Source organism: Pelodiscus sinensis, chromosome 22 (assembly GCF_052426305.1).
Source record: "Pelodiscus sinensis isolate ZL-2025 chromosome 22, ASM5242630v1, whole genome shotgun sequence".
Classification (NCBI taxonomy): domain Eukaryota; kingdom Metazoa; phylum Chordata; order Testudines; family Trionychidae; genus Pelodiscus; species Pelodiscus sinensis.
In genome coordinates this window covers 24015196-24299323 of record NC_143073.1, presented here as the reverse complement: position 1 = coordinate 24299323, position 284128 = coordinate 24015196, and the positions used below count along the sequence as shown (strand labels likewise).

Sequence of the window (284128 nt, the reverse complement as noted above, 5' to 3'; positions counted from 1 at the left end):
TGGTGTTAACCCCTTCCAGTCCAGTGTGGGGCCTGGGTCACAGTCCCCCAGTGTGAATATTCGCGACCTAGGCAGAATGTGACTCAGCGCTCCCAGGCTGGCTTGCAGGGCTACTGCATGTATCACGCCGACCAGTAAAAGTGGTTCAAAGGGGACACTGTGTACAGGGCTGGCCTGAGGCTCTCTGGGGCCCTACACAGCACTACTGAGCTGGTGCCTGTGCCCATTGGCAGCTGGCGAGATGGGATTTTATAACCTGCAGCATCACACCAATGAAATAGTTTTTAAAAGAAATGTAAACTTCAGTCCTGTCGACTGACACAGCAAATCCAGAAAGTGACAGGGACTGGCAGACGCCTCTTGAATGGCCCCGTATCCCAGGAATGGCTCTTTCACAGGAGCTGCTAACTGGTACGTTAACTAGATGCTCTCCGGAGGAAGCAGAGTCACAGAACTGGGATGGGAAGAGGCCAGTGGGTGGACAGTAAGACACAGCGATGCCCCAAATTTAGAATAATAGAATCCCAGGGCTGGAAGACCCCTCAGGAGACATCGAGACCAACCCCCTGCCCAAAGCAGGATCAACCCCAACTCAATCATCCCCATCATTGCTTGGTCAATTCGAGACCTAAAAACCTCTAGGGATGGAGATTCCACCCCCTCCCTAGGGAACCCATCGCAGTGCTCCCTCACATGCCTAGGGAAATAGTTTTTTCTTATATCCAACCTAGACCTCCCCCACTATAACTTGAGCCCATTGCTTCTTGTTCTGTTATCTGTCACTACTGAGAATGGCCTCTCTCCAGCCTCTTTGGAACCTGCCCTGCAGGGAGTTGCAGGCTGCTCTCAAATCCCCCCTCACTCTTCTCTTCTATAGACTAAACAAGCCCAAATCCCTCAGCCCCTCCTCATAGGTCATGTGCTCCAGCCCCCTCATCATTTTGGTCGCCCTCCACTGGACCCTTTGCAATGCATCCACATTCTTTCCTTGTTGAACCTCATCAGATTTCTTTTGGTCCAATCCTCCAATCTGTCCAGGTCACTCTGGACCCTATTCCTGCCCTCCAGCGTATCTACCTCTCCCCCTGGATTAGTGTCATCCGCAAACTTGCTGAGGGTGCAATGCATCCCCGCATACAAATCATTAATAAAGATGTTGAACAAAACTGGACCTAGAAGTGATATGTTGGGCATTCCACTTGAAACCAACCGCAAATGAGACATCTAGCCGTTGATCACTACCCACTGAATCCAACAATCTAGTCAGTTTTCTATCCACCTTCTAGTCCATGTATCCAATCCAGACTTCCTTCACTTGCTGGCAAGAATATTGCGGGAGCCCATATCAAAAGCTTTGCTAAAGTCAAGTTATATCACATCCACCATCTTCCCAATATCCACAAATCCATTTACCCCATCATAGAAGGCAACCAGATTGGTCAGGCATGACTTGCCCTTGGTGAATCTATGTTGACTGTTCCTGATCACTTTATGATGTTCCAAATGCTTGAAAATGGATCCCTTGAGGATTCCCTTCATGATTTTTATGGGGACTGAGGTAAGGCTGACTGGTCTGTAGTTCCCTGGATCATCTTTCTTCCCTTCTTTAAAGATGGGCATGGCAATATATTAATAGTCCTCCCTGGTCATCTGTCCAAGGTTCTGCTTCTTGTCAGCTTCCTTTTTGTGTTCACCAAGGATTTCCCTGTAAACCAAACTGGTTGATTGCCATATTTGCTTTTTTTACTGCACAATTTCCAGGTGCCCTGCCCAACAGAGTATTCTGCATATAGGATGGCTCAGTTTGTGTAGCTGGAACAGGAACCCAGGAACCTCCTTTCCATGGTTATGAATGTACATATCTATTCATTTAGGAGACATTCCAGCGCCACCCGGCTGATGAGCAGAGTGCCCAGAGCTAAGTGTTTATACCGGTGGTGCATATTTGCACGTCTTGGTGCACATAAAAATTTCTTCCATACACGGATAGAAAAAATTCACATCTGGGTGGAAAAGCTTAGAGGGAACCTTGACTGTGACGCTCTTCCCCAGTTAACCCGCCTCCCACGACCTGCCCACAGGATTCGCCATCTTTCCTTGCATTACAATGGGTGGCTGCCTCCTGAGGTGCATGCAAGAAGAAAACATTGGGGGTGAAATAAGCCCTGGATACTGTGCTGCTCTCTCCAAAACCCACTGGCTTTAGCAAAATTTTTAATTCCCCTCCATAAGAACATAAGAACATAAGAACGGCCGTACTGGGTCAGACCAAAGGTCCATCTAGCCCAGTAGCCTGTCTGCTGACAGTGGCCAGCACCAGGTGCCCCAGAGAGGGTGGACCGAAGACAATGATTAAGCGATTTGTCTCCTGCCATCCCTCTCCAGCCTCTGACAAACAGAGGCCAGGGACACCATTTTATCCCCTGGCTAATATCCTTTTATAGACCTAACCTCCATGAAATTATCTAGCTTCTCTTTAAACTCTATTACAGTCCCAGCCTTCACAGCCTCCTGTGGCAAGGAGTTCCACAGGTTGACTACACGCTGTGTGAAGAAGAACTTTCTTTTGTTAGTTTTAAACCTGCTACCCATTAATTTCATTTGGTGTCCTCTAGTTCTTCTATTATGGGAACTAACAAATAACTTTTCTGTATGCACCCTCTCCACACCACTCATGATTTTATAGACCTCTATCATATCCCCCCTCAGTCTCCTCTTTTCTAAACTGAAAAGTCCCAGTCGCTTTAACCTCTCCTCATATGGGACCCGTTCCAAACCCCTAATCATTTTAGTTGCCCTTTTCTGAACCCTTTCCAAGGCCAAAATATCTTTTTTGAGGTGAGGAGACCACATCTGTACATAGTATTCAAGATGTGGGCGTACCATAGTTTTATACAGGGGCAGTAAGATATTCTGGGTCTTATTTTCTATGTCTTTCTTAATAATTCCTAGCATCCTATTTGCCTTTTTGACCGCCGCTGCACTCTGTGTGGAAGTTTTCAGAGAACTATCCACAATAACTTCAAGATTTCTTTTCTGATTTGTCATAGACCCCATCATACTGTACGTATAGTTGGGGTTATTTTTCCCGATGTGCATTACTTTACACTTATCCACATTACATTTCATTTGCCATTTTGTTGCAAAATGCTTCTCCTCCTGCCCTGCAAATTGTAGTGAGGGGAACGGTGGGAACTATTTTACCTCTTGTCATTCAAACGTTCATTAATCTCTGGGGCTATGTCTAGGCTTGGGGGGCGGGGCGAGGTTTGGGATACTGGAGTTATCCTGGAAAAACTCGCCATGTCCAGGCAATGGGTTTGCTCTTCCACTTTTTTGGATGAAAGAGCAGATGCACTCTTTTGGGGAGCCCTGTCAACCTCCTTGTATGAGGAATAAGGGATCCTCCAAAAGGGGAGGCTTTTCTACCAATTTGCGTAGCTTTTTCTGAGAAAAGGCTATAGTGTAGACCAAGCCTAGCTCAGCCTAGTTGCAGTTTGTCCCAGCCCTGCCCAGGAGCTCAACCCACACTGACCACTGGGCCTGCCTTAGTCTGTAACACTGCCTGCTAGGCACTGAGTTACCTCCAGCCCCACAGCAGAGCATCATTTCTCCCCCTGGGCAGTTGTATCCTCCCCTCTTCCAGCCTCCTGTCCCCATAAGTCCTGGCTTTTCACTCACTCCCCTCCACCCCCAAGGAATCCATGATGGGCCCCAGTTATTTGCTAATCATTTATTCCATCACCAAGAATCTAAGTCAAACCCTTTCTGTTATTCACAGCCTCTCCGGCCAAGCCCCTGTGCTCACTCCCTTGCCAGGACATGCTCCAATAGGCCCTGAAACCCTCTACAACAAATACTAGTTGGACAACAACTTCCAATTGAAAGCATTTTCAGTTATTAGCATCCTGAAAGACCCAGGGCAACCAACTACAATAGTGTGGTGGAGCGCAGACAGACCAGCAGCTGGGGGAATGCTTGTCTGTTTCCTGAATAAACTGCCAGAGAATCCTGCCATGTAATCAAGGCAGGCAGCTGAGGCCAATTAAGAGCTTTCCTGGAGCAGCAGGCTAACCAGGCACCTGCAATCATTTAAGGCCTGCTGGGCTACTTTAAAAGGTTTCCCTTCTGGTGAGGGAGAGAGAAGGAGAAGAGCGAAGGACTGAGAGGAGGAAGTGTGTTGCCAGAGCACTGAGAAAGGGAAGAGTGTCTCGGCGGAAGCAGGCATGAGTCACCCAAGAACCCGGGGGAAGGTACTAGGGGAGCATTTGGGGAAGTAACCCAGAGAAAAGGCTGCTAGACTGGGGCTAGAGGAAAAACCCCATCTAGGCCAGTGGTCTCCAGTCTTTGAAAGCACAAGATCACTCTGTGAATGTAAGTGCAATCCAGGATCTTGCTGGGTTTGCCGTAGATCCTGGATTGCACTTACATTCACAGAGTGATCGTGTGCTTTCAAAGACTGGAGACCACTGGCCTAGAAGCATGGGACCCGCAGGGCACGGCCAGAGCTCGGCCACAGTAACTGGAGGAATCCCATCACATACTAGTTCAGTCTCATGTTCATAATGAAAACTTACGGGGTGTGTTACACACAATTCTCAGTTGAAATCTGTGGGAATTGTGTGTGGTAACACTTTTGATACACATTGGTGGCCCAACTAGTGATACCTGGTGATTTCCTCCTCTGTGGAGCTGGCAACAGCCCGGTATCTCAGATGCTGGGAGTGTTCACAGCCAGGCCTGATGGTCTCTCACAGGCCACAGTGTGTGGGCAGATAATGATGCCACAGAGCCCAGCTGTGCCCCGACTAACTCCGCAGCCCCACCCAGCACTCACCATGACTCCTTTGTTGGGTGCCCTCTGGAAACTCTCCAGCACTTGTCTCTGGTCAGTCATATACACCTGGTACCCGCCGGGCTGCATGTAAACCCCCTCGCTGAGCTTCCTCTCCACGTCGGCTGAGAGCTGGGAGAGCAGGGCCCAGCAGGTCTCCTGGGACGCGGTTTGGTTCCTGCCCAGCACAGCGCGGTAATGTTCATTTATCGCCGTCTGGGGAGTGACAGGAAGAGAGCGGTGAGTGTGGGGAGGGGGGCTGCATTTTTGCCCTGCCCAGCGTGCTAGTGCCCGTGTGCTCAGGAGACGTCCCCCCCTCGGCAGTGGAAGCCCAGGGCCCAGCGTCTGACCCGGGGCCGGGCAGTGTGTGGGTGGAGCTGGCCTGGGTGATTTACTGATGTCAGTGGCTTTTAGAAACAGAACGTCCCCGGGGACCTGTCCCTCCCGCCCAACCCTCGCTGGGACTGTCCGTGGGAATTCGGTGCCAACCCGCTGAAACGTTTGAAAATCCCACTGAGCCCTGAGCTGCCGCCGGGCCCCCGACCCTGTGAGCTCTCAGGCCCTTTGGCGCTTGGTGCGACTCAGGCAGAGTTCCAAGAGGGGACGTGTCCCGACCAGCTGGGAGATTCGCTGCTCCGGGCTCAGCAGGGAGCTGCTGCTGTCGCTGAGGGAGACGTGCCCCCCCCCCCCCCCCGCCAGTCAGCTCCGTGTGCAGAGCCCTGAGCCCTCGGCTGGGCGTATTAGGCAGCTGCGGGGCCGCGCTACCGCACAGCTTAGAGGGGACTTGGCTCCTAGGCACAGGGGCTGCCCCGTGGTTCTGTGCAGACACAGCGATGGGCCAAGCAGGCTGCTGGTCCAGGAGGGGGCTACCCAGGTGCCACTGTGACATCCCCAGGAAAGGAGCCCAGGTATGTATAGCAGGGAGACTCCACCTTTTCCTTTCTGAGTCCCCCTCCCCCAGCATGCCCAGCCTGCCTGTGACACCACAACTGGGCCTCGCCGAGGGGTGAAAGGCCAGAGCCTGCGATGGGGTAGCAAGCAGGGCACCTCGCTGGGGCTCCACGCCATGGGGGAGGGGCACAAAGTAAGTTACTTGGGATTCAGCTTCAGCCCCAGGCCCTGTGAGTCTAACACCAGCCTGGCTCTCGGGTCTATTGGGCCACCCCCTGAAACCTGCTTATGGCCCCACAGTGGGCCCCAGCCCCTGGCTGAGAAGCAGCGATGTACAGCACCTGGCACAGGGGGCCCTGGTCTGTGACGGGAACAGCAAAGCAAGAACACAAATACATAACGCAGAACAATTAATAGAACATTGCGGCTAATGAAATACATTGAAAAACAGCAGCCATCTTGGCTAACTTGCAGAGTAACAAAGGTAGCTAGAGGCAAGAGGCAAGAAGGCATCCTGTGAAAAGTGGAAGCCAAATTCTAGTGACAGAAAATCAAAAGGAGCAGAAACTCTGGCAAGTGAAGTAGGAGAAGATAATTGATGATGATGACGGACGATCACGCATTGCCGAGTATGATCACCTTCCATGGGAGTTGTTCACCCTCAGGTGGCTGCTAAGGCTGATCCTGGAACCACAAGTTCTGTTACAGTGAGGACAGATGTTTTCAGGGACAGCAGGAGGCTGCGGGACCAGGACTAAGAAGACCAGCTCCTCTTCCTCCTGAGCCTCTTCTCCTCCTCAGCTTGTCAGAGGGAAAATTCAAAATGCAGGAAATTGCCGCGTAGGACTTGTCTCCATTTTGAGCGATCCTGGGTGAGTGTTTCCCGAGTGCCAGTATCCATGTTGCACTTCTTTAAGTTCTCCTTTTGCAAGTCCTTATAGCGCTTCCGTTGTCCTCCCATGTTGCGGTGTCCTTCTTTCAGCTGAGAAAACATGTCTCGTATTTGGCATGAAAGACAACTTTCCAAGAAGAGAAAATGGCCGACATTCTCCAAGGCCTCTCCATTGATTTTAAAAGATGGGGTGCAAAGTACCTGCTGGGATATTTTAGAGTTAACGGGGTCTTGGGAAGGCTTGCAGAGTTGGCAGGGTTTGGTCTGGCCAGGCCTGTAAAACTTTCCTCGCTAGATAATAAGCCGGTTTTTCACTTTGTGTGTGGCCTGTTTTTTCCCTCCTTGCTGCTTGTAGGAAAGATCAATAAGGCCTGCGTTTCCCTCCTGCCGCACATAGGAAAACAGAGAAGGCCATTTTCTCTCTCCTTGCTGCTGAGGAGATAAAGAGGGGAATTGTTACAGTGAGCTGCTGCTCGGTGAACATTGTTAACAGGGCCTCACTGTATCCCTGGCCTGTTCTCACTTGCGGTGAGAGTCTTATCTTACCTTATTATCAGGGTAGTAGCTTCTTCCTCCTCCCGGTAAGCTGCTGGTTCAGACAGCAGGCTATGCTGATTCAGCTAAAAACCAGTAAATAACAAACAGGGGCAGGTAGAGTTGTATTCATCGCCTGCTTATTAATGTTCATTGCATGGGAGTTCCCCTCACTACATAAGGGTTTAGCAGAAGTAGTGATCGGACGTGTGAATTTACACACTAAAGTGGATATAGGAGTGTAACTGCTGCCAGATCTTGGCCACTCAGAACATGTGTTGGGGGTCCGAAGTAAATGTGCATGGGCAATAAAGCGAACTGCTTAGTCCTTCCTCTCTTGAGTCTCCTGTGCCGCTGCCTCCTTCTTCATCTTCCAACAGTAGCTCTCTTGCAGGGGGTGATGGAGCACTTTGGTTCTCTTGATGTTGAGGGTGAGACAAGACATGCATAAGCACCAGCAAACACAGTCAAGATGCCTGAAGATCTCTCTCAGAGTGGGCAAAAACTGCATTGCCAGCACCATATTGAAGTTCCACAAAAGATGTGGTGGAAATCTTCCTCTTAGCTTTCAGCCTGCTCAGCCTAAACCGCTTCTCATCCATCCTGTAGATGATTCCAATGCCAGCTGGGAGATTCCCAGCACTTAGGTTGAAAATGACGGCAATAAAGATCGTGAACATGGTTGTGGCAATAATAGAGCCCTGTCTGACTCCCATGTGTACTTTAGAAGGGTCACTCTGGGAGCCAGTGCTGCTCAGAACAGTCACTTTCATGTTGCCATGAAGCAACTTTAGGACACTGAGGTATTTATCAGGACATCCAGCCTTCGAAAGTACCGTCCAAAGGGCCCAGCGATTCACTGAGTCAAAGGCTTTAGTTAGATCGCTAAAAGCCATGTACAATGGTCGGATTTGCTCCTGACACTTTTCTAGCAGCTGCCGTGCAATGAAGACCATGTCTGCAGTTCTGATGCTGTCTGGTATGGCAGTCAGTGGTTTCCTCACAGGCATTGATAATGGCTGATTCCAGCTGGCTCCAATGTTCTTCACTTTCTTCTGGAAACTCTGATGGAAACTTTTCTTCTAAGACAGCCTGGAAGTGGTCACGCTCAATGGGTCCTTCAGATCTTGAACCTTCAGCTTGTGGCTGACCTGCTTCTTTTGCAGTCTCCATTCAAGAGGCAAGCTAACATTTTTGATCGCTGGGTGGTCAGGAGGAAAAGAGGCAAGACTATTTTTAGGGCACTTTTTCTAGCCCCCTTCTAATTGGGTGAGCAGAGTGGGTCCTACAGAGGACTTCTCAGTTATGGGTGCAGCAGCTGAGATACTCGACCTACTTCAGTCCTTGAGCAGGATGATTGAACCACCTCCACTGCCTATGTGTCGTTCTGTGACTTGGAATTTCTGGATCTGATTGTCTTGTTCCTGTCACCACTCACCGATTGACATCTGACTGTTGACTTGTGCCGGTGTTGTTTGCCCAAAAAACAGAAGGTGCCTGTGTGGGACTCCTTTTAAAATGGGGACACTGGTGCACAACAGTCACCACAGTGTGCTTGACAGAGAGAGGGCTTGAAACCAATGGCCTGGACACCACGACAATTGGTGATCCTCTGCCTGCTGCAGCCTTCATCCGTCTTCACACCTGCTGTCACATTGTACAACAGTTACCCTCCATCTGCTCTGCCACTGAGAATGGCTTGGACCACACTTTTCCTGGACCCTCACCTCTGACCATTCTGCCAAGGGTGACCCTAAGGCAGTGCACGACTCCAGGCAGTGTTGCTCTCGGGGTCACTGGAACACACAAGCCTCTCCTCTCCACCCCTGCAAGGTGTGATCCATGGCAAGGAGGAAGCTAATTGGAGAAGCAAGGAAAGAACCTGACGAACAAGTAGCTAAGGACAGAAACTAGCAGATTGTTTTGCACACACAGAGGCAGGAGCTGGGCCAAACCACCGCTGGGGCCACTGGACAATCCAGGTGCTAAAGGTGCATTGATGGTGATAAGCCACCGTGGAACCGCTAAGTGAACTATTTGCATCCGTTGTCACTGCCGAGAGCGCGGGGGAGAATCCCGTCCCAGAGCCACTCGTTGTAGGTGACAAATGGGAGGAATTGCCCCAGATTTAGGAGTCAATAAAGGAGGTTTGGGAATATCTGCAGGAGCTGGGATCACACCCCTCACTCCCAGTGCAGAGACGTGAGCCGCTTCACACTTACTTCTCTGAGCCACCTAAGCTGCACATGGCTCTGGGGAGCCCATTAGCCGCTCATTAGGCCCTACCCATGGAGGGGTCTCTGAGAAGCGGGGGCCAAGGAGCAGCACGGGGAAGGGTCGGGTGCGAAGGAGACACGAAGCTCTTTGCACAGAATGTGGCACCAGGTCCTGGAAAGCCAGGACTCTGGCCATGGGCTGCCCTGGCGATTCTGGGGCCAAAGGGCTACATCCCAGCAGTGGTGACTGGGAGCGGGCGGGTGACTTTACCTCAGCACCCGCCATTGGTGAGACAGACACCGTAACACTGTGTGCAGGGGAGGGTTAAACTGGGGAAGTATAAACACGAGTCACACAACGCCTGGGAAGCCGGGAAAGGCCTTGCTCTGACAGACTGCAGGGCGTTGGCTGGTTCAGCCTATCTGAAGAACCAGACTGAAGGGGACTTCGGAGACATCTCCACAGGAACACCACAGGGCTCTGCAGCCCAGACAGGCAGAACAGGAATCAGAGGCTGGGACTGAAACCAAACTGATTCCAGCCGCACCCCAGGCTCTGTCTGTGCTGAGAACGAACCAGGCCCCACACGACAGACGTCTCCCTGAGCTTAGCGCCAGGACGGAGTGTGGTGTCGGGGGGAAGTTCCCACCTCTGCTCCCCCATCGCTGGCACTGCTCACGGAGGTGGCTTTATTATGTTGGTGGGGGAGCAGAGGTGTGGCTGGCCTGCTGCAGCTCTCTGTGTGTATGGCTTGAGGCGCTCCAGATGGATTCTCTCTCAAATCGAGCCGGGTCCTTGTCTGGAGGCTGCTCTGTTGACACAAGCACCCGGGCTCCGGGAAGGGGGAGCCTGGAACTCGCTGGCCTGGCCTAGGCAGAAGAGATGCTCCAAGGGCCCTTTCTGACCTGGGACTCTGACTGACGGGCTGTGGGGTGGGGAAGGCTGGGGCATGTCACCTCTGTCCCCCAACCTCCCCCTCCATAACACTTGTGTCTGTCCTCTGCCATGGGGCCTGTCTCTGCTAACCCTTTCATGCCCTGCCCTGCTGGAGCTTTCTCTCCCCACCTCTGTCTCCAGCTCCCAGCTCTCTATGGGGAGGGTGCTGGGTGGGAGCTCCAGGCTGGCCTGGATGGGCAGGGACCGGAAGCGATGGAGGGGCAGGGAAGAAACTAACGTTAATTCACACAAGTCACGGAATGGGGAGAAATGGTGGGCAAAGGGGGGACTCCATCATACATGGTGGGCATGGCCAGAGAGGGGTGCAACGTGATTTGTAACCAGATATTTCAAATATTATACATTGTCCCAGCGGAGCTTCCCTGTGCAGCTTCCCCACCGTTGTGGCAGCGCTCGGAGTAATGATGCATCAGCCTCTTGTCTGACAGCCGCTGCTGAGCGGGCTCCTGGGACCCTCCCGCCGGAGACAGACAGACAGTCGGACATGGGGACAATTGCTCCAAACCCAGGGGAGTTGTTGTGGGAACACGAACGTGCAGATTTCTCGCCCACCTACCCAGAAAGCGCACAGGGGCTCTCAAGGGGCAGTCACCTGCTGAGAGTCTCCCATCGGCCCATGTGTCGGAACAGGGACACACTGGACAGCGCCCGGGTGACAGACGCCTGGTGTCAGCATTCTCGCTCTGAGAAAACCCGCAGGGGCACCCCATCCTGGGGGCTTTAAGTAGGCTCCATCGGTACATGGCAGCGTCTCACTGCCCTTTATCCCCAGTTTCACTGATAAGGTTGCCAGATAGTTTAACCAAAAATACCGACTTCCCCCCCCAAAAAAAAACACTGGGGAAAAAATTCTGTTGAGGGGAAAAAAAAGGGGGGAGACCAAAGTTGCTGAGCAAAAAACAAACAAACAAAAAAAAGGATCCCAAGAGTTATTAAGCAAATAATAATAATAATTAATAATTAATTAAAAAAGCATTAAAACAGCATGGCCCCTTTAAGTGCATGCAGAGTCAGACTAGGGATAGGAAGAGGAGAGGTTGAGCACTAAGACCCAGGGAAGACATTGCTTCCCCTTGCTCAGGTCTTTAAGCGTTTTGCGGGAAGCCATCCTGTTTCCTTGGTCGAGCGAGAAAGGAGCTTCCCTGCGGAACCAGATAAGCAGGGAGTCCGGGGAATTGCTGAGTGAGCCGTAGCGTTGCCAGGTGTCTGATATTTTCACCTCCTGGCAGAGAAAAAAACCCAAAATACCGGACATTTGAGGTGTCCGGTATTGTCTGAATTTTTTTACTGGGCAGTGGGTGAAAATACCAGATGGTCTGGGTCAATACCGGACACCTGGCAATCCTATTCACTGACCCCACAGTGACTTTAGAGCCATGTTTGTTGCTTTCCCAGTCAGGGGCAAACGCAGCCGGATCAGCAGGAGCAAGGCTGGGCTGAACATCAGCCCCAGGGCGTGGGCTGATGGCTTTAGTATCAGTCAGTTCAAGTGCCACCCAAATACCTGCTCTCAGAGCGGAGTGCCTGTGTCTCCGGCTTGCTCCCAGAGCTGGCATCCAAATCACTGGGGTTTTGCCTGGGGCCAGGGCTGGGCCAACCCCCATGTCAAGCCAGGGGCAGGTCCAAGGCAGGGGGACGTGCAGGGCGCAGACACTTACCGCCAGCTGCTCCTGGTACTTCTGACCCTCATCCTTGAAGGACTGCTGCATGAACAGCTGCAGGGCTGCCCTCTCGCACGCCCCATGTGCCTCAGACAGCGCGGCCACCTCCGCCGGGAACGTGACCTGTTCCTCCATCTGGGCATCATAAAGAGCCAGCCCCTCCCTGACTGCAGCCTCGTTCTGCTTGGCGGCAATGCTGGTCACTGCATCCTCCAGGCAGGGCACCTTCCCGCTCACGATGGTCTCCACGTAGCTCTGGGCTAAGAGGCCCAACACTGGGGGAGAGCAGGGGAGGGGCGTTAGGAGAATTTCTAGAGACTCCCATGAGGGACTGACCCCAGCTCTGCACTGGCCCTGGGGCCTTCCCTGCCTGGCTGAGTAGCTCCCACAGACACTGGGGGGGCCGATTGTTGTATCATGCAAGCAAGGTACTAACAAACTTCATCAGGACTTTATTTACCAAAAGTGAAGCCTCTTTACAAAGCTGCTGCTGCTCCCCTCTGTAGCTCTCACTCAGCCTTGGCTAACCTCCTCCCCCCTTCTTCCTGTTTCCTGGGCTTCCAGACTCCCAACAGCCAGTGCTCCCAGTTCTAATCATTACAGGCAACATCTAAAACATCACATTCCCTCCTCTCTTAAGAAGCTCTCTCAAGTATAAAATAAACATTGTTCTAACCACAGCAACAAATATGGAACAAGACACTATACTGTTAGCAGAAATATTATGCTAAAAACACTGTCCATACTACAGAACATAGTCTCTAGTCCAGACAGGTGGTCGTGTGGGTCTGACAGACCATCTCACAAACCCCATTTCTAGTGCAATGTCTTGTGTTGGTACTGTGGTGAAGTCATCCAACACGGACTTGGCATCATCTCCTCTTGGCAGATAGGCATGTGCTAGATAAGAAGCATTCCATACACGCCCCTCAGAAAGTCGATAGGTGCAAGGTCCCCTCTTCTCAATGATTTTAAGAGGAGATAAGAATTTACGGTCCCCTTTGCATAAAATTCCAGGTTTTCTTACTCTAACTAAGGAACCACACTCAAATTTTGGTTCTTTACCACCCCCGCCGTTTGTTTGGGAAAGCCTTATACTTTTCTTGGTTCTGTTCAACTGTTTTTCTCACATCACCCTCTTTTGGTGTATCAAGTCCTGACTTTAACAATCCAGCAATGTTCAGTTTAGTATTCATCTTTTTTCCATGCAGTAACTCTGCAGGTAATCTTTCCATTGTGGCATGTCGTGTAGTCCTGTATGTTTGCAAGAAATCAGTAGTGAATGTTATCCACAATTGCCCTTCTAGTTCAGCTGTTTGAAAATTCTCTTTCAAGTTTCTGTTAAACCTTTTGATTTCCCCATTGCCTTGAGGGTAATACAGAGATGATCTTCTATGTAAAATGTTTCTCTCTGCTAGAAAAGTTTCAAATTTCAGGGAAGTAAATTGACTACCATTATCTGAAACCAGTTCTTTGGAGTTATCTTTCCTGCTAAAAACTATACAGAGGAACTTAACTACTGAAGCAGAAGAGATTTGCGATGTAAACGCTACTTCAGGCCATTTACTGAACTAGTCTATTAAAGTGATGGCATAACGACAGTCAATTGGAGCAGTATCAAAGGGTCCTACTATGTCAAATGCAACTTTTTCCCATGAAGAACTGATTTTAAGAGGAATAAGGGACCTTTCAGAAAAGGCTTTATTTTCCGAAAGATCCCCATCTAGACTGGCGCTTTTTTCCGGCAAAGCCCCGAGCCGGAAAAAAGAGGCAGCCATGTTCATGAAAATGGAGCGGGGAAAATTTAAATCCCCGCTGCATTTGCAATTCCGACTTGTCTCATCTGCATCCCTTTTCCGGAAAAGGGGTCCAGTGTAGACACAGCCTATGAGTCTATGAGTCTTCTGGAACAAGTAGTCAATGTGTGCCTTGTAGCACACAGCCATCAAGCAAAGAAAGTTCATCCCAAATTCTAAAATAAAGCAGCAAAACTGAGTCAAGGTTTTTAGGGTCACTGGGCCATCTCTTTGTCAGAAATTCCGGTAGCTTTTGTTGAACTGGACATGCTGAACAAGCAGATTGGAATTGCTCTCTTGTAACTGCAGTGAGAGTGCTTGTAATAACCACAACTACTTCATCTTCATCCTCCAGTGGATCATCTGGTGAAGACAAAGGCAGGTGAGAAAGGCAATCAGCTGTCACATTTTGGTTTCCAGGCTTATATTCCAGTTCATAATTGAAAGAGAGTAGTCTTGCAGACCATTTAACAGTATGATTTCCTGCTCTTCCCAGTCCTTTTGTGGTTAGCAATGTTGTCAAAGGGCTGTGGTCTGTGAACAACTTGAACGTGCGGCCCCACAGGTAAGTTCTCCATTTTTCAGTAGCTCAGACACAAGCTAGTGCTTCTTTTTCAACTCTAGAATATTTTCTTTCAGCATCACTAAGTGTCCTTGAAGCAAATGCAACAATCCTCTCTGTATCAGAGGGGTAGCCGTGTTAGTCTGAATCTGCAAAAGCGACGAGGAGTCCTGTGGCACCTTATAGACTAACTGAAGTGTAGGAGCATAAGCTTTCGTGGGCAAAGACCCACTTCGTCAGATGCATGTAGTGGAAATTTCCAGAGGCAGGAATAAATATGCAGGCCAGGATCAGGCTGGAGATGACGAGGTGGATCCAATCAAGGAGGGTGAGGCCCACTTCTAGCAGCTGATCTGGAGGTGTGAATACCAAGAGAGCAGAAGCTGCTTTTTTAGTTAGCAAGCCATTCACAGTCTGTGTTTAATCCAGAGTTGATCGTGTCAAACTTGAAGATGAACTGTAGCTCAGCAGTTTCTCTTTGTAGTCTGGTCCTGAAGTTTTTTTGCTGCAGGATGGCTACTTTTAGATCTGCAATTGTGTGTCCAGGGAGATTGAAGCTTTCCCCTACAGGTTTTTGTATGTTGCCATTCCTGATATCAGATTTGTGTCCATTGATTCTTTTACGTAGGGACTGTCCAAACCGGGGGGGGGGGGAAGTCACATGGGGAGGGCAGTCTCCAGATTGGTGCCCCCCTTGTCCCTCCCCAGCAGTCACCCCTGTGCTGAGGGATCCTCCCCAAACTAATTTCTTCCAAGTCACAGTCTGGGCCCCAATCTGGGCCAAAAGACGCTCTGATTTTGCCAAATGCTGTTTTGGGGAAGAGCTGCATCGTGGGAAACCCTTCTCAGATGACCTGAGATCTGAGCCACGGGCTGTTCTCCCCGCTCCCACAAAGCAGAGAGAATTCCACCCAAGCCAGCGGGTGATTTTAACGCACGTAGACGACTCTGTTTTCAACAGGAAGCCCCTGACCCCTCAGTGCTGTGACACAGGTGCTCTGCGATAACTCAGCTGTGCTGTTACTGGTGGGGGATCTGGCCTTCTGAATCCCATGGAGCCATGTCAATTTACCTCCGGGATGCATCGCCAGGAAATTGGACTCACTGACTCCAGCAGAGCTACACTGAGGTACCAGCTGCAGACCCGGCCCATGGCCAGACCTCCATACCCCAGTCTACATGGCAAGCCCTACAGTGGTACACCAAGCTACTGGATCTGGCCCACGGGCTGCCCAATTCAGCCTGTGAGCCACCCTGCTTGGACCCCCAGGCACATGGCAGCCACTGGATTCAGAGTAGCCCCGTGCTGTTCAAAGCAGCTGGCTGCTCTCTGTGCCCCTCTGCTCCAGGTGCTGGGGGGAGGGGCAGGATTGGAGGGCTGCTCCCCCCTTCAAATCCGGCCAATGGAGCTGAGAGGTGACATTGGGACTGGAAGGATCATTCTACCCTTGCGTCAGTCCCTGGAGCCTGAGGACCTGCTCTCCCGGCCTTATCCTGGGGAGGGGGCAGTCCGGCTGCACAGACATTCCCCTGGTTTGCTAGTTCCCGCTCATGACTCACTTTGCCCGGTGACGGGGTGGCCTCCTTTCAGCATCTTCACCCTCGACTCCTGGAGAACGTACTGGCAGAATCTGCGGCTCTGCTCCAGGAACTCAGGCTGCAAGGCGCTGTCAGGGAGCGATTCCAGCTGCTTCAAATTTCTGTCGCTAGCTGGCTGGAGAAACACAAAGCACTTGCGCGTGGGGAAGTATTCGCGGATGCACTGGCGTGGGAGGTTGTAACTCAACACGTCCATGCTCTGGCCTGCACAGAGAGGGAAAGGGAGCAGCCAGCAATACAGGTGGAGGGGGAGAGAGAGAGAGAGAGAGAGAGAGAGAGAGAGAGAAGTGAATTCAAACAGTCTAGAACAGGATTGGTCCTGCCTTGGGCAGGGAGCTGGACTTGATGACCTCCTGAGGTCTCTTCCAGGTCTATGATTCTAAGTTGGTTTTATCTCCCAGCAGAGCATCCATCCACCCATCCTGGCTGCTGGCTTGTTGCCACTCAAAGGCAGATCCCTGCCGATTCTGGCTTTACCCCAAACTCAGCCCCTTCAGTTCTCGTCTTCCCAACTAAACACTTGGGGTATGTCTACACTACCCTCCTAGTTCGAACTAGGAGGGTAATGTATGCATACCGCACTTGCTAATGAAGCCCGGGATTTGAATTTCCCGGGCTTCATTAGCATAAGCGGGGAGCCGCCATTTTTAAATCCCCGCTGCTTCGAACCCCGTGCAGCGGGCTACACGGGGCTCGAACTAGGTAGTTCGGACTAGGGTGCCTATTCCGAACTACCGGTACACCTCGTTTCACGAGGAGTAACGGTAGTTCGGAATAGGAACCTAGTCCGAACTACCTAGTTCGAGCCCCGTGTAGCCACGCTGCACGGGGTTCGAAGCAGCGGGGATTTAAAAATGGTGGCTCCCTGCTTATGCTAATGAAGCCCGGGAAATTCAAATCCCGGGCTTCATTAGCAAGTGCGGTATGCATACATTACCTCGCTAGTTCGAACTAGGAGGGTAGTGTAGACATACCCATGGAGAGCAGGAATGAGATTGACAAACCAGGATCAGATAATGTGGCAGGTGACATGCCCAGAAAGGCAGAGTGCCTAATGGTCAGCCCACCCCACCAGCCGAAGAGTCCCCATAAGGATTTTGAAATGTAAGAACGGCCATACAGGGTCAGACCAAAGGTCCATCCAGCCCAGTGTCTTGTCTGCTGACAATGGACAATGCCAAGTGTCCCAGAGTAAGTGAACCGAACAGGTAATGCTCGAGCGATCTCTCTCCTGCCATCCATCTCCACCCTCTGACAAACAGAGGCTAGGGACACCATTCCTACCCATCCTGGCTAATAGCCATTAATGGACTTCACCTCCATGAATTTATCTAGCTCTCTTTTAAACCCTGTTATAGTCGTAGCCTGCACAACCTCCTCAGGCAAGGAGTTCCACAGGTTGCTTATGCACTGTGTGAAGAACTTCCTTTTATTTGTTTTAAACCTGCTGCCCAGTAAAGACACACAGGGATGTAAGGAGGAAGAGGGCTAGCAAGGAATTGTCTCACGACTGAGGAGTGGGGAGGAGAAAGACAGGACCAGAAGCCAGGTGGTCTCCCTTCCCTCCAACCAATCGGGGATGAGCTGGAAGAAAGGGGCCTGGGTAAAATCTGTCTCCTTCCCCTCCCAGGCTCAGGTGGCCAGAACGGTGGCAAACATGCATTTTAGGGTCACAGTTATTATAGTTGGTGGGTTTTTAACCCATTTGTGGCCTGAATGTTTTTCTCCTGAACTCCATGAGCTGCTGGTGCTTTTTCTCTGGGTTGGTTACGTTGTTTTTTTTAGCACCCTCCCACGCTCTGGGCAGTGAGATTGTGCTGAACTAGCCCCACTGATGCTCTATAACCCGGCCCAGGCTGCCCTAACGCCGTACCCTCCCCGCACATGACTCACGCTGCTGGCTTGTACCCTCAGTCCCTCTCATCTGCCTCCCCAGTTAGCCCACCTGCCGCATTTGTGCCTGAGATTTTGCAGAACATCACTCTTGTCTTCCCTGGATTTCATCTTATTCTACAGACCAATTCTCGGGTGTAGGGCCAGCCCCATGGGGGAGTGGGGCCAGGGGGAACTGCCCTGCCACAGACTCCATCCCGCCCATCCCTGACCCACTCCCACCCCTCCCTCAGTGCATCATTTTCGCTCCCTTCTACCCCTTCTTGTACCTGCTGCCCCCTGCCCCCTATTGCAACCCCTGCCCAGAGCCACTTCCCCCGACTGACGTGAGCCATGGGATTGCCGTGAGCCTAGCATGGGGTGGCAACAGGTGGGGGCCCCCCCACACTCCCCATGCAGCCTGTTGAGCTCTGCCCCACTGACATCTCCCAGCCCATTGACTCTGCATCACTGGGGCTGGGGCTCCGCTTCCCACCACTGCAGTGATGCAGAGCGCGCTGGGCTGGAAGCTGGGCAGCAGAGGGTGGCAGCCTGCCAGGTCGCTCTGCCTCCTGCTGCTGCTGCGGTGAGGGGGGGCCCATCCCCAGCTGCTGCCCTGTGCCAGGCCCCCGGTAACCCCCAGGCACGTGTCCCACCCATGGGCCAGCTGAGATGGCTGAAAGCCGGGGGCTGGAGCGGCTGCCCGGAGCCAGCCAGTGGATGGGCCCATTAGGCAGGAGGCCAGGCCACAGTGGCACTAAGTGGCCTTGGCACCTCTGACCCTCTGGTACAAGGAGCAGAGCCCCCCCAGCCCACGGTGGCCCCCACTACTGCCCGAGGGACACACTCCAAGGCAGCAAGGCCCAGTGACCTGCTGCCCCTGATAGCCCCTGGGCAGAGCTGTTGGGCAGACACGCCGCCCTGACTGGGAAAGTGTCCGTCACGGAGAATCCACCGACCCTGGGGAACCTGCCCAGCGATTCGTTACCTCTGTGAACACTGACCCCTTTCCTGCCAGGCTGCAATGGTCTCGTCCCCCTTCCAGCCTTTGGGTTGGGTCAGACATTTCTCTGGGGGCGGGAAAGCTCATTCTGAAATAGACGGTCCCCGACTCACCCCGGAGCCTCTCTGGCAAGGGAGTTCCACGGTGCCTGGACTCTGCCACTGCACGGCAGGTTTTCTAGCCTTTCGTGACCCTCGTGTCTCTTTGCTGAGGCCTGCCTCATTTATGCACATCCTTCGTGAGCTGGGGCACCAGACGCAGTCTCCCCGGGTATGTCTACACTACAGAGTTAGTTCGAACTAAGTTAGTTCGAATTAGTTAATTCGAACTAAGCTAATTCGAACTAACGCGTCTAGAACTAAAAACTAGTTCGAATTAGCATTTTGCTAATTCGAACTAGCATGTCCACATTAAGTGGACCCTGAACAGGGCTTAAGGATGGCCGGAAGCAGTGCCGGCAGGGCATCAGAGGAGGACTTAGAGCGTGGAGATGCTGTCTCAGGCTAGCCGAGAGCTGCGCTTAAAGGGACCTGACCCCCACCCCGGAAAGACAGTTCTCAGGGATTCCTCGCTTGAAAACCAGTCCTGGCTTGGAATGCCCGGAGTGCCTACACTGGGCACATCACAGCACTCGGAAATCAGCCCGGCTACACTTGCCGCAGGCTGCCATCTGGGGAGAGGGGGCAATTGGGGGGCTGCAGGAGAGCTTCCACCCCCAGAAGCCCGCAGAGCCAGCCCAGTCCTCCCCATCGGGGGCTCGTACCCCATTCCTCCCTCACCTCCTTCCACTTACCCTTCCCTAGCCCCTTTTCTTGATGTACAAAATAAAGGACAATTGTGGTCAAAAATGGAATCTGTCTTTATTGAACAAAACTGGGGGAGACTGGGAAAAGGAGGTGGGAGAGGGGAAGAGAGAGGCTGGGAGAGGGGAGGGCAACTACAATGATGAGGGGTTGGGAACAGGTCCCATATGAAGAGAGGCTAAAGAGACTGGGACTTCTCAGCTTAGAAAAGAGGAGATGGAGGGGGGACGGGATAGAGATATCTAAAAGCAGGAGTTGGGTGGAGACGGTGCATACAGAAAAGTTCTTCATTAGTTCCCATAAAGAAGGACTAGAGGACACCAAAGGAAAGGAATGGGTAGCAGGTTTCAAACTAGTAACAGAAAGTTGTTCTTCACAAAGCAAAGAGTCAACCTGTGGAACTCCTTGCTGCAGGAGGCTGTGAAGGCTACAACTAGAACAGAGTTTAAAGGGAAGTGAGATCAAGTCATGGAGGCTGGGTCCATGGAGTGGTATTAGCCAGGGGGGTAGGAGTGGTGTCCCTGCCCAAGGTTTGTGGAAGGCTGGAGAGGGATGGCACGAGACAAATGGCTTGGTCACTGTCTTCGGTCCATCCCCTCCAGGGTCCCTAGGGTTGGCCGCTGTCGGCAGACAGGCTACTGGGCTAGATGGACCTTTGGTCTGACCCAGTACGGCCATTGTAAGCTCAGGGCTCAGGGTCGGGGGTCTCAGTGGACCCCCTTGATTTTCATGTACACCTGCTCCTGGGTGGCCAGGCTGGCAGCTCTCCTGCCCTAGTTGGCCACTTTCCTGTGCCTAGTGTGGAGATCGTGGACGAAGTCCACGATGTCTGCACTAGCCCAGGAATGTGCCCGCCTCTTGCGGTCCAGGGCAAGCTCCCGGGAGCCGCCAGCCTGGTCCCGGGAAGAGGGGGAGGGCTGGGGGGCATCGGGTGGGTGGCTCTGTGCCGTGCCAGGTGCAGGGTCTGCTGGCTGGGTGCTGGCAGGCTTGCACCTGGCACGGGCACCGTAGCCAGCCCGTGGCCCTTTAAGGGCTCCGGGGCCGGGAGGGGGGCAATAGAGTTTCCCTGGTGTTGGCCAGAGTGGCCACCAGGGAAAGCTGGGGAGGGCTAGCCTCCCACTAGTTCGAATTAAGGGGCTACACACCCCTTAATTCGAACTAGTAAGTTCGAACTAGGCTTAATCCTCATAAAATGAGGTTTTCCTAGTTCGAACTAAGCGCTCCGCTAGTTCGATTTAAATTCGAACTAACGGAGCGCTAGTGTAGCGCCTATGAATGTTAGTTCGAACTAACGTCCGTTAGTTCGAACTAACATTGTAGTGTAGACATACCCCCCGGGGGGACAGTGACAAAAACCCTGAGGGGAGTGGGAAAGTCAGATACTGGGAAGAAATGCAAAGAGGAACAAGCAACAAAGGGGGACCCCTGATTCGAATGGAGAGGATAGGGTGATCAACTGGTTATCTGAGGTGTTTGTACACCAATGTGAGAAGCCTGGGCAACAAACAGGAAGAACTGGAGGCCCTGGCCCAGTCCAAGAAATATGATTTAATTGGGATAACAGAGACTTGGTGGGATGACTCGCATGACTGGAGCGCTGTCATGGAAGGGTATAAACTGTTTAGGAAGAAAAGGCAGGGGAGAAAAGGAGGAGGAGTTGCACTATATGTAAGAAAGCACTATGATTGCTCAGAACTCCAGTATATAGAGGGAGAAAAGCCTGTTGAGAGTCTATGGGTTAAATTTAGAGGTGCAAACAACAGCAGTGATGTTGTGGTTGGTGTCTGCTACAGGTCGCCGAATCAGGTGGATGAGGTAGATGAGGCTTTCTTCGGACAATTTCGGACCAGTGCTGAGGGATCTGACCAGGGGCCGTACGCAGCTTGACCTTCTTCTCACAAACAGAGAAGAACTATAATAGGGGAAGCAGAGGTTGGTGACAACCTCGAAAGCAATGATCATGAGATAGTCGATTTCAGGATACTGACCAAAGGAAGAAAGGAGAGTAGTAAAATACACACCCTGGACTTCAGAAAAGCAGACTTTCACTCCCTAAAGTGGTCAGGAATAGTCAGCATGGATTCACGAAGGGCAATTCGTGCCTGACCAGTCTGATTAGCTTCTATGATGAGGTAACTGGCTCTGTGGACATAGGGAAGTCAGCGAATGTGATGTACCTTGACTTTAGCAAAGCTTTTGATATTGTCTCCCACAATATTCTTGCCAGCAAGTTAAGGGAATGTGGATTGGATAAATGGACGGTAAGATGGATAGAAAGCTGGTTAGAAGATCGGGCCCAGCAGGTAGTGATCAATGGCTCGATGTCAGGATGGTGGTCAGCTTCTAGTGGAGTGCCCCAAAGTTCGGTTCTAGGACTGGTGTTGTTCAATATCTTTATTAATGATCTGGATGAGGGGAGGGATTGCACCCTCAGCAAGTTTGCGGATGACACTAAGCTAGGTGGAGAGGTAGATATGCTCAAGTGCAGGGATAGGGTCCAGAGTGACTTAGACAAATTGGAGGATTGGGCCACAAGAAATCTGATGAGGTTCAAGAAGGACAAGTGTAGAGACCTGCACTTGGCACGGAAGAAACTCAAGCATAGTTACAAGCTGGGGACCAATTAGCTAAGTAGCAGTTCTGTAGAAAAGGACCTGGGGGTTACAGTGGATGAGAAGCTGGATATGAGTCAACAGTGTGCCCTTCTAGCCAAGAAGGCTAATAGCATATTAGGTTGCATTAAGAGGAGCATTGCCAGCAGTTCCAGAGATGTCATTATTCCCCTTTATTCGGCTCTGGTGAGGCCACATCTGGAGTACTGTGTCCAGTTCTGGGCCCTCCACTACAAAAAGGATGTGGAAGCATTGGAGAGGGTTCCAATGATTAGGATGCTGAAGCATATGACCTACGAGGGGAGGCTGAGGGATTTGGGTCTATTTAGTTTTCAGAAGAGCAGAGTGAGGGGGGATTTGAGAGCAGCCTTCAACTTCCTGAAGGGGGGTTCCAAAGAGACTGGAGAAAGACTGTTCTCAGTAGTGACAGATGGCAGAACAAGGAGCAATGGTCTCAAGTTGCGGTGGGAGAGGTCCAGGTTCGATATTAGGAAAAAATATTTTACTAGGAAGGTGGTGAAGCACTGGAATGGGTTACCTAGGGAAGTAGTGGAGTTTCCATCCCTGGAGGTTTTTAAATCTTGGCTTGACAAAGACCTGGCTGGGTTGATTTAGTTGGGATTGGTCTTGCCGTAGGGCAGGGCGCTGGACTTTTAAGGTCTCTTCCAGTTCTATGGGTACGTCTGCACTAGTTCGTTAGTTCGAGCTAGGTAGGATAACAAGGACAAGCGGAGTTGCAAATGAAGCCTGGGATTTAAATATCCCGGGCTTCATTTGCAACTCCGCTTGCCCTCTTTACCCTACCTAGCTCGAACTAACTAACTAGTGTAGACGTACCCTATGATTCTATAGAGGAGAGGAAGGGAGGGTAGTGGAGCACCCCCAGGGATGCTCATCTTGAAGAACGTCAGTTACAGGAAGTGAGTAACTTCCTCTTTTTCGTCTTCGAGAGTTATCCCTGGGAGTGCTCCACATCAGGTGACTACAAGCTGTCTATCTTATGGAGGTAGGAACTTCGGATTGGGTAAGTATGCTGTTTGGAGGACAGCTTGAGCTACTTTAGTGTGTCGTAAAGGACCCAAAGCAAGCGAGTAATGTTTTGCAAAAGTGTGATCTGAGAACCATATTGCTGCTGTGCAAATGTCTTGTAGTGGAACTTTCCTGAGGTATACGACCGAGGTTGCCACTGCTCTTGTAGAGGTGCTTGGATTGGAGTAGGTGGAGGTAAGTCATTAAGGCTGTGTCTAGACTACATGCCTCTGTCGGCAGAGGCATGTAGATTAGACAGATCAGCAAAGGTAAATGAAGCCGCGATTTAAATGATCGCGGCTTCATTTACATTTACATGGCTGCCGCACTGAGCCGACAAACAGCTGATCAGCTGTTTGTCGGCTCATCGCTAGTCTGGACGTTCCCCCTGTCGACATCAAAGCCCTTTGTCAGCAGCCCCGTTATTCCTCGTGGAATGAGGTTTACCGGGGCTGCCCACAAAGGGCTTTGATGTCGACAGGGGGAGCGTCCAGACTAGCGCGCGAGCCGACAAATAGCTAATCAGCTGTTTGTCGGCTCAGCGCGGCAGCCATGTAAATGTAAATGAAGCCGCGATCATTTAAATCGCAGCTTCATTTGACTTTGCTGAACAAACAAATCTATATGCCTCTGCCAAGAGAGGCATGTAGTTTAGACATACCCTAATTGTATAGCATATATTCATGTATTCCAAGATCCAATGGGATAGTCTTTGTAATGATATTTTCTTATGGTTTGCGATGGAAAGAAACAGGTGTGGGGAAACTCTGAATGACTTTGTTCTGTCAATATAGAAGGAGAGAGCTCTTTTGACATCAAGAGTGTGCATCTGTGTTTCAAAGGCGTTGGCATGAGGCTTTGCGAAAAACACAGGTAGATGTACTGGCTGGTTCATGTGAAAGGCCATGCAGAACTTAGTCAAAAATTTGGGGTGTGGTCACATAGACACTCTGTCTTTAAGAAAAATGGTAAAGGGTGGACCGGACATGAGCGCGGCCAGTTCACTTACTCTGCGCGCTGGTAATAGCCACTAAGAATGTGGTTTTGAACGTTAAGTGGAGCAAGGATCATGTGGCCATAGGTTCAAAGGGTAGTTTTGTTAATATTGTCAATACTTGATTGAGGTCCCATGGTTCTTGTGGAGGGTGACAACTCAGGCTATAGAGCTTGCAGACCCTTCAGAAAGTGTCTAGTTATGGGGTGTGCAAATAAAGTGGTGTCATCCAGTGGTGCATGGAATGATGTTATAGCTGCTAGGTACACTCTAAGGCTACTTTGAAGTAAGAATAAGAGATCCTCCGGAAAAGGGCTTTTTTCCGGAGGATCGGGGCCAGTGTAGACGCTCTTTTCCGGCTTTTCTAAAAGCCGGAAAAAAGCGGCGGACATTTTTATTTAAATGCCGTGGGGGATATTTAAATCCCCCACGGATTTCCCTATTACGACCTAGAAAATTAGCATGCCCCTTTCGGAAAAGGGGCCAGTGTAGACGTAGCCTAAGGGTATATCTACACTAGCCCCTTAGTTAGAACTAGGGTGGCTAATGTGAGCATTCAAACTTGCAAATGAAGCCCAGGATTTAAATATTCTGGGCTTCATTTGCATGTTCTCGGGCAGGCGCCATTTTAAAATCCCCTTAGTTCGAACTGACTGCCCGTGGCTACATGCGGCATAGAGAAGTTCATCCGAACTAAGTCCTTAGTTCGGATTAACTCTTACACCTCATTGCAGGAGGAAATGGGGGGAATGCGTAGAGCAGAGGTGTGTTCCATGTTAGCATCAAAGCATCTCCTAAGGATTGTTTGCCCATGCCCGCTCTGCAGCAATACATGGTGCATTTTCTGTTGGATCTGGTGGCAAACAGATCTATGCAGGGGTGGCCCGATTGCTCGAATATGCCCTTAGGGGTTGTGTGATCCATCTCCCATTCGTATCCCCTGGGAAGGGCTCTGCTTAGGGCATCTGTTGTCGTATTGAGAGCTCCGGGTAGATGGCCTGCAGATAAGCGGATATCCCATGATATGGCCCAGTTCCAAAGGGCTATGGCTTCTCTGCACAGGGGCTGTGATCTGTTAGAAAAGAAACTGCCCCCCCCCCTCCCCAGTAAAAAAGTTTGGCCAGGCTGCTCTTGCTATAGTGAGCTGCAGTACTCCTTGGGAGAAACCGGCCGCACCCTTCCTGCATACCATTGCCTTGAGAAAAAGGGAAGGTGTGAAAAGGGGAAAGTAGCCTCAGACTCTCCCACCCGTCACCTTGGCATGAGAACTGCGGGGCTTACCTGATCGCATGAAACCTGCTCAGTTTTTTGGCCCAACCCCTGGGACACAGACCCCTCACTTGGTGACCATTGGGCCATATATGGTAATATGCAAGCGCGGGAAAGCGATGCGCAGATTTGGGGATAAATACCCATCGCACAGTTCGCTCTAGGACCGTGGTCCCCAACACGGTGCCCGCGGGCGCCATGGTGCCCGCGGGGGCATTTCTCTGCGCCCGCCAAGTGCTCAGGGCTGGCCTGGCCCCGGGCACGTGGCGCATGTGCGGTGCCGGAGCCGGCCCCGGGCGCGTGGCGCACGGAGATCGCCGGCCCCGGGAGCGCCACGGATTCACGCCCCGCGGCGCATGGGGGGGGGGAGAAAGCGCTAGTGCCGGCCCCGGGTGCACGGCGCTTGGGGGAGGAGGGTGAGGGGAGAGAGCGCCGGCCCCGGGCGCGTGGTGCTTGGGGAAGGGGGGGGGGAGAGAGCGCTGGCCCCGGGCGCGCGGCGCTTGAGGGGAGAGCGCCGGCCCTGGAATGCGGCTATGGGGGGGGCGCCCTCCTCCCTCCGGGCGCCCGGCGGGCGAACGGCCACGCCCCCTGGTGCCCGGCAACCCCAAATAGTTGGGGACCACTGCTCTAGGAGGTCTTCGCAACACACGTACCACCGTGCATGTGCCTTCCCGTATACTTCAAAGCGCTGCCGGCCTGATCAACCGACCAGCCACCTCCCCCGACTCTCGGGCGTAACCAAGGCCTTCGCAACCGAACCGATATCTGTGAAATGTTCCGTGTGCTGTGTAAGTTGGTATGTAGGATTTGATTTTTTCTTGTTGTATAACCTTAGTGTTTTCTTGTTGTATAAGCTTAGTGTTTTGGGTAGTACATAGAGTTTGTAGTTATCACTGTTATTTAATCAGTGTAGCTGGATATTTTTAGACTAGAGACTATTCCCCTTGCTATTCCCATCCTTATATCTCTGACACGTTTAACTAGAAATCGTAGAATAAATATAATAAATACTGTAAATTCATTATTAACACGGTCTATTAAAAATCTTAGAATAATACTATACATTCATCACTGTCATAAATAAATATTTTTTATTTGATAAAATGGTTCACCTGGTTCTGTCCTTCCCCCCTTGGGTATGCAACATCGGACCTGTGATTCTCGCGACATGATCGTGCTCCGCCTTGTCAATTTACATAGAATATGGATGCTGTGTTGTCCGTGTAGACACAGATGTGTATCCCTTTTACTTCAGAGAGCAGTTTTTTACATGCTAGGCAGACAGCTCTGTGTTCTATAATATTTATATGTAGAGCACGCTCCGCAGAAGACCATAGGCCTTGAGCTGTTCTTCCTTCCATGTGAGTGCTCCAGCCTATAGTAAGACATCCGTGGTGATGACCGCTGTGGGCTCTATGGATTGGAAGGGTGTGCCTATAGTTAGATTGGACACCTCTATCCACCATTTTAATGATGCCTTGACTGATGGAGGCATTGTTAGTCTTTTTGTCAATAAATGGATGATTGGCTTGTACTGAGTTAGGAGCCAGCCTTGAAGACACCTCATAAATAATTTCGTGTTGGGCACCACCGGGTTGCAGGAAGCCATATAGCCCAGAAGTCAGAGGCAGTAGAGTGCGGTGACTGTAGGCATGTCCTGGAGAGATAGTGCCTGGTGCCTGACGTGAGTGGATCTGTCGGGTGGGAGGGAGGCTCTGGCTGTGACAGAGTTGAGGTGTGCCCCAATAAATGGGATGGACTGCGAGGGTGAAAGCATTGGCTTGGGGTGGCTCACTAGGAGTCCTAGAGAGTGAAAGCAGTCTAGCACCATGTAAGTGTGTTGGTAGCACTCGTGTCTGGACCTTGCTTTGACTAGGCAGTCGTCGAGGTAGGGATATACAGTAACTCCTTGTCTCCTGAGGTAGACAGTGACTGCCGCTAGGATCTTGGAAAATACTTTCGGAGCTGTAGAGAGTCCGGAGGATAGGACCGTGTACTGAAAATGGTTTAGACCTAAAGTAAAATGAAGAAAATGTCTATGAGAGGGTCTGAGAGAAATATGAAATATGCATCTTGTAAGTCGAGAGAGGAAAACCAGTCGCCCATCTCCAGAGCTGGAATAGTTGTGTTTTGGGTAACCATTTAAAACCTCTGTTTCTTTATGTATCTGTTTAGGGATCTGAGGTCTAGGATGGGTCTCCACCCGCCAGTCCTCTTTTTTAGGAGAAAATAATGGGAATAAAAACCTGTTCTGTGGAACTGTGGTGGAACTGGTTCTATGGCTCCTATCTGTAACAGGTGATCTATCTCTTGTTATGAAAAGATCTTGTGAGATGGGTCCCTAAAGAGGGACAGGATAGGAAGTTGGGAGGGGGGAAGGGAGAGAAAGGGGATGGTATACCCTACTGAGATAGTTTGTAGTATGCATTTGTTTAAGGTAATTAATTCCCATTGATGAAGGAAAGGGCATAAATGAAAATGAAAAAGTTTGCAGCGATTCTCAAGTTCTGGAGATGGTGTTTTGGTTTTCGGTCTCTCGACTGTATTTTCAAATTTGCTTATTGGATTGTCCAGGACAGTTGCGGGTATTAGTGTGGGACTGTCACCTCTGCTGCCTATTTTGATCCCGCTGTTGGTAATGGGGTTGTTCTTGTCTGTGGTACTGGAAAGGGAGCTGCTGGTACTTTGGTCTGTGATACGGGTTGGTACCTATATTGTCTCGTTCTTGTTGCAGGAGTCTGGATTCCCAAGGATCGGCGAATGGCTCTGGAGTCCTTCATGGATTGAAGAACTTCATTAGTCTTTGCGGAGAAGAGGTTTTCCCCTTCAAATGGCAAGTCTTCCACTGCTGTCGAGGAAAGTCCGAGGAGTTATACCAGGAGGCTTGCCACATAGTGACAGCTGTAGCCATTGATCTTGTGGCTGTGTCTGGTGCATAGAGCACCGCTTGCAATGCTATGCACGAAATTGTTTGCCCCTCAGAAACAATGTCTTTGAAATGTGCTTTTTTGTTTTTGGGGCAGATCATCAATAAACGTGTTCATTTTCATGTAATTGTTGTAATCGTATTTACTAAGCAGGGCTGAATAATTTGCTACCCTCAGCTGTAGTGTGGCTGAATCATACACTCTTTTACCAAACAAGTCTAATCTTTCATTGTTTTTGTTAGATGGGGTTGAGCAATTTTGCTGCTTATTTCTTTGCTGTGCAGCATCCACCACAAAGGAATGGGGGGAGAGGGGCAGGGCGCGAATGTTTGAAGAGAAATTCAGATCCCTTGGGTGGCACATAATACTTTCGGTCCACCTTTCTGCTCATATGGGGAATTGAGGCAGGTGTCTGCCATAGAGTTTTTGCAGGTTGAAGAATGGCTGGAGTTGAGAGGCTGAGGTGCCTGTGGAGCTGCCATAACCGTCAGCGTTACCGGGGTTTCTGAGGCTGGCACGGAATGGCCTGTTGCCTCTGTAAGTGCAGCGTTTGAAGCACTTTCTGCCTTATTATGCTGTTCAACCGAAGTACCTGGGCGGTCAAATGTGCTTAGATGGTTCTTATCTGAGTGGTCTGACTTTTTTACCTCAGAATGCCTCTTGGTGGGTTGCTGAGGTAACAAGCTTGCCCTTCTCTTAGAGGGCTTCTGCTTATCCTTGTTGGATTTAGCAGTTTGCCCAGAGCCTCGGTCAGAGGCATGTCGCTTGCTGTTGTTGTTGAGGAGCATTTTCAGTTTAAGCTCCTTGTCTTTGTGAGACCTCGCTTTCATTTTAGTACAATGGGGACAAGCTCTCTGAGCATGAGAGGTCCCCAAGCATTTGAGACAGGCGTCATGCCCGCCAGAGGCAGACATCACGTCTTTGCAGAGCGTGCAACATTTGAAGCCGGGAGAACTCATACCAGCTTGTAGATGTGGCGGCGGATCAAGACTCGTGCCACTTTTTTTTTTTTAAACTACTACTAATCTAAGTAAATAACAGAAACAGTAAGAACACTAACAACTAACTATTTTAACAATTGGTTTGTGAGGAGAGGAGAGCACTGCCGAGTTCCGTCTGCAGCTGGGGATGGTAGAAAGGAACTGAAGGGAAGGGGGCCACGCGTGAACTAGATATACCAGTACACAATCACAAATATGGGAAAGGACAAATATGGCGCCATCTACAAAAAGAGAATAAGGAAAATCCAGGAATATATAGACCAGTCATCTTAAATTTGGTACCTGGAAACACAGTGCAACAAATAATCAATCAGTTCGCGAGCAGCTAGAAGATAACAAGGCAATAAGTCACATCAACATGGATTTCTTCAGAACAAATCCAGTCAAAGCAATCTAGTCGCGTTCTTCAACAGGGTAACAACCTGGACAGATAGGAAGCAGGAGCTGTCATCTATCCTACCTTTAGTGACCCTTTGACAGGGCCTCACATGATCCCATAAACAAACTAGAGACACAGAGCTTAGAGGAACCTACTCTCTGATGGATGCTCCTCGGTGTGAAGTGAGTCCCCAGAGCATGTTTGTGCAGCGCCTGCAGACAGCCGCTCGGACACACAGACCCATGTCACTGCACAGGCCAGACGTGGGTCAGCACAGAGCTCAGCCTGGCTCCGTGTGAGCGTCAAACACTCACGACATCACCACGTGGAACCTTCCCTGAGCAGTTCCATCCCCTCTGCCCCTCCGCACTGGGACCTGATTCACTTCCCAGCAATTCTGTCCTGACCCTCGGCCGAGCACTTACCCTTCTTCAGTATCAGGGTGCTCTCCAAATACTCGTCCTCCGTCACCTGCTTCCCCCCCAGCTCCAGCTCCAGCGAGAAGTCCCGCAGGGTCCAGATGAAGCTCGGGAAGAAGCTGACGTACGTGGTATCAGCTGCAATCTCCTCCTCTTCCTCCTCTGCCTCATCAGCCTTCACCTTGATGTACTTAGAAAGCTCAGACACGTAGCTGGCCAGGCAGCTAAGGAATCCAGACAGGTGCCCTGGGATGCTGGTGACAGGGGCTGGGAGTAAAGCAGCCAGACCAGCCCCAGCCAGGCACTGAGTGTCGGCTGCACCCGTGTGCTTGTGCGGCCACTCAGGAGACATTCAAGAGCTGCCCAGCTGATTAGCAAAGCGCCCACTGTTAGGTTCTACTGGTGGTGCACATCTGCACATGCTTCGGTGCGCATAAAAACTTATTCAACACATGGATGGAAAAGATGAGGGAACATTGGACCCCACCCCCACAAAACCAGGGCACACCTGTCATTCCCTGCGCACCGATGACCAACCCTTCCCATGGCAGCCTATGCACTAGAGGCAGCTGCAGCGCACGCACACACACACACACACACACACACACACACACACACACACACACACGTCTCTTCCCCCTCCTAGCTGGGCCTGTGCCTGGGTGTGCAAACCCCACACTGCTCGTAGGCCAGGCTGGGAAGGCAGGACATGACCCAGCCCTAGAAGGCCGAGGGATCTGGGGGGGTCTCACAGGCAGCTGGAGTGCCAGGGGTCTCCCTGGGGAAGGCAAAGCCCCCTCACAGATGGTCTGACCGGTCCATGGGTGGGGAGACACGTTTGGCCCCGAGGGAAGGTTCAGACCAGCCATGGCCCAGGGCTGAGATCCTGCCCCACGGACACTGATGGGATTTTTGTCATTGGCCTCACGTGGGTCTGGGTTTTCCCTGGATGTTTCCTCCGGGTATGTCTACACTACCCCGCTAGTTCGAACTAGGGGGGTAATGTATGCATACCGAACTTGCTAATGAAGCCTGGGATTTGAATTTCCCGGGCTTCATTAGCATAAAGCCGGCTCCGCCATTTTTAAAAGCCGGCTAGTGCGAACCCCGTGCCGCGCGGCTACACGCGGCACGGACTAGATAGTTCGAACTACGTAGCCATTCCGATCTATCTGTACACCTCGTTCTATCTGTACACCTCCGATCTATCGACATACCCTCCCTTCTGGAGCTGAGCCCGGCCCCTCCCCAGCTCAGACACGGACTCTTGGCTCATCGCCTGGTCTGCTGGGTCAGGCCATGATCAAACCCTGCAGCTACGTCCCACGTAACATTCCCAGCCAGCCCTGAGGTACAGCGCCGGCCCCTGCAGGACAACGCTCTCCAGCCAGGCCACAGTAAAGTTCCCCCTTCTGGGGTGTTGTCCTGACTCTGGCAGCTTCCAAATGGGCACTTCCCTCCGGCAGCGGCTTGCTGGGTCCCTGGCCTGGCCTCTGCACCAGGTGCCAACCCAGCGCCCCTCCACTCAGCAGCTCGGAGCTTTGCTCTCCCAGCTCCCCTGCTTCTTCCCGCACAGCTCCCTGCCCCTCCTGCAGGCTGCTCCTGGCTCCTTGTGGCAGGGAGCCGGCTGTCGCTTCCTCAGTGCAGCCGCCTCTGGGCTGCCAGCTCCTGGGGTGACAGAAGCCCTGCGGTGCCCGCCCAGTTGAGCTCCCCCCAGCTACGCTTCACCTCATCCTGGCCCCTCTCCAGTGGCAGCCTCTGGCCGCACGGCCCCTCTTGCTTCCACCAGCCATTCCTGAGTGCCCCAAGGCAGGCTCAAAGTTCCAGGGGCCGGTGCCTCCTGAGACTGGGGACACAATGTAACGGAAGGGGCATGGGAACCCCCAGGCATCACCCCACTTCCAGCCCCCATCCTTGGGTCAGGGCAGCCAATCCCTCTGGCTCCTGGGAGCTACGGTTGCCAGATGGTTTACCCCAAAATACCAAATTATGCCCCCACCCTGCTCCCGAAAAAAGAACCACCAGGAAAAAAATTCTGTTGAGGGGGAAAAAAAGCAGGGGAGACCAAAGTTGTTGAGCAAAACAAAAAGGACCCCCTTTAAGTGTGTGCTGAATCAGACTAGGGATAGGAAGAGGGCAGGATGAGCTCTAAGATCCAGGGAAGGCACTGCTGCCCCTTGCTCAGGTCTTTAGGCCAGCGTTTATCCAACTGTGGGTCCCGACCTCCCAGGGGGTCATGAGCAACTTAGAGCAGGGTCGTGATATCACAAAATGTGAGCACCCCTGCTTTAGGCTCTTTGCCGGCAGCCATCTTGTTTTCTTGATCAAGCCAGAAGGGAGCTTCCCTGCTGAACCAAGTAAGCAGAGGGTCCGGGGGCGGGAATCCGGGGGGCGGGGGCTGGGCCCAGTTGCTGAGTGTGTCGTAAGGTTGCCAGGTGTCTTGTATTTTCCCCTCCTGGCAGGGAAAAAAACCCCACAAAATACTGGACATTTTAGGTGTTTGGTATTCTCTGAATTTTTTTACCGGAGCGGAGGTGAAAATACTGACACCTGGCAACGTACAGGGAGCGCAGGCCTCTGTTCCCAGCCGGGGTCAGCACCAGCCCAGGGAGACTCACTGCACCGGTGTCTCTCCACAGCTCCAGGGCCCTGAGTGAGGGAGGGAGCAATGTTCCTGCCAGAGACCCTGCCCCCGGGGCCTTGCCCAGCCAGGGCCACTGCGACCTCCCCGCCCCAGCAGAGCGACTGCACCGGGCACTGTCCTTCTCCGGCTGTGTGGGCAGAAATCAGAACCTTTCTCTTGCATCCCCGTGGACTGATCTTAGCCTGGAGGGGGCCAAGCTGCCCCCCCCAACCCTCTCCAGGTTGCACCGTGTGGGAAGGTGCAGTGGACCAGACCCCAGAGGGCAGGCCCAGAACCGATGCAGATGCTCCTTCCACTCAGGGCCGTGCTCCGTGCAGGGTGTCTGTGGGGCACCCAGAGGGAGGCACCATGAAACAGCCTCCGTCAGCCTCCTGCCCCTCCCGGTGCCCAGCCCAGGCTGGGTCTCTGCCCCAACCGTCCCTGGACGAGCTCAGGGCTTGTCATGGCAGCGGCAGGGCTGGCCCGGGCTCTGCTGTCACTGGAACGGCTCCACACGGCTCCTCCCAGCAGGGCCCTGGGGGCTCTGTGCACCAGGCGCTGCCCCTCTCCCTGCCTAGCACCCTCTGCAGCTCTCCTGCTGCTCCCCGGCTTGTCCTCATGGTCCCCCCGCAACGCCCCCTGCTGGGCTGTGAGCAGAGGCCCTCCCTGCAGGCCCTGCAGCATCCGGGGGGAGCAGCGGAGAGGGAGGGAGGGGCAGAGGGTGCATTGCCTGGGGCTGCTGTTGGGAACAGGAGACACTTTTCCTTTGAATCCCCCTCCCCCTTTCTCCTGTGCTCCTGTCATGATCATGGGGGTTAGCGAGCAGCCTGGGGACTAAGGGGTTAACTATGTCCCTTACCTAGCCAGGTGGAGTGGCCAAAAGGAATGTAGGTAGGAATTTCAAACTGGGACAAAGGAATTTTTGGTTTTTCCCTCCTTTGTTCTGGGCAGTTTTCTTCAGCTATTGAGAGGGACAGACACTATGGCCGTGTCCAGACTCAGGGGTTTTTTCGGGAAAAGTAGCCTTTTCCCGAAAAAACTTCCCCTGCGTCCAGACTCAAGCCGCGTTCTTTCGAAATTATTTAGAAAGAACGCAGCTTTTCTTTCGATGGCGGTAAACCTCATTTCACGAGGAAGAACGCCTTCTTTCAAAAGTTCCTCTTTCGAAAGAAGGCATTCTTCAATGTAAAGAGGCCGTCTTCGAAAGAGAGCATCCAGACTCGCTGGGTGCTCTCTTTCGAAAAAGCGGATTTCTCTTTCGAAAGATCTGCCTGCAGTCTAGACGCGATCTTTTGAAAGAGGCTCTTTCGAAAGCATCTTTCGAAAGCGCCTCTTTCGAAAGAAGCCTGCAGTCTAGACATAGCCTATGTCTCCCTCCAAGAAAAGACTCTTTCTTCACTTTCTGTAAATAGGGTAAAGTTTAGATAAATCCGTTAGGTTTTATTGTTTTATAGGTCGAGTATGAGATCTGCTACCTGTGCAGTTTTTAATAAATGTTTTGGCTTTTCTTTGTAATTAAGTTCTAGGCCCATGGAGTTTCTCCATGGCTGTGTCTAGACTGGCCAGTTTTTCTGGAAAATCAGCATCTTTTCCGGAAAAACTTGCCAGCTGTCTACACTGACTGCTTGAATTTCCGCAAAAGCACTGACTTCCTACTGTAAGAAATCAGTGCTTTTTGTGGAAATACTATGCTGCTCCTGTTCGGGCAAAAGTTCCTTTTGCGCAAAACTTTTGTGAAAAACTTTTGCACAAAAGGGCCAGTGTAGACAGCTGAGATTTGTTTTGCTCAAAAAGCCCCGATTGCGAAAATGGTGATTGGGGCTTTTGTGTGCAAAGGCGCGTCTAGATTGGCCATGCACACTTTACTGCAAAAAGTGCTTTTGCGGAAAAGCGTCTGAGCCAATCTAGACGCTCTTTTCCGCAAATGCTTTTAACGGAAAACTTTTCCGTTAAAAGCATTTCCGGAAAATCCTGCCAGTCTAGACGTAGCCCATGAGTATATTATTGGTGACTTTTCCATTTAGCCATTATGCTTGCAACAGGAAGATTGAGGTGATAATAAAAATTTGATCTTTTCTTTTTATTAACCTGGTACTGGTTACTTGTGTCCTGGGGTTTTTACTTTATGGGTGAGATTTCCCCAAATGGTCTCTCCCCTGGTTTCTTTATTAATTAATTGGCAGCGGAAGTTTTATTCCCAAAATCTAAATTTTTAAGATTTTGGGGGGAAGTTTTATACCAAAGATGGGCAGATAAGATTTTGGGGTAGTTGCTAGCCCCCACTTCTGCATTTATCGTGCCGGAGTGGAGAAGGAGCCATGACAGCTCCTGTGTCAGTCTGTCCTGTGGCCAGGACCCAGCTGCCTCTACCCCAGTTACTCAGGGTGAGAACCTGCCCACACAGCCCCTCAGGTGCCTGGGTGGGGGATCACTCGGTGACTCCCCACCCCGCTCTGACATCAGTCACTTCTCTCCAGAGCAGGGAGGTGGGGGGACCAAGGGGAAGGCTGAGCAGAGGCCGGGTGGGCATTAGAGGGAAGCCCAAACATCCGCTTTTGGGGGGGTGCTCTAGGCCTGCCTAGACCCATGGACTCCATCCACCAGCCTTGCACACCCTGGACCAGGGCCCTGCCCGGCAGCAGCAGCTGCAGCCTCCCCCCACCCGAGACAGCCCCTCCCCCCCGCCGGGAAGGATACTGCAGCTTGCTCATGGCATCCTGGTCGATGGTGCCCTTGCTGTTGTACACCAGGGTGCTGCTCAGCAGGACGGCCAGCGTGAAGATCCAGTTGTCATGCTTCGGGTCGCCCTGGGGAAATGGGCACAGGGGGAGCAGGGGCTGGGTGAGAGCGGCTCCTCGTGTGTGTCCTGCCAGTGGGACACAGCGGTTCCTGCCAGCCAGCCGCGCAGCAGGAGGGGATGGGGAGCCCTGCAGTGGGCTGGGCAGCAGGGCCCAAGGGGAGCAGGCTGTTTGCTACCTTGCCACCCTCGGGTGGGTGCCATGTCCCCAGGTCTGTGGCTCTCAGCCCTGCCAGTGGCATTGCCCTGAGTAACGTGGGGGCTGCTCTCCTCTCACTCCCCGTTTGTTCCTGCACCCAACCATGGTGCCTGTGAGGGGGGGGCTGCCTCTCTGGGGCGGCAGGAGGGGTGTGTCATTAGCCTGGGTTACGGGCTGGGGGCTCCTGCTGGTCTGTGTTTTACAGCTGCCAGGGGCATCGGGATGGATGAGGGGATGGATTGCACCCTCAGCAAGTTTGCGGATGACACTAAGCTAGAGGGAGAGGGAGATACACTGGAGGGCAGAGATAGGGTCCAGAGTGACTCAGAAAAATTGGAGGATTGGGCCACAAGAAATCTAATGAGGTTCAACAAAGACAAGCGCAGAGTCCTGCCCTGGGGACGGAAGAATCCCAAGCATTGTTACTGGCTGGGGATTGACTGGCTAAGTAGCAGTTCTGCAGAAAAGGACCTGGGGGTTACAGTGGATGAGAAGCTGGATATGAGTCAACAGGGCGCCCTTGTAGCCAAGAAGGCTAATGGCATATTAGGTTGCATTAAGAGGAGCATTGCCAGCAGATCCAGAGATGTGATTATTCCCCTTTATTCAGCTTTGGTGAGGCCACATCTGGAGTATTGTGTCCAGTTCTGGGCCCTCCACTACAAAAAGGATGTGGATGCATTGGAGAGGGTCCAGTGGAGGGTAACCAAAATGATTAGGGGGCTGGAACACATGGTCTATGAGGAGAGCCTGAGGGACTTGTGTCTGTTCAGTCTGCAGAAGTGAAGAGGGAGGGGGGATTTGATAGCAGCCTTCAACTCCCTGAAGGGAGGTTCCAAAGAGGATGGAGAGAGGCTGTTCTCAGTAGTGACAGATGGCAGAACAAGGATTAATGGGCTCAAGTTGTGGTGGGAGAGGTCCAGGTTAGATAATAGGAAAAACTATTTCCCTAGGAGGGTGGTGAAGCACTGGAATGGGTTCCCTAGGGAAGTAGTGGAGTCTCCATCCCTAGAGGTGTTTAAGTCTCGGCTTGACAAAGCCCTGGCCGGGTTGATTTAGTTGGGATTGGTCCTGCCTAGAGCAGGGGGCAGGACAGGATGACCTTCTGAGGTCTCTTCCAGTTCTCTGATTCTATGATGCCCAGCCTGGCCCTGGGTGCTGCTGGCACCACTTGGCAGGAGGGTCCCAGAGAGAAGCTGCTTTTTCGACTTTGGCCGTTCTCATCCCTCCCTTTCAGCAAGCGCTGGGCTGGGTCTGTCTGCAGGAGCCAGGGTTGGGCTTTGCCTGCAGTGACAGCAGCACCAGCCCGTCCCATTAACCGATCCCCAGGGCAGAACCCGGACTGTCCCGAGAGCCACCTGAGGCGGGTCTGCCCCAGCAAGCCAGGCCAGCTCCATACCCAGATGACTTGCTGAGCCACCCAAGGAGCCTCCCTTTAGCCACGGGGCCAGCTGGACATACTGGCAGGGACCCACCCGCTGGCACCGCAGGGTCTGCACAAAGCACCCGGCCCGCAGCGCTGCCCAGCCCCACGGTCAGTGCAGACGCACCAGGGACACGAGCAACCGGGGGCTGCTCAGCGCTCGGCCCTGCTCCAGGGAGGGGAGCAGACTGCGGAGAAAAGCCTCCCTCAGACACGGCCCCGCAAAGGCTTCAGCTGCTTGTCCCGCATCTCCTCAGCCTCCCCTGCGAGTGCCGGATCGGAGCGGTGTGTTCACCCTGCGCCGCGCAGCCCAACGTCTGCGGGTTCCAAACCCCGGACCCTGTGTCACGGCCTCTGCGAACCAGCCAGAATCATTCAGCTCCTTTGGCTGAGCCCCAGGACCCACCCAAAGGTCCACAGCACCCGAACGCTGCCCCCCTCCACAGACACAGGACTTCTGACCGGGGAGGGGAAGTTGAAGTAACGGCTCAGAAACCGCTCGCTTTGGTCTCAGGTCCAGCTTTCCAGGGCAGGACCCAACCAGAGAGCTGTGACCTGGGCGCCTCGCACCGTGGCAGATGCCGCTGAGGGCAGGAGTCGCAGCCACCGCTCGTGGGGCAGCTCTGGATCCATCACCTGCAGCCACACGGTCACTGTGAGGCAGGCTGGCTGGGACCCTGCCTGCGGAACATGCACAGACACCTGGCTCTAGTGCATCAGCTCCTCTAGAGCCGGGTTGTACGTCTGACTAGTGCCCCTCCCCCGGCTTTCCAGCCATCCTGTTCCACAGAGGCAGGGGGGCCGGGCACGAGCTGAGCTCAGTCTCATGCAGATCACGTCAGTGTGTGAGACTCCAGCCATTGCGCACGGGAGTGCAAAGCCCCCAGCACTGTCAGAGCCACCGAACTGGCCTCTCATCGTACATGAGAGACCCAGAGCTCGGCCCCCTGGGCCAAATCCACCATGTCTGGATCATCCCCCAGACCCTGCTCCCCAGGCAGGGCTGCCCCTCCCAAGGCCGCCCATCCCCTCAGGAGGATTTCAGGGCACTTGGAAGAGCCGCTGCAGAACAGGGAGCACGTTTCCATCTCGGCTGTAGGACAGGATCCTGCCCTGGTGCCCTGGGGCAACTGCACCATGGGGAGTCTGGTTTAGTGCGTGGATACACGGGTATTACCCGCACCAGTGAATTGTGCATGTTCCTGAGATCCCTGAGGGCCCTGATTCCTGCCAGCAGAGCAAACACCAGGTGCCCCTGGGACTCGAGGGAAAATGTAACTGCCACAGGCAGGTGAAGTCTGAGTTTATCTAGGAACTCACATGTCCCCTCACTTTACGGTACCACCTGTTCCCTCCACACCGGCAGAGCCAGCTCACCTTATGTGCATCTCCCAGCCCCTCGGTGTCCAGCAGCACCAGGGCATGGCCAGCCCAGCAAGGGTGGGGCAGGCACCACATCCAGATGCCCTTGGTGTGCGACTGGACAGTGGAGCCCAGCGAGAACCCTGGGGAGAGAGGACAGGTTCCATGTAGACACAGACACACAGGACGGCTGCCTGAAGGAGAGAGGTCTCTGCGAGTCCCAGACAGCAGCAGGAAATAATGCCGGGGGGGCGGGCAGCCCAAACCTCTCACCTTTTCTCTGTCCAGCCAAAGCGTTCAGGAGGTAGGACTTGCCCGTGCGGTACAGACCCACAACGGCCACCACCACCACTGGCTGGGCGATGGCCTCCAGGATCTTCACAGCCTTGGGGTTCACCTGCAGGGACCCCTTGTTGTCGCTCTCAATGAGGCACACGGGCTGCTCCATGCGCCACTCTGGGGCCATCGTTTGTGGGCGGGATCGACCTGCAACCCAGAAAACAGACTGAGCCAGCCAGGCAGACCTGCTGCAGGGATCCCCGGGGAGAGGGCAGAAGGGGGCAGGTTTGAGGGGACCCCAGCTCCCCAGGGAAGCAGCTCCCTTTCTGAGTGTAAGACCAGGCAGGAGAAGCCCCTTGGAGCAGAGAGTGTTTCCCAGACATAGGGTATGTCTATATTGCCACCCTAGTTCGAACTAGGGTGGCTAATGTAGGCATTCGAACTTGCAAATGAAGCCCGGGATTTAAATATCCTGGGCTTTATTTGCATGTTTCCGGGTGCTGCCATTTTAAATGCCCTGTAGTTCGAACTCCCTGCCCGCAGCTACACGCGGCATGGACTAGGCAGTTCAAATTAAAGCTCCTAAATCAAACTACCGTTAAACCTCCTTGCAGGAAGAATAACGGTAGTTCGAATTAGGAGCTTTAATTTGAACTACCTACTCCGTGCCGCATGTAGCTGCGGGCAGGGAGTTCGAACTACGGGGCATTTAAAAATGGTGGCACCCGGGAACATGCAAATAAAGCCCGGGATATTTAAATCCCGGGCTTCATTTGCAAGTTCGAATGCCTACATTAGCCACCCTAGTTCGAACTAGGATGGCAGTGTAGACATACCCATACAGTGGTTCAATGCAGAAAGAGGGCAGAACTTTAACATCAATCAGACACACACTGGGAAATGCAAAACATTCCCCTCCCCTCCTTGTCCCCATCTCCAAAGGAATGATTTGACTTCAGGTGGGGAGGGGTTTTGGAATACCGGAGGTATCCCAAAAAACTCTGCCATGTCTAGGGAATGTGTTTGCTCTTCTGCTTTTTTTTGCAGATGAGCAAATGCGCTCTTTTGGAAGCCCCTGTATTCTTCATTCCATGAGGAAGAAGAGGGTTTTTGAAAGAAGTTTTTTCCCAAAATTTTGCCCAGTCTAGATGGGCCAAATTTCAGAAAAGCCTCTTCCAACAAAAGCGGAGTGCATTTTGCGTATCTTTTTCCGATATATCCTCGCAGTGCAGCCATACTCCAAGTGTCAGTAGCAGGTGCAGGCTCGCAAGTCCAGGGCTGCCAGGGCCACTAGACATACACAGGGTGAGTCCAGGTCCCTGCCCGGGCTGGGAGCACCCCTGCAGGTAACAAGTCAGCTCAGGCTGGGGACTGACAACAGGCCCAGCACTTGGGCTGTGACTCCAGCCAGACTCACACATGGCAGAGCTTTGCCACTGGGCACAGGAAGTGCATGGACAGTCTCTGTCCTTTGTTACCTCTTAGCCCTACTCCCCTCTAGGACCAGGCTGGGTCCTGGCTTGTGCAACGGGCAGCCCAGCAGGCTGGAGCTTTGGTCATTGTGTGGAGCCCTGCAGCTCCAGGGTACCCGCTGTACAGCCTTGGCCAGCCACATGCACAGACACAAACTGTGTATCCATGCAGGCTCTAGCTACAGGAAGATTTACTGGGCAGGGTGAGTTTCTCTATGGTCCATTGGCTGAGTTAAGCATCTGTCATAAATAGGAGCTGCTAAGGAGAGTCTGACTCACCTGAAGAGTGAGGAAAGGGTTAAGCAATTGGAGATGTACCTAAGGAGGGGGGTGGGGCAGTCAGGGGATAAAAATGCAGATAGGAATTTCAAACTGGGAAAGAGAAGTTTCTCTCTCTCCTTTGTTTGAGATCAGAGCAGTTTCTCTCAGGTACTGAAGAATCTGGGAGATGCTTTCTTTCTCCATGAATGGACTTCCTGAAATGTGAGTATAGAAAAGTTTAGATAGTCCATCAGGGTTTATTGTTTTCCTTATTTGGGGGTTTGGAAATTATGTCTGAGCCGGCTAAATTGTTTTTCTCTTTTGTAACTAAGAATTACAGCCCAGGGATTTTCCCTGAGTCTATGTCACTTCATGGCTATTTAACACGTAGTCAATTCACTATGTTTGCAACAGTAGTTTTGTTTTGATAATAAAAAAGTTTTTCTTTTGTTTTGATTAACTAATATTGGTTGATGTGTCCTTAGGTTTATGTGCCAAATTCCCCGGAGCAGAGTCCATTGTTCTCTTTTGTTTTCTCAACTCCAAGCAAAATAGAGTTTGGTGCAGGCAGAGGGGAGAGCTTGTCCTTAGGGAAGAGATTCCCAAGTGATCTCTTCTCTGGAAAAGGGTTTATTTTATATCTTTTTAAGTATACTTGGGTGGTGGCAGTGAATTTTTATTTATCTTTTTTCTTGAATCTTAGGGAGATTGAGACCAGACAAGCTTGTTTCTGGCAATCACAGAGACAGGTTTTATTGAATTTATTCTGCTAGCTGGCCCCCCATCTCTGCACTCAGAGGGTATGTCTACACTAGCTCATTAGTTCGAGCTAGGTAGGCAAATGAAGGCAACTGGAGTTGCAAATGAAGCCCGGGATTTAAATATCCCAGGCTTCATTTGCATGTTCCCGGGTGCCGCCATTTTAAAATCCCCCTTCATCCAAACTCCGTGCCCGCAGCTACACGTGGCACGGAGTAGGTAGTTTGAATTAGAGATCCTAATTCGAACTACCGTTACTCTTCGTGGATGTAAACACTGAATTGTAAGCCATATGCCAAGTAACATTGCAAAATAGAATGGCATTAGATTATGTGCTGGACAGCAATGGGAGGGGAGGGGGTATGTGCCTTGAGAAGGAAAGAATGTTGTGTTTATATTCCTGATAATTAGCAAGATATCCTCAACCAAGTTGACCACATACATAAAACTGTGGCTAGACTCCATGAAGAAGAAAATTGGTTACTATGGTCTTGGGCTGGTAATCTTTTTGAATCAGTAGGATCCACAATAATCCACGGGTTACTTATAGTATTCTGTGCTTTGCTTATGCTATATATTCTTTTCTTATTAATCAAATGCTGCTTGCAATGTTTTGTTAAAGAAATGTGAACTGTGAAGTTAAGCCCAGAACAGAGATAAGAAGTTCAGGTCATGTATCTGAGTATGGACGAGTGTAAGAAGGAAAGAGAAAAAGAGATACAGAAGTTAATGATGATGGAAGGACAGCCCTAGAGGCAAGAGCAGACGACAAGACAGCACAGTCCATTCAGTGACTGATCTTTGGATGAAGAGTCAGGAGAAAGACAAGTCAGCAGCTTGTCTATTGCACTCTAGGACTGCATGGTATAGTGAGACCAAAGGTCTCAAAGGGGGGAATGTGGACGTAAACCATATAAAGCTTGAAAGTTTGGTCAAAGGGACTGGGGCCTATACGTGGTGCATGCTGCATCAGAAGCGAGCATTCCTGAAGACAAAGAAATTGCAAGGCTTGCAAAAAGAGAAAGTATATTAACAGATGTAACCACTTAAGTACATATGGTCCTGGTTTTCTGCTCAATTCCATTATGTGCTCACAGGAATTACAAAGGTATATATATTCTGAGATTTCTTTGTTAAGGCAGAGTATGTCTTTTGTGTCCTCTCCTGTGATCACAGTAAATAAACATTTCTGGCTGACTTGAACTTATAAATCAGACTGCGTGTTTATTCCGTGACAGTCCTCAGTAGCATAGGTTTAAGATATTGCAGAAAAAAATGATAGAATAAGGGAATGTTGTTCATCATGTATTGTGGTTTGTACCTGTTACGATTACTGGTACTTTCTTGTTAGGGTCCTTTTCAGTCTTCATGTCCATTTTCGCTTTCTTACCACCAAGTTTCCTCTCATCTTCACCCTCTACAAATAAAAGAGACTGTATGTTCTTCTGAGCTGTGGACATTCTCACAAACACTATTGATGCCTGTTGCCTCAACAAAATATTTTGGTTCATGAGAGACACGCTGTCATATTCTCTGGAGGCAGAGTAATGCTTCTGGGCTCTAATTTTCTCCTCATTTCAGGAATTGTGGCAAGAATACCGGGCCCAAAGGAACAGTGGGGAGGCGACATCTGGAAAGGGTGGGGCCTCCAGCAGACACACGCTTTGGGATCTAGCATCCATGCCCTGCACTTCAGCAGTGCAAGGAGCATGCACCCAGCACAGTTGCCACAGAGAATATAATGCTCATGCTTCTCTTATTCCTCTCACTGCTGTAATTCTCCTCCCTTAACACAGGCTCCTTCTCACCGCCAGTCTTTGTGCCGCTCAGATACCAGCTTCTGCAGCACTGTCATGGACCAGAAGATTTACCGGCCATTGCTCAGCTACTTCCCTCCATTCATTTTTCTTTATTGGAAAACAATAGGAAATGTGCCTGTTTCATTCAAATCATGGCTCTGAGGCGGGGCTAGGGTTGAGGGGTGCAGTGTGCAGGCTGCCCAGGGAGAGAGGAGCACGCCAGCTGTTTCTCACTGCAGCCCCTTGTGGAAGGTGAGAAGCGCCTCTCTGTTGCAACTGCAGCTTCTTACATTACAGACAGGGGAACGTGCACGTCCTCGACTGAGGCAATTCTGGGTTCCCTGCCCCATGCTCTCCGGCTGATAGAGGAATGCAGCAAACTGTACCATTTCCCCCATTAACTACTGAAGGAGAATGCTCAGCCATGTTCCTATATGAAAGGAGTGGGTGGGAGCCTCTCCCGCCCCACCAAAACCCTTTACAAGAGTATTTAATGGGTGGGATGCTTGGGGATCAGGCAGTCCTGGACTGGAGGGAGGAGCACACCCAGAGAGCCGCTTACACGTGTCTGGTGCTTCTGTCTCTTTGTGGCTGCTTTTGCGAGATGCAGTCCCATTCCAGGCACATCCCTTTTTCCTGGCACAAGCTAACATTTCCTGATAGTAAGTTATCATACGAGGAAGCCACATGCTGAATACGGTGTTCCTAGTACTTATCATTGAGGAGGAGACAGAGTATTATGTCTAATATATTGCAAACTATTATTTATCACCATCTGTATTACATCAGAATACCCCCCTTTTCAGATCACTCCTCAATGGCATGTATAGGATATTGCAGAAAAAGTTGATAGAATGAGGGAATGTTGTTCATAGTGTATTTTGGCCTGTACCTGTTATGATTGCTGGTACTTTCTTCTTGGGGTCCTTTTCAGGCTTTGTGTCCGTTTCACCTTTCATAACACCCAGTTTCCTCTCACCTTCACCTGCTACAAATAAAAGAGACTGTATTTTCCTCTGAACTGTTGACATTCTCAAAAATACTAAAGATGACTATTGCCTCAGCAAAACGTCTTGGTTCAGGAGAGACATGCTGTCATATTCTCTGGAGGCAGAGCAATGCTTCTGGGCTCTAATTTACTCCTGGTTTCAGGAAATGCGGCAGGAGTACAAGGCCCTAAGGAACGGTGGGAAGGTGATGCCTGGAAAGACTCATAGACTCATAGACTTTAAGGTCAGAAGGGACCATTATGATCATCTAGTCTGACCCCTGCACAGTGCAGGCCACAGAATCTCACCCACCCCTCCTAGAATAATCCTCTCACCTATATCTCAGATATTGAAGCCTTCAAATACTTCGAAGGCCCCAAGATGCAGAGAATCCTCCAGCTGTGATCTGTACCCCATGCTACAGAGGAAGGCGAAAAACCTCCAGGGCCTCTGCCAATCTACCCTGGAGGAAAATTCCTTCCTGACCCCAAATATGGCGATCAGCTAAACCCTGAGCATGTGGGCAAGACTCACCAGCCAGACACCCAGGGCAGGTCCTGCAGCAGAAGGGAGCTTTGGGGTCTACCTTCCACTCCCCACACTTTAGCACTGCAAGGAGTGTGTGCCGAAAGCCATCTCTTTGATCCATGTCTGCCTCCCTCCAAGCTAGGGCCTGGCCAATGCTGTTTCTCTGGGGGCATCCATATGGGGTAAGGAGGCAGAGGCAGGAACCACAGCTTGGCTTGGGCCCAGGACAGTAGTAATGAGTGGGGGAGGGGGTGGCAGGCAGAACCCCGAGCTCGGGGCCAACAGCGAAGCCCTGAGCATGGGTCTGGCAGTGGAGCCCTGGTCAGAGGTCCAAAAACCAGGACCCTGCATCACGTCTGGGAACAGAGCCTGTGGGCGAGGCCAGCAGGCAGGACTCTGTGAGCACGGCTGGGAGGAGATACCTGGGTAAAACCAGAGATGCAGCAGCCAGAATTTCCATGCCTAGGGAGGGCCCCAACTTCTTCTGACCTTGTGACTCTGTGGCACACACAATTACAGATGACGTGGCAGTGGCAGTGGAATGGTGAACGCTGCTGCTTGAGTCTCTCCTGTGCACGAAGCAACTCGCCCTCTGCTGCCAGCGCCATCCCGAGGCATTTTACCCCCCGGGGTGAGTGATTAGATCGTGGGCCCTGCTGGCGCCTGCACAGAACAGTTTGGATTCCTGCTCCCCTCCCCATGCCTATCCACCTGCCCCCAAGTTTCTAGCTGCTCCTGCTATTGTGGCTGTGGGACTGGGATCCCTCGGGTCCTACAACCCTACGGCCGGAGCAGTGGGCCCAAGGTGCAGGTGGCAGCGGGGATTGCAGAGGTGGTGCACGGGTGGGATTGAAGCAACCGTCCTGCATGCTGCGGGCAACATGAATCCCCAGCTTTGAAGGCAGCAGCACAGGAGCGAGGGTGGCTGGGTACGTGGTTTCCCACCGTTACCTCTATGCTGCTGGCAGCTGCCCTGCCTTCAGCGCTGCGTGGCCAGAGAAAAGCAGCTGCTGGCTGGGTGCTCTGCTCTGAAGGCAGCGCCACGACCAGCAGCACAGAGCTACGGGTGTCACAGAGCTACGGGTGTCACAGAGCTACGGGTGTCACAGAGCTACGGGTGTCATGGGGACGGTTTGGTGACAGGACTCCCAGGATCCCAATTCCACTACAGGCCTCTACCCCAAACATTGTGTTTGTCTGCCCCACTTTCCCACCACCTGCTGGTTTGCACCCTGGGCAGCTGCCCCTCCCCCTGCCCTGGCTACAGCCTGATGGACGCAGCTGTGTTTAGAACGGCAGGGAGAGCTCACGTCCCAGCACAGCAAACAGGCTTTTTAAACTTACATCACTGGCACGGTAAGTGCAGAGTTTGGGGCCAGGAATGGCCGAGCCTGGAGTTTCTGGAGCTCAGTCCCAGCCAGCTCTGGCTCACACGGCTCTTTGCAGACCTACCACTAGTCGGTTATTTTCCCCTTTCAGAGCATGCCCGTTCCTGTTCCTGTTCCACTTGACCGATGTGTCCCAAGCAGGCCAGACATTCTTCCTGCCAGGGGCAGTTATCCCTTGTGCCAGGGTCGGGCGAGATGGCTGGAGGAGAAGGGTCTTATTGGATTGCAAGGAAGTGTTACAAGGACTCCCCTCCCTTCCCCCCGACATTTGGGGAGGATCCACTTAGCCCAGGAACTCAATTGATAATGGGGGACAACCAAAATGGTCCAAACAAGGGAACGGAAGGGAACACTGAGCAGAGAACCCTGCTGGCACCCACTGCTCCTCAGAGGTGTCAAGCAGATGCCACCAAGAGCACCTGCATGAGAAGTTGGAGATGAGTCAACAGGGCGCCCTTGTATCCAAGAAGGCTAATGGCATATTAGGGTGCATTAGGAGGAGCATTGCCAGCAGATCTAGAGAAGGGTATGTCTACACTACAACGTTTTTTCAGAAAAATGGCCGTTTTTCTGAAAAAACTTCAATTACGTCCACACTGCAGTCCCGTTCTTTTGAAAAAAAATCAAGAGAACAGAGGGCTTTTCCTGACATTGGTAAACTTCTTTCTATGAGGATCGCTTTTTGGATGCACTTTTGCTGTGTAGATGTGATCTTTTGGAAGAAGTTTTTTCAGAAGATCTCTTCCAGAAAAGCTTCTTCTGAAAGAAGCCTGCAGTCTAGACATAGCCAAAGGGACATTAGTCCCATTTATCTGACACTGGTGAGGCCACGTCTGGAGTACTGCATCCAGGTCTGGGCCCCCCACTATAGAAAGGATGGGGATTCATTGCAGACAGTCCTGTGGAGGGCAACCAGAATGCTGAGGGGGCTGGAGCACATGACCTGCGAGGAGAGGCTGAGGGATTTGGGCTTGTTTAGTCTGTAGAAGAGAAGAGTGAGGGGGGATTTGAGCAGCCTGTAACTCCCTGCAGTGGATTAGCATATTGCTGTGCTTCATTTGCATAATTAATTATGGGACACACACCTAAATAAGATAAACAGATCCAGCCGATTATGACAGTAAGATCAGCAGGTTACATGAGGCAATTTGTCCCAAGAATGTTTGAGTTATGCATAGTTGTGTCCATAAGTTCATCACATAAAGCATGGGGTGGGGTGGGGGGGGGGTCCGTCACACATCCATGGTGCATAAAGGAGAAGATGGGAGAGAAGTGCAGCCAAAGATGCAATACAAGACCCAGGAGCAGCCAGAGGAAGGGCTGCAGCCTGGTACATGCTGGGTAAACGAGTGCTGCTAGAGGGACAGGGGTTGGGAACAAGTGTGTGGGGGGGGAGTTAGGGTTGTACATGCTCAGGGCTCTGTGAGGAGCTGCCAGTGAGATCCTTAGCAGGCCTAGGAACTCAGGTGGCACTGGAACTTGTGCAGCACCAGTCCCACAAGGAGGCCTGCCTCTTTGGTGGCTGCCAAGGACCAGGGTGGCCAGAAGCAGCTGGCAGGCCCATGGAGGCCCTGGTGAAAGACCAGCAGCCAGAGAGGTCTGTCGGAGGATCTCTCAAGTGCAGACAAAGGAGCTGCTGGTTGCATCTGCATGGTGCAGGAAAGCCTGCCCCAACCTGCTCCAGGCCGGAGTGCCTGCATCATATAGGAGCCTGTGTAGGGCCTGGAGGTGGGAGACAAGGACCTGGGTGCACAAGCCCAACAGGTCCTGCCCTTCCTCCTCCAGGAGAGGATAGAGAACGCTGCAGGGAGGGACCCAGTGCAGCGCCAGCTGATGGAGCTCAAGAACCAGCTTCTGGTGGTTGGCCAGGAAAAGGGGCTGGAACCAGGGCGTTGAGCTGGTCCTAAGTCACCCTGTCCACCTCCACAAGCTTGTAGACCACATGGCCTCTGAACCGGAGTGCCTGTGAGAATGGGAAACACCAAGACAAGGGCCGGTGCTTCACTAGGTGGCCTGAGGCACAGGTGGGAGAGAGCTCCCCTGCCCCCCACCCTGTCCACCAGGCCAGAGCTCTTGCCCCAGTTCCCCTGGGTGGAAGAAGCTGCAAGTAGATGGCCTCTCCTACACTAGGTCTCCCAGGTCCTGGACCACAAGGGGCATGTTGCCTGTATACAGCCAACAAACCCAGCCTCAGCTTCGGCTCTCAGCACCTGCCCTTTCAACCACAGATGGAGGAGACAAAGGAAGGTCTCGGTCGCCAGGATGCAAAGCTGCCTGACAGCGCTCACCCCTGGCATTTAATGGGTGGGATGCTTGGGGTTCAGGCAGTCGCGACTGGGGGCTGCAGCTTACACGTGTCTGGTGCTTCTGTCTCTTTTCGGCTGCTTTTCTGACATGCAATCCCATTCCAGGCACGTCCCATTGTCCTGGCCCAAACTAACATTTCCTGATTGTAAGTTATCATACGAGGAAGCCGCATGCTGAATACGGTGTTCCTAGTACTTACCATTGAGGAGGAGACAGAGTCAATGTCTTCACTATATTGTAAAATATGACTTTCCCACCTTCTCTGTTACATCAAAATACCACCCTTTTAAGATCAGTCCTCAATGGCATGTGTTAAGATATTGCAGAAAAAAATGAGAGAATAAGAATAGTGTATTTTAGCTAGTACCTGTTACGATTGGTGGTACTTGCTTGTTGGGGTCATTTTTAGTCTTTGTCTCCATATCTGCTTTCTTACCACTCAGTTTCCTCTCACCTTCACCTGGTAGAAATAACAGAGACTGTATCTGTATTTAGCTCTCAGCTTTTGACATTCTCACAAATATTAAAGTTGCCCATTGCCTCAACAATACATTTTGGATCAGGAGAGATACGCTGTCATATTCTCTGGAGGCAAAGCAATGCTTCTGGGCTTTAATTTCCTCGTGGTTTGAGGACATGTGGAAGGAGTACCGGGCCCAAAGGAACAGTGAGGAAGTGACTCCTGGAAAGGGCGGGACCTCCAGCAGAAGGACGATTTAGAATCCAGCTTTCACTCCCCACACTTCCGCACTACAAGGAGTGTGTCCCAAAAGCCATTCCTTTGACCCGTGTCTGCCTCCCTCCCAGCTAGGGCCTGGTTAGTGCTGTTTCTCTGGGGGGTTGCCCATATGGAGTAAGGAGGCTGAGGCAGGAACTATTTCCCTAGGGCTGTCTACACCACAGTTCTTGCACAAAAGCTGATGGAAATGGAGTTTGCTTTAGCTGTGTAGACGGCTCCTTTTTGCACAAAACCCCCTTTTGCACAAGAGCCGTTCTTCATCATTGTGAGGGGCCTGGAGGTGGGGGACAAGGACCTGGGTGCACAAGCCCATCAGGCCCTGCCCTTCCTCCTCCAGGGGAGGATGGAGAAATCCGCAGGGAGGGACCAGTGCAGTGCCGGCTGACAAAACTCAAGAACCAGCTTCTGGTGGTTGGCCAGGACTAGGGACTGGAACCAGGGCGCTGAGCCAGTGCTGGAGCATGGACAGGACCAGCTGATTGAGCCCCAGAGCCCTCCCTCAGGGAGAGGCACCAGAGTCACCCTGTCCACCTCCACAAGCCTCAAGACCCCATGGCCTCTGAACCAGGTGGCCTGAGGCACAGGTGGAAGGGAGACACAGGTGGAAGGGAGCTCCCCTGCCACCCACCCCTGCCCACCAAGCAGAGCTCTTGCCCCAGGTCCCCTGGGTGGGGGAAGCTGCGAGTAGATGGCCTGGCCAGCATCTCCTGCACTATGTCTCCCAAGTCCAGGACCACAAGGGGCATGTTGCCTGCAAAGGGCTGAGACACCCAGCTGCAGCTCCGGCTCTCGGCACCAGCCCCTTCAATCTCAGATGGAGGAGACAGAGGAAGGGCTCGGTTGCCATGGTGCAAAGCTGCCTGGCAGAGCTCACCCCTGGCATTTGCCTCGCCCAAAGCTGAGCACTGCACTCAGTGTCCAGGTGAGTCTCACTGGACACTCCATGGACAAGCACAGCCCCAGGAACTGGAACCCCAAAACAAAATGCTCAGTGTCCCACAGACTACAGCAAGAGATTATGCCACACACTCTCTCAAAGAAACATGGGAATCACCTAATCAGCATCCTATACAACACAGAGAAGGAAATCAAGGAGGAGCTGTCAACATTAGAGACTCTCATAAAAAAACAAACTTCCACACACACTTCCTCTTGGCTGGACTTTACTAAACCCAGCAAGCCACCTACAATGCTCACGGCACCTCCCTTCACAAGAAAAAGCACAAGAAACTATCCAAACTCCTACATGCCTCAGGATAGTTCAATCCCGGCACCTTCAACTCACCTAGCAACATTGTCAGCCCTCTCCAACCACACGCTTAGCCCGGTGGAGGAATCTGTCCTATCTCAAGGACTCTCCTTCTGCCCCACATCCCCACAAATATGATTCAGTTCTGTGGAAATCTGGAAGCCTGTTTTCACCACCTCCATATAAAGGAAAATTTTCTACACACCAATGAAGACATTGACCCTCCAGCTCTGCTCCACCCCCGCCAATCCTGCAGGAGGAAGGCATCTATGTGGACCACTCCTGACAGTTGTAACAGGAGTCTTGACTTCTACATCGATTGCTTCAGCAAACGTACTCAGGCTGACATTTTCAACACACCAATAAAGAACACACTCACCCTCCAGCTCCGCCCCACTCCTGCCAACCCCACAAGAGGAAGGTCTTTATGTGGACCACTCCTGACAATCATAACAAGAGTTTTGACTTCTACATCGATTGGTTCAGCAAACGTACTCAGGCTGACATTTTCAGCAAACAACAACGTGAAACATCTAACCTCAGCCATGCAGAATGCAATGCCATACAAAGCCTCAAAACAATCCTCACATCATAATCAAAGAGGCTGACAGATGGGGTGCTGTGGTCATTAGGAGCAGAACGGATTACGAACAGGAGGCTGCCGGTCAACTCACCAACACCAGATTCTACAGGCTTCTCTCCTCTGATCCTACCAATGAATACCAAAAAAACTAAACCACCTGCTCATGAAACTTCCTGCTACAACTCAAGAGTAAAGCTACAGAAACTCATCCTCAAATCCCTGATCAGGAGTTTTCTATCTACTGCCCAAGATACACAAACCTGGAAATCCCGGATGACCCATCATCTCAAGCATTGGCACACTTACAGCAGGATTATCTGGTTATACTGACTCTCTCCTCAGACCCTAGGCTACCAGCTCTCCTAGCTATCTTCGAGACACCACTGACTTCCTGAGGAAACTACAGAAAAGCAACAAGCGTCCTGAAAACACCATCCAGGCCACCATGGACATAGAACCTCTTTACAACAACATTCTACATGATGATGGATTACTGGCTGTCAGGAACACCGTCCCCAATGACGCCCCGGCACACCTGGTTACAGAGCTCTGTCACTTTGTTCTCCACTCACAACTATTTCCATTCTGGGGACAACTTATATCTTCACGTGTCACATTATTGGATTTTAAGGGGAGCAGCCAGATCACTACTACAGCCACGGTGGGTGTTTGCCCCAAAATCTATACAAAAGGGGCCATGTGAGGTGTCAAACAAAAGCTTATATTTTACTGATTCTATATATGCGACTCATGTACTTAAATGATGTTCGTATGCGGAGTTATGACTATGGAGTCTGTGCTGGAATTGTGAATGTTCTCTGCCTGACACAGAGCAGTGGGCCTAGATTGTCTGTCATAAGGAAGGAATGGCTGATGAATGACTATGCTAATTAGCACAGTTCCAGGGACAATGGCTCTCAGGGTAGCCAATAAACACACCTGAGGAATGCGTCTGGAAACCTGCAGACCAATCAGTACCTCTTGGCTGCTGGCATGTGAAACATGCAATCATGTGACCAGCTCCAGCTTGGGAGACACCAGATTTATATAAGTGCCATGAGGCAGACTCTATCTTATCTTCAGTTCAGCTACTGATCCTACATGCAGCCTTGGAAAGAACAGAGAGCTGGGATGAATTGCTGACCCATCCTGACATAGGATGTACACCAGAGACTTTTAAGATAGCAGTTTATAACATCTCTGCTGAGAGCCTGTATCGAGAACGTGCTGATTGATGTATGTCAAGTATTCTCCTTAATAACCTTACTCTCAATCTTTTCTTTCTTTTATTAATAAACCTTTAGATTTTAGACTCTAAAATATTGGCCCAGCGTGCTCTTATGAGTAAGATCCAAACTGTAAACTGACCAGGGATTTGTGGCTGGTTCTTTGGAAGAACTTGTTTGGGGTAGGTGGGATTGTGTTCTATAACCCCTCATCTGTGTGTAGGCCTGGGGCTCACTGTGGCACGGGGAGAGCTAGAGTGTCTGAGGGGTTTTGCCCATGAGGCTTCCTGCTGGCGTGACTGGTTTGTGGCCTATTTGGGAAAGGTCTGCAGTCGAGGGCTGTAAGTAGCCTTGATTTTGAGCAATTCACTCTGAGCAGATACCCTCAGTGGTACCCAGACCCGGCCAGGTCCGTCACAAGGGGTCATAGTGGACCACAAGCGAAATATGAGTCAATAGTGAGACATTGCTGCAAAAAAGTCAAACGTGATTCTGGGCTGCATGAACAGGAGTGTTGTGAGCAAGATACGAGAAGTCATTCTTCCGCTCTGTTCTGTGCTGATTAGGCCTCAATTGGAGTCTGGGTACTGCATTTCAAGAAAGATGTGGAGAGACTGGACAAGATCCAGAGAAGAGCAACAAAAAAAATGAAAGGCCTAGAAAACATGAGCTAGGAAGGAAGACGGAAAGAACTGGGCTTGTTTAGTTTGGAAAAGAGAAGACCGAGAGGGGACATGTGTGAGGAAGTGGGGAGTGTGGGGTGAATTAAAGGGGGGCCGCATGCAGAGGGGGGCACTGAGTGCCCTAGGATGGTCCTGTTTAAATGTGACAAGTTGGGAGGGAGGTTTGTTGTTTCAGAGAACAGCCCAGAGCTGGAGCCCCAGTGACTGGTGTCCTGGTGACCTCAGCCCTGCTCAGAGGACACAACCGGTTCTGGCCAGATGATAGAAAAGGGGTTGCAGAGGGATTCCCTGGTGACTGGCCCAGCTTGTTTCAGCCAGTGGAGAACACTGGACGGGGGGAGGGGAGCAGGCAGAGAAGAGAGGAGCCCAGGCTACCCTGTTACCTGGAGAGACAACGGCCGGGGAGGGGCTATTGCTGGGAATATTGGGGGCTCTGCTGCAAGACGGGGAGGCTTCTGACTGGGGCAGAGCAGGCAGACCCCACGTGGCTGCAGGGAGAGTCAGATGTGCTGCACTGGGGGGGAGCTACAGGCCTGAGGGATCCTTTGCTGCGTTCAAAGCTCCATAAACCTCCTGTTGGGTGCTGGCTGGGAGTCGCTCTGGGCTGAGGAACAGGGCTGGGCTAGTTTCTCTGGGAGGGGAGGCTCCAGGAGTCCAGAGAGATGGGACCCCTGAGGGGGCTCATGGCGGAGGCAGGCGGCTGAAGTCCCTGAGAGGTGTCGTCCCGGAGGCAGGGGGATGGACCCCCCAGGTAAGAGTGAGCCCCCCAAGAGAGGGTTGCCTCACTGGAGAGGACTCCCTGAGAACAGGCTGACACACTGACGAGGGGGGTCCCACCCAGGGTCATGTGGGCACAACCTGTGAGCTGTGACAACATGAGAGTGGTTTTCAGGTATCTAAAAGGGAGTCACAAGGAGGAGGGAGAAACATTGTTCCCCTGGGCCTCTGAGGACCGGACAGGAAGCAAGGGGCTTAAACTGCAGCAAGGGAGGTTTAGGCTGGACATTAGGAAAAAGTTCCTACCTGTCAGGGTGGTCAAACACTGGGATGAATTGTCTAGGGGGGTTGTGGAGTCTCTATCCGTGGAGATATTTAAGAGCAGGTTGGACACACACCTGCCAGGGATGATCTAGATGGCGCTGGGTCCTGCCATGAGGGCAGGGGACTGGACTTGAGGGCCTCTCAAGGTCCCTTCCAGTTCTAGGGTTCTAGGATTCTGTGATAAGCCAAGTGCCTGCAGCTTGTAGAGTCATTGCATCCTCTGCCCACAGCTGTGTCTCTGGGTCCCACCTGCACATCACACCGCACTGGCCCAAAACAAAAGCCGAACCTTCCCTGTTCTCTCTCTTCCAGGAAAGGTCGCCGGCCCGAAGGCCTTTGTTACTGCCACAGCCTGAACAGCCTGTGCCCTGGGGTGCCCTTGCTAAAGTCTCTCTCTACCCCAGCCCGCGGTGGGTTCACTTCATCCCCTTCACACAGCTCTAGGGCCCGTCCTCTGTCCCACACACAACCTGCCCTCACACAGCCCTCGGCAGGATTTCCCAGGAGTCACAAACCCAGTTTTTCCCACACTAGTGACTCCACAGTGTGGGGGACCCGTGTCCCTCGCCCAGGCCTGGCAGGCATGAAGGTTCTCGAGCGCTGAGGGATGAGGGGGCGGCAATTCCCCCGGGAGGCCGGGCTCCCTGTGCAGCAACGGGCGTTCCTCACCAGTCACCGTGACACAGGGGGCCTCCCACGTGTCCTACAGACCCAGTTGCCACCCCCCAGAGTCGTCCAGCAGCCCCCGGCAGGGCACAAGGGGCCGTACCTCAGGGGGGGAGAGACGGGGCTTGTCCACTCGCACCCCTACAGCAACTCACCTGTCCAGCGCTCAGCTTCCCCCGTCAGGCTGCAGGCAGCAGTGAGGTTGGTGGCAGCTTCTTCCGTCTTGTTCTCCATGAACTGCTCCGGCACCGGCTCTGCCTGGGAAGAGGAGACCACACAAGTGCTTAGCAGTGGGCACTGAGCCACTCCTGATGGGCCCAGCCTGCCAGTCTCCAGGGCAGCCGGCCGGGGGACTCCAGACACCGACTCCACCGACGCAAATCGCCCCCAGGCTGTGTCTGAAGGGGGTGATTGGCAGGGGGTGGGGCACAACTGCCCAGAAAGCCACGGCCCTGCCACTGCTCTGGTCACCTGGTGGCTCTGATCCCGGCTCTCACAGCAGGAAAATGCCAGTTACCCTGGTGCCCAAACTCCACCCCCGCCCTCAGTCCGTGCCCCTGACAGCTCAGCTCTGTGCTCTCTCCTGGGCAGCGGGGGCAGAGTTAGCTCTGGACAGTCGGTCCCCCCAGGTACCATCACAGCGAGGGACCTGGGTGACTCACAGCCGAGGGCAGAGACTCTCTGGGACAGTTGGTCCCCCCAGGGTAATATCACCGCGAGGGGACCTGGGTGACTCACAGCCTCGGGCAGAGACTCTCTGGGACGCCGCCCTGCAAACAGCTTCAGAGAGTCCGAGATCCCCAGGCTTGAAGGCACCACAGTGACCATCTGGTCTGATTTCCTGTGGGGCAAAGGCCCCAGAACTGCCCTGAGGTAATTCCCATTTGTACCCGAGCGTATTCGTTAGAGAAACATCCCATCTTGGTTTAAACATCTCCAGCAACGGAGAATCCACAACAGTCTGTGGCAAGAGGTTCTATCGATCAGTTCCCCTCACTGCGAATCCATTGTGCTTTATTTCCAGTCTGAATTGTCTCACTTTGGACAAATGTCAGGTAATTACCTTGAAATCCCACCCAACAGGGGACATTAATCTCCCCCTTTATCTGTGACTGTGGCTTTTCTGACTCCCCAAAGTTTCTCCTGATTAAAAATATAATGTCCCGTTAATGCATTTTCCTTTTGGCCATTAAGCAGGTGTTGGCTGGGAGCCCATTGGTAAGGGATTCACAGGGGTGTTTTCAGAAATCCCAGCATGCCTCAGAGCACACTGCCCAGGGACTAACTCACAAAGGTATTTTTGAGAATCCAACACTCCCCGCTCTGTTATATCTGGGGAATGCAGCATATCCCTCCAGCTCATATTCTATGAACACACCATGAACTGTTTGAGAATTTTCAAGTAAACCTGGGAGTTAGTTTATCAATTAAAACAAATGTGTAATTTTTTATACAGAAATTTAACACATGGTTTCAGACTGTTTTGTTCATTTTGAATGATCGCAGCAACACGATGCAGACTCATAAAACCGCAGACTCATTGCAGGAGGAGTAATGGTAGTTCGAATTAGGAGCTTTAATTCAAACTACCTAGTCTGTGCCGCGTGTAGCCGCGGGCAGGGAGTTTGAAGTACGGGGCATTTCAAAATGGCTGAGCCCGGGAACATGCAAATAAAGCCCAGGATATTTAAATCCCGGGCTTCATTTGCAAGTTCGAATGCCTACATTAGCCATCCTAGTTCGAACTAGGGCGGCAGTGTAGATATACCCTGAGATCTTGTGCATTGGCTACGCTCAGACATTTTTTGTAGATATTCTTCATATCCCAAAGTTTCTGCATCACCAAGAACTGAAGAAAAATGTTCTACATCAGAGAGTTGCAGGTAGAATCTTTCAAAATGGCTGCCATCTCCGGTTCTAACCATGATGGATGTTAGAGTGCCCTCTCTCAAAATGGCCACTTGCTTTCACTGAGCATTTCCATATTTTAACATATATGCATTTCTGCAAAGTTAACTTACAATGAATTTCCTGGAGTACAATGCTTCTTTGGGGGATACTTATGTCAACCCCAGTGGTTCTATATATTTATTTATTTAACTTATGTTTACTTTCAATCTTAACTACCTCTTAATATTGATTTTTAAAAATAATTGTATAAAGCCATTAGGAACACAGAAAACACAAAGTTAAGGCTGTATTTCTAAACACTGGGCCAAGCTCCACAATTACAACTCATTTGATTTGCAAAGATATGGGATTTTCAGAACAGAACACACACACACACACACACACACACACACACACACACACAGAGCTCAGGGTTGGAAAATTAAATGTAAATCTTTTCCATTTGGGAACAGACCCCTGCTCTCTGGTAACACTTGCTCTTTGTGCTGTGACAGGGTCAGGCCAGAGGTGTAAGAGGGCAGAGTGGTGGATGAGAAACGTATTGGCCCTAGATTAAGTAAATCTCCATTCCCAGGGTAAACTAATAAAGACTAGTTTAGGGCAGCAGGATCAAACTTACCAGAATCAATCCGGGCAAGTAAGCACCTGGAGCCAATTAGGAGGTTTCCCAGGTCAGGGGAGCCAGACTATTCAGAATGCCTGGGGCAATTGAGAACCAGCTGAGACTGGGTAACTGGAGCTCCCCTTGAGTGAGTTCAGTGTGTGGGGAAGGAGCTGAGAGTGAGCGTGGTGGAGAGTCTGGGAGAAGAAAGTGCCAGCAGAGACCAGGAGGAAGAACCTGCGTTAACGAAGGTGCTGGGGTTGGTTTGGGGAAGGGGCCCAGGTGTTCGTAGAAACATTTTTCCCCCCTTTGTCTTCACAGACCAGGTCAGCACCCAGGCTGCTGCACTGGGCAGCGTGGTACAGGGAGAGATGTGCAACGCTCTGTAGCAGTGGAGAGAGCAGGTTGGGAGTATTAAGAAAAGCTGGACAGGCGCAAGTCCATGGGGCTGGATCTGTTGCACCCTAGATTGCTCAGAAAGTCGGATGTGATTCCAGAGCCACTGTCCATTCTCTTCCAATGCATCTTGTATTATCAAGAGCTTGATGTCTAGTTGGCAGCCGGTACCAGCGGATGCCTCAGCAGTTGGTCCTGGGGCCAGGATTGTTTTCTTATTAACGAGCTGAGTGATGGGATTGCACCCTCAGCAAGTTTGCAGATGACACTAAGCCAGGGGGAGAGGTAGATACACTGGAGGGTCCAGAGTGACCGAGACAATTTGGAGGACTGGGCCAGAAGAAATCTGATGAGGTTCAACAAGGACAAGTTCAGAGTCCTGCACTGAGGATGGAAGAATTCCAGGCACTGTTACAAGCTGGGGACCGACTGGCTAAGTAGCAGTTTGGCAGAAAAGGACCTGGGGATTCTAGTGGATGAGAAGCTGGAGATGAGTCAACATCCTGCCCTTGTAGCCAAGGAGCCTAACAGCATATTGGGATGCAGTAGGAGGAGCGTTGCCAGCAGATCTAGAGAAGTGATTATTCCCCTTTATTCGGCTCTGGTGAGACCACATCTGGAGTATTGTGTCTAATATTGAGGCCCTGAATACAGAAAGGACCTGAACAAATTGGAGAGATTCCAGTGAAGGAAAATGAAAATGTTGAGGGGGCTGGAGCACATGACATATGAGGAAGAGCTGAGCAAACTGGCTTTTAGTCTTCGGAAGAGAAGGGGGGATTTGGTAGCAGCCTTCAAGTATCGGGGTGGTGGGGTCGAAAGAGAATGCAGAGAGGCTGTTCTCAGGAGTGACAGATGACAGAACAAGGAGCAATGGTTTCAAGTTGCAGTGGGGGAGATCTAGGTTTGATATTACTGTGATGGCCCTCCCCCACCCCCCCATTCTTTACTAAATGGACTTATGGAAACAAATATGCACAACTCACAGATGCTTTGGACAAAATATCCCATGTAACCTACCAATCTTAATGTCACAATCTGCTGGATCTGTGTCTCTTCTTTCGGTGTACATATCATTATTGTGTGTAAAGTACTGTATATGGAATATGGTTTATGGTTCCTTCAGCACTTGTACAGGGATGTTATCCCCAACATTCTCCAAACACTTCCTGGGTTGTCTGTGTCCTGCTGTATTGGTCTCTCAGCAGGTATCGGGGTGATTGAAGTCCCACATGAGAATTGGGGCCTGTGATCAGGAAGCTTCTCTCAGTTGTCTGAGGAAACCCTCATCTGCCTCATCCATCTGATCTGCTCTATAGCAGACACCAATCACAACATCACCTCTGTTGTTTCCACCTCTAAACTTAACACAAAGATTCTCAAAAGGCTTTTCTCCCTCTATATACTGGAGCTCTGAGCCATCCTAGTGCAACTGCTCCTCCTTTTCTCCCCCACCTATCCTTCCTGAACAGTTTACCCTTCCAGGACAGTGCTCCAGTCATATGAGTCGTCCCACCAAGTCTCCGTTATTCCAATCAAATAATAGTTCTTTGTGCCTGGGCTTCTAATTCTTCCAGTTTGTTTCCCAGGCTTCTTGCATTCATGTACAGACATCTTAGATAATCCTCCTTTGTTGCTCCTTCCTCCTTTTGTTTCTTCCTGGTATCCCACTTCCCCACTTACCTCAGGACTTTGGTCACCATCTCCCAACAAACCTAGTTTAAAGCCTTCTCACTAGGTTTGCAAGCCTGCACATGAAGATGCTCTTTCCTCTCTTGGTTAGGTGGATCCCATCTCTTCCTAGCAATCCTTGTGCCTGGAACAGAGTCCCATGATTGAAGAAACCAAAGCCCTCTCTCCAACACCACCTGTGCAACCACGCATTTACTTCCACGATTTGACAGTCCCTACCTGGACCTTTTTCTTCACCAGGGAGGATGGACAAGAACACCATTAGTGCTTCAGATTCCTTGATCCTTCTTCCCAGTGCTATATAATCTTCAGTGACCTGCTCAAGGTCATTCCTGGCCATATTGTTAGTTCCTACATGGAGAAGTAGGAAGGGATAGCAATCCAAAGGTTTGATCAGTTTTGGAAGACTCTCGGTCACATCCCGAATTCTAGCTCCTGGTAGGAAGCACATTTCTCAAGATTCCCAGTCTGGACAGCAAATGCATGACTCTGTCCCTCTTAGGAGGGAGTCCCTGACCACTACCACCCATCTTCTTTTGGTGGTGGTGGTCATGAAACCACCATCCCTAGGACTAGGCACCCCATACCTTCCGGTAGATGGTGTCGCCTTCTGATTTCTTCCCTCAGAGGTCCCTGCCAAAGCATTCATCACTGTAGTGCCTGTGCAGAGATCCTGAAACCAGTTATTTACCTCTATAGGAATGGGGGATACCTGAGTTGGCTTCCTTCTCCAGGAGGATACATGCTGCCAGTTTTTTCCTTGTCCTGTACTGCCCTCACTGGCTCTTCAGCCTGCTGTGCTTGTAGGAGTGAATGCTGCCTTCTAGCCAGGAAGTCTTCATCTTCTCTGATGGAACACAGGGATGGTATTTATGCCTCTAGTCCTTTAATCTTCTCTTCCAATATGATGACCAACTTGTACAGATGAAATCCCTTCTGTCTTCAGGGAGGAAGAGAAACATGGCCCACGCTGTGCAGGGTGCAACAGCTGACTTTTCACTTGCCATTCTGCCTTCTGACTGACAGAGTCCTCAGATGGTGTTTTCATTGCCCCCTGAAGCTTGAAGGGGAGGAGAGAGCAAGAAAAAAGAAGAGAACAAAAAGCAAGACAAACCACCAAACACTGTGGGGCTCCCTCCAGGAGAACTCCCAGACAAACTCCCCTCCATTCACTCTGGCTACCCTTTCTATAAGACTGCTGTCTCAAAGCCTTGCCTCCAATCCAATCAGCCCCTGAAGGCCCACCTGGAACAAAAGACTCCCAATTTCACACCTTTCAAACTGCCACACAAATGCTCAGACAGACAGACAGACACTTGGATATTCACACCATCGGCTCATAACACAGCCCCCCCAAAGCTACACTTACCTTATCTTCAACTATAAGAACTCAATAAATGAGCTTCTCAATACAGTAGGCTCCCCTCCCTCTTTGCCCCTCCCACTGCCACAAGCCCACTCCAACCAAACTCTGCCTGTTGGTAACCTTTTGTTCTTATATTATGGGTACAAGTAAATAACTTTTCCTTATTCACTTTCTTCACGTGACTCACGATTTTATGAACCTCTAACATATCCCCCCTTAGGGTACGTCTACACTTGCCCCTACTTCAAAGTAGGGAGGGAAATGAAGCATACCAAAGTTGCAAATCAAGTGTGGGATTTAAATATCCCACGCTTGATTAGCATATTTGCAGCCGGTCGCCTTTTTAAAATGCCGGTTGCCTAATGTAACTTGCCACACGTAGACGCGATAGTCTGATTTAAATCCCTTCTCTCGAATTAACTGGTACTCCTCATGCTCCTTTTTAGTTCTTTTACTGTATTTTTAATTTGGGGTATACATTTAATTGGGCCTCTATACCGGTGCCTTTGAAAAGTTTGCAGGAATTTTCCTTTAGTCACTGTACCTTTTAATTTCTGTTTAACTAACCTCCTCATTTTTGTATAGTTCCCCTTTCTGAAATTAAATGCCAGTGTTGGGCTGCTGAGGTGTTCTTCCAACCACAGGAATGTTAAATGTTATTATATTATGGTCACTATTTCCCAGCAGTCCTGTTGGACCAGATCCTGCGCTCCACTCAGGACTAAATCTAGAATTGCCTTGATTGCCTCAGGACAAGAATTGCCACGCATAGAGACTCTGAACCTCTGTCTGCCTACCTGGCCCGTGAGTGGAACTTGAAGCATTAATGAAAATGCCGCCATAGAGGTCCTGGATTTCAGTCTCTTTCCTACAAGCCTAAATTTGGCCTCCAGGACATCTCTCCTACCCTTCCCTATGTCACTGGTACCTACATTTACCACGACCACCGGCTCCTCCCAGCACTACACATAAGTCTGTCTAGATGTCTTGAGAGATCCACAACCTTCACACCAGGCAGGCAAATAACCATACGGTGCTCCCAGTCATCACAAACCCAGCTATCTACATTTCTAATGATCAAATCTCCCATTACTAACACTTGCCTTTACCTAACGACTGGAATTCCCTCCCCTGGAGAGGTAAACTTAATGCAAGAGGAGACCACAACATCCTTTGGAAGGCGAGTCCCAACAATGGGATCATTTCCTCTGTTCCAGTTGAATGTTCTCCTTCCCTGAGCCTTTCATTCTCCTTACCAGCACAGGGGATGTTTGACCGTACAGTGTCCCAGAAAGCCTCTGCTATGCACCTCTGCCTCCCTCAGCTCCTTCAGTTCAGCCACTCTGGCCTCCAAAGCCCATACGTGGTCTCTGAGGGCCAGGAGCTCCTTGCACTGAACACACACATATGCCACCTGCCCACTGGGCAGGTAATCATACATGCTACACTGAGCGCAATAAACAGGACAGCCCCCACACTGCTCCTGGGCTTCTGCCTGCATTCTCCCCTACAGCTACCTAGGTTATTGATATTTTTTTTATTTAAATGAGGAAGTTTTGATTATAGTTTAATTTAAATGTTTTAAAGAATGGTGAGTCTACCTCTCGCCCTTCCCAACTCCCTCTTGAAACTCCCTTTTTAGCTGTCCCTGTCCCCAAAACTCCCTGGTCACTGATTCATTGCTTTATAAAACCCTGGCCTTCCTGATAGCTCCACCACCTGATTAAGGCTCAATCAATGAACAAAGACTTCAAGATTTCAAACCTTGTTTAGAAGCTCACAGCTCCCAACCATCATGTGATCCTGTCTCCCCCCTGCCCAGCCCCTGAGGTACGTACAGTGGGGATGGGGGGGACTTGTGCTGTCTTGCTGAGGTGGCCTCTGAGGGGTGGCTGCTTGAGCCCCTCATCCTGGCTCACTAGAGCCTCTCTGCAAGTTTCCCCCCTGAGCCCTTTCCAGTGGCCCCTCCTGGAAATGATGTTTGGGTGCCCCCACCCAGGCCCTGTCCCCTGGGGTGCTCAGCTGTAGAGGTCACCCCACTCATGAAACCCCCCTGGGTGCCCAGCTCTCGTGGGGCCTTGCACCCCCCTGGCAGCACTTGGTGGGAATGGCCCTGGGGACGTCCCCCCGGTGCCCGGCAGCCCGTGGGGCACAGACCCCAATCCAGGGGATCGCGTGTGTCCCGAGGGCTGAGGAAGGGGCCTGTGCTGGGTGTGGATGGAAAAGCCCCTCAGCAAGGGGCCGGGCGCAGGCCGGAGAGTGAGGAGACTCCCCCAGTCCCAGAGTCAGGAGCCGGCCCGGGGCCCCACCCGCCTTGGAGCTGGGCACAGAGCAGGCCAGACGCCGGCGCGGGACCCAGCTGCTCAGAGCCGCAGGCGGGGTCGGCGCGAGGGGCAGCAGGGAACAAACTGCAGAGGCAACGGCTCAGTGCTCAGGAAGCTTTAATCTCCCCGGCAACCCCCCCCCCAGCAGGGAAAGCCCCCACCCCAGGGCCTCTGTGGGGTGGGGTGAGGCAGGTGGCACCCGGGGAGGGATAGCTCAGTGGTTTGAGCACTGGCCTGCTAAACCCAGGGTTGTGAGTTCAATCCTTGTGGAGGCCATTTAGGGATTTGGGGCAAAAATTTGTCAGGGATGGTACTTGGTCCTGCTGTGAAGGCAGGGGACTGGACTTGATGACCTTTCAAGGTCCCTTCCAGTTCTAGGAAATAGGCAATCTCCATTAATTAATTTTTTAATTTATTTATAGCAACACCCAGAGCCGGGCAGCGGGTTGTGGCACTTGGGTGAGCGTCATTCCCAGGCTCCCAGGACTGGTCGGAATGTTTCCTCAGTCTCCTCCCACACAGATCCGGCCCGGCTCAGGACAGGATGCAATTCTGCTTCTTGTTTGAAGAAGAAAGCAGATGCTGTCAGTCCCCTCGGTTCCCTCAACACAGCCGGCATGATCAGACCTGGCAGCGGGAGCCCAGCCAGGCACAGTTCAGGAGAGGGTTGGTCTCCCAGAGGGGCTGACTGAGGCGCTGTGGGGCCGGTGGTGCTGACAGACCTTTCCGTGGGCACCCCTGGCAAGGCCCCGCGGAGGCTCCGCTCAGACCCGCCCGCTGCGTCTCTCTGGCGAGGGGAGGGACTCTCTTGGGTACCTGGGTGTGGCAGGAGCCCAGCATGAAGGCTGCATTGCAGGGTGGGCTCAGGTCAGACACCCACAGACCCCTCCCTTGGCCTCCCCCAGAGAAATGCCGGCCCCGTCACACAAGCCGCCCTCGTGGGGACGTCTCAGCCCATCTCGGCCAGGAGAAGCCTCGTGTCCCATCTCCCAGCAGCCACGAGTCCCCCTGCGGTGAAGGGGGGAGGGATGCTCAGCACGTCAGACCCGGGCCACGCTACACAGCCAAGGGTAGGACACAGCCCGGAGGCCATGTCACCCCATGTGGCCACAGGAAAGCCCCCGGCCTGCCCCTCGCATTGAGCTGGGCTTGAAGCAACCACGACTCCTGAGCTGGCTAGTGACACACCCAGCCTGTGCCCACATCACTGTGCACAGCTCTGCCCCAGGGCTCAGGGCGCCCGCGCTGTGTCTGGATCTCCAGCCCGCTGGGGCCTCTCACGGTCTGAGACACTGAGGGTCTCAGATTTCATCTGACAGACCCACTGAGAACCATGAGCCTGGGCCCTGCTTATCGGGTTGGGAGGGTCGGTGCCTCAGGCTGGGAGCCAGGGCTCAGCGCCTCCGGGTTCTCCTGCGAGGTCATAGAAATGGCCAGGCTGGGTCAGACACACGGCCCATCCGCCCAGGGTCCTGTCTGCCCACAGTGGCCAAGGCCAGGTGCCCCATGGGAAGGGAACAGAACAGGGAACCATCAGGTGACTCCTTCCCTGTCGCCCATCCCCAGCCCCTGACAGACGGTAGTTGGGGGCACCATCCTGCCCACCCTGGCCAATCGCCATCCATGGGCCTGTTCTCTGTGAACTCACCGAATTCTTTTTTTCAATCTCTGTATCAATTTGGCCTCACACCATCCCCTGGTGCGGGATCCCAGACTGACTGCGGGTCCCTTTGGCTTGTTCTAAACTTACGGCCCATTCGTTCCATTTGGTGGCTCCTAGTTCTTATTTTAATGGGAAGGAGCAAACGACTCGTCCTCAGTCACTTTCCCCTCCCCCGCCAGGATTTTACAGCCCCCGCTCACACCCCCCTGCAGCGCCTCGTTAGGAACCCAAACACCCCAGTCGGATTAATCCTTCCCCCACGAAAGCTGTTCCCTCCCCCAGTCATCTGGGTCCTTTTCTGAGTCGTTCCCAAGCCCAGGACAGGCTGGACCCCTCAGCTCTGGCACCCGCAGGGTTCCAAACAAGGGCATTTGACAGACCAGGGGGTCTCTTTCCACCTGGCCCATGCTAAACTGCTCCCCCGCCGCCCCCTCGCTAGGGCTCCAACCCACCCCTCTGATGCCTGGATTCTGGTGCTGCCTGGGCTTGAGCTCTCCAGCTTACACTATCCCCACTACTGACGGACTGGAGCTGCGCGGCCACTATCGGATCCCTGCTACTGCCCAGCTTCTTGGGCCAGATCTCCCTGCTGTGCCGCCTGCCCGCCCAAGCCCCCTGGCTCCTGATGGCGTCACCAGCCCCCTGCCGTGGTCCTGCCCCATGGCCAGACCTCCCTATGCTGGGCTCTGTGGTCCTCCTGAAGCATGGATGTTGCTGAACCAGAGACTGGTTGCCTTTTTTCATTCTGAAAACTGACCACTGACTCCTCCCCTTTGTTCCCTGTCTTTTAACCAGGTACCAGTCCATGAGCGGAGCTTCCCTCTTACCCCACGGCTGGTTTCTTTGCTTAAGAGCTTTTGGTGAGGGACCTTGGCGTTGGTTTTTGGAAAATCTAAGTACACGTCATGCACTGGAACCTGCTTTGCAATGTGCACCCTGACCCCCTGAGAGAACTCTAGGAGACTGGGGAGGCAGGTTTCCCAGGGGTGTTTAGAAATTTGGCTCTAGGTTGTGTGAAAGCTTTTGCCCCGCAAATATTAACCCACGTTTTCATGACGGGGTTTCATGCTTTGGGGCTTCACTGTCAGCTCAGCCATCCCAGAATCCCTCCCTGCAGCGACTGTCTCCCGTATCGCCCCTCCCGCTGCCCACTGGGGACGGTGGCTCTCCCGGTGCCTGTGCTCTGGGCAGCTCCGTGCGTGTTGGTCGGAGCAGGGGACGACTCGGCATGAACATTAGATGCTCTCGTGGGACTGACCGTGGGACTCTCCCCCGGAGATTCGGTCACATGGCAACTCTGGGGGCTGGGTGGCAGGTGGCGTTACCAGCCCTGCGCTGGGCCAGCGGGTGGAGAGGGCAATCCTGGGCAAAGTCACCCTGCAGGTCACATACGGCAGAGCCCTTCTCCCCACCTGTCCCAGGGCTGCTAGGAGGTTGTTCCCTCCCCAGGGTGGGGCTTGTAGGTGGGCTGGTCCACCTGTTCCCATCGTGGGCCCTATGCTCCCATCCCATCTCTGTCAGGACTCCGGTCCATCCCGGGCTGGCTGTGCATACGGGTATCCCCCGCCCCCGCCCTGGCTGTCTCTCTGGGCCGTTTGTCTCTCAGCCAGGATTTCCGGTCAGGCCGGTGGGGTTGGGGCAGAAGCAGCCTTTGGAGAATTGTTCTAAGCCCATTAATGCAGGGCCCAGGACAGCTCCCCAGATCTGTGAACAACCCCAATTTGGGTGACAGCCTCCGCACAGGCCATGCCCCTGTTTTTCTGAACTCCCCCTCCCCCCAAGACCTTCTGCTAGAGACTCCAGAGCTCAGTGTAACTTTAGCAACCAACTTGTTCCCCTCACTCGTACTCCCCAGAACTCTCTTCCCACGAGGCTCAGAACCCCCCAGGTCTTTGTCGCAGACAGTAGTGGAGCCTCGCACCAGGTCCCAGGCCCTGTCCCACCCCCATTCAACCAACTCCCCATAGCAACAGCATGTAGGCCCGTAGCTGTGTGATCCCCCTCCCTCAAGTGAGCCAGTGGTTTGATACTGATGCCACCCCCAGGACAGATACCCGGGGAAGGCTTCTCCTACCTTCCGCCTCCACATCTTGAGCTCATGCTGATATCGCCTTTCCCTCTCCTTTGCCTCACGCTCCTTTTCTTCTCGCTCCCACTTGCGTTCCTCATGCTGGCGCTGCCTCTCCTTTTCTTCTCTCTCCCACTGGCGCTGCCTCTCCTTTTCTTCTCGCTCCCACTGGCGCTGCCTCTCCTTCTCTTCTCTCTCCCACTGGCGCTCCTCACACTTGCGCTGCCACTCCTTTTCTTCTCTGTCCCACTGGCGCTCCTTGTGCTCCTCTTCTGCGCTCTTTTGGCTCTGGAATTATGCAAAGAAAGGCAACTGAGCACTTCTGAGCAACGATCCAGCACCTGGCACTGCACACAGCTCAGCCCCCAAAGTAACACCACCCGGGTAACCCTGGCAAGTGACTCACCCCCTAACCGGCACAGGAAAGTGATTCTCTCCCAAGGTCGTTGCAAATACATGCAGTGGGAAACTTCCAGTCTGGCCCACTTAAAGGAACCCTGAGCAAGTGGCAAGACCCAGGTGGCCAAGACTTTGACAGAAGGCTGCTCAGTGCCCCTAAGGTCTGTCCAGTGCTCCCTGTGTAGCTGCACCCACCCTGCTACACCAAGGGAAGGGGATTTATAGAAGTGCCTGGGCGCAGGAGAGTTAATTCCTTCCTGGCCCCTGCTGTTGGCTCCATGAAGTCTTGAAGCACGAGCCTTGGGAGCACAAGGCCATTGCCAGCTGCTGAGCCCTGCCCCTGCCCTCACAAGGAAACCTGTCAGCCCCACATTCAGGCATTTGTCCAGCTCTCTGCTGGAATGAGTCAAGTCCTGTGTCCCCAGCTCCTCTCCAGACCCTCCGAGAGACAAGAAACTTCCTCTCTGCCCCAGCCTGAATGGGTCCCTGGCTCCTGGCAGGGGAGGGAGAGGGACTGACAGAGGCAGCAGCCACATCCCCCGGCCAAACGCACTGTGGCAGCAGGTGCTGAGGGCAAAGGGGGCTGCAGCTGGAGCAGGGCTGGGTGCATCTGGACACCCGGAAGCTTGGAGGGACACCCACAAAGGGGCATCGTCACTCACTGAGCCTCTGCTCACACTGAGGGAAAGGGCTGGGACACACAGGAGTAGGCATCGCCACTGTAGTCGGGGGATACGAGTAAGGAAAGGGGGAGTGTTGCATTTGTGGGTCGCACATATTGCCACTGGAATGTGGGGGTGAGTCAGTCTGGCAGGGGAGGGGAGCAATAGGCACATGGTGCAAGGGAGGCAGGTGCACCCTGCGTCAGGCTCAGTGCAATTTCTGGACATCTGTGAGAAGTGGTAGTGTGTGGGGGTGGGAGACAGTGAGTACCATGGTCTTTGGATTCATTAAACAACCAGCCAGTGAGCGGGAGACTCGTGGGCTCAGGAGAACTGCCATGAAGAGGGGACGTAACTGCCCAACCAGTCACAGCCACGGAGGGACTCCGCATGGAAACGGCCAGCGTGGAAGGGGAGCTCCGGAGGGATCCACGGGGACCTGGTCTGGGCCCAGGGCTGTTCACATCCCTGTGAATGCCGGAGGGGGGTGCAGAGAGGTCACTGATCAAACCGCAGAGCACACCAAGGGGGGGGGGGGGGCTGCAAACGCTTTGCGGGATGTAACCGGCTGTCTCCAGTCCCCTTCTCCAGCTCGTCCAGACCCGTCTGTGCTGGCGCTCTGCCCGCCAAAGGCCAAGGGGAGTCGCTGTGCATAGGGCGGGTGTAGCAAGCGCCCCCCACAGAACGGGGGTGAGTGGCTTGGCAGCGGCACTGCTGGGAAGGGCCAGGCAGCTGTGCAGGAGCAGAACCCCCATGAGGGAGTGACGAGAGGCCATTGCAAACAAAGGAAACAGCGTCCGGTTGCCTCGCGGTGGCGCAGCATGGAGGCTACAGGAGCTGGTGGCGCCCTGCGGCCCAGTGCTGGCCAGGCTCAGCCGGAACGGTCTGTCCAGTTTGGGTCACTAACACGCATAGCGGCTGGAGAGAGCCTGGTGTGTCTCTCCCAATGTGCCAAGACAGAGACCTTTGCCAAGATCCCCACTGGACCATGCACATGGTCCATCTCTCCCCCACCCCTCTGGGAAATGAGAGGGGGCGTGTCCACAGCCTCCCTCTTCTGCCCATCCGCGGCACTGCTGCAGGTCATGCCCACAGTGGAGGAGGAGGGTCATGTGACATGTCCGAGCACAAGGCATTTTAAAGAACAAGGCCACTGCCCAGCCCAGCAGCGTGTCTGTCTCCTTGCAGGGCTAGGAGCATGGGCCATCTCCTGCAGGTGGCTCAGCACACATCCGTCATTGGGTTAGCTGGGGGTCACAGTGTGTTGAGCATAAACCGAGGCCATGTCCTAAGGGAAACAGTTTCCTTATGGAAACTGGGAAAGGAGGCTCAGCCGAGAGAGCCCAGAAAGCCGAACCCTTCCTCGCAGAGTGATCGCCACCACAAGGCCATGTTCTTAGGCAATACAAGCAATGAAGGTGCAGCCACAGGGTGTGGGGTGGGGGCTGTGAATTTGGAGAGGACTAGATTTGAATCCCACACAAGTAGAGGAGCAGACACACATCAGTATATGGTTAATCAGGCCTTTCAGAAACTGAGGCCTGAGGCAGGGAACAGATAGAAAGTCCATCCACGGGGGGATGCGGGACAGACATAGAAGCCATGGGCACTCAATCAGACTAACAGCAGTCCTGGTGATTTCAGGTGCACACAATAATCTGGCACCAGTGTGATCTCCATGTGACGGGACAATAGACATGGAGGTTGTGTCCAAACTGGAAATGTCTCCCACTTTGCGGTGTATGTGGCTCTAGTGGATTCATTGCGGATGCTCACCAACATGATCTCAGTGTCTCATCATCTTCAACACAACACTAGGAGATTTAAGGTCAGGCTGCAGAGACTCGCCCTGGTTCTGGTACAGGAATTCTCTGACGATCAGGAAAGTTACATGCATCTGATGAAGTGAAGTGGGTCTTTGCCCACAAAAGTTTATGCTACAATAAATCTGTTCGTTTATAAGGTGCCACATTTGTTTTTGGAGATGCAGACTAACACGGTAGTCTGATACTTAGCAAAGTCACTGTAACTTGATGGGATGCCGATGCACATTGGTGAACCAATGTGTTGTACCATGGTGGTGCAATGAGAGTTAACGATGCGCCTCCTGAGTACTCTGGGAATGAGAGGAGCTGGAGGCAATGCACATAGCAGGTGACTGGGCCGTGGAAGAAGAAAGGCTTCTGCAGTGCACTTGGGAGGGAGGGCTGCTCGAGAGAAAAGTGTCTTGCCCTGGTGTGACGGCCCATCAGGGACCCCTCGAGCCTGCACCCTGTCTGTAACACTATGGCTGTGTCTACACTGGCAGGTTCTTGTGCAAGAATGGCTGTTCTTCTGCAGAGCATCCACACTGCCCACCCACTCTTGCACAAGATTTACAGGAAAGCGTGGGGTTTCTTGCGCAAGAGCTACACTCTTTTCTAACAAGTGTAAGCCCTCTTGCGTATGAGCTCAGTGGACGTGCAAGCAGGGGTTTCTTGTGCAAGAAAACCTTATGGCTAAAATGGCCTTCAGAGCTTTCTTATGCAAGAGAGCGTCCACACTGCCAGGGATGCTATTGAGCAAAAGCACATGGCAGTGTGGATGTGTTCTTGCACAAGAGTTATTGCACAAGAACCCTTGCACAAGATGTTCTTGCGCAAAACCCCACAAGAACCCACCAGTGTAGACATAGCTTAAGAGTCTCTGCCAGCCAGTAGAATAGAGAGGGTTTATTGATTCTCCAGGATTCAGTACAGAGTAGGCATGATGTGGAGATAAAGAGTGAGGGCCAGGCAACTGTAGACCCCCCATAGGGTGGGGTGCCAAGGCCCCTAAACTCCCAGCCCTCCGCTTAGTCCGTTCCCATCATGGTTCCCAGCTCCTTCCCCCGAACACTCACTTCCTTTGTTCAGTCCCTGCCCTCAACAAGTAGGCCCAGCTGGGTCTTTGTCTACGTGATCTCAGGTGGCCTTCCCTCGCTGGGCAGTCTTGCAGTCATAGTCCAGTAGGGGTCTCCCCCAGCCCAAACGCAGCAACCAGTGAATGCCTGGCCTGCCCAAAAAGGGTACGTCTAGACTACATGGCTCCATTGACGGAGCCATGTAAAATATTTTATTCGGCATAGTCAAAGAAGCGAGGATTTAAATAATCCCCGCTTCATTAAAATAAAAATGGCCATCGTGCTGTGCCGACGATCAGCTGATCCGGCACAGTGCAGCAGTCTAGACGTGGCGCGGTCGACAAGGGAAGCCTTTGTCGACCACTCCAGTAAACCTTGTTTCACGAGGCATATCAGAGCACTCGACAAAGGCTTCCCCTGTCGACCGCGCCACGTCTAGACTGCCGTGCTATGCCGGATCAGCTGATTGTCGGCACAGCGTAGCGGCCATTTTTATTTTAATGAAGCGGGGATTATTTAAATCCCCGCTTCTTTCACTATGCTGAATAAAATAGTTTACATGGCTCCGTCGACGGAGCCATGTAGTCTAGACGTACCCCCAGAGTGCACTGCATGCCCACTACGTCACACCTGGATGTCCAGGTGGGGAATCTGGAGGGAAATGTCCTTCCTTGTTGACCACTTGCATTGGTCTAAGAAAACTCTTGCTCCTGGGAGGAGAAAGGCCTTCGAGGGAACGTTGCCATGGCTACATGGTGCCAGAGGAGCACAGACTTAAGGCCTGGGTTAGGCCGTCTTGTACCCACCTGTTTTTCCATGGCCGTGACGGCTCTAAGAGCTGAGCCAAGAGTCTTGAGCTCAAACAGGGGGTGCGGGCGGCAGGGAGGGGCACTGCAGAGGGGGGGCATCGGATCAGTGAGCCGGGAGGGGAAGTGTTTCCATTTCTCCCTGGGGCAGGCTCCCTGCGTGGGGTAAGGATGCATCACACAGAGGTGCAGGCAGCCCAGCCTCTCTGCCAGTTCCAGCCACAAGCCAAGCTGTGAAGTGAACAGGGCCAGGGCAGGGCTGGCAGAGGTGGCCTGGTGCTGTGTGAGGAGACCTGCAGCACGGAGAGGCAGGGCGAGGTCTGGGAACAGAGGATGAGGAGGTCCCTGAACAACACTGGCCAGGCCCAAGTGGGGCCCTGAGGGCTACCACTGCTCGGTCGTGGCCCCTCCAATCAGGACAGAACCCCCCGCTGGGAATCCCATTCAGAGCTCTGGTCCCTGTGGTGCCGTGGATGCTCCTGCAGGGGTAACAGGCTCACGGGGCTGGCGAGAGTCTCAGCCGGCCGGGGGTTTGTTTGTGCAGGGTTAGTTTGGCTCCAAGTGCCACCAGGCGCTGCAGACGCTGGGCGCGCTCTGGGCCCTGTGCTCCGGGGAGCAGGCAGAGCAGAGCTTCGCACCCCTGGCCTCTGCTGCGGACAGCCCAAGGGGGCCCCTGGCGGAGCTGGCTGGGCCTGAGCCAGGCCTCACCCGGTCTCAGCCTGTCACAGGTCAGCCCCCCTGGCCTGTCACATACGGACCCACCTGAGCAGCCCGGCTGTCAGGAGAGCCACGGGGCTGCAGCCCCAGGTTGGGCTCCCCTCTGAGAGGGCAGGGTGTGGGTGTGAAGAAACCCGACCTTCCCCGCCAGTCCAGGCTCGCTGCTGTTCCCCCGGTGGAGTGGGGAGGGGCACGGGAAGATGGAGTGACGGCACCCGGGGGGCACAGAGCTGGAGCGTGACCTGAGGGGTTGGAAACACCCCATCTGGGTTCCACACGGCTGAGGTCCAGGAGCAGCGACTTGGCGCCTTTCCCCTCAAACCCGGCCACCGCTCCCCCTCCCCCTCCCAGCAGCAGCCTGCACACATGGAGGCGGTGGCTGCATGGCCAGACTGGGACCCCAAGTGACGGGGGGTCATGAAGGGGCCACACGGTGAGTGGGGGGGCAGTGGGAGGTGGAGCGGCCAGAGCCACGTGCCACCAGAAGCCTGCCCCAGCCAGCAAAACTCCAATGGGAGTTGCCTACATGCTCTGGGCGGGGCGGGGGAGAGGAGAGAGGACACTGTCGCTGTTGCGCTGAGCTGTGCCAGGAGCAATGGACTCAGTCACCGCAAGTCCGAGTTCCCATCAATAGTGGTATGTCCAGCAGGGCTTTCCCAGACATTTTACTGCTTGATGGGGCACTGGGAGAGAGTCCTTAAATTCGGGATAGTCCAGAAAAATCAGGATGTGTGGTCAGTGTACTCCAGCCCCACAGGAACTTACCAATTCTTGCAGCAGCTTCTCCTCCCGTTCCTTTGCCTCCTTCTTCAGCTGTTCCATCTCCTCTTTCAGCAGCTTGGCTTTCTCTTTGAATCCCTGTTCCAGCAGCTTCTCCTGCTCCCTCAGCTTGCTCTGCAGAGCTCTCTCCGACTCCTGCTTCAGATTTTCAGCCTCCTCCTTCATCTTGGCTTCCATCTGGCGAATGTTCTCCTGGTGGCTGCGTTTTAGGTCTCTCATCTGCAGCTCCAGCTGCTTCCTCCTCTCCTCCTCTGCCTTGTGCTGCTGTTCCAGCTGCTTCAACCTCACCTGGGCAGCTGTGGAAATGGGAAATGCAAAGAACGTGGCATCAGCCCCCTGCTGTGCAGTCTGCATGGGGCAGAGAGCGCCCAGCCTGGCAGACAGGGGCTGGGGCTGATTCTAACCTGGCAGCTACCTCTCCACAGGAGGGGCCGGTCAGTTTCCATGGCGATACAATGGCCACCCCTGCTCCACAGGTCGGGCTGCAGGTGGGTTCCCACAGACCGGACTGGGCCCCACTTTGGGCCCCAGAGAACGCCGGGTCAGGCTGAGGGGTCACGTTACACTTGGCCAAGGACTGACTTGTCCTGCAAGCGGGAAGTGACCCGGCCAGGGCAGGAGAGCTGGGACCTTCCTGCCAGTCACGCCCCCAGCCCAGACACCCCACGTGTCCCCGCAGGGAGAGAGATGGGCGGGAAGTTCCCGTCTGTCTCCCACCTGCAGCAGCGGGTCACTGCGGGAGGGTCACAGGCCCTCTGCTGGGGGTGGCGGCAAACCAAACCCACCTTCCACACTGACTGGGGCAGCCCCAGCCAGACCCCACCCCTGCTGGACAGACGGGCAGAGCCCAGAGGGGGTGACACGGGCCGGAAAGCGTTAAGCACCTGACAGTTACATGGCCCCAATTCAGCCTGTAAAGGCAAACGAGAGCCGTGTGTGAATGGGAGTTAGGGCACTTCCCTGCTGTGACGAGGTGTGCCAACCCTGCACTGATCTGGGGGGATAGAACGGGTCTATTGGGTGGAATACGCCTCTCCCCCATGACCCTGCTGGGCATGCTCCCAGTACAGCCCGGGTATAAAGGCCCACAGAACAGATCAGTTGGGGCTGCCCACCGGACGAGGAAAGGAGCTCCTGCCCTGACCCAGGAGCAGCAGCCAGCCAAGTGGCCAGCACAGAACCTGACCAAGGGAAGCAACAACCCATCCAACATGGGGGAACTTGGTGAGAGCACCACCCAGAGGGAGCGCAGCCTGGAGGAGACAGTCAACGGAGCAGGAACGGTACAAGGGTAGGAAGCAGCCCAGGGCAGGGGCCAAGGAGGACCCCGGTGAGCTTAGAGCGTTATTGAGTAATTCCCCACTGAGTTGGTGGTAGGAGTCATCCTCACACCACCAAACTGGGCCAGGTGGAGAGGGAGGGCCTGGGCCCCCCTAGTCCCACACCCTGGTAACCCCACACTAGGGGGAACACGGGATTATACTGCTGAACTGTGAGTAGGCCTGGGGGGGAGAAGATCCCCGGTTTGAACAAGACACAGAGTAGGACTCCCTGTGACACCTACAAACAGCCAACACAGGCCTGGCCAGTGGACGAGAGCTCTGACAGGCGACCTGCAGCCTGAGAGACCTGGGGCAGCACCAATCGGACGTGCTCACGTCTCTCTGGCCAGGAGAGTTTGGTTACACGGTTCTCCCTGCATCTAAAGCTCCTGCCAACATCTCAGTGACCTGGGAATTCCCTCTGAAGTCTGCAGCTACTTCCTGGAAATGGTGGGAGATGGGCAATTGCTTTATAGGTCTCACAGGGGTAGCTGGGTTAGTCTGTTATAACAAAAAATCGTAAATCACAAGGAATGGTCCTGAAGCACATCAGAGACCAACCAACAATAGACAGGTGGTGTCATGAACTTTTGTGGGCACAACCCACTTCCTCCGCTGAGCTTGTTTTATGTTAAACCAAGGAGCCAGGTACCCCTGCTGCTTAGGGAACAGGAGGCCAACTTCCAGGCTAGGGTTGTTCACCCCAGGACGGCCTGCTGCCACGAGGCTGCCCAGGAACTGTGTAAAGGGCTCCTGGGGCCTGATCTTTTAAATTGAGACCTTAAACTTTATTGGGGTCTTTTGAGATGAAAGGCTGCATCCCGGCTGCATTTCCCTTGTAGGGTAAACTGAGGCAGCCCTAAATGTGCTAGTAGGCCTCTAAGCATGATTCCATCCTGGGATTAGGCCTGGGAACACCGAAGCCAGGATAAGAGCTGCAGGCAGTAAGATGACCCTGGGCACCATAGCAACCACATTCTAAGACAGTCGGACAGAACCTCAGTTGGTAACGTAACACACTTTGCTCAAGATAACATTCATAAAATGTGCTTAACTGTCTTGCTTCATTCCTAGATAATGAGCCTGGGAATCAAGCGCTGCACCAACTCAAGGCCATACCTGCCTGCTATGGAAACATCATCATCTATGCAGACTAAATGTTATTACTGTTTGCTGACATGTTTTGGCATTTGAACAATAACCACCTGTATATTACTTAATGAGTTGTTACTTTGCAATGGGCGGAGATATTATGTAATCTTTAGTAGTTCTATTGGCTTATGTGCTCATTTCGTCTTGCTGCTAGACCTATCAAATCATTTTTCCTCCGTCTACCTGCTGACTATATAACCTATTGTATAGTGTTAATTAACCAGTGTTCACCAGGGTAACTCCTGCGTGTCACTCCATCAGCTGGTGTAATAAATCCTCCACTTGTTTTCACCTGCATCCAGAGTGTCCTGGATTATTCCCAACATCCCTGATGTTGGTCATTGGACTGAGCCTACAAGCGAATTCTGACAGAATCATTGGTGCCTCCAACCTCCCCATCGCCGCTGTGTATCCGACCTACGAGTTCAGTCACGTCTGGATGGTCAATGAGCTTTGAACCAAGAGTCTCTCTCTCCTTTCTCAGTAGATGTTGGGTTACTGGGTAAAATCTGAATGAGTCTGTCTCTGGTGGGAAGTGCCTGATGCTTTGGCCATGGTGGAGATGTTTATAGGATGAGCCAGGTTTTCACTCACCCTCATCGTAGGTGTAAGCTCAGCGCTGGGCTGCTGCAGGGGACGGCCCTTTCGCTCCTAGTTCATCGGGAAGGAATTGCAGATGCTGTTTTGTGGCTTGTTTCACACAGAGAAATGTCAGAACAACCCCCATTTGGGGGACTGTGCTTTGTGGTTCGCCCTGACTGAGCAATCCCTGCCTGTGCCCCGTGGGTCTTGGCCACAAAGGGGAATGAAGTGTTCGGGTTAATAACTGACACAGGACGGCAGCAGGGCGGGTGGGGGATGGGAGGAGAGGAGACTGCAGTGAACAAAGTGACCAGTCTCCAGTGTTGGGCCCAGGATACCGGCCATGAAAAGCAGGGGAGGTGACACCTTGTACTGGGACAAGCTTGCAAGCAACACGGAGCTCTTCATGCCCAAGCCCATCCTGCCAGCCTGGGGCACCAAGTTCCCCCCAGAGCCAGTCAGAGCTCCCAGCCACAGAGCCAGAGACTGGAAGCCAAAGTGCCCTGGCTCCTGCCTGGCCAGGGCTGCTCCCTCAGCGCTTTGCAGGAGGCCTGGGAGGCGCCTGGCAGGGTCATGCACAGGCAGCTGCTGGGCACTAAGGGCTCATCTGCACTGTGGAGAAGATCAACCCTCTGAAGTCAGGTGCAGACCCTCCATGGAATACTGAGGGCAGCCCCCGCCAGCGCCCAACACGCCGCAGGACACACCTGCCCCCATCAGCCTCCAGCAGTGTCGACGCTGCAGGGGTTCAGCTTAAGGCAGCCGACTCCAGCTTCACATTTTGTGCAGCTGGATGGTGGAACTGAGGCTGACCTCCCTGGTCTAGTGTGGACCAGGCCTCAGTTTAGCCCCTTGAGGCCTGGGCAAGGGTCTGACCCTCTGCATCGCATGAGGGAACGATTTCCTGGCTCAGGGGAATTTTGGGGGCCTCCTTCTCAACCGCCAGCTCCCCCTCACCTCCACCTGGTACAAGTGAAAGGGACTGTGTCTTCTTCTGACCTCATGACATTCTCACACGCACCAGTTAAAGCTCTAAAGAGTTGTACAAGGGTGTTTGGTGTTTAAAGTTCATGCTTGGGGTGGTTCCTCCCACCCGTCTCACTTGTCTGTTTCCTGGGGTGTGTCTAGACTACATGGCTCCATCGAGGGAGCCATGTAGATTAGGGCTGTAGGCAAAGGGAAATGAAACGGCAATTTAAATAATCGCCACTTCATTTAAATTAAAATGGCTGCCGTGCTGTACCAATCAGCTCTTTGGTGGCACAGTGCTGTAGTCTGGACGCTCTGCGGTCGACATCAAAGGCATTTGTCGACCTCCCCGTTATGCCTCGTGGGATGAGGTTTACCGGGTAGGTTGACAAATGCCTTTGATGTCGACAGTGGAGTGTCCAAACTACAGCACTGAGCCGCCAAACAGCTGATCGTCACAGTGCGGCAGCCATTTTAATTTAAATTAAGCAGCGATTATTTAAATCGCCGCTTCATTTCCCTTTGCCCAGTGAACAAATCTACATGGCTCCGTCGATGGAGCCATGTAGTCTAGACGTACCCTTGGTGTCAAGACAGGGTGAACATCGACATGTATGTAGCCTGGAACTGAACTCCCATAGCTGGTGACAGAGCGTAACAGAACCGCGCTGACTTCCAAGCAAGTGGCCAGTCTGGCGCTGACCGGCGGTCTCAGACACACACTGCTGGCCTCACTCCCAGCCAAGAATGGCAGTCGCAGGCGGGAAGGGCAGCTGTCGGCGAGCTTTCTGCGAAGAGGCTACCAGCAGGGTTTAAAGAAAGGACCTTCAGCTCTGGACTGTTTGTAAAGACTCTTGGCAAACTGGCCGTTCATTACATCACTGTTACTGCTGGGATTCCCAACTGCGACTCCCCTGGGAATACGTTTTCCCTGCATTAAACCTTCCACATCGTCCCTCCTTCCCACTGAGCTCATCACCCTTCACTCCATTCACTGCCCAACTCACTGCCAGGCCTGCCTGTGCTGCAGGCTCTGGGGAACCAACTGCTCTGGGCCGGGGGCGGGACGCTGGGACGGGGAGAACTGATGTGCTGGGAGTTTTGGCTGATGGGGCCGTTCTCACTAAGTTCCGTCAGTTGGGGGTGGTGGAGACAGACGGGGGGCTCGGGGCGGCCTGTGACTCTGTGGTGAGACTGGGGGAGGGACCCAGGGTGCACTGTTGTTACTGACATGGGGAAGTTGAACTCTAGGACCCCCCTGTCATGATTATGAGGGTTAGCCAGCAGCCTGGGGATTAAGGGGTTAACTACACCTAGCCAGGTGGAGTGACCAATAGGAAAGTAGGTGGGACTTTTCAAACTGGGACAAAGGAATTTGGGTTTTTTTTCTTTGTCCTTTTGTCTCTCTGGGAGAGAGTTCTCTGCAGCTACAGAGAGGGACAAGCATGTCTCTCTCTCTCTCTCTCTCCAAGGCACCATTCTTCATTTTCTGTAAGTAGGGTAAAGTTTAGGTAGTTTCGTTAGGTTTTATTGTTTTAAGGGTTGGGTATGGGATCTGAGATCTGGCACTGCTTAAAAGATGTTTTGGCTTTTCTTTGTAACTAAGTTCTAGGCCCATGGAGTTTCTCCATGAGTATATTTTGTTACCTCCCTATCTAGTCATTATGTTTGCAACAGGAATATTGTTGTAATAATAAAAGTTCTTTCTTTTCTTTTTATTAACCTGGCAGTGGTTAATTGTGTGCCTTGATTTTTATTTTAGGGGTAAGATTTCCCAAATGATCTTTCCCCTGATTTCTTTATCAACATTTGGGTGGTGGCAGCGGAAGTTCTATTCCCAAGATCTAGGTTTTTAAGATCTTGGGGGAAGTTTTATACCAAAGCCTGGTAGATAAGGCTTTGGGGTACACTTGCTGGCCCCCACTTCTGCATTTATCATGCCAGAGTGGGGAAGGAGCCATGACACCCCCACCTGCGTGTGTCTGACAGTCTCCCTGAGACCGGCATTCACAGCTGTGAGACCCCCAGACAGCCTGACAGGTGACACAACGTGGAACAGCTTCAGCAGAGCAACCGAGCAGCCCCTGTAGCTCTCAAAGCACAACCTGGAAATGGGAGACTGCCAATGGCCGTGGTGTTCGCTGTAGGGACACCCTGAGCCCAGGGTGACCATGGATTCCCAGCCATAGCTCTGCCATATGGAGGGTTGGGGTGGGTGGTTGTTGTTATTGAAATGATTGAAAAACTGAAATAAACCTGCTTAAAATCCTTCCCCAGAGACTTACCTGCCCGCTGCTTTTCTGCCTCTGACAGCTTTTTGTCAGCCTGGAGAATGGAGGATACTTCTGCCTTCTTGCTGCCCATGAATTCCTGCAGCACCTGCTCCACCTGGGGACGAGGGGGCAGGTCAGTCCCTGCACTCAAGGCTGCGCTGGGCGTGAGGGGCACAAGGTGCTGATCTCTGGGCGGGGGCACCAGCAGGGGGAGAATTGCCCGACAAGAACTCAGCCACTCGGCAGAGCAAATCGCCCCGAGACGCGGCCGGGAGCTGGAAATCCGTGAAGGGAGGCTGATGAGTGACCCACAGAAAACCTCCCAGAGCCTGCCAATGCTTCAGCTGCAGCTCCCACTGTGTGTGAACGTGTCATTTACTCTGCCACCCCAAAGCCACCCTGAGTGGAGCTGTCACCTCTCGTGTCCTGGCTCCTGGTGGCTTCCAGGGCCCCCCCCGCTGATGCTGGAGGTGCCATTTCACACCCAGGCACATGCTGTCTCGGACTGAGTTGGCATGTGCAGGTCACCCCAAACCTGACTTCCCAGCACCAGCTCCAGGCAGAAATGCCCCCGGCTGGACTCTGCAGTGCGCACGTCCGAGCCAGGCGTTCAGTGGGCACTGAACATCGGGGAGCAATAGTCAGTCAGTGTCCTTGCAAGAGCGGCCAGGCCGGCTCAGACCAATGGCCCATCTAGCCCAGGGTCCTAGGTCCCAACGCCGGGTGTGTCAGAGAAAATTAACAAGTGGCAAATCTCACTCGATCCATCTCAGCATCTGGCAGTCGGATGCTTAGGGACACTGAGAGAAAAGGGGGGATCCCTGAGGACTATGTCTGACAGCCACGGATGGACCCATCACCCAGGCTGGGTCCTGCCATGGGAGTAGGGGACTGGACTCGATGTCTCTCGAGGTCCCTGCCACTTCTAGGATTCTATGAACTTCCCAAAATCTTCTTTGAACCCAGTTATACCAGTCCTGTATGCTGGGACGGGGGGGAGGCAGTGAGAAGGGTGCAAACGAACCCCCCATGGTTCTCCATGGGGCCAATTCCACCTGAGATGGGGAAGGCTGGAAGGTGCATTGTCCCATCCTCCCTCCCCCATGTTCTGCAGGGATGACTGACCAACTCTCCCTCTTTATTGTCCACAGCCGGACCAGCCATCACTGAGGGGGGCTCATCATCAGACGAGCCAGCTGCCTGACCCTGGGGAGCCACAGGCACCAAAGGGTCCAGGAGGACCTTATGAGGGAGCACATGGCCATCCTCCAGGATATGCAGCAGACCCTGGCCCAGAAGGTCCGGGGTGACGCCCAATGGCAGAATAAATGTGGACAGAACTGGTGCAGCAGGGACGCAACATGTGTGCTACCATCCGGGAAATGATGGTACACCCAGCTCCTGTCCCTGCTCCTGTCCTTGTCCCCCCTCCTGCCTGCCCCCACTGTAGCCCTCTCATCTGCCTATTCCGCTGTGGTTCCTGGTCCCCACCCCATCCCCGAGGTCGCTGAGGTCCCTGGACCCAAGATGTAAGTTCCAGATGCACCATGCGCCACTCCCAGCCCCAGCTCTGAGCCCCCCTCATCTCTCCGCTTATCCAGGTTCTCAGCCTCCGTCCTCCCCAGTTACTTTTATTATTAAAAAAGAATGCAAAGTTATTTTTTTTAACACAAGACTGTTGCTTTTATTGAGTGTACAGGGAAGGGAGGGGTTGTTGTGGGAAAGGCAGAGGGGCAAGGCACAGGCCCCTAGTGGAGAGGCCTTGAGGAGAGTTACCAGGGTCCTTCATATAAACTCTCTCTGGGGTCCTCTCGGATGCGCACCCCCACTTGATGGGCCTGGCAGACGGCAGCTGTGCAAGGCTGCTTGAAGGCCCTTCCCTCCCAGCCGGCCTCTGCCACCCACCCTGGAACGAAGGTCTCCTCCTGCTCTCCACGATGTTGTGCAGAACACAACAGGCCAAAATCACCTGGGTGATGTGCTCCCACACAACCAGGCGGATCAGGACCTCGCCTTCAAGCAGCCGAAGCTGCATTTGGCCTGGATGCAGGCCATGGGCATTGAAATGGTCCCTGTTCAAGTCCAGGTGGCTGGTATAGGGCTTCATAAGCCACATCATGAGGGGGTAGGTTGTTTATTGTTTAATGAAGACAAATGCAAAGTGCTTCACTTAGGAAGGAACAATCAGTTTCACACATACAGAATGGGAAGCGACTGTCTGGGAAGGAGTAGGGCGGAAAGGGATCTAGGGGTTAGAGTGGACCACAAGCTGAATATGAGTCAGCAGTGTGATGCTGTTGCAAAAAATGAAAACATGATTCTGGGCTGCATTAACAGGTGTGTTGTGAGCAAGACATGAGGAGTCATTCTTCCATGCTACTCTGCGCTGGTTAGGCCTCAGTTGAGGTATTGTGATCAGTTTTGGGCACCTCATTTCAAGAAAGATGTGGAGAAATTGGAGAGGGTCCAGAGAAGAGCGACAAGAATGATTAAAGGTCTAGAGAACATGACCTATGAGGGAAGGCTGAAAGAACTGGGTTTGTTTAGTTTAGAAAAGAGAAGATTGAAGGGGGACATGGTAGCCGTTTTCAGATATCTAAAAGGGTGCCATGAGGAGGAGGGAGAAAACTTGTTCATCTTGGTCTCTGGGGATAGAACAAGAAGCAATGGGCTTAAACTGCAGCAAGGGAGGTTTAGGCTGGACATTAGGAAAAAGTTCCTAACTATCAAGGTGGTCAAACACTGGAATAAATTGCCCAGGGAGGTTGTGGAATCCCCATCACTGGAGATATTTAAGAGTAGGTTAGATCAATGTCTATCAGGGATGGTCTAGACAGTATTTGGTCCTGCCATGAGGGCAGGGGACTGGACTCGATGACCTCTCGAGGCCCCTTCCAGTCCTAGTATTCTATGATTCTATGATCCCCCCACGATGCACCATGGCATCTGCATGTCCCTGACCCTGAAGTTATGCTGGAGGAAGAATGTGTCAGCCTCCAGCTTCTGGTACAGGCTGGAGTTTCTGAAAATGAGGGCATCAAGTGCCCTCCCCAACCACCCAACAAAAATGCCTATAAACTCTCTGCGGTGGTCAACCAGGGCTTGCAGGACCATCAAGAAGTATCCCTTCCTGTTGATGTACTGGGCGGCTCAATGTTCTGGGGCCTGGATGGGGATGTGGGTTCCATCTATGGCTCCCCCGCAGTTGGGGAAGTCCAGGGTGGCAAAACCAGCCACAACAGAGTCCAGGTCTCCTAGGCAGATGATCCTGCACAGCAGGGTGGAGTTGATGTCCCTCACCACTTGCAGAAGGAGACAAAGAAACACACAAAACAGAGAATCAAAGGGGGGGTGTCTGAGCCCTTGCCATCCCCCTCCCCCACAAACATCCCAGGAGCCACAGCCTATGAGGGCTGCCCCTCCCTTGCAGAGCTGTGTGAGGGTGGGACTGAAGAACTCACAGAGCTGGGGCTTCCCCCACTCCACCCCACCCCACTCTCCAAACCCCCAAACCTCCCTATCCCCAGGGTCCCCTTTCCAGTATTCCCTCCCCCCCGGCAGGGACTGCTGCCCAAGAGTGTCTCACCTCCAGGAGGAGGGGTCTGATGTGGACTTTCCCATGCTGAACTAGTTGCCCACCAACTGGTAACTGTCAGGGGTGGTGAGTTTTCAGACGGCGATGGCGACCCACTTCTCCAGGGGGATGATGGGTCACATCTGGGTGTCCCATTGTCAGAGGGCCAGGGTGAGCCAGGCACACAGCTCCATGAAGGTGGCCTTCCTCATCCTGAAGTTTTGGACCAACTGCTGGTCGTTCCACCGCTCCATGACCAGCCAGTCCCACCAGTCAGAACTGGTGTCCAGCCTCCAGAACCGTCTCTCTGCTGTGGGGTGCACTTGCAAGGCCCTTGCTCCTGCTCACAGGCAGAGGGTCTCAATGATGAGCTCGGTGTCGAACTCCTGCAGGACCATGAAGGAAGCCTGCACAAAGTGCTGCAAAAACTGCAGCATGGCCGGGTAGGGCCATCACATGCCCAGAGGCAGCTCCGGCTCCATGGCAGGGTGTGCTGTGGTGTCCTGAGGCAGGGCAACCGGAGCAGACACTGCAAATGCTTTGCTGTCCCTCAAACGTAGGCAAGCATGCAGCAGAACCTGAGAAACAGCTGTCCAGGTCGTCCCTTTAACCTCACGTCTCAGCTAGCCTTAGGCAGCAGCACCAGGAACCAACTGCTGACCTAATGCCCTGCCTGAATTGGTTCTGGGTGGCCATAAATGCGAGACAGCGTTCAATCAGTGTGGACGTTCTCTTTCAAAATAGCACATCGCTTGGTCATGTGCCTTGTGTTTTGAGGTAACTGCTGAGCCCCAGGGCTGGCAGGGGACAGGCAGGGCTGTGCTGTGTGTGTAGCGCACCCCCTTGTCTGTGAGGGGTGAGCTTCTGGACAAGTGGGAAGGGGATTTTAGGTGGATCAACACGATGCGAGTTGGTTAATTGGGTGGCTGGCCGGTACATCGCTGAGATGGCAAACCCCATCGCTCTGGCATGGCCGCAGACACAGCTGGAACCTGTTCAATGCACTGGATCCCGCATGGCCCAGCTGTTGGCATTACCCACCCCCCATGGATATGGCGCCAGAGCTGCAGCCTGGCAGTTGTGGCCACTAGGGGGTGCTGTAGCCTGGCCCTTTCCCGGGCTTCTCGGAGGGTTGGATGAGCAGATCCGCCCTGTCCAAGTGGGCTGCTGACGAGGATTCTGCTGCTCTGGCGAAGGGCACTGAGTGGGTTTGGCTGTGCTATCTCACCGCCCCCTGCAGTCATGGCCTGCCCCCCTTCTGCTGAGCTGCGCCACAGAGGAGCAGCCTGGTGCTATGACCGTGGGCAGGCAGTGTGCTGAGACAGTGAATGGGGCCAGGCACTGGGAAGAGTGGGCCATGGGGGGGCATATCGGGCAGCAGGGCACGTGCTGAGGGGCAGATCTCTGGAGAGCTGTCATGGTGTGAGATGTGGGCAGGGATGCAGCCCTGCTCCCTCCCCTTGCATTTCCCAGACCACACTGCTCGGTCAGTTCCAAAGTCTGTAGAAATTCACGGGATCCTTAGAGTCCTTGTAAGTTTGGCAGACGAGTTTCCTAGCACTTGTTTGTGCCAGGACAATGGGATGTGCCGGAATTTGATTGTTTTTCACAGGGGTCTGCTAGCAGGGACAGTTATACTGCAGAATGGCCACAGGGGGCAGCAAGGGGCTAGAGATGGGGATAGGAACAGCTACAACCCCATTGGGGCAGCAGGAGACAGCTCTCTGCTGTATATTTCAGGGTATGTCTACACTACCCTCCTAGTTCGAACTAGGAGGGTAATGTAGGCTTACCGCACTTGCAAATGAAGCACGGGATTTGAATTTCCCGGGCTTCATTTGCATAAGCGGGGAGCCGCCATTTTTAAAACCCCGCTGGTTCGAACCCCGTGCCGCGCGGCTACACGGGGCACGAACTAGGTAGTTCGAACTAGGCTTCCTAGTTCGAACTACCGTTATTCCTCATTTCACGAGGAGTTCGAACCAGCGGGGTTTTAAAAATGCATGGGGTTCGAACCAGCGGGGTTTTAAAAATGGCGGCTCCCCGCTTATGCAAATGAAGCCCGGGAAATTCAAATCCCGGGCTTCATTTGCAAGTGCGGTATGCCTACATTACCCTGCTAGTTCGAACTAGCCGGGTAGTGTAGACATACCCTCAGAAAGTTTGTTCTTGTGTCTGAGTGTCTGTCTGCACCCCCCCCCTCCAAGCTGCACCCACTGTAGCTGCAGCAGCCATGGACAGATGCTTCTCATCTGGCCCCAAGCTACTGTAGTGAGAGAGGGTGGGGTAACCCCTCTCCCCAGGGCAGCCTGCACCCTGAGCCTCTTCTCCCCATCCCCACCCCAGAGCAGTGATTTAAAAGAAAAATCAGCTCATGTGGCTGATGGACCTGAGCAAGGCCAGGTAAACCTTCTAGAGTTTTATACATCCTGATTCTACAATGGAGCGTATACTAGAGTCACCTACAGAGACTTAAAAAGGGGCAGCTTATTCCCTTGCTCAGGAAGCATCGATTCCATCTGAAAGGCACCTGGAGAATCCCAATCACCCATTCCTGTCTGGGGCTGTTTGCCCTTGGGATGGATCAGACAGTGAGTGTGGTGTTGCTCTCCCAGCTGGTGGCACAGGAACAGCTGGGGAGTTCTTTTGTCTCCAGGAATCCATGCTGGGAGCCCCATTCTCTCTGCCCCAGAAAGCAAAGCCCTGTCTGTGCAGCATCAGTTAAGGTGCTGCGTGGGTACCACCTTCCCCTCTTGCTGGGGGGGTGGGGATGCTTGACCGGAGGGGGAAGAATTGGTCAGTGGGGCCACCTGTGGGCAAGAGGGAGGCCAAGGCAGAGTCTGGCGGCTGAGGGGGCTCAGAACCCAGCAGCCTTCCAGAGAAAGGAGTCACTAGTGGAGGGCAGGAGACAGGAATTCAGCCACACACTCTCTGGGGGGTTATTTGGCTTTTGTCCGGCTGTGACTGTGGCAATAGCTCAGGGTAGAAGGTAAAGGACTGGGAACTGCCTGTCCCTCTGCAATGCCTGCTAGCTCTGAACAAACCCATCTGCGTGATCTTCCAAGTGGTTACCCTGCCTGGCGAGTCAACGCAGCATTGAGGCTTCACTGCACAGAAGAAAAATGCAGCTTCTAACCATCTCGATGGGAATGAAACAGGCACAGGAACCGTCTCCGGAGGTTCCCAAATCTTTCCAAGCCCTTTATGTTTAGTAATTCACATCCTCCCCCTCCCCCTGTCTCCGCTGCTGCCTGATTCTCTGCTTCCCGTTCCAGCTGCGCTGTGTGGGGAGCAGGCAGCTTGTAATGCTGGAGGCCTAACGCTGCGGCTCCGCTGCCTGTGCAAGTCTGAAACAGGCCAGAAGAGCATCTCTTACCTCGCCTGGGAAATGCGGCAGGTGCTGTGTTCTGCCAGAGTCTGAAGTACTGCAGCAGCCTGGCTGTTTGCCTGGATCCTCTCTGCTCCTCTCCCTGGCTCTGACTGGCTGCTTTTCAAGCCCCTTTCTTTTATAGAGACAAGACTAGAAAGTGAAAGTAGCAGCAGGAATATTCTGTCCCATAAATAGCCCGTTAGATCATGAATAAGAGAACAATGCTTAGGGAGGGGGAAGAGGCGGCAGGGAAGCTGAACTGGATGCTAGAGAAGGGGGCTGAGAGAGGGAAGCTGGGGCCCTCAGGCACTGCATGTGGGGCGGGGAGTGGATGGCAGTTTTGTTCCTTCTCCCTGTTCCCATTCCCCATCCTCTCCTCCATTCCCAACCCAACTGCTGCAGAGCAGATCAGCCACGGACCCTGCCCTGCCCCCATCTCCCTGACAGGCCCCTGTCCACTCTGGCACAGAGCAGCCCCCCTGACAGCTGCACCCTCAGCCCGGCCTCCCCGGCAGGCCCCAGTGTTCCCACATCCCTGCCCTGACAGGCTCTATTTCACAAGGCTTGTGGGTTAGGGATGAGTCATGGGCCTTCTCTGGGCTGTGACACCCCACGCCCACTCACGGAGCCCCCCACTTCCACTGTCACACTCCCACACACACAGCGGTGGGGCCTGAGCAGCCATCTTGTGCATCCCACAAGGAGGGGAGCCCCCCTGTGGGAAGGGGGCACACACGTTACAACGGGTCCTGTGCTGCTGAGGGAGGGATGCTGAGAGCTGAGGCTCCAAAGGAGCAGAAACAGGAAGAACAAGCTGCCTGCGTAAGAGCTGGCTGAGGAGACCGATCGCCGTGTGAGGGACAACACCGATACTGAATGTACGTGTGGGGGGGTCGGTGTGTGTCGAGAGATCCCATCGTTCCTTGAGACCGTGGCCCATGGCAGAGGCCAGGCGCGCCCATGCGGACATGGCCTGGCCCTACTGCCGCCTAATACTAAGCCGGGGGTTATGGCAATGAAAGAGGGAATTACCCCAACACCCTCATCACGTTCCGGGACCGTCAGAGAGGGGAAGAGAATTTGCACAGATGGGTCGGGGGAGGGGAAAGCGAGGGGTGCCTCTGCCACAGCCGGGTAAGTCTTAGGGTGTCAATATTACGCACTGAACAAGGCCAGGTACCACGATTCGCCTTTGTCTTGTTTAGGGGCAGGGCCTATCCCTCCTTCCCTGTCCAGAGTGGAACTCCAGTAAATATTTTCAAATCTGTGGGGCAGAAGCTCGGAGCCCCGAGACATCCCACAGGGGCCAGATTTGCCATCTACTAATGTAGTGAGTTAAACATTTCAGCTGTTAATGAACATCCTTTACTTTACTAATTGACTGTGGTAGGCTATTGCCCCAGACATGGTATGGAAGGAGTGGAGCTTTTAGACACACCCAGCCTGGCTGATTCACTGAGTCAGACATTGTTAAACTTCATCCAATGAAGAGCAATAGAAACAATCAAGTTTTATAAAAACGTCTTGTTCTTGGGGTGATCATCAAGGTTATTACCCCGCCGGGTTCGAGGCAGGACGAGATTCCCACCCTAGGCCTGATGCGTGAAATTCCCTCTGTCTGCACCTGGGCTTGCTGCCTGAAGGTTTGTTCATCTGATGGCATCGAGTGTTGCTGTGTGAAGCCCACGCTGGGCACAGTGCATTTGTACAATCCACTCGAGTGGGATTCCTGGGGCATTCTCAGTGCAGCTGGCAGCTCTGTTCTTTGGCGAAGGTGTGTCCAGGGACGTAAAGCCCTCACAAAGGTGGGTTATTGTGGGATTTGTGGAGCTCACATGCACACACAGCTTGCCCTGCAGAATGAAAACATTTAGGCTACGTCTAGACTGGCATTATTTTCCGCAAATGCTTTTAACGGAAAAGTTTTTCTGTTAAAAGCATTTTCGGAAAAGAGCATCTAGTTTGGCACGGACGATTTTCTGCAAAAGCACTTTTTGCAGAAAAGCGTCCGTGCCAATCTAAACGCGGTTTTGTGCAAGAGAGCCCTGATCGCCATTTTCGCAATTGGGGCTTTTTTGCGCAAAACAATACCGCGTTGTCTACACTGGCCCTCTTGCTCAAAAGCATTTGCGCAAGAGGGCTTTTGCCAGAATGGGAGCAGCATAGTATTTCCGCAAGAACACTGACAATCTTACAGGAGATCATCAGTGTTCTTGCGGAAATTCAAGCGGCCAGTGTAGACAGCTTGCCAGTCTAGATGCAGCCTTGTTGTTTCATGTTAGTGCATTAGCCTCTCTCCCTTTGTGTGCTCCAGGTGAACATTCAGGGTGTGTCTAGACTGGCAAGATTTTGCGCAAAAGCAGCTGCTTTTGTGCAAAAACTTGCCGCCTGTCTACACTGGCCGCTTGAATTTGCACAAGAACACTGATGTTCTACTGTAAGAAATCAGTGCTTCTGCGCAAATACTTTGACGCTCCCACTCAGGGATAAGCTCTCTTGAGCAAGAATACTTGCACAAGAGGGCCAGTGTAGACAGGCATCTTAATTTCTTGCGCAAGAAAGCCCAATGGCTAAAATGGCCATCGGAGCTCTCTGGCACAAAAGCGTGTCTATACCGGGCATGGATGCTTTTGCGCAAAAGATGTCTTTTGCACAAATGCATCCATGCCAGTCTAGACACTCTTTTGCACAAATACTTTTAATGGAAAAACTTTTCCATTAAAAGTATTTCCACAAAATCATGCCAGTCTAGACACAGCCCCTCAGTAAATGCAAACTGGATTCTTTACGTTCATTTCTTTGTCAACCTGAAATCTTGCTGCATGATGTAAATGGACTCTCCCACAGTCGCAAGCCAGCCTGGCCCTGTCATTTAATGAAGAGAAACTCAGGGATTCAATCCCTTGCTTCCTAAATTAAAGTCCTGTATAAGGAAAGGAAGTATTGAAACCAGCTTTGCAATTACAATTGTCAGGGTTTTTTAAATAACAGGTACCCCAGTTAAATGCTCCAAACTGATTTTGCAGAACCACCATCTCTTACACAGTGTTTCAATTGCTCCCTCCCAGACAGCGAACACTTACAATACAAGCCTGCTGGCTCCCATTAAAACCCAACAACAGGACACTAGGTTGCTGCATGGCAACAGGGATGTGTGAAGGGATGATCCTGTGGGGGGAAGAGGGCAGGGTCCAGTCAAGTCAGCCAGGCAGGGTGGTGGCTCATGCAGAGCCCTGTGTGCCCGGCACAGCCTGCTTGCAGCAGAGTGCTACTTTCCCATCCCGCAGGAGCCTGCAGGTGGGCAGAACTGGTGGGGGGCTGATGCCAGGCTGCACTGGGGATGGGCACATGGAGGGCAGCAGCTAACAGCTTCCCCAGCTTCATCCAGGCTGCCCTGTGAGACTCAGTCGTCTCCAAGTCAGGGACAGGGACAAGAGCTGCCGGTCTGTGGCCAGAACCTGGGCGTAGGCTTCAGGGTTTTGGGCTTTAGCATCCAGCTGGGAACACAAATTTCTATCTAAGGGTAGGAACCAAAAGCAAAAGCAAAAGCAACAGGCAGAGCCGCCCCTTTCCCAGAAATGAGAGAAAGGCAGGAAGTGGGGCTGCCTGGAAGCCAGCAGCACAAAGCTTCAGCAGCCCTGAGCTCCTGCCAGGGAAATCCTGTGGGAACGTGTCTCGTGGAGCCGTAGAGCCTGGCGTCTGCCCAGCAGCCACTCAAAAGGCAAAGGGTTGGGGGTGGGGGAGAGGAGCTGCCTTCCTCACACTGGGAAAGGGAACGAGGGAGCCAGAGGAGGCCAATATTACAAAACCCCCACGACTCCGGATGGGCCCTGGGAAGTGGCTATGGGGAAGTCCCGACTGTGCAGGGGAAACGCTTATCCGTCCTTTACAAACTCAGCTGTGTCAACAACTGGTAATAAACCCGTCAGTGCTGAGTACGAGAGGGCTGCCCGGCTGTAACCCCAAGCTGGATTGGTAAAGCAGTCAGGTACCTAGATCCAGGGCCGGTTCTAGGTTTTTTCTGCCCCAAGCAAACAATTCCCCCCCACACTTTTTGTTGGCTTTTACACATTTGCACTTTGCAATGTTTTTGTTTTGTTTTGTTGATTGTTTTATTTCACTAACTATAAATTTTGTTTTGATTTTTTTTAAATTTTAAACAATTTCCTGCTAGTGTACTCACTTAATTTTAACAAAATCACAATTACAAACAATTTGGGTTCAACTATACACTGTCATGAAAAACGTTAGTGTCTTCCGGTGCGCCCAGTTTCTCATACATTGAAAGCATTTATATGAACTGAATTGTTCTGGTTTTTAGACTTGCCTTAGCAGCTGGTTTTCTACCACTCTGACCTGTGCCCCTGGAGACGTCCAGGGCTCAGTGGACACAGCAAGAAGGTGCCCTGCAATTTTTGCTTCCCGAGTTAAAAGGCCCCCTCCCCCCGCGCACTCTGCTCGGCCAGGCTACTGCCCCTTAACCTCCCCCATCTCCGAGCCTCTGATGGAGGGGTCCCTCCTGGGGCCCCTGGGCTGAGAGACTGGTAGCCAGGCCAGCAGGGGACAGCTCGGGATGAGCATCTACCTCCTCCATTAGGGTGGAGAAGTGCTCCAGTGTGCCAGCGGGCAGTCCCCCGTACAGCAGTACCCCGGAGGAAGAAGAGCTGAATATACCTAAAGGAAAAATAGGGCAATATGAAGGGGGACCAGTACAATAACAAGTTTTAAAGCCTGTCTAGTGGGGAGATATACACACGAGGAGGCGACCTCTGCATGAAAGGTATTAACTATGTACGCAGAACAGTAACTGTAAAGTTTGATCACTATCGGAGTTAGATTTTGGACCTCCCTCTCCCGTCTATCAATTTGGTTTTGGTCGATGCTCAGGATGCATTTAGTGGTTACAAAACCACTAGCCGGTTTATCTTCTTGTTTAAAAGTATATTGGTTGTCTTGTTTCCCTGTAAGAGAAGTGGTGTGTATGGGTTTTAGCTGGAAGGTTCAATAGGCTGCATAGGCGTGTTTCCTTCTAACCAGCTCTTAATCATTCACAGGAGGAGTGATTTTTTTTTAATGGAGGGAATCGGCTTGCCTAGCAACCTTTTCCAGGTTGTGTAAATCTGGAGAATATTTGGGCTTTTACTTCCAAACTCCAAGTAGTGAGAGAAAAAGGAACTCAGGGGTCCTTTGACCCGGGTGCACCCTGGGAGCCATAAATCAGTGTGCACCCAAACAGAAAGTTCCCCTCTCTCTCCTTCCCTCCTTACGAGGCTGGGGATTCACTTTCACCCAAAGCAGCTGTGTCCAATACAGAAGGAAAGGTTGGGAGGAAGGTGATGTTACTGCTAAGGCCTGGAAATGGGGGGTTGTTATTGCCATCGGTGTTGGGGCCAACCAACTGGGGCTTGACCCCTTGTAACAACTTAATTTTCATGCCAGGGATGTATTGAAAACCCCAAGAATGTGGTTTTGTTTCCTCTGCAGAGGCTGTTAGTCCCGTGCCTAGACATGGCGGGAGCGGGGGGTGACCTGTGTATTCACGTATGGCCAAGAATGATTGGAAAGACTTTCCTGCTCCTCCCCTGATACTGGTTACAGAGACCTCTCCTCCCACCCCTCAAAGACTGTGGGGCAAGGGCCTGGGTCCACTATCAGCGGTTGACTGATCGAGTAAGCTGGGTCACCGGCCTCACCTCTAATTTTATTTTTGGAGTCACAGGACATATTTGGTCCCCCCAGGCCAAAGATCTGCAGCATCGATTTGGGAACGCAACACCAGGGCATCCGCGTTCTCAGTGGAACCGGGAACCTGCCCTTGGAATGTAACGTCTCAGTCCCAAAAAATGTGACTGGGACACAAGTACCAAAAAGAACAGTGATGCCACTGAAGTGGTACACAATAGAACTGTATGTGGGACTTAGTCATTCCACAACACATGGACTACAGCTTGCATTCGGGTTAGAACTGCAGGTTCCTCTTGAAATGAATGGAGATTGTCTATCTCTCAGAACTGGAATGGACCCAGCAGGTCATTGAATCCAGCCCCCTGTCTTCACAGCAGGACCAAGGACCATCCCTGACAGATTTTTGCCCCAGATCCCTAAATGGCCTTCTCAAGGATTGGGCTCACAGCCCTGGGATTAGCAGATCAATGCTCAACCACTGAGCTATCCCTGCCCACCCCAACCACTAGTGAGTGCAGAGCATAAATCTTTGAGAGCATGCGTGCAGGGAATTTGTAAACACTGACTGGGCAAAGCTGCTCAGGTGGATGGATGAGGGGGCACAAATGGGGTTTGACATTGGGGGGCAGCACAGCACGATTTCATCTTTCCACTGAGCCCACCAGCCCAGTTGAGGTGCCTGCACTCCAGGGCCATGTGATGCCTGGCTTGTGGACGTGGTACTGGCTGCAAGATTTACAGAATTTGCTTGATTGCTGGAACTGCTGGAGCTGCACAATAAATAAGGAAATGGTCGAGTTTCTCTCTCTCTGGTGTGTTCTGATTTCCCTCGGATCTAAACATGCACTGAGTCTCACAAAATGCAGGCTGAGAGCAGGCTGGCCACAAGGGCGCAGGCCAGACCCCACGCCATCTGAGGAGAGCTGCACACACTATGCAGCCATGCTTGCCCTTGTGAGACAGCAGCCATGCTTGTAGACAAAACTGTGAGCCGCCCCTGTGTGTGTGGCCCCCGGGGGATCCCCAGGCTGCTTCTGGCTCCTCTTCTACCCCATAGGGAATCCCCCAGAGGCCACACTTCCCTGGGCTGCTTGTCCATGGGCGGGGAGGGGAGGGAGGAAGCAGACAGCCCGTTCATCTGAGCCGCAACCTATTGTCCCATGTCGAGGTGGGTCAGGAGGCAACGGAACCTCGCCTTCAGACAGCCGTGCATCTAGTTCCTGTCCTGGTTCAGGTGGGCATTAAATTGTTCCCTGCTGGTGTCCGGTTTCATAAGCCAGGGCATGAGAGGGTAGGACACATCTCCCACGATGCACAGTGGCATCTGCACATCCCCAATGGCGAATGCCTGGCAGGGGAAGAATATGCCCACCTCCAGCCTGTACCACAGGCTGGAGTTTCTTAAGATGTGGGCATCGTGTGTCCTGCCTAACCACCCCACAAAAACGTCTGTGAAGTGTCCCCGGTGGTCGACCAGGGCCTGCAGCACCATGGAAAAGTAGCCCCTTTCTATTGATGAAGCGGGCCGCTTGATGGTCCAATGCTCGAATGGGGATGTGTGTCCCATTGATGGCGCCTCCACAATTGGGGAACCCCAGGGCAGTGAATCCGGCCATGGTATCATCTAGGTCTCCCATCCAGATGACCCTCTTCAGCAGGAGGGAGTTTATGGCCCTCACCACCTGCAGAAGGACACAGAGAAAGACAGAAAACAGAGATTGAGAAGGAGGGGGACAGTGAGCCCTTGTGAGGTACCCACCTCCTGCTGTACCCTCTCCCCCAAAACCCCCCAGGAGTCCCCCACAAAGTCTGACCTCCTCCCTGCAGCAGGGCTGTGTGGGTACATCTAAATTACAGGCTTTTGTTGACAGAAGTTTTGTTGACAGATACTGTCGACAAAGCTTCTGTCGACAAAGAGCGTCTAGACTACATCCAGTTCTGTCGACAAAGCAAGCCGCTTTGTTGACATGAGCATGTAGACGCAAAGGACAGTGTAGATGCAATAACGCCTTCAGTCGACAGAACACTGTCCACAAAAGTTATTATTCCTTGTAGAATGAGGTTTACCACTGTCGACAAAACTACTGAGTTCTGTTGACATTATGTCGACAGAACTCAGTGGCAGTGTAGGTCCTCAAGGAAGGGGTGGGATCTTGGGGAAGAGATAGGGTAGATCTTGGCTTGCCCTGATATTAAAAAAGTAATCTTGAGTGTAAAAAGGCTGGAGACCACTGATCTAGCTCTTTTCTGAACCCTTTTCAAGTCCTAGTTTTCACAACATCCTCTGTCAAGGAGTTCCACAGGTTGGCTGTGTGCTGAGTGAAGAAAAACTTCCTTTGGTTTGTTTGAAACCTGCTGCCTCTTCATTTCATTTGGTGACTCCCAGTTTTTATATTGTGGGAACAAATAAATAACTTTTGCTTATTCACATTTCTACACCTGTCATGATTTTATTATTTTATGGACCTCTATCATATCCCCCCTTAGCTTTCTCTTTTCCAAGCTGAAAAGTCTGAGTCTTTTTAATCTCTCTTCATGTGGGACCCATTCCATACCCCTCATCATTCTAGTTGCCCTTTTCTGAAGGGGAGAGCAGTCCTGGGTGTGGTTATGCTCATTCAGTTGTTTAGCCCTGCTAGATAATCAACTGTTGATATGTAAATACAGTTCATGCTGGGATGGGAGAGGAATCTGGGGTGTGGTTGTATAAATCCAGTTCAGTCAATGCTATAGGCCTGATGGATGGTCAATTGTTAGACTGGAATGTGGTGTATTGTAACTAATTTGGCTGTTGAGGGGTCACAAACCGTGTTAACCCTTAATGTCGGAATTGTAGCATATGACCCCAGTGCTTGCAAGAAAGACGCTCATTGTAAAGAGTCTCGATGGACAAGCCTCCCCTTCCAGATTCAAGTGGACTGAGATGAGGGAGGGGGAAAGGGCTTGAATCAGCCAGCTACATGCCCTCCAGGTGTGAGCTGTAAGACTGGTTCAACCGGTCTCTCTTCCCCCCTGTTCTAAGGATAGACCTAAAATAGACTCTATAAGGAGTTTCTTTATCATTTTGCAATATTATTCCAGTGGAGGCTGGAATCTTTTGGCCAGCATAGATGATGGACCAAGAGCTGACATCACAGAGAAACTGATGAAGAGCTGAAATCACTAGGCTTGGCCCAGAGCCAGACCCATCATGGAAGCAGGAGTAAGTGGCCAGCAGGGCAGCTAGTAGGAACTGTGGCAGGTGGTCACCAGGGCGGTTGGAAGGAGTAAGTAGGCAGCAAGGCAGCTGGCAGGAGCAGACGGCCAGCAGCCAGTGGGGAGGCTGGCAGGAGCAATAGCAAGAGGCCAATGAAGTGGGCGAGATGCCTCCTATCTCTTCCCCTCCCCCAGGGTGGGAGGTGAGCTCTAAAAAATCATCTCTGAGCTCCGAACTGTTAGGGTGTGTGAATGGGACACTTGCATTGCTGGACTAGTGAGCCTGAGAGGCAAAGAACATTGCTCAACCCACTTGAGCTGAGATGGTTACTCGTGGGGGGTATGAACTCTGGTTGTGGTGTTTTCCCAAGCTAATGCCATGTGACTTCTCTCTCTCTCTTTCCTTCAAAGTTTCTTTTCTATGCTCAGACTCTGTGCGTGTGAGTGGGGAAGCATTGCCTCTCGGAGGCGCCCAGGGGTGTGTGCATTTCCCAGGGTACTGGCTGGGGGTTGGAGCCGGTTCTGTGGAACCCATAGGTATCGAACCCAGCCCTGACTGCTGCTGGCACTACCTGGCAGTAGGGTTACTTCAGCACCACTCACCAACCAAACTGGGCTCCATCCCTGCCTCAGCACCCCCCTGGCTTCAGTCACTGCGGGTACTGCTCCTTGGGGACAAACACCCACGGTTGGCCTGGGCCAGCTGACTCGGGCTCGTGGGACCCAAATGTGGAGGGTCCCAGACCTTGCAGTCTAGGCCAAGCCTTAACATCTGCAAAGCAACCTCTAGCCCTGTGGCCTGAGCCCTGGGAACCCGAGTCAGGGAATCTAGGCGTAAGAACGTAAGAGCGGCCACACTGGGTCAGACCAAAGGTCCATCCAGCCCAGGGTCCTGTCTGACGACAGTGGCCAATGCCAGGTGCCCCAGAGGGAGGGAACAGAACAGGTAATGATCAAGCGATCTCTCTCCTGCCATCCATCTCCAGCCTCTGACAAACAGAGGCTGGGGACACCACTGCTTACCCAGCCTTGCTAATAGCCATGAATGGACTTAACCTCCATGAATTTAAACCCTGTTATAGTCCTAGCCTTCACAACCTCCTCAGGCAGGGAGTTCCACACGTTGACTATGCGCTGTGTGAAGAAGAACTTCCTTTTCTTTGTTTTAAACCTGCTGCCCATTAATTTCATTTGGTGACCCTGTCACGAATCATGGGTAGTGTGAATGGTTAGCATGAGTGCATAAGTGAATCGACCGAAGAGAGGTCACGCTGAGTTGCAGGCAAGAGCTCTGGAGGATTATGGACTTGTTTGCAACTTTAAGAAAGAGGACTGTGAAATAAAAGAACTGTGTATGTAGCTGAGACAGCGTTCCCAGCATTGCCAGATAAGAAAAAGTAACAAGGGAAGAATCTAACGAAGGACAGACCATTGTTTCTCACTTGTGGTGAGGCAAGTGGTGCAAAAACCAGATAATTCTGGATCAGTCATGGACACACCAGAAAGAGGAAGGGGGTGTCACTAATGGACTGTATTCAATCAGTAGATGGCATCCCACCGGACTGGCCCCTACCAAGGGGATCTATCCCACACCATTTTCCCCCACAAGTTGAAGTCCATCGATTCGGCATATCAGGGTGGCGTGCATGTCGGACTTCCGCCTCAACCAAATTAACTGTCATTACCTGGGGTCTGGCCAACCCCAGAGGGTGAGTGTGTTAATTTTAATTAAGAATTAGGCTGCTAAATTGGGTTAAGGATTAGATGTAGATTGTTAATTATTCTATTTAAATATTGCTTTTAATGCCTTTTAATGCTTGTGATGCCTTTTAATGTCTTTTAATGCAGTTTTAATTGCTTAGTACTAAATATACATATACATATAGGCTACGTCTACTCTGGCATGATTTTCCGGAAATGCTTATAATGGAAAATTTTTCCATTATAAGCATTTTCGGAAAAAGCACGTCTACATTGGCAGAATGCTTTTCCGGAAAAGCACTTTTTGCGGAACAGCGTCCGTGCCAATCTAGACGCGCTTTTCCGCAAAAAAGCCCCGATCGTCATTTTCACGATCGGGGCTTTTTTGAGGAAAAGAAATCTCTACTGTCTACACTGGCCCTTTTCCGGAACAGTTTTCCAGAAAAGGACTTTTGCCCGAATGGGAGCAGCATAGTATTTCCGGAAAAGCACTGATGATTTTACATGAGATCATCAGTGCTTTTCCGGAAATTCAAGCGGCCAGTGTAGACAGCTGGCAAGTTATTCCGGAAAAGTGGCTGATTTTCTGGAATAAGTGGCCAGTGTAGACACAGCCATACTGCTTTTAAAATTTCCTCCTGAATTGCATGCCATAAACTTGTCAAGGGTACAATCTGTCTACTGTGGAGCTCTTCTTCTGTGGGCCGGCTATAAGACAGGGTCAGGAGCTCTGTTTGCTTGGCTTGATCACCGGAGCAGCAGCAGCGCCCCCTTGTGGCAACCCCTAGTTCTTATATTATTGGAACAAGTAAATAACTTGTCCTTCTTCATTTTCTTCACACCACTCATGTTTTTATAGATCTCTCTCCTATCCCCCCTACACTGGGGTCATTTGTCCCTGTGCGGACATGCGCTTGTTACTATGGGAGAGAGGAATTTGTCCTCAGACCCTGGCTCTTAGAGTGGGTCTCGGTCTGTCCCCATCTGTCCTGTCCTGGAAATCTACTGCAGTGTGAGTCTGGCAATAGGCTTCTGCCCTGGGCACTAGAGTTTGCTCACTGCAAACCAATTGTCTGCCACCGTTTGCTCCACCTCAGGCCTGCCTTGACAGGGGCTTGCTACAGGCTGAGTCTGTGACAGTTTTCTTGCCATCTATTGCACATTGCTTAGTAATCCAGACTAGGGGGTAGCTCAGCCCCTAGCTCAGCCAGCCAGAAGGCTTCCCATGCCACCAACCTCCCCAGGCCAGTGTCATGGCACTGAGCTAGCACCGCAGTGTGAAGCAGAGCCGGCCAGGGGGTCCCAGCAAAAGGCAAGGGGGAGCTCACCGTGTAGTGTAAGTTCTTAGCACATCTTCTAAGAGCTTGTCTACACCGGTACATTTGGTTGCTGGAATTCCCTTTGGGGAGCGTCCAAACCCCGGGGCACATTCACACTGTGACGTGACAAAAGTCACAAGAAACCCCCCTGTTTTGGAGACAAAACACTCTCCCGCCCCCCATGAGGGACTTTTGCCCCTTCCCCTCCCTTACAGTGTGTACCGCAGGAGGCTGTTTTTCTAGTTTATTGCACTCTGGGTGTTTCCCACAATGCCCAGAATTAGGCAACCTGGCTGGGGCTTTGAACTCTGCCGCTCTGCAGGCAGGTAAACAGTAAAACAAACATGCCCCTCCCCCTGGCAGGCCCCGGGAGCTTGCAAATCCATTGCCTGTTGGCTGGCCGAGCATGCAGCGCTCCTCAGAGTGGCTCCTCGGGAAGCAGGGGTGGTTGTCGCTCAAGACGCTCTCCTGCTTGGAGCCTCCGGAGCATTTGGATCTTATCAGCACGAGGGGTGAAGAATGGGGCAATCGTCTCTGCGAGTGACCCACCCGAGCCGGGACGGGAACAGCCACATTTCTTGAGCCCCGTGCGGTAAGGGGTATGAGCGGGCTGCCCTGCGGTGCAGAGCCAAGAGAAAGGGATGCCAGCAGGGGCGGCTCGTGAGCCTGGGCAGACTAGGCAGCCGCCTAGGGCGCCGCTGGCCCGGGCGCCCGATGATGACGTCACGGCCATTGATGGCCATGCAGGTGGGGACGCCGATTGCGCCTTCCGCCTGGGGCTCCAGCTGCCGCAGCCGGCCTCGGGCCACTCCTGGATGCCAGCAGGGCTACCTGATGGCGAATGAGGCAAAGCTGGTGCTGCACCCAAGACCTGCCACTTTTATAGAGAACTGGGCACAGTCCTGGGTGGAGACCCCCAGCCAAGACCCTGTGGGTCTTTCCCATGGCACAGAGCCGGCAGAAGCAGGACTCACCCAGCAGCAGAAGATGAAGCGTCAGAGGCAGACGAGGGGATGGGGACATGGAGCATGAAGCAAGGCAAGAGACACAGGGGAAGTTGCTCTGTTGCAGCCAGGGCAGAGGAGAGGCAGTGAGGGACGGGAAGTTGCTCTGTTGCAGCGGGAGGAGGGTGCAGGGAGACCGGAGGCTGTATGTCCGTGAGCTGGCTAAGCCCTGCCCGGTCTGCCTTGTGGCCAACAGGCTGTTGACACACCCAGAGATCTCAAGAAAGCCTTGCTGGGAGATGGTGTCAAACCTTTTCCAGAGGGGCTTATTCTCCGCAAGGAGATCCCTTGGCAGGGCTGGCATGTCCCCACCTCCGTGACACGACTCCCCCCCCCCAAACCCGTTCTCGTGCTCTGCTACCAGTTCCAAGGCGGCACAGAGTCGGGCTTCCCCCTCTCTCTCCACCTTTCACACTCAGCGTGATCGGACTGCCTGGAGAGATCGGGGGTTGCCTCTTGGGGAAAAGGAAAAGTGGCCGGTTCTGTTCAGAGACGTGCGTGTTAGTGAAACGTGTCTGTCTTGAGCAGGAACAGGACCACGGTGAGCAGACAGGCATGGGAACACAGGGCACCTTTGGTCTGACCCAGTCTGGCCGTTGGCATGGTCTTAGGACTTCCATTGTTATTAGTTACTTTCCCAGAGCAGCCCTGGGGAGGGCAGGCATGCTCCCCCGATGCCTGGCTCTGTCAACTCAGGGAAAGGCCACGGAGGGCCAGAAAGGAGCTGGTGAAGGATATTTTGCTGCATTTGATGCTTCAAATCAAGGAAAGGGAGGGAAGAGGGCAGGGAGGTAAAAGCTGGTGTAGACATAGCCCCGGTGCAGCACTTGGCATTTGTCTATTAAATGATGCCTGGGCCTTGTCTCCTCTCCTCTCCTCTCTCCTCTTCCTTGGCACCTACACTGGCAGGAACCAGCTGGTCAGGCCACGGGGTCCTCTTTTCTCAGCCCGCAGTCTTCTCATTGGCCAGAACGGGCTTGCTCTCAAGCTGGGCAGGGCCTCCCAGTCTGCAGGTCACCAGTTGCTGGGATCCCCCATCTCCAGGCCTCCATCCAGGGTGCCAGGTGCTAGGCGAGGTGTCACCTGGCCCTCTGCCACAGCCCCCTCCCCAGTGCCTCATTAAACACACTGGCTACGTCTAGACTGGCAGGATTTTCCGGAAATGCTTTCAATGGAAAAATTTTCCGTTAAAAGCATTTTCTGAACAGAGCGTCTAGATTGGCACAGACGCTTTTCCGCAAAAGCACTTTTTGCAGAAAAGCATCCCTGGCCAATCTAGACGCGCTTTTGTGCAAAAAAGCCCCGATCGCCATTTTCGCAATCAGGGCTTTTTTGTGGAAAACAAATCTCAGCTGTCTACACTGGCCCTTTTGCGCAAAACTTTTGCACAAAAGGGACTTTTGCCCGAACAGGAGCAGCATAGTATTTCCGCAAAAACCACTGATTTCTTACAGTAGGAAGTCAGTGCTTTTGTGGAAATTCAAGCGGCCAGTGTAGACAGCTGGCAAGTTTTTCCGGAAAAGCGGCTGATTTTCCAGAAAAACTGGCCAGTCTAGACACAGCCACTGTGCACTGGGGAAACTGAGCCTCTCCTAGCGTTCAGGAAGGACACTATGAAAGATCCCCACTTCGCCGCATCTTGGGACCTCCCCTGCCCGGGCTCCCTGCTCCTGTGTCACTTGGCGAGGGGGTCAGCAGAGTTCAGGTCCAGTGTTCACTTCTGGAAGCTGCGGTTGAAGCACCCAGCGCTGGTCTTGCCTGTTGTACAGAACAGGGCAATTTCAAGTGCTCGTTCAGCCGTTGTCCAATCCCCGATTCTGGCGGAGGCTTAGGGACACCCAGGGCACAGGGGTGTGTATATTCCTGTCCAGTTGGGCTAATGATGGTTGATGCCCGCTGTGATCTTATCTAACTCTTTTGGAATCCACTGACACTTTAGTCTTCTCCCCCTCCCCCGGCTCAGAGCTGCACAGCCGGACTGTGTGCTAGGCAAAGGACTTCCTGCTGTTTGTTTGCAACCTGCTGCCCAGGAGTTTGTTAGGTCACCCCTGGACCATGTGTTTAATGAATCAGTAAAGAGCCCTCCCCATTCCCTCTGCACACTGCTCATGACTGTAGAGACCTCGGTCATATCCCCCTCGGTCACTGAGGCCGTATTAGGAAACCAGCTTTGGAATACATAGCACTCCTGTCTATGATACGGCAGACAGAAACCAACCAAACCCTAAAAGCGACGAGGAGTCCTGTGGCACCTTATAGACTAACTGAAGTGTAGGAGCATAAGCTTTCGTGGGCAAAGACCCACTTCGTCAGATGCATGACCCTAGTGCTCCTTCTGAAAGCCTCCACTTGATTGGTCGCCAGCATGCTCAGAAGAAAGCTGTGACTCAACGTGGCTGAATTATTTTGTCTCAAACATGTATAAACACAATATAGCAGTGTTTCTCAACCAGTGCATCCCAAACCCCTCACCCCTGCCCCACCCCAGAGCTCCCTCCTGCATCCCAAACCCTCCTGCATCCCAAACCCCTCACCCCAGCCCCACCCCAGAGCCCCCTCCTGCATCCCAAGCCCCTCACCCCAGCCCCACTCCAGAGCCCCCTCCTGCATCCCAAACCCCTCACCCCTGCCCCACCCCAGAGCTCCCTCCTGCATCCCAAACCCTCCTGCATCCCAAACCCCTCACCCCGGCCCCACCCCAGAACCCCCTCCTGCATCCCACGCCCCTCACCCCAGCCCCACTCCAGAGCCCCCTCCTGCATCCCAAACCCTCCTGCATCCCAAACCCCTCACCCCGGCCCCACTCCAGAGCCCCCTCCTGCATCCCAAACCCCTCACCCCGGCCCCACCCCAGAACCCCCTCCTGCATCCCACGCCCCTCACCCCAGCCCCACTCCAGAGCCCCCTCCTGCATCCCAAGCCCTCCTGCATCCCAAACCCCTCACCCCGGCCCCACCTCAGATATAAGCACTTGGTCCAGGCAATATCACAGCATGGTGGGGGAGGGGTGTTGAATGGGGCACTTGCAGAGTGAATAGGGTTTCTAACCCTCTCTTGCACCTTGACCAAGAAGCCTGGACTGATATCAGAAGAGGTGACTCCCCCGGGGGAAAGGCTGCTCTCTGAGGCAAGCGGCTCCCTGAGCCTGGAGGCTGAGGGACTCGTACAATAGCCTGACAGCCTGAGGGTCGACCGCGCTGGCACAGTGTGTCCGTGGAGCAGCAGTGGCGCTCTCGGGCCCGGCTGGGTACGTCGGGGCGCAGGCCCCGTGCACTGGGCTCACTACGGGGGTTTGTCAGTTCTGCATTTTGCCCATGGGGTGTTGACGTGAGTCAGAGACTCACAGACGCCGGGGCAGAAGGAACATTCTGACCACGTGATCTGACCTTGTCACGTTACTGGATTTTAAGGGGAGAAGCCAGATCACTGCTGCACCCGTGGGGGGGTGTTTGCCCTAACCTTCACAGGGCCCTGCACCCCCCCGGCAGCACTGGGTGGGAATGGCCCTGGGGACGTCCCCCCGGTGCCCAGCAGCCCGTGGGGCACAGACCCCAAGCCAGGGGGTTGCGTGTGCCCCAAGGGCTGAGGAAGGGGCCTGTGCTGGGCGCTGGGTGTGGCTGGAAAAGCCCCTCAGCAAGGGGCCGGGCGCAGGCCGGAGAGTGAGGAGACTCAGGGGCTCGGTGCTCAGGAAGCTTTAATCTCCCCGGAACCCCCCCCCCCAGCAGGGAAAGCCCCCACCCCAGGGCCTCTGTGGGGCAGGGCGGGTGGGGGGCACCCGGGCGATCAGCGCAGAGCGACCCCCAGAGCCCGGCAGCGGGTTGTGGCGCTTGGGTGAGCGTCGCTCCCAGGACTGGTCGGAACGTTTCCTCAGGCCCCTCGGCGCGGATCCGGCCTGGCTCAGGACAGGATACAACCTCTCTTTGCAGCCTGGAGAAGGAAGCAGACGCCGTCAGCCCCTCAGCTCCCTGGACAAGCCCAGACAGTGACAGATTCTCGGGTTTCCCCATCACTATACCCAGCTCTGCCCCAGGGCTCAGGGCCCCTGCATTGTGTCTGGGTCTCCGGCCCTCTGGGGCCTCTCACAGGCTGAGATAATGAGGGTCCGAGATCTCACCCGACAGACCCACTGAGAACCCTGAGCCTGTGCCCTGTGGTAGGAAGAGGGCTTGACTCAAAAGCCCACGTAGCACAAGCCGGGTGCTCATCCTGAGGCCTGGCTAGCAGAGATCCTGCTCACAGAAGTTGGGGCCCATGGGGCCGAGAGCCAAACACACTCGCTGGTACTAGGCCCAGGTGCAGAACGGTCATTGGTTCTGGCCAGACGTGGAAAGCACGTTCCAGAGGATGGTGCCACCAGCTTGTTAAAAAGAGCCTTGGTGCCCCCACTCCCCACCGGTACCGACCCGGGTCCAGAAAAGGGGCCAAACCGATAGCATGATGGACAGAGACGGTCTGACCAAAGCACGACGTGCAGGGGGAGGGGTGGTAACTAAGTGGGAACCTGACACGTCAGCAGTGACGTGTAACTTGTTTGTACCTGTATACTCCGTGGTGTCTTGGGGGGAGGAGCCTTGTCCAGCTGGGGGCAGTGGGGTTCTCCTACTCACTGAGCTGAGGCCTTTGTTATGGTACCTACACGTGGTGGTTTGGTAGAGTATAGAGGCGCCTACAACTGCACTTCGCTTACACCTGGCCGGCGCCTTCGACCCGTATCTGATTTGGGGGCTGTGGGAGCTCTCTCTGGGCCTCATGTGGTGAGTAATTGTGCAAGTCAACACGGCACACACCAGTGAGCACACGCGTACGCAGACTCCTGGTTATTGTCACTGACAGAGCCAGAGACCTGGCAGGACTCCATAGCGCTAAACCCGACTTACAACCCCCATGACCTGACAACAAGGGTTAGCCGGGAAGAACGTCAGAGCTGCTAGACTGGGTCACACCAAAGGCCCATCCATCCCAGGGTCCTGTCTGCCGACAGTGGCCAATGCCAGATGCCCCAGAGGGAGTGAACTGAACAGGTAATGATCAAGTGATCTCTCTCCTGCCATCCATCTCCACCCTCTGACCAACACAGACCAGGGATACCATCCCTTCCCATCCTGGCTAACAGTTACTGACGGACCTAACCTCCATGCATTTATCTAGCCTGTTAAAGTCCTGCCCTTCACAACCTCCTCTGGCAAGGAGTTCCACAGGACGACTGTGCATTGTGTGAAGACAAACTTGTTTTTGTTTGTTTTGCTGCTTGTTAATTTCATTTGGTGATTCCTGGTTCTTATGTTATGGGAACAAGTACATAACGTTTCCTTATTCACTTTCTCCACACCTTGTCATGATTTTATAGCCCTCTTTCATATACCCCTTAGTCTGCTCTTTTCTAATCTGAAAAGTCCCAGTCTTTTTAATCTCTCTTCATATGGCAGCCGCTACCAGCCTCACGTTTTTGTGGACTTTTTTTTGGTTTGGTTGGTTTTTTTTGTAGATGAGGTGATCACGTCTGTATGCAGTATTCAAAATGTGGGTGTACCGTGGATTTTTATAGAGGCAATAAGGTATTCTCTGTCTTATTCGCTATCCTTCTTAAATGATTCTGTTTGCTTTTTTGATTGCTGTTACACATTGAGTGGAAGTTTTCAGAGAATTATCCACAATGATTCCAAGATCTCGTTTTTGAGGGGTAACAGTTAATACTGTTGCCAGCATTTTGTACATCTAATTTAGATTATGTTTTCAAAAATACATTACTTTGCATTTATCAGCATTAACATTCATTTGCCATTTTGTTGTCCAGTCACTTAGTTTTCTGAGTTCTGTTTGAGGCTCTTCACAGTCTACTATCTTGAGCAGTTTAGTATCATTTGCACATTTTGCCACCTTACTGTTTACCCCTTTCTTTAGACCATTTGTAAATATGTTGAATAGAAATGGTCCCAATATGAACTCATGCAGAATACCACTAGTTACCCTTCTCTTGTCTGAAAACTGACCATTTATTCCTACCCTTTGTTTCCTGCCTTTTAACCAGTTCTCAGTCCATGAGAGGCTCTTCCTTCTAATCCCATGTTAGTTATAATTGGTCCTGCCTTGGGCAGGGGGCTGGACTTGATGACCTACCGTGGTCTCTTCCAGCTCTATGGTTCTATGATTCTATGACAACTTACTTTACTTAAGAGCCTTTGGTGAGGGACCTTGTCAAAGGCTTTCTGGAAATCTAAGTATACTATATCCACTGGATCCCCCTTGTCCGCATGTTTATTGACCCCCCGCAAAGAACCCTAGCAGATTAGTAAGGCAGGAATTCCCTTTCCAGAAACCATGTTGACTTTTTCCCAACAAATTATGTTCATCTATGTGTCTGACAATTCTATACTGTAGTTTCAACCAATTTGCACAATGCTGATGTTAGACGTTCTAGTCTGTAATTACCAGAATCAAATTTAACACCCTTTTTAAACATTGGTGTCACATTAGTTATCTTCCAGTCATTAGGTACGGAAGTTGATGTAAAGGATCGGTTACACACCACAGTTAATAGTTCTGCAATTTCCCATTTGAGTTCTTTCAGAACTCTTGGGTGAATGCCATCTGGTCCCAGGGACTTGTTACTGTTCAGTTTATCAATTTGTTCCAAAACCTCCTCTAATGACACCTCACTCTGGGACAATTCCTCAGATTTGTCACCTAAAAAGAATGCCTCAGGTTTGGGAATCTCCCCAATATCCTCGGCTGTGGAGACCAAAGCAAAGAATTCATTTAGCTTCTCCACTATGACCCTATTGTCCTTTAGTGCTCCTTTAGCATCTCAGTCATCCAGGGACTCACTGGTTGTTTAGCCGGCAACCTACTTCTGATGGACTTACAAACATTTTGCTATTGCTCGTTGAGTTTCTGGCTAGCTGCTCTGGCTGTCCTAGGGCAAAGGAAGAACGGGGAGTCGAAACATTCCCCTGTAACGAGGGGAAACCGGCTCCCTTCAGGAGAAGAGCATCAGCCCCAGGCAGTGGGGGTCCTGCTGGAGGGGGCACCCAGGGCCCCCCTGGGGAGGGTGATGGGGTGCAGACAAAAGGACTTTGACAGGGTGTCCGGGGCGAATGACTCCAGTACCCAACGGTCCCTGGGGATCTCGCCCAGGTGGGGTGAAAGGGAGAAATGGCCCAGAGATGCCGGCGCTGGGAGAGGGTCACAATTCTCGACAAGGATTTGAAACTGGCGCTTGGGCCGCTGCTGTTCCCAAGGGCCAGCCTAGCTGTGTGTTCCTCCAGCGCATGGCGAGCTGTGGGGGATGGAGCCCCTCGGCGCGGGGGGGCCCCCTCCCATCAGGACAGAGCCTCCTGCTGGGAGCCCCATTCAGAGCTCTGGTCCCTTTGGTGCCGTGGATGCTCCTGCAGGGGTAACAGGCTCACGGGGCTGGCGAGAGTCTCAGCCGGCCGGGGGTTTGTTTGTGCAGGGTTTGTGCAGGGTTTGTTTGGCACCAAGCACCACCAGGCGCTGCAGACACTGGGCGCGCTCTGGGCCCTGCGCTCCGGGGAGCAGGCAGAGCAGAGCTTTGCGCCCTCGGCCTATGCTGAAGCCAGCCCGAGGGGGCCCCTGGCGGAGCTGGCTGGGTCTGAGCCAGACCTCACCCGGTCTCAGCTGTGTCAATGGTCAGCCCCTGCCAGCCTGTCACATACTGACCCACACGAGCAGCCCAGCTGGCAGGGCCCCCCAGCCAACAGGAAGGCAGATCCTGTTTCTGCCCACTGGGGGCTCAGTGACCAGCCCGTGTAGCCCTGCCCTGAGAAGGAAGAAATCCTCTGGTGGGGGGGTTAATGCAGCCTGTCTACTCCCTGCTGTCCCCACACTGGCCACTGGGTGTCATAGAATCCTAGAACAGTAGGGCTGTGTCTACACTGAAATCAGCCGCTTTTCCGGAATAACTTGCCAGCTGTCTACACTGGCCGCTTGAATTTCCGGAAAAGCACTGACGATCTACTGTAAAATCATCGGTGCTTTTCTGGAAAAACTATGCTGCTCCCATTCAGGCAAAAGTCCTTTTCCAGAAAACTGTTCCGGAAAAGGGCCAATGTAGACAGCACCGTACTGTTTTCCACAAAAAAGCCCCGATCACGAAAATGACGATCGGGGCTTTTTTGCGGAAAAGCGCGTCTACATTGGCACGGACGCTTTTCCGCAAAAAGTGCTTTTCCGGAAAAGCATCCTGCCAATGTAGACGCGCTTTTTCTGGAAATACTTATAACGGAAAACGGTTCTGTTTTAAGCATTTCCGGAAAATCATGCCAGTGCAGACGTAGCCTAGGACTGGAAGGGCCCCCCAGAGGGCATGGATTCCAGTCCCCTGCCCTCACAGCAGGACCCAGCACCGTCTAGACCATCCCCGACAGGCATCTGTCCAACCTGCTCTTCAATATTTCCCGGGGTGGAGATTCCACAACCTCCCCCAGGCAGTTTATTCCAGTGTTTCTCCAACCTGACAGGCAGGAAGATTTTCCTCATGTCCAACCTAAACTTCCCTGGCTGCAGTTCGAACCATCCCTCTTGCACTTTCCTTAAATTGCTTTCCCCTTTCTGCTGGAAGTAAAGTTTCAAGGATGTTCCCTCTGGTCTTTTTTGCAGGCTTACTCCTACTGCTAGGACTGTAAGTAACCGTGTGCAGAGACGGGGAGAAGACAGCAGTCCTCACTGATGCCTTGATATTAAAAAAATAGTTCCTGGTGCTCGTGGAGTAAACGCCCCGTGCATAACCCCGACAGCCCCTCCAACCCCACAGGGACTCACCAATTCCTGCTGCAGCTTCTCCTCCCGCTCTTTTGCCTCCTTCTTCAGCTGCTCCATCTGCTCTTTCATCAGCTTGTCTCTCTCTAGGAATTCCTGCTGCAGCTTCTCCTCCCGCTCCTTTGCCTCCTTCTTCAGCTGCTCCACCTGCTCTTTCATCTGCTTGTCTCTCTCTAGGAATTCCTGATGCTTCTTTTCCTCCCACTCCTTTGCCTCCTTCTGCCGTCTGTCCACCTCCTCTTTCATCAGCTTGTCTCTCTCTAGGAATTCCTGCTGCTGCTGCTTCCCCTGATCTTTTCCCTCCTTCTGCAGCTGCTCCAGTTGCTCTTTCATCAGCTTTTCTCTCTCTAGAAATTCCTGCTTCTTCTTCTCCTCCCACTCCTTTGTCTCCTTCTGCTGTCTGTCCGCCTCCTGTTTCAGCAGCTTGTCTCTCTCCAAGAATTCCTGCTGCAGCTTCTTCTCACGCTCCAGTGCCTCCTTCTTCAGCTGCTCCATCTGCTCTTTCATCAGCTTCTCTCTTTCTAGGAATTCCTGCTGCAGCTTCTTCTCCCGCTCCTTTGCCTCCTTCTGTAGCTGCTCCACCTCCTTTTTCAGCAGCTCCGATCTCTCTTTGAAGCCCTCCTGCAGCAGCTTCTCCTGCTCCATGAGCTTGCTCTGCACAGCTGCCTCCCTCTCCTGCTTCAGCTTTTCAATCTCCTCTTTCATCTTGGCTTCCACCTGCTTAATGTTCTCCTGGTGGCTGCGTTCTAGGTCCCTCATCTGCTGCTCCAGCTGCTGCCTCCTCTCCTCCTCTGCCTTGCGCTGCTGCTCCAGCTGCTCCAACCTCGCCTGGTCAGCTGTGGAAATGGGAAATGCAAAGAACCCAGCATCAGCCCCCTGCTGTGCAGTCTGCATGGGGCAGAGAGCGCCCAGCCCGGCAGACAGGGGCTGGGGCTGATTCTAACCTGGCAGCTGCCTCTCCACAGGAGGCGCCGGTCAGTTTCCATGGCGATACAATGGCCACCCCTGCTCCACAGGTCAGGCTGCAGGTGGGTTCCCACAGACCGGACTGGGCCCCACTTTGGGCCCCAGAGAACGCCGGGTCAGGCTGAGGGGTCACGTTACGCTTGGCCAAGGACTGACTTGTCCTGCAAGCGGGAAGTGACCCAGCCAGGGCAAGAGAGCTGGGACCTTCCTGCCAGTCACACCCCCAGCCCAGACACCCCGCGTGTCCCCGCAGGGAGAGAGATGGGCGGGAAGTTCCCGTCTGTCTCCCACCTGCAGCAGTGGGTCACTGGGGGAGGGTCACGGGCCCTCTGCTGGGGGTGGCAGCAAACCAAACCCACCTTCCCACTGACTGGGGCAGCCCTACCCAGACCCCACCCCCGCTAGACAGATGGGCAGAGCCCCGAGGGGATGACACGGGCTGGAAAGGGTTAAGTGCCTTGCAGCTACATGGCCCAATTCACCCTGTAACGGCAAAGGAGAGCCGTGTGTGAATGGGAGTTAGGGCCCTTCCCTACAAACAGCCAACACAGGCCTGGCCAGTGGACGAGAGCTCTGACAGGCGACCTGCAGCCTGAGAGACCTGGGGCAGCACCAATCGGACATGCCCACGTCTCTCTGGCCAGGAGAGTTTGGTGGTGCTGCAGCCTCTGACTACCAGGCCGCACTGCCCCCATGGACCTGGCTGCCTGGCAGGGAGAGGCTCCCGCTCGCAGTCTGCCAAGGACTTAGTAGGCACCGTGCCCCAGCTGAGCTGAAACTAGAGCTCAGCTGCAAGTGAGAGAGGTGCTGGGGCTCAGGCAATTGGTTTCCATTCATAACTAAAGCAGCTAGCCCAGAAGTGCCAGCACTATGCCCTGCCAGGCCCAGAGGTGCCAGGGCCAAACCCCTAGAAAGTTTTGGGAAGTGGCACTGGGGTTTCACCTTCACCAATAGAAGTTCAAATCCCCCCAGCTGTGGATCTCTGAATCTGACTTGCCCCTCTTAAGGCCCCCACATTTCAAAGGGCTCCGTGTGAGCGCACGGTGTTTGGGTGCCTGAGAAAGGTCGACCTTTACCCAGAGGTTGTTATGCAGCTGTAGCGACACAGGAGCTGCCTTGTGACTGACAAACAGAGCCAGCCCTCGCTGGCAAGCGCTGGCCGAGTGAAGTGGTGAATGTGTTCAGGGTGGTGCACGGGTTGGAGGGCACTGGCAGAGATAAGGGGTGTCATAAATCTAGCGCTAGAAAACATACCGGCCCCGACCCACGTGATCTCTGTCTACGACTCTGTATCCAGCTGCTGAAAAGTTCTTTGTACTCAGATAAACCCGAATGGGGAGCCCAGGGAAGGAATGCATGTGATCAGTAATGGGACGTAGATAAGCCTTTCCCCGACTCTCTTCACTCACCCACCACTGTGTCTATACAACCAGAGGGGAAGCGCTGGGGACTGGCAGGGGAGTTCTGCTGTTGCAGATGTTTTCTGTGCTTTATAAAATCATGACATTTAAGGTACCTCGGGGTACTCCATCAGCCCCCCTTTCTGAAAGCCAAAAAGACTTTTTCCTTCCCATTGGTAAAGGGGCCCCAGCCAGAATATTGTGTCTAAAGCTGATTCCATGGCAGGAATTCCTATAATTCTGGTGTCCGTTTTAAAATTAGTCTTGTGAACTAAGTAACTGGGTGTGATTATTGGTGTAATGGCAATTGTACTTGGATGTTCCTGTTGAAATATTCCTATTGTGTCTGTTTTGTGTATGTAAATGAGGAATGTGTGTGCTAGGAGAGAAACACAGAGCGAAGGTCAGATGTTCTAGGGAGAAGTCAAGGACAGGTGTAAAAGTACCAGGAGATTGCTGTCTACCCCTATCAAAATGTGAATAAAAAGCCAATTGACAACTGTAGAACAATGTTTCCCAAACGGTATTCCTCAGAACCCCAGGGTTCCGCGACGTGAAAATAAGGTTCCACAAAAAAATTCTGTTACAATCAGGGTATGTCTACACTACCCCGCTAGTTCGAACTAGCGGGGTAATGTATGCATACCGCACTTGCTAATGAAGCCCGGGATTTGAATTTCCCGGGCTTCATTAGCATAAGCGGGGAGCCGCCATTTTTAAATCCCCGCTGCTTCGAACCCCGTGTAGCGCGGCTACACGGGGCTCGAACTAGGTAGTTCGGACTAGGGTCCTATTCCGAACTACCGTTACTCCTCGTGAAACGAGGTGTACCGGTAGTTCGGAATAGGCACCCTAGTCCGAACTACCTAGTTCGAGCCCCGTGTAGCCGCGCTACACGGGGTTCGAAGCAGCGGGGATTTAAAAATGGCGGCTCCCCGCTTATGCTAATGAAGCCCGGGAAATTCAAATCCCGGGCTTCATTAGCAAGTGCGGTATGCATACATTACCCCGCTAGTTCGAACTAGCGGGGTAGTGTAGACATACCCTCACATTTTATGATTTAAATAATAATAATAATTAATATTGTGTGATTTTTGTTTTTAAACATGGGCAATTCAACTAAATATTGATCTCATGACTTCATTTAGCACATGTTTATTGTTAAACTTACTTATTTGTGGTCTCCTGTTTCAGCTTCATATATTAGACTCTTATTAGGGGTTCTGCAAAATTCTTTCGAGTTTAAAAGGGTTCCGTGGCCGGATAAAACTGGGAAGCGCTGCTCTAGACGATAAGGCAGTCCCGGGGGCTGCATGTTTATATTTTCTTTCCTAACACGTACGGCCAGTTACATTCTATCTTTGTAGTCACCACGTTTCGAGTCTCTGAACTCCCTTCCCTGTGCGTCGTTGCCAGTGAGCGTGCACGGAGTGTGTTATGACTCTGCCCAGGTGGTGTCTCTCCATGGCCTGTCGATGACGTGGTGAGTCAATCGATGGATGAGATGGTATCTCCCTGGGGTCCAGCACTGAGAGAGACGTGCGGGGTGGGATTTGGCTGGGGCTTTACTTGGAGATTCGTGGGTGGCTCTGGGCGCGTTCATCCCCACATGATTATGCTGAGGGATAACAGCGCTCAGCGGGGCTACTGATGGTCACCAGCAAGGCCGCGTGAGAGACAGCCCAGGCTAGAGACAGTGAAGGGGAAACAGCCGTCCCAGGGGACCCCATCCCCGTCTGTACCGCAGCGAGCTCTGGCCCTGCCTGTGTGCTGTGTGGAGGGCCCGGCTCAGCCAGACCAGGGAAAAGGGGGGCTGGGCTGGCAGATGTGGCTGGCTCTGTGGCATCTCAAGCACCTCAGGTGACATCCCAGGTCCTGAGTGTCACGCTGCCCCATGGGAGAACTCTACTAGCGCCAACCGGCAACGCCGACCCTGCTGCCATTGCACTGAGCATCCTCTGGGGGGCGTCATTCAGAGTCGCATCCTAGGCGGGTAGCAGGGAGCCGCACAGACGCCGGCTGGGCACGGGGACAGGAGAGGAGCGGAGCAGGCCCTGGTTAATGACAAACACCAACAGCAGGACATTTCAAAGGGCCTCGGAAGCAGGAAGAGTCTGGTCTCTGTTGGCAGCGCTGACCCTGGGCTCTGCTTCTTGGCTCTCAGTCCTGGCTCTAGGCAGAGGCCAGTCACCTCCTCTAACCGCTCAGCTGTGTCTGCTCCGACACTGGGCTCAGCCGCCCTGTCCTGACCAAGGGCCGTCTGAGCAGCCCACAAGAGATAAGAAGGAGACAAGAGCTGACAAGGGGCCCAGCCCAGGCTGTCGTGGGATAAGAGGGAAGGTCCTTTCATGGACTGGTAACGGGTTAAAAGACAGGAAACAAAGGGTAGGAATAAATGGGCAGTTTTCAGATTGGAGAGAGGTAACTAGTGGGGTCCCCCACGGATCTGTTGTGGGACCAGTCCTATTCAACTCATTCATAAATGATCTAGCGAAAGGGACGAACAGGGAGGTGGTGAAATCTGCAGATGACCCCAAACCGCTCAAGAGAGTTAAGACCAAAGCAGACTGTGAAGCTTCAAGAAGATCTCCCCAAACTAGGAGACTTGGCAACAAAACGGCAGATGAATGTTGATGCAGATCAATGTAGAGTAATGCACACTGGAAAAAATAACCCCACTAGCCATTCAATATGACGGGGGCTGATTTAGCTACAACCGCTGCAGAGAGAGATCTAGGAGTCACTGTGGACAGTTCTCTGAAAACACCCCTCCGTGTGCAGCAGCAGCCAGAACAAAGCTGGGGCGTCTCGGACGCCGGGGGGCTGAGCCGCCTGCCCTCGCCAGGAGGAGATGCAGAGGGCGGGGGTGCGTAGGGCCAGCTCCAAAGATGAGGTTAGGCTCCTAACTCCCATTGTCCTTGGCTCACACTGAGCGGATGGGCTGGGGGAAGCGCTTCTCTCTGCTCAGCCATTCTGAGCTAGGGACCCGTCCCTGTGTCCCTCACCCAGGTCGCCCCATTCTCTGCAGAACCCAGAGCCAGAGAGAGCCCCCCAGCGAGCCAGTGGCTGGGGCTCTCGCTGGGGAAGTGGGAGACCTGGGCTCTAATTCCTGCTCTGCCTGCTGAGTGCAGGGACCGGCAGGGTCTCCGACATAGGAAACTTGCCTTGGGCCTGAGGGAGCAAGTGGCAGAGGGGAGGACCAGGGTCCAGCGGTTCTGGCTCTCCCCGGGATGTGACAAGCCAGCTGCCAGCCACGGTTAGCATGCACGCTCAGTCAGTCACGAGACGCTGCCAGCCCGGTACCAGGTCAGGGCCACGGGCCAATTCCCTCGCTGTTAATGGAGCTCTCGAGGGCTGTAAAAGAGCGTTTGGTGTTTAAAATTCATGCTTAGGGCTGGTTCCTCCCACCGGTCTCACTTGTCAGCGTCCTGGTCTCAAGAAGGGCGAACATCGACATGAGCGTGGCCTGGAACTGAGCTGCCGTGGCTGGTGAAGTGCTAAGGAAGAGCGTAACCAGTGCTTTTTGTTACAAAAACGGTGCCGGTACTCCAGGGGGCTGAAATGCACCATGGCCCCTTTAAGAGCCGTGTGTCCCGAGCGGGCTTCTGCCAGGAGCCAAGCCACCCCAGGAGAATGCCGGTCGCCAGAGGGGAATCCCATTCAACTGAGGAATGCTGGGAAAATAGGTAGCTCAATGTCCCCAAAAAAGCACTGAGCGTAACAGAACCGTGCTGATTTCCAAGCAAGCGGCCAGTCTGGCGCTGACAGGCAGTTTCACACACACACTGCGGGCCTCGCTCCCAGCTGGGAAAGGTAGGCCCAGGCGGGCAGGGTGGCTGTCAGAGAGGTTTGTGAAGAGGCTACAAGCAGGGGTGTAAGGAAAGGACCTTCACCTCTGGACTGTTTGGACTCTGGCACGGAGGGACGGCAGATGTGAGTGGAGATGCCCAGATACCCCGGAAAGACTCTTGGCAAACCGGCCGTTCATTGCATCACTGTTACCGCTGGGATTCCAAACTGTGACTCCCCTGGGAATACGTTTGACCTGCATTAAACCTTCCACATCGTCCCTCCTTCCCACTGAGCTCATCGCCCTTCACTCCATTCTCTGCCCAACTGGCTGCCAGGGCTGCCCGTGCTGCAGGCTCTGGGGAACCAACTGCTCTGGGCCGGGGGCGGGACGCTGGGACGGGGAGAACTGATGTGCTGGGAGGTTTGGCTGACGGGGCTGTTCTCACTAAGTTCTGTCGATCGGGGGGGAGACAGACGGGGGGCTCAGGGGCGGCCTGTGACTCTGTGCTGAGACTGGGGGTAACCCAGGAGTGCACGGTTGTTACTGACGCGGGGAAGTTGACCTCTAGGACCCCCCACCTGCGTGTGTCTGACAGTCTCCCTGAGACCGGCGCTCACAGCGATGAGCCTCCCCAGACAGCCTGATGGGTGAACAAAGTGGAACAGCTTCAACAGAGCAACCGAGCAGCCCCTGTAGCTCCCAAAGCACAACCCGGAAATGGGAGACTGCCAATGGCCGTGGTGTTCGCTGTAGGGACACCCCTGAGCCCCGGATGGCCGTGGATCCCCAGAGGATTCAGGGGGTCTGGCGCAAAGCAAGTTCAGGGGCCCCTTCCTGGGTCTCCCTGTCTCAGACCTCAGCCTTCAGACATTCTTGTGGGGGCGGGGCCCAGGGCCTGGGACAATTTGCCCCACTTGGCCTCCCTACCCCACCCTGGGCTGCCCTGTGGATTCCCAGCTGTAGCTCTGTTCTACTGAGGGCTTCGTGGCGGAGAGGGGTTGTTGCTGAAATGATTGAAAAATGGAAAGAAACCTGCTTAAAACCCTTCCCCAGGGACTTACCTGCCTGGTTCTTTTCCATCTCTGACTATTTCGTTGGCCTGGAGAATGGAGGCTGCTTCTGTCTTCTTGCTGCCCACGAACTGCTGCAGCACCTGCTCCGCCTGGGGACGAGGGGGCAGGTCAGTCCCTGCACTCAAGGCTGCGCTGGGCGCGAGGGGCACAAGGTGCTGATCTCTGGGCGGGGGCACCAGCAGGGGGAGAATTGCCCGACAAGAACTCAGCCACTCGCCAGAGCAAATCGCCCCCGAGACGCGGCCGGGAGCTGGAAATCCGTGAAGGGAGGCTGCCGAGTGACCCGCAGAAAACCCCCAGAGCCTGCCAGTGCCCCAGCTGCAGCTCGGAATCCCACTGGGCGTGAACGTGTCATTTATCCTGACACGCCAAAGCCTCTAATCTGTCCAGGTCACTCTGGACCGTATCCCTGCCCTGCAGCGTATCTACCTCTCCCCTGGATTAGTGTCATCTGCAGACTTGCTGAGGTTACAATCCATCCCTTCAGCCAGGTCATTAATAAAGATATTGAATAAAACCAGTCCTAGAACCGATCCTTGGGACACTCTGCTCGAAACCGACTGTGAACCTGGCATTGAGCTGTTGATCACTACCCGTTGGGTCCTACTGTCTAGCCGGCTTTCTCTCCACCTTACAGTCCATGTATCCAAACCAGATGGCCTTAACTTGCTGGCAAGAATACTGAGGGAGACTGTATCAAAAGCCGGAGTACAAGTGTGGTGTCGCTCTCCCAGCTGGTGGCACAGGAATGGCTGGGGAGTTCTTTTGTCTCCAGGAATCCAGGCTGGGAGCCCCATTTTCTCTGCCCGAGAAAGCAAAGCCCTGTCTGTGCAGTGTCAGCTAAGGCACTGCATGGGCACCGACTTCCCCTCTCGCTGGGAGGCCGGGAGTGGGGGGGTGCTGGATCGGAGGTGAGGAGTTGGTCAGTGGGGCCACCCGTGGGTGAGAGGCACAGGAAGGAGGGAGGCAGAGGCAGACTCTGGCTGCCGAGGGGGGCTCAGAACCCACCAACCCCCCAGAGTTAGGATTCACTAGTCCAGGTCAGTGAAGGGCCAAGCCTGTGGACAGAATCGTTAGCAGGAGGCCTAGCTAACAAAGGGTGAAGCACGAAACACAGAGCTAGGCTGTGAGCCAAGGCAGCCCCCTCACAGACCTTGGCATTGAGCAGGGTCTGGAACGGATTGGAGACAAGTCCAGGTGCAAACAGTCATTGGGGCTGATCTTGAGTTGCAGACCCACAACTCACTGAGAGGGGCCTGGAAATCCGCTCCCCAGTTCAGGAAGAGCTGACGGGGCGTCCTCCCCGATACCGAGCAGGGCTCAGGGAGAGGGCTGACACGTCAGTGAGTGATGATGTGCACCCCTCACGCATGGCAACGTGTGTGTGTGTGTGTGTGTGTGTGTGAGCGCACTGCTAATTGTGCGCTGTTGCCAATGCCGTGTACTGCTTATTGTTCCCTTTGTCTCTATAGGGATGTACCTGCAGGCAAACCTATCGAGAGGCACCACCTGTCATTCCTAAAGACTTGGAATGGGGATTTAAGCCACCTTCTCCAAGAGAACCTGAGGGTGACACCTGTGTGGTAGCAAACGTGAACCTGAGCGATGGGCGGAGCACACATGGAATCTCTTAGACGATTGGCTTATTGGGCTCATCATGTCTTGGTGCTCGAACCTATCCAGGGGCTCGGGAACTCCCAGCCCGACGCTGGAACTCCCACCCCATCACTTCTCTCTGCCCATCCGCCAGATGTAATCGCTGGTAATCAGCTGTTTGGCCCTGCCTCTCGGAGCCTGATAAGGGAAGGGACACTCCACCCTCTGTGTGTAATCAAAGCCATGGTGCTTGAATCTACACGGCGTCAAACTTCGGTTCCTTCAGTCAGGAGACAGGAATTCAGCCACTCGCGCTCTGGGGGGTTATTTGGCTTTTGCCCGGCTGTGACTGTGGCAATAGCTCAGGGGTAGAAGGTGCAGGACTGGAGGCCACCTGCCCCTCTGCAATGCCGTTAGCACCGAACAAACCCGCCTGCTTGTTCTTCCAAGCGGTTACCCTGCCTGGCGAGTCAGCGCAGCTTTGAGGCTTCACTGTGCAGAAGAAAATGCAGCTTCTAACCATCTCGGTGAGAATGATACAAGACTCAGAAACTGTCTCTGGAGGTTCCCAAAACTTTCCAAACCGTTTATGTTTAGCAGTTCACATCCCCCGTCTCTGCTGCTGCCTGATTCTCTGCTTCCTGATCCAACTGCGCTGGGTGGGGAGCAGGCAGCTTGTAACGCTCAGGACCTAACGCTGCAGCTCCGCTGTCTGTGCAAGTTTGCAAGAGGCCAGAAGCGCATCTCTTACCTCCCCTGGAAAGGCTCCAGGTGCTGATTCTGTCGGAGTCTGACGTCCTGCAGCAGCCTGGCTGTTTGCCTGGGATCTCTGCTCCTCGCCCGCTCGCCCTGGCTCCAGCTGGCTGCTTTTCAAGCCCCGTCATTTATAGCTTAAGACTAGAAAGTGAAAGGAGCAGTGATGTCTGCCCCAGGCCCCGTAAGTGCCCCCTTAGTTAATGAGTAAGAGAACGATGGCTGGGGGGAGGGGTGGAAGGTGGCAGGGAGCTGAACTGGATGGGAGGGAAGGGGGGGCCTGGTTAGAGAGGGAAGCCGGGGCCTCCAGGTGCTACGTGTGGGGCGGGGAGTGGATGGCAGTTTTGTTCCTCCTCCCTGCTCTCATTCCCCATCCTCTCTCCATTCCTGACCCAACTGCTGCAGCGCAGTCCAGCCATGGACCCTGCCCTGCCCCCACCTCCCCGGCAAGCCCCAGCCCCCCACTCTGGCACAGCCGGCCTGGACCAGCCTTGGCAGGGGTTGGTCCAACCTGGCCTTAAAACCCTCCAGTGACGCAGTCACCAGCGTGGCCCCTGGGAGCCGATTCCAGAGCTGAACGGCCCGGGGAGGTAAGAGCCTGTCTCCTGCTCTCCATGCTACTTCTCCTCTGCTGCAGGTCGCACCCGCCGCGTCTTCCCTTCCCTTCCCAGAACGTGGGGAGCTGCCCCTGTGCACTCTGCACTTACCGCGGTGCCGCTCCTCCCGTCTGCGTGCAGGGAGATCCGTGCTTTCTCCCAGAACAGCTTATTCCTGTACGAGAAGGGGAAGAAGCCACCTGCTATCCAGGTACCCACCACCGCACGGCCCTGGCTGTACTGGTGTATCTGGGGGACATCTCCTCTGGGATCCCAGCCCACGTCATCTCGCCGCACTACTGCCGACGACGCAGCCATGCTGAGGGTCGAAGAGGGCCCACGGCTCCCCTCCGACACAGAAGAACCACAGAAATCACATCCCTCGCCGGCCCCGTGGTCCTCGGTCATGTAAGGACAGAGCAGGCCTGAGGGGAGGTCTCCCTGCAGCCGGGGGTGTGGCCCTCAGGGCAGACAGACAGATGGACGGACTCTGGCTTCGCTCCAGCTGTCAGGCTGAAAAAGGGTTTATTGGGGTGACTTGCGTTCACCGCCCACGTCCAGCTCCGCCCAGCTCCCTGGGTCCCAGCTCCGGCTCCCCTCCCCCGTGCTCACACTGCTGTTTCTCATGCCTGGTGTGAGCAGAGCTCAGGAGAGTCCATCTGCCCGGGCCGGAGTCACACCACCCCCAGCTGCAGTATGGATGGAGCTGGAGCATCTCAGGTGCCCTGGGCCAGGAAGCCCTTTTGCAAAGGGGAAATGGACCTTGTGAAGTTGCCAGGTTGGGGGGAGAGGTAGATACGCTTAAGGGCAGAGATAGGGTACAGAATGACTGAGACAAATTGGAGGATTGGGCCACTAAAAATCTGATGAGGTTCAACAAGGACAAGTGTAGAGTCCTGCACTTGGGACGGAAGAATCCCAAGCATAGTTACAAGCTGGGGACCAACCGGTTAAGTAGTAGTTCTGCAGAAAAGGACCTGGGGGTTACAGTGGATGAGAAGCTGGATATGAGTCAACAGTGTGTCCTTGTAGCCAAGAAGGCTAATGGCATATTAGGCTGCATTAAGAGGAGCATTGCCAGCAGATCCAGAGATGTCATTATTCCCCTTTATTCGGCTTTGGTGAGGCCGCATCTGGAGTATTGTGTCCAGTTCTGGGCCCCCCACTACAAAAAGGATGTGGACGCATTGGAGAGGGTCCGGCGGAGGGCAACCAAAATGATTAGGGGGCTGGAGCATATGACTTATGAGGAGAGGCTGAGGGAGTTGGGTCTGTTTAGTCTGCAGAAGCGAAGAGTGAGGGGGAATTTGAGAGCAGCCTTCAACTTCCTGAAGGGGGGTTCCAAAGAGGATGGAGAGAGGCTGTTCTCAGTAGTGACAGATGACGGAACAAGGAGCAATGGTCTCAAGTTGTGGTGGGAGAGGTCCAGATTGGATATTAGGAAAAACTATTTCCCTAGGAGGGTGGTGAAGCACTGGAATGGGTTCCCTAGGGAAGTAGTGGAGTCTCCATCCCTAGGGGTGTTTAAGTCTCGGTTTGACAAAGCTCTGGCCGGGTTGATTTAGTTGGGATTGGTCCTCCCTAGAGCGGGGGGCTGGACTTGACCTTCTGAGGTCTCTTCCAGTTCTATGATTCTGTGATTCTTGTGAGGTTGCCAGCCCCCAGGCCCAAACATCACCAGCAACCTGGGGCAGGAGGGTGATATTAGCCAGGTGTCTGGGACGCCCGGTGACACGCTCCAGGTGGACGGTCCCAGATTCTCGAAGCCCAGAGAGAGCGGGGCCGGGCTGTGTGCTGTGCCCGTTGTCGTACATTCACTTTCACTTCCCACCCTACTCAGCACCCAGAGGCGCCAGGAGAGAGGGAGGGAGGCAGCGAGGGGGATGGTGAACTCGAAGCAGCAGCAAAATCCCTTTGGGTTTCTCCAAGTACGTCGGAGAGGCCGTTGCACTTGGGGTGGAGGGTAAAGAGACTCCTCTCCCGTCTGGCTCTCGCTGACCGTGGCTGCTGCTGCCCTTTGCTGGCAGGTACCAGAGTCATTTCAAACGACACGTTCAAAAGGAAGAGCAACATGGCTGCTGAGTCACGTGACATGATGGGCAATCCTAGACTCAATGGTAGGACTGGCAGGGACCTCAAGAGGTTCCTCAAGTCCAGTCCTCTGCCCTCCCGGCAGGACCACGCACTGTCTTGATCATCGCTTCCCAAACTGGAAAATTCAAAGGGGGGCACGAGACTGAGAAATTTACATTATGAAAAAAAAATTATCAGCGTAACAAAATTTTAATTTTCAAATTTCATACCACAAAATGTGATTTTTAAAATGTATTGCTGTATTTATTTTGCCTTTCGATATGTACAGGGGACTGGTCGGTCGGTGAGAAGGTCGAAAAATGATGTAGAAGGTGATGGAACTTTTTCAAACTTTCTAGCAAGTTTGCAGGAGTGTTCCGGACTGTTCTATTATGGGAATAGGTAGCCAGTCTTGTGCAGTGGCTGGTGGTGGGGTATATATAAGGCAGTATGTGTCCGTATGTCATAGTAGTAGTAGTAAATAAAAATTTGCTTTGATCAAAGTAACTTGTAGCTGTTAAATTTATTTGAATAAAGAAAATTATTTTTATAGATTTTTTAAAATTAATATATTATGGCCACGATTAAGAAAAGGAAGTACAATGAAGACTACATTAAGTATGGCTTCACTGACGTGGAATAAAACAGGATTGTTCATCCTCAATGCATAGAATGCCACACAGCACTCAGCAAAGATTCCTTGAGACTTATTCGTCTTGAGCGACACTGGACAAAGAACCACAGCGCTATGACAGACAAACCAAAAGATTTTTTTGCTGATAAACTTCAACATTTGGAATGCATGAAGCTGGACACTACTGGAGCTTTTCATCAAGTGTCGGCCAAAGCGGTAGAAGTATCTTATGAACTGTCATTACTCATCGCTAAAGCCAAGAAAGTGCACATAATAGGAGAAACTCCTGTGAAGGCTTACTTGTTGAAAGCAGCTGATGTTGTGCGTGGTGCTGAAAGCAAGAAAAAGCTATTGGAAATTTCACTGTCCGACAATTCCATGAAACGTCGCATCAATGACCTGGCGAAAGATCTTAAACTTCAAGTTGTGGAGGGAGCATTGGCTTCTCTTTTTTTCGCAATTCAGTGCAACAATACTACTGATGTAGCACAATGGTGTCAGTTGCTCGTCTACATTCGATTCATTGGCGATGGAACTGTGAAAGAAGAACTGCTTTTTTTGAAGGAATTCATGACCACATCAAAGGATTATTTACAAACTTTTTTTTTTTTTTTGCAAGGGAGGGCCCTTTTTTATTAGAACGGCTGCAAAAACAAAAAACAAAGCTAAAAACAAAAACCAAGACTGTTTTATCACAATTTTCCTTTTTTTTCCTTTATAACATTTACACAACGTTCAGCTACTCCAGACTTTACAGAGTTAACTTCTCACCCACTCTTCTGCCTTAATGTCCCACAATGACACTTTCAATCACTCGCACTATCACTGCATCAACTTAGCACTATTCACAGGGATGTGAATTTCCGAGGTCTGTACATTTTTCTTCACTCTTCTCGCTATGCCTCCCCCAGTCAGTTTTTATAGTTCATTGGTTCTGTGCCAACTTGTCTGATAGGGGTTTTTCTTGCCAGATGGTTTTGTCCTTCCCCCCTTGGCTATGCATCATCGGACCTGTGGTTCTCGCAACAAGCAGGTGGGAAGACCCAGGTGGCCAAGGCCTGGGCAGAGGGGTGCTGGGTGCGCACAAGACCTGGCCCTCTCTGTCCAGTGCTCCCTGTGCAGCTGTGCCCACCCCGCTGTGCGGAGGGAAGGGGATTCATAGAAGTGCCTGGGCGCAGGGGGGTTAATTCCTTCCTGACCCCTGCTGCTGGCTGCATGAAGCCTTGAAGCACGAGCCTTGAGAGCACAAGGCCTCTACCAGCAATGAACCCAGGGCTGCTGAGCCTCACCCCCGCTCTCACAAGCAAACCTGTCACCCCCACACTCAGGCGTTGGTCCCGCTCTCTGCTGGAAGGAGTCAAGTCCTTTGTCCCCAGCTCCTCTCCAGACCTTCTGAGAGGCAGGAACCTTCCTCCCTGCCCCAGCCTCAATGTGTCCCTGGCTCTTGGAAGGGGGGTTAGCCGGGGAGGGGAGCAATAGACACATGGTGCAAGGGAGGCAGGTGAACCCTGCACCAGGCTCAGTGCAATTTCTGGAAGTCCATGAGAAGAGGCAGTGTGGGAGGAGAGGAGGGGCAGTGAGGTCCATGGTCCTGGGATTCAATAAACAACTGGCCAGTGAGCGGGAGACACGTGGGCTCGGGAGAACGGCCGTGAGGTGGGGAGGTAACTGGCCAACCAGTCACAGCCACGGAGGGACTCCGCATGGAAACGGCCAGCGTGGAAGGGGAGCTCCGGGGGGACCCACGGGGACTTGGTCTGGGCCCAGGGCTGTTCACATCCCTGTCAATGCCGGAGGGGGGTGCAGAGGGGTCACTGATCAAACCACAGAGCACACCAAGGGGGGGGGGGGGGGCTGCAAATGCTTTGTGGCATGTAACCGGCCGTTTCCAGTCCCCTTCTCCAGCTCGTCCAGGCCCGCCTGTGCTGGCGCTCTGCCCGCCAAAGGCCAAGGGGAGGGGCTGCGCATAGGGCGGGCGAAGCAAGTGCCCCCCACAGAACGGGGGTGACTGGCTTGGCTGCAGCACTGCTGGGAAGGGCCAGGCAGCTGTGGGGGAGCAGAACCCCCATGAGGCAGTGACGAGAGGCCATTGCAAGCAAAGGAACCAGCGTCCGGTTGCCTGGCAGCGATGCAGCATGGAGGCTACAGGAGATGGTGGCGCCCTGCGGCCCAGCGCTGGCCCGGCTCAGTGAAGAGCATAAATACCTCACAGGCCTGAGTTGTTTGTGGGCTGCCCAAAGATGACCACCACCACCACAGGCAGGAATGGAGGGTGGAGATGCAGGGAAACATTCTCTCGGGAGGGAGGCAGCCATCGTAGCCACCCGCTAGGCCAGGTACGGCCACCCAGGTAAATGAATAGAGCCGGGACAGCAGCGGAAAAAATGTGAAGAGCTGCACCGGAATCACTGAGAAAAAAACACCGTCCCTTTAAAACGGCAGACTAGGCTTTTGTCACCGTCTTGTGACACCATTCTGCCAGGCCAGGTGGCTCCCCGGCACCCGGTGAGCACAGGGGGTCTATGGGGCGGCTTCCCGAGCCCGGGGCAGGCTTTGCGAGCCTCACTTTCAGGGGTGAAGAGCCACGTGTGCCTGCTGAGCCACAGGTTGGCCACCCTGGACCTAGACTTAGCCCAGGTGCTGGCTACTCACAGGGTCACTTTCCTGCGGGACGGGTCAGAAGACGTTGCCTGGGCCCTGAGGGGTGCGTGGTGAGATGGGAGAACAAGCTGTAGACCCCAGGCGGGGGGGGGGGGTGCGAGCGGAGGAGAGGAGGGAGCCCGTGAGGAGGCGCAGAGAGGGAGGGGTGTGAACATGGACATGCCATCCACTGGGGCAGGCGCTGAAAGTTGGACCCAGACGGCGCTAAGAGCTGAGCCCGGAGACTTGAGCTCAAGCAGGGGGTGCGGGCGGCAGGGAGGGGCACTGCAGGGGGGGGGCATTGGCTCAGTGAGCCGGGAGGGGAAGTGTTTCCATTTCACGCCCTGGCAGCCCTGGCCACCCAGCCTCTCTGCGAGTTCCAGCCAAAAGCCAAGCCATGGGGTGAGCAGGGCCAGGGCGGGGCTGGCAGAGGTGGCCTGGGCCAGTGTGAGACCCGCAGCACGGAGAGGCAGGGCGGGGTCTGGGCGAGGAAGGCGAGGAGATCCCTGAACAACACTGGCCAGGCCCAAGTGGCGCCCTGAGGGCTCCCACTGCTGGGTCCTGGCCACTCCTGTGGAGAACTTGCAGTGGGAGGGGATGAGGGGAAAGGCAAAGCGGAGACAGAGCGTCCAGGGAGGGGAAGGGTGTCACCCAGTGATCCCTCCCCCCACACTCACTGCAGGGGCAGGACAGCAGGGGTATCACCAGTGGCCAAGAGACCCCCCTGTAACGTGCCCCACGTGTGAACTGGGGCCTGAGAACGTAGCCAGGTAATTCCCATTCGTGGCTCAGAGCCTCCTGCGGAGCCCACTCGCCAGGGCTTTGGTTCAGGCAGACCCTGGCCGGGAGCATGGCCGGGCAGTGACGGAGATGGGGGGACTCTGAGCAGGAGGGGCCTGGGTCCCATGTAAAACACCCTCCCTGGTGCAGAGAGCAGCTGGGCGTGTCGGGCTCAGATGTGGAGAAGAAACGTCTGATGGTCCCAGGGGCCGACTCGCATCCTGGCCCCAAGGGGCACAGAGATGCCCTGGGTGGTGAATGCTCCGCCCCAAGGGGGATGTGGGGAGTGTGGCCTGCAGCAGGGGAGGAGCAAAGGGACCTGCAGCCAGTACTTTGTCAGGTCGATTCTCCGAGTGACGGACGTTACCCCCATTCGGGGGATCGCTGTCCAGAGGGTCACATGCACCCTGGAGGCAGGGAGGAGCCACAGCTAGAGGAAACTCATGTAATGGTGTGTGTGTGTGTGTGTGTGTGTGTGTGTGTGTGTGTGTGTGTGCGCGCGCGCACGTGTGCATGTGTCTAAGTGAGTTTGATGACGGACGTGCAGTCTGTCATGTGGATGGCGGTAGCGGGGAAGTGGTGCTGGCCCACAATGTGGCACATGATGGTGGCATGCCCTGGGGAATGTGGCCATGCGATTAGGAACGTGCAGCAGTTTCTCCGGGCTGCCAGGACAGCAGGGACCTGGGTGAACATTCACAGGGCTGTGGCCATGCGGAAAAGCAGGACGGGGGCTCACAATGGGCACGGCCCTCAACCTGGTGAGGGAACTGGAGCTGGGCTGTGGATGTGGATAAGGAAACTGTCACAAGAGGGCGCTGGTGCTGCTCGAGTGACCAAGCCCAGCAAACAGAGCTCCTGAGGGTGTGATATGACCAGCTCAAAGAACAAGAGATCCACAGCAGACAGACTGTACCCTTGTCAGCAATGCATTGCAAGCAGTTCAGGAGCTCTGTATGTATATTTAGTACTAAAACAATGAAAACAAACAGCGAAAGCCATTAAAAGGCAATGCAAGCAATAATTAAAAGGAATACTTAACAATTTAAATCTATCAGAGGGGTAGCCGTGTTAGTCTGAATCTACAAAAGCGGCGAGGAGTCCTGTGGCACCTTATAGACTAACTGAAGTGTAGGAGCATAAGCTTTCGTGGGCAAAGACCCACTTCGTCAGAAACATGCATCTGACGAAGTGGGTCTTTGCCCACGAAAGCTTATGCTCCTACACTTCAATTGGTCTATAAGGTGCCACAGGACTCCTCGTCGAATTTAAATCTAATTCTTAATCCAATTTAAAACGCTCACACTCACACACTCACTCTCTGGGGCTGGCCAGATCCCAGCTAATGTTGGTTAATTTGGTTGAGGCAGAAGTCCAAAACGCACGTCACCCCAATATGCCAAATTGATGGACTCCCCCTCGTGGGGGGAATGGCGTGGTATAGATCCCCTTGTCATGAGCCGGTCCAGTGAGATGACATCCACTAGTTACACACAATCCAGGTGGGGTGATGTCTATTAGTGACCTCTCCCCCATTCTTCTTACTGGAGTGTCCACGACTGATCCAGAAATATCTGGTTTTTGCACCGTTTGCCTCACCACGAGTGTGAAACAATGGCCTGTCCTTGGTTTCACAGTCCTTTTTCTTAAAGTTGTAAACAAGTCCATAATCCTCCAGGGCTCTTGCCTGCACCTCAGCATGGCCTCTCTTCAGCTCATGTCCTGTGGATTCGCCCATGCACTCATGCTCACCATTCACACTGCTCATGATTCGTGACATGATCGGCCTCTCTCGCGTCACGAATCAACCCAGCCCAAGAGGTGGAACATGGGGAGGGGCAGGCATGGAGACCACACCAGGCGGTTGGATTTGCAGAAAGGTGTTGAGCAGGCCTTGACTCAGAGTGGGCGGGTCCCTCTGGCATCCTAGGGCAAGGGAAGAACAGGGAGTTGAAACATTCCTCAGTAACGAGGGGAAACCAGCTCCCTTTGGGAGAAGAGCATCAGCCCCAGCCTACGGGGGTCCTGGTGGAGGGGGCACCAAGGGCTCAGTGTGAGAGGGGATGGGGGGAAAGAGGGAAATGGGGACATTTTCCTAATGTCCAACCTAAACCTCCCTTGTTGCAGTTTAAGCCCATTGCTTCTTGTTCTATCCTCAGAGGCCAAGATGAACAAGTTTTCTCCTTCCTCCTTATGACACCCTTTTAGATACCTGAAAACGGCTACCATGTCCCCCCTCAACCTTCTCTTTTCTAAACTAAACAAACCCAATTCCTTCAGCCTTCCCTCATAGGCCATGTTCTCTAGACCTTTCATCATTTTTGTTGCTCTTCTCTGAATCCTCTCCAATTTCTCCACATCTTTCTTGAAATGTGGTGCCCAGAACTGGACACAGTACTCCAACTGAGGCCTAACCAGCACAGAGTAGAGCGGAAGAATGACTCCTCGTGTCTTGCTCACAACACACCTGTTAATGCATCCCAGAATCATCTTTGCTTTTTTTGCAACAGCATCACACTGCTGACTCATATTCAGCTTGTGGTCCACTATAACCCCTAGATCCCTTTCTGCCGTACTCCTTCCCAGACAGTCACTTCCCATTCTGTATGTGTGAAACTGATTGTTCCTTCCTAAGTGGAGCACTTTGCATTTGTCTTTATTAAACTTCATCCTGTTTCCCTCAGACCATTTCTCCAATTTGTCCAGGTCATTTTGAATTATGACCCTATCCTCCATATAAGTCGCAACCCCTCCCAGCTTGGTATCATCTGCAAACTTAATAAGCGTACTTTCTGTACCAATATCTAAATCGTTGATGAAGATATTGAACAGAGCCGGTCCCAAAACAGACCCCTGCGGAACCCCACTTGTTATGCCTTTCTAGCAAGATTGTTAACCATTAATAACTACTCTCTGAGTACAGTTATCCAGCCAGTTATGCACCCACCTCATAGTAGCCCCATCTAGGTTGGATTTCCCTAATTTATTGATAAGAAGGTCATGTGAGACCGTATCAAATGCCTTACTAAAGTCTAGGTATACCACATCCACCGCTTCTCCCTTATCCACAAGACTCGTTATCCTATCAAAGAAAGCTATCGGATTGGTTTGACATGATTTGTTCTTTACAAATCCATGCTGGCTGTTCCCTTTCACCTTATCAGCAGTGGTAAGAAGAGCATCATGACTTGGAGCCAGCCAACAGAGTGGAGTGGGATGGGGCCAGGTCGCTTCACTTCCTGCAGCTACCAGAGAGTGCGGGGGAAGGGGGAGAGTGACCCCTGCTGCCAGTTCAGAGGCCCCCTGCTAATCCCCAGAGTTGCATTGCTCAGGGAAGGGGGCTTGACGGAAGAGGTGGAGTGGGGCTAAGGGGGGGACAGAATAGGGGCAGAAAGAGGCAGGGAAGGGGCACAGCAGAAGTGGGAGCTTGGGGAAAGAGGTGGAGTAGGAGCAGGGCAGGGTAGGAAGAGGTGGGACCTGGATCATTATCCTGGGCCCTGCACCCTCCTAGGAGGGAATGTTGACATATGAGAACTGTAAGTCCCTTCCCAAGTTCCGGAGAGCAGTTGCCACAGACCCGTCTGCCCTTGTTCTCCCCAGCATCTCTCAGGCTATGTCTACACTACGGTATTTTTCTGAAGGTATCCCAGAAAAACTGCAGTCTAGACATGCCCTCAGGCCCATCTCTTCACCCATTTGTGTCCCAGTCCCAGCCTTGAGAAACTCCTGCTCAGCCGTGGGTTGGATATACTCAGTACAGATAATTGTAGTACATTGAGGGTCAGTACCATGGAGTCAGCAGGCCTAAATAGAGGCCTGTAACATGAAAACAGCAACAGGCCTGCAATCTCGTGAGCAAGACTTTGGTTCAGTAACACAGGAACCAAGAAAGAGGCCCTACTGATAACTGTGTGATTGTGTAAGTTAGGTCGAGCATGGAAGGACACAGGGAGGCACTGGGTACAGACTGTAAGCCAAAGGGGCCTTAATAAGACCCTTTGTAACGGAATTCTTAATAAGAAATATCTTGGTACAAAGACTCCCGAAAAACGAATGCACATACCGACCTAGGTTCAGGACCAGGTCGAGATGGTAGTAAGTAAGCCCCCCTTCCGTAAAGTGAAAGGTGGTAACTAGGCAACAGAGGGTGGCAGCCTGATACGTAAAGAAGTGATGTAAGTTGTTTGTACCTGGCTATAAAAAGACACCGCAAAGGGTGTTCTCCGGCCGACCTTGGGGGGGGGGGGCGCACTAGGTGCTTGAACAGCAGGTGTCATTGCCTAAACTTACAGAACGCACAGTAGCTTAACTTTGACTAACCATTGTTAATATCTGATCTACGGCAATAGGCCTACCTGGTGTTGGTACCTTGTCAACGCGGGCCATAGTGCCCAGTGGTGTAACATTGGACTGAGCTTTGTATTTGGTAGAGCTTTGCATTTGACAATAAACCTGCTCGATTGATTTCAACCCTTCACTGCGTCTGTCGTTTCCGGGGGCTCTCAGAGATCTCCTGTGTTGACCCAAGAGCACGAGGTCTAACACTCTAGATAAAGGGAGCACCGATTGTTATGCACGCAGCCGAAAGTTTATCATCACCGATGGAGTAGAGGTCCTGTCAGGAACGCGCCAGGAATACCCGGGCCAGACGACACTGACAGTTCAGACCACCGAAGGTACCGAGGTACAGAACACCGAGGTATGACAACAATCTTCAGAAATCTTAGCTGCCAAACTCTTAGGCTCTCCCAGTGTACACACACACTGCCCTGACCATCCGCTGACAGAGTTGGCGTAGTCGGCAGGATTGTGTTATTGGTTCAAATACAGCAGCATGAAGCCAGTCACGACTGACATGGATTTTAGCTGTAAGGAGAAAGAGTTTGCCCAAGAGGGATGGGGGAACCCTAAATGGGATAGAGATGTTAGGGAAAGGTGCTTGCACCTGGCTGTTAAAGGGTGTGTGGCAAGCAGCCTGCTCCAGTACTGGGACTTTTTAGTAACAGAGCTGATAAGGGTACAGAGAGAGAGATACGAACTCTGGGAACAATGCCAGAACCTAGATCCCCGGGTGCGAACCCTAAATAAGGACATGGAGCACCTACAGGAACGGCTCCTCCCGAGGCTAGAGAGGGGAAGGAGAAAGTAATTAATGGAGAAAAATGAGCTTTTGGAGCTGGCTTTAAGACTTCGCTGGCTCAAGCCCCCGCTCTCCCGCCTTCCACTGTAACCAAGATAAAACAGTACAGCATTCCAGCCGAAGCTATGGCTCCGGTCTCTGAACTAATTAAAGATCTGGAAAAATGGGGAATCTTAATTCGTACCTACTCCCCATATAATTTGCTCAGGAAGCATGCTCGCTGGGAATGGGCCCCTACCCACCAGGAAGCTCTGAGACAGCTGATAAATGAGATACACTGTTATCAGTCTCTGGGTCCGATTCACCCTAATGCCCCATCTCATTTGTACCTCACTGTGGGAAACACAGGGATGTCCTATGCCTTATGGCAAGAAGGAGAAACTGTAACCCGCCGTCCCATACAATTTGGCTCGAAGTTATGGCAGGGGTCACAGTTAAATTATACGCCTTATGAAAAGGTGCTTTTGGCAGCCTACACAGCACTAAGGGAAACAGGAGCTAACCCAAGCTCAAGCCATAACACTTCACACTCCTCTTCCAATCACTAAGCTCATATTGGAGGGAAAGGAGTTGCCACCGGGAATAGCCCAAAAGAAAATGACTGTCCAAAGATGAGCACTCTATTTACACCACAGACTCTGCTGCAGCCGGGATGTTATGAAAACCCTGGACTGAGAACTTTAAAATTAGTAACAGCTGACTGCAATAAATAGCCAGTCAGATTTACCTACTGAAAGGAATCAGGTGTGTGTGGAGCTAATTGGAGAGCCCACCTTCCTTACCAAATTGATACTAGATACACCTGTGTCATTGGGAAAAGTCATTTAGCAGGAATCAGAATGGACCATAAGAAGGAAAAAGCATGTGAAAGGGGAAGGCAAGAAGTTTGGAGCCCTATGGGCACAGTTAGAGGAGTAAGGAAAGTAACAGACATTGGAAAGTTGCTAGGAATGAGGAACATTTTCTTTGAAAGGACAAAGCAAGTGATTTGAGGGAATGTGAAGGTAAAAAGTGGACTCTGTAGGAGTGTGGAAGGAATTAAGCGATTGTTGTAATATGCGAAGGGAAACCTGCTTTAAAAATGACCCCTCGTTTCTTTGCAGCCTCTTTCTTAAGCAGTGTGCAAACCATCTAGGCAAAGAAACAATCAAATTTAAACATTTGGCTACGGACACTTTTGTTAAATCTGCAAAAGAAAAATTAGGGATTCTACTGATACTTCATTGGTTAACTGCATAAAAGAATGAGCTCGATATATTGTAACTATTTTGTGTAAATGAACTAGTTTTATTTTGTTTTGGATAATGTCCTCTTGCTTAAAATTGCAAACTGACAAGGCACAAATTGGTTAGTGCTTGTGTTGGGCATTCAATTCTTCAGGTTAAATTTAACTCTCCTAAAATAATAATTTGTTTTTAAAATTCAAGCTTTGAAACTTCACTGTCTCTTTTCAAGGCTGAGTTGATAACACTTTTGGCTTGCTTTCAAATCCATCATTATATGCGAATACAGGCTGCCTGGCTATTTCAAAGGAAAGTGGACAGGGAAGGCTGCGGTGGTCTCAGCAGACACATGCGCTGCACCCCTGACTGCAAACATAGAGGCTGTGTCTACACTGGCACCCTTTTCCGGAAAAGGGATGCAGATTAGCCAAGTCGGAATTGCAAATGCAGCGGGGATTTGGGTTGGGAGCTGATTCTGGGGCAGGGGTTGGGGTTCAGGCTCTGTAAGGAAGTTTGGGTCCAAGGGGCTCAGGGCAGGGTCAGGAGCTTGGGGTGCAAGAGGGGTTCATGACTGGGGCAAGGTTTTGGAATTCTGGCTCCAGCTGGGCCCTGCTTACCTCAGGTGGCTCCGGGGTGGGGGTGCAGTGGGGGGAGGGGCTAAGGCAGGCTCACCCCATCTTGGCCTCGCACCATGCTCAAAAGCAGCAGCAAACTCCATCCCAAGCCCTGTTGTGCCCCCCTCCTCCATTCTGTGGAGATGTAATACAGTGTGGGAAGGGGGCACCCTGACAGCAGCACCCTCCTGTCCCTGCCCTGCCCTTCAGAGAAAGCAGGAGGCTCCCAGGGAGGGGCAGCTTCAAGGCAAAGGGCAGGAGCTGCACAGCAGTGGGGGGAAGGGGCAGCTGACACTTGCCAGCCTCTTGGCCAAACCAGGCAGGATCCTCTGTCAGAGGCTCCACAATCGATTGGTTGGTGACCACCGGGTTAGAATTCACTAAGCCTTTTTGTTATTTTAAATGTGAAATTCACTTTGCTCTGCCTGCTCTCACGTACAGCGACATGCATCCTGCTCCTGGTGCTGAATAACATCACTATTATTTACTGTCAGTGCAAGTGTAAATAATTGTTCCCTAGGAGCGATCGGGGCACATTCGCCTTTCGCTGTTTAAAGGGGGCTGGCCTGGATGATGGATCTGAGGTCTGATCCCATTGGGGGAAGGGTACCCCAGGAAGCTGGGCCCAAAACTTCATTCCCCTCAGACATGAAGAATTTCAGTGTCTGTGCTGCTCTGCAGGCGAGGGGGTTGGGAGAATGTCAGCTCTGGGCCGTGGGTGGGGGAGACCAGGAAGCTGGCCCAGAAGGACAGGGTGGTGAGATGCCTCAAAGAGCAAGGAGGTGAGTGTCAGTGGCCTTATCAGCACTGTGGGAAGCACCCCCAAGGGGTCTTCTATGACTGCCCCCCCATCACACCATGTACATGCCCTGAGTCGCAGGATTAGCCCATCATGCGGAAACTGCACTTCTGTTTTTAGCACATCAGTTCAAATACCGATAGCATGGGTATATCTCCTTGAGCTGGGAGACATACCTGATAACACACGGAGAGGGGGGCAGAGTTAAGGTTGTATAGGCAGTAATTTGGCAGTATGAAAATGACCAAAGAACCCCACAAAAAGGTGACGGTTTTGTACTCAGTTCTATAGTCCTTTGCTTACTGGCAAATCTTCACTCCATAAATGCTTTAAAAAGTTCTCTCTGCAAGTTTCTCATGATTCCAGAAACTCAGGCAGATTTGACTTGTGGGAGCTTATTTATATTAAGCCCAGCTGCTATTTTGAAATACATCTTCACGCAAGTATATGGCTACGTCTACAGTGGCACCCTTTTCCGGAAAAGGGATGCTAATGAGACACTTCGGAATTGCAAATTCCATGGGGATTTAAATTTTCCCCGCGGCATTTGCATGAACATGGCTGCTGCTTTTTTCCGGCTCAGGGTTTTGCCGGAGAAAAGCACCAGTCTAGACGGGATCCTGCGGAAAATAAACCCTTTTCCGGAAGATCCCTTATTCCTACTTGAAAGTAGGAAAAGGGTTTATTTTCCACAAGATCCCGTCTAGACTGGCACTTTTCTCCGGCAAAACCCCGAGCCGGAAAAAAGCGGCAGCCATGTTCATACAAATGCCGCGGGGAAAATTTAAATCCCCGCAGAATTTGCAATTCCGAAGTGTTTCATTGGCACCCTTTTCCAGAAAAGAGTGCCAATGTAGACACAGCCCCTGTGAGTGGCAGTTCATAAATGCTACTATAGACACGAAGAAGGCATAAACCAGAGAATTGCTACCGGATGCTCCTGGAAGCCTTAGAAGGCGATCTTTACTGGAATGGAATAGACGGATATTTCTCAGACGCAGAAGAGGTGTCTTGTTCTCTGTCTCTTTTTTCTCCTCTTCTCCTCTTCCATAGGAGTTAGATGTTTGCTATGGTGTGTAATGCAGAAAACTGAATATCTCCAAACATGTTTGTCTTTCAGTTTCCACTCATTTCTCCGGCCATTGGCACATACTGGCAGGTGTTCCCATATCTCCTTCCACTGACAAAATTCCCTCCACTCTTTCTGCTGAGCAATAGAACCAATGTAAATAGAAATCAGACTTGCCTTTAAGGAGTGGCATATTGGATTAAACACAAAACCAGGAATCAGGATTCCTGGATTCTATTTCTAGACTTAACTTTGATAGGCGCTACACATGCAAACCGCTAGTTCGAACTTAATTCAAACTAGCGGAGCGCGTAATTCGAACTAGGGAAACCTCATTCCACGAGGACTAACGCCTAGTTCGAATTAAGTAGTTTGAATTAAGGACTGTGTAGCCACTTAATTCGAACTAGTGGGCGGCTAGCCCTCCCCAGCTTGCCCTGGTGGCCACTCTGGGCACCACCAGGGAAACTCTTCTGCCCCCTCCCGGCCCCAGAGCCCTTAAAGGGGCACGGTCTGGCTACGGTGCTTGTGCCAGGTGCAAGCCTGCCAGCACCCAGCCAGCAGACCCTGAACCTGGCACGGCTCCAGCCAGCCACCCGCTGCCACCCAGCCCTCCGCCTCTTCCCAGCACCAGGCTGGCGGCTCCCAGGATCCTGCCCAGGGCCTGCAAAAGGCTGGCGCCTGCCTGGTCTAGTGCAGAGATCGTGGACCTCATCGAGGTTTGGGAGGAGGCGTCCAACGTCCACAACCTCTGCACTAGGCACAGGGAAGTGGCCGTCTAGGGCAGGATAGCTGCTAGCTTAGCCAGCAAAGGCCACATGCGAACCCAGGAGCAGGTTTGCATGAAAATCAAGTTGGTCCAGTGAGACCCCCGACCCTGAGCCCTGAGCTTAGAATATAAGAACGGCCGTACTGGATGAGACCAAAGGTCCATCTAGCCCAGTAGCCTGTCTGCCGACAGCGGCCATCACCAGCTACCCTAGAGGGAATGGACCGAAGACAATGACCAAGCCATTTCTTTCATGCCATCCATCTCCATCCTTCCACAAACAGAGGCCTTCCACATCCTACCCCCAGGCTAATCGCACTCCATGGACCCAACCTCCATGAATTTATCTAATTTCTGTTTAAACTCTGTTATAGTTCAAGCCTTCACAGCCTCCTGTGGCAAGGAGTTCCACAGGTTGACTATTTGCTTTGTGAAGAACTGTCTTTTATAAGTTTGAAGCTTGCTACCCATTCATTTCATTTGGTGTCCTCTAGTCCTTCTATTATGGGAACTAATGAAGAACTTTTCTTCGTGCACCTTCTCCACACCACTCATGCTTTTATAGACCTCTATCATATACCCCCTCAGTCTCCTCTTTTCTAAGCTGAAAAGTCCCAGTCTCTTTAGCCTCTCTTCATATGGGATCTGTTCCAACTCCCTGCCCTTTTCTGAACCCTTTCCAAGGCCAAAACATCTTTTTTGAGGTGAGGAGACCACATCTGTACACAGTACTGAAGATATGGCGTACCATAGTTTTAGACTTCCCCTCCTCCTTCTTCCCCTGGCTTCCGCCTTCCAGCTCCCTCTTCCCAGGTTTCCCCCTCCCCTCTCCCACCCTCTCTCTTCCCCTCTCCCACCTCCTTTTCCCAGTCTCCCCAGAGGTTAATCCCCCCCCCCCTCCAGTTTTGTTAAATAAAGAGAGTTTCTATTTTTGCCCACACGTGTCCTTTATTTTTACATCAGGAAGGGGGGCTACGGAGGGGTAAGTGGAAGGAGGTGAGGGAGGAATGGGGTATGAGCCCCCGATGGGAAGGACTGGGGTGGCTCTGTGGGCTCCTTGGGGTGGAAGCTCTCCTGCAGGGTCTCCTGGATCCTGACAGCTCCCCGATTGACCCCCCACAGATGGCAGCCTGCGGCAATTGCAGCCGGGCTGATGGCCGAGTGCTGTGATGTGCCAGGTGTGGGCACTCAGGGCACTCCAAGCCAGGACTGCTTTGCTGTCCCTCATCGAGTTAGACAAGCGAGCGGGGAACCCTGAGAACTGTCTGTCCGGGGTGGGGGTCGGGTCCATTTAAGCACAGCCCTCGGCTAGCCTGAGGCAGCAGCTCCACACTCTAAGTCCTAACCTGATGCCCTGCCGGCACTGCTTCCGGCCATCCTTAACCTCGGTTCAGGGTCCACTCAATGTGGACATGCTAGTTCGAATTAGCAAAACGCTAATTCAAATTATTTTTTAGGTCTAGATGCGCTAGTTCGAATTAGCTTAGTTTGAATTAAACTAATTCAAATTAAGTTAGTTCGAATTAGTGCTGTAGTGTAGACATACCCTCACTGATCTGACCTTCCAGACCTCACACCCTTCCCAGGTCTGAGAATGGAACACAGGAGTCCTGATTCCTTGTGTTTTATTTGACCCAATATCCCACACCTAAAAAGTGAATTATTTTGATGTGCATTACTTTATCACCCAGTGGAAGGATTGAAAACGAGAGGTGACGTTGGCAGTGACAGAAGAAATGTGCATAGCTGCCAGTAGGCAGCAAGAGCAGGAAAAGGGTGTGGAATCTGAAGATATTTGCAAGAAACAAATAGCTCTAGAGATTTCCAGGTTTGTATATTCCACACCCAGAGCAAACACCTGACTCCTATATAAAGGGAAGAGAGAACAAGATCCACAAGGAGCGAGACGGCAGGATCAATACATGTCCTGTACAATCTGAACTGTACTCCTCTACTCCGTTTCTGCAAGGATCTTCGACTCCTTCAGGAGCACTGGGTAAGGCAATTCCCCCGTGCTCTGCACCTCACTCACCTCGTCTGTAATATCTTATGAGCTGCTGCTATTTCTTCAGACCCATTCCATGTTAGCAGCTAAGCTGGGTGTGAACAAGCTCCCACAACCTGGGACTCTGTCCACACTGCAAAAATCCCCATGGGAGTGTATGTCTACACTACAGCACTAATTCGAACTATCTTAATTCAAATTAGTTAATTCAAACTAAGCTAATTTGAACTAGCGCATCTAGACCTAAAAGCTAATTAGAATTAGCGTTTTGCTAATTCAAACTACCATGTCCACAATGAGTGGACCCTGAACCGAGGTTAAGGCTGGCCGGAAGCAGTGCCGGCAGGGCATCAGGTTAGGACTTAGAGCGTGGAGCTGCTGCCTCAGGCTAGCCGAGGGCTGTGCTTAAAGGGACCCGACTCCCACCCCGACAGACAGTTCTCAGGGTTCCCCGCTTGCTTGTCTACCTCGATGAGGGACAGCAAAGCAGTCCTGGCTTGGAGTGCCCTGAGTGCCCACACCTGGCACATCACAGCACTCGGCCATCAGCCCGGCTGCAATTGCCGCAGGCTGCCATCTGTGGGGGGTCAATCGGGGAGCTGTCAGGATCCAGGAGACCCTGCAGGAGAGCTTCCACCCCAAGGAGCCCACAGAGCCACCCCAGTCCTTCCCATCGGGGGCTCATACCCCATTCCTCCCTCACCTCCTTCCACTTACCCCTCCGTAGCCCCCCTTCCTGATGTAAAAATAAAGGACACGTGTGGGCAAAAATAGAAACTCTCTTTATTTAACAAAACTGGAGGGGGGGGGGGATTAACCTCTGGGGAGACTGGGAAAAGGAGGTGGGAGAGGGGAAGAGAGAGGGTGGGAGAGGGGAGGGGGAAACCTGGGAAGAGGGAGCTGGAAGGCGGAAGCCAGGGGAAGAAGGAGGAGGGGAAGTCTAAAACTATGGTACGCCATATCTTCAGTACTGTGTACAGATGTGGTCTCCTCACCTCAAAAAAGATGTTTTGGCCTTGGAAAGGGTTCAGAAAAGGGCAACTAAAATCATTAGGGATTTGGAACAGGTCCCATATGAAGAGAGGCTAAAGAGACTGGGACTGTTCAGCTTAGAAAGGAGGAGACTGAGGGGGGATATGATAGAGGTCTATAAAATCATGAGTGGTGTGGAGAAGGTGCACGAAGAAAAGTTCTTCATTAGTTCCCATAATAGAAGGACTAGAGGACACCAAATGAAATGAATGGGTAGCAGGCTTCAAACTAATAACAGAAAGTTAGCTCCAAAGCTCCATCCATTTAAGCCTGAAGGTTTATTTATGATCAGTTAAATTCCTGGCCCGGGGCGGGGAATTATTTACTGGTATTCAGGTTACAATGTACTGGTGGAGCCTGTGGGGGAAATAGGACTGACAATATCATTTCTTTTCCTAAGAAGATGGCTGATCTCAAAGCTCCCTCTGGTGACCTATATGAAGAATGTAGAAATACTCTTCCTGGTTTGTCTGTGGAGCAAACTAAACAGATCGAGGCTGCGATCAAAGCTGGAAACTTCTCAGGAGCAGCATCTGTGGTGCAGAAGTTTAAGAATTTTTCAGACTCTGAGTTCAATATTGCCATCACGGGCAAGTCAGGTTCTGGAAGATCATTGTTGGTCAATGCCATCCTGGGTTTGGGAGATGAAGATGAAGGTGCTGCTGAAGCCGGTGTGCTGGAAGTGACCAAAGAACCAGTACCATATTGGCATCCTACGTGCCCCACGGTGATAGTCTGGGACCTGCCAGCAATCAGGACCCCAGACTTTCAGCCAAACACTTATCTGAAACAAGTGAAGTTCAGTCGCTATGACGTCTTCATCATCATCGCTTCAGAGAGGAGAAGAAACTGCCATAGCGCGCTAGCCCAGGAGATCCACCGGCTGGGGAAGAAATGTTACTTTGTGCGCTCCAAAGTGGACTTGGACTTATACAATGAAAAACACAAAAGGAGATTTAATGAGGAGAAAATACTGCGGAAAATCAGAGAGGACTGTGTCAAGAACCTGCGAAAGGAAGGGATGAGCTCCCCACAGGTTTTCCTCGTCTCGAGTAGGGAATTTCAGAAATACGATTCCCCGCAGCTGCAGAAGACTTTGCTAAAGGAGCTTTACGGCCACAAGACAGAGATGGCCGGGACCACTGAAGCCTCCGGGAGCAGTGGGTAAGAAACCCCTTTGGTCCGTTCCTTGGTCAGGTCGTTAGTTAATATTTAAAATAATATTAAGTGAGAAAAACATCAAAAATAAGGATCCTGTCCCATCTAGTGTGAGGAGCCAAATCCTGGAACCAGAAGGGAGGTAGCTCTTGTCTGTTGTCTGTGAAACAGATTCCTGTTGTCTACGAAAGCAACAGGACTGAGCAGCGTAGTCCTTACACAGGACATCCAATAAACCCTTCTTCTGGGGTATCGTTCACCTCCCAGACTCTGGATCGAATGCAAGGTTTTGTTTTTAGACAGGGAGCATTAATAGAGCCTTGGAACACTTAAAACTGGAAGGGACCTCTAGAGGTCATCAAGTCAAGTCCCCTGTCCTCATGGCAGGACCAAGTACAGTCTCGTTCATCCCTGATAGACATTTATCTAACCTGGTCTTAAATATCCCCAGGGATGGGGATTCTACAACCTCCCTGGGCAATTTATCCGTGTTTGACCACCCTGAGAGGCAGGAACTTTTTCCTCATGTCCAACCTAAACCTCCCTTGCTGCAGTTTAAGCCCATTGCTTCTTGTTCTATCCTCAGAGGCCAAAGAGAACAATTTCTTTCCCTCCTCATTGTGACACCCTTTTAGATACCTGAAAAACACTATCATGTCCCCTCTGAGGCTTCTCCTTTCCAAACAAAACAAGCCCAGTTCCTTCAGTCTTCCTTCATAGGTCATGTTCTCTAGACCTTTCATCATTCTTGTTGCTCTTCTCTGGACCTTCTCCAATTTCTCCACATCTTTCTTGAAATGCGATGCCCAGAACTGGACACAATACTCCAATTGAGGCCTAACCAGCGCAGAGTAGAGCGGAAGAGTGATGTCTCATGTCTTTCTCACAACACTCCTGTTAATGCAGCCCAGAATCATGTTGGCTTTGATTCATATCTCTGTAAATTCATGGTGCTCAGGATCAATGGCCATACCATGCCATCTTGAGCCACCTCGTTACTCTGACATCAGGCTCCCTACAAACACACTGGCTTGGAACTTAGCCCCAGTCCTGCTCCGTCACTTAAGATCACATGACTTGTTTATTTTGTTACAGAAAAAAAGGATGTTGCTGATTTCACCTTTCAACTGGCTTGCTGTAGCCTCTCCAGCACAGCACCCAGTTTCTGCAAGAGATCCCCAAATAGTCTCTCAGTTACAATGGTGCCATCCAGATACACCAGGCAAAATGTGTCCTGTAGGTCTGCCAGTAAAGCATCCATCAGCCTTTGGAACATGTTGGTGGAACTACAGAATCCCGAAGGCACGGCATGACATTTGGCAAGGTTGTGTTCACTGCTGAATGCCATCGTCAGTCCATCATTGGTGCTTGCCTCTACTTGCCAGTGACAACTGGCCAGATGCAGGGTGGCGAGCAAACAGGACTTTGTCCACGAGACTAAAGCAGTGTAGATCCTAAGAATTTTCTTCAGCTCCAAATGGGGCCTCTCTTTACCTTTTTGTTGCAGTAATTTGCTGACCTCTGCCAGGTCATGGAAGAGACATTTCTTTGATCCCAGATTCACGTACCTGGAATCTGAAATCTTGGTCCAGTGCGGTGTCAAGTCTCAGCACCCCAGTCTTTCCCAAGTGACATCAAGGTAATTTCCCAGAGGTTCCAGTTTGCATGGAGTTTCCAGGTAACAGATTCATGGGATCATAGAACCCCAGGGCTGACAGAGACTTCAGGAGTCAGAGTCCAACCCCCTGCCCAAAGTAGGACCAACCCCAATTCAATCAGCCCAGCCAGGGCTTTGTCCAGCCCGGACTTAACACCCCTAGGGATGGAGATTCCACCCCCTCCCTCGTCTCTATGGAACCCATTCCAGTACTCCCCCACCCTCCTAGGGAAATAGTTTCTCCTACTATCCAACCTAGACCTCCCCCACTGCAACTTGAGACCATTGCTCCTTGTTCTGCCATCTGGCCACCCTTGAGAACAGCCTCTCGCCAGCCTCTTTGGAACCCCCCTGCAGGGTTTGAAGGCTGCTACCAAATCCCCCTCACTCTTCTCTTCTGCAGACTGAACAAACCCAAATTTTTCAGTCTCTCCTCATAAGTCATGTGCTCCATCCCCTGAATCATTTTTGTTGCCCTCTGCTGGACTGTCTCCAATGAGCCCACATCCTTTCTATAGTGGGGGAACCCAGAATTGGACGCAGTACATCAGGGTCCAGATTCAATGCATCTGAGGGTACTAAGGGAGTTGACAAATGTCATTTCAGAGCCTTTGGCCATTAGCCTTGAAAACTCATGAGATTGGGAGAGATCCTGGATGATTGGAAAAAGGCAAATGTAGTGCCCATCTTTAAAAAAGGGATGAAGGAAAATGCAGGGAACTATAGACCTGTCAGCCTTACCTCAGTCCCCGGAAAAATCATGGAGGGGATCCTCAAGAGATCCATTTTCCACAGAAAACAATGGGCTCTGCTCCCATAGGCTTAAAGACACAACAATCAACCAATACCGGTTAATCAAAACAAAAAAAAACCCCACTTTTATTAATAAAACAAAACTACTGTTGCAAGCATAGTAAATGACTGGGTGTTAAATAGCCATGGAATGAAACAGAGTAATGAAAAATCCCTGGGCTGTAATCCTTAGTTACAAAAGAGAAAAACAATTAGCCAGCTCAGACATGATCTCCAACCCCCCAAACAAGGAAAACAGTCCATCAGTCTTTATTATCTAAACATTTTCCTACTTACACATTTTAAGAAGTCCATTCCTCAGAAAGCCCATCTATCTCCATACCTGGAAAAACTGCTTTGATCTCAAACAAAGAAGAGAGAAAGAAAAACCCTCTCTCTTGGTTTGAAATTCCTTATCTGCATGTCATTGGCTGAATGCCTGAGCCCCCTCCCTCAGGTGCATCTCCAGTTGCTTAATCTTTTCCTCACTCTCCAGGTAAATCAGATTTTCCTTAGTAGCTCCTATTTGTGTTACCTGGCTAGACACTCACCAGCATCCTGCCTCTGCCCCCTGGCCAGACATCCAGCTGCACCCTGGTTCTGCCCCCTTAGCGAGTGATGGAGGCTTCTGAAGGGGCTTGGTTTTTTTGCTTCTCACTTGTGTCATCTCCAACTGATTTTTCTGTGGGTCAGTGACCCCCAACCCAAAAAAGGTTCTCCACTCCTCCCATAAGTAAAGACAATGTTGAAACCTTTTTGCTGGACATAATATTTATTTAAAAATTAAGCTTGGCCAACAAGCCCCCAGTTGGGCCCAGACGCCATCTGGCTGCAGCGTCATAATATTCCTGCACTCCTCACATCCCAGACTTGGGCCCATCAAACACCTGAACCCCCTGCCCTGAGCCCCTCTTATTCCCAGACACCTGCACCCCCAAGTCCCCAGTCCCCAGCCACAAAACTCCTGAACCATCCATACACCCCAAACCTGTGCCCTGAGCCCATCATATATCCAACTCCCCTGCCCTGAGCCCCTTCTCATTCCAACCCAAACTCATGCACCCTCAGGGTATGTCTACACTGCCATCCCAGTTCGAACTAGGGTGGCTAATGTAGGCATTCGAACTTGCAAATGAAGCCCGGGATTTAAATATCCCTGGCTTCATTTGCATGTTCCCAAGTGCCGCCATTTTTAAATTCCCCGTAGTTCGAACTACCTGCCTGCAGCTACACGCGGCACGGGCTACGTAGTTCAAATTAAAGCTCCTAATTTGAACTACCGTTAAACCTCCTTGCAGGAGGAATAATGGTAGTTCGAACTAGGAGCTTTAATTCGAACTATCTAGTCCGCACCGCGTGTAGCTGCGGGCAGGTAGTTCAAACTACAGGGCATTTTAAAATGGCGGCGCCCGGGAACATGCAAATGAAGCCCGGGATATTTAAATCCTGGGCTTCATTTGCAAGTTTGAATGCCTACATTAGCCACCCTAGTTCGAACTGTGGTGGCAGTGTAGACATACCCTCATATCCCTACCCCTACCATAAGATTGACAGAAGACAGCCCGAATACCTCATGAAGCTGGATTTGACCAGGTCTGATGTAAACTTTAAATAAATATGTGAAAAGATGTAGCAGCAGAAGTCTTATTCAGTAAAGTCTGTCAGTACAATGGTTCATGCTGTTTTTAGTCAATGTGTCAATTATCCATAATATGAAGTTGTATATCCTCAGTCATGCAAATGGGCATTCTTGAACGGCTCTTTGTTGACCTCTCGGTCTAGATTTTGATGTGGTTGGCTCTTTGGTTTGAAAAGGCTGCCGAGCCCTGTAGTGATATGAAATCAGGTGGTCAGATCCTGGTCAGTTACTGGGAGCCAGGGGGAGATTTCCTGTGACTTCAGAAACTTAAAAATGAAGCACTGCAATTTTTTCTAAGGCTTTTCCTGACAGCTCAGTGCTCTCTGGCCACTGCACTGAGATATATTTCATGAGGGATAAGGGATCTTTCGAAAAAGGCTTTATTTTTCGAAAGATCAGCATCTAGACTGCCGCTTTTCTCTGACAAAGCTCCGTGCCAAAAAAAGGCAGCCATTTTTATGCTAATGAAGCGCGGGAGATTTAAATCCCCGCTTCATTAGCAATTATGATACGTCTAATTCACATCCCTTTTCTGAAAAAGGGATGTAGTCTAGACGTAGCCTTTGGGTCTCACTTTGGTTGCTGGGATTAGTGTGAAAGTGCTGGTGGCTGGGAGTGTTCTGTGACATACAGCATGTCAGACTAGATGATCTGTCCTTGGACTCTGTCTCTATGGCTACATCTAGACTACGCAGGAAAGTCAGAAAAAGATACACAAACCACAATTTCCATATCTTTTCCTGCTTTTCTTTCAGAAGAGGTTTTTCCAAAATTTGGCATATCTACACAGCGCCAAATTTCAGAAAAACCTGCTCCTTCGGCACTTCCCTTCTTCCTTGTACAACAAGGTTTATAGGGTTGGCGAAAGAATGCATCTGCTTCCCTGATTTTTTTTTCAGAAAAGCAGATGTGTGCCTTGCACATAGCATTGCTTTTCTGCGATACCTCTAGTATCCCGGAAAAGCACTGCAGCCTAGATGTAGACCATGACTCTGACTCTACCGACTGTGGTTTTGACAATGGCTCTTGTGATTTTTTTTCTCAGAGTGGCAGAACATTCAAAATCTCACTGGGCAAATTTGTTTTTGAAATGGGGCAGCAAACTGCCTGGTCTGGCTGAGGAGGAAACTCAAGACTTCCAGAAAGCTGCCAAAACTGGGAACCTCTCAAAAGCCCTTGCTGTGGTGAAGAAGTCCGACGAGTTGCTAAGAAATACCAAACTCAACATCGCTGTCACAGGGAACGCGGGCACTGGGAAGTCGTCTTTCGTCAATGCCATCAGGGGCCTGACTGACAATGACAAAAGTGCAGCTTGGACTGGGACGATGGATACAACAAAAAAGCCAACTCCTTATGACCACCCCACGCACCCAAATGTGATTGTGTGGGACCTGCCTGGGATTGGAACGCCGGCTCATCCAGCAGGAACATACCTGAAGGACGTGAATTTTGATCAGTATGATTTCTTCATCATCATGGTAGGGGGGTGCGTCACTGAACTTGACATCATGCTTGCCAAAGAGATCCAGAGGTCGGGGAAAAAGTTTTACTTCATCCGCTCCAAGGTGGACATGGACTTGGTTAATGAAAAAGAGAAACTGAATTTCAGTGAACAGGAAACTCTTCAGAAAATCAGAGACAACTGTCTGGAGATGCTGAACAAACTAAATGTGAGCACCCCACGGATTTTTATCATGTCAAGTCGGCATTTTGATAAGTACGATTCTCCCCAACTGCAGGAGGCTTTGGCAAATGACCTGGACACTCACAAGAGGCACATTCTCCTCTGTGCCCTACCCAGCACCTCTGAAGAAATCTTGATAGAGAAACAGAAGACCCTGCAGGAACAGATCTGGAAACAAGCCCTGAAGTCCTGCGCTATCGCTGCTGTTCCGGTGCCGGGTCTCTTGGTTCGGTGTGAAGTCAACATCTTGGTGGAGAACATGGCCGAGTACTGCAAGGCCTTTGGCCTGGACGACGAGTCCCTCTCGTCACTCGCTAAGCAGGCGGGGAAGTCTGTTCATGAGCTGAAATCCGTGATACAGTCTGCAATGGTCAAAGACGTAACAAGAGAGGAGGCTCGTAAACGGCTCAAAGAGGCCACAGGGAAACGTATGACGGCAGCTAAATATCTTATTATTGTGGTACCTCTGATAGGTACCGGGATAATGGCAAAGAGATCTTACAACATCACATATGAAATGCTACAGACATTTTTGGATGAAGTTGTACAAGATGCTCAACGAGTCCTGAGAAAAGCTTTTGGAGGAGCAGAGAGGAGCCAGTAACAACGTTACATGGCAGAGCTTGTCCCCAGCATCCCAGGGTAACACTGCCACACCCCTAGCGTCTTCTCTGCAATTGTAGTGTCTCAGACCCCAGCAAGCCAACAAACCATTTTCAGCCGGCATGTCCAGTGCCAGTTCTCATTGTTTCCCCTTCCAGGGATCTCGGGAAGTCCTGCTGCTCCTGCCTCTCTCAGCCAGTCCTTCCTTAGTGGGTCTTTCTAGGGTCTGTCTACACTGCACATTAAGCCTGGGCTCTGACTTAGATTTGAATCCAAGCCCTGCTTCCTTCCACAGCCAGATCAGTCTGACTCGGGCCAATGAGCTCGTAGGTCTAGGGCCAAGAATTCTGGTGGGGACAGGTTAGAGCCCCAAGGCCACGTGACGTAAGGCCACGCCCTGTCATTCTGCAGCGTGGACACAACTGGGGCACCTTAAACACTAGGGCTGTGTCTAGACTGGCATGATTTTCCGGCAATGCTTTTAATGGAAAAGTTTTCCGTTAAAAGCATTTTCAGAAAAGAGCTTCTAGATTGGCACGGACGCTTTTCCGCAAAAGCACTTTGTGGAGGCGCTGGCTTGGCGTTGAACTGGAGGCCCAACACGTGTAAACACAGTGAAGTTTGGAGGCTCATATGCAAACATGGGAACACAGAGAGCACAAGCTCATGTCCCATAGGCCAGGTTTACGGTACAGTGCAGACCTCCCTCTTGGAGCTGTGTAGCCCCAGGTCATGCCCTGCCCCCAATTGGCCCAGTTGGGAGCATCTCTTCTGGTGGTAGTAGTGGTTGGGCCCACTTCACTTCCAGGGGCTGCCAGTCACTGTATGAGAGACAGCAAAAAAGCAACATGTCCGACAACAGCCCCCTGGCCAGCGGAGACTGGATCTGAGGAGACAGAATGTGGCGTTTCCTTCCATCTCGTGGGTAATAAGATAGACAAGAGAAAGGGTGACTGAGCTCTGGGAATGGGAACCAACAGCTTTTTATTTATTTTTGTTCTCTATGAAGATGAAAAGGCTGAAAAAAGAAAACCGTTGGGGTAAAATTCCCAGCTACTACAATGGGGATAGTGCCAGATGAAATACCGTATTCAACACAAACTCCTCCCCAATACTGAACAGAGATATGAATTCTCAGCCACACTAAGGCCTGACCTACCCATAACAAGAGCTTCAGAGGGGTAGCTGAGTTAGTCTGTAACTCACTGGTTTTTAAGTTTCTCCACATAACAGCTAGAGCTGAGCATCTCAACCTTTTTTTTTTTAAATAAAATACACCTTTTTAAAAAAAAAAAATTAAGTGCCCCCAATACCTGCAGACATACAACAAAAAAATTCTACCATTGCAAGACATTTTCTTAAACAACTTAATCATAGTCAGGCAGGCGATGAAATTTTTGGATGTAAAAAGTACAAAAATAATAAAGCAGGCTGTGTCTAGACGGGCAAGTTTTTCTGGAAAATCAGCCGCTTTTCCGGAAAAACTTGCCAGCTGTCTACACTGGCCGCTTGAATTTCTGGAAAAGCACTGATGATCTCATGTAAGATTGTTAGTACTTTTCGGGAAATACTATGCTGTTCCCGTTTGGGCAAAAGTCTTTTTCCGAAAGACTTTTGCACAAAAGGGCCAGTGTACACAGCACAGTATTGTTTTCCGCAAAAAAGCCCCGATCACGAAATTGGCGATTGGGGCTTTTTTGCGGAAAAGCGCGTCTAGATTGGCCACAGATGCTTTTCCACAAAAAGTGCTTTTGCAGAAAAGCGTCCTGCCAATCTAGACGCACTTTTCCGAAAATGCTTTTAACGGAAAACTTTTCCGTTAAAAGCATTTTTGGAAAATCATGCCAGTGTAGACGTAGCCTCACTGTAAAACTTAAAACAAAAATTCAGTTTTCTCCAAGTTTCCTTTGTGTTGATGTACTCCCCAGACTGCTCTCAAGTACCCATAAGGGTACGTGTATCACTGGGTGAGAAACACTGAATTAGAGCAATCTTGCTACATTGCACAGGGCTGTGAAAAATGTAACACCCTGAGCACTGTACTTAGGTCAACCAAACCCCTACTATAAATTTGGGCTAAATTGATAGAAGAATGTTTCAAGCAACATAGCTCTTGTATCTCAGACAGGTGGAGTCACAACTTTGATGGAAAATCCCCTTTGGTTGGGTCAGGAAGCATCTATACCAGAGGCTCTCAGACTGTGGTCTGGGGACACCATTCAGGTAGTTCCCTCTAAGACATGCACCTGGGCAGCCACCCACGCGAAAGAGGGCTACCGACTGTATAGTGCACCCTACCTAATTAGTAGAGCCATGCAGGCATGCCTCCACTAATGAGGTGTCTGGATCTTGGAGAAGATACATGTAAGGTGAGGTAGGAGTCTTAGGGTCTGTCTACACTACAAAGTTAATTTGAAATAACAGCCGTTATTTCAAATTAACTTTAATAGCGTCTACACAGCCAAACCGCTATTTCGAAATAAATTTGAAATAGTGGAGCACTTATTTTGAATTTGGTAAACCTCATTCCATGAGGAGTAACATCAAATTAGAAATAGCTATTTCGAATGAAGTGCTGGGTAGACACTTAATTCAAAATAGGGGGCCTCCAGCCCTTCCCAGGGAGCCCTGGTGGCCACTCTGGGCACAACCAGGAAAACTTACTCTCCTCTCCCCCAGCCCCGGAGCCATTAAAGGGGTAGACCCTGGCCACAGTGCCTGTGCCAACTCCAAGCCTGCCAGCCCAGAGCCAGCAGTGGCCACCAGGGCCCCTGACCCAGTGGCCCCAAAACATGAGCAAGCCACTGGCAGCCAGCTCTCCACCGCTCCCCAGGAGCAGTCTGCCAGCTCCCAGGAGCCTGACAGGGGCTGGAGAAGGCGAGCACCTTCCTGGTCCAGGGTGGAGATCATGGACCTTCTTCAGGTTTGGGGGGGATGCCCCCAATGCCCATGATCTTAGCCCTAGATGGAGGAACACAGCTGTCTATGGTAAGATAGCTGCCAGCCTGGCCACCAAAGACCACATACAAACCCAGGAGCAGGTTTGCATGAAAGTCAGGTTGGTCTGGGGAAACCCCCAACCTTGGACGCTGAACTTCCCCTCCCCCTTCTTCCCCTTATTTCCCCCTTCCAGCTCCCTCCTCCCACCCTTCTCCCACCCTCTCTCTTCCCCTCTCCCACCTCCTTTTCCCAGTCTCCCCAGAGGTCTATTCCCCCCCCCCCCCCCCAGTTTTGTTCAATAAACCCAGTTTCTATTTTTGAACACACGTGTCTTTTATTTGACATCAGGAAGGGGGGCTAGGGAGGGGTAAGTGGAAGGACATGAGGGAGGAATGGGGCACAAGCCCCCGGTGGGGAGGACTGGGGAGCCTCCGAGGGATCCTTGGGGTGGACGCTCTGCCTCAGGGCCTCCTGGATCCTGACAGCCCCCTGACAGACCTCCCCGGATGGCAGCCTGCAGTGAATGCAGTTGGGCTGATGGTAACAACCCCACGAGCCACATCGGCGTACATAGGTGCAACTCTGGCTCCATTTGGCCGAGTGCTGTGCTATTTCAAAATAGTTTTTGTGTATAGATGCGTTATTTCGAATTAGCTTAATTCGAATGAACTATTTTGAATTAAGTTAATTTGAAATAGTGCTGTAGTGTAGACATACCCTTAGAGAGAAGAGGAGGTGGGAAGACAATGGGGTGAGAAGAGATGGTGCGGAGAAATTGGCAGAACAAATCTCTCTATATCTTTAAAAAAGTTTTTCCTGTGGGATGACAGAGTGACATCATTATATCCCTCTGCGCCCCACAGGAAAAGTCCCACCCGCCCCCAGCCTGGCCTTTCCCAAGGCTCATGTGTCCAGCTGGGGCTGCCCATGGCCGGGCCCTCCCCACCCCTCCCCAACAGCCCAGTGAAAGCAGGGCCAGTGCAGCTCAGGCCTGGCCCCTCCCGATGAGGTGTCTCCAGAGCTCTGGGCTACAGGGCACCAGCCATGAGCTGTGCAGCCCTGGGAGCTGCGTGGCCCTTCTCCATCCCCAACATGGTGCTACAGGAATGGGGGAGCATCCATGAGCCATGCGGAGGGGGGAGGAATGTGCAGGGAGGGCAGGGCCCTGTGGCCCTTCCCCCTACCCCTGTACTCAGGCGGGTGGAAGCCATGCAAACTCTCCCCTTCCCTGGTTCTCTGGGCAGACAGGAAGGCTGGGGGGGGAGAGGTCCTGGCCTGGCCACATGTGGTTTCAGCCTCACCCAACACCCTCGAGGCTGGGGGAGAGGGCCAGACTTGGTGCGGTGCAGGACGGGGGAGGAGCAAGGGTAGGGATAGGGAGGAGCAGAGAAGGGGCCTGGGCTGGCATGGATGCAGCCGAGCCTTCCCCAGCGGCCGGGGGAGAGCTGAGTTTGTCTCCCTCTCATGGGGGGTTGGCCAGCGTAATGAGCAGGGGGCATAACCCCCTAGGAAATCAATATTATGATGATGATTTGTATGTTGCACTTTTATCCAAAGCGCTTTCCTATAGTCAGCTCACAATACAAATAACATGTGGAAGGACCATTCACTGGTCCATCAAGAGCCTCAGTAGTGTTCCAGTGGTCCATGAAAACCAAAGGGTGAGAGCCACTTAGCTCTTCAGCTGCAGTATTGTCTACAGCGCGGCCTGCACTATGGAGACTGTATCTCAGCGGAGGTACGTCACCGTAGCTACGGAGCACACAAATGCAGATGCAGCATACGCACCCGGAAGGGGGTTTCCTGTTGTTTCCACCCAGAGTGGTGGTAGCTACATGGAGAGAAGCAATCTTCCATCACCACAGCTGTATCTACAAAGGGGTTAGTCGGAAGGTATGTGGTTCCTGGTTCACAGGGACATACCCATATTTGCTCTTCTGGAGCGAGCACACTGAAAACAGCTGGGTAACCGTGGCAGCAGGGAGAACGGTGATATGGGTTAGCTGTCCTGAGAGCAAACCTGCCTGGACTCCCACCTCCAAGGGTGAATGGACGCAGCTCCTGTGATTCAGTCCCATTCAGCCCAGCTGAGGATCTGCTCTTCTGCGCACATCCAGTCACCCAGCCTCTCCCCATGGGCTCGAGAAAGGTTCTGAGCTCTGGCTGTGGCACTGAATTAGAGGCTGTATTAACCTGTAACAAAGCTGTGCCCTGGGCAGGGTGTGGAAGCATCCGGCTGCTGAACCTGCATCAGAGGCTTCATAGTTAATCAGAGTCTAGAGATCCCTGAGCTGCACTTTGAGCTACTGCTGATGCCTTTAATCCCTGACAATCTGGGCATCAGTGACCCTGTTCAGTCTGAGCTATGGGGCTGGGGTTGTAATCACAGGGTGCTGCGCTGTCATGGTGATTGGTTTGTGGGATGCTACATATCTGCTTCGTGGTCTGTGCTTTGTTACCAATGTGGAGTCAATGTCACCGTTCCATGAGCTCCTTGCTTGTGCTTTGATCATATTTCCAAACCTGGAGCAGGTGCATTTTATCCTGCAATAAAGTGCTGTAGAATTCAGTCTGACACTGTGCATCTGAGCTGTATTGCTCTTAGGGACACAGGGAGTACGAGGCATAAACTGGATACTGCAGGTCGGACACTGGGACTGGGTATTTGTACCTTGGGAAAGGGGGTTGGATATCAAGAAAAACATGTTGGTGGGGCTATTAAATCTCCAGCTTCTAGGCTGGAGCCAATCTCTAACTCTGTAGGGCACGTCTACACTAAGCAGAAGATTGACACTGCCACAGTGGATCTCCCAGTCCTCTAATTTTTTCTTCCAAAATGTCGACCAGCTTGCACTTAGTGCAGATGAAATCCGTTCTTTCTTCTGGGAGGAAGACAAACATGGCGCACGCTGTGCAGGTAACAACAGCAGACCCATCACCATCCATCGCTGCTGTCCTGGAGAAGGGATTTAAAAAGAAAGGCAAGAGAACCTCCCGCTCTTCCCAACTCCCTCTCTAAACTCCCTGGTAGCACTCACCTGTTCGCAAGCTCCTTGCCCACTGCCTTATAAAGCCCTGGAGTGCCTGAAAGTCCCTCCCCCTACCAAGGCTCAGCCAATCAGCAGAGGCTTCTATAATTCAAACTTTAATTAGAAGCCAACAGTTTCCACCTGCCAATCACAGTAAATCACAGCACCTGCCAATCACAGCCAATCACAGCACAAACTCCATCAAGGGGAGGGGGAGGGCAAATGAGAAGTGGGAAAAAAAAGCCTCACTCACAAACACAGGAGAAAAAAAAAACAAAAACAAAAAAAGCACACACACCGACCCGCAATACTACTCATGTAGCACAATGGTGTCAGTTGCTCGTCTACGTTCGATTCATTGGCGATGGAACCGTGAAAGAAGAGCTGCTTTTTTCGAAGGAATTGATGACCACATCAAAGGCTTCTGAAGTTATGAAAACACCATTGCAGAGTTAACTTCTCACCCACTCGTTTTCCTTAATGTCTCACAATGACACTTTCAATCGCTCGCACTATCACCAAGTCACCACCATTCACAGGGATGTGAATTTCCGAGGTCTGTACGTTTTCCTTCACTCCTCTCGCTATGCCTTCCCCAGCCAGTTTTTCCAGTTCGTTGGTTCTGTGCCAGCTCGTCTGATCCGTTTTTTTCTTGCCAGATGGTCCCCTTCCATGGACACAGGTTTGCTCTATGACCAATTTAGCAAGGAGAGTGGGGCTTTTTAACTAGCCTCCACATTTTTTTGGTCCTTTTCTTAAAAAATGTCAAATGTCCCATGTTTGTGCATCTCTCCTTGTGGAGAGGGGTGAGGGGAAAAGGCATTTTGCTCAAGGGGGCTGCTTGGCCCGTCAGGGCCGGGTTCTCTGACTTGAGGCGATTAAAAGTCGTCGGTGCAGTTCTCAGCGGGTCCAGCCGCCAGCGCTCTCTGGTGTTACCAGCGCTGCTCTTCAGCACCCTGCTGCCCAGTTTCTTCTGCAGTTCTAAGGTTCATAACTTCCTCCAGCAAACCAAAGAGACCCCACACAGAGCCTGCTCCAGGGCAGCCTCCTTCTCCTGGGGAATTTTGAATGGAAGAGAGGATTCTACCCATCCCTGGATGGCCGGCCAGTCCTGACGTTCCCCCAAAGGACACTCATAAGGTTTCCCCCCCCTCCCCATTTCCCCATCAACTGGTTAATAAAATCCCTAACAGTAGTTGCAGGCAAGAGCCCGTCAGACTTACCCGAGTGATCCATCAAGACCTGGGGATCAGGCACGACTCTCCCTGGGATCCTGTTCCTGACGCCAGATGTTAGGGAAGAAACAGGCGACCCAGGAGAAGATGGGGTAAACGGACCTCTCTACTGCAGATACTTGTTCCCTTGGAATCCCCAACACACCAGTCCAAGTGAGCAGTGATTTGGTACCAGTTAGGGTGTGTCTAAACTACACCCCTCTGCCAACAGAGGGATGTAGATTAGGCACATCGCTATTGCGAATGAACCCTACTTTGCCAGCAAAAAGCGGCAGTCTAGATGGGGATCGGTTGATAAGGAAAACCTTTTTCGACTGATCCCGTAGCCTTGTGCAACGAGGTTTACAGGATCAGTTGGAAAAGGCTTGCCTTGTCATCCGATCCCCATCTAGACTGCTGCTTTTTGCCAGCAAAATGCTGCATCAGCAAAAAGCGACGGCCATTTTTATTCAAATGAAGCGCAGGAGATTTAAATCCCCGCTTCATTCGCAATAGCGATGTGCCTAATCTACATCCCTCCATCGGCAGAGGGGTGTAGTTTAGACACACCCTTACACTCCTGCATCAATTTTAGTGTGTGAATTCACATTTCTATCACTACTTCCCCTCAATCCTTATTTAGTATCATTAATGCCTCTTCAATAAAAATATTTATGAATATGATTATATCCTCCCCTGTTTACTGTTTACAGAATTTTCAATTAGATCAGCATTTTTCTACATTACGTACCTTCCGAATCAGCAGGTTACACAGATTGCAAAGGATGTGACCCTGAAAGTGTTTTTACAGAGCAAGTGACAAAACAAAGACACCGTCTCCCTAGGCTGTGAGAACACAGGGAGGGAGCATGTTTATACATCAGAAATGACAATACCTGCTCTGGCCAGATCCCTGCCACTATTGCCTTCCTGGACCCTTATTAATTTTTACATATCCCAACAGCTGGATCCTATGACAGTTTGCTTGTATGGCTCTGCGGACACAGTTGGCAAGGGGGTGTATTAAAGAGGTGGGTTACTGGGTGTGTGTGTCTCTGAGATGTGGTGTGTGGCTGCGAGAAAGAATTTGCTCAGGTTGGGGGGTGTCTGTACGTAAGGACTGGCCTGTCTCCCAAGGCCGGTAGGGGTGAAGGATCATCATATTCCAGGACAGATTGTCAGTGATATGCTGGAGCGGTTTGAGCTGGGGGCTGTAGATGATCAGTGCTAGTCTGTTATTTTCCTTGTTGGGCCTGTCTTGGAGTCTGGAGTTCACAGTACAACTCTACAGTAACAGAGAGGCCCTGTCTGTGCCCCCCAGAACCCTACAATAGCAAACCAGGCCCCTGGACACTGCAGTTGGTGTCTGTGCTCAAGACACTACAAGATCCACTCGGCTCCATGTGCACACTGCCCCGGAACTCCCACAATCCCCGGCCAGTCCCCTCCCCAACAGAGACCCTCCCATCACAGCCTGGTCCCAGCAGCCTCTGAGATGCCGTACGATGGCAAACCAGGGCAAACCTGTTCCACGCACTCTCACCAGGACGGGTCTGCACAGTTTGGGGCTCGTCCCAGGGCCCTTGCCGAGGGCAGTGACACATGCTCCTGGGTGAGGTGTGTGCGCTACGTGAGCAGGACACTGGGGCATTGGCTCACACCAGCCTCTCAGGGACTCTCTCTCCCCCCCCCCCCCCGCCCACACACAATCTGCTCTTGTGCAAACACCAGCCTCTCCTCCACCTGTGGTGCCCCTGTGAGCAGTGGCAGCCCCTGGCTGGAGTGAAGGACACCCCCAGCCTCTCCCAGGGACACCTGGCATGTGTCACAGACCCACAGGGCCTGGCCTGGGCCTCCACTGTCACCCGTCTGCTGGGAGGGGCCCTGCAGTGGCCCGGACCACAAGGACTCACATGGGTGGGACTTCAAAATGGGGTCCCTGGGTACCAGTGATCCCGGCACTCGGCAGTGGGTCCTGCTGAACTGGACCCTGCGAGAGTCTGCAGAAGAGAAGACTGAGGGGGGATTTGAGAGCAGCCTGCAACTCCCTGGAGGGAGGTTCCAAAGAGGATGAAGAGAGGCTGTTCTCAGTAGTGACAGGTGGCAGAACAAGGAGCAATGGGCTCAAGTTGCAGAGGGGGAGGTCTAGGCTGGATTTTAGGACAAACTATTTCCCTAGACAGATGGGGAAGAGCTGGGCTGGGTTCCCTAGGGAGGGGCTGGAATCTCCATCCCTAGGGGTGTTTCAGTCCTGGCTGGACAAAGCCCTGGCTAGGTTGATTGAGTTGGGGCTGGTCCTGCTCTGGACAGGAGATTGGACTTGACCCCTGAATTCTCTGCCGGCCCCATGAGCTGATGGACTGTCCAGGATTTCCAGGTTTGTGAATCTTGGTAGCAGACAGACTGAGCCATCCCGTCCATAGGACGATTCGGGGTGGCCATCCCATGCCCTGCGCTTTAGGGGGCCCCGCAGCAACCAACTCAATTGTCCTTTGGCTGGGACAGTCCCCCTTTAGTGGCAGGGTCCAGGGGCTGCTTGGGGGATTACTTGGGGCAGTTTTGGGGAGGAATTTCCTCCACTCCATGAGTGGTTGCTCCCCAGAGAAGCACTGCAGGCTCCGTGTCATTAATCCTACAGGCTCAGCCATCTGGAGGGAGGGGCCAACCGACCATCAGCCAATCCCCTCTCATTTTCCCATCCTGGAGTGCAATGAATTTTGTTCTGTGCAGCACGTCAAGGCAATGTGCGGAGGTGCACGGCCAGCAGAAACAAAAGATCTAGATACAATAGATACACACAGTCCAAACCCTACACACTTTGCAGACGTAGGACGAAGTGACCACGGCACAAGAACCTGGTGCACCCCTGGGGGGGCTGTTGGCCCCCAAAATGGTACAAAGGGGGCCGTGTGAGGTGTCAAATAGAAGCTTACTTTATACTGATTCTATGTCTGCTATTCAAATAATTGTATAATGACTGTGTGTGGAGTTATAAGCATGTACTTTGTGTGGATACTGAATGTTTCTCTAGCTGAGCACTAGACGAAGAATGCTCACCTATGGACATGCTAATGAGCGAGTCTCCAGGGAACAATGGATCTCTGGAGGCCAAAGACTCACCTGGCCACTGGCCATGTGACTCGAGCCAGCTTGGAAGAAACCAGGAAGGATGTATAAATAGGCCACGTGGCCGACTCGATCTTGGTACTCAGATCTGCTCCCGACCCCAGATGCGGCTTTGCAGGGAATCACAAGCTGGGAAGAACTGTGGACCCATCCTGGCATAGGATGTGCAACAAGGACTTTTAAGCCAGCAGCTGTAACATCTCTGCTAGAGCCTTGTAGAAACCATTTTATGTTTAGCTAGAAGCCATCTTGTATAACAGAAACTATTTCAGCTTTTTGCCTTTGCACGTAGATCATAGTGAATGTTCTATCACCCCATGTGCCAGGCCAAGACAGATGTGCTATTGGAATGTGTTCATTGGGCTAGTTCAGACAGGAGAGGTACTCCCTCATACCTGTCCACCATCTTGTTGATAAGGCTTTATTTTTCCTAGTTTAATTGATGATTTCTGTAATTGGATGCCCTGACGTCACGCTGTTTGGTTAAGGGTATAAAGATACTAGGATTGATTGTATTAGCAGCCTTACTAGGCCCGGCTCTGCTGGGACCACGTTTGGCTCACTTTGCTTTACTGATCAATAAAGCTATTTGTTTGTTAGCTGCCTAAACAGAGAGGAGCATGTTTTTGCTTCGACAGCCTGCATCGAGAACTGGGAGATTCGATGCATGTAACGTATGATACTTTAACAACCTCACTCTCATGCTTTTCTTTCTTATAGTAATAAACCTTTAGATGTTAGATTCTAAGGGATTGGCTCAGCGTGATTTGTGGGTAAGATCCAGAGGGTAAATTGACCTGGGATCTGTGGCTGGTTTCTTGGAACTGGACAGAACTTGTTTGGGGGAGGTGAGATTGGGCTCCAAAACCCTTCACCGGTGTATGAGGCCCGGGGCCATCTGGGGCATGGATATTGCTGGGGTGCCGGAGGGGTTTTGCTCGTGAGGCTTCAGGCAGGCAGCTGAAGCGCTCTGTGGGACAGGTTGTGGCCTGTTTGGGAAGGGCCTCCAGTCTGGGGCTGTGAGGAGCCCCGAATTTGAGCAAATCGTCCTGAGTGGACGCCCTCGGCTGTGCTTCAGACCAAGTCCGTCGCACACCCCTCCCCCCACTATCCTGCACCCTCGGCATCCAACCCCTGCCCTGACTCCTGAACCCCCCTAGGTGCTCAGCTCTCGTGGGGCCCTGCACCCCCCCGGCAGCACTGGGTGGGAATGGCCCTGGGGACGTCTCCCTGCTGCCCGGCCACCCGTGGGGCACAGACCCTGAGCCGGGGGGTCGCGTGTGTCCCGAGGGCTGAGGAAGGGGCCTGTGCTGGGCGCTGGGCGTGGATGGAAAAGCCCCTCAGCAAGGGGCCGGGCGCAGGCCGGAGAGTGAGGAGACTCCCCCGGTCCCAGAGTCAGGAGCCGGCCCGGGGCCCCCCCACCCTGGAGCTGGGCACAGAGCAGGCCAGATGCCGGCGCGGGGGCCAGACGCTCAGAGCCGCAGGCGGGGTCGGCGCGAGGGGCAGCAGGGAACAAACGGCAGAGGCGACGGCTCGGTGCTCAGGAAGCTTTAATCTCCCGGCAACCCCCCCCCCCCAGCAGGGAAAGCCCCCACCCCAGCGCCTCTGTGGGGCAGGGCAGGCGGGCGGCACCCGGGCGATCAGCGCAGAGTGACCCCCAGAGCCCGGCAGCGGGTTGTGGCGCTTGGGTGAGTGTCGCTCCCAGGACGGGTCGGAACGTTTCCTCAGGCCCCTCGGCGCGGATCCGGCCCCGCTCAGGACAGGATACAACCGCTCTTCTGGTCCTGGAGAAGAAAGCAGAACGAGTTCAATCCCCTTAGTTCCCCCGAAATGGCCAGCGCACCCAAACCTGAGCCTGCTCGGGCTGGGAGGGTTAGTGCCTCAGGCTGGGAGCCAGGGCTCAGCCCCTCAGGGTTCTCCTGCAAGGTCATAGGAACGGCCACACTGGGGGTATGTCTACACTAGATACCCTAGTTCGAACTAGGGTGGCTCGTGTAGACATACCCTGGGTCAGACACACGGCCCGTCCGCCCAGTGTCCTGTCTGCCCACAGGGCCTGTGCCCGGTGCCCCAAAGGGAGTGAGCTGAACAGGGAATCAGCAGCTGACTCCTCCCAGTCTCCCATCTACAGCCCCTGACAGACGGTAATTGGAGGCACCAACCTGCCCTCCCTCCCCAATCACCATTGATTGGCCTGTCCTCCATGAGCTTCCCTAATTCAAACCCCCGTATCAATTGCCCTTCACAACATCCCCTGGCGAGGGATCCCTTTGGGTTGTTCTAAACCCACAGCCCATCCATTCCATTTGGTGGCTCCTAGTTCTCGTGTTCATGGGAAGGAGCAAACTACTCATCTTTAGTCACTTTCCCCTCCCCCGCCAGTGTTTTACAGCCCCCACTCACCCCCCCCCCCCCCGCGGCGCCTCATTAGCAAACCGAAACATCCCAGTCGTATTAATCCCTCCTCCTGCAGAAGCTGTTCCCTCACCCCAATCATTTGGGTCCTTTTCTGAGCTGTTCCTAAGTCCAGGACAGGTTGGACCCCTCTGCTCCAGCAGCCTCAAAAAAAGGGGATTTGCCGGACCGGGGAGGTATCTTCCCTTCTGGCCCATGCTGAGCCACTGCCCCCGCCCCCTCGCTAGGGCTCCAGCTCACACCACTGATGCCTGGGTGCTGGCGCTGACTGAGCTGGAGCTGCTGCTGGCTCCCTGCTACTGCCCAGCTTCTTGGGACAGATCTCTCTGCTGCACCATCTCCCCCCCCCATGCACCCCCGTGTTCCCCCTGCTGTGCTCCTATCCCGTGGCCAGACCTTCCTGTGCTTGGCTCTGAGGTCCTGCTGGAGCGTGGATCTTGCAGAACCAGAGACTCCAGGTTCAGGGGGGTCCAGCCAGTACCTTCTCTGGAGATGGGGAACCCAATCTGCAGGCAGGATCCCAGCTGTGGGCCTGCCACAGATTTATATAGAGGCAGCAAGACCCTCCCTGTGCTTTATCTGGAGGATCCCAGCAGCCTGGTCGCTGTTCGGCTGCCCTGCCCGTCGAGTGGATGTTTGCAGAGAACTCTCCACAGGGACTCCCAGGTCCCTCTCTGGGGCAGTGACAGCCACACGGGACCTCCCCAGTCTGTGTGTGCAGACGCTGTTCTGTGCTCCAGCCGGCATTGCTCTGCACTGCTCAGAGGGATTTCAGCTGCCATTAGGTTGCTCAGTCACCCACTTTTACTGTCCCAGTGCACAGGACTGCTGACACACCACTGGTGGAGGAGGAGACAGCTCAGGGTGGACACTGGCAGCTGGTTACTTCTGGCAGCAGGCACTGCTCCACCCCTGCTCCAAACCCTCCTGCCATGGTACTAGGAAGCCATTATGCTCTTCTTGATACAGGAGATAAGCAATCACCCAGTACACCAGAGGAGGAGAAGCCTCGTACCCCCAAGGCTGGGGGGTCTGCTGCCACCACTGCGAGGGGGGAACGTACGGTAGTAGTGGTTGGAGACTCGTCTAAGGGGGCTGGAAGTGCCCATCTGTCACCCTGACAAGGCATCTCAGGGGGCCCGAATCCGAGACATTATGGAGACAGTGTCAAGGATTATCCGGCCTTCTGACTACTACCCCAGGCTACTCCTTTATGTGGGCACTAATGATACTGTGAGGTGTGACACTGAGCTGATCAAGAGTGACTACAGGGCTCTGGGAATACGGGTGAAGGAGTTTGGAGCGCAGGTGGGATTTGCTTCGGTCCTTCCTGTCAAAGGTAGAGCCCCACCTAGAGACAGGTGCATCCTGGAGGTGGATGCCTGGCTGCGAAGATGGTGTCGCCAGGAGGGCTTTGGCTTCCTCAACCACGGGAAGCTGTTCTAGGAGGACTGCTAAGCAGGGATGGGGTTCACCTTTTGAGGAAGGGCAAGATTGTATTTGGACACAGACTGGCTAACCTAGTGAGGAGGCTTTAAACTAGGTTCGATGGAGACAGGTGACCAAAGCCCATGGGTAAGTGAAGAACGTGGAAACCTGGGAGATGGATTGGAAATGGGAGAGAGCATGGGCTATAATGGCAGAGAGAAAGGAGGGACAAGTCAGAACTGGGAGGCAAGAGCAAATCAGTACCTTAGATGCCTATATACAAATGCAAGAAGTTTGTGTAATAAGCAGGAAGAACTGGAAGTGCTAATAAATAAATACAACTATGACATCGTTGGCATCACAGAGACTTGGTGGGATAATACACATGTGTCAAGGGAAGGGGATTTTATAAATGTGCTTGGGCACAGGGGAAGTGGATTCCTTATCAAAAGTCTATTTGATCGGGGTAATTTCCACATGATGCTTTGTGATAAAAATCCAAAACTCTGGCAAATTGCCTTAAACCTTCACTAGACATTTGTGTCTCCTTATTGCCAGGAGCTTCGCCTGGAATTTTGTCTGGAGAAGGTCCCTTTGGCTATGTCTAGACTGCAAGCCTCTTTCGAAAGAGAGCGTCTAGACTGCACGGAGAAATTTCGAAAAAGCGGCTTGCTTTTTTGAAAGAAAGCATCCAGTGAGTCTGGATGCTCTCTTTTGAAGAAGCCCTATTTACATTGAAGAACGCCTTCTTTCAAAAGAGGAACTTTCGAAAGAAGGCGTTCTTCCTCGTGAAATGAGGTTTACCGCCATCGAAAGAAAAGCCGCGTTCTTTCAAATTAATTTCGAAAGAACGCGGCTTGAGTCTGGACGCAGGGGAATTTTTTTCGGGAAAAGGCTACTTTTCCCGAAAAAACCCCTGAGTCTGGACACAGCCTTTGTGTTGGCCATCACTGACGTACGACTAGCACTTGCAGTGGGCTAAGTTTTGCAAACAGGGAGCAATCATCCATGACCATTGAAGAATCCTGGGACTGCTGGAGAGAGGTGTCAGTGCCTCCCGCCTCATGAATTCTCCTTTGTGGAGCTGGGTGAGGTCTCAGTGGCTCTGCATGTGGCTGTTTTATGCTTGAAATACAGGCCATGCCATGTTCTATCACACAAGGGTTGCCAAAAGAACACCCCCCATTTCATGCCCATTGTCTGCCCTTCTCCGTTCCGAACTGACCCTTTTGGATGTCTGCCACATTTCTCCTCAGATGCTGGTTGCAATCAGCCTTGCTGCCTGTGAAAATCACCCCGTCTACCACCATAAATGCACGTCTGCAGCCTCAGCTGTCTCTTGTACTCGGGCAGTGACTGCTCATCGCTGCAGCCGCCTTCAGCTCGCGCTGCTCTAAGGGGACCAACACCTCGTCTTTCCCACTTTCCCTCCTATTTGCTGCACTTTCCTGTTAGCTACAAAATCTCCGAGGGGGGCCGTGTTAGTTGGTGATTTTAAAAACAAGCAGTTTTGTGGTGCCTTGGGTCTGGTCTATACTACACTAGGCAGGTTGGCTTAAGGCACACAACTCCAGCTACACAAAATGCACAGCTGGATTTGGCTTATATTAAGCAGAGCCACGGTGAAATCCAGACCTCAGGAGGCTGACAGGAACGCATGCTCTCCTTGGCTTCCCTTACTCCTAGCAGAAGGAGTACCACACATTGGTCAGGGCTATCCTTAGCATTTGATTCAGGGGTCTATACTAGACATGCTAAATTGCATGCTAGAAGATTGTCTTCCAGAGCATTGATCTTCTCGTAAGCATAGACATACCCATGGAGAGTATAAGGCTACCTCCAGACTGCATCCCTCTGTTGGCAGAGGGATACAAATAAAGCACTTCGAAAGTGCTGTGTAGTTGCAGTTCTGCCAACAGTGGGGAGCTTTTTCGACAGATCTTGTACTCTGAGGCTACACAGCACTTTCATTTTCGAAATGGCGCATGATTGGCACAGTGCTGGAATGTGAATATGCATATGAAGGCCGAGATATTTAAAACCCAGGCTCATTTGCACTTTCGAAGTGCTTTATTTGCATCCCTCTGCCGACAGAGGGATGTAGTCTGGAGATAGCTTAAGACCCACTTCATAACATTGACAGAACTCAGCAGTTTTGTCAATGGCAGTAAACCTTATTCTACGAGGAATCACGCCTTTTGTTGACAGAGCTCTGTCGACAGAAGGCATTATTGCATCTACGCTGTCCTTTGTGTCTACACTGTCATGTCGACAAAGCGGCTTGCTTTGTCGACAGAACTGGCTGTAGTCTATACGCTCTTTGTTGACAGAAGCTTTGTTGTCTAGACGTACCCTGAGATTGGAGTAAATCTGGTTGTATCCTAGGGTCTGGCTATAACAATCAATCATGTGATGTGTCCTGGATAGACGCTAAAGGCATGTAGATAAGAATAGCAACCAGTAGGTTTCCAGACTAGGGTGGACCATCATTTAATTGAGCTTCAGTGGCAAGGAAGTAGACCTCTTCTGTGGACTTATCCAGGCTAAGGTTGATGGTGGGGTGGAAATTGTTAAAATCTGTGCCGTTCTTCAAGGGTCTTCTTCCTGTGATCTATAGCTTGACAATGTTGTCAATGCAATGTAATCAGAGGAGGGCACCAGGAGATGGGAGCTGAGGAAATGTTGTTCAAGGTCAGCCATATTGTTGGCAGATTGTGGGGCTGTGCTGGTGCCCAGGGTTGTGCCGCTAACTGGAAGGTGTAAATTGTCCCCAAATGGGAAGTAGCTGTGGGTGAGAGCAAAGTCACGTAGCTCACCCCCCAGCTGGGCTGCGGCCTCATCAGAAAGAGTGTTCCTGCCAGCCTGTCATCCAGCCTTGTGGGGAATGTTGGTGTTCTACAGCCATGGGGGACAGGAGGGTGTGTTCAGGAAGATCACCGATGTGCTATAGTTCCCTTGGGAAGTCAGGGAAGCCTGGAAGGTCACTAGGGCTGTGTCTAGACTGGCAAGTTTTTCCGCAAAATCAGCTGCTTTTGTAGAAAAGCTTGCCAGCTGTCTACACTGGCTGCTTGAATTTCCGGAAAAGCACTGATGATCTCATGTAAGATTGTCAGTGCTTTTCCGGAAATACTATGCTGCTCCCGTTTGGGCAAAAGTCTTTTTCCGAAAGACTTTTGCGCAAAAGGGCCAGTGTAGACAGCACAGTACTGTTTTCCGCAAAAAAGCCCCGATCGCGAAAATGGCGATCGGGGCTCTTTTGTGGAAAAGCGCGTCTAGATTGGCCAAGGACGCTTTTCTGCAAAAAGTGCTTTGGCGGAAAAGCATCCTGCCAATCTAGACGTGCTTTTCCAAAAATGCTTTTAATGGAAAAGTTTTCCGTTAAAAGCATTTTCGGAAAATAATGCCAGTGTAGACGTAGCCTAGGAGTGCTGGTCATGTAGGGCCTGAGGAGAGAGTCAACATTGCCAGATAATCCTGATGCCAGTGTGCTGATGCCTGAGATGATGGGATGTCTGGGATTTCCATTATTATGGATCTTGGGTAGCAGATAGAATACCACTGGAGGGGGCTCTGGGAGGGTGTTTGTGTAGATTTGGTCCTGAGCTGTAGCAGGGAGTTTCTTGAACAGACGGGGTCGATTCTTCATGGATTCCTCAGCAGGATTGGAGAAAAGTGGCCAGTAGAATGTGGTGGTGGTGAGTTCTCTGGTGGCCTCCTGTTCATAATCTGGTTTATTCATGATGACGGCAGCACCCCCTTTGGCTACAGGAACTGACTTTGCAGTCCTACCTAGCTAGGTCCACATCTCTAGTTCCAGAGTCTTCTCTGGTATCACAGTGAGAGTCCCTGCTCCGGAAAGTGCTTCTGCAGGGAACAGCGATTTGCCAGGCCTCATGCTCAACCCCAAGTCACTTTTCAAGTGTTAGCATCACTCTCTGGATCCTTAAGGTGCCGCCATTTAGCTCTTTGCTCAATCACATTGTCAGGGGCTTGTGGGCCCTTCCAGCTTCCACTACCTGACCAGAAACACCTGCTCTAGGAATGTTCTCGGAGCTGCTACTTCAGCAGAGAGTGGGTGTGAATTTTCCAAGCTAATTAACCATTCCCAGGGACTGCTGGCTCACCTTGAAGGTGGTGTGATGTCAATAGCTAAAATTTTCCTCTTCTCAGGTCTGACACCTTTGCTGGAAATAACGTCCCCACCCCACCCCAACATCAGCTTGCTAATCACCCCACCCATTTCTCCACAGTTGGTTTGAGGTTTGCAGTTCTAATTCCACCTAGAGCTTTCCATCCTCTACGGTCATGCTCCTCTTTTGGCCAGCCCCAGAAGCCACCATTAATATGTCCATGAATCACATGGATCATCTGTGGCGCACTGCGGTTGCTGAACGAAACTCTGAAGAGGAACCATAAGAATCTGTCTCTTCCCATCGGAGTATTAAATGTGCATGACTGTGACCCTTCTTCAGTTCAGCTGAGCTGCTGAAAGCCCAAGTTGGAATCCAATTCACAGAAACACGGGGCATTAGCTGCTCAAACTAGAATCCCTTCTCTAGTTGGCAGTTTGAAAGGTTCTCGTTCTGCAGCTTGCTGAGGTCTCTGGGACCTAAGTATACGCGGCGCTGGCCATTGCTTTCCCCCACAATGACATGGGAGCTCACCCACCCTGCTGGCCACTCCATTCCCTTATCACCTGAATTGCTTCCATTCTTGCAGCTCAGCCAGGAGCTTTCTGCATGGAGAGATGGGCCTGCTTGTCTGGATGGTGCGTTCACCCTGCAAGCCCCCCAGCCCTGCCAACACATCATGATAGTCCCAGCGAGGACCCGATAGGCAGGCTGAACAGCCAGTCCCTTTGGGCTCTCTCCTCTCCCCACACTGGCCACCAGGTGTCCCTGGTGCTCCCTGAGGGAAATGCTCCGTGCATCACCCTGACAGCCCCTCAGCCCCACAGGAACTCACCAATTCCTGCTGCAGCTTCTCCTCCCGCTCCTTTGCCTCCTTCTTCAGCTGCTCCTCCCGCTCCTTTCCCTCCTTCTCCCGTCTGTCCATCTCCTCTTTCAGCTCCTTGTCTCTCTTCAGGAATTCCTGCTGCAGCTTCTCCTCCCGCTCCTTTGCCTCCTTCTCCCGTCTGTCCATCTCCTCTTTCAGCTCCTTGTCTCTCTCTAGGAATTCCTGCTGCAGCTTCTCCTCCCGCTCTTTTGCCTCCTTCTTCAGCTGCTCCTCCCGCTCCTTTCCCTCCTTCTCCCGTCTGTCCATCTCCTCTTTCAGCTGCTTGTCTCTCTTCAGGAATTCCTGCTGCAGCTTCTCCTCCTGCTCCTTTCCCTCCTTCTGCCGTCTGTCCACCTCCTCTTTCATCTGCTTGTCTCTCTTCAGGAATTCCTGCTGCAGCTTCTCCTCCTGCTCCTTTCCCTCCTTCTGCCGTCTGTCCATCTCCTCTTTCATCTGCTTGTCTCTCTTCAGGAATTCCTGCTGCAGCTTCTCCTCCCGCTCCTTTCCCTCCTTCTTCAGCTGCTCCATCTGCTCTTTCATCAGCTTCTCTCTCTCTAGCAATTCCTGCTGCTCCTTCTTCTCCCGCTTCTTTGCCTCCTTCTGCAGCTGCTCCACCTCCTTTTTCATCAATGCGGCTTTCTCTGTGAAGCCCTCCTGCAGCAGCTTCTTCTGCTCCCTCAGCTTGCTCTGCACAGCTCTCTCCATCTCCTGCTTCAGCTTTTCAGCCTCCTTCTTCATCTTGGCTTCCACCTGGTTAATGTTCTCCAGGTGGCTGTGTTCTAGGTCCTTCATCTGCTGCTCCAGCTGCTGCCTCCTCTCCTCCTCTGCCTTGCGCTGCTGCTCCAACTCCTCCAACCTTGCCTGGTCAGCTGTGGAAATGGGAAATGCAAAGAACGTGGCATCAGCCCCCTGCTGTGCAGCCTGCATGGGGCAGAGAGCGCCCAGCCCGGCAGACAGGGGCTGGGGCTGATTCTAACCTGGCAGCTCCCCCTCCACAGGAGGCGCTGGTCAGTTTCCATGGCGATACAATGGCCACCCCTGCTCCACAGGTCGGGCTGCAGGTGGGTTCCCACAGACCGGACTGGGCCCCACTTTGGGCCCCAGAGAACGCCGGGTCAGGCTGAGGGGTCACGTTACGCTTGGCCAAGCACCGACTTGTCCTGCAAGCGGGAAGTGACCTGGCCAGGGCAGGAGAGCTGGGACCTTCCTGCCAGTCACGCCCCCAGCCCAGACACCCCGCGTGTCTTCGCAGGGAGAGATGGGCGGGAAGTTCCCGTCTGTCTCCCACCCTGCAGCAGCGGGTCACTGGGGGAGGGTCACGGGGCCTCTGCTGGGGGTGGGGGCAAACCAAACCCACCTTCCCACTGACTGGGGCAGCTGCTTGTCCTCTGGATGGATGGGCAGAGCCCAGAGGGGGTGACACGGGCTGGAAAGGGTTAAGCACCTGTCAGCTACATGGCCCAATTCAGCCTTTAATGGCAAACGAGAGCCGTGTGTGAATGGGAGTTAGGGCCCTTCCCTGCTGTAACGGGGTGTGCCAACCCCACACTGACCCGGGGGGGGAGGCAGAATGGGCCTATTAGGTGGAATACGTCTCTCCCCCACAACCCTGCTGGGCATGCTCCCCGTGCAGCCTGGATATAGAGGCCCTCAGAACAGATCAGTTGGGGCTGCCCAACAGGAGGGGCGGGGGGGGGGGGAGGTCCTGTCCTGACCCAGGAGCAGCAGCCAGCCGAATGGCCAGCACAGAACCTGACCAAGGGAAGCAACAACCCATCCAACCCGGGGGAACCGCATCCAGCCCGATAGGCAGCCGGAGAGAGCACCACCCAGAGGGAGCGTGGCCTGGAGGAGACAGCCAATGGAGCAGGAGCGGTACAAGGGTAGGGAGCAGCCCAGGGCAGGGGCCAAGGAGGACCCCGGTGAGCTTAGTGCGTTACAGAGGAATTCCCTGCTGAGTTGGTGGTAGGAGTCATCCTCACACCACCAACAGGGCCCTGGACTGGGGCCCAGTGGAGAGGAAGGGCCCGGAACCCCTGCTCCCAACACCCCAGTAATCCCACACTAGGGAAAATATGGGATTATACTGCTGAACTGTGACTAGGCCTGGGGGGGAGGGGATCCCTGCTTTGGAAGAGACATGGAGTAGGACGCCCTGTTACACCCACAAACAGCCAACACAGGCCTGGCCAGTGGACGAGAGCTCTGACAGGCGACCTGCAGCCTGAGAGACCTGGGGCAGCACCAATCGGACGTGCTCACGTCTCTCTGGCCAGGAGAGTTTGGTTACACGGTTCTCCCTGCACCTAAAGACCCTGCAACATCTCAGTGACCTGGGAATTCCCTCTGAAGTCTGCAGCTACCTCCTGGAAATGTAGGGAGATGGGCAATTGCTTTATGTAATCCATGTAGCTAATTACTCCTGCTTCTTAGGGAATAGCCGGACAACTTCCAAGCCAGGGCAACTGCCCATTGTTCACCCAAGGATAGTAGAATGAGCTTTGAACCAAGAGTCTCTCTATTCTTTCTCAATAGATGTTGGGTTACTAGTTAAGATCTGAACAAGTCTGTGCCAGGGGAAAGTGCCTGATGCTCTGGCCATGGTGGAGCTGTTTATAGGATGAGCCAGGTTTTCACTCACCCTCATGGTGGGGGCCTTTGCTGTAGGCTCAGTGCTGGGCTGCTGCAGGGGACGGCCCTTTGGCTCCCAGCTCACCGGGGGGGAATTGCAGAAACTGTTTTGTGTCTGGCTTGGTGCAGAGAAATGTCAGAACAACCCCCGTTGGGGGACTGGCTGCCCCGTGCTTTGCGGTTCGACCTGACTCAGCAATCCCCGCGTGTGCCCCTTGGGTCCTGGCCATAGAGGGGAATGCAGACTTTGTGTTACTAACTGACGCAGGGTGGCAGCAGGGAGGGTGGGGGATGGGAGGAGAGGAGACTGCAGTGAACTGAGTGACCAGTCCCAGGATAGGCCCCGGATACCGGCATGAAAGGCAGGGGAGGTGACACCTTGTACTGGGACGAGCTCTCAAGCGTCACCGAACTCTTCATGCCTGGGCCCATCCCGCTAGCCTGGGGCACTGAGTCCCCCCCCCCCCCCCCCACAGAACCAGTCATAGCTCCGAGCCACAGAGCCGCTGCCTCTAGAGCCAGAGACGAGCCGGAGACTGGAAGGAAAAAACTCCCTGGCCCCTGCCTGGCCAGGGATGCTCTGTCAGCGCTTTGCAGGAGGCCTGGGAGGCACCTGGCAGGGCCGTGCACAGGCAGCTGCTTGGCACTAAGTTGATCTCCTTGGCTGAGGGGCCTGGGATAGGTCTGGCCTTCTGCCCCACATGAGGGGTGATTTCAAACCAGAGTCTTATGTCCACCCTGAGCCAGGTGCTCTGTGGCCCAGGAGAATTTTGGGAGTCAGCCTGGAGCACCAATGGCAGCCAAGAGGCCAGCAGAGATATTGCTCAGTGCAGGGAACTCCATGCACACAGAGCTGAGGTGAGGCAGGCTGTGCCCTTGCTGAATCCTGAGTTGGATAATCGCAAACTTCTGAAAGCCATGAGACACACAGTTAAGCTTGCCTACATAACCTTAACTCTGCCTCCATTAACACCCATCCCGGTACGCTGCCAGCCCCAGAGCTGCTGAAAGGCATCAGCTCTTCAACTCTTTTTACAGTTCATTCCTACTCATCCACAGGTTCCAGCAAGCACTATTACAGGACCAACAGACAAAAAAGGAAAGGGGGGAAAAAACACCAGAGGCACATTGTAATGCATATTGGAAAAAATAACCCCAACTATACACACAGTATGATGGGGGCTAATTCAGCTACAACTAATCAGGAAAAAGATCTTGGAAGCATTGTGGACAGTTCTCTGAAAACATCCACTGAGTGTGCAGTGGCAGTGAAAAAGGCAAATGGAATGTTAGGAGTCATTAAAAAAGGGATAAAGAATAAAACAGAGAATATCTTATTGCCTTTCTATAAAACCATGGTACGCCCATGTTTTGAATACTGCGTACAGCTGTGGTCTCCTCATCTCAAAAAAGATCTATTGGCATTAGAAAAGGTTCATAAAAGGGCAAGTAAAATGCTTAGGCGTTTGAAACGGGTCCCATATGTAGATAGATTAAAGAGACTGGGACTTTTCAGATTAGAAAAAAGGAGATTGAGGCTACTGCTACACTGCTGGGTTTTTTCAGGAAGAAGAAATGCAAATGGTGCTCACATATACTTATCTTCTTTCCTTTCTTTTTGCAGAAGAGGTTTTTCCAATGTTTGACCTGTCTATCGGGGGCAAAATGTCAGAAAAACCCCTTCCTGCAAAAGACCCCTTATTCCTCATTTTTTGAGGTATATAAAATCATGAGTGGTGTGGAGAAAGTGAATAAGGAAAAGTTATTTACTTGTTCCCATAATAGAAGAACTAGGAGCCACCAAATGAAATTAATGGGCAGCAGATTTAAAACAAATAAAAGGAAGTTCCTTTTCACACAATGCACATTCAACCTGTGGAACTCCTTGCCAGAGGAGGTTGTGCAGGCTAGGACTATAACAGGGTTTAAAAAAGAGCTAGATAAATTCATGGAGGTTGGGTTCATCAATGGTTATTAGCCAGGCTGGGCAAGGAATGGTGTCCCTAGCCTAGCCTCTGTTTGTCAGAGGGTGGAGATGGACGACAGGAGAGAGATCGCTGTTCAGTTCACTCCCTCTGGGGCACCTGGCATTGATTGCTGTCAGCAGACAGGATACTGGGCTGGAGGAACCTTTGGTCTGACCCAAGGAAGGATGGTTTCCTAGCTGACTGCAGGGCCTGGGGGGAGACAGCTCTGCCAAGCCAGCAACTTCGTGCCTAGCCACAGGGAGCTGGGGCTGGTCAGGACTGGATGGGTGGCTCAGGAGATTCAGTGTCTGACACCCATGTTTGACACAGACTGCAAAATCCTATCTTGGAGACCTACTGGGAACCCCCTGAGCCAGCCTAGCATCTCCCGCACTCTCGCAGGGTGCCCAGGCTTGCTAGTTACAGTTTACTTTTGCAGGAACCAAATGACACCAAAGCTGGAACACAAATTACTTTCCAAAGTGCCCCCTCCCCCCATGCTTTACTCAGCACAAGAGGCAGCACTCGGCAAACAAAGCTTCTTAACACAGTCCTCCTCGCACATCCCCACCCCCAAATTTCTGTCCTGTGACCCACACCCCCCAACCTAGCCCTCTTACTTGAGCCACACACACCCCAGCACCCTGCCCTGAGCTTCCCCACATCCACAACAACCCCTTGCCCTGGACACCCACACTGACATTTTTAAAGTAACTGTCATATTGCAGCACCTCCCCCCCAAAACCCTATCCTGAGTCCCCCTGCAAGGATAGTTTGCAATACAACAGTTCCTGTAAAATGCATGTTACTTTCACCTAGTACTGTGGTTCACCCCTCTCCCCCATGTTTTAGAAAATGGACTTGTGGACACAGATTTATCTAACTCAAAGGTGCTTTGGACAAATGAACTCAAGTAACCTACCAATCTCCATGTCATCATTCACTGGGTCTGTATGTCTTATGTTGGTGTGTTTATCATTCTTGCGTATGAACTTAGATATGAAATCACAGAACTATAGAACCTCAAGTCCAGCCCCCTGCCCAAAGAAGGACCAACCCCAACTCAGTCTCCCCAGCCAGGGCTTTGTCCAGCTGGGACCTAAACACCTCTAGGGATGGAGATTCCACCCCCTCCCTAGGGAACCCATCCCAGTGCTTCCCACCCTCCGAAGGAAATCATTTGTCCTAATCTCCAACCTAGACCTCCCCCACTGCAACTTGAGCCCACTGCTCCTTGTTCTGCCACCTGCCCCCCCTGAGAACAGCCTCTCGCCAGCCTCTTTGCAACCCCCCCGCAGGGACTTGAAGGCTGCTCTCAAATCCCCCCTCACTCTTCTCCTCTGCAGACTAAAAAAACCCAAATCCCTCAGCCTCTCCTCATAGGTCATGTGCTCCAGCCCCCGAATCATTTTGGTCGCCCTCTGCTGGACCCTCTCTAATGCATCCACATCATTTCTGTGCTGTGGGGCCCAGAACTGGACGCAAGACTCCAGATGTGGCCTCCCCAGAGCCGAATAAAGGGGAATAATCACTTCTCTGGATCTGCTGGCATTGCTCCTCCTAATACAATCTAATATGCCATTAGCCTTCTTGGCTACAGGGGTGCTGTGTTGACTCATCTCCAGCTTCTCAACCACTGTCATCTCCAAGGTATTTTCTGCTGAACTGCTACTTGTATGGAGTGTGGAATGCTTTATGCTTTTGAATGTGTAAATGAAAGCCATTCAGGGTGTTACCTTCAATGTCTAGGGCAGTGGTCTCCAACCTTTTTACACCCAGGATGGCTGTTTAAATGACAGAACAAGCCAAGATCTACCGCCCCGCCCCTTCCTTGAAGCCCTGCCCCTTCCTTGAAGCCCTGCCCTCTCTATTCTCCTCCTCTTCATCACTTGCTATCCCCAACCCTTATACAGGCAGTCCCCGGGTTACGTACAAGATAGGGATTTTAGGTTTGTCCTTAAGTTGAATTTGTATGTAAGTCGGAACTGGCTCCAGATTCAGCCGCTGCTGCTGAAACTGACCAGCGGCTGACTACAGGAAGCCCGAGGCAGAGCTGCTCTGCCCCCGGCTTCCTGGAATCAGCCGCTGATCAGTTTCAACAGCGCTGAATCTGGACGCCTGGGACAGAGCAGCTGGGGCGCTGCTGGGTAGGTCCCCGCAGCGCCGCACCTCGGCGCTGCAGGGACCAACCCAGCAGCACCCCAGCTACTCTACCCCAGGTGTCCCCAAGTCAGCTGCTGCTGAAACTGATCAGTGGCTGATTCCAGGAAGCCGGGGGCAGAGCAGCTCTTCCTCGGGCTTCCTGTAGTCAGCCGCTGGTCAGTTTCAGCAGCCGCTGACTTGGGGACGCCTGGGGCAGAGCAGCTGGGGTGCTGCCGGGTTGGTCCAGTAGCGCCGAGGAGTGGCGCTGCGGGACCAACCTGGCAGGGCCCCAGCTACTCTACCCCAGGCGTCGGCAACAAAAGCCTGGTCTGCTGGGGGGGGGCACACTAGCTGCGCCCCCCCCCAGCAGACCAGGGAGACGCGGGCGGCGGGACCGCCAAGACGCGCCGCTGTCCCACCGCCTGCATCCTCCACGGCTTTGCTCCGCGTCTCCCTGGTCTGCTGGGGGGAGGGCCCCCCAGCGCAGTATTCAAAACATGGGCGTACCATGGTTTTATATAAAGGCAATAAGATATTCTCTGTTTTATTCTTTATCCCTTTTTTAATGACTCCTAACATTCCATTTGCTTTTTTCACTGCCACTGCACACTGAGTGGATGTTTTCAGAGAACTGTCCACAATGCTTCCAAGATCCAAAAATTTGCTGGCTGTCTACGCTGCACATGCGTTCTTCCAGACGTAGATTTACAGCATAGTGTTGTGAAACAGGGCTTCTTCCAGAAGAGTTATTCCTCTCCCCATGAGAAAGAAGTCCTCTTGTGCAAGAGCTCTTCCACAAGAGGCCAGTGTAGACAGGCAACATTAATTTCTTGCTCAAGAAGCCCTTATGGTTACAATGGCCATCAGAGCTTTCTTGCGGAAGAGAGCGTCTACACTGCCATGGATGCTCTTGTGCAAAAGCACATGCCAGTGTAGACACTTTCTTGTGGAAGAGTTTTTGCACAAGAACTCTTCCGCAAAAGAGTTTTGCGCAAGAAGCTGCCAGTGTAAATGTAGCCCAGCTGCAGTCTAGCCGTACCCTTGCTGGGTTGAGACAGGATGTGCAGTCTCTTGGGTGGGAATGAGGGATTTGGGTGTGGGAAGGGATGAGAGGTGCAAGCTCTGGGAGGAAATCTGGATGCAGGAGAAAGTGGATAAGGGGCCACTGGCTCGGGGAGGGGGCGTCGGGCCAGGCAGTGTTGGGGTCAGATGGAGGGTTGGGGTACTAAGCAAGCCACAGACTTCTGGATGTGAGGGTGCAGGAATTTGGGTTGGGGTATGTGAGGGGCTCAGGGCAGGGGGTTCCAGTCTATGAGAGGCTCAGCTGTAGGGTCTGGGGGAAAGAGGAGTGCAGGAGCATTATGATGCTGTGGCCAGATGGAGGCTTGGCCCTAATTTGGGGTTTGTTGGCCAGGCTTCATTTTCAAATAAAATACTATGTCGAACACACAAAGTTTCTGCATTGTCTTTATTTCTGAGAAGGGCAGGGAACCTGTTTTGAGTCAGGGGTCACTGACCCACAGAAAAGTCAGTTGGGGCCACACAAGTGAGATGCAAAAAAAACCTTCTCCAACCCCCCCCCCAGCTTCACTAATGTGGCCCCAACTGTGTTGGTGGGAACAGGGGACATAGTACTGGGGAATGGTGCTATTGGGTGCTTTGGCAGGGGACAGAATGCCACTGTGGACAGCTGGGGACAGGATGCCAGTGGGGACAGAGTTCTGTAGCTGGGGACAGCGGAGTGGGGACAGAGGTCTGTGGCTGTGGAGAGGGAGTGGGGGAGTCGGGGCAGGGGAGAGGGACCTGGGCAGTGGGGACAAGGGGCGGGGTGCCACTGGAGGCAGAGAGTCCCCTGCCTCTGCCTCCTCCAAGGATTCCCCCCCCAAGGGAAGCCGATGCATGCCTCCACCATGCCCGACTCCTCCCCTCCCCCCCCCCAAGGTGCAGGGAAACCCTGCGTGTTCCTACCCTGGAGCCAACCTCGCCCTCCTGTGGCACAGGGAAACCCCGCGCGTGACTGCCCCAGGGGCCAACTCATTGCTCCTGCGCCAGAGCAGGGAAGTCGCCGTGCTCCTCCTCCGGGGCTGACACCCCCTCCCACAGCATGCCCGGCAGAGCAGCCAGCGCACTTCTGGAATCCCCGGAAGTGGCACTAAGCTGCGTGAGGTAGGTAGTGGGGCTTCTTAGGGGGCGGGGGGGCCCAGATGCTGCATGATCGACTGATCGAGGACTCACAATCGACTGGTCAATCGCAATCGACCTGTTGGATGCCACAGGTCTAGGGGTATGTCTAGACTACATGCCTCTGTCAACAGAGGCATGTAAAATAGGCTACCCAACATAGTCAAAGAAGCGGGCATTTAAATATCCCCTGCTTCATTAAAATAAAAATGGACACTACGCTGTGCCGGCTCAGCTGATCATCGGCACAGCGCGCGAGTCAAGACGCAGATCGGTCAACAAGGGAAGCCTTTGTCGGATGCTCACTTATGCCTCGTGAAACAAGATTTACAGGAGCGATCAACAAAGGCTTCCCTTGTTGATGGATCCGTGTCTTGACTCGTGCACTGTGCCAATGATCAGCTGAGCTGGCATAGCGCGGTGGCCATTTTTATTTTAACAAAGTGGGGGATATTTAAATATTGACTATGTCGGGTAGCCTATTTTACATGCTTCTGTCGGCAGAGACATGTAGTCTAGATGTACCCTAGATGATCAACCACCTGTTAAACAATCTCTTTTGTCCTTTAAATCTTAGCAGTAGTTGGTCTTAGAAAGTCACAAGATCTCCCTAACTGGTAGGAACTGGCCAGGTAATTTCCTTGGGTAAAAGGGAATTCATAACACAATGGGAAGGTTTGCAGGGTCTTTTTTCTTTGGCTGGCTGACATGGCACACCCAGGGGAAGGAACCAAAGGCCCCAGGGAAAAGGAGGCTTCCCTGGTTTAGAGTAAGGATGTTAAGTATCAAGTAATTCACTAATGGAATAGTTAATGCATTTCTGCATTGACTATTTGATTACTCGATGGGCTGTGCTGTCCCTCTGAGATGCCATGGCAGTATTTCAAAGCAGCTGGGGACTATGGGGGCTCCATGTGGCATTGCCCCTTTGAAATGCTGTGGCAACATTTCAAAGGACCGTGCCACATGGAGCCCGGGATAAGCTGTACAGTGCTGCTGCTGTGATGTACCCCTCTCTTCCCTTGCCTTCTTGCCTCTATCTAAGGCTATGTCTACACTAGCCCCCTAGTTTGAAATAGGGTGGCTAATGTAGGCATTCGAACTTGCAAATGAAGCCTGGGATTTAAATATCCTGGGTTTCATTTGCATGTTCCCAGGTGGGCACCATTTTTAAATGCCCGTAGTTCGAACTACCTGCCCGTGGCTACACGCGGCGCGGACTAGGCAGTTCGAATTAAAGCTCCTAATTCAAACTACCGTTACTCCTCCTGCAATCCTACTGCTTGTACTTAATACAATCACTTTTATTTACTACTAAGACCAGTGTACCTGGAGGAGCAACCAGTGTATACATTCTCCATTTACCTCAAGTAATTCATTGGGGTTCTGATCCCATTTGGGGAGAGGTATCCTGGAGGCTGGGCCCTAAACTGCATTTTCCTGGGACCTTCAGGTTTCACAGCGTCTGTGCTGCTTTTGAGCGGGGGCAATCATCTCAGCTCAGGGCTATGGCTGAGGGAGACCAGCAGAGCTGGACCAGCAGGACAGGGCATCAGGAAGCCCCAGAGAGCAGGAAAGGACGTGTCAGTGGCTTTCTCTTCCCCCCGTCACAAGTACATACCCACATGGCCGCTGGGTTTATAGGGCTCAGAAGGTCACAGATGCTGGCACAGGTTCACACTGAGCCAACATCACAGAGTAAATCCCACACAAAGATCAGGTCTGACTCCCCAGCCCTTACAACCCCCTTCACTGGCTCACAGGCGACTAGCTCAGCCTGCCCTAACCCTTCTGCCTCACTGCAGACAATGCCCATAGGCTGTCCTGTTCCCTGCTGCTCACACAGCTTATGCAAAGTGACAGTCCTGATGGTACATGGGTACCTCTTCCCTCCCTCACACACGAGGGGGTAGGGAGCAAATATAACCCCACAGCTGTCACAGACCACAAGCTCAAACCAACCTAGCAGCTTTCTTTAGCAGTGTGACCAGGCTTGAGGACACGGGATGGATGATAGGCGGGTACATGGTGACTTTAGTAAAGCTTTCAACACCTTCTCAAACAACTGTCTCATGAACAACCAGGGAACACAACATAGATGGAGCTACCATAAGGTGGGCACAGAACTGGTTGGAAAAGTTCCTACCGACCAGGTGTCAAGCTTCAGGGACATATTGGGTGGGAGTCCTGTAGTGATCAGGGCTGCATCCACTTCTGTTCACTGTGTTCAATTGAGACGATGCCTGAGAGAGCCCACCTCTGCAATCTGCAGGCTGTCCCAAGCTAGGAAGGGCTGCAAGTACAAGTGATTTGGGGGTAGGACTAAAATCCAAAATGCTCTGGCCCACTGAGGAACTGGACTTCAGTAAACTGGATGAAATTCAAGCAGGGAGGAATAAGCTGCCGCACATGTACACAATGGGAAACCCCCAGGGAGCAGCAAGGGATGTGGGGGCCATAGTGGACCACAAGCTAAATATAAGCCAACAGCTTGACGCAGTTGCAAAAAAAGCAAACATGATTCTGGGCTGCATGAACAGGCGTATGGTGAGCAAGACATAAGAGTCATTCTTCTGCTCTACTCTGTGCCCTCTTGGAGCACTGTGTCCAGCTCCCGATGCCACATTGCAGGAAAGACATGGACGAACTGGAGAAAGTCCAGAGAAGAGGAATGAAAACGATTAAAGGTTTAGAACACATGACCTATGAGGGAAGACTGAAAGAACTGGGTTTGTTATAAGTTTGCCCTATTTCTCGATGAAAAGAGATATGCACAGTGGTTTCTTCCCCCCACCATGGTAACAATTATTTACACAGGACTAGATAATAAACAAAAGTGGTTTTACTAAATATATAAACTGGGATTTACATGAGTGTAACTGAAAACACTGGCATGATTTTCCGTTAAAAGCATTTTCGGAAAAATCACGTCTAGATTGGCAGGATGCTTTTCCGCAAAAGCACTTTTTTTAGAAAAGCGTCCATGGCCAATCTAGATGCGGTTTTCCGCAAAAAAGCCCCGATCGCCATTTTCGCAATCGGGGCTTTTTTGCGGAAAACAGTACTACGCTGTCTACTCTGGCCTTTTTGCGCAAAAGTCTTTCAGAAAAAGACTTTTGCCCGAACGGGAGCAGCATAGTATTTCTGGAAAATCACTGATGATTTTACAGGAGATTGTCAGTGCTTTTCCGGAAATTCAAGCGGACAGTGTAGAGAGCTGGCAACTTTTTCCGCAAAATCACATGATTTTGCAGAAAAACTTGCCAGTCTAGACACAGACATAGAGCAAAGTAAAGTCTACACAGCAGCATTATTTCGGAATACCTGACGTTACTCTGAAATAGTCAAGGGCATGTCTACACAGAGCAAGCCTTTATTTTGACATAATGTGGAGCAGGAGGACTTCTTACTCCAAATCCTGTAACCCTCATTTCACGGGGAGCAAATAAAATCGAAGGAAGAGTGTTCTTCCTAATACATTAAAGAAACTTCTTACATGAAAAGTATATCCCTCCATCCTTTTCCCTTTTCAAGCAAATGTGTCAAGGCACAGTTGATTTTTTTCTCTTTCTGGCCTGGGTCTACAACTGTCTATAATTTTAAAGATCTGTATTTTCAGGTTTCTTAATGCATATCTTCTTAAAGTGGGGAGGCAATTTCAAAAGCTAGCTGAAGACTAAAACCCAATTGTTTTCCATTCTTTAAACAGACTTCTCCAGGGTGGAGCTATGTCTCCCCATATCCATGGAAAAATATGAGCTTCATTATGGATTCCAGGATCAAGTGACATGGTCACAAGTCTTTTTATAACTTGGACCAACCACTCTTTGGACTAACAAAAAAAATTACAGATTGTTACCTTGAGCACTGGACCATTAATTTTCTGGAGAATCAGGAATGGCCCCCATTAGCATATTTAAAACTATGAACAGATCTACACTTCATATTTCTGACTTCACATTGAAGAGTGATACATGCACAGAAATAGAATATATACATGCAGCTGATTGTAACTTTAAGTATGATATGTCATGTGATGTATTTTGCCTAAAGTGTTCTCAAGTTATGCAGATTCATATTCATGACACAGTTTTCATAAAGGGGGAAGGGACAACACCTTTACTAGGCAGCCCCATCGTCTGCTTCCATATGTAATGTTAAGTCCCCCCTTAACAGTTAACATATTGCCTGCACAAAGACTGTGGCCAGGGTCTATCCCTTGAATGGCTCTGGTGCTGGGGGAGAGGAGAGTAAGTTTTCCTAGTTGTGCCCAGAGTGGCCACCAGGACTCCCTGGGAAGGGCTGCAGGCCCCCTATTTCAAATTAAATGTCTACACAGCACTTAATTCGAAATAGCTATTTTGAATTTGGTGTTACTCCTCATAGAATGAGGCTTACCAAATTTGAAATAAGGGCTCCACTATTTCGAATTTATTTCAAACTAGCGGTTTGCCTGTGTAGACGCTATTAAAGTTAATTCGAAATAACGGCTGTTATTTCCAATTAACTTTGTAGTGTAGACACACCCATAGTGACACTGTAACAATGAGTCACAAACTGGCTGAATGGGGGACAGCTGTTACAGCTCCTGGCACCATGCAATTCTGTCTCGTGTATTGCAAATGTGCACACCAGGAACAAAGCCAGAGCAGGTCCATCGGAGTTAGTCACCACGATGTTCACAACCACTGGTGGATGCAAAACGTGCAGCCAGTGCAGCCCCTTTCCTCCCTCCCTCCCCCGCACAAGCTAGCTCTAGTTCACAATCCCTACGCCAGATGCCCTCCTCACTCTCCCACTGCCCTGGAACCTCATGGTCCAGTGATCAGCCAGAAGCCACATGCTGGCAGCCCTGGCAGTGTCCATATTTCCCTTCCCTCAGTGGGCAAGACACCTGCACTGTTAGTTCCAAATGCCCACCCTGGGCATCTCTGGACAGGCCACTTTATTCTGCCTCATGATCTGGAAGCAGTCAGGGGCTGGGAAATACAATTTCTGCAGACAACCAGTTCAAGGCAGCCTCTCACTTCTCTTCATTTCCTGCTCAGTGGCAGCTCCCCCCGCAGTCCACTTTTTCCGCTGCCTCCCCACCCAATGGAACAGAGGGATTAGTAAAGATAGCTGGGAGTCTCAGGGCATAGAGCTTGGGGTGAGTATGGAGGGGAGCAGAAGTCAGGGTTGCTAGGATAACAAGTCCTGTGGATAAGGGATGAATTGTAGATGTGTTATACTTTAGTAAACTATTTGATACGGTTTCACATATTCTTCTTATCAAACAAACTACTGAAATAAAACCTAGGTGGGGCTACTATACGGTGGATGCATAACTGGCTAGATAACAAACGAGGATCCACAGGGGTCATTTTGACACCTCTTCTGTTCATTATCTTCATCAGTGATTTAGACGATGACATAGAGAGTACGCTTATTAAGTTTGCAGATGATCCCAAGCTGGCAGGGATTGCAACTGCTTTAGAGGACAGGGCCATTATTCAAAATGATCTGGACAAACTGGAGAAATGGTCTGAGGTAAATAGAATGAAGTTTCTAATGGCCGTAAGGTCAGTCCTAGCAAGTCCTGGTTACACTCCTTTTATAGCAATGACAGGAGGGACATGCGAACGCCCCAGCTGTGGTGGTTAGATGTTGATATTCCAGATGGGTGGGAACCCAAAGTGCTAAATGACCAGTGGATCCAGTCTCTTGTAGAGGCTTTAACAGAAATGCACGAGAAAATCACAGAACAGCTGGATGTTAACGTCCAAAAGATGAATAGCAGCCTGGGCTGGGTACAGAGGCCTGTTGAATGGGAAGTCGGAGATCAGGGGCTGTATTGGAAATTCACAGAGTAAGATCACTCCTTGGGAATGAGATGGGAAGGTCCGGTGCACATTGTGGAAAAGTCCAGCCCAACAGTCCACCAGATAGAGTTCCGGTCACAGAGGCTAAACATGCCAAAGTTCAAATGGTTCCATTCTTCCCAGCTTAAACCACGGAAAGGGGACTCCAAGCAGTAACCTCTAACTGGTTCCTTCTGGGGGAAAGGGGAGGTTAGAAAAATGTCTGTTCTGTCTCTAACTCTGGAGACTTCTGTCAGGACCAGCCTCTGGTGCACTGAGGGGGACTCTGCTGTGTGCACGCGTAGATGGAGATTGTGTAGCAGGGGCTCCACAAGGAGGTCTGCCCCCATGGTGGCTCACAAGGACATGGTTACTGCAAGCAGCTTCCAGTTCTGGAGGTGGTCCTGGTACAATGCTGGCAGCCCAGAAATGTCTCAAATAAAGGAGCTGCCAGTCATATTAGAGTCCTCGGAAGTGGCAAAGGAAAGCATGTGCCAGCATGCTCTATGCCGGACTACCTGCATCACGTACGAGCCTCTGCAAGGCCTGGAGGCAGAGGACATGGACCTACTTGTGCAAACACATCAGACCCTGCCCTCCTCCAGGGGAAGATGGAGAACCCCTGCAGAGATCCAATGCAGCCCTGGCCAGAAGAACCGCAGCATCAGCTGCTGGATATGAGCCAGGAAGCCTGGGGTCGGGACCAGGGTGTTGAGACGGTGACAGAGCATGGACAGGATGAGTTGGTTAAGCACCAGTGCCCTGCCCTGCAAGGAGAGGCACCAGAGCAGACGTGTTCAACTCCACAACCGCTCAGCCACCCTGGACTTTAAACCTTGCCAGTTCTCCGGTGGAGAGGGATGCGTGGCAGAGAGAAAAACGCCAAGATAGAGCAGCAAACCCGAGCTCCACCTGATGGCCTGAAACGCGGGTGGGAGGGAGCCTGCCTGCCACCCGGCCCCTACCACCATGCCAGAGCTCTTGACCCAGTTGACCCGGGCGGAGGAGGCTGCCGAGTAAATGACTCGGCAAGCCTCCACCCGTGCCAGGTCTCCCGGGTCCTGGACCAAGAGGAGCACGTTGTCGGCATCTGCCAACAGGACCAGCCGCATCTCTGGTTCATGGAGCACAAACTCCATCAACCTCCTGTAAAGGAAATGAAGGAAGAGCTCTATGGCCAGAGTATACAGCCTTGACGCGTGTACGAGAGTGGGCAGCCTTGACGTACTCCCCGCCAAAGCTGACCAGTGCAGTCAGGGTCCAGTTGAGCTTGACCAAGCACTCTGCGGAAGCGTACAGCACTTGGAGAAACCCCACAAACCGGGGCCCAAAATCAAAGGCCTGCAAGGTGCCCAGGAGGTACCCGAGGTCCATCCGGTCTAATGCCTTCTCCTCATTTGAGGACAGGAGGGCGAACGACAGACCATCTCTACACCCAAGCTCTGAGAGATCCCGGACCAGAAAGAGATTATCAAAGATGGTTCAGCCCGGGATGGTGTAGGTCTGGTCTGGATGAGCCACGTCCGCCAGCACGGACTTCAGCCTTATGGAAATGGCTTTGGTGACAATTTTATAGTCCGTGCTGAGGTGCAAGATGGGACGCCGATTCCTCAGATCGCAGAGGTTCCCCTTCTTGCGACACCTCCCCCTGAGGTAGGTCCTGCCCGAGTCTTGTCACTGACCCCGCCACCCTCTCCTCCATGGGCCCAGCCTCCTTCCCCACTGAGCTAATCGCCCTTTACTCCATTTACTGCTGAATTGGCTGCCAAGGCTGTCCATGCTGCAGGCTCCGGAGAACAAACTGCTCTGGCGGTGTGTCTAAACTACACCCCTCTTCTGACAGAGAGATGCAAATCAAGCACTTCGTAAGTGTAAATGAGCCCAGCATTTAAAGCAGGGAGTGTTTTCGGCAGATCTTGTACTCCTCATTTTTTGAGTAGTACAGGATCTGCTGAAAAAACTCCCGCTGTTGGCAGAACCACGGCTACACTTTACTTTCATTTTCAAAAGGGCGCTTGATTGGGACAGCGCCAGGACATGAGTATGCAAATGAAGCCCGGGATATTTAAATCCTGGGCTCATTTGCACTTCTGAAGTGCTTGATTTGCATCCCTCTGTCGGCAGAGCAATGCAGTCTAGACGTAGCCTGGGTAGATGATGGGATGCTGGGACAGGGAGAACTGGTAGGATGTGAGTTTTGGCTGACGGGGCTGTTCTCACTAAGTTCTGTCTGTCGGGGAGGGGGGGGGTTGGACAGGTGGGGAGTCTCCAGGCGGCCTGTGACTCTGTGGTGAGACTGGGTGAGTGACCCAGGGGGTGCACGGTTGTTACTGACGCGGGGAAGTTGAACTCTAGGACCTCCCTCCTGCATGTTTCTGACAGTGTCCCCGGCGCTCACAGCCGTGAGCCTCCCCAGACAGCCTGACGGGTGAACAACGTGGAACAGCTTCAGCAGAGCAACCGAGCAGCCCCTGTAGCTCCCAAAACACAACCCAGAAACAGGAGACTTCCAATGGCCATGGTGTTTGCTGTAGAGACACCCCTGAGCCCGGGGTGGCTGTGGATTTCCAGCACATATAGCTCTGATGTATGGAGGATTTGGGGGGATGTTGTTGTTGTTGTTGAAATGATTGAAAAACACAAAGAAACCTGCTTAAAACCCTTCCCCGGAGATTTACCTTCCCGGTTCTTTTCCACCTCTGTCAGCATTTTGTCGGATCGGAGAATGGAGGCTGCTTCTGTCTTCTTGCTGTCCTTGAACTGCTGCAGCACCTGCTGCGCCTGGGGACGAGGGGGCAGGTCAGTCCCTGCACTCAAGGCTGCGCTGGGCGCGAGGGGCACAAGGTGCTGATCTCTGGGCGGGGGGCACCAGCAGGGGGAGAATTGCCCGACAAGAACTCAGCCACTCGGCAGAGCAAATCGCCCCGAGACGAGGCCGGGAGCTGGAAATCCGTGAAGGGAGGCTGCTGAGAGACCCGCAGAAAACCCCCCAGAGCCTGCCAATGCCCCAGCTGCAGCTCGGAATCCCACTGGGCGTGAACGTGTCGTTTCTTCTGATATGCCAAAGCCACCCTGAGCTGAGCTTTCACCTCTCCTGTCCTGGCTCCTGCTGACTTCCAGGGCCCCGCCCGCTGGAGCTGGAGGTGCCATTTCACACCCAGGCACATGCTGTCTGGGACTGAGCTGGCATGGGCAGGTCACCCCAAGCTGGACCTTCCATCGCCAGCTCCAGGCAGAAATGCCCCCAGCTGGACTCTGCAGTGAGCATGTCCGAGCCAGGTGTTGAGTCAGCATTGAATATTGGTTGGTCATGATTGGTTGGTGGAATATCACTGCACCTTATTTGCATAACTAACGAGCAGCCACTTTTTGTGCAAGAGATGCACTAGTTCGAATTAGCTTAGTTCAAATTAACTAATTCGAATTAAGTTAGTTCGAATTAGTGCTGTAGTGTAGACATACCCATAGTGACTCCTAGTGATGTTTCAGGGTTTCTCTGGCGACTTCCTGCTCTGTGGCGTTGGCAACAGCCCCGTATCTCAGATGCTGGGAGTGTGCACAGCCAGGCCTGATGCTCTCACAGGCCACAGTGTGTGGGCAGATAACAACGGGCAGCACCCAGCTGTGCCCCGACTAGCTCCACAGCCCTGCCCAGCGCTCACCATGACTCCTTTGTTGGGCGCCCTCTGGAAACGCTTCACCACTTGTCTCTGGTCAGTCATGTACAGCTGGTGCCCGCCGGGCTGCATGTAAACCCCCTCGCTGAGCTTCCTCTCCATGTCCACTGAGAGCTGGGAGAGCAGGGCCTGGCAGGTCTCCTGGGACTTGGTTCGGTTCCTGCTCTGCACAGCGCGGTAATGTTCATTTATCGCCATCTGGGGAGTGACAGGGAGAGAGCAGTGAGTGGGGGAGGGGGCTGCATTTCTGCCCTGCCCAGCGTGCTAGTGCCCGTGTGCTCAGGAGACGTCCCCCCCTCGGCAGTGGAAGCCCAGGGCCCAGCGTCTGACCCGGGGCCGGGCAGTGAAGGGGGTAAATAAATCACTTTTACAAGAAGAGGCTTCCTGAGAATGTGTCGGTTCAGCCAAAAACCTTCATTTTGATTGTCAGTGGGAATTCGGTGCCAACCTGCTGCAGCATTTTTGAAAATCCCACTGAGCCTTGAGCTGCTGTCCGGGCACCCAGCTCTCTGAAAATTGAGGCACTTTGTCACTTTGCTAGAACCACTAGAAGACTTTTAGATCAAGCAAAGACAGTGGAACCTGTTGGATTTGATGGTGTGAAAACATCCCGGTCAGGAATCTAGAACTCAGGGACCCTGTTGTGCTTGAACACTCTGAGGGTATGTCTACACTACAAAGTTAGTTCAAACTAATGGACGTTAGTTCGAACTAACTTTCCTAGGCGCTACACTAGCGCTCCGTTAGTTCGAACTTAATTCGAACTAACGGAGCGCTTAGTTCGAACTAGTTAAACCTCACTGTACGAGGATTAAGCCTAGTTCGAACTAGCTAGTTCAAATTAAGGGCTGTATAGACCCTTAATTCGAACTAATGGGAGGCTAAGGCTTCCCAGGTTTCCCTGGTGGCCACTCTGGCCAACACCAGGGAAACTCTATTGCCCCCGTCCCGGCCCCGGAGCCCTTAAAGGGCCACGGGCTGGCTACACAGTTTGTGCCAGGTGCAAGGCTGCAAGCACCAGTGCCTGCACAGCCTGCACCTGCCACACCATGAGCCAGCCATCCGAGGGCTCCCAGCCCTCCACTGCTCCCCACGACCAGCCTGGCGGCTCCCAGGAGCCTGCCCGGGGGCACAAAAGGCGGGTGCCCGCCTGGTCAAGTGCAGAGATCGTGGACCTCATCGAGGTTTGGGGGGAAGCCTCCAATGTCCACGATCTCCGCACTAGCCACCGGAACGCGGCCGTCTACGGACGCATGGCTGCCAGCCTGGCCGCCAGGGGCCACCAGCGCAGCCGGGAGCAGGTCCTGTGCAAAATTAAGGACTTGCGGCAGTCCTACTCCCGGGCCTGCCTGCCAGGGGCCGACCCGGAGGCCTGCCCCCACTTCCATGCCCTGGACCGCCTCCTGGGGGCTCATGCCGTCCCTGCCCCCCGGGACGTGATTGACCCCGGGGCAGAGGGACGCTCCTGGACACAGAGGAGGAGGAAGAGGGCTCTGAGAGCCAGGAGCCTGCCGCCAGCCTTCCCAGGACCCGGGACCCCCGAGGCACCCCACAGAGCCGCTCGCCTGCATCATCAGAGGCCGGGGAGGCGTCCACCTGTGAGTACCCTCGTGTTCCCCTTATGTGTACGGGGGGCTGGGGCGAGAGGGAGCCCCGGGACCGTGCGCCTGGGCATTGCCCACCACGGAGCAGCAGCTGGGGATCCTGCAGGGGCCCTGGCCTTGCAGAGGGGAGCTGGGTTTCACACACCTGGGCCCCTGGGGTAATTGACCGCTGGTCTTCTTACACCACAGCCGCAGCACCTGGGACTGCAGGGCGCACCACCCCGCCTGCAGCAGCCGCCCACGCCCGGGCAAGCAGGACAGCCAGGAACCAGGAGGACTACCAGAGGCGGCACCTCCGGTTCCTGGATCGACAGCTCCGTCTCCAGGACCACTGGGTCCAGGAGGACCTCAGGCTGCGCTGGAGGAGTCTGGAGGCCCTGGAGGAGCAGGGCCGTGCCCTGCGAGGCCACCTCCAAAGCCTGCTGGACCGCTTTCCCTCCTCCCCCTGCTCCCCTTCTTGCTCCCCCTGCTCCCACTCCTGCTTCCGCTCCTGCTTCCTCCACACCCCCGTCCCTCCTGCCCCCCCTCCACAACCATTCCCCACCGACGCCCCCGGACCAGCAGTGTGGCGAGACGGGAGAGGCAGCCGGACTCCCACCCCTGAGCTTTCCTTTCCCTTCCTCCCTTCCCTCCCCTTCCCTTCCAGCTCCCTCGTCCCAGGTTTCCCCCTCCCCTCTCCCACCCTCATTCCTCCCTTCCCGCACCCAGTTATGTTCAATAAACAGACGTTTTTGTTTCAAAAACAGGTGTCTTTATTGTACAGTAGGTAAGGAGGGGAAAGAGGAAGGGGGGTAGGGTGGAAGAAGGTTCCAGTGGGGCATGCAGGGAGAGGTCAGTCCTCCTCCTCCTCCACCAGGAAGCTCTCCCTCAGGGCTTCCCGGATCCGGACGGCCCCCCGATGGGCTTCCCGGATGGCGGCGGTGCGGGGCTGACCGTAGTGTCCAGCCATGCGGTCAGCCTCAGCCATCCAGGCTGGCAGGAAAGCCTCCCCCTTCCGCTCACACAAATTGTGGAGCACACAACATGCCGCCACCACGGGAGGGATGTTGTGCTCGGCCAGGTGAGGAGGCATCGAAAGCGGGCTTTCAGTCGCCCGAAGGCCCCCTCCACCACGATGCGGGCCCTGGTCAGCCTGGCATTGAAGGCCTGGCGGGAGGGATTGAGGTGCCTCGTGTAGGGCTTCATGAGCCACGGCTGCAGTGGGTATGCGGCATCCCCCACCAGGCACACGGGCATGTCCACGTCCCCGACCCTGATGTGGCGGTCGGGGAAGAAGGTCCCGGCCTGCAGCCGCTGGCACACGGAGGAGTTGCGGTACACCCGGGCGTCGTGTGCCTTGCTGGACCAGCCCACATTAATGTCCGTGAACTGTCCCCAGTGGTCACACACGGCCTGCAGGATCACGGAGAAGTACCCCTTTCTGTTGACGTACCGGGACGCCTGGTGTTCCGGGGCACGGATGGGGATGTGCATCCCGTCGATGGCCCCCCAGCAGTTGGGGAAGCCGAGGGCGCTGAATCCCCGGATGACGGCATCCAGGTCGGCGAGGCGGACCACCCTGCGGAGCAGCACCCGGTTGATGGCCTTGACCACCTGCGGAGAGAGACACAGCAAAGCGCCAATCAGTGGGGCGCCCGGGTGGCTGGGAGCGTGCGTGCCCTGGCAGTGCCCCGCGCCCCACTCCTGGAAGCAACCCCCCTGGCAGCGTGTAGTACGGCCGGGACAGCCCGACCCCTCCGGTGCGGGGCGCTTTCACCTCCTCCCGCCCCCTCTTTGTCCCTTGGGCGGCCCATCCCCTCCTCGCAGCCCCCCTCCCCCCCGGCTCGGTGGCCGACGAGCGCCGTACCTGCATGAGCACCGCTCCGACGGTGGATCTCCCCACGCCGAACTGGTTCCGGACGGATCGGTAGCTGTCCGGCGTGGAGAGCTTCCAGAGGGCGATGGCCACCCGCTTCTGGAGGGGGATGGCAGGTCTCATGCGAGTGTCCCTTCTGTGCAGGGCAGGGGCGAGCCACTCGCGGAGCTCCAGGAAGGTGTCCCTCCTCATCCTGAAGTTCTTGGTCCACTGTCGGTCCTCCCAGCACTCCAGGACGATGCGGTCCCACCAGTCGCTGCTGGTGTCCAGACGCCAGACGCGGCGGGGCACGCCGGTGCTGTGGCGCCGCCGCGACTCCTCCACGGCCCCCAGGGCAGCCAGGCGGAGAGGCAGGGGGCTGACGTGCACCAGGAGGTGCCAGGCAGCCTCGAGCCATTGCTGGCAGGCTTGCAGCAGCAAGTCCAGAAAGTGCACCAGAAGGTGCAGGGCGAGCTGTGGCTCCATGTTGCCACCTGCGGCAGCCCCCCCGAAGGGAAGCACCGACACAGACGGGCAGAGAGACCGACGCTTTGTTGTCCCTCGGCGAGGTTGGCAAGCAAGCAGGAAAAGCTGAGAACCGGCTGTCCAGGGGGGTCCCTTTAAGCTCGAGGCTCAGATAGCCTCAGACAGCAGCCACACAAAGCAACTACTGACCTGATGCCCTGCCAGAACCGGTTTCAGCTGCCCTTAAATGCCCCCCTGCGTCCAATCAGTGTGGACGCGCTAGTTCGAATTAGCAAAACGCTAGTTCGAACTAGTTTTTAGTTCTAGACGTGTTAGTTCGAATTAGCTTAGTTCGAATTAACTAATTCGAACTAAGTTAGTTCGAACTAGTGCTGTAGTGTAGACATACCCTAATAGACCCAGGAAAGGAGCACAGTAACAGCCGGGGCAGGTCCAAGGCGGGGGGACATGCAGGGCCCAGACACTTACCGCCAGCTGCTCCTGGTACTTCTGACCCTCATCCTTGAAGGACTGCTGCATGAACAGCTGCAGGGCTGCCCTCTCGCACGCCCCATGTGTCTTAGACAGCGCGGCCACCTTCGCCGGGAATGTGACCTGTTCCTCCATCTGGGCGTCATAAAGAGCCAGCCCCGCCCTGACCGCAGCCTCGTTCTGCTTGGCGGCAATTGTGGTTATTACATCCTCCAGGCAGGGCACCTTCCCACTCAGGATCGTCTCCACGTAGCTCTGGGCTAAGCGGCCCAACACTGGGGAAGAGCAGGGGAGGGGCGTTAGGAGAATTCCCAGAGACTCCCGTGAGGGCCTGGCCCCAGCTCTGCACTGGCCCTGGGCCCTTCCCTGCTTGGCTGAGTAGCTCCCACAGACACATCACTGGGGGCCGATGCCGCTGGCAGCTCCTGTCCCTCTGATGTCCAAGTCCCAGGAGTGAGCCTGGCCCCTCAGAGCCAGCCCTGTCCCTGTGCCCTGCCCTCAGGAGCTCACAGCCCGTCGGGCACAGGACAGACAAGGAGCCGGCCAGGCCGGAGGGAGGGAGGAGATGGGGCTGAGCAGGGGGGGAAGGGAGTGGCATGAAATAAGTGTGAGGGGGAGGGAGGCCCTGGGCACATGGGCTGTAGGAAGCTGTTCCAGGCATGGGGGCACCATGGGAAAGTCTGACGCCGAGAGTGGCTGCAATAGGAGGCCTGGGCTGGGCTGGGCTGGCCCCAGGGGTGCAGGAGGAGATGAAGGATGAGAGAGAAATGGGGGGTGGGTACTGCAAGGTGCATTAACGCTGCAGCCAAGGGGCCTGACACGGGGCAGAGAATGAAGCGGGGAAGAGAGGGGAAGGGTCAGAGACAGGAGAGGGAGCCGATCTGAGGAGCAGCATTTGGGGCAGCCCACGGCCCCAGGGGAGGGGGAGGGACCCGTTTTATCAACAGATACAAGATGTCTGTTCAACCTGTTCTGAAAACCTCCAGCAACCAGGACGCTGCAGCCCCCTCCAAAGCCTGTTCCCAAGTGAGACTTTCCTCAGAGTCGGCAGCGTTTTCTAAGACCTAGTCCATGTGGCCCTGGCTGCAGAGGAAGCCCATTCATTCCTATCCTGACCTCAGTGCATGTGAAGAGCAATCCATCGCCCCCCTCGTTAACACAGGCATCGTTGTCTTTGACGGCTGCTCTCGGGTCTTTCTCAGTCTTCTCTCAAGTCCGAATGTGCCCAACATTTTAACCTCCCAACAGGCCAGACTCTCTCACCCTTCAGTCGGGTTTTGCTCCCCCCTCGACCGACTCTAATTTGTGTCCATCCAAGTCACCGAAGGCTGATTCCTGGGAAGTGCTGAGCAGCCTGGCCCGGAGCCAGCACTTAAACAAGGTGATTAATATTAACAGTGTGAGTGATCCCCCGTTCTATGCACGGGGATTGCGACAGCGCGTTCCCAGACAGCCCCACGCACACGATGGTACTTGCTAAGCGACTGTCACCTCCCATGTTCCACCTCGCTCCCAGCCCCCACCCTGATCAGCTCCCTATTGTAACGTGGCATGAAACTGAGCTGTGTGGTGCAGGGGCTCTGGGTCTGTGAAGCGCCAGGCACAAATGGCCCTGATCTCAGCTAGCGCATGGACTGCCCCTCGCTGTCACTGAATCCAAACCCCGGCTCAGCTCACGGCTCCCCTCCAATAAACTCCCCAAATGGTGAAAATTGTTCTGACAGCTTCCCCCCACTGCTCTGTCACTGCTCCACATGGCCCATCACCCCCACTGCTCTGACCACTGCACACCACTGCTCTGTCACTGCTCCACATGGCCCATCACCCCCACTGCTCTGACCACTGCACACCACTGCTCTGTCACTGCTCCACATGGCCCATCACCCCCACTGCTCTGTCACTGCTCCGTCACTGCTCCACATGGCCCATCACCCCCACTGCTCCGACCACTGCACACCACTGCTCTGTCACTGCTCCACATGGCCCATCACCCCCACTGCTCTGACCACTGCACACCACTGCTCTGTCACTGCTCCACATGGCCCATCACCCCCACTGCTCTGACCACTGCACACCACTGCTCTGTCACTGCTCCACATGGCCCATCACCCCCACTGCTCTGACCACTGCACACCACTGCTCTGTCACTGCTCCACATGGCCCATCACCCCCACTGCTCCGACCACTGCACATCACTGCTCTGTCACTGCTCCACATGGCCCATCACCCCCACTGCTCTGACCACTGCTCTGTCACTGCTCCACATGGCCCATCACCCCCACTGCTCCGACCACTGCACATCACTGCTCTGTCACTGCTCCACATGGCCCATCACCCCCACTGCTCTGACCACTGCACACCACTGCTCTGTCACTGCTCCATATGGCCCATCACCCCCACTGCTCCGACCACTGCACATCACTGCTCTGTCACTGCTCCACATGGCCCATCACCCCCACTGCTCTGACCACTGCACACCACTGCTCTGTCACTGCTCCACATGGCCCATCACCCCCACTGCTCTGTCACTGCTCCACATGGCCCATCACCCCCACTACTCCGACCACTGCACATCACTGCTCTGTCACTGCTCCACATGGCCCATCACCCCCACTACTCCGACCACTGCACATCACTGATCTGTCACTGCTCCACATGGCCCATCACCCCCACTACTCTGACCACTGCACATCACTGCTCTGTCACTGCTCCACATGGCCCATCACCCCCACTACTCCGACCACTGCACATCACTATTCCACTGCTCCCACATTGCCCATCACCCGCACTGCTCTCCCCACTGCTCTGTCACTGCTTCTACATTCCCCAGAACACCCACTGCTCCGACTATAGGGAGATGGGCCAGAGAGCAGGAAGTGCCCAACTCCCTTGGAGGAGCAGGGCCTGTCTCTGAAGTGCGGCCCGAGTCTGCACGTGGCCTTTGGGCACTTTCCCGTGTCGCTTTTCGGTCAGAAGTGCCCGTCCCAGGGGAGGGCGACTCTCCCCAGCAGCCTCGGTAGGATGTGGACGGACAGGAGGGGACGGGCCCAAACCGTCTCCATGACCTGCCCGTAGCTGGGCTGCGAATCACTGGGCACCTGGTTCTTGGCACGCCCGCCCCCTCCCCCGTGTGTCGTGTGTTCACTGGGGCACATCGGCTTGGAAAGCCCCTCGTGTCGGCTGCACCCCTCTGCTCTGCACCGGCCCATATGACTCTCTTGGGCCAATCAGCATGGCCCACGCTGCTCCCTTCATCCTTAGCATGGGTGGCCAAAGGGTCCTGAGTCCCTGCACCCGCTGAGGGAGTTGCTGAGTCGTGGTGAGGCGCATGGGGGGAGGTGTCACATGCCCCTCCCAAATGTCATAAGGGGTGTGCCAAATGCCAGCCAATGGGGTCCATGGGGCCCAAGCTCAGAGGACTAGTAAGGGCTCCCCAGCATTGCCTGGGGCAGGGGCAGGGCCAGCACCTTGTGACAGGACGCCTGCCCTGCACTGGCCCTTTAAGACCAGGATTCAGGCCCTGAGCTAGGGCTGGGAACAGAGAGCCCAGCTGAAGCTGTTCCGCGAGTGAGAGCCCAGCTGTCAGCTATAAATAGAGAAGCACAGTTTGCTTAGGGAGAGCCAGTGGAGGGCTGGCTGGAGAGGAAGCAGGAGCTCTAGGAGGGAGACAGGCTGGGGCTAGCCAGCAAAGGCTGGGAGAGGGCCAGCCAAGACTCCCCCTGGCTAGGGGCTGGAGACAAAACCCTGGTTTGGAGGTGGATCATGAGGCCACTTAGGTAAGCGGGGCAGTAGAAATAACCCCAATGCCAATGATGAGCAACCCGCACAGACTGTAACTTGCCCTGAGAGGGGCTAGATGAGGACAGTCAGGGGGCACTGAGGCACGGTGGGGGGCTTGCACCCTGACACACCTGCACTCACTGGGGGGAAGCCAGCGATGAGCCTGGGAGTCAGTGGAGAAGAGCTGGCCAGGGCTGGGTCATTCTGCTTCCCATGGCTGTCACTGCTGGTGAGGGCAGGGGCCCAACTCCTGCTGTTCATTCCAGGTCCCCCGATAGTTCTTTGGGCCATGTCACTCAGGGGCACAGGCCTGGGGGAGAAGGTGCAGTGGGAGTGGGGAAGAGGCAGGGAGGGGTGAAGCAGAGGTGGGAGCTTTGGGGAAGGGGGTGAAGCAGGGGGCAGAGCAAGGGAAGATGAGGGGCAGGGCCTGGGTGGAAAGCTTGCCCCTCTTTTCCCTGGGGGAAAGGGGAGGAGTCACATGGGGAGGGCAGTCACATAGCTGGTGCCCCCCTTTGGTCCCTCCCCAGCAGTCACCCCTGTGCTGAGGGATCCTCCCCAAAACCAGTCTCATTAGAGTCACAGACTAGGCTCAGATCGGAGCCAAAAGATGCTCTGATTTTGCCAAATGCTGTTTTGGGGGAAGGGCTCTATCATGGGAAACCCTTCTCAGATGACCTGAGATTTGAGCCACGGGCTGTTCTCCCCACTCCCCTGAAGCAGAGAGAATTCCAAGCCCACCCGAGCCAGCAGATGCTTCTTAGCGCACGTAGAAGAGTTCATTCTCAACAAGAAGCCCCTGACCTCTTAGTGTTTGGGTCTAGCACTCTGTGGCTGTGTCTAGACTGCATCCCTTTTCTTATTTTAAGAGGGATAAGGGATCTTTCGGAAAAGGCTTTATTTTCCGAAAGATCCGCGTCTAGACTGGCGCTTTTTTCAGGCAAAGCTCCGAGCTGGAAAAAAGCGGCAGCCATGTTTATGCAAATGAACGGGGGGGATTTAAATCCCCGCTTCATTTGCAATTGCTATGTGTCTAATTTGCATCCCTTTTACGGAAAAGGGATGCAGTCTAGACACAGCCAGAGATAACACAGATGCTCTGTTACTGGTAGGGGATCTGGCCTCCTGAATCCCATGGAGTCACGTCAATTTACTCCAGGGATGCATCGCTGGGGGATCGGATCCACTGACTCCAGCAGAGCTACACCGAGGTACCAGCTGCAGGTCTAGGAGCGGAAGAATCACAGCCCCAGATTGGTTTGTCTATGCTGAATGATCATGGCACACCAAGCAGCGATGCCACACGTCGTGGGGAGTTGTCAACGGCACACGAGCTCCCGGGGAGATGCTGTGGCCAAAGAGCTAATTGTGATCCCAGGATGCATGAATAGGGACTTTCCAGTCAGAGTTGCACTTTGTTGCACCCTGGGCTCTCAGCCTAGCTGAGAAAATCCAACACGAGACACCAGCTGGAAGCTGAAGCTGAACGAATTCACACTGGAAAGAAGCCATGGCATTAACACAGAGGGTAATTCACTCTGGGGACAATTTACCAAAGGTGTTGGGGGACTCCCCAGCACCGACACTGTGTTAAATCAAGAGTGACTCTTCCCTAGCTCTGCTTTGGCGGCAGGTCTCTGACTATGCTGGAGGTCAAGCTGGATGATCACAGTGGACCCTTCTGGCCCTAGAATCGATGAATCTAGATTTGTGATCCACAGAGCACTCTGCAAGAGCGAAAGCTAAGCACGGGCCTCGCTCACCACACTGAGCTGAATGTGATGCTCCTCTCTTGACTTGGCTTCTTTGACATTGTTTCCACCTGCAAACCTTAAACCCTTCTCTCCATTAATCAGTCTGCTTCCCTACCCACTGTGAGGTTGTCGTTGCTCGATCTGTTTTCACATCCGTTGAGGGTTGGTTCACATGGGGAAACATGCCATCAGAACTTGACTGTGAGAAGAGTGCCCCCTTGGGGATTGTACTGGTGTGACTGGAGTGTTTTGCCTGAAGAGCTAGCCCTGTACATTTCCCACAGTAGACCCTCAAACACTCTGGTGCTGGGGTCTATGTAGTGAAACAGAGCATGTGTTTGTCTAGGAACCCAACTGCCTCTGCTCAGAGATCTGAGGGGACATGTATAAATCTCCCAGCTGCATTTCCAGCATCATTTTTCATTTCTTACCGCTGAGAACTAGTCCCAGGAAACTGACTTGTCACTTAATTACCCTGAAAATAGCAACAAGAAGCTGATCTGAGGGAATCACCCAGGACAGGTGAACACTGGACTATCAGTTACATCTGTTCAGCTGCTCTCTGAACTCAGGGCACTTCCTGGGCTGTTTCCAGGCAGTCGGCGGAATTCTCAGGCTAATTGCAAACCTGGACGTAACAAATGGAACCTAAAACCAACACGTACGTGCCCTCCCCTGACACCCTGTCTTAAAAAGTGGAGGGATTCCCACTTGGGGAATTTGGCCTTAGTGCAGTATTGCCTGGCCCTGGTAAAGCCATTGACACCAGGGCTAAGTGGGTGGAGAAAACTGCTCCCTTGGGATCCACTCACCAGCCCTTCTGTTTGCGACAAGACTCGGGGGCTCCGTCTGTCAGATCCGCCAGAGACCCCGGGCAGGAGCCGCAATGACAGGCTGAATTGCTCCAGCCTGTGCTATGCAGGGGCTCTGGCCAGATGGCTTCACAGTGGCCAGTGGCTTCAGCCTCTGAGTGGTATGAGGTACGGTGGGGGGGGGGAGGGGGAGGGGATGACAGCAAAGAGCCTGGATTACACTGAAGGGGTGGGACGGTGGCATGGAGCATCTTCACCAGACTCACTACATCCATGCAGCTGTACCACTGTAGGCCTGTCAGTGTAGATCAGGGCGGGAAGGTCAGGCCCATCAGACAGATTTGGCCCACCAAGCCACTGGATCTGGCCCATGGGCTGCCTAGTTTAATCTGTGGGCCACTCCACCGGGGCCCCAGGCACGCAGCAGCCGACTGATTCAAAGCAACCCCAGGCTGTTCAAAGCGTCTGGCTGCTCTCTGGGCTCCTCTGCTGCAGGCACTGGGGGGTGGGGGAAGGCTCAAGTGCTGCTTCCCACTCCCAGCAAATTCTCTTAGTTTCAAAACCGACTAACGGGCGCTTGGACACCGGTCGATGGAGCTGAGAGGTGGCATTAGGGACTGAAAGGATCATTCTACCCTCGCGTCAGTCCCTGGAGCCTGAGGACCTGCTCTCCCAGCCTTATCCTGGGGAGGGGGCAGCCCGGCTGCACAGACATTCCCCTGGTTTGCTAGTTCCCGCTCATGACTCACTTTGCCCGGTGACGGGGTGGCCTCCTTTCAGCATCTTCTGCTTCGACTCCTGGAGAACGTACTGGCAGAATTTGTGGCTCTGCTTCAGGAACTCAGGCTGCAGGGAGCTGTCAGGGAGCGACTCCAGCTGCTTCATTTCCTTGTCGCCGGCTGGCCGGTCAAACACAAAGCACTTGCGCGCGGGGAAGTATTCGCGGATGCACTGGCGTGGGAGGTTGTAATTCCACACCTCCTTGCTCCGGTCTGCACCTAGAAGGGAAGGGAGCAGCCAGCAATCAGTTGGGGCGGGGAGAGAGCAGTGAATTCAAACAGTCTAGAACAGGACGGTTTTATCTCCCAGCAGAGCTTCCGTCCACCCGTCCTGGCTGCTGGCTTGTTGCCACTCAAAGGCAGATCCCTGCCGATTCTGGCTTTACCCCAAGGCCAGCTCCTTCACTAAACACTTGGAGAGCAGGAATGAGATGATGAGTTTGACAAACCAGGATAAGATAATGTGGCAGGCGACATGCCTGTAAGGGCAGAATGCCGAGTGGTTAGCCCACACCACCACTGGTAAGGGTTTTGGAAGGCCCAGTAAAGACACAGAGGAACATAAGGAGGAAGAGGGCTGGCAAGGAAATGTCCCAGGACTGAGCAGTGGGGTGGGGAAAACAGGAACTTTCTCTGTAATCCAGGACCAGACGCCAGCTGGTCTCCCTTCCCCCCAACCAATCAGGGGTGAGCTGGGAGAAAGGGGCCTGGGTAAAAGCTGTCTGCTCCCCCTCCCAGGATCAGGTGGCCGGGACAGGGACAAACGTGCATTTTGGGCTCTCGGTTATTATGGTTGGTGGGTTTTTAACCCATTTAGAGCCTAAATGTTTTCCTTCTGAACTCCATGGGCTGCCTGCACTTTTTCTCTGGGTTGTTTTTTTTACCATGCTCCCACACCCTGGGCAGAGAGATTGTGATGAACTAGCCCCACCGCTACTCTCTAACCCAGGCCCAGGCTGCTTCCTAACGCCGTACCTTCACCGCCCGTGACTCACGCTGCTGGCTTGTACCCCTGGCCCCTTTCAGCTGCCTCATTTGTGCCTTAGATTTTGTCTTCCCAAGTGCAGAACTTTACTCTTGTCTTCCCTGGATTGATAGGTTACATGAGTTCATTTGTCCAAAGCACCTTTGAGTTAGGCACATCAATCAGTCTGTGTGAACCCCACCTCCATCGAAACGCTTTGTATGCACAGCACATGCACTTTCAGTCACTCCAAAACAAACTTTTAAAAAGTGCACGATCTCTTGCACCATATCTAGTCAGGATTCAATTCCCCACCAAGATTTGTGCAGTCAGGTAATGTGTTGAAAGGGACATGGATAAACTACGAAAGCTGGGCTGTGAAGAAAATCGTTCAGCCAAAGCCCAAACTCCAAAGCTTTCTGTTGAAAACTCCATGGAGAAGCCAAGTGAAAAGTAAATAGGTAACTCAAAGACTATAAAAACTTACCTTCTGGGAAATCTCACAGCCACTGTTGATGTTCTTTGTGTTACTACAGCACCTAGGAACCCAGGCATGGACCAGGATTCTGTGGTGTTAGGCACCACACAAACACTGAACAGAAAGCTAATCACTGCTCCAGAGATCTCACAGGCTGAGACAAGATACCACAGCTAATGACAGTCAGACTAGGGAGCCCAAGGAAACCACGTGGGACAGTATCACTCAGCATCACCAGCAATGGTTTCTGCACCACAGCCACCGAACCACTGTCCAGGTTGTGTGTAGGCTCAAGGAAAGCTCTGACAGCAGCTGGTGTGATACCTTTGTGGGAGCATCCCAAGTGCGGAGATAGCTTGGAAGAAAGCACACGGGGGGTTGAAATGACACAAGGGTTCAGAGCGCTGGCTGAGGGGAGTCAGGCGCCAACAGCTTCATGCTGGGGAGGGCTGGGCAGTCTGTGAAGTGTCTTGAAGCTGAAGAGAAGCAGCCTCAGGCGGGGCTCAGACAGGGCAGGGAGGGCCATTGAGGGGCTGGCAAAGGGTCTTTGTGGCAGAGTTGGGAGAGGCCTGAGGGGCCACATTACTCTTGCGGCCAAAGAAAAGGCTCCTGCAGTGGCTGCGGTGAGGGGACAAGGCGGCCGGGAGGGGAGACTGAGCAGGGGTGGGGTGCTGGAGGGGATATGTAGGGCAGCCAGAGCAGGGAGCCGGGCGCTGGGGAAGGAAGCTCTGTCCCACTAGGGATCGGCAGCCCTCCTGGGGCGGTTGTGGTGCCCAAAGCCTCACGACATGATGCAGGAAGAGCCCGGGCGCATCTCTTGCTGCTGTCGCTGTGAGTGGTACCTCGCCGGGGGCAGCGCTACTGCAGTTGCCGTGGCAACAGCACTGGCTGCCTGGCACAGGATGGCGCATGCACAAGAGCCGGTGTCGGGGAAATGGAGCCGTCGGAAGAGCATAAATTCTGCCTTAGTGACCAGCTTCACACGGACTCTCCCCATGTACGGCCCCGGGGAAAGAGTCCTCTGTATTCGGGTTCATGGGCCAGTCAGCGTTCCCCTGGGGAGTGGCACAGGGCATCCATAACAGCACAGAGCCACCCTGAACATGAAGCTGCTTCACAGCACATCCAGCCACAGCTCTGTGCCTGGTCCTGCACACACAGAGCCCACACAGAGCGAATGAGTTCTTCCCCCACCCACTCCAGCTTTTGCAGAAAGAGTCGCTGCATCTCATCCCATTGGACAGACAGTGGCAGGAGCAATTCAACGGCCTGAACCAATTGAAATGGGGTCCACGTGCCATGGAAGACAAAGAGCATCTTCAGATACACATCTGCTACGCTAGCGGGGCAGAGTGTCAGCTACAGTCAGTAGGGGCAGGAGACAAAGGCCCACGGTCCATTGAAAACACAGAGACCAGGGGGACTGGTCCAAGTCTGGGGGAAGGAGGGAAATTGTAGCCAGAGGAGAGACAAGCAGGGACAGAGGGGAAGTCCAGTGAGATTATCTTAGAGGTCTGTATTCCAGTACATGAAGTGTGCGGAATGAACAGGGGCAGATACTCAAAGAGTGCATCCTGGGCAGGCTAGTTAAAGAGTGAACCCCATGTGCCAGCTTTTTAAAAGAGCAAGCTCCAGGTTGCAGCTCAGCTGGCTCGTGTCTGAGTGGTGCAATGGGGCACACCCCCTTTCTTTCACCTCCGTGTTACAGTTGGCTTCTGCTACAGACCAGGTACCCAGGAAGAAGGGGTGGATGAGATTTTTTTCAACAACTAACAAAACTCATCCAAACACAGGACTTGATGGTGACGGGGGACTTCAAATGTCCAGACATCTGTTGGGAAACTAACACAGCTGGGCACAGAGTAGCGAATAAGTTCTCAGAATGCTTTAGAGACCACTTTTTACTACAGAAAGTGGTTTGAGCATTGGTGTCCAAATTGCTGTGGATTTGATTCTAACCAACAGGAAGGATCTAGCTGAGAATCTGATGGGGGAGCACAGCTTGGGAAAAGTGATCATTAAATGGCAGCATTCAGGATTGCAAGGAGTGGTTAGGAAAGAAGACAGTAGATTAAAGCCAATGGCCATGCAAAGGCAGACTTTGACACACTCACAGAATTGGTAGTAGGAGCCTATGGCAAACACATCTCAGGGAAACAAGAGTTCATGAGGGTTGGCAGTTTTGAGGAGATGTTCAAAGAGCAAACTAACCAATCATTGGAGGGCTGGAAGTAGGAACTATGGGGCCCTGGCTTAAAAGAGCCCTGCAGTAACCTGAAAACGAAGAAAGAGTCATACAAGGAGTGGAAACACGGAGCATTACAAGGGACGAGTATAACACACAGCCCAGGGATTCAGGGACAAAACTACAAAAGCCGAGGCACAAAACAGGATCAAACTAATTAAGAATATGAAGGGTAAGAACAAAACAAAATCTTCATCACTGAATTGGACAATGGCATAGAGTGAACTCTTCTAAAGTAGGCAGAAGATACTGAGCTGGGAGTGGGAGCTTGCAAGCACTTTGGAAGACAGGATTAAAATTCAAAGAGGAAAAAAATAGCCTGAGCTAAATAGGATGAAACTCAATAAGGATAAAGTATTACACTTAGAAGAAAATAATCAGTTCCACACAGACAATATGAGGAAACACTGCCTAGGAAGGAGTTCTGCAGAAAAAGATCTCCGGGCTAGAGAGGATCACATGGACGAACGTCTAGAGTAACTCAAAGCTGGACCTCTTGAAGGGGCACTGACAAATCCCATTGACCCCTTGGCAAAGGAAAAGACAGCCTTCCTGACCCCCTTCGGGCTATACTAATTTATGATGATGCCTTCTGGATTGCATGGGGTATGTGTCAAACCATGAGATGGCTTTACGGAAGTTGATGCAGAACATTATTGTCCCATCTGTGTTAGGAACTAATACAATTGGGCTAAGCCACTCGCTCTTTGACTCCTCGACCACCCTCAGCACCAGCATTTTTCCCAGCTGCTCCTTAACCGTGTCCCACATCTTCCTGGGGAGGGGGCAGCGGTTGTCCCTCCCCTTTTGGCCCAGGATGGTGGTGATGTGGTGACTAGTTAATCAAGTCCTCCCTGGCTTGTCTGACAAGACCTGCAGGAATTGGGCTGTTGCTGCTGTTCCATACCTACGTCTTGCCCAAGGTCCACTGGATGGTGTTCCTGTGGGCCTCCTGCCTGAGGCCCAAGTTCTAACCCCAGAGGGCAAGGGGTGATCAGCACAGCCTCCCGTTCCTTCCAAGCTTTTAGGAGATTCATGTGATAAATACGGGTCTCTTTCTTCCGCCCCCTCCTCTTCCCCCGGCAGCTGCACTTCATAGTCCATGGGACCCACCTTCGGATCACTTTGAACGGGCCCTGCCAAGTCCAATAGCTTGGACTTGGCCAAAGATAGCAAAAGCAACACCCGGTCCTTGGGTTGAAAGGTCCTTATCTTTGTTCGCTGGTTATAGTGTTGCGCCTGGTCTCCTGTGCCTTCTGCAGGTTCTCGTGGGCTAATTGGCCCAGCTCCTTCAGTTGCTCCCTCAGCTGTAGCACATAGCGGATGGTCCCCTGGGTGCATGTTTCCTTCTCTTCCCTTGTCTCCCTCACAAGGTCCAGGATTCCTCGTGGGTGGCATCCATACAATAACTCAAAGGGAGAGAACCTAGTGCTCCCTCATAGCAAAAAGGAGAGCCAGCAACCATTTATCCCAAAGCCGCAGGTCTTCTTCCATGAACTTGCAAAGCATGGTGTCTGGGAGCGAAGGGCAGCATTCCAACCTACACTCACTCAGGTAACCCGTGAGGTCATCATTGTGAGCGGGGAGTAGATATCCCCCAAGCCCTTCCCCCATGCACCCCTCACCTGTGTCTTATTTAAACAACCACAAGTCACTCACTCGTGCGATCATTCCTCGCCTTCCGGCTTTAGTCTCCTGTTACAACAGTTCATCTCCCTCAGACGAGGAGGGTAGGGAGACCTGGACCCTCCCTCACTCCAAGTCTCAAGCCAGGACCGTAGGAGCAGAAGCAGTGTTCTTCTGCTCGGTTGGTGGGGATGCAGCCCTCAACTCACCAACCCATGGGTCACGTGGTACCTCATCCTAGGTTGCTTCCTACCCTCTGTGGAGCTCTGGGAACCTGGCTCACCCTCCAGGATTGGTCCTCTCAATGCCCCATCCTTCCTCCTCTTCCTGGTGCCACGAGCCACCATTTAAACTTGGTGCCCGTTGTTTTCAGATACTCACATCGGTGCAGACCACCCCAAGCCACCTGCCGGCGCTGGGCACTTCTACACATACGCCAGGAGTGGCACGCAAACAACCCCTACAACGCCTCAGGGGAACCATTCCACAGCTGCAGAGCACCTCCACTTCCTCCTGGTTAGTGCAGGGGATGGAGGGCTCCAGCGTCAAGGACCCAGACACCCCATTACACATGGTCTTGAGAGTTCTATTAAAATGCTCTACTAATCCATCTGTCTGGGGGCATGGGGTATATGGAGGTCTTTATAGCATGGATGTTCAACAGGTGGCACTATTCAGCCATGAGCCTGGATGTTACATTTGCTCCCTGGTCTGTTAGGATCTCCTTCAATAGCCTGACCCTCACAAATACTTTTAGGAGTTCATCTGTGATGGCCCGGTGGTGGTGACTCATAAGGGGATCGCCTCTGGGTAGTGGATGGTGTAGTCCATGATGACTAAAATATACTTGTTCCCACTTGTGCTCCTTTCCACTGGGCCCACCAGGTCCAGGCCTATGCGCTCGAACGGCATGCCCATCACTGGTAGCAGTATCAACGGCGCCCATGGGACCCTGCCCAAGCTAGTCTTTTTGCACTCCAGTTACGAGGCACAATAGTCGCTAATGTCTCAGTGGATTCCCCAACCAGAAATATTGCTGGGCCACCCTATGCAGCATCTTTTCTTGGCCCAGATGCCCTGCCCATGGTGCGGTGTGGGCTACGTGAAGTAAAGCTTCCTGGAATTACTGGGATACCTGCAGCTGGCCGATTTCAACCTGGGTTTGAGGATCCATGATCAGCCAGTACAGGAGATCGTTTTGGATCTCAAACTGGGGTCCCTGAGCTCTGTGCTATGACTGGGTCCCATCTGGGTTCTCCTGCCTGATCTCAGGCCTGGTTGAGGGTTGTGTTATTCTTCTGTTCTTCAAGGAAATCCCCTTCTAGGTCAAGGCCTGTGTGCTGGGGGTCTGTGGACGACACTGCCTCCTGAGGCAGGGATCTTTCCCCTTCCGTGCCCCTGAGGTTCTTTCCTGTGGGTTCTCCACTGGCTCTTGCCCAACCAACACTGCCTGAGTGGGGCGAGGCTCCTCCTTTTGGTGAGTTCCAAGGGTTTTGCTTTGCAGGAGGTCTGCGAAGTAGGACCGGTCCCAACCTAACACCATCAAATAAGCCAACTTTGAGGCCACCACTGCTATCTGGCATACCTCATTGGAACCCATGGCTAGTGACACCCCCATCATGGGGTGCTCCTTCACATCTCCATGAATACACTGTAGCTGCACTGACATACTCCACCATCTGGCCTGGCAGTCAGTCCCTCCCGTATCAAGGTCTGACTACATCCTGAGTCCACTAGCGCCACAGTCACTATCCCATTCACCCTGACTGGAATTACTATCTTTGCTTGGTCCCTTTTTTGAATTCTTGCCACTGCCACCAATACCTGTCCATAGCTGCACTCCATGAATGGGCATTAACATCTAAAATGGCCCTCTTGGCCACACTTGTAACAGTGGGCTCGGGTTGGACCTGCTGGTGGAAGCTCCCAGGGGGGCATCCATTGCTCTTGGGGTGGATCAGGCTCTCCCCAGACTGGGGATTCCCGGTCGGTCCCTCCTGGCAGTCTGTTCTTAGTCAGTCACGTTGCTCCCATGGGAGTCATTGACAACCCCCCTGCTCCCACTGGACCCCCCAATCCTGCCTCTTTCCCAGCATCCCTGGATTACACAGTTTCTGCTCAGTCTCCAGGGTTTCCTCCGCCACCATATAGTCTTCCACGAGGGAGATGGCTTGGGCCAAGGTCTCAGGGTGATGGTGTTGTACCCACTCCTTCCCCCCTCAGGGTAGAACTTTCATGAACTGTTCCAGGGCCACCAGTTCAGCTACATGGGCAGCAGTCTTCCAGTCCGGCTCCAGCCACCACCAACACTGGTCCCATATTTGCTGGGCTACAGCCTGGGGTCTAGCCCCCATGGGGTACCGCTCTTGATGTAACCATCATCTCTGCACTGATCCCTACTTGGTCACATATGGCCGCCTTCACCCATGAGTATTCCATTGTCTCCCGGGGGTTCATATTGCGATAGGCCATCTGGGTTGGTCCAGACCTGGCTGAGGGGATGGATTGCACCCTCAGCAAGTTTGCAGATGACACTAAGCTAGGGAGAGAGGTAGACACGTTGGAGGGCAGGGACAGGGTCCAGAGTGACCTGGGCAGATTAGAGGATTGAGCCAAAAGTAATCTGATGAGGTTCAACAGGGACAAGTGTAGAGTTGTATACTTGAGATGGAAGAATCCCGAGCATTGTTACAGGCTGGGGACCAACTGGCTGAGTAGCAGTTCTGCAGAAAAGGACCTGGGGATTACAGTGGACAAGAAACTGGAGAGGAGTCAACAACGTGTCCTTATAGCCAAGAGGGCTAATGGCACATTAGGTTGCATTAGGAGGAGCATTGCCAGCAGATCCAGAGATGTGATTGTTTCTCTTTATTCGGCTCCAGTGAGGCCACATCTGGAGTATTGTATCTAGTTCTGGGCCCCCAATTACAGGAAGGATGTAATTGGAGAGGGACTAGCGAAGGGCAATCAAAATGATGAGAGGGCTGAAGCATATGATTTATGAGGAGAGACTGAGGGATTTGGCCTGTTTAGTCTGCAGAAGAGAAGAGTGAGGGGGGATTTGATAGCAGCCTGCAACTTCCTGAAGGGAGGTTCCAAAGAGGATGGAGAGAGGCTGTTCTCAGTAGTGACGGATGGCAGAACGAGGAGCAATGGGCTCAAGTTACAGTGGAGGAGGTCTAGGTTGAATATTAGAAAAAAATATTTCATTAGGAGGGTGGTGAAGCACTGGGTTGGGTTCCCTGGGGAGGGGGTGGAATCTCCTTCGCTAGAGATTTTTAAGTCTCGGCTTGACAAAGCCCTGGCTGGGTTGATTTAGTTGGGTTGGTCCTGCCTTGGGCAGGGGGCTGGACTAGATGACCTTTTGAGGTCTCTTCCAGCTCTATGATTCTAGGGGGCCAGCAAGGTTGCCTAATGCTCTGGGCACCCTACAACAGGGGGTCATCCAAGAATCCACCTCAAGGGGGTCCACAGACATCCTCTCGTCCCTCCACTCCATACACCGGCAGCCCACCTCACTCATCATATGCCCATTGTGTGATGTTTTAATGTAATGAACGGGGATATGTAAAGGCCAACTGTCCCAAGTGCACCAACAGGCTGCAGCTCATCACACAGGGGTCACCACAAGAAACCTCATGCCCAGATGCCTCATGGATACTGAGAGAGAAGGGAGACTGTGAATGTGGGCAGAAGGGAGCTTGTTGCATGGAGGGACACCAGAGAACAGGTGTCAGTGATCCACCAATCCCTAGTGGACCCCAAACTCATTGACCCAGAGGCCCAGGTCCCCATTCAACCTTTCAAGGTCAATCCTTTTGACCTCTCTACTGCCTAGTTACCAGTTAAGTACAAGGACTGGTCAAGAACTTGAACTTTTATAGTTTATGATGACTATCCCATTCCTATGCTGGTAGGGGAAGACTTAACCAACCATGTGCACCAGGCTAAGAGGGTGGGAGTGCTCACTTGTAGCAAGGCTGAACAGGCATAGACACCTAAAACTGCTCCTGAGCCTACCAGTCTGCACCCAGACACCCCAACACCTGCAGTGATGGAGCCCGACCCCAGACCAGTGACTACAGCCACAGCCGTGGATCCCCTTCCTAAGGTTCAGGTGGAACCAGCCCAAGACCCAGAATGGGCGGAGCAGCCAGTACCAGGATTGGAACCTGCTGCATGAGGGCAACACAGAGTCTGCAACAGCTGCTGAATCTGTGCAAGAGGCCCCCCAGAGCTGGCAACGCAACCCAATGTGCCAGCAGAAAGTGGTTCCCCACCCGCAGAGATACTCATCTTGCCAGCATTGCTTCCAGGGGGACCAAGCCTGATGTCTCCAGCATTGAGAGAGCAGTTCTAGGCAGAAGAGGGAGTAGATGAGAGCCTCATGGGAGCTTGGATGGAGGCCAGAAGCAACCCACCACCACCCAGCTCGTCAAACAGATCTAGGTTTGTGGTAGAAAAAGGACTTTTATACTGAAAGTCCCTTTCTAGAGGGCACAAGGAAGACTGGCATTTTTGGAAACAGGTGGTGGTTCCAGCTAAGTACTGGGAAAAAGCTCTTGAACTTAGCCCATGAGCACCCTGGTGGCCATGCTGGGGTGAATGGAACCCAGAAGTCCCCAGGCCAATTCCCAAACCCCTAGGCCACTTGACAACCCACCCCATCTCCCTTCCTTCAGGGTGTCCCTTATCCAGCCTTCCTAATGGGGGTAGCTGGTGCTGGCTGCGGTGATGCTCCCCCCAGGTGGGTGAGGCTTGAACCCATAACCCTGGGGTTCCTTAGGCCAATGCCTAGATATCTAGGGCACTATGTTCAGGGCACTCATGAGAAGAATGAGTAAGTCATTCTACTGGGAGGGAATGGGCAAGGAGGTGGCTGGCTATGTCCACTTGTAAGGTGTGGCAGCAGGTATGGAAGCCCAGAGACCAGGTGAAGGCACCTCTCCAGCCCCTTCCCATCATAGAGGTCCCATTCCAGCCTGTAGCTGTGGATATTCTGGGTCCTTTCCCACACAAGACCTCCAGAGGGAAACAGTTCATATTGACCCTTTTTGGACTTTGCCACGTGATGGTCTAAAGCAGTGGCTCTATGGGGCACTATGGCCAGGAATGTGTGCCAGGCACTAACAGATCTCTTTGCCAGGGTGTAGCCCACTAACTGTTATCTGCCTTATCTCGGCCTGCTAAAATGATATTTGCTTTGTTTTAGTTAATTAATAGCTTTATTATTTCATTTTTGTTTTTCCTTTATGGGTATGTCTACACTACCCCCCTAGTTCGAACTAGGGGGGTAATGTATGCATACCGAACTTGCTAATGAAGCCCGGGATTTGAATTTCCCGGGCTTCATTAGCATAAAGCCGGCGCCGCCATTTTTAAAAGCCGGCTAGTGCGAACCCCGTGCCGCGCGGCTACACGCGGCACGGACTAGATAGTTCGGATTAGGAAGCCTAATCCGAACTATCTAGTCCGTGCCGCGTGTAGCCGCGCGGCACGGGGTTCGCACTAGCCGGCTTTTAAAAATGGCGGCACCGGCTTTATGCTAATGAAGCCCGGGAAATTCAAATCCCGGGCTTCATTAGCAAGTTCGGTATGCATACATTACCCCCCTAGTTCGAACTAGGGGGGTAGTGTAGACATACCCATATAGATTTAAATATGCTGGTAATGCAAGAGGCCTGCAGAATTCATTTTCTGTAAGATGGCTTATAACAGTAAATAATCAGTGAAATACTTGTTTGTAATTTTCCATAAAGGGGTGAAGCAAGAGTTTGTGATTGGTGCAACAGTTTATTTTTTGAATCCTGCCTGGAATTTGATGTATAAATCTGCTAACATAGCAGTAACGGCCATTTCAAATTTCCTGCGCAATCACACCAGATGGGGAGATCTATAGACCACAGCCTCCCGCGCTTTCTCTGTGGTTTTGGGAAATTATCCAAGCAAAAATCAGTCATTTGTAATAAATATTCATAAAGTACCTGAAGATTTATTCTAATTAAAAGAAGCTCTGAAATCTTAGGGTGCTAGTCGCAGTTATGGGAAAGGGATGGTATATCTGGGACACTTTGGCACCAAAAGGGGTATTTAGGTTTAGGGATTTGGAAGATTAGGGCTGCTGGATCAGCGTTGCTGAGGCAGCCCACTCTGAAGCGTTGTCTTGTCAGGTCAGAGAAACTGAATATTTATATCTATCTTTCTCTATAAATGCTTTCTCATTTCCTTAATTTCTTTTAGGAATCCTACTACCACTTGCTCCCAGGTCTTCCAGGGGAAGGGAAGCCACCCTTCTCCATCCAAGAGCAGAAGGCCTGGTAGGATAAGCATGCCAGAGAGCTGTCCTTCAAAGTAGGGGAGCAAGTCATGGTACTGAAGGCTCTCCAGGCCAATAGGATGGAAGCATCCTGGGATGGACCGTTCACAGTCCAAGAGCACCTAGAGTAGTTAATTACCTCAAAGTATTCCCTGACCCTGACCTTAAGCCTAAGGTGCATCACATTAACTCTCTGAAGCCCTTTTATTCCCGAGAATTCAAGATTCTTCAGCTTATGGCTCAGAATGTGGAGTGGCCTGAGGGAGCCTACTACAATGGAAAGTCAAGGGTGGAGTAGAAAAGGTAAGCCTCTTCCTGAGCCTCGGCCATGAGCAGCGATGGCAGATTGTGCAGCTCTGCACCAGGTTCACCTCAATGTTCTCAGCCACCCCAGAACAGACCGAATGGGCGTTCACTCCATGGACATGTCACCCAGTCAGGAATCCAACCCTACAGAATGGCTCCTTCAACCAAGGGGACTATAGAGAAGGAGATCAAGGGCATGCTGGACATGTGTGCAATTCACCCTTTGGAGAGCTCATTGGCTTCTCCAGTGGTCCTAGTTCCCAAACCAGATGGGGAAATCTGCTTTTGCATCGACTCCCATAGGCTGAAAGCTGTAACTTGCCCAGACAACTATCCACTGCCATGCACAGAAGAGCTATTGAAGAAATTGGGGTGTGCCCAGTTCATCTCCACGCTAGAATTAGCCAAGGGATACTGGCAGGTACCTCTGGAGGAAGCAGCCAAGGAAAATCCATCCTTCATTGCACATGCAGGGCTGTATGAGTTTAAAGTTCTCCCTTTCGGGCTGCACAATGAACCTGCAACCTTCAAAAGGCTTGTAGATAATCTACTAGCTGGATTTGGGGAATTTGCTATGGCCTATCTGGATGATGTGGCCGTATTCCCTGATTCATGGGCAGAACACCTTGAACATCTTCAAGCTGTCTTCCAACGCATAAGGGAGGCAGGGCTAACAGTTAAGATTAAAAAATGTCAAATTGGCCTAAAAAGAGTGATTTACCTTGGACACCAGGTGGGTCAAGGAACTATCAACCCTCTGCAGGCTAATGTAGAGGCTATCCAGAATTGGTCTGTCCCTAATTCAAAGAGGCAAGTTCAATCCTTCTTAGTTTTGGCCAGGTATTACAGGTGATTTGTACTGCACTACAGTGAGATCGCTGCACCACTAACAGATGTACCCAGGGAAAAAGAACAAAACAAATGCCAGGAAGCTTTTAACCAGCTTAAGGCTGCCCTGATGTCTGACCCTGTGCTCAGGGCCCCAGACTATGACAAGCCTTTCATCATCACCACAGATGCATCCAAACGTGGTGTGAGGGCAGTTTTGATGTAGATACGGCCAGAAAAGAGAAAACCACTGATGTATCTAAAAAAAGAGTTTTGTTCTATTGTGTATATTTTGTCTTGCTACTGGACCCAGATGGGAATTGGGAAGAGAAAGTGAGGTTGACGCTGCACAACTTTTCCTCACTTAAATCCAAATCACGCGCAAGTCTCGACACCACATTATTACCATCATCATTCTCGCAACCTTCGATGTCCTGTGGTGATGGGCGAATGATGAAGCAGCAGGTGTGGACACACTGGGAGCTATAGTCACGGACCTGCACACAGACGGCTCAGGTTTAATGGTCGTTTCTCGCTGATCGAAGCAGCAGTGAAATCCTGCATCTACCTGGGCGACTGAGCAGTCCTCTTCAGGAACGCACTGCTCACCTCCGTAGAATTGGGGAAGAGGCTAGAAAAGGTGCCCTAAACATTGCCTGCTTCACTACATCCTGGCCAGTTTACCACGGCTGGTGGGAATCCCATTATGGCGGTCGAACAAATACAAATAAACAGATTAAACATATGGCGACATCGCTCACCATTGGAACTTGGAACGTGCTCACACTTCTGGACAACCCTACAAGAGACAGACCAGAGAGAAGAACACCTTGGTTGCCAGAGAGCTTGCAAGATACAACATCGATATTGCAGCTCTCAGTGAGACTCGTCTTGCTAATGAAGGTCAGCTAACTGAAACTGGAGGTGGATATACTTTTTTCTGGAGCGGTCGTGGCACCGATGAGCATTGCAATGCTGAAGTTGGATTCGCCGTCAGGAATCACCTTGTTCAGCAGTTTGCCAGTCTTCCCAAGGGTGTGAATGATCGGCTTATAACACTACAGCTTCCGCTACAGAATAGAAATCAAGCCACTCTGATCAGTGCTTATGCTCCCACAATGACTAACCCAAACAAGAGGAAAGACAGGTTCTACGAAGAACTGGATTCCTTACTATCAGCTGTGAGTAGCACCGACAAGCTGATCCTGCTCGGTGACTTCAATGCAAGAGTAGGATGTGACTCAATAGCCTGGCATAGAGTTGTTGGCAGACATGGAGTGGGCAAATGTAACAGCAACGGCCTACTCCTACTGAAGACCTGTGCAGCACACGACCTCCTTATCACCAACACAACGTTCCACCTGCCTACCCGGAACAAGACCTCTTGGATGCACCCCCGCTCTAAGCATTGGCATCTTATCAACTATGCCATTGTCAAGAGAAAAGACAGGCAAGATGTCAGAGTGATCACAGCCATGTGTGGTGCTGATTGTTGGACAGATCACAGGCTCATTGTCTCCAAAATGAATCTCCGAATTAGAATGAAGAGGTGGCCACAAGGTAGCAAGCCCATAACAAGAGTTAATGGGTCCAGGCTAAAGAACCCGAGCATAGCCTCAGCATTGACTGAGGATCTAGAAAGCAGGCTTTTCGACCTGTACCTTGCAGGCAGTGCTGCGGACGACTGGGAACTTTTCTGGAATGCTATCCACTCATCTGCACTGAAAATTTTGGGACCCTCTTCGCGCAAGCAGCCCGACTGGTTCGATGAGAATGATGGGGAGATATTGTCTCTACTTGCTGTAAAGCACCACCTTTATCGTGCACATCAGAACGATCCATCATCAGCTGCCAAAAATAATGCCTTTGCAAATGCTCTCAGGACAGTCCAGAACAAACTGCATAAAATGCAGGATGCTTGGTTAAGTGACCAGGCTGCTGAGATTCAGGGGCATGCTGACAGGAATGACATGAAACGGTTCTATGCAGCCCTCAACATTTTCTATGGACCTCAGTCTCTCGGGAGCTCCCCCCTTATTAGTACAGATGGTACCACTCTGATTACAGAGAAGGCTCAGATCCTGCAGAGATGGGCTGAACATTTTGAAGACATCCTCAACCGACCATCAATGACGAGGCGATCGAGAGGATTCCCCAGGTTGATATCAACGGTGCCATGGATGATCCACCGGTAGTAGCCGAAGTTTCACAAGCTGTTAGCCAGCCAGCCAGCGGCAAAGCTCCAGGGGCAGACGCTATACCTGCAGAGGTCTATAAAGCCGGTGGTCATGTACTCACAGAGAAGCTCACTGAGTTGTTCCAGTCTTTTTGGGAGCAAGGTTCCATTCCTCAGGATGCATCCATTGTACACCTCTATAAGAGGAAGGGCAATCGACAGGTATGTGACAATCATCGGGGAATTTCGCTGCTTTCCATCGAAGGTAAAATCCTTGCAAGAGTGATTTTAAATCATTTGGTCACTCATCTGGAGTGTGGCCTCCTGCCGGAGTCACAACGTGGCTTTCGTAAGGGCCGCGGGACTATTGACATGATCTTTGCCACGCACCAACTTCAGGAGAAGTGTCAGGAGCAGAATCGTGAACTTTACACAACCTTTGTTGACCTCATGAAAGCCTTCGACACTGTCAGCTGTCAAGGTCTGTGGAGTATCATGTCAAAGTTTGGCTGCCCCCCCCCCCCAAATTCATTCAGATGGTACACCAGTTTCATGATGGCATGACGGCCAGAGTGCTAGACAGTGGAGAATCTTCTAAAGCATTCCCAGTCACCAATGGCGTCAAACAGGGCTGTGTACTCACACCTACACTGTTCAGCATCATATTTACTGCTATGCTGAATGATGCCTTCCAGGACAATGTTGCTGGAATCAGCCTTAAGTACAGAGTGGACGGGAATCTTTTCAACCTGCGGAGACTTCAGGCTATCACCAAAGTGAAAGAGACTGTTCTGAGAGACTTCTTGTTTGCCGATGTATGCTGGCTCTGAAGCAGAGATGCAAGTCAGCGTGGACAAGTTCTGCACAGCTTGTGACATCTTTGGACTCACCATCAACAGCTGAAAGACCGAAGTCATGTATCAGCCTGTCCCTTATGCACCATACACAAAATCCACAATCACAGTCACAGGGCAGATGCTACAGGCAGTGGATCAGTTCACTTACATCAGAGTTTACTGTTTTCCTTGTTTGGGGGTTTAGAAATAATGTGTGAGCTGACATTGGTTTGGGGTTTTTTTTTTGCTCTTTTGTAACTAAGCCTTCAGAACAGAGGTTCTAGGGAGGCTAATGTAGGCATTCGAAGTTTCAGATGAAGCCCGGGATTTATTTGCATCATGCCGTTCAGTCGCCATTTTGAAATTCCACTAGTCCGAAGTAACTGCCCATGGCTACACGCGGCAGTGAAACGGCAATTTAAACTAAGTCCTTAGTTCGAATTAACTGTTACACCTCATTCCAGGAGGATTAACAGTTAATTCGAACTAAGGAATTAGTTCGATTTGCCATTTCACTGTCGTGTGTAGCCGCGGGCAGTTACTTCGGACTAGTGGAATTTCAAAATGGCGACCTGATGGGAAGATGCAAATAAAGCCCAGGATATTTAAATCCTGGGCTTTATTTGCAACTTCGAATGCCGACATTAGCCTCCCTAGTTCGAACTAGGGGGCTAGTGTAGACATACCCCCTGAGTATCTATATCAAATGGTGGCTCTTTCCATCTAGCCAATTTACTATGCTTGTGACTGTAGTTTTGTTTTGGTAATAAAAGATTATTTTTCTTCTAATTAACCAGTATTGGTTGATTGTTGTCTCCTTAGGACTCAGCGCTTAGTTACAAGGGCAGAGTCCATTCTTGTCTGTGGATTCCCTCTGTGTTTCCAACTCCAAGCAAAATGGAGGTTGGGGCAGGGGGAGAGTTTTACCTTAAGAAGGGGATTTCCCAAGTGATCTCTTCCCTGATTTTCTTGGCATTACTTGAATGGTGGCAACGGGTCCCCCAAAATCTGGGTATTAGGATTTTGTGAAGGGAAGTTTTTGTACCAGAGCCTGTAGAGGTAAGGTTTTGGAGTGCTCTTGCAGGCCCCAACTTCCGCATTCATCGTGTCAGAGTGGGGAACAGCTTTGACAGATGCATCAAGAGGAGTGTTGTGAGCAAGACACAAGTCATTCTTCCGCTCTGCTCTGCACTGCTTAGGCCTCGGTTGGAGTTTTATATCCCGTTCTGGACCCCATATATCAAGAAGGATGTGGAGAAATTGGAGAAGGTCCATAGAAGAGCATCAAGAATGATGGAAGGTCTAGAGAACATGAGCTATGAGGGAAGACTGAAATAATGGGGCTTGTTTAGTGTGGAGAAAAGAAGACTGAGGGAGGACATGAAAACAGTCTTCAAGTATGTAAAAGCTTGTGTGACGGGCCGTAACCGGCCCGCACTCCCAGGGGGCCAGCATGCCGGGAGGCTGGTGCGGACACGGGCGAGGTGCCCCAGCACCGCAGACGTGGATGCCATGGCCCGGCCAGGTGGAGCCCACCCCCGCGGCTGCGCCAGCGCGGGACGGACAGCCCCCGCATGGGGGAGGTTAGGGGAGGAGGCACAGCCGCGGGAGCAAACGGTGATGCCGGCGGCACTGGCAGTGCGCCAGCCGCATCATTAGGGGGGTGGGGCCAGCGGCCGATGTCGGGGACAGTGGGATGCTTTAAAACACCCCGCCGGCCCGGAGACAGGGAAGGGCCTCCCGCTCGGGAGCAGGAGGCAACCAGCGTCCCAGGACGGACCGGGGATGCACCCGAGCCTGGCCAACGGCCCAACCCTGCACCCGGGGGCTTCACGCCAGCCCCCACCCCTGGCGGACCTCGAGCCCGGGGTCCGACAGCGAGCCAGACGGTGCCTGGTGGCTACGCAGGGAGCGGCCTGGCTGGATCAAGAGGCGCGACAGGTGGCTGGCTCCCGGGTTCTCTACAGACCCCTCCCCGACCCCCGCAACAGAGGCACGGTAAGCTGGTAGGGAGCACAGACCGTCAGAGGGGGCAGGACGAAGGGAGGAAGCAGCCCAGGGCGGAGGCCTTCTGGCGCCCGTGGGTAGATGGGTTACGGGAGGAGCGACCCCCGTCTACCGCGTCAGGGAGCGAGCAAGCCCCGATGCTTAGGGCCCCGGGCTGGGACCCGGGGAGTGGGTGGGACCGGGTCCCCCTCCCTCCCCTGCCGAAACCGCCAACCCCGAGCGACGCTGACCAGGACAGGCTGTGGGACTGAGGCACGTCCCGCCAGGAGGCCGGAGGTGGAATAAGGGGCGTGGACCCTCCCTCCCTTAGGGACGAGTAACGTGGGCGGGTTCGCTGACCCCTCCCTTCCCTCGGGGAGGGGGGTGATCGCACCCAGCCGCCCCGGGCTACCCGGCGGAGACCCGGGGCTGGAGGCAGACAAAGGAGGGCCAGGGGTCCGCTGAGCCCCCCTCCAGACTTGGGAGGGGGTGATCGCAGCCCGAACCCTCCACACTTGTTACAAGGAGAAGGGAGAAACCTTGTTCTCCTGAACACATGTGGATTGGACCAGAAGCAATGGGCTTAAATGGCAGTGAGGTGTGGGGTTAGGCTGAACATTAGGAAAATTTTCATGCCTGACTTCTCCTCTCCCCAAAGTAAGGTCAGGATGTCTGGGTGATGGATGAAGATGTTCTGATTGAACCCATATGTGCAAGGCAATGGGTGGGAATCCACCATGTCGGGGGTGTCACTCACCACGCCAGAGGGGCGAGATAGAACTTGTCTGTGTTGGGCTAGGAAGAAGGGGTGTCTCTGCCCAGCCTGTGGGCAGTGGAAAGTCCTGCCACTGACTGAGCCAGGCACATGTCCTAGCACCCGCAGGGTCAGCCAGGGGCTCTGACTGTGTCGTTGGCAGGGGAGCTGTGGGAGGGCTGTGTGGCAGGGCAGGGCAGGGCAGCCTGCAGAGAACACCCCCCACCAGACAGTTGATGGCAAGGAGCCATGTGGTGGCTGCAGGGAAAGTTTCCATGGGGAGCTGCCACTGAGCAGGTCAGCCCCAGTCATGCTCGGAGAGCCAAGGGCAGGGGCTACAAGCAGAGGGCTCTGTGCTGGCCTGGGCCCTCAGGGCTGCTCAGGGCAGAACCAAGACTTGTCGCTGCTGGGAGGGTTCAGCCCCAATCCCCGAACCACTGCAGAGATGGGTCAGGGCTGCTCCAGCTTCATTCACAAGGCAGCCGCCATTGGAAGGTGGTAGGTCCACCAAGGTGTGTGGTGAGTGTCCAGAGGAGGGTTGGGAGTTTACTTGCCCCCCGACCTATCTGCTGCCTGCGCTACCCAGGGCCTGTCACAGAGACAATGGCACTGCATGGTGGGGTGTGAATTCTTCCCCCACTCAGCTGGGTCCCCGGGGAGACGATGGTGCCCTAGAGTGAGAAGCACAGAGAGACCCGGAAACGGGTATTTCACAGGCTGATCCCAGCCCCTGTTTACCGTGGTAACAGGACCCAGGTTTCTGTTTCAGCAGCAACAGAGAGGAGCAGCCGGCGGCCAGTCCAGAGGCTGGAGCACTGCTGGCGGCAGAAATCCCTCTGCTTGTGGACAGGATTCACAAGTGCTTGGGGCAGGTGGCTGGTGCAATTTGTTCGGAATTCACAGCCAGGGAGGAGTCCCTGCCCTGGTTTTTCCCAGCCTGCCCAGATGTTGGTGCCCATGCTCTGGGACACTGCAGGGGGCACTGGCAGTGACAGATGTGGAAGGACAGGCAGGCTCACAAATCTGTGCAGTGGGAGTGTGCAGGGGGCAGTCATGGAACTTGTTTTGAACCCTGGACTGCAGCAAGGAAACTACTGGGGCCATCAGTCAGCAGCAAGACCTCAGATAGAGTACTAAGGGAAATGTCTTCATTTACTGTGAAAGGAGGAAGATCCCAGTTCCTGTGAGTGTGTGTATTAAATGACAGTCCTCCTCTGTCTGCAACTAGGAAACCCTGCTCTGTGCCATGTTCTAAAGCCACTCAAGTCCTAGAGATGTTCCACATTAATCCAGAGGGGCCCATGTTCCCCTCCCAAGGGAGATTCCAAAGGCACTGAGGTAGAAATGCCTCTCAGTTACTGTGAACTGAGGAAGGTTTTACATGAAGGTAAGTTGGCACCAGTGGAACCTGAGTTACCAATGTGGAAGCACCTCAGTGTGAAGTGAGTCCCCAGAGCATGTTTGTGCAGCGCCTGCAGACAGCCGCTCGGACACACAGATCCATGTCACTGCACAGGCCAGACGTGGGTCAGCACAGAGCTCAGCCTGGCTCCGTGTGAGCGTCAGACACTCACAACATCACCACGTGGAACCTTCCCCTGTAGAGAATCAGCAAGCATAGTGCTTTGGCCACATGACAGAGCGTCCCAAGGACGAAACCAAGCAAGAGTCCTGAGCCAACAATAACAACATCTGCCTGAGTCAATGACCTTCGAGAGTGCTGTGTTTGGGACTGGGAAAAAGCAGTTTGTAAACTTTTAAGAGTATAAGGTAGTTGTGATCTTGCAATAAAATGATTTCGTGCTTGCACCGGCCGGAGTCCGTGCCTTCATACACCACAAATGGCGCCCGATACAGGGCTTGAACTGAATGAGTGATTCAAACCGGTGGTGTACCCGCGGCTGGACGGAGGATAAGTTGTTGAGAGGAGCTCCCGAAATTACTGACATCACCATTCGCAGGACGAACAGGTGAGCAGCCGCGGACAGAGTAACAGAATGGGGCAGTCTGCCACGAAAGAGCAAAAACTGCAGCTTGAGATCTTGCAGCACATTCTGAAGGAACAGGGGTTTAAGGTTCCCCCTGTACAGCTGGTTCAGCTGTTGGTTTGGATACGAGACCATTGCCCGTGGTTCCCGGAAGGGGGTTCTTATGATTTGACCTTCTGGGAGAAGGTGGGCAAGGAATTGAGAACCTCTGAACATCTTGCATTATCCCTCCCAAAAGGGATCATAGTAACGTGGCGAACTGTTTATACAGCCATACGGGCATTGCATCCCACCGAGCGGGTCCTGAAGGAAGCGTCAGCAACACTTGATCCCAGGCTATATCAGGACCCAGAGGATCCCTCGTCCCCTCCCCCAAAACCCCCCAGGGAGGATTGTGAGCCAGTGTACGCCACGGTCCCGGTCTCCCCGGAGCCTGATGACTTGTGCCTTGGCCCTGAGGACAGTGAATCTGAGGACGGTGGGCCCGAGGACCCCTTTGACACAGGGACGGCAGCGGTCGGCGTAGGGCCTGACTCGTACCCGTCGCTCGAGCCCGTCAAGGCCCTGGTGGCATCTGCACCGACGGCGGAGCAAATTTTACAGACTCAGAGGCTACAAGCTGTTTCTCAGTCCTTGATTGTAGCCCTGCCGCCTTTTGCCCCAGCATTAGCTCCCGCTTCTTCATACAGGTCCGCAAGCCACACGGTCACTCCATATGGGTCCCCCTTGGTGGCACCCTCGCATAATGAACAGGCAAGGGTTTTATCTGAATGCCGACGTGAGGCTCTTCGGCGAGAAAATGTGCAGCTTCTACAGGCTTTTCCAATTGTATATGCGCCCCAACGGCCCGCCCGACATGAGGCTTTGCCATATGAACTTGTAAAAGAGTTGCGCAAATCTGTGAAGGATTATGGATTACAGTCTTCTTATACGATGAATTTGGTTGTGGCTATTTCGGAGTCATATGTTATGGCCCTGCATGATTGTCGCACGCTATTACGCCTGCTACTTAGCCCGGCGCAGTATGCAGTTTGGGACACCGAGTATTGTGACGGTGTTATGTCGCAAGTTATGGATAATATTACCAATGGGGTAAACGTTGGCATAGATGAACGCATAGGGCAGGGCCAATATGCTACTCCCCATGCTCAGGCTCAGATGAATCGCTTGGTATTTACGCAAGCCACATCGCTGACCCTTCGAGCCTTATGACAGGTCCCTGATGCAGGCCAAAGGGACACATCTTTTGCTACGGTCCGCCAGGGCCCCCAGTAACCCTATGTGTAATTTTTGGATAGGCTCCAAACCGCCATACAACGATAAGTAGACTCAGAGGAGGTTCAGCACCTGTTGCTGTTTCAATTGGCTATTGAAAACGCTAATATAGACTGCAGGAAGGCTTTGGACCCCCTGTGTAACAAGGCAAAAACTCTTTCAGAATTGATAAATTTGTAAAACCTGAACCCTAAGGGTTAAATGTGTCTTCCAAGGAAACTAATTATTGTTTTAAGAATCCAAACTCTGAAACTTCACTGTGTTTCTTTTCAAGGCTGAGTTGATAGCACTCTTGGCTTGCTTTCAGACCCAAGGTTGTGTGTGTCTGCAAACTGCCTGTCTGTTCTGGAAGGGGGGAGGCACTGTCCCCCATAAGTAAGCCTGTGACATTGCATGTGATTCTTTTCAGGAAAAGAAAACCTTTTTGCTTGCTGGAATAGTAATTAGCAAGCACCTTGTTCTAAGAGAGTTTCTGTGGCAGTAAAAAAAGCCTGGTCTGCAGTACAAGAGGGAAACTGAGGCATGCCACCTTTAACTTAATAATTAAACAATAAAGTAATTTATTCAAACCCTCTCAAGCTGGTGTTCAAAATAAAAGCATGCCATTGGGTAACAGCAGGCTGATCAAAAAGTAGCAAAAATCTGTAAAGAAAAAGTGTTCTAAAATATAATGCACCACCCCAATGTGGGTAGAAATGTTTTCTTGTCTTTCAGATCATCAGAAAGTGCTGGTGCCAGCTGAAGAAAAACAACAACAACAAAAAACCATGGTTCTGTGTCATGACATAATAAGTTTGTGTTCTGTGTTCTGTCCAGATTTGTCTTGTGTGTCTTGTTTGTGATATATGTATTTCAAACGTTGTGTGTACAATATTGTTGTTTTAATGAAAGAATAATTTAAGTCCCTTGAATAATCTTAACTTTGTGCTTTACACAGATGGTTTTTTTGCTTTTATAATTCTAGTGGAGTTTTAATAGCAGGCTATGCAGTTTGTACTGTCTGGAATGTAGTGAAATCTGCTCCTCTACCTGCTGTTTTTCCCTTCTCTCCTACGATCGCCAGCTCCTTTGCCATCTCTTTCGGAACTGGCCCTCCTGCAAGACCAAGCCCCAGAATCGGGAAAGCAGGAGTGGAGACTGGCAGGGTGCACTTTGCACCCAGAGCACTACTGGTGCAGCTCTGTTGGCCACATTGTTGCCCCTGTGGTCTTGCTACCTCACCTTGCCTCCATGCTCCCTGGATTATCGCACGTTGGCAAACATAAAACAAAATTGGTTTGCTCCCAAATTCTCCCAAGCAGTCAAAGATTACTATTTGGCTTGCCCTGTCTGCCAAGCCTACAACGTGGGTAAACCTGTAAAGACAGTCCCGGCAACCTCCGCCTTTGGGACCATTTCTGAATTTACAAATGGACTTTATTCAATTGCCTAAATGTAATTTTTTTAAAATAATGTGCTGGTGATTGTTTGCTTGTTTTTGAGATGAGTAGAAGCTTATCCCTGCAGGAAAACATGCCATCACAGTGGCAAAGAAACTTCTAAATCATTACATCCCATCATGGGGAATACCCCTTGTGATCTCCAGTGATAAAGGTACCCACTTTACTGGACAAATTGTTCAAAAACTGGCAAAGCACTACTCTACCAGACAAGCACTGCACTGTGCGCGACACCTGGAGAGCGCAGAAGCAGTAAAAAGATGAAACAGGATTTTAGAGAACAAACTTGCTAAAATATGTCAGAACTCTGGCCTGGGTGCGCTCTGGCTGCCCTCTGCGATGGGACCCCGGTCCTAGCAGTAAAGTCACGGACGTTAAACCTTTTCTCAGCACACACACACACACACTGCCCTGACCGTCAGCTGACACATGGGTAGAAGCACTCCCGATTGCCCTAATGAGCATGAGAGCCACTCCTAATCGGAAAACTGGACTCAGTCCACATGAAATTGCATGTGGCCGACCTATGAAATTGTTAAGCAACCCAAAATTAACCTGGCTGATGCCACACTTGTTAAAAGAAGCCTAGTCAAGTATTGTCAGGAACTTATGAGGTGTGTACAGTCTTATCATTCACAGGTTAAGGACGCCTTCCAGGAGGACCCGACTGAGCCGCGCCAAAAACTACAACCAGGAGACTGGGTTTGCGTGAAAGTTCACCAATGAAAGACTGCCCTGGAACCCAGGTGAAAGGGTCCCTACCACTTCCTTCTGACCACACATACTCCTGTAAAGTGCAAGGGATTGCCCACTTGGATTCATGCCTCTCACTGCCAACTGGTTCCAGCGCCTACAGAGGTTTGCCCCAACAAGGATCACTGCAGACCTGGTACCGGAGAGCCAGGTCCAGAAGTAGACAGAGATCAACGCAGGCTTGGTACCGGCAATCCAGGCCCAAAAGCAGACAAACCTGAGAGACCAAGGCCAAGGTACCAGCTGCAGCCCAGAAAAACCTGCCAGCGATAGGTGAAGCAAACTACGAAGTCCTGAAGAACAGCCAGCATGAGGCTAGACGAACAATTCATGTTGCGCTTATGCTTAATCTTGTTTTTAATATCTAGCAGTTATAACCTATATGGTTCAAATGTGTTATGATAAGACGACTTTCACATGATTTTTTTCACCAGAATGCTAGATCATTAGCTCAGCAATTTTCCCTTACTAAACAGCAGGCACAAGATATAGTTCGCACCTGTCCGGATTGCCAGCGTCTATCCGCCATTCTGGTACCTAGCGGTGTTAACCCGCGAGGCCTACGGGCCAATGAACTTTGGCGGTCTGATGTGACCCATTTTTCCGAATTTGGCAGATTGCGCTATGTACATGTTACTGTTGATACCTTTTCCCACCTTATTGTTGCTACTGCCCATGTGGGAGAAAAGGCTCGTGATGTTGTTCGGCATTGGTTACATTGTTTTGCTGTTATGGGTGTTCCAGTTTCTGTTAAAACTGATAATGGTCCCGCTTATATCTCCCACAAAGTTCAGTCCTTTTTGCAGGATTGGGGTGTAAGCCACACCACAAGCATTCCACACTCCCCCACGGGCCAGGCGATTGTTGAACGCACGCACCGCACTCTCAAGACCCTTCTTGATAAACAAAAAAGGGGGAGTCTAGTGGGAATGACCCCACAGGAGCGTTTGGACAAAGCTATGTATGTGTTAAACTTTTTAAATCTTTCTGATTTGTCTTTCACGGCAGCACAGCGCCACTTTGGGCAAGACTCTGCATGGCCTGAGCGGCCACAAGTTTACTACAGACACCTGGAATCCGGACAGTGGCAAGGTCCCGTACCATTAATCACGTGGGGATGTGGGGATGCATGTGTTTCTCTTCCCTCAGGTCCCTATTGGCTTCCTGTGCGATTTGTTAAGCCAGCCAGGATTGGTAAGCCATCAGCGCAAGAGATTCAACTCAAGAATGAAGGGACTGCTGCCGATCCATAGCGACAAATCCATGACGGTCACCACTGCATTTTTGTGGTTCCTGTGGAGCGGTTTCTGTGTGCATATTGCGACAGCACATTTGTATTGGACGCACATCATTGATCCCCCCGTATTCAGGCCTGTGACGTGGTGGGATCCCTCACCGCCCATCAGTAACAATGGTACCGACTGGGTGGGAGGGGTGTGGATACCCCCTACAGCGGAGCAAGAAACCGAGGTCGTTAATGTTACCAATGTCACCTTTGTCACTGACCTCCCACCACTTTGCTTTTCTACCCTTCATGACTCAAGTTGCATGCCCGTGCAGCCACAGTTGCACCTAGTGGCGTGGGAGCACGACGGAAGGGTTAACTATACCTTACTGAGCATTCCCGGGATGCACGGAAGCGGCAATGACTCTTGGGAGCCGTACGCCCCTGATTTGCCCCGCTGCATGATAAAGAGGATATCAGCGGACGCGGCACCAGTTTGGCAGGCATGTCGTGGACGCAGCCCCCTGGTACTCCGGGGCGAATTCGGCACGGTTGTGGATTGGGGCCCGCACGGTATGCTGTGGGATAAAGTGGACAATCGCACTGTCCCCTTCGGCCGGTATAATCATAGCCTTTCATGGCATGGGGGAGGCTCTGCCGGTCCTGTGTTACAATTTATTACTAATGGGGATAATGCCACGGCCTCCATGTTACATAAGGGGGTGTGGCGGATAGGGTTAGCATTTATGGGTTATAGTTTAGGGAGTTTGATTTTAGAGAATTATACATCTAACTATATTAAGCAACAATATAATAGTGTTATGGTTTGTACTTCGCATCCATATGTTTTTGCCTTGGCACAAAATGCAAGTTTTAAGAGATGTAAATTTTCCCATTCTTGTTATTCTGTTATGTTGTCTGAGGTGCGATATGAGACCTGCATTTCCATGAGTGATAATGTAACCTTTGTGTTCCCTCTTCGACGACGCTCTGAGTTATGGATTCCTGTTAATCTCACACGAGACTGGGAAGGAGATAGTGGTTTTGGCCATCTTACAAGGTTGCTGCAGGAGGAGATTACTAACACTCGTAGACGTACGAAGCGATTTTTGGGGTGGCTGATTTTTGCTCTTGTCGGCAATTATTATTCTTGCTTCTACCACTGCTGCTATTGCCTCTTTAACTCAGTCGGTTAAGACTGCAAAAATGGTAGGGGAAACTCTAATAAACGTTACACGGGAGTTCCAAACGCAGAAGACCATTGATGAAGAGATATTGGCGCGGCTTGAGGCCCTAGAAGCCGCAGTCATTTGGCTTGGTGATATGCACGCAGCCTTAAAGACTAGGTTGTCTCTGCATTGTGATTGGGAGCACACTGCTGGAGGTCTGTGTGTGACATCCCTCCCCTGGAATTCATCAGTTCATGATTGGAACCTTGTTAAACACCATTTACAGGGTGCTTTTGATGTTTCTTTACATTCTCATGTTAATTCTTTGCATGTTCAATTAAAGAACCAAATTCAGCAATTGCAAGAATTAACCACACAAAAGGCTTTTGCTACTTTGCAATCTGACTTATCTTGGCTTAATCCTACTACGTGGTTTTCTGGATTAAATTTGCGCATGTGGGTGTTTATTGGATTTGCTAGTGGGCTTCTTATTGTGCTTTTTATAATTCTTTCTTTACTTTTTTCTTGTATTCGTTCTGCTCAGAAAGTTGAGGCTCGTGTAATGACAATGTTACTTATTAATGGTATTGCTTTGTATAAAAGAGGGGGAGATGTAGAGAATCAGCAAGCATAGTGCTTTGGCCACATGACAGAGCGTCCCAAGGACGAAACCAAGCAAGAGTCCTGAGCCAACAATAACAACATCTGCCTGAGTCAATGACCTTCGAGAGTGCTGTGTTTGGGACTGGGAAAAAGCAGTTTGTAAACTTTTAAGAGTATAAGGTAGTTGTGATCTTGCAATAAAATGATTTCGTGCTTGCACCGGCCGGAGTCCGTGCCTTCATACACCACATTCCCCTATCCACAGCTCAGTGTTAACGGGAACAGAGATTTACACAGATGCCAACGTCCACACCTGAGCCATCGCTCCAAGCCCCTTACACACCCCAGGGTGGTCCCTGCCCTGACGTGTGCAAAAGGACCACGAGCCCTGAGCAGTTCCATCCCCTCTGCCCCTCCGCACTGGGACCTGATTCACTTCCCAGCAATTCTGTCTTGACCCTCGGCCGAGCACTTACCCTGTCTCAGCATCAGGGTGCTCTCCAAATACTCGTCCTCCGTCACCTGCTTCCCTTCCAGCGCCAGCTCCAGTGTGAAGTCCCGCAGGGCCCAGATGAAGCTCGGGAAGAAGCTGACATACTCGGTGTCAGCCATAGTCTCCTCCTCTTTCTCCTTCGCCTCATCAGCCTTCACCCTGATGTGCTCCGAGAGCTCAGACACGTAGCTGGCCAGGCAGCTAAGGAATCCAGACAGGTGCCCTGGGATGCTGGTGACAGGGGCTGGGAGTAAAGCAGCCAGACCAGCCCCAGCCAGGCACTGAGTGTCGGCTGCACCCTGTGCCTGGGCCCCACCAGTCGCCCTGTGAGCTGTGCGCTTGTGCGGCCACTCAGGAGACAGTCAAGAGCCGCCCAGCTGATTAGCAAAGCACCCACAGTTAGGTTTGTGCTTCCACTGGTGGTGCACATCTGCACATATTCGGTGCACATAAAATTTGTGCTGCAAGTGCATTTATTTTGCACTAACTACCCCTTTGCATGGCAGCCTGTGCACTAGCAAAGGCAAGATGAACAACTATCTTCTCAGCAAACTGGAAGGTTCAGGACTGGAACAAGCCGAGGAGACGTCCATACCTGGGGCGGTACCAGTTACCTGCCGGTGTGCGCCGCATCTCTGGCCCCCTGCATCCAGCTCCACTCCCCAGGCTCCCAGCTCTAAGACATATTGCTACTCCTCAGCACAGACAGGAGGCTGCCACCAGCGCCCTACAGGACAGTTTGCACCAGCCCAGGCCTGCTCCTGCACGACAACCTTTTAACCCACCAGCCACATGCTTTCCACCATGTTGCCTTGTGATGAGGTGAACTAAGCCCAATGCCCCCTGCTGGAGGCCTTGTCACACCCCACCCCAGGGAGAAGAGCAGAGGAGAGGTCCTCCAAGACTAGCCACATCTGGCCAAAACCTTGCTGAACCCGGGACAGGGGTGTAGAAAGCCTGGCCTCAAAGCCCAGAAAAAGAGGATCTGATACTGGGGCTGCTCCCGCCCCAGCTACTTGGGATGAGAACCTGCCCACACAGCCCATGGGTTCCTGAGGGGCGATTACTCAGTGACTCCCCACCTCGCTCTGACATCAGTCACTTCTCTCCAGAGTGGTGAGGCGGGGGGACCATGGGGAAGGCCGAGCAAAGGTCGGGTGGGCATTAGGGGGAAGCCCAAACACCCGCTTTTGCTGCGGGGAGGCTCTGTTCCTTCAGCTGCAGCCTCCCCCAGCCCCAGGCAGCCCCCCGCCGGGAAGGATACTGCAGCTTGCTCATGGCATCCTGGTCGATGGTGCCCTTGCTGTTGTACACCAGAGTGCTGCTCAGCAGGACGGCCAGCGTGAAGATCCAGGTGTCGTGCTTCGGGTCGCCCTGGGGAAACGAGTACAGGGGGAGCAGGGGCTGGGTGAGAGCGGCTCCTCGTGTGCGTCCTGCCAGTGGGACACAGCGGTTCCTGCTATCCAACTGCACGGCAGGAGGGGATGGGGTCCCCTGCGGTGATCCTGGCTGCAGGGCCCATGGGGAGCAGGCTGGCTGCTAGCTTGCCACCCTCGGGTGCAGAAGGGTTCCAGGTGCCCCATGCATCCTGGGCTGGGTGGCCTGCCCCCAGTTCTTTGGCTCTCATTTCTGCCAGTGGCCTTGCCCTGAGTAACGTGGGGGCTGCTCCCTGATCACTCTGTTTGCTCCTACGTCCAGACACGGTGCCTGTGAGGAGGAGCACTGTGTTTCCGGGGCGGCAGGAGGGGTGTCATTTGCCAGGGTTATGGGCTGGGGGCTCCTGCCAGTCTGTGTTTTACTGCTGTCCAGGGGCACCGAGATGCCCAGCCCGGCCCTGGGTGCTGCTGGTCAGAGCCAGCTCACCTTACAGGACCACCTGTTCCCTCCACACTGCCAGGGCCAGCTCACCTTATGTGCATCTCCCAGCCCCTCAGTGTCCAGCAGCACCAAGGTGTGGCCGGCCCGGTGGGGGTGGGGCAGACACCACATCCAGATGCCCTTGGTGTGCGACTGGACGGTGGAGCCCAGCGAGAACCCTGGGGAGAGAGGACAGGTTCCATGAGACGCAGACACACAGGACGGCTGCCTGAGGGAGGGAGGGCTCTGTGAGCCCCAGAGAGCAGCAGGAAATAACACGGGGGGGGGGGGGGAGCACACGGCCCAGGCCTCTCACCTTTTCTCTGTCCAGCCAAAGCGTTCATGAGGTAGGACTTGCCCGTGCGGTACAGTCCGGCAATGGCCACCACCACCACTGGCTGGGCGATGGCCTCCAGGATCTTCACAGCCTGGGGGTTCACCTGCAGTCCCCCCTTGTCGCTCTCAATGAGGCACACGGGCTGCTCCATGCGCCACTCTGGGGCCATCGTTTGTGGGCGGGATCGACCTGCAACCCAGAAAACAGACTGAGCCAGCCAGGCAGACCTGCTGCAGGGATCCCCGGGGAGAGGGCGGAGGGGCAGGTGTGAGGGGACCCCAGATCCCCAGGCAAGCAGCTCCCTCACTGAATGTAAGACCAGGCAGGACAAGCCCCAAGGAGCAGAGAGCGTTTCCCAGACATACAGCGATTCAGTAGTGTGGCGATGCACAGAGAAGGCAGCACCGTGACATCAGACACACCCTGGGAAGTGCAGAACAGTCCCCTCCCCGCTGTCAAATGTCAGTAGCAGGTACAGGGCACGCACCTGCATCCCTCTAGGATCAAGCAGGGTCCTGGGTTGTGCAAGAGGAGCCCGACATGCTGGAGCTTTGGCTGTTGTGTGGAGCCCTGAAGCTCCAGGGTACCCACCATACGGCCTTGGCCAGCCACATCCACAGACACACACAGCGCATCCCTGCTGGCTCCAGCAATGGGAAGATTTACTGGGCAGGGCGAGTTTCTCTTGGGCCCATTGGGAGAGTTAAGCATCCTTATGAGCAGTCAGGAGCTGGCTAAATAGTACACGAACCACCCTGTGGGGTTACCCCAGGAACACACACAATGGCAAGACTGAGAGACAGGCAATAGTCATAGCTCCAGACAGAAATAAATTGCACAGACTGGGGTAGAGAAAACACACATAGGGAGGCTAATGAGGGCGACCGAAATTGCTAATGAAGTTAAGGATTTAAATATCCTGTGCTTGATTAGCATAATCTTGGCCAGTCGCCATTTTGGAAACTGACTAGCCTGAAGTAACTGCCCTCATCTACACAAGGCAGAGGAATAGGATTCCGAGATAAACCCCTTAGTTCGAATGAACTGTTAAACCTCATTCCACAAGGAGTAACAGTTAATCCGAACTAAGGGGTTTATCTCGGAATCGCGCTTCTTTGCCGCGTGTAGACACGGTCAGTTACTTTGGGCTAGTCAGTTTCCAAAATGGTGACTGTCCGGGATTATGCTAATCAAGCACAGGATATTTAAATCCCGCGCTTCATTAGAAATTTTGGTTGCCCACATTAGCCTCCCTAGTTCGAACTAGGGGCTAGTGTAGACGTACCATGTTTAGCTTGAGGTCCGCTATGAGCCCTAGATCTCTTTCTGCAGGACTCCTTCCTACACAGTTGCTTCTCATTCTGTATTTGTGAAATGGATTGTTCCTTCCTAAAGGGAGCACTTTGCATTTCTCCTTATTAAACTTCATCCTATTTACCTTGGACCATTTCTCCAGTTTGTCCAGATCATGTTGAATAATTACCCTGTCCTCCAAAGCACCAGTGACCCTTCCCAGCGTCTTATCTGCAAACTTAATAAGAGTACTCTCTATGCCAACATCTAAATTGTTGATGAAAATATTGAAGGGAACCAGGCCCCGGTGATTTGTAAACATCTAACTTTTCTAAGTAATTTTAACTTGCTCTTTTTTTATTTTAAGTTCTAAACCAATCCCATGTCCACTAGCATTCGCTGTGTTAGGCATCCCATCTCCATCGATCTTCTTGGTGAAAACTGAAACAAAGAAGTCATTAAGCACCTCTGCCATTTCCAAGTTTCCTGTTTTTGTTTTTCCCTGTTCATTGAGTAATGGGCCTACCCTGTCTTTGGTCTTCCTCTTGCTTCTAATATATTTATAGAATGTCTTCATGTTATCCTTTATGTCTCTAGCTAGATTGGTCTCATTTTGTGCCTTTGCTTTTCTAATCTTGCCCCTGCATACTTGTGGTATTTTGCTTATATTCATCCTTCGTAATTTGACCTAGTTTCCACTTTTTATAGGATCCTTTTTTTGTTTTTAGATTATGTAATGTTTCCTGGTTAAGCCAAGGTGGTCTCTTGTCATACTTTCTATCTTTCCTATACAATGGAATACTTTGCTTTTGAACCTTTAGGGTGTGTCTAGACTACAGGGTTTTGTCGACAAAAGTGGCCTTTTGTTGACAAAACTATACCTGCATCTACACTACCACCGAGTGCTGTCGACAGTAAGTTCTGTGGCCATCACAGTGGTGTCAGAAGTGGGATGCACTGCACCCCATGGATGGAGCTTCCAGCAGCAAGTGACAAGGCACAGTAGAAGGAAGGTGCTTAGAGCCAGGCATGCTGGAGACAGAGTGAAATGGTTCCTGGGAATCGTGGGGTGCTACAGCACTAGACCGGTGAGTCTACTCCGTGGGGACTGGCGGGGAGATGGCCTACACTCAACTCCTGAAGGCAGAGCTGGTGGGGCTGTGCAGAGAGAGGGGCCTGCCCGTGGGGAAAGCGACCAAGGACCAGTTGATTGCCTGGCTGGAAGAGAGTGACCCATCCAGGGGCCTGGATCCTGTCCCAGCTGGGAGCAGCCAGACACCCCCCGGGGGAGGGGGGGGTGCAGTAACAGGAGTGTTGTAAGCACAATCCATGATAACTCCAAGATCTCTTTCCTGATTTGTCGTAGCCAAATTAGCCCCCATCATACTGTACGTATAGTTGGGGTTATTTTTTCCAATGTGCATTACTTTGTATGTGCATTACTTAGCCACATTAAATGTCATTTGCCATTTTGTTGCCCAGTCACTCAGTTTGGTGAGATATGGACATAAAAAATATATTTTTACACTTTATTTGGCAGCATTAATGGTCCTTTCTGTTTTCCTCTTTAGGATTTAAATTCTACACTTTTAATGATGCCTTTTTCTCTCTCACTGATTCTTTTATTTGATGGTTAAGCCATGCTGGCACTTTTTTACTTCTCTTCCTGCATTTTTAAATTGGGGTATACATTGAAGTTGAGCTTGTATTATCATGACTTTGAAAAGTTTCCATGCAGCTTGCAGGGATTCTACTTTCAGCCCTGTGCCTTTTAACTCTGTGAACTAACCTCCTCATTTTTTTTTGTGGCTCCCCTTTCTGAAATGAAATGCTACAGTGTTTGGGTTGCTCAGATGTTTTTCTCACCACCAGGATATTCAGAAATCCCCTTTCACCTGCATGGTTGATTCTGTCTCTTTCTTGCTTGATGTTGTGAGAAGCAATTCCATTCCAGGCACATCCCATTTCCCTGGCACAAGATGACCATTACCTTGCTTTAAGTTATGACATGAGGAAGATATATACCAAATGTGATGGCCCTTGCTCTTGCCATTTGGGGGGAGATCTTGAACAGACAAGTAGACTCTCTTAACTATAGAGTGAAATAGTTCATAACCACCAGCTATCTTACATCAACGTGTCATCTTTTTAAGCCAACTCAGTAATCAATAAAATGAATTAATAATGCTGAAAACAAAGTAGGCAGAATAACGGATGTTTTAAATGGTGCTTTTTTGTTTGTACCTGTTAAGATTTCTGGTACTTTCTTGTTGGGTTCATAGTCAGCGTCTATGTCCATTTCCACATCCATTTGGTACAGCGTCCACAGTACCAAAACCTTCAGTCGATAACTGCCCTCGGGGTGGAGGGGGCGCCGATTGCATGGTTCGCCTAGGGCGCCAGTTGCTGGCAGCTAGTCTAGGGCCGTCCCTGTCCCCAACCTCCCCAACAACCAGCAATGTTCTCAAATGGAAGAAGGGAGTGCGAGCTTCACCCCTCATACACATCCTCTAAAAGGATATGTAATGGGTGGGATGCTTGGGGTTCAGATAGTGGTGAGGTATGGGGAGACACACCAAGACAGCCCCTTACAAGGGTCAGGTAATTCTGTCTCTTTTCGGTATGGTTTTGTGAGATGCAATCCCAGTCTCTCCTTACTCTGACTCCCTTAATTCTTTTCTATTTGGTTTTTGGTTTTCTTATTCGCCAGGTCATTGTTACTTCCAGTAGATAGCGGCAAATAGGGCTACATGTTCTTCTTGTCTTGTGAACACCAATTTGTCATTGCCCCTAACCAATCTCACGGTTGACATGTGAAGCGTTGTAACATTCTTCTCCTACTGACTTTCCCATATTTGCTGTGAGTTTATCCATATTTGATATATAAAGTATATTGTTCCTGTAACACCTCCCCCCCCCATACAGTCACATATTCTCAGTATTTTGCTTGTGCAGTTCAAAGAACAGTTACTGCAGCATTATATTGTCCTAGTACATAACTGCCAGCTGTGATACATCCCAGAAATACTCTTCTAAATAAATTAGGGTATGTCTACACTACAGCGCTAATTCGAACTAACAGACGCTAGTTCGAATTAACTTTGATAGGCGCTACACATGCAAACCGCAAGTTCGAATTTAATTCGAACTAGCGGTGTACTTAATTCGAACTAGGTAAACCTCATACTACGAGGACTAACACCTAGTTCGAATTAACTAGTTTGAATTAAGGGCTGTGTAGCCACTTAATTCGAACTAGTGGGAGGCTAGCCCTCCCCAGCTTGCCCTGGTGGCCACTCTGGGCATCACTAGGGAAACTCTTCTGCCCACCTACCGGCCCCGGAGCTCTTAAAGGGGCACGGGCTGGCTATGGTGCCCGTGCCAGGTGCAAGCCTGCCAGCACCCAGCCAGCAGACCCTGCACCTGGCACGGCTCGAGCCAGCCACCCGCTGCCACCCAGCCGTCCGCCTCTTCCCGTGACCAGACTGGCGGCTCTCGGGAGCCTGCCCAGGTCCGCAAGAGGTGGGCGCCCACCTGGTCTAGTGCAGACATCATGGACCTCATCCACAAACTCCACACTAGGCACAGGAAAGTGGCCGTCTAGGGCAGGAGAACTGCCAGCCTGGCCACCCAGGAGCAGGTTTGCATGAAAATCAAGGTGGTCCACTGAGACCCTCGACCCTGAGCCCTGAGCGTAGAATGGCCGTACTGGGTCAGACCAAAGGTCCATCTAGCCCAGTAGCCTGTCTGCCGACAGCGGCCAACACTAGGTAACCTGGAGGGGATGGACCGAAGACAAGGACCAAGCCATTTGTCTCATGCCATCCCTCTCCAGCCTTCCACAAACAGAGGCCAGGGACACCATTCTACCCCCTGGCTAATACCACTCCATGGACCCAACCTCCATGACTTTATCTCACTTCTCTTTAAACTCTGTTCTAGTTCTAGCCTTCACAGCCTCCTGCAGCAAGGAGTTCCACAGGTTGACTATTTGCTTTGTGAAGAAGAACTTTCTGTTGTTAGTTTGAAGTCTTCTACCCATTCATTTCATTTGGTGTCCTTTAGTCTTTCTATTATGGGAACTAATGAAGAACTTTTCTTTATGGACCCTCTACACACCACTCATGCTTTTATAGACCTCTATCATATCCCCCCTCCATCTCCTCTTTTCTAAGCTGAAAAGTCCCAGTCTCTTTAGCCTCTCTTCATATGGGACCTGTTCCAAACCCCTGATCATTTTAGATGCCCTCCCCTCTTCCACCCTCTGTCTTCCCCTGTCCCACCTCCTTTTCCCAGTCTCCCCGAGTTTTGTTCAATAAAGAGAGTTTCTATTTTTGAACACGTGTCCTTTATTGTGTACATCAGGAAGGGGGTTAGGGAGGGGTAAGTAGAAGGAGGTGAGGGAGGAATGGGGTACGAGCCCCCGATGGGAAGGACTGGGCTGGCTCTGCAGGCTCCTCGGGGTGGAAGCTCTCCTGAAGCCCCTCGATTGCCCCCCCCCTCCAGATGGCAGCCTGCAGCAAGTGCAGCCGGGCTGATGGCCGAGTGCTGTGATGTGCCAAGTGTGGGCACTCAGGGCACTCCAAGCCAGGACTGCTTTGCAAGCGGGGAACCCCTGAGAACTGTCTGTCTGGGGTTGGGGTCGGGTCCCTTTAAGCACAGCCCTCGGCTAGCCTGAGACAGCAGCTCCACACTCTAAGTCCTAATCTGATGCCCTGCCGGCACTGCTTCCGGCCATCCTTAACCTCAGTTCAGGGTCCACTCAGTGTGGACATACTAGTTCAAATTAGCAAAACGCAAATTCGAACTTGTTTTTAAGTCTAGATGCGCTAATTCGAATTAGCTTAGTTCGAATTAACTTATTCGAACTAAGTTAGTTCGAATTAGTGCTCTAGTGTAGACATACCCTTAGTTCGAATTAGTTAATTCGAACTAAGCTAATTCGAATTAGCACATCTAGACTTAAAAACTAGTTCAAATTAGCGTTTTGCTAATTCGAACTAGTGCGTCCACAGTGATTGGACGCTGGAGCGCACTTAAGGGCAGCTGAAACCGGTTCCGGCAGGGCATCAGGTCAGCAGTTGCTTTGTGTGGCTGCTGTCTGAGGTTATCTGAGGCGCGTGCTTAAAGGGACCCCCCTGGACAGCCGGTTCTCAGCTTTTCCGCTTGCTTGCCAACCTCGCCGAGGGACAGCAAAGTGTTGGTCTCTGTGCCCGTCTGTGTCGGTGGTTCCCTTTGGGGACACCGCCGCAGTTGGCAATATGCAGCCAGAGCTCGCCCTGGGCTTTCTGGTGCAGTTTTTGGACTTGCTGCTGCAAGCCTGCCAGCAATGGCTGGAGGCTGCCTGGCACCACCTGGTGCACGTCAGCCCCTTATCTCTCCGCCTGGCCTCCCTGGGGGCTGTGGAGGAACCACAGTAGCGCCCGGACGCCAGCGTGCTCTGCCGCATCTGGTGTCTGGACACCAGCAGCGACTGGTGAGACCGCATTGTCCTGGAGCGCTGGAAAGACAGGCAGTGGACCCAGAACTTCAGGATGAAGAGGGACACCTTCCTTGAGCTCTGTGAGTGGCTCGCCCCTGCTCTGCGGTGATGGGACACTCGCATGAGGCCCACCATCCCCCTCCAGATGCATGTGGCCATCACCCTCTGGAAGCTCTCCACGCTGGACAGATCCGTCGGGAACCAGTTCAGCGTGGGGAGATCTACCGTCGGAGCAGTGCTCATGCAGGTACAGCACTCACCGGTCACTGGACCGGGGGGGCCGAGGACTTCAAGGAGGAGATGCGCTGCCCTAGGGAAAATGGGGGGGGCGGCGGGAGGAGGTGAAAGTGCCCCGCACCGGAGGATTCGGTCTGTCCCGGCCGTACTACATGCCGCCCGGGGGGGTTGCTTCCGGGAGTGAGGCACCGGGCACTGCCAGGGAACGAACACTCCCAGCCACCCGGGCGCCCAAGTGATTCGCACTTTGCTGTGTCTCTCTGCAGGTGGTCAAGGCCATCAACCGGGTGCTGCTCTGCAGGGTGGTCCGTCTCGCTGACCTGGATGCCGTCATCCGGGGGTTCGGCACCCTCGGCTTCCCCAAATGCAGGGGGGCCATCGACAGAACTCACATCCCCATCCGTGCCCCGGAACACCAGGCCTCCCAGTACATCAACCGCAAGGGGTACTTCTCCATGCTCCTGCAGACCGTGTTTGACCACCGGAGCCAGTTCACGGACATTAATGTGGGCTGGTCCGGCAAGGCACATGATGCACAGGTGTACCGGAACTCCTCCGTGTGCCAGAGGCTGCAGGCCGGGACCTTCTTCCCCGACCACCACATCAGGGTTGGGGACGTGGAGATGCACGTGTGCCTGGTGGGGGATGTGGCCTACCCCCTACAGCCCTGGCTCACGAAGCCATACACGGGGCACGTCAACCCCTCCTGCCAGGCCTTTAATGCCAGGCTGACCAGGGCCCGCATCGTGGTGGAGGGGGCCTTCAGACGACTGAAAGCCTCCTTACCCGCCTCAACCTCGCCGAGCACAATATCCCTCCCATGGTGGCGGCATGTTGTGTACTGCACAATTTGTGTGAGAGGAGGGTGAAAGCTTTCCTGCTAGCCTGGATGGCTGAGGCTGAGCGCATGTCTGGCCACTATGCTCAGCCCCGTACCGCAGCCATCCGGGAAGCCCAGCGGGCGGCCATCCGGATCCGGGAAGTCCTGTGGGAGAGCTTCCGTGTGGAAGAGGAGGACTGAACTCTCCCTGCCTGCCCCATTGGGGCCTTCTTCCACCCTCCCCCACTTCCCTTCCCTAACCTCTCTTCCTAATGTCAAATAAAGACACCTGTTTTGCAAACAACAATCTTTTTTTATTATACATAACTGGGGTGGGGGGAGGGAGGACTGAGGGTGGGAGAGGGGTGGGGAAACCTGAGAGGAGGGATCTGGAAAGGGGTGGAAGGATAGGAAGGGAATTGAAAGCTCAGGCTTGGGGGTCCGGCTGGCTCTCCCGTCTCGCAGCACTGAGGGTGCGGAGGCGTCGGGGGGAGTGGGTGTGGAGGGTGGGACAGGAGGGACGGGGGGTGCAGAGGAAGCAGGAGGGGGAGCAGGGACAGGAGGAGGAGCGAGAGCTGGGACGGCCACAGGGGTCAGTGCAGGAGGAGGCAGGAACCTGTCCACCAGGGTCTGGAGGTGGCCTCTGAGGGCACGGCCCCGCTCCTCCAGAGCCTCCAAACTCCGCTGCCACAGCCGCAGGTCCTCCCGGACCCAGTGGTCCTGGGTGCAGAGCTGGTGCTCCAGGAACCGCAGGTGCCGCCACTGATACTCCTCCTGATTTCTGGCGCACCTGCTGGCCCGGGTGCGGGTCGTTGTTGTAGGCAGGGTGGTGCGCCCTGCAGTCCCAGGTGCTGCGGCTGTGATGAAACAAGAGCAGCGGTCAATTCTCCCTGGGGACAAGGTGGGTGAAACCCAGCCCCCCTCTGCAAGGCCAAGGCCCCTGCATGACACCCAGCTGCTGCTCCATGGTGGGCAAGGCCCAGGCGCACGGTCCCTGGGCTCCCTCTCCCCCCACCCTCCCGTACACATAAGGGGAGCATGATGGTACTCACATGTGGAGCCCTCCCCGGCCTTGGATGACACAGCCTATGTGCTCTGTGGGGTTCCTCGAGGGTCCTGGGTCCTGGGCAGGCTCCTGGCTCTCGGCGTCATCCTGCTCCTCCTCCTCTGTGTCTGGGACGGGTCCCTCTTCCCCGGGGTCGATCACCACCCGGAGGGCATGGACGGCGTGAGCCCTCCAGGTTGGCCCCTGGCTGGCATGCCCTGGAGTAGGACTGCCACAGGTCCTTTATTTTACAGTAGACCTGCTCCCGGGTCCGCAGGTGGCCTCTGGCGGTCAGGCTGTCAGGTATGCGGCTGTATACAGCCATGTTCCTGTAGCTAGTGCAGAGATCATGGACATTGGAGGCTTCCCTCCAAACCTCGATGAGGTCCACAATATCCGCACTTGACCAGGCGGGCGCCCGCCTCTTGCAGCCCCGGGCAGGCTCCTGTGAGCCACCAGCCTGGTCCTGGGAAGAGGGGGAGAGCTGGGGGGCAGCGGGTGGCTGGCTCATCCCGTGCCAGGTGCAGGGTCTGCTGGCTGGGTGCTGGCAGGCTTGCAACTGGCACGGGCACTGTAGCCAGCCCGTGCCCCTTTAAGGGCTCCGGGGCCGGGGGGGGGGGGGCAGACGAGTTTCCCTGGTGTTGGCCAGAGTGGCCACCAGGGCAAGCTGGGGAGGGCTAGCCTCCCACTAGTTCGAATTAAGTGGCTACACAGCCCTTAATTCGAATTAGTTAATTCGAACTAGGCTTAGTCCTCGTAGAATGAGGTTTACCTAGTTCGAATTAAGCGCTCCGCTAGTTTGAATTAAGTTCGAACTAGCGGTTTGTATGTGTAGCGCCTATCAAAGTTCATTCGAACTAACGGCTGTTAGTTTGAATTAACTTTGTAGTGTAGACATACCCTTAGTAATCAGTGGCATTTGTTAGCTCTGTCTGCTTTGTTTTCAGTATTACCAGGGAACACTGGAAATGGAACATTATTTCTTGTACCTGATAAATCTTCTCGTGCTTTTTCATGCTTTTCTTCATCCAACTTACTGTCTGTTTTCCTTTTCTTTTTAGCTGATTTATTCTTGCTTGCACCTGGTTTAGAAAATGTGACCAGATCATCTTTTGACCTTGTGATTTATCACAAACACAAACTGTATGTATTGCCTCAACTAAAACCAATTGTCGGTGTCAGATGGATTGTCACATTCACTAGCTGTCTTTGTACTGGCTTTCTCCCAGGGTTAGTACTGGCTTTCCCAGTGCTTCTGGGACTTTGTGATCCAGAGGGGGCACATGCTGGGGTTGGATCAGTAGGGACTGGGTAAATGCCAGTTACACAAGTTTCATTTCTTTGTTCTTTGTTAATTGATTTTATCCAATTTGAGTCTGTTAAACCCTGTTTCTTTAAGTGGTTAAATAAGGTGGGTTAATTCTAATGTAATAGATTAGATACATCTTATTTCTAATTGTTGTTTTGGAGTTGGATCCAGATTATGACTGGAATAAATTTGTTCCTGGAGGCTCCCAAGGCACGTCATTGAGTGTGTACAGGACCAGCCAGGTGGAGGCACCACCCTTGTATATTCCTTTAGGAGTAAGAGACTGCAGCAAAGGGGTGGATGAGGATTCCCAACTATCCAACATTCCCTCTGGGGTACTCAGGATCTCCTTTAATATTAAAAACACCATGCGCCCAGGCACACAGGGGAGGGTGGCCTGATCCTGAGTGACTGAGGGAGGAAAGAGGGTCACATATTATTGTCCTCCTCCTCCCTCATGCTGGATAATGATGAGGATGGCAGAGTAAATGGCAGGTTTGTACCCTGGGGGAAAGTGAGGGCCACCACGAGCCAGCGAGGTGAGCAGTCTGCATGAAAGTCTGGGAAACACCAAGGTAGAGACAGAGCTTTGTCACTCCCTGCAAAGGGCCTTTGTCTCTGATCACTGTCAGTTCCATCTTCCCAGCCTGCCACCTGTCCCAGGGCCTGGGTAACAGCCCTTAGGAATGAATCTTCCCTCCGAGGGCGAGAAGATGGGGCAGGACGACATGACGCCCCTGAACTTTCTTCCCTCTTTCCTGTTCTCTGGAGCAAATGTCAAATATCTCCTTGGAAATCGGGTGTCTCATCCCATGGAGCAGGGGGCATGATAAGCCAAGTGCCTGCAGCTTGCAGAGTCATTGTGACCTCTCTGCCCACAGCTGTGTCTCTGTGTCCCACCTGCACATCACACCTCACTGCCCAGAACAAAAGCCGAACCTTCTCTGTTCTCTCTCGGCCAGGAAAGGTCGCCGGCCTGAAGGCCTTTGCTATTGCAACAGCCTGTGCTCTGAACAGCCTGTGCTCTGGGGCACCCTTGCTAAAGTCTCTCTCCACCCCAGCCCGCAGTAGGTTCACTTCATCCCCTTCTGTGACATAGTGAGGACTGTGTTGGCTCCTGTAGTCTCTGTGTTCACTCTGATTTGTATTCACTCACTTTGCTTTCTTGTACTGTGTGTGATTCTACTGTCCTGTGTGGTTCTAGAGTAACTCTGTGTGTGCACGTGCCTCAGTTTCCCTGGGCACTGCAGCACTATCTGCATGAGGAGAGGCAGGTTGGGCATAACTCACTATGGAAGTATGTTCAGGCTTTCATGTGGACCAGGAGACAGCAAATATCTGCCTAGAGGGCTGTGAGCAGTAACTGCGAGTGTGAATTAGTTGTTTGGCTGGCTGAGGAAGAAGGGAGCCTACCTGACCTGGGGGAGCTGGGGCAAACCCTTCTGCTCTACTTGCTGGCTGATAGTCACATATGATTGTGGATGGGGGACAGGGCCCAGTGACACTCACATGCTCCATGACACCTTCACATCACTCTAGGGCCTGTTCTCTACCCAGGCATTAACAACCCACAACCTGCCCTCACACAGCCCTCGGCAGGATTTCCCTGGAGTCACAAACCCAGTCTTTCCCACACTAGTGACTCCACAGTGTGGGGGACCCGTGTCCCTCGCCCAGGCCTTGCAGGCATGAAGGTTCTCGAGCACTGAGGGATGAGGGGGCGGCAATTCCCCCGGGAGGCCGGGCTCCCTGTGCAGCAACGGGCGTTCCTCACCAGTCACCGTGACACAGGGGGCCTCCCACGTGTCCTACAGACCCAGTTGCCACCCCCCAGAGTCATCCAGCAACCCCCGGCAGGGCACAAGGGGCCGTACCTCAGGGGGAGAGACGGGGCTTGTCCACTCGCACCCCTACAGCAACTCACCTGTGCGGCGCTTAGCTTTCCTCCTCGGCATGCTGGCAGCAGTGAGGTTGGAGGCAGCTTCTTTCCCCTTTGTTCTCCGTGAGCTGCTCCAGCACCAGCTCTGCCTGGGAAGAGGAGACCACACAAGTGCTTAGCAGTGGGCACTGAGCCACTCCTGATGGGCCCAGCCTGCCAGTCTCCAGGGGAAGGCAGCCGGCCGGGGGACTCCAGACACCGACTCCACCGATGCAAATCGCCCCCAGGCTGTGTCTGAAGGGGGTGATTGGCAGGGGACGGGGCACAACTGCCCAGAAAGCCACGGCCCTGCCACTGCTCTGGTCACCTGGTGGCTCTGATCCCAGCTCTCACAGCAGGAAAATGCCAGTTACCCTGGTGCCCAAACTCCACCCCCGCCCTCAGTCAGTGCCCCTGACAGCTCAGCTCTGTGCTCTCTCCTGGGCAGCGGGGGCAGAGTTAGCTCTGGACAGTCGGTCCCCCAGGTACCATCACAGCGAGGGGACCTGGGTGACTCACAGCCGAGGGCAGAGACTCTCTGGGACGCCGCCCTGCAAACAGCTTCAGACAGTCCAAGATCCCCAGGCTCGAAGCCACCACAGTGACCATCTGCTCTGATTTCCTGTGGGGCAAAGGCCCCAGAACTGCCCTGAGGGAATTCCTGTTGGTGCCCAAGCGTGTTCCTTAGAGAAACATCCCATCCTGGTTTAAACATCTCCAATAATGGTGAATCCACTATGGCAAGTCTGTGGTAAGTGGTTCTATCGATCAGTTACCCTCATTTATAAACCATTGTGCCATATTTCCAGTCTGAATTGTCTCGCTTTGGACAAATGTCAGGTAATCACCTTGAATTCCCACCCAGCTGAGGACACTGATTTCCCCTTTTATCTGGGCTCCTCTTTTAAGAGAAACCAAAACTATGGCTCTTCTAACTCCCCAAAGTTTCTCCTGATTAAAAATATAACTTAAAAAATAACAAATAATCTGGTAGCACTTTATAGACTAACAAAGCATGTAGATGGTATCATGAGCATTTGTGGGCACAGCCCACTTCTTCAGATGACCAGAGTATTGGATGTTCAGGACCAAAATAAATAGGGGTGAAGGGAGGGGGCGGAAGAAGGAAAAAAATGAGAGGGAGGGGAAAAAGAAGAGGTAGTGGGTAAAAAATATCAAGGGGAAAGCCCAGATGGAATGTAATAGGAAAAACAAATAGTCTATAAGCACCTAAAGACTGAATAGTCAAAAGAGGCAGATAAGAGCCATTTGTTAGCAAACAGCAATTAGTCTGGTAATACTTAAAGACTAACAAAACATGTAGATGGTATCATGAGATTCTACATAGACGCTACAAGAATCATTGTTGCCGTCATTGTTTGGTAGGTTGATAATGACCCAACTATCTGGTATCTTTATTCAAACCATAGGTGTGAGAATGGAACTTGTGAATGAATAGCAGTTCCAGTCTTTCCCTGTGGAATTGGCTTGTGGAATTGGTCTGTAACAAAACAGTCACTTGAAGACCTGTTAATGCATGCTCAGGCAGATTAAAGTGTTCCCAACAGGTTTTTGTATGTTCCCTTAATGGATATCTGATTTCTGTCCATTAGTTCTATCCTGCAGGGACTGTCCAGTTTGTCTGATATCTATTGCAGTGGGGGCATTGCTGGGATTTGAGGCATAGATTAAATTACTGGATGTGCAGTTAAATGAGCCTCTGATTTGGTGGCTTATGCAGTTGGCTCCAGTAATGAATTTGCTTGTGCAGATATGTGGGCAGAGTTGGCACTGTGGCTGAATGCAGGGCTGGGCTCCTGGATGTTTATGATGTAGCTGTGTAGCATGGTTACTGGAAAGAATTTGTTTCTGATTGGGGGCTGTCTGTAAGTGAGAATAGGTCTTTCCCCCAAGGACTCTGAGGCTATGTCTACATTGGCAGCTTCTTGCGCAAAAACTTGCCTGCTGTCTACACTGCACGCGCGTTCTTGCACAAGTAAATTTACAGTACAGTGTTGTAAAACAGGGCTTCTTCCAGAAGAGTTATTCCTCTCCCCACGAGGAATAAGCCCCCTTGCGCAAGAGCTCTTCCACAAGAGGGCAGTGTAGACAGGCAACATGAATTTCTTGCGCAAGAAGCCCCTATGGTTAAAATGGCCATCAGAGCTTTCTTGTGCAAGAGAGTGTCCACACTGCCATGGATGCTCTTGTGCAAAAGCACATGCCAGTGTAGATGCTCTCTTGTGGAAGACTTTTTGCACAAGAACTCTCCCGCAAAACAATTCTTGTGCAAGAAGCTGCCAGTGTAGACGTAGCTGAAAGTGAAGGATCATTCTCCAAGATAGTGATAGAAATGTAGCCGTGTTAGTCTGGTGTAGCTGGAACAAAATACAGGACTATGTAGCACTTTAAAGACTAACAAGATGGTTTATTAGATGATGAGCTTTCGTGGGCCAGACCCACTTCCTCAGATCAAATAGTGGAAGAAAATTGTCACAACCATATATACCAAAGGATACAATTAAAAAAATGAACACGTGTGAAAAGGACAAATCAAATTTCAGCACAGAAGAGGGATGGGGTGGGGAGGTAAATGTCTGTGAGCTAATGATATTAGAGGTGATAATTGGGGGAGCTCTTGTCTCGGTACTTTTTTGGGTCTGACTTGAAGTAGTTCATGTCTGGGTACTTTTTTGGCTCTGTCTTCACTTCTCCAGATGAGTATTTCTGTTTTAGGAATGCTCTATAAAGATCCTATAGGTGTTTGTCTCTGTCTGTGGGATTGGAACAAATCCAGTTATATCCAACTAGGCTTGGCTAAATACAATACATTGAGAAACGTGTCTGGGATGGAAGCTGGAAGCATGAAGGTAAGTGTAGCAGTCAGTGGGTTTCCAGTATAGGTTGATAGAAATTTGTCCATTATTTAATTATACTGTAGTGTCCAGGAAGTGGATTTTCTATGTGGACTGGTCCAGGTTGAGGTTGATGGTGAGGTGAAAGTTGTTGAAATCCTTGTGAAATTCTTCAAAAGTCGCTTTTCTGTGGGTCCATATGATGAAGATGCCATCCATGTAGCATAAGTAAAGTCGGAGTGTTAGGGGGCGAGAGCTGAGGAAACGTTCAAGGTCATACATAAAGATGTTGGCATATTGTGGGGCCACGTGGGTGCCCATGGCTGTGCTGCTGACGTGGAGATACAAATTGTCTCTGAATTGGAAGTAATTGTGGATGAGGACAAAGTCACAGAGCTCTGTAACCAGAGCTATGTCTACACTGGCGGGTTCTTGAGCAAGAACATCTTGCGCAAGGGTTCTTGTGCAAGCCCTCTTGCTCAAGAACACGTCCACGCTGCCACATACTTTTGTACAAGAGCATCCATGTCAGTGTGGATGCTCTCTTGTGAAAGAAAGCTCTGATGGCCATTTTAGCCATAGGGCTTTCTTGCGCAAGAAACCCCTGCTGTGCATCCACACTGCCCTCTTGCACAACAGCTCTTCCGCAAGAGGGCTTACACTTGTTAGAAAAGAGCGTTGCTCTTGCGCAAGAAGCCCCCTCTTGCCACGCTTTACTGTAAATCTTCTTGCGCAAGAGTGGGCAGGCAGTGTAGATGCTCTGTGGAAGAACAGCTGTTCTTGTGCAAGAACCCGCCAGTGTAGACATAGCCGTGGGCTACGTCTAGATTGCATCCCTTTTTCATAAAAGGGATGCAAATTAGACGTATCGCAATTGCTAATGAAGCAGGGATTTAAATCTCCCCCGCTTCATTAGCATAAAAATGGCTGCCGCTTTTTTTCAGCACAGAGCTTTGCCGGAAAAAAGCGCCAGTCTAGACACGGATCTTTCGGAAAATAAAGCCTTTTCCAAAAGATCCCTTATCCCTTATTTTAAGAGGGGGAGATTTAAATCCCCGATTCATTAGCAATTGCAATACGTCTAATCTAGACGTAGCCCTGTTGCACAGTGCTGTCATTGGGGATGGTGTTCTTGGTGGCCTGTAATCTGTCTTCATGTGGAATGTTGGTGTAAAGCTTTTCTACATCCATGGTGGCCAGGATGGTATTTTCAGGAAGATTACTGATGTTTTGAAGTTTCCTCAGGAAATCAGTGGTGTCACGGATGTAGCTGGGAGTGCTGGTAGCATAGGATTCGAGGAGGGAGTTGATATAGCCAGATAATCCTGGAGTAAGTTCACCAGTTCTTGAGATAATGGACGGTCCGAGATTTCCAGGTTTGTTTATCTTGGGTAGCAGAAAGAAAACTCCTGGTGGTGGATTAAGGGGGAGAGTTAGTATAAATTTGTTCCCGAGCAGCATCGGGGAGCTTCATGAGCAGTTTTTTCAGAGTTCTTTGGTATTCTTTGGTGGGATCGTAGGAGAGAGGCTTGTAGAATCTGGTATCGGTGAGTTGTCTGGTTGCCACCAGTTCATAATCTGTTCTGTTCGAGTACGTCTACACTACATGGCTCAGTCGACGGAGCCATGTAGATTTGTTTGTTCAGCAAAGAGAAATGAAGCTGCGATTTTAATAATCATGGTTTCATTTAAATTTAAATGGCTGCCCTGCTCTGCCCATCAGCTGTTTGTCGGCAGATCAGGGCAGTCTGGACGCTCCCCTGCCAACACGAAAGCCCTTTATCGACCTCACCGGTAAACCTCATCCTACGAGGCATAACAGGGAGGTCGATAAAGGGCTTTCAGGTGGGCGCAGGGGCATCCAGACTAGCACGCTGAGCCGACAAACAGCTGATCAGCTGTTTGTCGGCTCAGCGCGGCAGCCATTTACATTTAAATGAAGCCGCAATTATTTAAATCACCACTTCATTTCCCTTTGCCGATCGGCCTCATCTACATGGCTCCATAGATGGAGCCATGTAGTTTAGACACACCCTTCATGATGATTACAGCACCTCCTTTGTCAGCCTCTTTGATTATGATGTTAGGATTGGTTTTGAGGCTGTGGATAGCATTGCATTCTGCATGGTTGAGGTTAGATGTTGTTGTTTGCTGACAATGTCAACTCAAGCATGTTTGCGGAAGCAATCGATGTAGAAATCAACACTTTTGTTATGACCGTTCTGTGGGGGGTCCACATAGAAGCTTTTCTCTTGCGGGATTGTCGGGGGGGGGGGGGCAGCAAGGTCAGTGTGTTGTACATCGGTGTGTTGGAAATATTCTTTCAGGCGGAGGCAGCAAAAATAGGATTGCAGATTTCCACAGAACTAAATCATATTTATAGGGGTGTTGGGGCAGAAGGAGAGTCCTCGAGATAGGAAAAATTCCTCTGCTGTGCTAAGAGAGTGGTTAGATAGGTTGACAATGTTGTTGGGTGATACCATCTACATGTTTTGTTAGTCTTTAAAGCACTACCAGACTACTTGTTGTTTTTTAAGTTTATCCTATACAGACTAACTCACCTCCCACCTGAAACTTTAAAAAATGTAACATCCTGTTAATGCCTTTCCTTTTCAGTCATTAAGTGGGTATTGGCTGGGAGCCCATTGGTAAAGGATTCACAATGATGTTTTCAGAAATCCCAGAATGCCTCAGGGCACACATCCTGGGGACTAAGTCACACATGTACTTTGGAGAATCCCACACCTCCCCTCTCTGTTATATCTGAGAAAATGCAGCATATCCTCCCATGACTGACAGCTCGTATTCTGTGAACACACCTTGAACTATCTGAGAATTTACATGTAAACCCAGTAGTTAGTTTATCCATTAAAACAAATATGTAATTTTTATGCAGAAACTGAACACTTGGGCTGTATCTAGACTACATGGCTCCATCGATGGAGCCATGTAGATTAGGGTTGTAGGCAAAGGCAAATGAAGCCGCGATTTAAATGATCGCGGCTTCATTTACATTTACATGGCTGCCGCGCTGAGCCGACAAACAGCTGATCAGCCGTTTGTCGGCTCAGTGCGCTAGTCTGGACACTCCCTTGCCAACATCAAAGCCCTTTGTCGGCAGCCCCGTTATTCCTCATGGGATGAGGTCCCTGCTTGTCTCCTGTCTGTCTATGTTAGTCTGCAGTTAGGGTTAGCTAGATTTCGTCATCGAGGATGTCCGTTAGGATTGGTGTGTTGGTTCACTGCACCAGCAGCCGGGTACTTGTCCGTGATGGGAGCGTCGAGTCTAGCTAGTCAGGTTTTGTTTCCAGGTATTAGGGATAGGTAGCTGTCAATCATCAGTTCCTGCTGAAGAGCAGAAGCCACCTGAAGATCAGCGCCAGGCAAGTCTCCACCAGTGATTCCTGCATCTAGGAGCGGAAGGCCCCAGACGAGGATCATCACTACCTGCCTGCACCACACCCGTCCCCAGGGTCTCCGAGGGATCGCCTCTCTGTTCCTTGCTAAGGGCTCGGAAGGAGCCTAAGGCTTGAGGTCGAGAGCACCGCAGAGGGTCACTGCTGCGAGGGATCTCCTCCTTGTCTTTCACCAGAGGCTTTAAATTAGCCAAAGGTTTGAGAGACAGGAGCCTCTCACCCACTGTCAACTACTGGACTGAGTAATTATTGTATTTTGTGTATCCTAGTATTTGTGGGGTACTTTTCTATCTTCTTTCCTTCTTGGGGTTGGGATAAAAAGTGTTTACCTGCTTTTCCTTGTTGTGCTTTTAAAACTTTTACAATATACGGTTTGGCCCTTTTAAAGTGAGCAACGTTTTTATTTACTGCAGCATTTTTGGGTCAGCAAACACCTATGATAGATGAGGTTTGGTGGTATCTGCAACTTCCACTGAGGTTTAATTAATTGATTAATAATAATCAGATTGCAAATTCAGGCTTAAGCATCCCTCAGTGTAACAGAATTGGCTGTTCAGCTGTTTGTCGGCTCAGCGCGGCAGCCATGTAAATGTAAATGAAGCCGCGATCATTTAAATCGCAGCTTCATTTGCCTTTGCCCAATAAACAAATCTACATGGCTCCGTCGATGGACCCATGTAGTGTAGACGTACCCCCGGTGTCAGACTCTTGTTCATGTTGAATGATCTCAGCAACACAACAATGCAGATTCATAAAACTTCTCATACTGTTACAACTCACTGAAATCTTGTGCATTGGCTACGCTCAGACATGTTTTGTAGATATTCTTCATATCCCAAAGTTTCTTCCTCAACAAGAACTGAATAGAATCACCCCTCATCCAAAACGCTGCCATCTCATGTTGTTCTAACCATGACTGAAGTTAGGGTGCCTCTTTCAAATCATAGAATCATAAACACTAGGGGCTCGTCTACACTGGCCCCTTTTCCGGAAGGGGCATGTTAATTTCAGCTATCGTAGTAGGGAAATCCGCGGGGGATTTAAATATCCCCCGCAGCATTTAAATAAAAATGTCCGCCGCTTTTTTCCGGCTTTTAGAAAAGCCGGAAAAGAGCGTCTACACTGGCCCCGATCCTCCGGAAAAAGCGCCCTTTTCCGGAGGCTCTTATTCCTACGTCCTTATTCCTATGTACGTCACCGGCCCCCCTTCCTCCTCCTGCCATGACACTGAGTGGTGCGCCCCTCAGCTGGGCTGCCGCTGGAGGAGGGGAGGGGCATAGACATATACCTGGCCGTGTATGTCACCACCCTGCCCCTCCTCCCCTGCGGCGGCCCAGCTGAGCACGCAACACTCAGCCGAGCCACGGAGGGAGGGGAAGAGGGTGGGGTGGTGATGCGCCCCTCAGCTGGGCTGCCGGGGGAGCCAGCAGCGCAAGGGGCTGTTTGGGCTCCCCTGAGGTGGGGGGGTAGGGAGGGCTGCAATGTACACGGCTGCGTCCCCTGACTGTGTACATCACTGCCCCGCCTCTCTCCCTCGCAGCATCCCGGCTGAGCAGGCAGCACTCAGTCAAGCACCACGGCGGGGGGGAAGGAGAAGTGGAAGAGGAAGGGGAAGGGGGGGCGGGGAGAGACGGAGGGGAGAGGGAGGCAGGAGGAGGAGGAGAAGAGAAAGGGAGAGTGAGACGCACGAGCGAAGAAGAGAAAGAAAGAAACAGAGAGAGGCAGCAGGCAGAGGAGAGCTGGGGGGGGGAGGCAGCAGGAGGAGAGAGAGAGAGAGAGAAGAGAGAGAGAGCTCATGAGAGAAGACCTGAAAATCCCGTCTTATGGCCGGCTAATTGGCTAGTATCAAATAATTAAAAAGTACCTTAAATTTATATTTAAATAAAAATTATAAAAATGATTATATATGAGCAACTAACAATAATCTGACATCAAATTAGTGTATTATATTCAATCAAGACCTGAAAAATATTATACAATATACCTAAAACATAATCTATAATAATAAATAATTATGACTTTCCAATAGAAGTACATTTTCTTTGGTGACCCTGAAAGCTATCAGTTTTCATTTGTGTGGTCCTCAGTAGGCTTTGAGTTTGACATGCCTGATCTAGACCATCCGTGACATGTGTCTGTCCAACCTGCACCTAAATATCTCCAGGGATGGGGATTCCACAACCCCCCTAGGCAATGTATTCCAGTGTTTAACCACCCTGACAAGCAGGAAGTTTTTCTAACGTCCAACCTAAACCTGATGCAATTTAAGCCCATTGCTTCTTATCCTATCCCCAGAGGCCGACGAGAACAATTTTTTCCCCTCTTCCTTGTGACACACTTTTAAATACCTGAAAACTGCTATTTCAGTCTTCTCCTTTCCAAACTAAACAAGCCCAGTTCTTTCAGCCTTCCTTCACAGGTCATGTCCTTTAGAGACCTTTAATCATTCTTGTTGCTCTTCTCCAGACTCATCCAATTTCTCCAAATCTTTCTTGAAATGTGGTGCCCAGAATTGGCCACTTGCTTCCACTGAGCATTTCTGTATCTTAATATATACGCATTTCTGTGAAGTTTTAACAGTTGCACTCAATTTCCTGGTGTAAAATGCTGCTTTGGAGGATATTTATGTCAACCCCAGTGTTTCTATTTATTTATTTGTTTAACTTTATTGATGTTTACTTTCAATCCTAACTACTTAATATTGCTTTTTAAAAATAATCACGTATAGCCCTTAGGAACCCAGAAAGCAAAGAGTTAAGTCTATATTTCTGTATACTGGGCCACACTCCACAACTCATTAGATTAGCAAGGATATGGGATTTTCAGAATGAAACACACACACACACACCCTGTTCAGGGTTGGAAAATTAAATGTAAAATGTTTCCACTTGGGAACAGACCCCTGCTCTCTGGTAACTTTTGGTCTTTGTGCTGTGACAGGGTCTGCCCAGGGCATTTAGAGGGGAAGGGTGGATAGGAAGTTTATTAAGCCTAGACTGAGTAAATTTCCATTCCCAGAGTAAATTAATATGGGCTAGATCTCAGATCCCATACCCAACCCTTAAAACAATAAAGCCTAACGAAACTACCTAAACTTTACCCTACTTACAGAAAATGAAGAATGGTGTCTTGGAGAGAGAGAGACATGCTTGTTCCTCTCTGTAGCTACAGAGGATTCACCCAGAGAGACAAAAGGAGAAAAGAAAAAACCCAAATTCCTTTGTCCCAGTTTGAAAGTCCCACCTACATTCCTACTGGTCACTCCACCTGGCTAGGTGTAGTTAACCCCTTAATCCCCAGGCTGCTGGCTAACCCTCATAATCATTACAACATCTCTTGCACAAAAGCACATGCCAGTGTAGATGCTCTCTTCTGAGAATAAAAAAAAGAGTTTTTGAGTGAGAAAGCACCAGTGTAGACGTAGCCTACGTGTCTGTGAGAGAGGCTGTGTTGAATATGATGAGCACATATAGATATTGCTGAGACTGGAGTGCCTGCTTCTTACTGCAGAGTCTGTCTGTCCTTGGTGTGATGGTCGGTCCTGCACCTGTGCAGTGAATTATTTTTCAATTTGGGGTAATATTTTTGCAGACCCCCTACAGTCTGGAAGGACGTCCTGGAGTTCACTGACCTCCGTTGGAGAACTGCTGTCTTTGATCACTCCAGCAGGGTGCACAGGAGGAGTTTTCTTGTGGCCTTGCTCCACATTGCTCACGGCCTTTGGGTTTGATAATGGCCTGGGGTCCTGTCTCAGCCTCCTCTCCCTCACTGACCTCACATTCCTCCATGTGTCAGCCATCCGGGCCGCAGCTGGGCATGTGCTTACCCCTATGTTGGTTTAGGAAGTGGGGAGGGGATCAGTGCCAGATTGTCCCCTGCTAAACTGGTCTTAATCTCACTCTGACCAAACTCTGCCTGTCCTGCATAGCTGGCTCTGGAGCTTTGGGGTTGCAGTTTGAGCTGCCTGGAGGGGGCATGCTGATACCCATGCTGCTGGGGGTGCATGGCTAACGTTGTGATGTGCATTTGTGCAATACAGTGCTTGTGTGATCAGTGAGCTCTGGCTCATGGAGATACAAGTTTAGATGGCCTGATTTTTGCTCCCCTGGCATTATCTGGATGCATCAGCTACATTATGGATGGGGCCCCCTTAGTGACGTTTTCTGAGTGCTAACACATATGAGCATTGCTAAATGTGATTTGGCTCCAAGGTACAGTCGGCCGTGGTGGTCCATCAGGGGATTTGGGGCCAAAGATCATCGCAAACCTTGTTAAAGTTAGTAGGTGCCTAAATCTACTATGTTTTGGGACCGGCTCTGTTCAATATCTTCATCAATGATTTAGATATTGGTATAGAAAGTACATTTATTAAGTTTGCAGATGATACCAAGCTGGGAGGGGTTGCAACTGCTCTGGAGGATAGGGTCATAATTCAAAATGATCTGGACAAATTGGAGAAATGGTCTGAGGGAAACAGGATGAAGCTTAATAAAGACAAATGCAAAGTGCTCCACTTAGGAAGGAACAATCAGTTTCACACAGAATGGGAAGTGACTGTCTTGGAAAGAGTATGGCAGAAAGAGATCTAGGGGTTATAGTGGACCACAAGCTGAATATGAGTCCGCAGTGTGATGCTGTTGCAAAGAAAGCAAACACGATTCTGGGCTGCATTAACAGGTGTGTTGTGAGCAAGCCACGAGAAGTCATTTTTCCGCTCTACTCTGCGCTGGTTAGGCCTCAGTTGGAGTATTGTGTCCAGTTCTGGACACCACATTTCAAGAAAGATGTGGAGAAATTGGAGAGGGTCCAGAGAAGAGCAATGAGAATGATTAAAGGTCTAGAGAACATGAGCTATGCAGGAAGGCTGAAGGAATTGGGTTTGTTTAGTTTTGAAAAGAGAAGATTGAGGGGGGACATGAGAGCCGTTTTCAGGTATCTAAAAGGGTGTCATAAGGAGGAGGGAGAAAACTTGTTCATCTTGGCCTCTGAGGGTAGAACAAGAAGCAATGGGCTTAAACTGCAGCAAGGGAGGTTTAGGTTGGACATTAGGAAAAAGTTCCTAACAGTCAGGGTGGTGAAACACTGGAATAAATTGCCCAGAGAGGTTGTGGAATCCCCATCTCTGGAGATATTTAAGAGCAGGTTAGATAAATGTCTGTCAGGGATGGTCTAGACAGTGCTGGGTCCTGCCATGAGGGCAGGGGACTGGACTCAATGACCTCTCGAGGTCCCTTCCAGTCCTAGTGTTCTATGTTCTATGAAATCCCTCTCTGGGAATCAACGGAAGGAGCAAACACACCCCTTTGTCTGGCACAAACAGTGGCAGTCAGTGGGGCTCACCACTCAGTGGGGCCAGGCTACAGATCAGGGGAGAACAGGCCAGGGGAAGTGGTTGTGAGTTTGACCCCAGAGGACCCAGGGGCAGAGCTATTTGGGCACAGACCCAAGCCCGGGAGGTGCAGGTGTGGGGCTTTCTGAGCAAGGAAACTACCTGCTGCTCTTTGTCTCCAGTGCTCTCAGGCAAGCGGGATCTGTGAGTTCATCTTTGTAAGCAGGATCTGTGTCTGTCTGCAAGACTGTTTGTTGAAGATCTCCTTCTAAATGGTAAGAGCTAGGGCCTCCAAATTTGATACGTGGCTTCCTCTTACCCCAAGTTAAAAGGCAGGGCCAAGCTTTGCTTATGACAGGAAAGTGGGAAGTCCTGGCAATTGGGCTGTTTTTCCAGAACTTGGAAGAGGGTGGTATCCCGTTATTGGATTTGAATATGAGCAGGCAGGTCACTGCTGCACCCACTGTTGGGTGCTTGCCCCAAATTCTGTACAAAGTGTCCGTGTGCGGTGTTGAAAGCTGATGTTCTGCTGAGTGTGTGTGTCTGCTGCTCCTGGACTGGTGAAGCTTGGGCATGTGAAGTTCTGAACATGGGCTCTGGACTTGTGTTGTGAATGTTCTCAGTCTGGGAGGGAACAATGGGCCTCAACCACCTATTGGGAGAGGTGGTTATTCAGTGACTGGCCGTGCTAACACCGACTCTCCAGGTTGACAGCACACACACCTGAGGGATGTGGCTGGGAACCTGCAAACCAGCCAGTGCAGCAAGGCTGCTGGCATGTAAGACACAGACAGGTCACCTGATCATGTGACCAGCTCCCGTTTGGGAGGCACCAGAAATATAAAAGTGCCATGAGGCCACCTCCATCTCGTTGTCCATCCTGCTCCTGTTCCCAGATGCATCTTTGCTAGGGGCAGAGGGCCGGGAAGGATTTGCTGACCTGTCCTGATTCAAAACATACCACAGAGTCTTGTGAGCGGGCAGTTTGTAACATCTCTGCTAGGAGCCTGCATCAAGCCCTAGGTGACTAATGTGTGTGATGTGTTCTCCTTCACAACCTCTCTCTCAACCTTCTCTTTCTTTTATTGATAAACCTTTAGATCAGGGCTACTCAATGTGCTGTCTGCGGCCCATTTGTTTGTGGCCTGCAGCAAAGTTTGGGTTTAGACTTGGCTCAACATGTGACCCAGGGGTGGGATCCTTTGAACATGGCCTCCACTAGGAACGGCCTCCACAATAGTGAGGCGTCTCCCAGGCCAGGTGAGCACTGAAAGACGCAAGCAGGCGGGTTGGCTGGAATGGACAGGTACAGGGTGTCGACATTTCTAGCCCCCAGGGAGGAGCTGCCGAGAGCACTGGGGCATTGTGGGAAGTGCTGGCTAGTAAGCCTTGTGGGCAGAGTCTGAGAGGTGCTGACTGGCTGGGGTGTCTGAGGGGAGGTGGAGGGATGGGTTATAACCTCTTCCCTGTGAAAGGGGGGGCTGGGTGGGGCACAGGGAACACTGGGGTGCCTGAGGGGAGGTGGAGGTGGATTAGAACCTCTCCCCTGTGTAAGGGGCATCTGGGTGGGGCACAGGGAGCACTGGGGTGTTTGAGGGGATTTGCTTGTGAGGCTTCCTGTTGGCCAGAGTGGCAGCTGAAGTGCTCGGTGTGGCTGCTTTGGTTTCTGATGGCAAGGATTCCAATCCTGGGCTGTAAGGAGCCGAGGGCCGCAACTTAAGTGTGGTTGCACAGACGTGTAAATATATGCAAATAGCTTCATTCACACTGATGGGCACAAATACAAAGATTAATGCAAGACCACACAACACACAGGCCCCATTCAAGTCAGTTCTGCTGATATTAATCAAATGCAGTCGTTACCCCATTTCCACCCCTATGGCAGCACTTTTAGGCTAAGTCTAGACTGCAAGCCTCTTTCGAAAAAGAGCCTCTAGATTACAACCAGTACTTCTGAAGAAGTGAGCCGTTTTTTCGAAAGAGAGCACCCAGGCAATCTGGATGGTCTCCTTCAAAAAAGCACAGTTTGCATTACATAGCGCCTGTTTTCAAAAGAGCACTTTCGAAAAAAGACATTATTCCTCGTAAAACGAGGTTTTCCATGGTCGATTTACTTTCAAAAGAACGCAGCAGCAGTGTAGACGCAGGGGAAGTTTTTTTTTTTTTTAAATAGGCCACTTTTTTTAAAAAACTCTGTAGCCTAGATACACCCTTAATGAGCAGTGACAGTCCAGGATTTAACTACTAAAACGCATCTCAACAGAAGACCATTCATTCTATTGACTCCTTTTTTGTTTTGGCTCCCACCCGCTGGTCACATGTTGAGTCCCATGTAAATCCAAACCGCCTTGTGGGCTGCAAACAAGCGAGCCATGTGTGGAGTAGCCCTGCTATAGCGGGACCATTGGAGGAAGCCTCACCAGCAAGAGACTGACCAGTTGGGGATGGGACTCTGCAGTAGGGCAGATAAGAGGTCCACGGGGGAAGCCTCTGGTCTACTCTGCCCCACAGCCTCAGGCCCCACAGCCCGCTAGCCTCCTCTGAGCCCCCACACCCTCAGAGCCCTGCCCCTTCTGCCCTCAACTCCCCCAGCCCCACCAAGGAGACCCCCGTGCGAGGGATGGGAGGGTGCTGCCTTTTCTAAACAGCCCAGCATTCAGCACCTAAAGGGTTAAATCCGGCACAGCCAGGGAGTGTTGGCAGGGAGCCAGGAGAACCAAAGGACAGGAGTGCTGTGATTTGGATGGAAAGGGGATCTCCGGCTGCTGTTGTTCTGTGGGAGTGCAAACCAGGAGCTGGGGCGGGGGGAGGGAGATGAATTGAGCCAGGCAGGAGTATCCCTGTCTAGAAAGGGACTGGACCTTGAAGCCACAGATCTGTAAGTGCTGGGGAATGTGTAACGAGAGGCAAGCAGGGGGGTTGATTTGTTTTGTAGTTTGGTTCAATTACTCTGTGCTGAGTCCATGTCTTTCCCGCCCTACCCCCCGCCCCCACCATCACTCAAGCTGAGTCCCAGGGAAGCAGGTTCCTGTGCTTGAATTGGTTTCTTCTCAGTTGCTCTGTAACACCTACTGCCCAGGTCTGCTTTGCCAAGCACGGCCTTTGTTTGGGTCATAAAATCTCCTTTCTAAGGCTGTGATCGGCTTCTTGTGTCCTGGCAGGTAACAGGAGGCCTGTGTGTGCTGCCTAAGACTGAGGGGTCAGCTACCAGAGATGGCAGTTTGGTTTTGACACCCACAAACGAAGGCCAAGGTCTGTCCCTGGACCTCAGGGCCATGGGGGCGCTGCAGGCCGGAGGCAGTCCCTGGAGCCTAACCCACTGCAAAAATCCCAGGCTGGGTGCCCCCCCCCCCCCCCCGAGACTGCTCCCCCTGAGGCGAGCCTGTAGGCTGTGGGGAAGAGACCACTGCAAGCTGGGGGCAGCCCCCAGAGACTGTCCCCCCACCACGAAGACGTTGCAGGTGGTGAGGGAGAGGTGCTTAAAGACTACACCACCCCAGAGAGACTATAGGAGACCTCTGAAGACTAGGGGCTACCCGGGAGCCTGGACCACCCCCAGACACCCTGCAGGATGTGGGGGCAGGCGCTGCAGGGTGGGGGTGACCTGACACCCCCCCGAGACTACTACCCCATGACAGTCTTCAGTCTGTGGAAGGAGCACTGGAGGCCAGGCTGCCGCCCTTGGAGAGGAGGGGGGCTCTTCAGGCCAAGAGCAGCCCAAGAGCTTGCACCCCCTGGAGAGCCTGCAGGCCCCAGGGGGACACTGGAAGCTCAGGGCAGACCCCCGAGCCTACAAGTCCTGGAGAGTGCTTGCAGCTCACAGAGGGTATGTCTAAACTACACCTCTCTGTCGACAGAGAGATGATGATTAGGCACATTGAAAGTGCAAATGAAGCCGGGATTTAAATATCCTGTGCTTCATTTGCATAAACATGGCTGCCGCTTTTTTTTTTTCCAAAACAGAGCTTTTTTGAAAAAAATGGCAGTCTAGACAGGGATCTTTCAAAAAAGAAACCCTTTTTCAAAAGATCCTGTAAACCTCCATCACTCACCACTGCACTCTGCCCTCCTGCACCCCAACACTCACCAAGCCCCTGCCTTCAGCTCACCTCACTCCACCCCACACTTACATTTCTTACCCACGCTGCTGTCCCCTCCACCCCCTACGTGCACACACAGAACCCCTGGCAGAGGCCCAAGGGGAGGGCTGCCACAGGACAGTATCTCAGACACTGCACGTACTTTCACCCCTAGACTGCACCACGATGTCCCACCGCAATAGGATGCACCTGCAATACGATGGCGTCCCAATGCACATTTCACAAAAGAGACACCCTGCAGTAAGGGCCCATCACCTCCGGGACTGAAACAACGGACACTTGAACAAATGTTTGCAAACTGCCTGAACAGCACCTCTTGGACCCACACAGATCCTGTTCCCAAAGATGGCGCCATCCAGAGGTCTTGAAACAGTAACTGAGACACAAGATTGCTTGGAAACTCAGCGACAGATCAGCGGCTGTTAGCTCACAGGACAGTGGGGAACAGACACTCTCACCTTCACCTAGACAGAACCCAGCTCCAGTCAATGAAAGTAAGGAGTCTAGAGAAACTTTACACAGTCGACTGCTTCCTCACATGCCAGTGAGGATCACAAACACACTCGCCTTCCAAGAGACAGGCCAGGACGTCCCACAGCCGGAGCAAATGACAGTGAGCAGCACAGAGAAACTCGACTTCAAGGACAAAACAGGCCTCTCTGCATCTCCAGCGAGAGCCACTAAGGAGCACAGACACATCCAGCATCAGAGACACAGAACAAGCCAACAGCTGAAGCAAATGACTCGTTTCCATCCAACACGCTCATTTCCCTTTTATTTTCCCAAACCAACCCAAGAAAACATTTTCCTTAAAGACCCGAGCATGGCTAGTTCACTCTGCTAGCTGTAAATAACCGACCCATTTTAGAAGCGACAGGGGCTGTCTGGCATAAGGCAAGAGAAATGCTGAAAGATGTCAGCCTGGGTGTAGCTTTGGGATCCTAGGGGAATGGTTAAAAGAGGGGACCCCACTGAGAACCAGGGCTGAAAATGAAACACAGCTCCTAAAGGGAATTCAAGTACGAAGCCTGGGTAAGAAATGAGTCATCGGCAGGGCCATATACCAGGTACGTGCGGAAGCAGCACAGAGACGGAGAGATCCGGATTTGGAGCAGTCACTCGATACGTGTGCAGCTGGAATCGGAGGGTGGCCCCCTCCGTTTATAAAACAGAGGTTCCCAGATGCTGGGAAGAGTTGATGGAACTCAACCCAACAAGCTACAGACCCTAAACAGGACCCCAGTGCAGAGAGGAGTTGTGGGAAGACCCCCCCACCCCCATCAGAAGTAAGAGGGCAAAAGAAGAGGTGAGATTTCATTCCAGAGACTGTATTTCCCCCTCTGTTCCTTACTAGCAACAGGGGCAGGTTACCTTGCTGGGCCCACATGCCCTCAAAGAGCCACAGTCCCGATTTTGAACCCTTGGTGAACCTGAGCAAAGTGGCATAGGAGATCGAGAAGAGCAGTGACTGGGCTAAACTTGTCTCTTTGGCCCAGCATAGCCCCAAAGTAGTATCAGCATTTGCCTGAAGTGATGGTTGGCATGAGTGAATTTAACAGTAAGTGATCTGCAAAGAGGCCATGTTAGAGTCGGAGTCATTGCCCCGTGGTTTATGGCCTTGTTTATCACTTTGAGGAAGTGTTGAGAGAAGCAAAAATGCAAAGAAGAAGGCAAAGTTCCCAGATAAGAGCAGTCGATGAGGGAGGAACCTCACCAACGACATTCTGTTGCTCATCACTCGAGGCTAAGCAAGCAGAATTGGGTGGTGTGAACAGGATGTTCCTGGTCGTGAACACGGACACAGGGGGTGCAATCAACAGACCTCATCCCACCTGAACTGTCCCTCGCCAGCCCTAGGATTCTATGAACATGATCTAGCAAATAGCACACTCATACAATCAATGTGGAGCATTGAGTTGGGGTTGGTTCTGCTTTGGGCAGGGGTCGGAGTTAGGGTTATACATTCAGATTCTATAATGGAGCTTATACTAGAGTCAGCTACACTGACTTAAAAGAGGGTAGCTTATTCCTTTGCACAGGAAGAATGTATTTCATCCAAAAGGTGAAATGCCTGGAGAATCCAAAATACCCATTCCCCTCTGGGGTTGTTTTCTGTCTTTTCATAGACTCATAGAATCTTAGGGTATGTCTACACTAGCCCCCTAGTTTGAACCAGGGAGGCTAATGTAGGCATTCGAAATTGCAAATCAAGCCCAGGATTTAAATATCCCGTGCTTGATTTGCATCTTTCCGGCCAGTCACCATTTTTTAAATTTACAAGCCTGGAATAACTGCCTGTGTCTACATGTAGCAGGGAACCAGATGTTCGATTTAAAGCCCTAAATTGAACTACCTGTTATTCCTCCTGCAAGGAGGATTACCAGGTATTTTGATTTAGGGGCTTTAAATCGAACGTCCAGTTCCCTGCCGCATGTATTCTGGGCAGTTAGTCTGGCCTTGGAAATTTCAAAAATGGCAACTGGCCGGGAAGATGCAAATCAAGTGCGGGATATTTAAATCCCGGGCTTGATTTGCAAGTTCGAATGCCTACATTAGCCTCCCTGGTTCGAACCAGGGGGATAGTGTAGACATACCCTTAGGGCTGAAAGATACCTCAGGAATCATTGAGTCCAACCCCCTACCCTAAGCAGGATCAACTCAACTCAATCAGCCCAGCCAGCGCTTTGTCCAGCTGAGACTTAAAAACCTCTAGGGATGAAGATTCCACCCCCTCCCTAGGGAACCCAGCCCAGCGCTTCACCACCCGCCCAGAGAAATAGTTTTTCTTAATATCTAACCTAGACCTCCCCCACTGCAACTTGAGCCCATTGCTCCTTGTTCTGCCACCTGCCACCCCTGAGAACAGCCTCTCTCCAGCCTCTTTGGAATCCCCCTTCAGGAAGTTGAAGGTTTCTACCAAATCCCCCCTCGCTCATCTCTTCTGCAGACTAAACAAACCCAAACCCCTCAGCCTCTCCTCGTAGGTCATGTGCTCCAACCCCCAAATCGTTTTGGTTGCCCTCCGCTGGATCCTCTCCAATGCCTCCACATTCCTTCTGTAGTGGGGGGCCCAGAATTGGATTCAGTACTCCAGATGTGGCCTTGCCAGTGCCAAATAAAGGGGAATAATCACATCTCTAGATCTGCTGGCAATGCTCCTCCTAATGCCCCTAATATGCCATTAGCCTGCCTGGTTACAAGGGCACACTGTTGATTCGTCTTCAGCTTCGCATCCACTGGAATCCCCAGGTCCTTTTCTGTGGAGCTGCTACTTAGCCAGTCGGTCCCCAGCTTGTTACAATTCTTGGGATTCTTCCATCCCAAGGGCAGGACTCTGCATTTGTCCTTGTTGAACCTCATCAGATTTCTTTTGGCCCAAGCCTCTAATCTGTCCAGGTCACTCTGGACCCTATCCCTGTCTTCCAGCATATGTACCTCTTCCCCTAGCTTAGTGTCATCCACAAACTTGCTGAGGGTGCAATCCATCCCCTCATCCCGGTGATTAATAAAGATGTTAAACAAAACTGGCCCTAGAACCGACCCTTCGGGCACTCCACTTGAAACTGATCACCAATCTCACATTGAGCCGTTGATCGCTCCCTGTTGGGCCCGACAATCTAGCCAGCTTTCTATCCACCATACAATCCATTTATCCAATCCGGACTTTCCTAACTAGCTGGCAAGAATATTGTGGAAGACCATATCAAAAGCTAGACAGCGAGTGTGACGTTGCTCTCCCAGCTGGTGGCACAGGAACAGCCGGGCAGTTCTTTTGTCTCCAGGAATCCAGGCTGGGCGCCCCATATTCTCTGCCCCAGAAAGCAAAGCCCTGTCTGTGCAGTGTCAGCTAATGCACAGCACAGGTGCTGACTTCCCCTCTGACTGGGGAGCAGGGAGGGTGGGAGGCTGGACCCGAGGGAGAGGAGTTGGACAGTGGGGCCGGGCCACCCGTGGGCGACAGTCACAGGGAGGAGGGAGGAAGAATCTGGCTGCTGAGACACAAAACCCACCAACCCACCAGAGAAAGGATGAACGAGTCCAGAAGACAGGAATTCAGTCTCACATGTCGTGTGGGGTTATTTGGCTTTTGCCCAGCTGCGACTGTGGCAATAGCTCAGGGGTAGAAGGTGCAGGACTGGAGGCCGCCTGCCCCTCTGCAATGCCGTTAGCACCGAACAAACCCGCCTGCTTGTTCTTCCAAGCGTTTACCCACTGCGCAGAAGAAAATGCAGCTTCTAACCATCTTGGTGCAAGTGACACAAGACACAGAAACCATCTCCGGAGCTTCCCAAATCTTTCCAAACCCTTTATGTTTAGCAGTTCTCATCCCCTGTCTCTGTTGCTGCCTGATTCTCTGCTTCCCGATCCAACTGCGCTGTGGGGTGAACAGGCAGCTTGTAACCTTGGGGGCCTAACGCTGCGGCTCCGCTGTCTGTGCAAGTTTACAACAGGCCAGAAGTGTATCTCTTACCTCACCTGGGAGAGGTTCCTCGCGCTGGGTTTGCTTGGAGTCTGAAGTCCTGCAGCAACTCTAGCTGTTTACCTAGGACCTCTCTGCTCCTCCCCTCCTGCTTTCTCTGGCACTGGCTGGCTGGTTTCAAGCTCCCGTCTTTTACAGGGACAAGACTGAAAGTGAAAGGAGCTGTAGTAACTGCCATAGGTCCCGTAAGTGCCCCCTTACTAAATGAGTAAGAGAACAATGGTGGGGTGGGGAACTGGCCTGGAAGCCACGGAAGAGGGTCTTAGGGTATGTCTACTACAGCACTAATTCGAACTAACTTAATTCGAATTGGTTAATTCGAACTAAGCTAATTCAAACTAGTGCATCTAGACCTAAAAACTAGTTCGAATTAGCATTTTGCTAATTCGAACTAGCATGTCCACATTGAGTGGACCCTGAACTGAGGTTAAGGCTGGCCGGAAGCAGTGCCGGCAGGGCATCAGATTAGGAATTAGAGCGTGGAGCTGCTGTCTCAGGCTAGCCGAGGGCTGTGCTTAAAGGGACCCGACCTCCACCCCGGACAGACAGTTCTCAGGGGTGCCCCGCTTGCACAGCAGTCCTGGATTGGAGTGCCCTGTTGGGCACATCACAGCACTCGGCCCTTAGCCCGGCTGCACTTGCCACAGGCTGCCATCCGGGGGGGGTGTCAATCGGGGGGCTACAGGAGAGCTTGCAGAGCCACCCCAGTCCTCCCTATCAGGGGCTCGTACCCCATTCCTCCCTCAGCTCCTTCCACTTACCCCTCCCTAGCCCCCCTTCCTGATGTACAAAATAAAGGACACGTGTGGTCAAAAATAGAAACTCTCTTTATTGAACAAAACTCGGGGAGATTGGGAAAAGGAGGTGGGAGAGGGGAAGAGAGAGGGTGGGAGAGAGGAAGGGGACACCTGGGAGGAGGGAGCTAGAAGGGGGAAGCCAGGGGAAGAAGGAGGAGGGGAAGTATCAAACTATGCTACGCCATATCTTCAGTACTGTGTACCGATGTGATCTCCTCACCCCAGAAAAGATACTTTGGCATTGGAAAAGGTTCAGAAAAGGGCAACTAAAATGATCAGGGATTTGGAACAGGTCCCCTATGAAGAGAGTCTAAAGAGACTGAGACTTTTCAGCTTAGAAAAGAGGAGACTGAGGGGGGATATGATAGAGGTATATAAAAGCATGAGTGGGGTGGAGAGGGTTCATAAAGAAAAGTTCTTCATTAGTTCCCATAATAGAAGGACTAGAGGACACCAAAGGAAAGGAATGGGTAGCAGGCTTCAAACTAGTAACAGAAAGTTCTTCTTCACAAAGCAAAGAGTCAACCTGTGGAACTCCTTGCTGCAGGAGGCTGTGACGGCTACAACTAGAACAGAGTTTAAAGGGAAGTGAGATCAAGTCATAGAGGTTGGGTCCATGGAGTGCTATTAGCCAGAGGGTAGGAGTGGTGTTCCTGGCCTCTGCTTCTGGAAGGCTGGAGATGGATGGCACGAAACAAATGGCTTGGTCACTGTCTTTGGTCCATCCTCTCCAGGGTACCTAGTGTTGGCCACTGTCGGCAGACAGGCTACTGGGCTAGATGGACCTTTGGTCTGACCCAGTACGGCCATTCTAAGCTCAGGGCTCAGGGTCGGGGGTCTCACTGGACCACCTTGATTTTTATGCACACCTGCTCCTGGGTGGCCAGGCTGGCAGCTCTCCTGCCCTAGACGGCCACTTTCCTGTGCCTAGTGCGGAGGTCATGGATGAGGTCCACGATGTCTGCACTGGACCAGGTGGGTGCCCGCCTCTTGCGGTCCTGGGCAGGCTCCCAAGAGCCGCCAGTCTGGTCCCGGGAAGAGGCGGAGGGCTGGGGGGCATCGGGTGGCTGGCTTGAGCCGTGCCAGGTGCAGGGTCTGCTGGCTGGGTGCTGGCAGGATTGCACCTGTCACAGGCACCGTAGCCACCCTGTGCCCCTTTAAGGGGTCCGGGGCCAGGAGGGGGGCAGTAGAGTTTCCCTGGTGTTGGCCAGAGTGGCCACCAGGGCAAGCTGGGGAGGGCTAGCCTCCCACTAGTTCGAATTAAGGGGCTACACACCCCTTAATTCGAACTAGGCTTAGTCCTCGTGGAATGAGGTTTACCTAGTTCGAACTAAGTGCTCTGCTAGTTTGAATTAAGTTCGAACTAGCGGTTTGCCTGTGTAGCGCCTATCAAAGTTAATTGGAACTAACGTCTGTTAGTTCGAATTAACTTTGTAGTGTAGACATACCCTATGAGATATTGCTAAACAGTAACCAAAGGGAGACTCAAATTTATCACATAAACTTGCTAAAACGATGGAAACCCCAGGAGGCCCTCTCGATCGAACCTCGGCCAGCAGATATTGAGTTCGGGCCGTGGGGAGACCCCGAGGTGGGGTTGGACCAAGCCCAAGTCGGGGAGGAGCTCTCTGCGACTCAGCAAGGGCAGGTGAGACAGGTCCTACAGCGGTTCCGGGAAGAATTGACCAGCCGACCCAGGCAAACCCAAGCCCTCAGTCACGATATAGTGACAGAACCGGGCAAAATAGTACGGTACCACTTACGTCCATTACCCCGCAAACTGTGGGACACGGTAAGGAGGGAGCTCCAGGCGATGCAGGAGTGGGGCGTGATCAGAGAATCTCGCAGCGAGTGGAGAAGCCAGATAGTGTTAGTGCCGAAATCCGATGGGTCAACCTGGTTCTGCATAGACTTCCGCAAGGTGAACGCTATATCCCGGTTTGATGCGTACCCAATGCCCCGCATTGACGAATTATTGAACCGGCTAGGGAGGGCCAGGTACCTCTCAACCATAGATCTTACAAAGGGGTACTGGCAAATCCCCCTGTCCCCAGAAGCCCACGCCAAGACAGCTTTTGCCATCCCGTTCGGGCTATATCAGTTTGTGAACATGCCCTTCGGCTTACATGGGGCTGCCGCCACATTCCAGAGGCTGATGGATCACATCCTATGGGACCATCAGGATTACGTGGCGGCATATATAGATGACATCATAATCTTTAGCAGGTCACGAGAACGCCACCTCAAACATGTATCAGCCGTACTGGAGGCGCTCCAACGAGCAAACTTGATGGCCAACCCAAAAAAATGCTACTTCGGGAAAACGGTGGTTTCCTACCTGGGGTACCCGGTGGGGTAGGGCCAACTTAAACCTCTGCTCAGTAAGGGTATGTCTACACTACCCTGCTAGTGCGAACTAGCGGGGTAATGTATGCATACCGAACGTGCAAATGAAGCCCGGGATTTGAATTTCCCGGGCTTTATTTGCATAAGCCGGCCGGCGCCATTTTTAAATGCCGGCTTGTTCGAACCCCGTGCCACGCGGCTACACGCAGCACGGGCTAGATAGTTCGGACTAGCAAGCTATTCCGAACTATCTGTACGCCCCGGTGCTAGTACAACTTTACTTTAATAAACTGTTTATTTTGCAGACCGACCCTTCCGACCTGGGGTTGGGGGCGGTGTTGGCACAGGAGGAAGATGGAGCAGAGCACCCCGTGCTATATCTCAGCCGTAAACTATTTCCCTGGGAAAAGGGATACGTGACTATCTAAAAGGAGGCCCTGGCCCTTAAGTGAGCTATTGACTCTCTACGTTATTTCCTCCTAGGCAACAAATTCACCCTGGTGACCGACCACGCATCCCTCCAGTGGATCCGGAGCATGAAGGACGTGAATTCCCGCATAGTAAGATGGCACTTAAGCCTACAGCCATATCAGTTTGAAGTAAAGTATCGTCCTGGCACCGCAAATGCAAATGCAGATTGCTTATCACGGGTACCCGAGCACGAAACAGGAGTGGGTGAAGAGTCGAGGGGGGAGGTTTGTGACGGGGCAAGACGTGAGACCGCGCCGCCCCGCACTAAAGGTGGCTCCGAACCAGGGCTAGGCAAGCAAGGGGAGGAGTCCGGGGACAGCGAGCAGATGGCGTCCAGCCACGGGTACGAAGGGGCCGCGCTAGAGGTGGCCAGCGGAATGCCGGGCTGACCGGTCGCAACCCGAGGACATCACCAGTGACATCACACGGGCGCCCCGGAGGGACGGGGCAGGAGGCGTGGGAGCGGGGCCAGGAAGGCACGCCGAGGCGGCCAGAATAAAAAGGGCATGGAGCTCAAGCACGGGGGAACGAGCCGGAGCGTGAAGGTGCCCACCCCCACGGAGAGAGGGACAGTAAGCCTGGCCCCACATTGGATAACGTAAGGGGGCCGTCAGGGAAGAAGTGGCCCAGGGCAGGGCCGTGGAACCCCGTGAGTGGAGGGTTTAGGGGCTCTAGCCCCCTCCACTGAGTAGAGACGAGTGTCCCTGCCTTAGGGCCCTGGGTCAGGGCTCGGAGAGAGGGAGGGCCCGAGCCCCCTTCTCTGACCCCCGAGGCCGCCGGCGCCACAGCTGTACAAGCTCTCTCTTGCACTGACCCCGCACGGGGAAGGGCGGTCTGACGGGACCTCAACTCAAACTCACCGGGGTATCGTGGGCACTATTCGGCCCGCATGGGCCCACATGGGACCAAGCCAAGATCTACCTCCCCGCCCCTTCCTTGAAGCCCTGCCCTCTATATTCTCCTCCTCTCCATCACTTGCTATCCCCAATCCTTATACTGCTACTTTAAAAAAAAATTCCCACCATTCCTCGCAGCTACTCACCTGTGCTGTTGCTCGGTGAGTAGCTGCTCCTCAAATGAGGAAATCTAATGTAAATGTACTGTGCAGGCGCGCAGTTCAGAGAGGGCTCAAGAGCTACTCTTAGAGCCTCCGAGATCTACCAGTAGATCACGATCTACTGGTTGGTGACCACAGATGTAAGGCTTCGTGAGCCAGTGCTGTGAGGGGTCAGCCAGATCACTGAGGATCACTCTGGGCATTTTCCTCACTTTAATTTTGTGGTGTAGAAGGAAAATCCCTGCCTGCAGCTTTCTGTCCAGGCCACTATTCTTGAGGCTGCTGCATCATGCCCCTTTCCAGACCACCCTGAACTTATGACTGTGAAACCCACAGTGATCCTCAAGTGCCTGATGCACCCTGGAGAAGTGCCCCTTTCGATTGATGATGCAAGGAGGGGTGACTTTATTTTGGCAACATGTGGCCATCAATTCCCCCCTCCCTCCCAGTTAGGAAACCCCATGTCAGCAAAGCCAGCCACTGTGTGATCCGCATTTCCCAGAGTTACAGCCCTACACAGAAGGGCTGCCTGACAGCAGACATACCCACTCCAAATGGATTTGCAGCTGAACCCTAGCAGTCGGGAGTTGCTGGCTTCTACAAAGCAATGGCTACAGGCCTCTCTGTGGAGACAGTAGCTCTCAGTCAGTGTCCGTGTGCCAGAACCCAGCTGTAATGGAGTCCCTGCTCAGGCCCCTTGATCTGGGATACCTTCCGGACCACATCAGCCAAAGCCTTCTGGTGCAGTCATCTGTGCTTTTATTGTCAGTTCCCACCACCTTCTATTTACAAAGTTTACAGTCAAGCCAGCCAGCCAGCCAGCCAGCCAGCTCCCCATCCCCATCCCCATCCCATCCCCATCCCCATCCCCCTGGGAGCACACTGAGAGACACCCTGACTCTTCACTTCCACCTCCTGGTTTCCTTCCTCTGCCTTATATAGGCCTCCTCCTGTGAGGCCCACAGCTGTTTCTACTAGCCCTCCTGGCCTGGGCTTGCTCAGCTGTTTCCCTTTAACCCAGCTTCTGTGGCAGAGCTCCGGCTTAGCCAACAGTCTATCACACCAGCTCAGTACACAGCTCCAGGAAGGGTGTTTTACGCACCCCAAAGTTCTGTAGCTGTTGCATGATGGTGCAACCCCACCACTCAGTGCTGGTTTCCCTAGCCCCAAAGCCAGGCCCTGCTGTGCACAGCTGGGCTGTGTCTACACTGGCATGAATTTCCGGAACTGCTTAAAACGGAATACTATTCCGTTTTCAGTTTTTCTGGAAAAGGAGCGTCTACATTGGCAGGCTGCTTTTCCGGAAAAGCCCTTTTTCAGAAAAGCGTCTGTGGCCAATGTAGACTCGCTTTTCTGGAAAAGAGCCCCGATCGCCATTTTCACGATCGGGGCTTTTTTCCGGAAAAGACTACTGGGCTGTCTACACTGGCCCTTTTCCAGAACAGTGTTCCAGAATAAGGACTTATGCCCGAGTGGGAGCAGAATTGTTTTTCCAGAATAGTGGCTGATTTTGTACAGTAGAGCGTCGTTGCTTTTCCGGAAATTCAAGGGCCAGTGTAGACAGCTTGCAGCTTATTCCGGAAAAGCGGCTGATTTTCCAGAATAAGTGGCCCAGTGTAGACACAGCCCAAGAGAAACTGAAGCACCCTGATTAGGGGAGTTATTTATTACCAACTCCTGGGCTGTGTCTACACTGGCACCCTATTCCGGAATAGGGATGCTAATGTAGCACTTTGGAATAGGCAAATCTGCGGGGGATTTAAATTCCCCCCGCGGGATTTGCATTAACATGGCTGCCGCTTTTTTCCGGCTTGGAGATAAGCCGGAGAAAAGCGCCAGTCTAGACGTGATTCTCCAGAAAATAAAGCCTATTCCGGAGGATCTCTTATTCCTGTCCCCGTGGACACCTGCCAGCGCCCCCCCATCAACCGTCCCACCGAGCTGGCGGAGGGAGAGGACAGCAGCAGCACGTCCGGCAGTGAGGAGACCAGCATAGCCACCACCCAGCAGGCCCCCTCCAGCAGATCCTCCAAGGCCGAGGCCAGGGAGGAACCCACTGGTGAGTCTTTGAAGTTTGCACTCCCAAAGGGCGGGGGGTGGAGGGCGGGGAGGGCAGGTGCCTGGAGGGAGGAGGGGGAGAGCATGTCACTCAGTCCACGTGAGCTGCACGCTGCGTAGCATGAGGCAGCAAGCAGCACGTGCAGCCTGGTGACCGAGAGGCACGTGGCTGCGGCAGGCAGCTGCAGGGCACGCCTGGGACCGTGCTGCTCACACACATTCGGCGGGACCAGGGGGAAGGGTGGATGCCGGCTGGAACCGGCCAGGGCCCCAGGAACTCAGCCCAGAGCCTGCAGCTCCGCCAAGGGTGCAGCACGGAGAACGGCACACTGTCCCATGCCTTGCTGTGAGGCACAGCCAGCTGCTATTGGGTACGCCACAGCATCACGGTCCTGAGACCGTGGCCCCCACCGAGCCCCTCGCCTGCTCCCGGTGCATTGGCTGCCTCCCCGAGGGAAGTCCCTGTGACGGACCGGGCCGTGTCTGGGCACAGCTGAGGGCGTCTGCTCAGGGCGAATTGCTCAAATCCGGGGCTCCTTACAGCCCCCCTGACTGGTGACCTCTCCAAACAGGCCACAAACCAGTCTCACAGAGCGCTTCAGCTGCCTGCCTGAAGCCTCACGAGCAAAACCCCTCCGACACCCCAGCAATATCCGTGCCCCAGATGGCCCCGGGCCTATACACAGGTGGGGGGTCCTAGCACCCAATCCCACCTACCCCGAATAAATTCTGTCCGGTTCCAAGGAACCAGTCACAGATCCCTGGTCAATTTACCCTCTGGATCTTACCCACAAATCACGCTGGGCCAATCCTTTAGAATCTATATGTAAAGGTTTATTATTACAAGAAAGAAAAGCCTGAGAGTAAGGTTGTTAAAGAATAGTACGTTACATGCACCGAATCTCCCAGTTCTCGATGCAGGCTCTAGCAGAGATGTTACAGCTGCTGGTTTAAAAGTTCTTGTTGCACATCCTAGCATCAGGATGGGTTCACAGGTCTTCCGGGCTCTTCGATCCCTGCAGTGCTGCCTCTGGGATGAAGTGCTGAGCTGAAGACAAAATGGCATCGACCACATGGCCTCTTTATACCTCCTTCCTGGCCTCTTCTAGTATGCAGCAAGTCACCTGGTCAGAGGCCAATCTCTGTGTTCCCTGCTGGCTGCTCTCAGGTGACAGCCCCCATTCTTTAGGCGTGTCCTCGGCCCATTAAGTGCTATTGTCCCACAGGGCCTGGCTAATCAGCCTGTCCATAGCCATGCTTAACCACATTCAGGGAAATATTCAGCTTCCACGCAGATTACAGATTCCTACCTACACACACAGACATTATACACTCACATAAATAGCATACACAGGATCAGCAAACAATAAGCTCCCATTCAACACCCCACATGGCTCTCTTTTTTACCATTTTCTGGGGCCAACACCCCCACCTAGGGGTGCAGCAGCGACCTGGCTGCTTCCCTCCAATTCGGTAATATGACAGTCCCCACTGTGGCCACACATGTCCCAGGGCTACTGGGCTTGCGGGAGGGATAGTGGGAGGGAGAAGGGCCCCTGAGTTTTGCTGCAAGGATGGAACATCCCCCCACCCAGTCACTCTACTGGTTCCATCTAGGAGATATCCCACACGAGGGGATCTGAGAGCCCAGACCACCTCTGCCTGATGTGCTCCCAGGCACTGCGTGCAGATGCATCTCACTCCCCTGTCTAACACCAGTGATTAGCCCAAAGCGTTTCACAGTCTCCACCAGCAGGGAGTTCCACAGGTGAACGCAGCACAAGCACCCTCCCGCCCTCCACAGGGCCAGGATACAGACCGATGCTTACAATACTGGAGGGAGGACCCTACTCCAGGGGCAGTCCTCCTTGCCAACATACAACACGGGGGCAGGAGGGGAACTGAGTGGGCCCAAGCCACACAACTGTGCGGTCACCTGGGCTCCGGGGTGGAGGACATGAGGTGTGGGGACAGTGGACAGCCTGCCTGACTGACCCGTCCTTTCTTCTCTTCCCTGCAGTGGGACTGAGCACAAGACCCTCGACTCCAGCAGCAGCGGAACCCCCAGCTGGCCAACCCCGGAGGCACAGGCTCCGACACCGGGACCAGCTGCTTCGCCGGCACGTCACCGCAGTGGAGGCAATCCAGGCCTCAATTGTGGAGCGGGTGCAGGGGGACCTGGAGTGGCGGCAGGAGGGCTGAGCTGCCTTCCTGGAGGAATGCCGAGGGATGTGCACCACAATGGGCACCCTGACGGCACATTTAGTGCATGCAATCCATTACAGCATGGCCGGACAGCATGCCCCCGCCATCCCTCCCGGAGCACAGCCCATGCCCCCTCCTATCCCTGCTCCTCTCCCAGCTCCTGCTCCTCTCCCTGCTCCTGCTCCTGCCCCTGCTCCTGCCCCTGCCCCTGCCCCTGCTTGTGACCCTGCCCCTGCTCCTGCTCCTCTCCCAGCTCCTGCTCCAATCCCTGCTCCTATCCCTGCCTCTGCTCCTGCTCCTGCCCCTGTTCCTGCTCCTGCCCCTGCTCGTGCCCACCTCCCCGTGCAGCCTGCCCCGACATGGTCTGCCCAGCGTGGGCAGGTCCGCCCCCGGAGGAGCGCTCGCAGGGGTCACCCGTCCCAGTAACTGCCCCCCCTCTCTGTCCCAGTTAAAGGTCCCCCCCTCTCTGTCCCAGTTAAAGGTCCCCCCCTCCCTGTCCCAGTTGAAGGTCTTCTCCCCTCCCCCTTGTAAATAAAAAGTTCTGTTTTCACTTGAATCTTGTGTGGTTATTGTGTTCCTCTAGTAACTGTAAGAAATGATGTGAGATGCCAATTAGCCACTTCAATTTAACAGGGTTACAAACTGTGGACAACAAATTCTTGACTCTATCACTGGGGGGGGCCTTTTTCAGTGGTCATTGGTTTGTGGCGCATAAAGAAATACTGAGACTTTTCAGTAAAATGTCAACCACAAACTATATTTACATAGCAACAAACAAGAAAGAACGGTTAAAAGATGCACACTACAGATTCTTAAACATAGTCTAGGTGCAGGGAGGACAATTGGGTAGTGTTGCTGGCCACCTCAATCCTTTGGTCCTTCCAGGCCTCAGGAGAGGAAGAGCCAGGAGATCCCTCGAAGACGACTAGAATCAGGTACACTGACCTGAGCCTTCCGCACGAGTCCGAAATCCTCTTGGCTGTTCTTCAGGACAGGCGATGGTGGCCTAAACCGTAGCCTAAACTAAAAAGAAAAACCCTAACTAAGCCCGACGCACCCGATGAACAGTCACGATGACAGCCGATGTGCTTGACCCAACGCTTTACAATTGGGGAGGGAGGTAAGGGGACGGGGTGGGGAAGGGTAAGGAATGGGAGGGAATAGTTTGGGGAGACCCAGGCGACCCTACTACGGGTCTTGGGCAAACATGTCCACCAGGGCCTCTCTGATGCGCACCGCATCCTGGCACGCGTGCCTGGCGGACGGCAGCTGTATCGGGCTGTTCCAAGGTCTGTGCCTCGGCTGCCATCCATGCAGGGAGGAAGGCCTTCCCACTGCGCTCCACAATGTTGTGGAGCACGCAGCACGCGGCCAGCACCTCCATTGCATTCCGCCCATCCATCTCGAGACGGGTGAGCAAACAACGGAAGCGGGCTTTTAAACGTCCAAAGGCGAGCTCCACTGGGTTTCGGGCCCGGTTGAGGAGGTCGCTGAACCGGGCCCATTTCTGGTCTGGCTGCCCCGTGTAGGGCCGCATGAGCCAGGGCATCAGGGGGTAGGCCGCGTCCTTGATGACGCAGATGGGCATAGGCACATCCCCGACAGTCAAGTCCCACCGGGGGAAGTAGGTGCCCGCCTCCAACCTGTGAAAGAGTCCAGAGTTCCGGAGGATGCGGGCGTCATGTGCCTGGCCGGACCAGCCCCCGTAAATGTCCAGGAAGCGGCCCCGGTGGTCCACGAGGGCCTGCAGAACAATGGAGCAGTACCCCTTGTGGTTCATGAAATGGCCCGCTCAATGCTCCGGGGCCCAGATGGGGATGTGGGTGGCGTCCAGGGCTCCCCTGCAGTTGGGGAACCCGAGGGCAGCGAAGCCGGCCATGGTATCATCCACGTCGCGCAGGCGGATGATTCTCGGGAGCAGGACGTCATTGATGGCGTGGACAACTTGCAGAAGGGTGCAGAGAAACACAAGGGAACACATCACATACGGCAGGAGTGAGTGTGCGCTCCCTTGCCCCCCCCTTGATTCCCTCTGTCCACACACACACACACACACACACACACACACACACACACACACACACACCAGGGCCCCCCTTGCCCCACGGTCCCTCCTCCCCCCACTAGCGGGCCTGTGCAAGGGAGGGACGGCTCAAACCCCTGGGCGACCCAGCCTGGAGTCTTGGCTGTCCCTGGGCCTGGAGTGCAGCACCCTCCCCGCATCCCTCTCCCCTGGGTCTTACCTCCATGACGATCACTCCGACGGTTGCTCTTCCCACCCCGAACTGCTGTGACACCAAACGGTAGCTGTCCGGTGTGGCCAGCTTCCACGACAGATGGCGACCCTCTTGTTAACGGGGATGGGTGCCCGCAGCCGGGTGGTGGCTCTCTGCAGCGCGGGGGTGAGCCAGGTGCACAGCGTCAGGAAGGTCCGCTTTCTCATCCGGAAATTCCGGATCCACTGGTGGTCGTCCCATAGTCCGAGGACCACCCGGTCCCACCAGTCGGTGCTGCTCTCCAAACTCCAGATGGGCCTCTCCACGGTGGGGTGCTGATGTGACAAGGTTGCCAGGGCCTCCCTGGTGAGGGAGTCCAAGGCGATCTCTGCCTCCTGGGCCTGAAACACCAGGGCACCGGCCTGTAGCACGAACTCCAGGCACCTGTACAGCTGCAACAGGTGCCCGAGCAGGTACATGGCCACCCACGGCTCCATGGCAGATAGAGCAGGGCAGACAAAACAAAACACAGGAAAAAGCAGTTGGGGGCCAAAGGGTGGTGTCCCCAAAATTCAGAGGGCGACCACCAAACCTGGTAAGGGTGCCAGTCCCTGGCAGCGGTCCCAACGCAGGGGAGCACGAGACAAACGGCTGCCCGGCGAGACCCCTTTAAGCCCGTGTCTGGACGGAGCTCCGGCCCCGCCCCCGGAAAGGTCTGGTGGCCTTTTGCCTTCTTCAAAATGGTTCCAGGCTTCTGCTTTTCCGGAAAAGCGTGCTGCCAATGTAGACGCGCTTTTCCGGAAAAGCGCATCGTTATAACGATCACTCCGGGACCAATGTAGATGCTCCTTTTCTGGAAAAACTTATTCTGGAAAACTATTCCGTTTTAAGCATTTCCGGATAAAGGTGCCAGTGTAGACACAGCCACAGTGTGCTGTGGGGGAGCCTGGCGCTGTGCTGCGGACGAGAGCTGAAATCACTGTTGCTGAGGGGAGCCTGGTGCTAAGCTGCTGGGCTACTAGCAGAGCAGCTTGCAAGGGACAACCAGCAAACTCAGGCAGACAGCAGAGCGGTTTGCCGGGACGACCGGTGGGTGCAGGCGGGCAGCAGATACAGCTGGCGGGGCTACCTGTGAGTGCGGGCAGACAGCAGAGCGGCTGACGGGGACGACCTGCAGCTGGTAGAAGCAGCAGCAGACAGCCGGCGGAGCAGCGGCAGGAGCAACCAGCTGGCAGCTCGGAGCGTGGACCGAGATGGTTGGCAGAGCCGGACAGTGGAGGCGGCTCACTGGACGACAGGTGGAGTGTGGCGGAGTGACTCGCGTCTACGGCGGCGGCAGAACCCCACGGAGAGGCAGAGCCATCACCGGACCACGTAAGGTGCATCAATCCCCGCCCCTCCTGGTTGGGATGGTGAAACCCTGCCGGGTGAACTTTTGAACCCTGGGGTGGCACTGACCCGGGGCAGAGACTTTTGGGGTGTTGGACTTCGGGGACTTTGGGGGGATTTGTGGCTGGGGGGCGCCTTTGCTCATTGTTTGGTCGGTAAATCCGAGTTGTGGTATTTCCCCCAATTTAATGCTGATGTCAGTTACCTCATGTTATTAAAGGTTTGCTGCTATACTGAGGCTCTGTGCTTGTGAGAAGGGAAGAATTGCCTCTTTGAGGCGCCCAGAGGTGTATGTAAGATTTCCCAGGTCACTGGGTGGGGGCTCGAGCCGGTGTTGTATTACCTTGTTGGGAGGAGACCCCTAGATACTGAACTCGGCCCTTGCTGCTATTTACTCGGCCTGGCAGAAGGGTTACACATGCTCCCACCTTTGCACGTCTTCATTGATCATGTGCGACATGATGTCATGGATGTCGTAGGATGCCAACGTGCCGCATGAGGTCCTATGGCACCCTGGCTTGTCTGCAGGTCCCCCAGACTCTGGCAGGAGAGTGCAGTAGTTGGCTCAGCCCTCTGTCCTGGCTGGTCTGACTGTGGAGAACACACAAGAGAGAGAAGCTATCAGTCCTTCCTGCACACACATTCCCTGTGGTTGTGCCCTCCTCTGTGAGCAGAGACTGCACCAGTCCATGGCCTGCAGGAGGGAGATGTCCACGGTGCAAGGCCATGTGTGGCCTGCACAGTACGCCCTGTCTCACAGGGGCCCTGATGTATCCAGAGGACCGGGCAGCCTTCTCCCTCCCTCCCTCCCCCACTTTCCCTGCACACACACACCATGAACAGGCAAGCCAAGGGAAGTGTGCATCCACAGTGGGATCCCCTCATGGGTAGCAAGGGAGCCGTGAGCAGCCTGACCCTCCCTGGGGTCTGCACACACAGCTGCAGCTCTCTGTGCTTTCTGTAGGAGCGGATGCTGCCTGGCACGTGCAGGTATGCCTGTGTGCAGCACTCCGGTGTGTGTGAGGGGTCGTGTCTGCGCCCTTGTGTCTAGCCTGCAGCTAGGTGTGCTCTTCTCCCTCCTGAGGGCAGGACTTGCCCATGCATGAGGCTAGCAGCAGGATCCTGGGCATGTTCAGGGGCTGGCTGCTCTGGCCGTGTGCTGCACCATCCCACTGCACTTGGTTGCACATGCTCAGACTGCAGCACCATGAGCTGCCCGAGCATGACTGTGCCTGCTCCCTGTGCACCTGCCTCCCCCGCCCTGTCTGTGCATGTGACAGCTCACCTGAGGATCCCTCCCAGGCGTACTCAGAGGCCTAGGAGACATCCTGGCTGGTGGTGAGCAGCTCAAAGGTCAAGGTGATGGTTCCTGGCTCCTGCTCCTGCTCCTCTGGCTCACCCTCAGGGGTGACCTCAGGCTGGACAACAGTTGGGGTTTCCATCCCTGAGTCCACCACAATGAGAGGGAAGAGGTTTCCCCACACCCCAAGATGTGGTGGAGCTCCATGTAGTAGGGGCAGGTATGGGGTCCTACCCCTAAGCATACCCTGCACTCCATGGCCCCATGTACCCCTGACAGAGTTCTTTCACCTTTGCCCAGACCTGCTCCATGGTCCAGGCAGGATGACCTCTCTCCGCCAGGGATACGGCCATGTGGGAAAAGATCTCCGTGTTGAGCCTCTTCGCCTGAGGATCCTGGAGTGACTTCTCCCCACCCCACAACTCCAGGACGGCCGCTAACTCCTGGCCACCCTCAGCCTGTGACCCACATCTGCCCCCTGCCCGCACACCGGAGTCCTGCAATTCTCCCTCCTCCTCCAGCACTTCTGTAGCACCAGGAATCACCTGATTCACACTCCATCCCCTCTCTCCTCCTACCCCACAGTGAGAACAGCTGCAAAGAGCCAAGGGAGCAGTAGGAAGAGCAGGGTTCCATGCTTCAGGCAAGGCCAATCCACAAACACACACGGGGTGGAGGCCAGAGCAACAAAGGGAGAAAATGCCGCTTCTGTCTTGGAGGATTACTCCCTGCAGTGTCATGTCTGGAAAAACACAGGCCCAGTCCATGGACGGACCAGCCACACCCAGTGGGCAAACCCACCCTGCCTTCCAGCCAATTCTGGCCTTGCTATGAGCAGCCTTAGTGGTCAGACTCCCTAGCAGAGAGAGGCAAAGGTTCAGACAGAGGAGAGAGGTAGGGATGTCAGACCAGGGAGAGCCAGAGAACCCATCACTTAGAAATGGGGGGGGGGGGGCCTATTCCCTCCTCTTTTACCAGTATAAGGGTGAAAAACAGAGGGGCTGTGGTGGAGAGGAACATGAGAGGGTGGGGTCTGTGATGGACTGGGCCGTGTCTGGGCACAGCTGAGGGCGTCCGCTCAGGGCGAACTGCTCGAATCCGGGGCTACTTACAGCCCCCGACTGGTGACCTCTCCACACAGGCCACAAACCAGTCCCACAGAGCGCTTCAGCTGCCTGCCTGAAGCCTCACGAGCAAAACCCCTCCGACACCCCAGCAATATCCGTGCCCCAGATGGCCCCGGGCCTCATACACAGGTGGGGGGGTCCTAGCACCCAATCCCACCTACCCCGAACAAGTTCTGTCCGGTTCCAAGAAACCAGCCACAGATCCCTGGTCAATTTATCCTCTGGACCTTACCCACAAATCACGCTGGGCCAATCCTTTAGAATCTATATCTAAAGGTTTATTATTACAGGAAAGAAAAGCCTGAGAGTAAGGTTATTAAAGTACAGTACGTTACATGCACCGAATCTCCCAGTTCTCGATGCAGTCTCTAGCAGAGATGTTACAGCTGCTGGTTTAAAAGTTCTTATTGCACATCCTACGATCAGGATGGGTTCACAGGTCTTCCGGGCTCTTCAATCCCTGCAGTGCTGCCTCTGGGATGAAGTGCTGAGCTGAGAGCAAAATGGCATCGACCACATGGCCTCTTTATACCCCCTTCCTGGCCTTTTCTGGTATGCAGCAGGTCACCTGGTCCTCAGCCTCTCTCTGCTGGCAGCTCTTGGGTCTCCGCCCTCCTGCTTTAGGTGTGTCTTTGGGCCATCAAGGGCCATTGTTCCACAGGGATTCACTACTCAGCCTGTCCATAGCAATGCTTAACCACACTCACAGAAATATTCAGCTTCCACACAGATTACAGATTCCTACCTACATACACAGACATTATACACTCACATAAATAGCGTACATAAGATCAACAAACGATAAGCTCCCATTCAATACCCCACATGGCTCCCTTTCATACCAATTTCTGGGGCCAACACCCCCACCTAGGGGTGCAGCAGCGATCTGGCTGCTTCCCTCCATTTCGGTAATGTGACACCCCCAACGCAAAATTGATGCAGGAAGTGATGCCAGTAACATCACTGAGGGCATCACAGGCCTCCCCAACCAAAATGGTGGCGTGCCTCAGTTTCCCTTCTCATACAGGACCTTCTGGCGGGAACACTTTTTGTCCTGTAAGAAGTTCCAAGACCAGTTACAAGTGTTAACCACGATATAGCAACATCACAATGTCCCCTTACATACCGTCTGTCGTTTGGTACATCTCCAGACAGATTACATGGTATTTTCATAAGCTCATGCACCCTGTATACCGTTACAATTCTCTGCAACAATAATCCATTGGTTACAAGAATTAACATCAGTAACAAGAACAATCCTATATCAGGTGTATACTGAAATTCTCCGTCAGGCCCCATCTTTGGCCCCACACCATTGCAGTTTTGGCCCCTCAGGTTTAAACTGCAAATCTTCTTGACCAAAGCAAGTCCTACCCCTCCCCCTTGTCCTCTGGGCTCCAGGCCTGAAACCTCTGGCCTGACCAAGACAAAGGGCTGGCTAGGTGCGACTCCCTGGCTCACAATGGCCCTGGAATTCTCCCCTTCCCCCACTCAGTGGGGTAACAGCAGTAAGCTGTAGACTCCCAAGTCTCTCCTCTGTCCACCTCCAACCTCTGTTTCCACATGGAACCAGATATCAACTTCCCTGATTGATTATGAGTGTCCACCATGTCCAGAGATGGGAGCTTAATTGCCATCTCCTGCATCCTAGAGAAAGTAACCACACAGCTGTTCTGCTCTGCATACTTAGCTACCCAGCCCTTCTCCTGAATCTGAGACACTAACTTCCCACTCTCCTCCTTCACCTGGGAACAATCCTGTTCCATACCCACTGACTTCCCAGCAAGCTGGTCACCCACAGTCACTGGGTTAGCAGCCTGCTCCAGTTCTCTGGCTGTTCCTGCCTCATCTGGAACAACCCTCAGTCCCTCTGAGACTCCTCCAACACCATCCACACTGGGTTTCCCTAAACCCAAGTCAGTGGAGTCACTGCTAACAGACAAGTTCTGTCTGTCAGGCACTGCAACAAGTGCCTCACACAAGAAGCTGCTGCCTTTTACAGGCAGAGCTTTCTCCTGAATGCCTTCTCCAAGCCAGACATCGTCACCTCTCTCAGTTACTGCAAACTGCTTGCTACAAGCACTGCCAGGACTCTCCTCCCTATGAGCTTCCTTAAGCAGCAGTTCACCCTTCCCTGGCTCTGCAGTAGCATTGCCCTGCTGAGCCCCAACCAATTCCTCCTGAACTTCCCTTACTCCCTGAGTTATCTCTGGCCCCTCAGGTGGATTCACAGATAATCCCCTCTCAAGCACATAGACAGACTCACAAGAGACAGGGTCAGAGGCATCTTCACTCCCAATGCAGCTCTCTAGATGGCTGTAAACGTCCACACCATCATTAGGCACCAGAGTTAACACACCCTCATTCTCTCCTTGTGCCCGGGCTAAGGGGTCTCCCTGCTCCCACAGAGTCGCTCCCCTCTCTGCCAGCAACACAGCAGCATTAGGCACAATATCAGGGTCACCACTGTCTGGTCTCTGGGGTTCTGGTAAAACACAGACTGACTCTACGTGAGTCACCTCATCCCTCTCCCCAGCAGACACAAACCTTGGGCCACCCCCTTCCTGGGCCTTAGCCATATCCAGACCCAACTCTGGGACAACAACACTGCTCTCAGCCTTCACAGGCTGTGGGGCACCTTCCTCAGACAAAGGAAGAAACTCTTCCCCACACACAGACAGACAACCAGCGACAGCTTCTCCCTTGTCCCCACACCCCTGGCTAATCTTAGGCATACAGCTAGCCACTGAGACAGCTTCCTTTACTGCCCCACTGCTACTTCCACCAGCCAAATTGCCAGCTTGCACACACTGTGCTTCACACGACTCAATTTCAGCTTGTGCAGGTTCAATTCCACAAACCTCACCAGCCACCAAATCCTCAACTAAAACTTCACTCTGGCCAGCCACTCCAGGCTGCCTCAGAGAAACATTTCCCTGACTTCTGGGCTCTTCCTGCCCTGGTTCTGATTCCAGCCTCACCTCTGAGGCCTCAGACGGGCACTCACGCACAGGCTCACTGCCCCCCTGCACAGACACACAGCCATCTGCCACAGGCACCCATGTAGAGACACTTTCCCCCTGGTTACAGGGAGACTGACCAGCTCCAGGAAACTTTCCATACCCACATGCACCCCCTCCCCAAACCTCCCTGTTAGCTACAGGTAACACAAAAGGTTTGCATTCACACATGCTTTGGGGTTGGGTCATCACATCAGCTGGGCAAAATACGTCTGCCATACCATAAGCATACTGCATACCCACAGAGTTATACATTGAACCTTCAGGAGGATACAGTCTCTCTTGTTCTTTTAGTCTCTTAAGCTGGAGGTCAAGTCTAGCATTTTCCTCCTTGGCTAGGGCCATCTTCTTTGCATGCTCTGCCATTCTCTCTGCATGTTCTGCTTTTCTCATCTCAAGTTCCCGATCCATCTCCTGCTTTCTCTTAGCAATTTCTTCATCTGCCTTCCGCCTTCTTTCAGCAGCCTCCTTGGCTTGCTTCTGCTCCTTTTCATCCACATCTCTGGTTAATAACAGCACTACCAGATCTAGTTGAGAGACCCTTTTCCTAAAGGCAATGCCTCTCCCCAAGCACAAATCCTTCAGAGCACTTTTCCTCAGACTCTCATATAATTCCGGGATCATCGCAGCGGCTCTTTAATCAACCAAACTCTCAACACCAAAAATCAAATTTAGACAGCGTGGGGTCCTGATCCCAAAGCTCAATTGACCAAGATCTGTGGATGCTGCCGACTACGCCACTGTGATGGACCGGGCCGTGTCTGGGCACAGCTGAGGGTGTCCGATCAGGGCAAACTGCTCGAATCCGGGGCTACTTACAGCCCCCGACTGGTGACCTCTCCACACAGGCCACAAACCAGTCCCACAGAGCGCTTCAGCTGCCTGCCTGAAGCCTCCCGAGCAAAACCCCTCCGACGCCCCAGCAATATCCATGCCCCAGATGGCCCCGGGCCTCATACACAGGTGGGGGGTCCTAGCACCCAATCCCACCTACCCCGAACAAGTTCTGTCTGGTTCCAAGAAACCAGCCACAGATCCCTGGTCAATTTACCCTCTAGATCTTACCCACAAATCACGCTGGGCCAATCCTTTAGAATCTATATCTAAAGGTTTATTATTACAAGAAAGAAAAGCATGAGAGTAAGGTTGTTAAAGTACAGTACGTTACATGCACCGAATCTCCCAGTCCTCGATGCAGGCTCTAGCAGAGATGTTGCAGCTGCTGGTTTAAAAGTTCTTATTGCACATCCTACGATCAGGATGGGTTCACAGGTCTTCCGGGCTCTTCAATCCCTGCAATGCTGCCTCTGGGATGAAGTGCTGAGCTGAGAACAAAATGGCATCGACCGCATGGCCTCTTTATACCTCCTTCCTGGCCTCTTCTGTTCTCAGCCGGTCACCTGGTCCTCAGCCTCTCTCTGCTGGCAGCTCTTGGGTCTCCGCCCTCCTGCTTTAGGTGTGTCTTTGGGCCATCAAGGGCCATTGTTCCACAGGGCTTTGCTACTCAGCCTGTCCATAGCCATGCTCAACCACATTCACAGAAATATTCAGCTTCCACACAGATTACAGATTCCTACCTACACACACAGACATTATACACTCACATAAATAGCGTACATAAGATCAACAAACAATAAGCTCCCATTCAATACCTCACATGGCTCCCCCCACACCAATTTCTGGGGCCAACACCCCCACCTAGGGGTGCAGCAGCGATCTGGCTGCTTCCCTCCAATTCAGCAACGTGCAGGGGAAGTGCCTGATGCTCTGGCCATGGTGGAGCTGTTTATAGGATGAGCCAGGTTTTCACTCACCCTCATGGTGGGGGCGTTTGCTGTAAGCTCAGTGCTGGGCTGCTGCAGGGGATGGCCCTTTGGCTCCCAGCTCACCGGGAGGGAATTGCAGAAGCTGTTTTGTGTCTGGCTTGATGCAGAGAAATGTCAGAACAACCCCCGTTGGGGGACTGGCTGCCCCGTGCTTTGCGGTTCGACCTGACTCAGCAATCCCTGCGTGTGCCCCTTGGGTCCTGGCCACAGAGGGGAACACAGCATTCGGGTTACTAACTGACATGGGGTGTCAGCATGGAGGGGGTGGGGGATGGGAGGAGAGGAGACTGCAGTGAACAGAGTGACCAGTCTCCAGTGCTGGAGAAGGCCATGAAAGGCAGGGGAGGTGACACCTTGTACTGGGATGAGCTTTGAAGTGTCACCGAGCTCTTCATGCCTGGACCCATCCCGCCAGCCCGGGGCACCGAGTCCCCCCAGAGTCAGTCAGAGCTCCAAGCCACAGAGCTGCTGCCTCCAGAGGCAGAGACGAGCAGGATGCTGGAAGGCAAAAGTGCCCTGGCTCCTGCCTGGCCAGGGCTGCTCCCTCAGCGCTTTGCAGGAGGCCTGGGAGGCGCCTGGCAGGGCCGTAAACAGGCAGCTGCTGGGCACTAAAGGATCATCTGCACTACGGAGAATATCGACCCTCCGAAGTCCAGTGCAGACCCCCCTATGGAACACTGAGGGCAGCCCCCGCCAGCGCCCAACACGCCGCAGGACACACCTGCCCCCGTCAGCCTCCAGCAGTGTCGATGCCGCAGGGGCTCAGCTTAAGGCAGCCGACTCCAGCTACGCGCCTTGTGCAGCTGGATGGTGGAACTGAGGCCGACTCCTTGGTCTAGTGTGGACCAGGCCTTGGTTTAACCCCTTGGCTACAGGAGCCTGGGCGAGGGTCTGACCCTCTGCATCGCATGAGGGAACAATTTCCTGGCTCAGGGGAATTTTGGGAGCCTCCTTCTCAACTGCCAGCTCCCCCTCACCTCCACCTGGTACAAGTGAAAGGGACTGTGTCTTCTTCTGACCTCATGACATTCTCATACACACCAATTAGAGCTCTCAAGGTTTGGACAAGAGCGTTTGGTGTCTAAAGTTCATGCTCGGGGTGGTTCCTCACACCCGTCTCACTGTCTCCTGGTCTCAAGATAGGACCAACTTCTACACGTGTGTGCAGCCTGGAACTGAACTCCCCTGGCTGGTGAAATGCTAACGAAGAGCGTAACAGAACGGTGCTGATTTCCAAGCAAGCGACCAGTCTGGCGCTGACCGGCGGTTTCACACACACACTGCCGGCCTCGCTCCCGGCCAGGAAAGGCAGGCCCAACTGGCTGCCCGTGCTGCAGGGTCTGGGGAACCAACTGCTCTGGGCCGGGGGCGGGACGCTGGGACGGGGAGAACTGATGTGCTGGGAGTTTTGGCTGACGGGGCCGTTCTCACTAAGTTCTGTCAGTTGGGGGCGAGACAGACGGGGCGTTTCAGGGGCAGCCTGTGACTGTGGTGAGACTGGGGGAGGGACCCAGGGGGTGCACGGTTGTTACTGACGAGGGGAAGTTGAACTCTACGACCCCGCACCCGCGTGTGTCTGACAGTCTCCCAGAGACCAGCGCTCACAGTCGTGAGCCTCTCCAGACAGCCTAACGGGTGAACAATGTGGAACAGCTTCGGCAGAGCAACCGAGCAGCCCCTGTAGCTCCCAAAGCACAACCCGGAAATGGGAGACTCCCAATGGTGTAGGGACACCCCTGAGACTGGGTGGCCATGGATTCCCAGCCACAGCTCTGCATAGGGAGTGAGGGTTGTTGTTGTTGAAATGATTGAAAAACACAAAGAAACTTGCTTAAAACCCTTCCCCAGAGACTTACCTGCCTGCTGCTTTTCCACCTCTGACAGCATTTTGTCGGCCCGGAGGATGGAGGCTGCTTCTGTCTTCTTGCTGCCCATGAACTGCTGCAGCACCTGCTCCGCCTGGGGACGAGGGGGCAGGTCACCAACCAGTAATTCGGGATCCACTGGTAAATCTTGGATCCTCTGACAGGTGCTCAAGAGCCTATCAAGCTGCCCCTCCCCTCACTGCTGCTCATCTCCTGCCCTTTGCCTTGGAGCTGGGGAGCCTCCTGCTAGCTGTGCAGGGCAGGGGAGGGAGAGGAGGGTGCTGATGTCAAGGTGCCCCCTCCCACTCTGTATCCTTTCTCCACAGAGCAGAGAGGGGGCACAACAGGGCTTGGGATGGAGTTTGCTGGCTGCTTTAGGGAGCGATCCATGGCCAGGGCAGGGGTGAGCCTGTCTTAGCCCCACTGCACCACCAACCAGAAGCTACCTGAGGTACGCAGGGCCCGGCTGGAGCCCACATCCTGAAACCCTACCTCAGTCATGAACCCCCTCCCCCAAGCCCTGAGCACCCCTACATCCAAACACCATTTCAGAGCCTGCACCTAGAACCCTTCCTCCATCCCAACCGCCTGCCCCAAGAGCAGCTCAGAGCCCCCCTCACACTCCAGATCCCTTCATCCAAGACCAGCGCCTGCAGCCGAACCCGCTGCCCCTGCCTGATGAAAGCGAGTGAGGAGGGGGAAGAGAGGGAGGATGGAGTGAGCAGGGCTGGGAAAGAGGCGGGGCAAAGGGTTTTTATATTTGAGGTAGATCTTGGATTGCACTTAAATTCAAAAAGTGCCCTTGTGCTTAAAAAGGTTGGAGACCCCTGGCTTAGAGGGAACCTTTCCCGTGATTCTCTTCCCCAGTTAACCTGCCTTCCCAATCCTGTCCCCACCGTTATTCATCTTTCCCTGCATTACTATGGGTGGCTGCCTACTGTGGCCCAGGGAAGAAGAAAACATTGGGGGTGAAACAGGCCCTGGCTACTGCGCTGCTCTCTCCAAAGCCCACTGGCCTCAGCAAAGTGTTTAATTCCCCCCCACACGCTTCTCCTCCAGCTCAGCCTAATGCAGTTTGTCCCAGCACTGCCTGCTGGGCACCGAGTAATTACCTCCAGCCCCACAGCAGAGCATCACTTCTCCCCCTGGGCAGTTGTGTCCTCCCCTCTTCCAGCCTCCTGTCCCCATAAGTCCTGGCTTTTCACCCCTCCCCTACACCACTGGTGTGAAACTCGTGGGTCGTGACCCCTAAGGGGGTCGTGGATGTCTTCCTGGGGGGTCGCAGTGCTTAGATCCTGCCTGCCAGGGGCTGGGCTCAGCAGTTGGCAGCCACTGCAGCATGGGGGACACAGATCAAAAAAGGTTGCGCACCCCTCCCCTACACCAAGGGTGGGAACCTTTTCTGGGGAGGGGCCACTGACCCCCAGAAAAAAATCAGTCAGATGGGAGGCAGCAGGGACTGGAGCTCCAGCACAGGCCCCCCAATGCTGGGGGGGAGCCCTAAGCCCCTGGGGCTGGATCCAGGCAAGCCAGGGACTGCCACCGGCCCCTGGGCCTGAGGTTCCCCACCCCTCTGCCACTGCAAGGACTCCAAGCTGGGCCCCAGGTATTTGCTAGTCATTCATTCTGTCACCCTTTCTCCCATTCACAGCCCCTTCGGCCAAGCCCCTGCCTGCACTCCCTGCCAGGACATGGTCCAGTAGGCCCTGAAACCCGCTATGAGAAATGCCGGTTGGAGGACAACTTCCCGTCAAAAGGATTTTCAGTGATTAGCACCTAGAGGAGCTCTATGGCGCGTTCTTTCATTTCACGTTCACAACAAAAACTTCCCACCCTCGGGGTGTGTTACATACAACTCTCGGTTGTGTTCCGTGGGAATTGTGTGTAGTGACACTTGACACACATTGGAGGCTCAAATAGAGACACCTAGTCAGGGCTGGCCCTACCATGAGGCGAACTGAGGTGGCCGCCTCAGGTGCCAGACTGTGCGGGGGGGGGGGGGGCAGCCATTTGGACCCAGGGTATGTCTACACTACCCCGCTAGTTCGAACTAGGAGGGTAATGTAGGCATACCGCACTTGCAAATGAAGCCTGGGATTTGAATTTCCCGGGCTTCATTTCCATAAGCGGGGCGCCGCCATTTTTAAAACCCCGCACGTTCGAACCCCGTGCCGCGCGGCTACACATGGCACGAACTAGGTAGTTCGAACTAGGCTTCCTAGTCCGAACTACCGTTACTCCTCGTGGAATGAGGAGTAACGGTAGTTCGAACTAGGAAGCCTAGTGCCAAAATGTTGTGGGCTGGCCCTGGACTTAGTGACTTGTCAGGGTTTCTCTGGTGGCTTCCTGCTCTGTGGCATTGACAACAGCTCGGTATGTAAGATGCTGGGAGTGTTCACAGCCAGGCCTGATGCTCTCACAGGCCAAAGTGTGTGGACAGATAACGACGGGCAGTGCCCAGCTGTGCCCCAACTAGCTCCGCAGCCCCGCCCAGCACTCACCATGGCTCCTTTGTTGGGTGCCCTCTGGAAACTCTCCAGCACTTGTTTCTGGTCAGTCATGTACAGCTGGTACCCGCCGGGCTGCATGTAAGCCCCCTCGCGGAGCTTCCTCTCCATGTCGGCTGAGAGCTGGGAGAGCAGGGCCTGGCAGGTCTCCTGGGACACAGTTTGGTTCCTGCCCAGCACAGCGCGGTAATGTTCATTTATCGCCGTCTGGGGAGTGACGGGGAGAGAGAGGTGAGGCGGGGTGGGGCTGAATTTCTGCCCTGCCCAGCGTGCTAGTGCCTGTGTGCTCAGGAGACGTCCCCCCCCCGGCAGTGGAAGCCCAGGGCCCAGCGTCTGACCCGGGGCCGGGCAGTGTGCGGGTGGAGCAGGTCTGGGTGATTTACTGATGTCAGTGGCGTTTAGAAACAGAACGTCCCCGGGGACCTGTCCCTCCCGCCCAACCCTCGCTGGGACTGTCCGTGGGAATTCGGTGCCAACCTGCTGAAACGTTTGAAAATCCCACTGAGCCCTGAGCTGCTGCTGGGCACCCGACCCTGTGAGCTCTCAGGCCCTTTGGTGCTCGGTGCAGCCCCGCCGGTCACACTCGTGCCCTGGTCCCACAGCCTGAGACCCTTGTGGAGATGCTGGGTCTCAGTCTGGGATCTGCCCCTGTCCTGCCTCCAGGGAACATTCATGTTGGGAATTCCCTTGAGGACACTCAGACCTTTTACAGAACAACAAGACCCGGTAACTAGACAACCGGACTAGCCCCTAGACACCGGGGGTTCCTTAGCGACTGCTCACGGGTGTTGGGTGTCACCGAGGGGTGGGGAGTCAGTGGCCCTGCCCCCCATCCGTAGCCAGTCGTGACTCTCAGTCGGCAGGTAGAACAGGGCAGTCGCCAACAGGGGAGTTTGCCTGGGAAACGTCCGAGAGAAGCTCAGGAAAGTGCGGCTTTTGGGGGGCTGTGCTGTGAGCTGGTGGGGTGAGTATCCAAGTGTTTGTCTGTGAGCAGTTGTGTGACTGTGTGTCCGGCCGTTTGAAAAGTGCAGCAGTGGGAAAGTTAGAAAAGTGTGAACTGGGAGTGCTTTGTTCCAGGTGAGTCTGCAGGGGCTGACTGCACTAGAGGCAAGGAATTTTGCCAGGCCTAGCCTCAGCCTTATAAAAAGACAGCCAGAGTGATCACAGAGAGCAGAGAACTGGGGAGTTTGCCTGGGAGTTCACCCTGGGGGAGCCCCATAGTGTCTGGTGCTCTTTTCCTTGGATTTTTCTTTTTTCTTCTGCCCTTCAAGGAGGCATTTAAAAACATCTGAGGAATCTCTCAGACGGAAGGCAGGTTTGGATGGTGATAGATCTGCTGTTGTGACCTGCACAGCATGTGCCATGTTTGGCCTCTAAAATGCTAATTAGAACTAGTTTTTAGGTCTAGATGCACTAGTTCGAATTAGCTTAGTTCGAATTAACTAATCGAATTACAGGCAGTCCCCGGGTTACGTACAAGATAGGGACTGTAGGTTTGTTCTTAAGTTGAATTTGTATGTAAGTCGGAACTGGTACATATTGTAGGGGAAACTCTAGCCAAACATTTTTTTTAGTTTTGGATAGCATAGGGAAAGGTTAACTCCCCTCTAATGTTTGTTTTGCTGTCTGTTCCCCTGTTCAGAAGATTTCACATCTATTTCTGTCCCTGTGACAAACTCAGGACTAAAGGAGTAACTCATCAAATACCAAACAGCTCTGCACCATGCTTTGAGCTAATAGCTTTATTTCCACACACCACCCAGGGTTCTAGGAGGAGGGTCCTTTTTTTGCTAACACAATGAGGCCAGCACTTTGTTTGTTTTGGTGGAGTCTTTGTTTGCCCAGGGAGCCCAGCATGTATAGGGGGAGGAGGGGCGGAGAGGCTGCTTTTGTCTGCTGTTCGGCAGCCTGTTGCTCAGGGGAGGGGGCAGCCTGTTGCTGGCAGGGGGGTGGGGGGAGGCACTTTTCCTCTGCCCAGCAGCTCTGCGGGACCCCAGTCGGAGCCGGCCCGAGGAGGAGGAGGATCCTAGGACCCAGGTGAGCGAGCCCCGGGAATGCTGCTGCGCATGTGCGGGAGTTGCCTCACCCCGTTCGTATCTAGGGATCCGACGTAAGTCGGATCCATGTAAGTCGGGGACTGCCTGCCAATCAAGTGCCCTGTCGAAAGTGAAAGTAAAGTCTAGCCGCGGGTCTGCTGACAGCGGGGAACTTTTTCGAAAGATCCTGTACTCCTCAAAAAATGTGTGTTGGGCTTGGGGGGCGGGGTGTGTATATATTGTATCCAGATCTTTTGTTTTGCTGCCCGTGCACCTCTGCACATGGCCTTCATGTGTTGCACAGAACAAAATTCATTCCTCACTGGGCTGGGAAAATGAGAGGGGATTTGCTGATGGTTGGTTGGTCCCTCCCTCTGGATGGTTGAGCCTGATGGATTCATGACATGGAGCCTGCAGCACTTCTCCAGGGAGCAATGACTCGAGGAGAGGAGGAAATTCCTCCACCAAACTGCCCCAGCCTTGTCAATCATCAGCAGGGGCTCCCCATGGGCCAGAAACCCCCCCCCCCCAACTCAATGGGGCACCAGACCCTGCCTGAGTAATAGATGCCAAACCTGCAGATGCATCACAGCTGTGCTGGTCAACACCCCCACCAGGCACCTGTCGGATCCTCCTGGGGTCCCACACGTGCTTGTGGCAAGGGCTGCTCACCCCCTCCAGCGCCCTCCAGACTCCAGCCCCAGGCGCTTGGGCCCCTACTTCTGCGAGGCGCTAAGAGCCAGGGGGCAGCAGAGCCTGGGTCTGTGCCCAATAGGCCACCAGTTAACTCTGCCATTGTGGGGAGTGCGTGGGGAACCCAACCCTTGCAGCTGCCCCGTGCCAGTTCCTCCTCCCCCCCGCCCCCCGCGCTCCCCAGGCAGCCCTAGGCCCTGCCACTAACAGGGGACTGTCCCATCAAAAGGAAGATTGAGTTGGTCACTGCAGGGCCTGGGATGGTCACCCCAAAGTGTCCTGTGGACGGGATGGCTCAGTCTGTCTGCTACCAAGATCCACAAACCTGAAATCCTGGACAGTCCATCAGCTCACAGGGCCGGCAGAGACCTCAGGAGGCGTCGAGTCCAGCCCCCTGCCCAAGGCAGGACCAGCCCAACTCAATCAGCCCAGCCAGGGCTTGGTCCAGTCGGGACCTAAACACCCCTAGGGATGGAGACTCTAGCACCTCCCTAGGGAACCCAGCCCAGGGCTTCCCCACCCGCCTAGGGAAAGAGTTTTTCCTAATATCCCACCTAGCCCTCCCCCACTGCAACTTGAGCCCTTTGCTCCTTGTTCTGCCACCTGCCCCCACTGAGAACAGCCTCTCTCCAGCCTCTTTGGACCCCCCTGCAGGGAGTTGCAGGTTCCTCTCAAATCCCCCTTCACTCTTCTCTTCCATAGACTCTCGCAGGGTTTGGTTCAGCAGGACCCACTGCCGAGTGCCGGGATCACTGGAACCTGGAGCCCCATTTTGAAGTCCCACCCATGTGGGTCCTTGGGGCCCAGCCCACTGCAGGGCCCCTCCCAGCAGACGGGTGACAGTGGTGGCCCAGGCCAGGCCCTGTGGGTCTGTGACACATGCCAGGTGTCCCTGGGGGAGGCTGGGGGTGTCCTTCACTCCAGCCAGGGGCTGCCACTGCTCACGGGGGCTCTTGTCTCCACAGGCGGAGGAGAGGCTGGTGTCTGCACAAGAGTAGGTTGGGGGCAGGGGAGAGTCCCTGAGAGGCTGGTGTGAGCAACATGCCAGTGTCCTGCTCACTTAGCGCCTGCACCTCAGCCAGGAGAGTGTGTCACTGCCCTAGTCATGGGCCCTTGGCTGAGCCCCCTTCAGCCTCCTGGTGAGAGCGTGCAGAATGGGGCTCCCCTGGTTTGCCATCGTACGGCATCTCAGAGGCTGCTGGGACCAGGCTGTGATGGGAGGGTCTCAGTTGGGGAGGGGACTGGCCGGGGATTGTGGGAGGTCCGGGGGAGCGTGTGCACATGGAGCCGAGTGGATCTTGCAGTGTCTTGGGCACAGACACCAACTGCAGTGTGTTGGGGATCTGAGGGGAACAAGTATCTGCAATAGAGCAGTCCCTTTACCCCATCTCCTCCTGGGTCGCCTGTTTCTTCCCTAACATCTGGCATCACAGACAGGATCCCAGGGGAGAGTCGTGCCTGATCCCCAGGTCTTGATGGATCACTCTGGTAAGTCTGATGGGCTCTTGCCTGTAACCACGGTTAGGGTATGTCTACACTACAGCACTAATTCGAACTAACTTAATTCGAATTAGTTAATTCAAACTAAGCTAATTCGAACTAGCGCATCTAGACCTAAAAACTAGTTCAAATTAGCGTTTGCTAATTCAAACTAGCATGTCCACACTGAGTGGACCCTGAACCGAGGTTAAGGCTGGCCGGAAGCAGTGCCGGCAGGGCATCAGATTAGAACTTAGAGTGTGGAGCTGCTGTCTCAGGCTAGCCAAGGGCTGTGCTTAAAGGGACCTGACCCCCACCCCGGACAGACAGTTCTCAGGGGTTCCCCGCTTGCAAAGCAGTCCTGGCTTGGAGTGCCCTGAGTGCCCACACTCGGCAC

At 52.7% G+C, this 284128-nt stretch overlaps 5 protein-coding genes and 1 long non-coding RNA gene across 7 annotated transcripts in view; 3 read left to right on the top strand and 3 right to left on the bottom strand.

Moving 5' to 3' along the window:
- LOC142819582 (guanylate-binding protein 1-like) overlaps positions 1 to 86266 on the bottom strand; it is a 99284-nt gene extending 13018 nt beyond the window's left edge. The window contains exons 1-15 of one of the 2 annotated variants that reach the window (XM_089772584.1): positions 86139 to 86266; positions 79201 to 79303; positions 72876 to 73186; positions 66652 to 66933; positions 54780 to 54882; positions 48805 to 48897; positions 44118 to 44213; positions 42748 to 42843; positions 38929 to 39141; positions 38671 to 38798; positions 35572 to 35681; positions 30258 to 30463; positions 15905 to 16147; positions 11984 to 12261; positions 4838 to 5050 (exon numbers count right to left, since the gene is read on the bottom strand). In XM_089772584.1, the coding sequence (XP_089628710.1) occupies positions 4838 to 5050; positions 11984 to 12261; positions 15905 to 16147; positions 30258 to 30463; positions 35572 to 35681; positions 38671 to 38798; positions 38929 to 39141; positions 42748 to 42843; positions 44118 to 44213; positions 48805 to 48897; positions 54780 to 54882; positions 66652 to 66933; positions 72876 to 73186; positions 79201 to 79279 (2451 nt within the window). In that variant the 5' untranslated portion in view covers positions 79280 to 79303; positions 86139 to 86266. The remainder of the gene's footprint in view (positions 1 to 4837; positions 5051 to 11983; positions 12262 to 15904; positions 16148 to 30257; positions 30464 to 35571; positions 35682 to 38670; positions 38799 to 38928; positions 39142 to 42747; positions 42844 to 44117; positions 44214 to 48804; positions 48898 to 54779; positions 54883 to 66651; positions 66934 to 72875; positions 73187 to 79200; positions 79304 to 86138) is intronic. The other variant, XM_089772585.1, reaches the window with a different exon arrangement.
- On the top strand, positions 78320 to 80815 carry LOC142819587 (uncharacterized). The gene is made up of 3 exons (XR_012897468.2): positions 78320 to 78406; positions 79193 to 79321; positions 80340 to 80815. It is a non-coding gene; the product is annotated as an uncharacterized LOC142819587 (long non-coding RNA).
- Positions 86267 to 102713: 16447 nt separating the features above from the next.
- Positions 102714 to 279634, bottom strand: LOC142819585 (uncharacterized). The gene is made up of 4 exons (XM_089772746.1): positions 279518 to 279634; positions 277008 to 277110; positions 107815 to 108647; positions 102714 to 102963 (listed from the first exon to the last, which is right to left on the bottom strand). Exons 1-4 carry the CDS (start codon positions 279632 to 279634, stop codon positions 102934 to 102936), a joined length of 1083 nt encoding a protein of 360 aa, XP_089628872.1. The 3' UTR covers positions 102714 to 102933.
- On the top strand, positions 137170 to 138007 carry LOC149521868 (interferon-gamma-inducible GTPase 10-like). The gene has a single exon (XM_089772594.1). The coding sequence runs from the start codon at positions 137170 to 137172 to the stop codon at positions 137932 to 137934; it is 765 nt and encodes a 254-aa protein (XP_089628720.1). The 3' UTR covers positions 137935 to 138007.
- LOC106732863 (interferon-inducible GTPase 5-like) lies at positions 143010 to 144791 on the top strand. The gene has a single exon (XM_014579862.4). It carries the CDS (start codon positions 143032 to 143034, stop codon positions 144298 to 144300), a length of 1269 nt encoding a protein of 422 aa, XP_014435348.3. The 5' UTR covers positions 143010 to 143031; the 3' UTR covers positions 144301 to 144791.
- LOC149521867 (uncharacterized) lies at positions 163381 to 197859 on the bottom strand. Its single transcript, XM_089772699.1, has 6 exons — positions 197724 to 197859; positions 193372 to 193620; positions 186277 to 186554; positions 181842 to 182082; positions 180886 to 181104; positions 163381 to 164315 (listed from the first exon to the last, which is right to left on the bottom strand). The coding sequence occupies exons 1-6, from the start codon at positions 197857 to 197859 to the stop codon at positions 163381 to 163383; spliced, it is 2058 nt and encodes a 685-aa protein (XP_089628825.1).
- Positions 279635 to 284128: the final 4494 nt, after the last annotated feature.

Excerpts from the sequence above, each read along its gene's own strand:
- LOC149521867 (XM_089772699.1), bottom strand. The coding sequence starts at position 197,859 with ATGTGGGACACGGTTAAGGAGCAGCTGGGAAAAATGCTGGTGCTGAGG. Across the intron at positions 193,621-197,723 it reads AATGTTCTGCATCAACTTCC|GTGCAGACCGGAGCAAGGAG; the intron begins GTAAAGCCATCT and ends CTTCCCTTCTAG. Across the intron at positions 164,316-180,885 it reads GGTGGAAAAGAACCGGGAAG|CTGACCAGGCAAGGTTGGAG; the intron begins GTAAATCTCCGG and ends CCATTTCCACAG.
- LOC142819585 (XM_089772746.1), bottom strand. The coding sequence starts at position 279,634 with ATGGAGAGGAAGCTCCGCGAGGGGGCTTACATGCAGCCCGGCGGGTAC. Across the intron at positions 108,648-277,007 it reads GGTGGAAAAGCAGCAGGCAG|CTGACCAGGCGAGGTTGGAG; the intron begins GTAAGTCTCTGG and ends CCATTTCCACAG. Across the intron at positions 102,964-107,814 it reads AGAAGCTGCAGCAGGAATTG|GCTGCAAAGAGAGGTTGTAT; the intron begins GTGAGTCCCTGT and ends TTCCTTCTCCAG.
- LOC149521868 (XM_089772594.1), top strand. The coding sequence starts at position 137,170 with ATGGCTGATCTCAAAGCTCCCTCTGGTGACCTATATGAAGAATGTAGA.
- LOC106732863 (XM_014579862.4), top strand. The coding sequence starts at position 143,032 with ATGGCTCTTGTGATTTTTTTTCTCAGAGTGGCAGAACATTCAAAATCT.